The sequence below is a fragment of the Colletotrichum graminicola genome, assembly GCF_000149035.1.
Source record: "Colletotrichum graminicola M1.001 genomic scaffold supercont1.63, whole genome shotgun sequence".
Lineage (NCBI taxonomy): Eukaryota > Fungi > Ascomycota > Sordariomycetes > Glomerellales > Glomerellaceae > Colletotrichum > Colletotrichum graminicola.
The window spans coordinates 1-221,032 of NW_007361067.1; the positions used below are offsets into that span (position 1 = coordinate 1).

At 50.1% G+C, this 221,032-nt stretch overlaps 53 protein-coding genes and 1 non-coding gene across 54 annotated transcripts; 28 read left to right on the forward strand and 26 right to left on the reverse strand.

Annotated features, from left to right (window-relative positions):
• Positions 1–16,785: 16,785 nt before the first annotated feature.
• Positions 16,786–17,664, forward strand: GLRG_10572 (PHB depolymerase family esterase; the record flags this gene model as incomplete). The annotated part of the gene is made up of 1 exon (XM_008101257.1): positions 16,786–17,664. The coding sequence occupies one exon, from the start codon at positions 16,786–16,788 to the stop codon at positions 17,662–17,664; it is 879 nt and encodes a 292-aa protein (XP_008099448.1).
• A 345-nt stretch (positions 17,665–18,009) lies between these two features.
• GLRG_10573 (fungal specific transcription factor domain-containing protein) lies at positions 18,010–20,069 on the reverse strand (the record flags this gene model as incomplete). The annotated part of the gene is made up of 3 exons (XM_008101258.1): positions 18,010–18,726; positions 18,786–19,052; positions 19,116–20,069. The coding sequence occupies 3 exons, from the start codon at positions 20,067–20,069 to the stop codon at positions 18,010–18,012; spliced, it is 1,938 nt and encodes a 645-aa protein (XP_008099449.1).
• Positions 20,070–21,604: 1,535 nt separating this feature from the next.
• On the forward strand, positions 21,605–23,506 carry GLRG_10574 (TRAUB domain-containing protein; the record flags this gene model as incomplete). The annotated part of the gene is made up of 3 exons (XM_008101259.1): positions 21,605–21,653; positions 21,712–21,814; positions 21,871–23,506. 3 exons carry the CDS (start codon positions 21,605–21,607, stop codon positions 23,504–23,506), a joined length of 1,788 nt encoding a protein of 595 aa, XP_008099450.1.
• Positions 23,507–23,702: 196 nt separating this feature from the next.
• On the reverse strand, positions 23,703–24,119 carry GLRG_10575 (uncharacterized protein; the record flags this gene model as incomplete). The annotated part of the gene is made up of 1 exon (XM_008101260.1): positions 23,703–24,119. One exon carries the CDS (start codon positions 24,117–24,119, stop codon positions 23,703–23,705), a length of 417 nt encoding a protein of 138 aa, XP_008099451.1.
• A 2,205-nt stretch (positions 24,120–26,324) lies between these two features.
• On the forward strand, positions 26,325–27,786 carry GLRG_10576 (chalcone and stilbene synthase domain-containing protein; the record flags this gene model as incomplete). Its single annotated transcript, XM_008101261.1, has 3 exons — positions 26,325–26,455; positions 26,525–27,159; positions 27,224–27,786. The coding sequence occupies 3 exons, from the start codon at positions 26,325–26,327 to the stop codon at positions 27,784–27,786; spliced, it is 1,329 nt and encodes a 442-aa protein (XP_008099452.1).
• A 2,355-nt stretch (positions 27,787–30,141) lies between these two features.
• GLRG_10577 (fructose-bisphosphate aldolase) lies at positions 30,142–31,752 on the forward strand (the record flags this gene model as incomplete). The annotated part of the gene is made up of 9 exons (XM_008101262.1): positions 30,142–30,255; positions 30,361–30,431; positions 30,507–30,665; positions 30,728–30,834; positions 30,888–30,943; positions 30,998–31,028; positions 31,089–31,130; positions 31,190–31,313; positions 31,368–31,752. The coding sequence occupies 9 exons, from the start codon at positions 30,142–30,144 to the stop codon at positions 31,750–31,752; spliced, it is 1,089 nt and encodes a 362-aa protein (XP_008099453.1).
• Positions 31,753–32,710: 958 nt separating this feature from the next.
• GLRG_10578 (uncharacterized protein) lies at positions 32,711–33,332 on the reverse strand (the record flags this gene model as incomplete). Its single annotated transcript, XM_008101263.1, has 2 exons — positions 32,711–33,163; positions 33,240–33,332. 2 exons carry the CDS (start codon positions 33,330–33,332, stop codon positions 32,711–32,713), a joined length of 546 nt encoding a protein of 181 aa, XP_008099454.1.
• Positions 33,333–34,172: 840 nt separating this feature from the next.
• GLRG_10579 (uncharacterized protein) lies at positions 34,173–35,330 on the forward strand (the record flags this gene model as incomplete). The annotated part of the gene is made up of 5 exons (XM_008101264.1): positions 34,173–34,238; positions 34,301–34,427; positions 34,486–34,605; positions 34,658–34,882; positions 34,975–35,330. The coding sequence occupies 5 exons, from the start codon at positions 34,173–34,175 to the stop codon at positions 35,328–35,330; spliced, it is 894 nt and encodes a 297-aa protein (XP_008099455.1).
• Positions 35,331–35,705: 375 nt separating this feature from the next.
• On the reverse strand, positions 35,706–36,701 carry GLRG_10580 (uncharacterized protein; the record flags this gene model as incomplete). The annotated part of the gene is made up of 3 exons (XM_008101265.1): positions 35,706–35,791; positions 35,841–36,585; positions 36,648–36,701. 3 exons carry the CDS (start codon positions 36,699–36,701, stop codon positions 35,706–35,708), a joined length of 885 nt encoding a protein of 294 aa, XP_008099456.1.
• Positions 36,702–37,852: 1,151 nt separating this feature from the next.
• GLRG_10581 (uncharacterized protein) lies at positions 37,853–39,724 on the forward strand (the record flags this gene model as incomplete). Its single annotated transcript, XM_008101266.1, has 1 exon — positions 37,853–39,724. The coding sequence occupies one exon, from the start codon at positions 37,853–37,855 to the stop codon at positions 39,722–39,724; it is 1,872 nt and encodes a 623-aa protein (XP_008099457.1).
• Positions 39,725–41,125: 1,401 nt separating this feature from the next.
• GLRG_10582 (uncharacterized protein) lies at positions 41,126–42,226 on the reverse strand (the record flags this gene model as incomplete). The annotated part of the gene is made up of 2 exons (XM_008101267.1): positions 41,126–41,174; positions 41,283–42,226. The coding sequence occupies 2 exons, from the start codon at positions 42,224–42,226 to the stop codon at positions 41,126–41,128; spliced, it is 993 nt and encodes a 330-aa protein (XP_008099458.1).
• A 471-nt stretch (positions 42,227–42,697) lies between these two features.
• GLRG_10583 (uncharacterized protein) lies at positions 42,698–42,937 on the forward strand (the record flags this gene model as incomplete). Its single annotated transcript, XM_008101268.1, has 1 exon — positions 42,698–42,937. The coding sequence occupies one exon, from the start codon at positions 42,698–42,700 to the stop codon at positions 42,935–42,937; it is 240 nt and encodes a 79-aa protein (XP_008099459.1).
• A 7,622-nt stretch (positions 42,938–50,559) lies between these two features.
• GLRG_10584 (exonuclease) lies at positions 50,560–54,890 on the reverse strand (the record flags this gene model as incomplete). Its single annotated transcript, XM_008101269.1, has 11 exons — positions 50,560–51,689; positions 51,739–52,138; positions 52,291–52,401; positions 52,452–52,591; positions 52,733–52,983; positions 53,036–53,461; positions 53,523–54,109; positions 54,169–54,295; positions 54,349–54,524; positions 54,580–54,687; positions 54,870–54,890. The coding sequence occupies 11 exons, from the start codon at positions 54,888–54,890 to the stop codon at positions 50,560–50,562; spliced, it is 3,477 nt and encodes a 1,158-aa protein (XP_008099460.1).
• An 834-nt stretch (positions 54,891–55,724) lies between these two features.
• Positions 55,725–56,709, reverse strand: GLRG_10585 (short chain dehydrogenase; the record flags this gene model as incomplete). Its single annotated transcript, XM_008101270.1, has 3 exons — positions 55,725–55,942; positions 55,994–56,566; positions 56,616–56,709. The coding sequence occupies 3 exons, from the start codon at positions 56,707–56,709 to the stop codon at positions 55,725–55,727; spliced, it is 885 nt and encodes a 294-aa protein (XP_008099461.1).
• Positions 56,710–57,175: 466 nt separating this feature from the next.
• Positions 57,176–58,710, forward strand: GLRG_10586 (NADH-ubiquinone oxidoreductase 30.4 kDa subunit; the record flags this gene model as incomplete). Its single annotated transcript, XM_008101271.1, has 2 exons — positions 57,176–57,364; positions 57,427–58,710. The coding sequence occupies 2 exons, from the start codon at positions 57,176–57,178 to the stop codon at positions 58,708–58,710; spliced, it is 1,473 nt and encodes a 490-aa protein (XP_008099462.1).
• Positions 58,711–59,245: 535 nt separating this feature from the next.
• GLRG_10587 (uncharacterized protein) lies at positions 59,246–62,227 on the reverse strand (the record flags this gene model as incomplete). Its single annotated transcript, XM_008101272.1, has 1 exon — positions 59,246–62,227. The coding sequence occupies one exon, from the start codon at positions 62,225–62,227 to the stop codon at positions 59,246–59,248; it is 2,982 nt and encodes a 993-aa protein (XP_008099463.1).
• A 1,198-nt stretch (positions 62,228–63,425) lies between these two features.
• Positions 63,426–64,648, reverse strand: GLRG_10588 (uncharacterized protein; the record flags this gene model as incomplete). The annotated part of the gene is made up of 6 exons (XM_008101273.1): positions 63,426–64,134; positions 64,197–64,280; positions 64,351–64,380; positions 64,439–64,449; positions 64,521–64,543; positions 64,603–64,648. 6 exons carry the CDS (start codon positions 64,646–64,648, stop codon positions 63,426–63,428), a joined length of 903 nt encoding a protein of 300 aa, XP_008099464.1.
• Positions 64,649–66,747: 2,099 nt separating this feature from the next.
• On the forward strand, positions 66,748–71,532 carry GLRG_10589 (BTB/POZ domain-containing protein; the record flags this gene model as incomplete). The annotated part of the gene is made up of 1 exon (XM_008101274.1): positions 66,748–71,532. One exon carries the CDS (start codon positions 66,748–66,750, stop codon positions 71,530–71,532), a length of 4,785 nt encoding a protein of 1,594 aa, XP_008099465.1.
• Positions 71,533–74,382: 2,850 nt separating this feature from the next.
• Positions 74,383–77,315, forward strand: GLRG_10590 (uncharacterized protein; the record flags this gene model as incomplete). The annotated part of the gene is made up of 3 exons (XM_008101275.1): positions 74,383–74,610; positions 74,671–74,772; positions 74,847–77,315. 3 exons carry the CDS (start codon positions 74,383–74,385, stop codon positions 77,313–77,315), a joined length of 2,799 nt encoding a protein of 932 aa, XP_008099466.1.
• A 3,058-nt stretch (positions 77,316–80,373) lies between these two features.
• GLRG_10591 (VHS domain-containing protein) lies at positions 80,374–82,845 on the forward strand (the record flags this gene model as incomplete). The annotated part of the gene is made up of 6 exons (XM_008101276.1): positions 80,374–80,416; positions 80,524–80,684; positions 80,783–81,559; positions 81,623–81,695; positions 81,752–81,994; positions 82,052–82,845. 6 exons carry the CDS (start codon positions 80,374–80,376, stop codon positions 82,843–82,845), a joined length of 2,091 nt encoding a protein of 696 aa, XP_008099467.1.
• Positions 82,846–83,674: 829 nt separating this feature from the next.
• GLRG_10592 (SNF2 family domain-containing protein) lies at positions 83,675–87,057 on the reverse strand (the record flags this gene model as incomplete). Its single annotated transcript, XM_008101277.1, has 2 exons — positions 83,675–84,058; positions 84,118–87,057. The coding sequence occupies 2 exons, from the start codon at positions 87,055–87,057 to the stop codon at positions 83,675–83,677; spliced, it is 3,324 nt and encodes a 1,107-aa protein (XP_008099468.1).
• A 667-nt stretch (positions 87,058–87,724) lies between these two features.
• On the reverse strand, positions 87,725–89,757 carry GLRG_10593 (RanGTP-binding protein; the record flags this gene model as incomplete). Its single annotated transcript, XM_008101278.1, has 2 exons — positions 87,725–89,443; positions 89,578–89,757. The coding sequence occupies 2 exons, from the start codon at positions 89,755–89,757 to the stop codon at positions 87,725–87,727; spliced, it is 1,899 nt and encodes a 632-aa protein (XP_008099469.1).
• A 1,724-nt stretch (positions 89,758–91,481) lies between these two features.
• Positions 91,482–93,735, forward strand: GLRG_10594 (elongation factor Tu GTP binding domain-containing protein; the record flags this gene model as incomplete). Its single annotated transcript, XM_008101279.1, has 3 exons — positions 91,482–91,818; positions 91,880–93,618; positions 93,679–93,735. The coding sequence occupies 3 exons, from the start codon at positions 91,482–91,484 to the stop codon at positions 93,733–93,735; spliced, it is 2,133 nt and encodes a 710-aa protein (XP_008099470.1).
• A 4,993-nt stretch (positions 93,736–98,728) lies between these two features.
• GLRG_10595 (phosphoenolpyruvate carboxykinase) lies at positions 98,729–101,615 on the forward strand (the record flags this gene model as incomplete). Its single annotated transcript, XM_008101280.1, has 7 exons — positions 98,729–98,834; positions 99,046–99,094; positions 99,162–99,187; positions 99,271–99,320; positions 99,378–99,544; positions 99,665–99,698; positions 100,272–101,615. The coding sequence occupies 7 exons, from the start codon at positions 98,729–98,731 to the stop codon at positions 101,613–101,615; spliced, it is 1,776 nt and encodes a 591-aa protein (XP_008099471.1).
• A 467-nt stretch (positions 101,616–102,082) lies between these two features.
• Positions 102,083–103,155, reverse strand: GLRG_10596 (uncharacterized protein; the record flags this gene model as incomplete). Its single annotated transcript, XM_008101281.1, has 3 exons — positions 102,083–102,104; positions 102,192–103,025; positions 103,103–103,155. 3 exons carry the CDS (start codon positions 103,153–103,155, stop codon positions 102,083–102,085), a joined length of 909 nt encoding a protein of 302 aa, XP_008099472.1.
• A 1,059-nt stretch (positions 103,156–104,214) lies between these two features.
• Positions 104,215–105,965, forward strand: GLRG_10597 (cytochrome P450; the record flags this gene model as incomplete). Its single annotated transcript, XM_008101282.1, has 4 exons — positions 104,215–104,321; positions 104,399–104,643; positions 104,700–104,926; positions 105,018–105,965. 4 exons carry the CDS (start codon positions 104,215–104,217, stop codon positions 105,963–105,965), a joined length of 1,527 nt encoding a protein of 508 aa, XP_008099473.1.
• A 173-nt stretch (positions 105,966–106,138) lies between these two features.
• Positions 106,139–106,210, reverse strand: GLRG_13266. Its single transcript has one exon. It is a non-coding gene; the product is annotated as a tRNA-Met (tRNA).
• Positions 106,211–106,468: 258 nt separating this feature from the next.
• GLRG_10598 (JmjC domain-containing protein) lies at positions 106,469–107,609 on the reverse strand (the record flags this gene model as incomplete). The annotated part of the gene is made up of 2 exons (XM_008101283.1): positions 106,469–107,450; positions 107,593–107,609. The coding sequence occupies 2 exons, from the start codon at positions 107,607–107,609 to the stop codon at positions 106,469–106,471; spliced, it is 999 nt and encodes a 332-aa protein (XP_008099474.1).
• A 643-nt stretch (positions 107,610–108,252) lies between these two features.
• GLRG_10599 (casein kinase II regulatory subunit) lies at positions 108,253–109,436 on the forward strand (the record flags this gene model as incomplete). The annotated part of the gene is made up of 2 exons (XM_008101284.1): positions 108,253–108,411; positions 108,564–109,436. The coding sequence occupies 2 exons, from the start codon at positions 108,253–108,255 to the stop codon at positions 109,434–109,436; spliced, it is 1,032 nt and encodes a 343-aa protein (XP_008099475.1).
• A 3,722-nt stretch (positions 109,437–113,158) lies between these two features.
• Positions 113,159–114,032, forward strand: GLRG_10600 (nuclear transport factor 2 domain-containing protein; the record flags this gene model as incomplete). The annotated part of the gene is made up of 6 exons (XM_008101285.1): positions 113,159–113,168; positions 113,351–113,368; positions 113,471–113,535; positions 113,613–113,684; positions 113,754–113,852; positions 113,922–114,032. 6 exons carry the CDS (start codon positions 113,159–113,161, stop codon positions 114,030–114,032), a joined length of 375 nt encoding a protein of 124 aa, XP_008099476.1.
• A 495-nt stretch (positions 114,033–114,527) lies between these two features.
• On the reverse strand, positions 114,528–115,420 carry GLRG_10601 (carbonic anhydrase; the record flags this gene model as incomplete). Its single annotated transcript, XM_008101286.1, has 3 exons — positions 114,528–115,129; positions 115,225–115,335; positions 115,405–115,420. 3 exons carry the CDS (start codon positions 115,418–115,420, stop codon positions 114,528–114,530), a joined length of 729 nt encoding a protein of 242 aa, XP_008099477.1.
• Positions 115,421–119,362: 3,942 nt separating this feature from the next.
• GLRG_10602 (ribosomal protein L7Ae/L30e/S12e/Gadd45 family protein) lies at positions 119,363–120,558 on the reverse strand (the record flags this gene model as incomplete). Its single annotated transcript, XM_008101287.1, has 4 exons — positions 119,363–119,563; positions 119,627–120,136; positions 120,205–120,279; positions 120,556–120,558. The coding sequence occupies 4 exons, from the start codon at positions 120,556–120,558 to the stop codon at positions 119,363–119,365; spliced, it is 789 nt and encodes a 262-aa protein (XP_008099478.1).
• A 1,015-nt stretch (positions 120,559–121,573) lies between these two features.
• GLRG_10603 (PP-loop family protein) lies at positions 121,574–122,764 on the forward strand (the record flags this gene model as incomplete). Its single annotated transcript, XM_008101288.1, has 1 exon — positions 121,574–122,764. The coding sequence occupies one exon, from the start codon at positions 121,574–121,576 to the stop codon at positions 122,762–122,764; it is 1,191 nt and encodes a 396-aa protein (XP_008099479.1).
• A 257-nt stretch (positions 122,765–123,021) lies between these two features.
• GLRG_10604 (uncharacterized protein) lies at positions 123,022–123,525 on the reverse strand (the record flags this gene model as incomplete). Its single annotated transcript, XM_008101289.1, has 5 exons — positions 123,022–123,042; positions 123,094–123,188; positions 123,255–123,258; positions 123,320–123,412; positions 123,478–123,525. The coding sequence occupies 5 exons, from the start codon at positions 123,523–123,525 to the stop codon at positions 123,022–123,024; spliced, it is 261 nt and encodes an 86-aa protein (XP_008099480.1).
• A 909-nt stretch (positions 123,526–124,434) lies between these two features.
• Positions 124,435–127,903, forward strand: GLRG_10605 (MOZ/SAS family protein; the record flags this gene model as incomplete). The annotated part of the gene is made up of 3 exons (XM_008101290.1): positions 124,435–125,110; positions 125,157–125,204; positions 125,253–127,903. 3 exons carry the CDS (start codon positions 124,435–124,437, stop codon positions 127,901–127,903), a joined length of 3,375 nt encoding a protein of 1,124 aa, XP_008099481.1.
• Positions 127,904–130,228: 2,325 nt separating this feature from the next.
• GLRG_10606 (ENTH domain-containing protein) lies at positions 130,229–132,064 on the forward strand (the record flags this gene model as incomplete). The annotated part of the gene is made up of 4 exons (XM_008101291.1): positions 130,229–130,301; positions 130,369–130,438; positions 130,491–130,711; positions 130,773–132,064. The coding sequence occupies 4 exons, from the start codon at positions 130,229–130,231 to the stop codon at positions 132,062–132,064; spliced, it is 1,656 nt and encodes a 551-aa protein (XP_008099482.1).
• Positions 132,065–133,558: 1,494 nt separating this feature from the next.
• Positions 133,559–139,896, forward strand: GLRG_10607 (nucleoporin autopeptidase; the record flags this gene model as incomplete). Its single annotated transcript, XM_008101292.1, has 6 exons — positions 133,559–133,670; positions 133,768–133,887; positions 133,973–137,712; positions 137,835–138,074; positions 138,129–139,727; positions 139,789–139,896. The coding sequence occupies 6 exons, from the start codon at positions 133,559–133,561 to the stop codon at positions 139,894–139,896; spliced, it is 5,919 nt and encodes a 1,972-aa protein (XP_008099483.1).
• Positions 139,897–140,435: 539 nt separating this feature from the next.
• Positions 140,436–141,011, forward strand: GLRG_10608 (SET domain-containing protein; the record flags this gene model as incomplete). Its single annotated transcript, XM_008101293.1, has 1 exon — positions 140,436–141,011. The coding sequence occupies one exon, from the start codon at positions 140,436–140,438 to the stop codon at positions 141,009–141,011; it is 576 nt and encodes a 191-aa protein (XP_008099484.1).
• Positions 141,012–142,612: 1,601 nt separating this feature from the next.
• GLRG_10609 (ABC transporter) lies at positions 142,613–147,532 on the forward strand (the record flags this gene model as incomplete). Its single annotated transcript, XM_008101294.1, has 1 exon — positions 142,613–147,532. The coding sequence occupies one exon, from the start codon at positions 142,613–142,615 to the stop codon at positions 147,530–147,532; it is 4,920 nt and encodes a 1,639-aa protein (XP_008099485.1).
• A 615-nt stretch (positions 147,533–148,147) lies between these two features.
• Positions 148,148–149,424, reverse strand: GLRG_10610 (uncharacterized protein; the record flags this gene model as incomplete). Its single annotated transcript, XM_008101295.1, has 4 exons — positions 148,148–148,679; positions 148,756–149,197; positions 149,252–149,288; positions 149,344–149,424. 4 exons carry the CDS (start codon positions 149,422–149,424, stop codon positions 148,148–148,150), a joined length of 1,092 nt encoding a protein of 363 aa, XP_008099486.1.
• An 11,769-nt stretch (positions 149,425–161,193) lies between these two features.
• Positions 161,194–165,701, reverse strand: GLRG_10611 (hsp90-like protein; the record flags this gene model as incomplete). Its single annotated transcript, XM_008101296.1, has 2 exons — positions 161,194–161,616; positions 161,682–165,701. The coding sequence occupies 2 exons, from the start codon at positions 165,699–165,701 to the stop codon at positions 161,194–161,196; spliced, it is 4,443 nt and encodes a 1,480-aa protein (XP_008099487.1).
• A 4,454-nt stretch (positions 165,702–170,155) lies between these two features.
• Positions 170,156–171,359, reverse strand: GLRG_10612 (uncharacterized protein; the record flags this gene model as incomplete). The annotated part of the gene is made up of 3 exons (XM_008101297.1): positions 170,156–171,127; positions 171,218–171,251; positions 171,328–171,359. The coding sequence occupies 3 exons, from the start codon at positions 171,357–171,359 to the stop codon at positions 170,156–170,158; spliced, it is 1,038 nt and encodes a 345-aa protein (XP_008099488.1).
• Positions 171,360–180,811: 9,452 nt separating this feature from the next.
• GLRG_10613 (copper fist DNA binding domain-containing protein) lies at positions 180,812–182,049 on the forward strand (the record flags this gene model as incomplete). The annotated part of the gene is made up of 2 exons (XM_008101298.1): positions 180,812–180,905; positions 180,992–182,049. The coding sequence occupies 2 exons, from the start codon at positions 180,812–180,814 to the stop codon at positions 182,047–182,049; spliced, it is 1,152 nt and encodes a 383-aa protein (XP_008099489.1).
• A 3,332-nt stretch (positions 182,050–185,381) lies between these two features.
• GLRG_10614 (uncharacterized protein) lies at positions 185,382–188,178 on the reverse strand (the record flags this gene model as incomplete). Its single annotated transcript, XM_008101299.1, has 4 exons — positions 185,382–186,076; positions 186,141–186,709; positions 186,777–187,205; positions 187,262–188,178. The coding sequence occupies 4 exons, from the start codon at positions 188,176–188,178 to the stop codon at positions 185,382–185,384; spliced, it is 2,610 nt and encodes an 869-aa protein (XP_008099490.1).
• Positions 188,179–188,581: 403 nt separating this feature from the next.
• On the reverse strand, positions 188,582–188,770 carry GLRG_10615 (uncharacterized protein; the record flags this gene model as incomplete). Its single annotated transcript, XM_008101300.1, has 1 exon — positions 188,582–188,770. One exon carries the CDS (start codon positions 188,768–188,770, stop codon positions 188,582–188,584), a length of 189 nt encoding a protein of 62 aa, XP_008099491.1.
• A 577-nt stretch (positions 188,771–189,347) lies between these two features.
• Positions 189,348–192,230, reverse strand: GLRG_10616 (Rad4 transglutaminase-like domain-containing protein; the record flags this gene model as incomplete). The annotated part of the gene is made up of 2 exons (XM_008101301.1): positions 189,348–191,375; positions 191,433–192,230. The coding sequence occupies 2 exons, from the start codon at positions 192,228–192,230 to the stop codon at positions 189,348–189,350; spliced, it is 2,826 nt and encodes a 941-aa protein (XP_008099492.1).
• A 384-nt stretch (positions 192,231–192,614) lies between these two features.
• On the reverse strand, positions 192,615–193,263 carry GLRG_10617 (dopa 4,5-dioxygenase; the record flags this gene model as incomplete). The annotated part of the gene is made up of 3 exons (XM_008101302.1): positions 192,615–192,892; positions 192,948–193,030; positions 193,082–193,263. 3 exons carry the CDS (start codon positions 193,261–193,263, stop codon positions 192,615–192,617), a joined length of 543 nt encoding a protein of 180 aa, XP_008099493.1.
• Positions 193,264–193,879: 616 nt separating this feature from the next.
• GLRG_10618 (CCR4-Not complex component) lies at positions 193,880–200,652 on the reverse strand (the record flags this gene model as incomplete). The annotated part of the gene is made up of 4 exons (XM_008101303.1): positions 193,880–193,918; positions 193,984–199,928; positions 199,987–200,308; positions 200,401–200,652. The coding sequence occupies 4 exons, from the start codon at positions 200,650–200,652 to the stop codon at positions 193,880–193,882; spliced, it is 6,558 nt and encodes a 2,185-aa protein (XP_008099494.1).
• A 1,381-nt stretch (positions 200,653–202,033) lies between these two features.
• On the forward strand, positions 202,034–205,496 carry GLRG_10619 (uncharacterized protein; the record flags this gene model as incomplete). Its single annotated transcript, XM_008101304.1, has 5 exons — positions 202,034–202,076; positions 202,126–202,230; positions 202,291–202,577; positions 202,655–205,265; positions 205,327–205,496. 5 exons carry the CDS (start codon positions 202,034–202,036, stop codon positions 205,494–205,496), a joined length of 3,216 nt encoding a protein of 1,071 aa, XP_008099495.1.
• Positions 205,497–206,638: 1,142 nt separating this feature from the next.
• GLRG_10620 (uncharacterized protein) lies at positions 206,639–207,918 on the forward strand (the record flags this gene model as incomplete). The annotated part of the gene is made up of 3 exons (XM_008101305.1): positions 206,639–206,641; positions 206,702–206,886; positions 206,961–207,918. 3 exons carry the CDS (start codon positions 206,639–206,641, stop codon positions 207,916–207,918), a joined length of 1,146 nt encoding a protein of 381 aa, XP_008099496.1.
• Positions 207,919–209,668: 1,750 nt separating this feature from the next.
• GLRG_10621 (uncharacterized protein) lies at positions 209,669–211,543 on the forward strand (the record flags this gene model as incomplete). The annotated part of the gene is made up of 3 exons (XM_008101306.1): positions 209,669–210,716; positions 210,771–211,132; positions 211,187–211,543. 3 exons carry the CDS (start codon positions 209,669–209,671, stop codon positions 211,541–211,543), a joined length of 1,767 nt encoding a protein of 588 aa, XP_008099497.1.
• Positions 211,544–212,609: 1,066 nt separating this feature from the next.
• GLRG_10622 (uncharacterized protein) lies at positions 212,610–214,294 on the forward strand (the record flags this gene model as incomplete). Its single annotated transcript, XM_008101307.1, has 2 exons — positions 212,610–212,662; positions 212,731–214,294. 2 exons carry the CDS (start codon positions 212,610–212,612, stop codon positions 214,292–214,294), a joined length of 1,617 nt encoding a protein of 538 aa, XP_008099498.1.
• Positions 214,295–215,284: 990 nt separating this feature from the next.
• Positions 215,285–216,269, forward strand: GLRG_10623 (methyltransferase OMS1; the record flags this gene model as incomplete). The annotated part of the gene is made up of 2 exons (XM_008101308.1): positions 215,285–216,056; positions 216,115–216,269. 2 exons carry the CDS (start codon positions 215,285–215,287, stop codon positions 216,267–216,269), a joined length of 927 nt encoding a protein of 308 aa, XP_008099499.1.
• Positions 216,270–216,843: 574 nt separating this feature from the next.
• Positions 216,844–218,115, reverse strand: GLRG_10624 (mucin; the record flags this gene model as incomplete). The annotated part of the gene is made up of 2 exons (XM_008101309.1): positions 216,844–217,597; positions 217,652–218,115. 2 exons carry the CDS (start codon positions 218,113–218,115, stop codon positions 216,844–216,846), a joined length of 1,218 nt encoding a protein of 405 aa, XP_008099500.1.
• Between the last annotated feature and the right edge of the window lie 2,917 nt (positions 218,116–221,032).

Genomic DNA, 221,032 nt, shown 5'->3' on the forward strand with positions numbered 1-221,032 from the left:
AGGAATGTAAAGCTACCTACTTCTACCTGACTAAATGTGAGCATAACAGGTAGGCTAGTCTCTTAGATAGAGAATTCTAGCTTAGGAGAATATAAGAGAGTATATCTCTTATATAAAGATATATCCTATAGAAGCAAGAATATAAGATAAAAGGGAGATATAAATACTTATACCTAGGGTAGATAAATAGAGGATATCAGGATATATAGTTAGAGAGAGATAGTAGTTAGATTATTAACTATTTGCTTGCTTATAGAGAGAAGGAAAAGAAACTAAAAACAGGAAGAATTCTAGCCCTTATATAGACCTATACAGCTTACTAGAATATTCTATACTTACGTAAGCTGCTTATAAATTAACCCTTAGTTACTTAATATAATAACCTTCAGTAAATAACCCTAACTTAAAATAATAACCTTATAGGAATAACAGAGGTAGAAGGTAGGATCTAGAGAGATCTTAGACATTCTAGTACCTTCTCTAATCTTTAGTTAATTACGTAATCAGGCATGCTTACGTAATTAATATATATATTAATCTACTAAGTAAGTAGATTATAAATATATATATCTTATATATATATAACCTCTATAATAGAGGAAATATAAGATAAAGAAGTATAAGAATACTTAGAGATATTCTTACTTCTAATACTCCCTCTTTTGCTCTATTATAAAGTAAAAGTAGTTAAGTAAAAAGAGTTACCCTAGAGTTGCGCAGTAGCGTATAAGGTAAATATTAATAAGTATAATAACTTATTAATAAAAAATCCTAATAATAGTAGGAAAAATATACTATATATATAGGTATATTATATAGGCTTATTATTATTAAATAGGCCTATAAGCTTAACAAATTCTTAAAATTTAACCCTAAGAAGGGGTTTTGTTAAGCTATCTACAGGCATAGAAGAAGTAGGAATATATTCTACTTCTATATTACTATTTTTAACTTCTTAACAAGTATAGTAGTAGTATAAGGCAGTATACTTAGTCCTCTAATAATATTTAGGGTTATAGGCTAAGCTTAAGGCTGCATTATTATCTATTTTAATATTTATAGGGGTTATATTATACCCTATTTTAGATAATAAGCCTTTTAGCTAGACTACCTCCCTAATAGCTTCCTATAGGCTATTAAATTCAGCCTTAGTAGTAGATAGGGATATAGTTAACTGTTTTTTAGATTTCTAACTAATAGGACCCCCTAATAAGGTAAAAATATAACTAGAAGTAGATTTTCTAGTTTCTTTATAACTTACCTAGTTAGAATTAGTATATCCTACTAGATTAAGGGTATTATTAGAGTTATTAATATCTATATTACCTTAATAGGTAATATTATAATTAATAGTCTCTTTTAAATATTTTAAAATACCCTTTCCTTACTTAAGTAGGAATTCTATTAGGTTATAGAGGTAATAAGAGGTAAAGGATACGCTATAGGCTATATTAGGCCTAGTTATAAACATAGCGTATATAAGGGAACCTATAAGTCGTTAATATTCCTTTAATAGGTCCTTAGAAGGAGTATAACCTTCTAATTTGTTACCTAGAGGGCTATTTTAATATACTTAAAGATATAGGGTATATTAATTTCCTTTTTGCTTCTAGTAGATTAAATCTTTCTAGAAGTTATTAGATATAATAGGCTTAAGAGATAGTTATAGATCTTCTAGATCTATCTCTTGTTATATAAAGCCCTAGAAATTTAGAAACTTTACCTAGGTCTTAAATCTCTATATATTTAGAGATTTTACCTTTTATATTTTCTATATACTTAACATCTTTATTAAGTATAAGAAAATTATTAATATAGGTAATAATATAACAAGGATTATTTTTATCCTAGTTATAATAGGTAGCTTCGTTAGATTTTAAAGATATAAAACCTATATCTTTTAATATAGATTTAATCTTTAACTGCTACTGCCTAGGAGCTTATTTAAGGCTATATAAAGCCTTTAAAAGTAATAATATCTGATTCTTATTATTTTCCTAATTTATAGTATTTAAATTAGGGTATTTATTAAAGAAATTAGATAAAGGGATATTAGAAAGGTCTATATATACCTCTTCTTCTAAATCCCTATATAGAAAGGCTTTAATAATATTAATTTGTTAGATTTCCTAATCTAAGGCTGCTACTAGAGCTAGTAGTATCCTATAAGTAGTAGGATTACTACCTGTAGTAAAGGTTTAAAAGTAATCTAGCCTATATTTTTGCTAGAAACCTCTAACATATAATTAGGCCTTATATTTATTAATATTACTATTAATATTAAATTTTTTCTTAAAGACCTATTTAGTAGTTAAAGGTACCCTAGAAGACTTATATGCTTTATTAGGTTCTACTGCTTTTAAAGTGCCTCTTTAGATAATAGTAGCTAATTCTTTATATATAGCTTCTAACTAGAGGTCTTTTTTAGGTCCTTCTAGAGCTTATTTTAAAGTAGTAGGCTCTAGAGGTTTAATACTATAGTTATATTCTATAGTATTATTATAGGCCTTATATTTATCCTTTTCTTCTTTAGATATAAAAGGTAATCTAACCTCTATATTAGAAGAAGGAATAATTTCCTTATTTATAGAAGTACTAGAAGGAATAGTAGTTTTTTCTCCCTCTCTTATAGTACTTTCTATAAATTTAATATATAAGGTCCTTACTATAGAGGACCTATAAGGCCTAAAAGGAATATATATATTATATATATTATTTCCTTCTATAGATAAATAAATACCTTTTTCTATATAGGTATTTAGTTTATCTAACTAGATACGCCTTTCTTTAGGTCTATAGACTAAGACTTAGAGCCTATTTTCTTTAAATTAGATAAATTAGGCTTATTATCCTTATTAGGATAAAAGTAATCTAGAAAAGCCTCTATAAGGGTCTTTTTTAGTCTTCTTATAGCAGTATAATTTAATAACTTAGTAGTTTCTTTAAGAATAATATCCTATAGAAACTTAGGTAAGTTATTTACTGCTATAATAGTCCTTAATTTATTTAGAATAGCTTTATTTGTTTTTTCTACTATTCCGTTTTGCTCTAGCGTATAGGGAGTAGAGGGTTCTAAAATAATCCCTCTTTCTTTAATATAAGGTAATAATTCCCCTATATTAAATTTAGTGCTATTATCTAGGCGTAGGCGTTTAGGATAATTATACCCCTAATTTTTATAATATTCTAGCTTATTTTTTAAGATATTAATTATATTTTCTTTAGTTTTAGAGAATTTAATATCTCTAAGGCTAAAATAATTATCTGTAAATAAAATAGCGTAGTTATTTCTATTAATAGATATAGAGGTAATTTTAAGAGTATCTATATATACTCTTTCTAAGGGAAAAGTAGCTTTATTATAGTTAATTTTAGGCTGTTACCTAGTTAACTTAGAGCTTATATAGTAAGGACAGTATAAATCCTCTTCCTTTAATTTTTCTAAAGGAATTCCTTTAGTTAACTTAGCTGTTTTAACTAAGTAAGGATAAGAAGGATAACCTAATTTTTAATACTATTCTTCTGTTATAGTAAATACCTCTTCTTTTTCTTAATTTATAGAGGTATTATCTTCTATATTAGAAGATATATTTTCTTTAGTATTTTCTAGAGATAAAGAAGGGCCTTTTTCTTCTTCTATATCTATATTATATAAAAGATTATTTTTAGGAGGATAAGTAATATTTAAATAGAAACCTCTTCTTGCTATATTAATATTAGTAAAAGGTTCTCTATTACTATTATAAAGATTCTAGTTAATAAGGAATCTACCTCCTTTATAGTATAAAAGGCCTAAAAATATAGATATAGGAAATTCTAGTATATATAAAGTATTCTTTAACCTTATATAGTTAATTTCCCCTTTAAAGTAAATAGGAAGTAAAACAGTTCTTATTCCTTTAGGTTTAATAGGTCCTGCTCCTATATTAACTATAGGAATATTTTCCTTAGTTAATAAGTCTAAGTAAAAGTCCTTATTATTTTATATATAGACTATTAAACCTATATTATATAACTATTTATTTCTTTAATTTAAATAGTTATAATAGGCCTTATAAGTGTAATATTTACCTTCTTAGTTATCCTCTTCTAGAGGCTAGTTAGCTTAATAGTTTATAGTAAAAGTTACCTTTTCTTTACCTTTAAAAGGCTATAGGTTTAAATCTAGGTTATTAACCTTTTCTTTAGGTCTTTTATACCCTTTATTTCCCTACTTATAAGGTTTCTTATCCTTATTAAAGGGATTCTTATAATCTTTAGTAAAGTTACCCTTATTAGAAGGGTTATTATTTCTACTATAATTATTAGATATAGGCGTATTATTTTTACGCTAGTTTTTATCTAATATATTATTAATAAGGGCTTCTAAAGAAGGAGGCTCTTTAGTTCTTAAAGCACTTCTCTATCTTTCTGCCTAGACAGAAAAATAGCTACTTAAAGTAGCTATAAAGACCGTTTTTTAGTCTATATCTTCTATTTTAGCCCCTATATTATTTAACTTAAAGATATAACCTTTAAAAAAGCTAATAAACTTATTTAAAGTATTATAATTCTCTAGTTTAATAGCGTAAAATTCTAAGTATAATTATTACCTTAGAACAGGGCCTGTTCCCTTATAGGATAATTTTAGTATATTTAAAGTATCCTTAGGATCCTTTAAATTAAATACTAAAGATAAGAGATCTTTTTAAAAATTCTACCTTATAATTAATAAGGCTTATGTTTTTTATTCTTTAGAGATATCTTTATATCTTATCTCTTCTTTAAAATAAGTATTAAGCTTTAATAGCTTAAAAAAGAGATAAATAGAAGTAATCTAGGAATTCTAATTCTTTATACCCTAGAGACGTTGTTCTAGAGGTAATAAACAGCCTGTAGTAGCCTTAATAATATCTGCTATTTTTCTAGTATTTTACTAGATTTAAATAGGTATTCTTATAACCTATAGAGGTCTTACTCTTTCTACCTCTTTATAAATATATATCTTTATATATATAAGATATATAGGCAGCTAGAGGATTTTATAGCTACTATTAAGACTTATGCTACCTCTTAGATAAAGGACCTTATGCTACCTATAGTAGGACTTATACTTCCTTTATCTATAGTAGATATTTAATACTTCTCTTAGTTATAAGAGATACTAAGGTCTTACTTTTTCTACCTTAATATTCTTATAAAGAAAAGATAATATAAGGGATCTACTTTATAAATAGATAAATAAATAGGCTACTTAAGAGTATATATAACTCTTATAGTAATAAAGATACCCTAGGTATATTACCTAGGCTTATAACCTATTAGTATAACAGGTAAGCTAGTCTCTTAGATAAAGAATTCTAGCTTAGGAGAATATAAGAGAGTATATCTCTTATATAAAGATATATCCTATAGAAGCAAGAATATAGGATAAAAAGGGGATATAAATGCTTATACCTAGGGTAGATAAATAGAGGATATAAGGATATATAGTTAAAAGAGAGTATAGTAGTTAGATTATTAACTATTTACTTGCTAGAGAGAGAGAAAAGAAACTAAAACAGAGATCTAGCTATATATAGACCTATACAGCTACTAGAATAATTCTATACTTACGTAAGCTGCTTATAAATTAACCCTTAGTTACGTAACATAATAACCTTAAGTAAATAACCCTAACTTAAAACAATAACCTTATAGGAACAACAGAGGTAGAAGGTAGGATCTAGAGAGATCTTAGACATTCTAGTACCTTCTCTAATCTTCGGTTAATTACGTAATCAGGCATGCTTACGTAATTAATATATATATTAATTTACTAAGTAAGTAGATTATAAATATATATATCTTATATATATATAACCTTTATAATAGAGGAAATATAAAATAAAGAAGTATAAGAATACTTAGAGATATTCTTACTTCTAATACTTTAAGATCTTACTATCTTTTATCTAATTATAAGTTAAAGACAAAATTAATAGATTTTCCTAATAGTAAATTTAATAATAATATAAATTATAAAACTTTCTTTAAATTACTAAAGCTATTATCTACTAAGTAAAAGGTGTCTATAACTATATATCTATCTTTTTATAGCTAAAAACATTACTTAAGGTTAACGTCTCTATAGTTATTAAACGCTAGAACGTCTACATACTCTTAGGTATTATTACTAGAATTCTTAAGGACATATTAGTAAACTAGCTATAAATTTCTAAAGTCCTAAGAAGGTCTTCTTTATAAGTTCTTTGTTTTATATAGAGGGTATAGAATAAGCTTTTATCCCTCCTTTTCCTTAGAAGGGCTAGCGTTTTTTATAGTGTTTATAGTATTTTTTTATAAAAAATAAGTAAGCAGTTTCTAGTAATACTTTATTTACTTATTCTATTACTAGCTAGGAGGTAACTTAAATCTAGTTACCTTATAAGTAAGTATTAGCTTATCTTTAGTTTTCTATAGTTTAGACGTTATAAGATATTTTTATTTACTATAAAGAACGTTTTTTCTCTAGCCTTTTTAGTAAGATATAAGATTTTCTAGCTATCCTATATAGCTAGTATAAGCTATTAGTTAGGTATATCTAGCTATAAAATTTAGATCTATTTTATTATAAACTAAGGTAAAATACTAGGATTCTAGTTCTTCTGCTATATAAGCTAGTTACTTAACTTATATAGTAAAATAATAGATATCTACTTAGTTTTTTATATCCTCTAATATATACTTAATTTAATATAGCCTTTACTTAGTAACTTTACATAGTAGTTTAAATTATTAGGTAAAAAGCTCTTCCTAATAGTCTAGTCTACGCTATAGGTCTTAAAGCTTAGCCTAGTCTTCTAGTTCTAAGTCTCCTAAGTACTACTTATTTATAAGTCCCTTTAGGTAAAAATAAAGATTTATTAGTATAGCTATAGCGTAGTCTTTAGATATTATAGCGTAACGCTAGAAGAAGTTTATAAATTAGTAGATATCTAGCTAGATAGTCTTAGTTCTTATAGTCTTACTATTATTAATAGCATCTTAAGTTACTAGTAGATTAAACTATTTAATATCTTCTATTCTAAAATAAAAAGTAAGTATAACTAAGTAATCCTAGAATTCTCTATATTAGTCTAGTTATTTATTATAAAAAGGGCTAGTTCCTTAGTCTGCTTAGCTAGATTACTAGAATTTTACTACTTTTTTTTTCCCTTCTAATTATAGCTATCCTAGGCCCTTTAGTTACGTATATAGTAAGCCTATTTATCTATATCTTTTTCTAAAAATAAGAAAAAAGGTTTCTATAAGGGCCTAGTAGTAGTCCCTCTATTATTTTTACTTTTATCTTAGTAATACCTAGGCGTTTTACTAGGTAAGGCTTCCTAAAGCTTTCCTTTACCCTTATAATTATATCTATTATACCTAAATATTTTACCTTATAAGACCTTAGTTTAAGTATTATTATTATTTTTATTTAATTTATCTTCCTTAGAGTTTATAGTCTTAATTACTATCTTAGGAGGTAAGGAATTATCTATATCCTTAGGATTATCTAAGTTAACTTTAGTATAATATATCTCCTCTTAAGAGGAAAAGGCAGCCTTTTCTAGCTAATTACTAGAGGAAGAGGCCTTACCTCTAGGTAGTAATAATACTACTAGAGTATTCTCTATTTTATGTTAGGTAAATAAAGTAATAGCTTTAGCGTACTTATAATCTTTAGCTAGCTAGGTTTTTACAGCCTATTAATAGCGTCCTTTATATTATATCTAGGTAATAAAGTATAACTTAGATTCTTTTAGGAAGTTATATTAAGCCTATAGTAACTAATAGGTAACTTTTAAGAGAGCGTATATATAGGCACTTAAACAGTCTTTAAAATAATCTAAGTTATATAAATAAGCTAAGGTTAATTAAGCTACTCTCTTAAGATCTTTTAGATATAGAAGGCTAGCTATTAGTGTAGGTTACTAACTAATTACTAGTAATTCTATTTAGGAAAACGTATTTCCTAAAGAGTTCTTAGTTATAGCTAGAAAATACTTTTAAGAAAAAAGTAAACTAGTGTTTATTCTCTTTTACTATACTTATACATAATATATATTATATAAAAGTATTCTTAATAAGTACTATATATAAAAGCTAAAGAGGGTCTAAATAATTATCTAACTAAGTCTTTTTTTACTTACCTAAAGGTTTATTCCTTAAATAAAAAAAATAGTTATACTACTATTTATTACGCTTTAGTATAAGAAAATAAGATATAATATTTAATAATCTTTTTTAACTATATTATAGATATTTCCCTACTTAAATAGTAAAGTATATCTCTATAATTCCCTAGTGTAATAGCTATAAAGCTGCTGTTATGTTCTCTGTTATTTTATAGAGCATTATTAATCCTTTCTTTATAGATTACATAAGCATTGCCTGGAGACTTCCTGGGAAATGCACTGCCACTTGGCGGTGAAACCCTAGAGAATTCCTGGTGGCTATTGTGGCGATTCTCTAGGAATTCTCTATTGTGTTCCTGTCTGTTACGTAACATAACCCCTACTTATAGGTATCTATTCTTGCCTTTTAAAGCTATGCTAGAGGTAAATCTGCTAATAAGGTTATAAAGGCTCTTAATATACCTAAAGTTATAGTTAATAAGATTCTTATATACGTAAAAAAGCACGGCTTTAACCCCTCTGCTTCTACCTTTTCTCTTCTTCTTAAATATATTAAAGATGCCCCTTAAGCCGGCTAGCTTAAGAAGGTAACACTATCTATTACTAGCCTTATTATATAGAAGGTTTACTATAACTATTATAGTAAAGAAAAGATATATACTAATATAGCTAGTAAGCTATAAAAGGAGTATAATATAAATATATTAGCCTTAAGTATTTACTAGATCCTTTATTAATATAGGTTTTAGAAGACTAAACCTATATATAAACTAGGATTATCTTACTAAATATAATAAGATAGGCTTTCTTAGTGTCTAGTATATTACTACTAGACTCTTAAGGATTAAAAAAAGGTTATATAGTCTAATAAAACCTCTATTATACTCTTTTATTATTATAATAGATACTATATATAGTAATAAATATATAAAGCCTATATAAAGTTATATATTTATACTTAATAAAAAAGGTACTTTAAGTTTATATTTTAAGGCTACTTTATATATAATAAAAAAGGCCCTTATTACTATTAGTTACCTAAGTTAGTAGTAATATAATAAAAGGCTGCTACTAAAGTTAAGAAGTTAAATAAAGAGCTAAAGCTAGTAAAGCGCCTTAAATAAGAACTTAAAAGAGAGATAGCCTAGCTATAGCTCTAATAGATCCCTAGCTATAAACTAACTTTTTACTAAAATACTTATACTAGTAAGTTAGTTTATAAGGATAATAAAAGAATTAACTAATACTAATACTATAAGGAGATTTTACTACTAAAGCTTTTCCTATTTATTACTAATAAGTGCCTACCTAGTACTATTATTTAAGAAGATAAGGCACCTTTTTATAATTACTACTTTACCTACTATACGTACGCTACCTATAATATTAAGAAGTTACTTTAGTATAGTAATAGCCTTAACCTTAACCTTATTAAGCCCTACTAGCTATAGATAAAGCAATTTATAACAAGAAAAGGGGCTCTAGTTAACTAGGCTGCTGCTGTATAGGCCTAGTAACAGTGCTAGTAGGCACTGCCTTAAGAGAAAATCTAGGCTTAGATTAAACAGATACCAGCCTATATTAAGGCTATTATTACCCTTAATAGGGGTAACAAATATAAGGAGGGCTAGCATACTAGTAAGTATTAGTTAGAGGTTAAATATAGTAAATAAAGCCTATTAACAATTGTTAAATATAGTAGAATTACACGTGAATTAGCCGGCAAATATATGGTTGCCCTACAGTAAATTGTTAGGGAATAGGCGGTGAATTGGCCCCACTTCTAGTAGCAAGTCTACTAATAATATTACCAGGATTAGCTAGGGATTTCCTAACTAAGAAATAAGGGGTTTTCCCTATTTCTATAGTAATTTACTATAGACATATATAACATATTATATAATTAATTAAGTAACTATTATAATCCCTACTATTTAATAATTAATAGTCTAATACGTATGTCTATAATAACTAATATACCTATCTACTAATTAAATACTATTATAATAATTAATAAGAACTATAATAATAAGGTAACTATCCTATAATTATATAGCAATTAGTTTATATAGCTTAACGCTATCTAAGTAAAGGTAAAGCGTTATAATCTCTAGGAGTATATTAACCTAGAGGTTATAGCAGCAGACTAATTAATCCTTAAGATATATCTAAAGAAACTAATAAAGCTGCTTATAACATAATATCTATACGCCTTAACTAAGGATAAGCTTACTGCTTACTAAGAGGTCGCTATAGCTATAGTAATCACTAGGATATCCTAGCAAGCAACCGCGCAGCTACGTATAGCAAGAAGTAAGGCTATTATAACTATACCTAATAGGCTTACGTATAAAACTAAACATGTAATAACACTAGATAATCTTAACCTATATAATCTTATATACTTAAACAGCTAGATAAGCTACTATTATAAGGAAGTACGTAAGTATACTGCTTAGTAAAAAGATATTAAAGACGTAGCTAACGTAGTTAAATCTACTATATCTATAGATCTTTAGGAAAGATGTTATAAATCTAATAAATTACTAGCTAAATAGCTTAATAAGCTTAGCGTAGCAGTAGGAATAACTAAAGAAAAGCGTATAAAGTATGCCTATAATAAATATAGCAAAGTGTTAGTAAAAGCCTAGCAAAAGGCCCTAACTACTAAAAGAAATCTTACTATATAGCTTAATAAATAAAACATAGCCTATAATAAATTAGTATAAGTTAATTTACTTAACTACTAATAGCTATTAATCTAGTTTAATAACCTTACTACTACTTTATAAAACAGTTTACTTAGCGCCTAGCTAGATTTATATATAGTAATAAGTAAAATAATAGGTAATTAGAATAATCTTAACTAGTAGTCACTTTATAAGATAGCACTAAAGAGGGTTAAAGCCCTTACTAATAACTTACTATATTATAGCTAAGTAGGCTATAGCGTATTTAGCCTAACTAGAGGTAATAATAATAATAGCCTAACGTATACTAAAGGCGTAGTAAAGGATAGTAAATTTAATAATAAGAGGTATTACTACTAATAAAGTGTAAGTAAAAAAGTAAAGTGCCTTATATACTTTAGCGCCTATCTATTATAACTTTACTACTTTATAAATAAGTTATAAAGGCCTAATAATTAGTAGGTAAATATATAACGTTAGTAATAGATTAATAAGTATATTATAAGTAATCCTAACCTTACTAAATAAGTGTAGAGAATTAAAGCTAAGTTATATTAACTATATAGCAGATACTACATAAAGGTAGCCTTTTATACTACTTTATAAGGCTATAAGCTAGGTAATTTAGCCTTACTTAATTTAGGCACTACTAACTATATATTTAACTATATATCTTAGTTTATTACGTTAGTAGTAGCCCTAATTAGTAACTATATCTAGGTAGGCACTACCTAAGTAGTAATTAAAGGATATAGTACTATAAAGATTACTTTAAAAGGCGCTAATAGCTTACTAATAAAGCTCTATATATATAACGTAATATATTATAGCGTATTTACTATATTACTTATTTCCTTTATAAGGCTACGCTAGTAAGGTATATAGTAAGATATAAGCCTAGGTAATAATTACCTAAGGCGTATAGATTATAGCCTTATAGGCTATATTAAGGAATAAGCTAACTAATAAGTACTTAAATATTATAAGTAACGTAGCTATAGCTAAGAAAGTAAAGACGCTTTTACTACACACTTTACTAATAATTTACTACTAACCCTATAAGTAAGAAACAAATATATAACGTTAACGTAGTAATAACTGCTCTATAGTAACATAATAATATAGTATAAGCGTCTTAGCTACCTAGGTACTAAGGCTTTATAAAGGATTATAAATACTACCTATAAAGTATATTTAACCTAAGTTAACGCTATAATAATATAAGACTATAATTTATATAGTCTTAGTAAAATAAGGTAGCAGATTTACTACTAGCCTTATAAATTTATTATAAATATAGCGCTAGGTAATTACCTAGCGCTAGACTTTTATAATCTTAAATAAGGCTACATAGGATACTACTTAGTAATAATAATCTTAGATTAGGTAACAGGCCTAGTATAGGATTTCTACTTACGTAGCTACTACTAAGATACTATTAAATTAATAATAAGAGGCTTCTTTATAATACTAAAAACTAAATATTTAATTACGCTAAAAGTTATTAAGGCTAACTAAGAAATCCTACGCCTTAAGTAACTTATAGATACGCTCTTTAATTATAGAATCTCTATTAAGCTATTAGTAGTAAATACCTAGGCTTAAAACAGAGGTGCTAAGTAAATTACTATAATTATTAAACTTAAGGCGTAATATATATAAATTAATATAAAATTACCTAAAGTCCTATAGCCTAAAATTATAACTATAGCTATATACCTTTATAATTAAACGCTATTAGCAGCTTAAGGGTAGAAATCCCTATATTAATTATTTTACTTATATTTTATACTTAATAAGCACACTAAGCCTTTACTAATAGTAAAGCTAGATCTTTTATATCTATAAGCCTATAGATACTAAGCGTATATACTAACAGCAGACGTATAACTATTATAAAACTACTAGTAAAAGCTTACTACCTATATATAGATTAGATTCCTTATTAGGTATATATTTAGTAATTTATATTACGTCTAGTATCTAGTATAAAATAAGGTTTTTACTATATATAACGTAATATTTAATAAAAAATAAATCTTTAATAGATTAATAAATAGATTACTTAATAAGCTTTATAAAGCTAATCTTATAGTAATTTAATAATAAATTAATAAGCTAATTACAGCTAGTAATTAATCCTTAGTATATAAAGAAGCTAATAAAGAAATAAATAAAGTAATTAAATATACTAATATTACTTTACTAAGCGCTTTATAATTAGGTAATATACTAAAATATTTATATAAGTAGGTAAAGTTTACGCTTCTCCTTACTTTACTACTATTACTACTAAGCGCCTTTTTTATAGCTGTTATAAATATTAATATAAGGGGTAGTAAAATAAGAACTAATAGTTCTAAATTAATTAATCTAATAGCTAATAGTAAAATAATTACTAATAGTAAAATAAATAATAGGTAAATACCTAAATTAATAGCTAATAGCCTATTAATTAATTTATTAATAGCCTATAGCCTACAAGCTAGTAACTTACTTAAGGTAATTAAAGCTAATAATAGTTTAAATAATTTATTAAAGGCTAATAGCCTATAAGCTAGCAACTTATTAAGAACTAATAGTTCTAAAATAATAAGGATAGTAATCCCTTATACCTTATCTTATCTCTATATAATTAATTTATAAGACGTTACTAAGCGTAAAAAGGTGTTTAATTCCTAAGTAACTATAGCTAGCCTATTAGGCAATCTCTAGCTAGTAGTAACCTTATTTAAAGGCGTTATAAAAAGGTATTATCTTACTATATATATAGGTAGTTAGATTACACTAAGGACTTTATTTAAGGCTACTTTCCTTATAAGGCTTACTTTATAGTAAAAGATTATAGACTATATATAAGGTAGCTTATAAGTAGTAATATAGTCTAGTATATTATAAAGTTAACTAATAAGTAAAGATTACTACCTTTAGCTAAAGTGTGCCTAAGGCTACTTAATTAACTATATAACGCCTAATAAGTATAATAATTATAAAGACGTTACTAGTAAATTACTAGCACGTAATAAAGAAGTTACTAGACTTTATAAGCTAATAAGTATATATTAGAAGTTACTACACCCTCTACTAATCTATAGATAGTTAAAAAGCTACTTATATAAAAAGTAATTTAAAGACGCTAAAAAAGCGTATCTATATAGGTATAAAATATTAAAATCTTAGGTAATAGTACTATAAGTAGTAGCTAAAAGGCATTAAATCCTTAGCTACTATTAGGTATATACCTATAAGCTTAATAAATATAGTTAATTAACTAAATTTAAAGTAAGACTTATAGTCTATAGTAACTAATAAGTAAAAGATCTATAAGATACCTATATAGCTATATTAGTAGGTATATTATTTAAAATACTTATAGTAATAGCTACTTACTTTAATCTAGAATTACTTTAATATAATATAGTAAATACGTTTATTTATACTACTATTAATAAAGTAGTATTTATAGAGATACCTTTAGGCTACTAAATTACTAGCTAGATCTTTTAGTTATTAAAAGTACTTTATAGGCTTTAGTAATTACTACTACTATAATAAAAGCACCTTAAAAAAAGACTTACTATATAGGGCTTTTACTAAGTGCTTAGTAAGAACTACTATTAGAAAAAGGATTATATTATATTCTTTTTTTATATTAATAACTATATATTAGCTTATTACTATATAGATAAAGCATAAGTAAGTAATAAGATAGTAGCTTTTTAGTAATAATACTACCTTAAAGGTAAAGGCCTATTATAGTAGTTCTTTAGCCTTAAGGTAATTTATAACTAAAGTAACTATTATCTCTAGCTCTTATAAGTAGTATACTATAATAAAATAATAAAACTACTACTAATAAATAATAAATATAAATATAATAAATTATTACTTATAGTAAAAGCTAAGCTATTACTTAGTAAATATATAGCCTTATTATAAAAAGTTAACTAATATTAAAAAAAGGTAAGGATAATCCTATATATAGTAGTAATAACTTAGCTAGACATTACTTTTATAGCTAGCTAGCTTACCTACTTTAACTATAATCTAAATCTAGATTACTAAAAAGTAGTAAATTATATACTTAGATATCTTTACTAAACGTAGCACCTTTACCTTAAATATAAAGTAACGCTAGGCAGTAAAGATAATATATTAAAGGTTACTTTAGACACCTTATTTACTAATAACTTACTAGACTATTACAGCTTATAAGCGTATATACTAAAGCTATTTAAAGAGCTTATCTCTTAGTAAGCTAATAAATAAGATATAGTAATAATATTAACTACTAAGGCTAAATTACTAGCCTTATTATCTACTATAAAGAAGGCGCTTTTTACTAGTAGATTAATTACTACGCTAGGTATTTAACTATTAATATAAATAGGAACTAAATTATTACTTAATAAGTAAGTAGCTACTAAATAGCTACTAACTATTTATATTAGCTATAATAATACCTAGACTATTAGGCTTATTACTAAAAAGCTTATCTAACTATAAATAAGGCTATAGTATATAGATATTTATAACTACTAGCTATAATAAGAAGTAGTAGTAAATTAAATTACTATTAAATATAAGAAGTTTACTAAATTAATAGCTAATAAATTAATAAAGGCGCTTAGTGCGCTATAATTTACTATATTTATAGCTTAATTAAATATAAGTAACTAATACGTACGCCTTAAAGTAAATTAACAGTAAGAATTAGCTAATAATAAAGTAAAGCTTTACTACTAGATAGAGGAGGAAAACGTATAGGATATTAAAGGATAATTAATAAATAAATAGGCTATATATAGAAAATATTTAGCGCAGGCTTTATAGTAATTAACTGCGTTACTAGCGCTAAGGGGGTGTGTTAAATGTAGCGGAATTATATATAAATTAGCTAGCAAATACACAGTTGCCCTACGGCGAATTGTTAGGGAATAGGTGGTGAATTAGCCCTACTTCTAGTGGTAAGTCCACTAATAATATCGCCAGGATTGGCCGGGGATTTCCTAACCAAGAAATAGGGGGTTTTCCCTATTTCTATAGTAATTCACTATAGACACACACAACATATCATATAATCAATCAAGTAACCATTACAATCCCTACTATTTGACAACAATAATCTATTAGCAATTTAATAACATCAAGAGCAACTAAATAACCCGCCAGACTATAATATGAAATGGTGGCTGCAATCAACTGTAGAGGGCACCCCTGCATTTACCCCTGTTAATTAACAGGGGGTAGGCCTTGGCACTATGGATCACTACTTTTGACACGCTCCTCCGTATACACATATACGATGGTACCAGGCCGAAGTTAATTTACCCCTGTTAGGTAACTAATGTTCACCCCCCTACTACAGGACTTCACTTTTGGCGAATATTCACCCTCTATTATGATATCAGCTGTGGGGGGTAACATCATAGGGGTAATTAACTTGGCCCTGCCACCCTGTAGTACGGATAGACACACTCTGCTCCTGCTAAACATCTGGTAAGACTTAGTGCTTATACATTTTAATAATGTCGATCCAGGATGTGCCTCAGAGGTTGGGTCACGATGTAGACCGGTGAAGGTGTACGCTATAGCCGCTTGTTAATCTGCAACTTCGACGGTTGACATATCACAAGCGAGGCTCTCGGAGATGCGAATACCTTGCTTGAAGGAAACAGGAGCACGTCAGAGCATGAGGACTGCTGAATGCTTTGGAAGCCCTATAGTAACAGCCGTACGAATACCATGCATGCACTTAGGCTGGGGATGACGCGACGGACAAGGTTCCCCCTTTGGGCTCCTTTCATTTAAACCAGAGATCCCCTTGATGGGACCCTTGCGTGTGTATCTATATAAGAGCTGCTTCCTGATACGGAGCCTCTTTCATTGAACTCATCACCATCCTTCAGCTTCAGCATCAACCCAGATTCTGGAAATCAGTCACTCGCTTGCCCAAGATGCATTTCCGCAGCCTCTTCCTTGCTCTCCTCCCCCTCCTGTCCCAAGCTGAGGCGGCCCTCCAGCGTGTCGGGAACTTCGGCGCCAATCCGACCGGCCTGACCATGGACATCTCCGTTCCTCCCAACATGGCCCCCAATCCCGCCATCATCCTCGCCCTCCACCTTTGCGGTGGCTCCGGCCACGCCTACGCCCAGCAGGCCAACTACATCGCGGCCTCTGATCAGAAGCGCAACTTCCTTGTCATCTACCCGTCTTCCACCAGAGACAACAACTGCTGGGACGTCGCCTCTGCAGCCTCCCTTAAGCACGACGGTGGCGGCGACTCCACAGGTCTAGCCAACATGGTCCGTTACGCGATTGCGCGCTATAACGCTGACCCGAAGCGCGTCTTCGTCACGGGAAGCTCGTCGGGCTGCATGATGACTAATGTGCTTGCTGCCACGTACCCGGACATCTTCGCCGCGGCGACGTGTTATTCGGGTGTTGCAGCGGGATGCGTCGCGGGATCGCCAGGCTCAAGCCCTACCACCTCCGATGGCAAGTGTGCTAACGCCCAAGTCATTAAGTCGGGTACCCAATGGGCTTCCCAGGTGCGTCAGATGTATCCGGGTTACACTGGCAGCTACCCGCGCATCCAAACGTACCACGGCACGGCGGACGGGCTTGTCAGGCCGCCTAACCTGTACGAGCAGCTCAAGGAGTGGTCCACTATCCACGGTGTCAGCCCTACTACGAACATCACGAACTCACCCTCCGCCGGCTACACGCGGATTATCTATGGTGATGGCACTCAAGTTATGGGCGTCTCTGCGCAAGGTGTTGGGCATACTGTACCCGTTCATGTGAGTGAGGACCTGAAGTGGTTTGGCTTGTGAGGAATCACATGGACGTAAGCTTGGCTCGGTTTCGAGGTATATATTGAGATTCATTAAACTGTTCTTCATGTAAATACAATAGTCTGTACATATTACATAAGTGCTGGCGGCGCAAGAACCTGGGTTTCGGCAATGCTGGGCACCGCCAGCTATCGCTGGTCACGAGGCTTTATCTCCGATATGGCATACCTTTCAACAAGGACTACTTTTCTTAACCCTCACTCACAATCGAGAATAACCACCGCATCCCAATTATTCGTCACCCCTCCGACCTCGGTCGATAAATGCCCCCATGATACCAACAGCCGCCCACACAAACGGAATGTGGCTTGACCCATAGGAGCCCTAAAACATTTCTCTAAAGTGGAAAAAGACGTTGTCAACGTAGGGGCTTGAAGCACTGGGGGGCAGATTGGCACTCGACTGCTGTTCCCCAAAACCGTCTTCTCCCCCAGCTGGATTTCCATTAAGCCCCATGTAACCCTCGAAAATGCGACTCATTTCAGTTTGAATGCGAACGCCGTTGTTCGGTGATTGTGCCGTCTCCAAATTGGGCGTTTGTTGATGCATCGTAGGCGTCGTCGAGAGGGAAGAACGACCAAAGGGGGTAATCGTGGCTGGGCTGGTTGACATCTGCCCGCTGGCTAAGCCGGCCATCGCCAGGGCCGCAGAGCTATGGGCATCCTCATCCGACTGATTGCGCAAGCCAATGCTCGGCGCGACCTCCTTCAGTGAACTGATTGTACGCCACAGCCGTTGCGATACCCAGCTCTTGGCCGAAAGGTCTTTGACAAGCTCCAGCCCCATGTAGAACTCTTCGCGGCAAGTGGAACTGAACCTTACTGGCGCGTGTACGGAGGCCAAGAAGAGGACAGATATTGCGGATGTGAGAAACTGGTGATAAAAGACCTGGATCTTGCGGTAAAGGTTCGTGGTGTTGTTAAGGTGGCTAAGATAGCGAATCGTATCTTTTGCGAGGTCGACGACACGTTGGGCCTGAGCGAAATGGCTCATTATGCTTGTAGCACTGTGAAGGATCGGTGTATATAGCCAGATACGAATCTGAAGGATGTTAGCGTCGCACCATCCTCGCCTTTGCTCGCCGATCAGTAACAACGGACCTGATTGAAACGAAGATATGTCCAGATACGCAGTCGCTGAAGGTTATACGACGGTGTTGACGTCATTTGCTTCTCCTTGTCCCAGCCACGAAGCTTGACTTCTTCTGGGACATTGTCATACCACTGCAGGATTTCCTGATCTAGCTGCTCCATGTCTTCGTGTCGAAGCTCGCGGGCCAGAACAGGGCCGAAGTGAGCAACTTGGCGCCAAACCTTGGCTCCCAGCCTTGAGTAGGTGATCATGGCGACGAGATACGGATACTCTTCCTGTTCATATGTGAGCGAGATTTCATTCTCATCTACTGCAAAGAAAAGAAAAAGACTACTTACGGGCATAGGTAGAGCTGGATCAATCTCCTCGTCTGAAACCACGAACGGTAGACCTGTGTTGAAGGCCCACCTTCTATCCAAAACATAGGCCGACCAGAAGCTGTTCAAAGCATTCTTTCTTTCCTCTTCGTCTCGAATCTTGGCAATGCCAGTTGTTCGATGGATGCCCATCTCCAGGCATAACCTAGTAACCTGACCCATGACTCTCCATGCGAGGATCTCCTCGTTGGCCAGAAACCTGTAGCCAGCAAGAAGGGCCAGCGCCGGAAGACTCACAGAGTCAGCAGCCTCGACCATGAGCTTCCGGTTGAGTATTGCCTCCATGCTGTCAATCAGCTTGGATGCCCTTTCGCTATGGCCGTGCTCTTCTACAACCAGGGCGCAGCTCATGACAATCTTGAGCTGGAGTGTCTTCTCGTCGTTGAAACTGGGTGTAAGACCCTGCTTCCTGGCCGAGTCCATATAAGCTGTCAATTGGCGGACATGGTCAATAACGGACTGTATCTTGATCACAGGATACATGATGCCGACTTCTTCCTCATGCAACCGACACAGGCGAATCATCTCGTCCTTTCCAAAATCCCACAACGGGTCGACCTGACTCTCTCGGGGAGCCATGAGAAATGGGCTCTCCTCGGGTATCCCCAACTGTGTGCCCCGATCGTTGCCATCCCCTATGCCCTTGTAGCCCATGTTATAAATGGTGGTGTTTGCGACGTCAAGACTGAAGGCCATGCTGGTTGGCCCGCGGAAGGATGCCTGCTTGGACTGGGTCAACTCAGGCCGATGGAGAGTAGACAGCGAGCTCGCTGGGGAGGCCTGAAATGTGCCCGAGGGGAGAGGCAATGCTTTGTCCTGGATGGGAGCCAGACGTAGAGTTTCGGAACGGAGGGCGTTCATGTTCTGATAGAGAGCATCAACCTGCTCTTGCAGGTGCGCCATCTGCGCCGTCATGGTTTTGTACTCGTCCGAATCCTTGAAGCTGTTGGAGCAACAGTTTGGGGCGTATAGGCACGCCAGGTTGAGGTTGCCGCATCGTTGACAGGGAGTCTCGCCATTGCACTTGATCTTGCGTCTTTTGCATTCGTTGCTGTTGTAGAGAAGAACGGTTAGTGATATTAGTGGTCTTGGACTGTTATGGCACGTGGCCAAAGAGAACCTGTTTGAGCAGAGGCAAGGAAGGGTTCGTTCGGCCGGGCTGTCTGATCCAAACAGGTAGAGGCGTAGAGCCGCCGCAACGACATTGGGGCAATCCGGCATGCGCACACAAGAGGATGGATCTCTTTGGCTACGCCTGCACGGTAGACATGACGGAGACAGAGCTGTCCTTACCAGGCAATGGATATGTACTGGGACAGGAACGGTAATTAGCTTTCTGGATTTCCACAGGGTTTGGGTCGAGAGGAACATGGCAGCACAGGCCGGGAACAGGAGCGAGGTGCACTCTGGGGGGTGGGAGGGGGGATGGCTATGGCTAGTGGCAGGCTGATTGCAGGGACAAACGAACCCGATTCCTCTTGCTCCTTTGCTGCTTTGCAGCATTACTCTCGTCCTCCGACTTCCTCTTGGAACCCGATACAGAGCTCGAACCAGGCGTGCCGGCGGCAGTTTGGCCTGGGTGTTGCGCGGAATTGTCTCCGGGTGTCGCGGAAAGGGGGGAATGAGTAGAGTGATTGTGTGGAGAAGGAACAGCGCGGTCGGGCGGTAGAGGGATGGCTGCTTGGGTCAAGTAGCGCAAGTCGCTGACTTGCGTCTCAATCTGCTCCATTGCGCATAGCGAGACCCCCCCGGCAGGATCTCTTGCTTTTCTGTCCAGTGCTTCTTATCCCAGGGCCTTGTTCGTGAACGTGAAAAGCAGGCGAGTAATGAACGAGTCTCTTTCCAAAACTTGCCCCCAAGGTAGGTACTTTCTTTCCTTAGCGTCACTTCTCTGGAAATGGAATGGGGCATCTTCCGCTGACAGGTGGCTAGCGCATCCCGCACCGCACCGCACCCCATCACGTGATGAGCCAGGAGCGTAGCATGCGATCGTGAATTGATTGGCTGGCTGGCTATTGGGCCTTTTAGCAACGCAAAGTTGATGTTTGTTACCTAGGTAGTAAGACGAAATCATAGGTAGATACCTAACTAAGTACACATACATGCAGAGTAGGTAGTCTGTATAATCATCGACGCACTGCGACACTAAAACAAACTCGGAATATGAGCAGTCGGAATTCAAACTTTGAAACATTTCGAAATCTGGCCAAGGTGCGTTGAGGTTAGTTAGCTGCTCTCTGGTTCTTTGTCCGTATACCGTGAAGAACTATCCGTACAAAGAGGGAGCCGAGCTTATATAATACAAGTCGATGGGAAGGATGGATGGATGATGAATGGATGGTGGGGTCCCTGTTTCTGCCGCGCGACACCACCAAAAAGTTTCTGAAGCCCAGAAATTTCGCCTAGAGTTCCTCGATCCGTTGCCATACAAACCGCAGTAGCCAAACAAAATGGCCACCCGCAGAAGAGCTTCCGACTGGGAAGAGAAGGCACCAAAGGGTAATGCATAAGGTTTCCAAGCGACTACGCTCCTGCAAGTACTTACACTATTTTACAGACCGCGATCCCGAGGCCGAACCTATCGAGGAGAGCGAAAACGAAAGCGGCAGTGAAGAGGCCGCTGATGAAAATGCGGGCACCGAGCACTATGTGACCGTTGGGTACGATACGCACCATTTGCAGGTCTGTCGTTGCAGAAGGCTAACCATCGCGGCAGCAAGAGCAAGCTCCGCGAAAAGGAGGGCGTTTCCCTCGGACCCCAGTATCGTGGCGCCCGCGTCAGTCGGGATGCGTTGAACGATTCGAGCGACGAGGACGGCAGCGACGTATTCGAGGATGCGCGGGAAGACCTCGACTCGAACGGTGAAGAGTTCGACGACCCCGAAACCGCTGACCTGGCCGCCGACGAAGCCGCTGTCGGAGATGAAGATGTTGAAATCTCGAGCGACAACGCCTTTGGCGATAGCGACGACGAGCTCCACGGCTTCATTTCCCGCAGCACCTCACAGCCCAAAGACAAGAAGGGGAGTCGCGACAAGAGGCTCAAGGCCGCCGACTTCATCTCTGACGAGGAGGAGGGCAGCGATGACGACAATGAGGGTGCCGAGCTCGACGACGAAGATCTCGAAAGCTCCGACGGCGACGATGAGGATCTTCTGGGCGATCTTGAGGGCTCAGAAGACGATGAAGATGACGAGGACGACGCGGAAATTGGCTCCGGCGATGACGAAGACTCCGAAGAAGATTCAGACGTCTCTGACGAGGACGACGACGAGGAGGACGACGACGAGGAGGACGACGACGACCAGCCGCGCCGCAAATCCTCCAAGTCCGACGCCCGAGCCGAGCAGCGCAAGCTCATGAGCGAAGGCCAAAAGGCGCTCGCGGCCACAATCTCCGCCGCCGTCCAGCAGGACGCGCAGAAAGGCCTGGCTGTCCGCGAGCAACGCAAGACCTTTGACGGCCTCCTCAACATCCGCATCCGCCTTCAGAAGGCCCTCGTCGCGACAAACTCCTTTTCCGCGGTCGAGCCCCCCTCCAAAGATGGTGATGAAGAGGAAGGCGGGCAGAGCTCGGAGCCGTACGAGGCCGCCGAGGAGGCCGCGCTCAAGCTGCTCAACACCCTCGACAGCTTCCGCGCCAGCCTGCTCCCCGCCGAGCTCGCGCAGCAGGCTGCTGGCGCCAAGCGCAAGCGCGGCGACTACGATACCTCGACGTCGAGCGAGGCCATCTGGGAGGGCATTCAGGAGGCCGAGCAGCGCGCGTCAAAGTACCGCAAGAAGGTGCTTGAGACGTGGTCCGCCAAGACGCGCAGCGCCAACGTCGAGGTCAAGTCCCGCAATCTCGTCTCAACGCAGACGTCGATCGTCGCTAGCCTCGAGGACCAGCTTCTCAACGTCGACCGCCTGGTCAAGCGCACGCGCACGCCACGGTCCTGTGCGCCTGCGCAGGTGGCGCGCAAGGTCAACGAGGACCCGGAGGTCTACGATGACGCGGACTTTTACCAGTTGCTCCTCAAGGAGCTCGTCGAGCAGCGCACGTCCGACACCGGCGGCGGCACGGCGGCGCAGCCCACGGTACGGTGGGCGGCCATGAAGGAGGCCAAGACGAAGAAGCACGTCGATAGGAGGGCGAGCAAGGGCCGTAAGATGCGGTTCAACGTGCACGAGAAACTGCAGAATTTCATGGCGCCCGAAGACCGGAGGGCGTGGGAGCAGGACGCGATCGACCGGTTGTTCGGCACGCTGTTCGGGCAGAAGATGGAGCTGAGCGAGCAGGCATCCGACGCGGAGATGGAGGACGATGAGGATGTTGACGCCGAGGAGGCCGGGCTGCGGTTGTTCCGCAACTGAAGCAACGGTCTAGGCGGGGTGTGAGAGCTTGTTGCCTACAGAGTTGTACATGATGAAGATGTCCGCATGATATATGTATGTATATATATATATATATAGACCATGGCTGTCGAGCAGAAAAAAGGAGTCGACTGTTATTACATAGATGCGGAGACGGCGCGTCTTCGTCGGGGAGGATCCGCAGGCGTGAAGCTCTTTATCCGACAAGCGCGGCCCCGGCGAATAACACGAACATCCCAACATGTACTGCTAGATGAACACCCGGCCCACCAAGCGTCTTCTTCACTAACTCGCCCTTGTGCTTATCCTTGCCCGTCCCATCCACCACGGGCCTCGCCAGCCGTACATAGGCGCGCCAGCACGGCCAAGCGTGCCAAAATGCCAACGCCGCCGCCACTCGCCTGGTCGTCTCGTCAAATGGCCGCGCGACGAAGGCGAGGCATACCAGGTTCGTGCTAAGCAGCAGGCCGCCAAACGACTGCAGCACCAGTCGGGTGGCGGGAGACGGGTCTGGGAGCTGGCTGGCGGGGTTGAAGATGAAAGAGCAGGCGGAGGCCGTCTCGATGGCGATGTGTAGGAAGAAAGGAAGCTTGCTGGCCTGGAAGAGCGGCATTGTGGGAGAAAGAGGGGGGTTAAGTCGGGCTGCGGAGCAACTCGAATGCCCGAGCTGATGAAGGAGGGTAGTGGAGGTCGAGGCTATCAGGTGGTGCCGCGTTTCACCAAGGATTTGAAGTTTGTTCTGTCAAGCTTTCTCTGCATATGTTAGTTGAGAGCGCATCATCGCTACAGAAACCCTAAGCGGCGTAGATGGAAAAAGGGCGACGTCTCCTCAATGAAAATTCCGATTAGCCTAGTAAACCAGGCTCGAAGACGTGTCAGCACAAAAGCTGCGTTTGCAATACGGATACTCGTCCAGTCTCTATGCATTAGGTAGGCACTGTACGGATAGTTCTGCGTGGGATTAGTGTGCTTACATAGCTACCTAGGTAGGCAAGTGATTGAGGACTCGGAGCAATTCATGTCGATGGTTAATTACGTCTACACTAGCTCTCGTCAGTGGTGGGAGAGCTCTCCACTCGCCACATCCACATGGAGCAAGGCACGCGAGCCAGCATATACCCTTAAGGCAATTGGCGTGTGTCGATAGCCAAGGCAAGCAGTTCCGAATGGATAGTCACGAAAATCATGAATCATTACGGGAAACATGTCAAGCGGAAATGCCATTGGAGAGACGGACAGAAAGGGCGTCTTCGGACGGGCCGATGTTGATCGGACGAGACATGCCGTCCGGTGCTGCTGAACTGCATGGGCATGAGACAAAAGGAGAAAACACAGACCCTTCAACGCATCAGCTTCGAAGCCAGGCCCTTCAACGTGCAAACACGTGTACGTCGGCACATGGTATTTTCAGCCATAGCACGCATGTCAGATTGGTAGCCCAATAATCGCCTCTTGGTTCCTGACAGCCTCTTTTTTCCCCGTTTCAATGACATACTCGCCGGCCACAACAGACAGACAGCTAATACCCACTTATAGGCTAGCCATAGCTACCTAGGTACCTACCTACACTACGGATACTATGTAGGCATACGGCTAGTTCCACCGCACTCGGTTCCCATCACAAAGTAGCAGCAGCAGGAGCAGGGGTCTGCGTCGCGCAACCAAGGCTACGTACTCTACGAAACCTCTGCCCAGATGAGCCTGCTCCAGAATGCTGAAGGTCAGCTAGCATAGTACTTGTGTTCTCCGGGTGAGTTGTTAATTCTAAAAAGGTACTGCTCTAACATTCCACATGCTGAAGGAGGTTTAGATAGGTAGACAAGCAAACGCCCGGCTCCGAGGATTGGATTCAGGCAGAGTTTCAGCTCCGGTGGGCTTTGTTTCCCTTTCCTTTCCTTACCGGCCCCAATGTTACCCCGTTGCCTAGTAATCCTGCGTACGGATACACTTGCATTCCATTCCAGGATGAGGAGCCGGGGGGAGATGAACATGCATAATGAAACGGTGCAATCATACCTCCGTCCCCGAGTTCGTCACAAGGGAAGGAAGCACACGTCTGAGGACGAGAGACGAGAGACGAGAGAAAGCAGCAGCAAAACCAAACCATCCCATCCATCGTCCGCTACACTACAAGACGGCACGGGACGGCAGGCCGGTTACTAAATCACCCCCACCAAAACCGCCCCTGGTGCCTCGGCGAATCTGTTGAGCCTGGAGAGAACAACAGCTTGTGCCAAAAAAAAAAAAAACAAGACGGTACAAACCAGACGAGGTCGGCCTTACGTGTCTTAGCTGCTACCACCAAGGACCGACCACCCCATGCTACCTAACCTATGCCGTGCCGTGCCGTGCCTCCGTCACTATTATGTTTCCCTCGTGCATGAGCCTGGTAGCCGTCCTTTCCATTTTACTTGCTCCGAGCCTACCTGATCAAACTGACCGACTTTTTGCCTCTCGCATACCTAGATTGTTCGTCGTTTCTTAGCACATGCCCAAAAATCCCCCAATTCATCCATCCACCCACCCCGTGCTGTTCTGTCTGTCGTTCTATCTGGGTGTGCTCCGTTCGCCTGCCTACCGTTGTCGCGGGTGATATCATCACTCCAGTCCTTCTCGCACAAGCCATTGCCATTCGCTTCCGGCTTTGCCTCTTTGCTAGACCCTTCCCACAGCTCCTCGTGGGCTTCTACAAGCTCTTTTCTTCATGATTTTGGCCATTGAGTGCCTTGGCTTCCTTCCCCCTACACATCTTACTTGATTTCGACCAGCCTAACGCGAGCTACCCCTCCCCCGCATCGCACCTCTCTCACCATTCACGATGGCGGCTCCCAACACATTTCAAGACCTCGGTCTGTCAATCATCGGCGTCGGCAGCCAGTACCCGCCATACTCCTTGAAGACAGATTCCATAGAATACCTGAGCAACAAGTTCTACCCCGACTCACCTTCGTGAGTGCACTGCCATCGCATGATGCATCGGGCATTGAGCATTGAGCATTCTCGCTGACCCACCAACAGTATGAAAAAAGTGCTTGCCATCAATCGCTTCACCGGCATTGACTATCGGTCGTCCATCGGCACCCATGAACACCCCGTGGTAAATAACAAGGATGCGCCCTCCATCGCCGAGCTGCACAATGTTTTCATGAGCGACGGCGTGCCGTTGGCGGTGGAAGCTTCGCGCAAGGCCATCGAGGAGGCTCGCATCGACCTGAGCGAAATCACACACGTCGTGTCGACCACGTGCACCGACAGCGCCAACCCCGGCTTCGACCACTATGTAGTCAAGGGCTTGGGCATCACGCACCAGGTCGAGAAGGTGCTGCTTCACGGAGTCGGCTGCAGTGGGGGTCTGGCGACGCTGAGGACGGCGGCGAACCTGGCGTTGGGGCACAAAGCTCGCAACAAGCCGGCGAGGATTCTCTGCGTCGCGCTCGAGGTGAGCACGACAATGGTGCGCAGCGAGCTGGACAGCATCGACCAGCTCCAAGAAACGAGGATTGGCGTCGCTCTCTTCTCCGATTGCGCCAGCGCCGTGGTGCTTAGCAATGGTGTTGGCGAGCCGACAGAGTCCGTATATGACCTGCTGGGCTGGGAGCACAAGATCCTTCCCGATACAGAGCAGGATCTAGGGTTCGATGTCGACCCCGTTGGTAAGCAAAAGACCTTCCTGGCCACCACCTGTCCCGGACGTCCTGACTAACATGAGCGACCTAGGATGGAAGGTGGTTCTCTCGCCAAAGGTCCCCAAGCTCGCATCGGCCACCATTCCGTCAACCTTTAAAGAGCTGCTCGCGTCCGTCCCTTCACTGCCACCGTCGTACAAAAACGCTGACGACTTTGACTGGGCGATGCATCCCGGAGGCGCCACAATTCTATCGGGGGCCGAGAAGGTAATGGGCATCTCGTCGTACCACATGCGAGCGAGCTACGATACTTACATCAACCACGGAAACTCGAGCTCGGCAACAATATTCAGCGTTATGGACCGGCTGCGGTCCAAAGACATGGACGCCGTTGCGCCAGACGGCCGTGTCCGTGACTACGTGGTGGGGTGTGCGTTCGGACCGGGTATATCGGTGGAGATGTGCATGCTGAAGCGAAACATGGGGGCACGCGGCGTCACCGGTCTGCAGACGCCCCCGGAGACGGAGAGCGAGGGAAGCACTAGCGAAGCTGGGGACGACGCCGGGGCGCAACTCGATGGAAGGGTATCTTCGGGCCGGCAAATGGACGAGACGTTTGTTGCGGAGGCGATGAAGGATCTGGATCTGGACTAGAGTTTGGGGTCATGGCAGAGCGGGGGACACAAAGTTGGGTGTGAGAGATGCTGGGCTGGATCGGACAACGGTATATAGGAAAGAGGAGGAGGAGAATGCACGGATACATACCCATGACGCGACGGCTCTAATGAAGATACGGGAAGCAGCGAGAAGAGAAAGGAAGGTGCCTGCGGTTTGTTTGTACACGATAATGAAACTAGACGAGAGAAGAAGTGACTAGGCAAGCGGGGGAATTCCCCAGAATGAACGCGCCAGGCCGGATGCCACGGGAAACGACCCGAAGCTGATAACACGGCATATGCAAGCTCGTGGTTTGGACCCGAGATGAAGGTCATGATTGCGCCGGACGACGGAACGAGAAGTCTTGGAAGTGGAGAGCCACGATGCTTAACGACACGAGAAGAGCCGAGCCGGGTGGGAGTTCTCGGGCAACGCTTGGAGAAAATGGCGGGGGGGGCAGGCCATGGACCGAGGAAGTGGCGGCCACAAGGCTGGCTGTTGGAGTCGTGAGATTTCGATTGTCGGCGGACGAAGGGTCAAGATGCCCGATGCGATCCCGCAACTTCCCGGGCTTCGGCAATGGTCAAGGCTGGCCAGGTGTGGAAGGAAACAGACGGGAATGGCACAAAGAATGATTGCATGGCCGGGGAGGTCATCGTCATGAAGCGGCGCGATTGGCCGTGCTTTTCCGGGGTCTAGCCTGCACGATGTGAGGGAGCCAGAATGGGATGGAGGGGGGTCGGGATGCAGGGATGGTGTGCAACGGAGATTTGTTGTTGCGAGCAGCGTGAAAGTCACCCGAAAGGCATCGCCGGTCTTCCAGGACGGACGTACAGACAGACAGACGGGATGGATGTATAGATGGGAAGATTACACCGAGACTTGCTCGGTGAAGGTGGCCTTGGGAAGAGGGAGGGGCAATAAACCAGGCAGTACGCAGCGCTCGAATAGAAAGCCAGGCACTCGAGTCATTCGATATTCGCGTGGTTCCCCCATTAAATATCGCGCAGCGGACACCATAATAAGGCCGAGATATCAGGAGGTGGGAAGTCAATTTAAAAGGCCATGACTGTCAGCAGCCAACAGCGGGGAGGTACCTACAGAGTGCACCACACCACGTATGTAAGAGTTGGACCACGCCATTTTCAATGATACCTCGTCTGTCGCCCAATCAACCCGAAATAGAAAGACACAGCAAAATCTGCCTAGGCACAATGAAACAAATACACCACACAACAAGCCACGGAGAGAGAAAAAGAAAAAAGAAAAAAAGGACACAAAAAAATCAAGAACGGCGGGGGATTGAATGGTGGGGGACCCTGACCCCAATTACTCTGGCGGGCAGTGCAGGCCATGATTATTATTATTTTTTGACGTCAATTTGGTCCGGTGGGTGGGGGAGGGGTTGTTCGCGTTTGAATTTCCAAAGGTACCTTAGGTAAGGTACCTTATGTGTAAGGCGTCGTTGTGACTCGTTCCAGCTCGTCCTGCCAAGGGCAATAAATAAATAAAGACAAAAAAAGGTACATGGACCTGCGCGGCGGAGGTACCTCGCCCTCCCTCCTGCCCCTCAACAACTCCAAGAGGTTGAGACGGTGACAAGACACTCACTCTCCCATCGTTGCATAGCGGTGTTTCTCTCATCGGACATTGTCAAACGCTGGCGTATATTTTTGGGGACTCGGGTTATTTACGCATGGTATTTCGGAGGTCCTGCTCGTGTCTTATTATAGTATACTACCTAGGTAGGTAGCTATGTGTTAGATACCCTTATTGGATAGCTACCTACCCAGCTACCTTCCTAGGTGTCTCCCGCTCTGGGAAAGACAAGGTACATTCGTAGAGGGAAGCTCACCGTAGGTACCTCGCCGCACCGTTTGCTTCATCATTGCAAGGCCCGAGGGACCTTGCCCGGCCTTGCCTGGGCTGGCCAGGAAGTGGAAGAGGAAGAGGAACGGGAACGGGAACAGGAACAAGAAGCAACGACACAACGCGGGAGCTGGCAGAGCGGAGCTCCTTCTCAGGTGGACGCCGATTCGGGCCTATGTACCTATGCACCTCACGCCAGCCAGGCGGAACTGACTGGACTGATGCCATGGCTAGCCAGCCCGACTAAAATCCCGCTCGTGTGAATCAAACATAACTCGGCCGCGTCCACCTGATTCCAAACTTTCCTGCCTCTTCTTCTTCTCTCCTCTCTCCTCTCTCCAACCCCTCAACCTTGCAACCTTCTCTCCCCTTTTTGCTTCTAACCATCAGCATCAAGTCGCAGAGTCCCTACTGCTCAATCTCCTGCACAACCCCGCAACAAGAACTAACCACCTTCAAACGTCACATACCCCACCATCCACCATGGGTCTCCTCCAGGATCTGAACATCAAGCCCGGTGTCGTCTATGGCGACGACCTGCTGAAGCTCTTCACCTACGCCAAGGAGAAGGAGTTTGCCATTCCCGCTGCCAACGTTGTAAGTACATCCACCTATCCATCAATCCCCTGTCGTGGTGAATGAAGTGCTGTGAGATGAGGGGCGTTCTGGTGACAGTCGGCTAACAACGACCCCGCGTCGCAGACCTCCTCTTCCACCGCCGTTGCCGCTCTCGAGGCTGCCCGCGAGGCCAAGTCCCCCATCATCCTCCAGACGTACGTCACAACCCTCAGAAGCCACCCCGCCGCCACCGCCGCCGCCATGTTGCAAAACTTCTGACACCTCTCCAGTTCCCAGGGTGGTGCCGCCTACTTCGCCGGCAAGGGCATTCCCAACAGCGCTGAGAAGCAGGAGGCCTCCGTCGCCGGTGCCATCGCTGCTGCCCACTACATCCGCTCCATTGCCCCCATCTACGGCGTCCCCGTCGTCCTCCACTCCGACCACTGCGCGTAAGTTGATACTTGCCTCGCCATGCCCTTGGGGCTCTCTCAAATGCTGACCGCCGTCCCAGCAAGAAGCTTCTGCCATGGCTCGACGGCATGATTGCCGCCGACGAGGAGGAGTTCAAGCGCTCCGGCACCCCTCTCTTCTCCTCCCACATGATCGATCTCTCCGAGGGTTCGTGATCTGCCGCAGCTCCTGCCCGTCTAACGCCGCTCACAAAAACACAGAGGACGTTGCCTACAACATTGAGACCACCGCCAAGTACCTCAAGCGCTCTGCTCCCGTAAGTTGAAGCTCATATACCTGCCAGGAGCCGCCGCTGACGCACTGCCAACAGATGAAGCTGTGGCTCGAGATGGAGATCGGAAGTAAGGCAGCCGTTGAACATGCGAGCTTCTGACGGTCGGGTAGCTAACATAACTGTGCAGTCACTGGTGGTGAGGAGGACGGTGTCAACAACGAGGATGTTGGTATGTCAACGATACCCCATCGTTTCTGCTCCGTCAGACCTGACTAACAACCCCGCCAGACAACAACTCCCTTTACACTCAGCCCGAGGACATCTACGCCATCTACCAGACCCTGAACCCCATCAGCCCTTACTTCAGCATTGCTGCTGGTTTCGGTAACGTCCACGGCGTCTACAAGCCTGGGTAAGTCACGTTCACCTTGTACTCCCAGCTCAACCCCGGTGCTGACCCTCGCAGCAACGTCAAGCTCCACCCCGAGCTCCTCGGCAAGCACCAGGAGTTTGTCGCCCAGAAGCTGGGCACCAACGACAAGAAGCCCGTCTTCTTCGTCTTCCACGGCGGTTCCGGTTCCTCCGTCGACGAGTTCAAGAAGGCCATCTCCTTCGGTGTCGTCAAGGTCAACGTCGACACTGATCTCCAGTTCGCCTACCTGGCCGGTGTCCGCGACTACGTTGTCAAGAACATCGAATACCTGAAGACCCAGGTCGGCAACCCCGAGGGTGACGACAAGCCCAACAAGAAGAAGTACGACCCCAGAGTCTGGGTCCGTGAGGGTGAGAAGACGATGAAGGAGCGTGTCAAGCAGGCTCTGTACGACTTCAACGCCAACGATGTTTTGTAAAGGATGAATAATGGGTGATACCTCTGCAGTGGCAGGACCAAAACGGGATGCGGTCTGCTCTGCATTGTAGGGTGAAGTAGTCAGAAGACGCCTACCTACATAGTTCTCAAAAATGAAGTAAAACATACAAAACCCGGTGGTTCCATCTGCAGTGACAAACGGTGCATTCCCCTTTCGTCCCTCCCGTCTGGCTCCGGAAGGTTTCGATGAGGGAGGGACGGTGTTTCCAGTGTTTAACCCGCGCGTGGCGGGTCTTGTGGAGGATGAAGGGGAGGACGAGACGGGGAAGACGGTGCAAAAGACGTGCACGTTCGAGGAAGCTGGTGTAGACGGCAAAGGAGAGGCGTGGTGGTTCACGTATCGATACCAGCGGGAGCATTTTGTCAGCCGTAGCAAGGGGAAGAAGACGGGCAACCTAGGTCAACGGGGAAGAAAGCATCAACCAGATGAGGATGATTGACATGGCGTATAGCTTGCCGGTGAGGAAGCCACTTGGTATCCCGGTCTGAATTTGGACGGAGGAGCGTAGGCAGCCAACATGACAAAACAATGTGCATCCCGCAGACATGCTCATCCGTCTACACGACCGTCATTGTACTTGCGTCTTGAATTATATTTCACTCCTGTAACCTCGTCGTCTGAGTTTCTTTTTCCCCCATGCCCGTATCGAAACAGGCTGGAACCCAGGTAGAATGAAGAAGACCTGTGAAAGACAGACAGTATGGTCTTTCTGCCTGGTTGTGATGAAAATAAAATAAAAAGTAAGACATTCTCGCTCTAGTGTAAATCTTGACTCTGCCAACTTGGATTTGGATCAAGTCGCCACCCCCCCCCCCCCCGGGTAGCTGCCAACCCCGATGATGAGCAATATACGCATACTTCCGGGGCCTAGTAGACGCGCCTCTCGTCAACGGAACGCCCACCCCGGTCTCTTTTTCCTCCTCCTCCACCACCACGCCTAACCGCGTCCAAACCCGCCCTTGGCGACCTCGATGAACTCGTCCTTGGTAACCCACCCCTTACCCGAAATGTCCGCCATGTCAATCATTCGCCTCATGTCCGCCTCGCTCAGGGTGCTGTTCACCTCGGCACACACAGCTCTGAGGCTATCGAGGGTGATGCGCCCCGTGCCGCGCGGGTCGAACATCTTCCACGCGTCCTCGGCCTCCTCCTGCGGGTCGCGGCGCACCAGCAGCCACGCGGCGATGGCCGAGAAGTGCTCCTGCGGCATGCGCAGGCGCGACGGGCTGCAAGGGCCCCGGGACGGGTCGTGGTCGTGCGGCGGGACGCCGTGCGCGAGGAGGAGGGCGTAGGTCTCCGTGCGGGCAAGGTCAAAGCCGATGGCGCGGAGGGCAAATGGCCACTCGCGCGCGTTGAGGGAGCCGAGGCCTTGTTGGTCAACGACTTCCCACTGGCAAGGGAGTTAGTATATCGCAGTGTCTCCTCATGAGCAGCCACGTTGGGTCGGAGGTTGCTGTAAGACTCACAGCCTCTCTAATGTTTTGTTGCCAGTCGGCGGGTAGGGACGCCAGGTCGCGACGCCCTTGGTTCAAATCGAACAATGCCGAGGGTGAGGACATGGTGTTCGGTTTGTGTGCGCGTGTGCGTGTGTGTGTTTGTGTGTGTGTGTGTGTGTGTGGTGCGTTCAGTTCCTACTAGGCTTCCGGAATTCCTATGCGTTTCTCCTGTCCCCTTTCACCGACCAACTTCTGTGGATATAGTTGGAACGAGACTTTCTGGGTGAGACCAGCGGAGTGAAGAAACCAATGCGCAAACCAAGAAAGAAAAAAAAGAAAAAAACAATAGAAAAACCAAGTCAAGAGGGTATCAGAACGATGAGATGAGAAGAAGCGGGCGAGACAGCTATGAGTTCTTCATCTGTAACATGTCATGCTTGGATAACGGGGTATGGAGTCGCGACTTGCAGCGGCGGCTTTTTTTCAGTGATATGTCGGTTCCCAGCGCGTCCACGGCTCTCATCGCGAACTCAAGAGCGCGATGGAAAGGTACGTACACGGGCCAAATGTCCAATTGTGGGGCTATACCTCGCCGCCAGGTCACGTGTCGTGGCCATTGTCTATTGTTGAGCTGAACGAACAATAGGATTCCCCATCATGCTATGCTTGTCTCGAATCCCATTTAACGGCAACAATCAAGCTTATCAATTATGCAGTGTTCAGACTTGCCGGGTCCCCAGAATATTAGCTGAAGTCGATTGTGACGCCTGTGGAAGGTCGGCCGAAGATACTCCGCTCGGAGACGTGTCGGCGAAGAACCAATCAATTACATCTCCAGCCATCATCACTTTGAGGTGCCATTTATGAACCTTTGGGCCTTTGTCCTGAAGCCCTGTCAACTTGTTTGCGGCCCCGTATAGGTTTATTTTTACTCCCTCCTTATTGCACGCCGGAGCAGCTACGATGAGACCAACCCTGTTTAGGCCATTTCAACCGACCATCCGAGTCCTCGGCCACGAGAACCCCTTGGTAGGACCGACTACGCTTCAATCATGTACACGCGTGACTTGTATAGCTCACACCTAGCATAGGGGCTCCCAAAGTCCGGTACACCGCCGAACTGGCCCAGAAAGCCTGTACAACGCAAGATTCGTGGTGTGGAAAAAGTCGTCGCCGTCTCGTCCGCCAAGGGCGGCGTCGGCAAGAGCACAGTTGCAGGTAGGCGCCATGGGCCTTATGGCAGACGTGTGGGATCGGTTTGTTGAATACTTGGCAGCGAACCTGTCACTGGCTTTTGCGCGACTCGGCTATCGCGCCGGCATTCTGGATACCGACATTTTTGGTCCTTCTATTCCGACATTATTCAATCTATCCGGGGAGCCTCGGTTATCCCAAGGTATTTGTTGCTCCAACGGCTGCTGCACCAGAACTGGCTAACGACGAGATAGGTAATCAACTGATTCCGATGACGAACTATGGCGTCAAGACCATGTCAATGGGCTACCTTGTGCCAGAAGACGACGCTGTCGTATGGAGAGGGCCGATGGTGATGAAGGCCATCCAACAACTCCTTCACGAAGTTGACTGGGGCGGCTTGGACATTCTTGTTCTTGACCTGCCCCCTGGCACCGGTGATACACAGCTTACCATTACTCAACAGGTCATCCTCGATGGTACGTCAGCCCTCACTCAGCAGCGTTGGTGTCATGACTACAATTTACATCACAAGGCACATTTTTCATTGGCAAGCGCTCACCGCAACCAGGATCCATCATCGTCACCACGCCTCACACACTTGCCGTCAAAGATGCCGTCAAGGGCGTCAACATGTTTAACAAAGTCAATGTGAACATTCTGGGCTTGGTCCAGAACATGTCGCTCTTCAGCTGCCCACACTGTCACGGCGACACGTATGTGTTCGGGTCCAACGAGAGGGTTGAGCGCATGTGCAGGGACCACAAGATCGACTTCCTGGGCGATGTCCCTCTGCATCCGTCCATCGGCGACGACGCGGACCTGGGCAAACCCACTGTTGTGGCAGAACCAATGAGCGAGAGAGCCGAGATCTTCCTCAAGATGGCGAGAGACATTGCCCCGAAAATCGACCTTCGCATGCCGTAGTCCGCCAACCGGCCCATGATCCACGGGCACTGGCGCTCCTCGCTGGTGTGAAGCCGTTGTAGTGTACGATAGATATCCTATGCAGCCAAACGTTTAGTCAAAACGACCTGGGAGATGGGGTAGTTGGGCATCTCATGTATTTGTATCAGGAAACGCCCCCGCGCCATCTGCGCAGATTCCAGAAGGGGGACTGAAACCCTGACGATCGTCTGGAGGGAACATAACTCGCGTACAAACCGTTAGCCTATGTAAAGCGAAAACAAAACACATTACCAGGAAGGGAACGAGACTGCCAAACCACCCGTAACGCCACCGAAGCCTCGAACCTCCTTTTTGGCTGGAAATCCTCCCACAAGCCGGTTCCTTGGGAAGCGATTAGTCAAGCTCGTCGCTTTGCTGATATACGTGTCGGCTGCGAGTCGGGTCTTTGCGCATGGCCTGGCCAGAACCCGTGAAGCCAACTGTAACAGTGTCAGTGTCGTGCCGACTCATGCAGTCAGAGTCACGTACCTCGGCCACCGACGCCGTCGGGTGTGCGGAACATGCTCTCTTTCTTTTGCTTTCCGAACTTTGACTTTGTGTTGAACTCTTGCCACTTGGACTTGCCCTTCTCCAGTTCTTTTGTGGCCTTGATCTTCTTGGGTTTAGGCGGCTTTGCGGCACCGTCGGCAGCGAGTTTCTCAGCCTCGATCTTAGCCTGCTGTTCGGGGTACAGGCTGGCGGCCGCGGACGTGACGACGCCATTTGACTGAACCGAAGGCGTGTGGGTGGGTTGCTGGCCGGTACTGGGACCGGACGCTGGTGCTCCGTCAGCCTTGCGCTTGTTGGACATGGGACGAATATCCTTGGCTCGCAGCGTTTCGGTGTTATCGTAGCTCTTGAATTTGACAATGTAGATGGGCGCCGTCGACGAGCCGGTAATGGATGTGATGCGTGCCGGGTAGAAGCCTCGATCACCTGAAGCCCATTTGGCCATGACGGTGTCGTTCACCTGGTAGGCGACAAGCGGCGCATCGGATTCCTTCTCTTCCGGAGCGGGGGCGGCCTTCTTGAAGGCGGGGTGGTTCTCCTTGGACCACTTCTCGGGCTCTGGCGGGCTGGGAGCTTTCTGTGGTGCGGGCTTGAGTGCCTGCTTCGGCTGCAGCTCAGCAAGAGACTCGTTTAGTAGGGAGATCATGTCATTCAACTCCGCCTGCAGGTTCTTGAGTTCGGCATTTTCAGGATCGTCTTTGAGACCGGCGAGGACGACGTCGAGCTGTTTCAAAAAGCGGTCAACACCTGTTTTGGGCCATGAGGGTGGGACAAGTCGGCGCGCACCTGCTCTTGATACTGTTGGCGATCCTCTTCCAAGGCTGTGATTTGACTAGACATGACGACGGCTGCACTGAGGAAGCGGTAGGAACGGATTGGATTTGTTATGAGACGGCCAATATGGTAGAAGAAAAAAAGGCTAAGAACAAGTTGAACGGGGCTGAGGAATGGTTTGGCGATTACTTGCTTCAGGCAAAATAGATGCAGTGAAGTGATGAAGCGAAGCTACGGCAGTTTGATCGATGCAACCAAGAAGCTTATCCGGCGGGGATCACGTGCATATAATGGGGAATCGTAGCGCGACGACCAGCGCAGCGTCATCCGGCTTTGGGGCCAATCATGGTTCGTCTGGCTTAGACCCCACAAAGACTTCCTAGGTACATTGTAAGTAGGGAGTACGGATACACTAAGATGATGGATGGGCTTTTTGTTTTGAGTTTTTATTTTTTTAGGAATCGTGGAATGCTGGGGTGAGGTTCCAGCGGGCGTCTTAGCGGGTGTGGAATGCAGATAATGGGCCCTGCCTGGGATGGCGCCGGAGCCAGACGAGGGTGCGCACGCGCGTGTGGCACATATGGTCTCGGGTACCTTGTCAAGGCGGTTTATTAGCAATTTAGCTACCAGTATCCATCCGTAAGGTCCTTAAGGTATCCCGTACTCTCTCTCTCTCTCTCTCTTCTCTGCCTGTACTCGTTTGACCTTTTTCTTCCCTCCTTACCTCTGTACTTTTCCCCTTCTTTTTCTTTCCTTTCTCCCTGTAACCCACAAGTCAGCTTCCAACGTACTTACAGCTCGAGGGGTACCTCAAGACTTCCAGAACAAAGAACCCCCCCCCCCCCGAATCGACGACTTTTGCGACGACACCCCCCGCCTCTTTCTAGCTGATTCTCGTCTCACTTAATCCACCACGCCCGCCGCCGCCGTCGCCGCCGCCGCCTCCTCCTCCTCCTCCGCCGTCCAATTGGTCGCGTCCTGCCCTGTCTTGTCTGAGGCATTACCTCATTGAAACAGCGCAAGCAGCCCACCCACCCGCCATCCCAATCGGTCCTCCGATCGTCCGCGCCCACGCACAGCGCATCAGCAACAAGCCCTGCCATCAATCCCCCACCCCCGACGAAACCTGTCCACATCCATGACATTGTGCCTTGGCTGCTACGGTGCTCATTACTGTCAGTGTCCAGCATCCCCTAGGGGCCCCCAAATAAGCAACCATGGTTCGTGACGGTAGAGACGCCGACGATTCTTCGGCAACGAACCAATCAAGGCGCCCTCCTCTCAATCGCGACGAGAGCGATTCAACAAACAGCGATCAAACTCACCGAGACCATCATCATCAGCATCGCTCCAAGCAGAAGCACGTCGTCGGCACCGGCCGCCTACATGCACGCGTCCCCTCCTCAAAGGCATTACACAAGCACCATGGCTCGACTGCCTCCAAACTGAACCACCGCCGACACGCATCCCCCTCCCCCGATCGAAATCGAGCAGCCGCCGCCGCCGCCGGCGGTCATCGTCGAGTCCAGTCCGAAGCGAAGCTTTCCCGCGACAGTTCTTCGGCAAACATCAGCAAGACCGCCTCCGCCACGAGTTTGCGCCGCAACAAATCCCACAGCGAAGTGAACAAGCCTGCCAACATCAAGTCGTCGGAAAAGCTCAAAAGGACGGGCTCAAATTCCGCCGTCAGCAAGGTCAAGTCGCAAAAGTCACAGGTACACTTTGATCTGGGCAACGACGGACAGGAAGACGACTGGGTCGACGCCAGCACCTCTGCCTCTCCCTACCTGTCAAGACGAGGATCCTTGGCCAGCACACAGGCCTCGGCCAAACCCGACGACAATAGCAGCGCGAACAACAGCGTCAACAGCGTAAACGACAGCGCAAATAACAGCGCAAATAACAGCGCCAACAATTCGAGAGCAGATGCCCCCACGGCGCACCCTTCCTCCCTAGCTGCGGCGACTCCCGATTACGATACTGTCCAGCACAAGGAGTATCTGACTTCGAGACTACTCCAACGCATCCCGTCACACGGCGCGCCTCCAAAGATGACGACAGATACCGCCACGGCTTCACGGCGGGGCGACTCCCGCTCCCCCGACTCAATCGGCCGCGGTTCGACACTTGCCGAGTCGCATAACGTCAGTACTTTGCCCAGCTCCGGCGACGAGCTTATTTCGAGGTTCGTCAACGCCGGAAGCTCTGGCGCCGCCCGCGAAGGGTCCTTTTACCAGCCCCCCACGCCGCGGCCGTCCAGCCTCGGGTCAGAAGCAACCCCCCCACGGAGGCCGCAGTCCTCCAGCTCCGGACGCCCAGGTCGGCAGGAAAGATTGCAAGACCTGCCACTGTTGGACGATGAGGCAAGTGAAGTCCGTGGCGAGACTGACGGCACAGCGCTCGCGCCACGGTCCGCAAGGCGCTCCGCCCCGCCAGCCGAGAAATCACGCACGCAGCAGAAGCTCAACCTGCAGCGGGCCAGCTCCGTCATCGAACCCGGACAGGCGGCGGGAGGGGGCGTGGGCGCGGTGGGCGCGAGTCCCCTGGTCGGCATTGGGGGGCCGGGCTATGACGGCGGAGCGAGCCGGGACCCGCGCGTCACGAAGCAACTGGAGAGGACGGGGATGGAGTACCTCAGTGTCCGCCGGTTCCAGAACCCCGTGGTACGCTCGCTCGACCGTCTCGTTCAGGTGAACCGCGCAAACAAGAACCAGCGGATACCCCGCACCGGCACCGCCAACGGCAACGGCAAGGCCGCCTCGATGCGTGGAGGCGTCGTACCGGGACAACAGCAGCACATGCGGAACTCGAGCCTCAACGAGTCGGCGCTAGCCGCCGCTTCTGGCGGCACTGGATCCGCCCGGAGACCGGTGACGCCCCGTGCCTACTCCATCCGGACCAACGGCGCCGGGTCTAGCTACGAGGCCGACCACGACGACCACCAGAGCAGCCGGGCCCTGCACGAGGGAACCGGGGTGCAGGGACTGAGCGGATCGAGCCTGGTGGGCGGCGAGGAGGACGAGGGCGTCACGGCGCTCCTTCGTAACCTGTGGGAGAAGAACCCGGACCTGAGCGCCAGTCAGGAGTAGGGTGGCCTGGCTGACCACATGGGTCGGGAATTAATTCCATTCAACTAGATTGGGCTGGGCGGTCAACAAAACAAAAAGGACGTAAGAAAGGAAAGAGAAAAGCAAACAAAGCACAACCCGTCGGGTTTAATCAGTTGCAACACATGCCGGCGCCACCTCAGGTGCCGAGGATCCAAGGTGTTTCTTCTTCTTCTTCTTCTTCCCCCTCCCCTTTTCTTTATTGCCCCATCCTCTGGGCTGTGAAGACGGCGTGTGTCTTCAACAACGGTGCACTACGTCACGGCTCAAACAGGAGAAGCATGTCCCGTCGGGGCTAGATGCTCTCTGCTGGTGGAGCAGAACCGATTCTCTCGAGTATGTGTGTGTGTGTGTGTGTGTGTGTGTTATTCCAATCATGTACAAATTCCAAATTGCAGAATTCTGCAGGTGGGGAGGGAGGCAAGGCAAAAAGAGAAGCACACGCCGAGGCTGGCTAGATACTCTTGAGGCAAAGCACTCAAAAAGATACAAACAACAATTCTAATCCGGACCAAAGCCCTTGGTTTTCTGTGAACCACCAAAACCCCCACCCTCACCCTCCCGGCGCCGTTTAACGGTGTTGGCAGCAAGCCAAGTGCACGACATCCCGAGACTCAGGCGTTGAGTAGCGCTTGGGAACCGCTGACCACCCCCCCCCCCCCTGGCTGGCCACACCCCCCAACAGGTGAGCTCGGTGAGGTGCATTCCGCGGAACATGGCATTCTGGCCGGATATATCCGTCTCATTCCCGCTTGCGCCCGGAAATTGCATCTCACCAAAAAAAAAAAACACATGCTCTCTCCCTTTCTCAGACACTGTTGGGGAGCACACAGCCCGTCAACATACGCACTCTCTCATACACACACACGTACATTCTCACGTATGCAAAGCCATGCCAGAAGTCTAATCAGGCCACAGACATCCCAATATAAGCAGAATTGACCTGATTGAACTGATTTCTTTATTTGTGCAACCACTAGACATGGAGGTGCATGTAGCACACACGCACCCTATGCCAATTGTTGACAGCGCTATGTACATTCTCCCTCACACTTTCGTCCCGTTCAGGACTCTGGTATAAACCCTAGCGAATACTTCGAGACAGTAATAAAAAAAGCCCCGTAAGAAAACCCCATTATAAACTGCAATTACACCTGTAGCGCCAGGGATGATAGGGAATGTGAATTCAAAAGACTGAGGTTGAGGTGCCCGACGGCCATCTGTAAATGAAACGAACCAGGCGAGGCTGGCTTCTGTTGCGCTTCAATCCAGTCCGAGAAAGAGCCCAAGAATGGCCCAAAGAAAGAAAGAAAAAATCAATTGGGCCACGTCGGGGCCGGCCGTAAGAGCGAGTGTCGTTTCGTGTCAATCGTTGTCTCTTCTTTATTTGGTGAGGAAGCCAAGATAGTCGGCAACGATGAGCGTTACCATACTGTGGACACACGACATTGTTAGTAAGACTCTGTCAATGCAACAGACTGTACAGTGTAATCAAACACACGACATGGACGCCACGCGAACTGGGAAAATGTCCACTTACGCATGGGGAGCAATGCGGACGTAGTATGTGCCGAAACCGCGGTAGAAGCGCATCACGCCTTCCTGCTTGGCCACCTTTGCGAAGCAGTCGGCCATGGACTTGTATGGAAGCTTGCCGTCGGGGCCCTTGGACTGCTTCTGCAGGCGGGTCTTGACGAAATCAAAGGGCAGGGAGAAGAAACTGGCAAAGAAGCCGGCGATGGCGCTAGCAGTGAGGGTCTGAGCCTGAGAGGACCATTGCGTGTTCTGCTTGAGTTGCGACTTGGCCTCGCTGAAGAAGGCGAGCTGCCCAAAGTTGAGGGCCATGGCTCGGACGACCGTGGGGGCGGCACCGGCCCAGAGGGCGCCAACACCTTCCGACTTGGCAATGCCAGTGAGCGCGTCAATGACGCTCTTGTAGTTCTTGCGCTCGGCCGGGGGCTTCAGTCCATCACTCTGCATGCGGATGAGAGCCAAATCGGCGGGATTTCCCAACATGGCAGCCAGGCCTCCGGCAGCGAGACCGGCAGTCGCACGTTCCTTGAAACCAATGGTGCTGCCCTGTTCTTTGGCGCGCTGGCCGAGCTTGCCCATGAAGGTGTCAAAGAAGCCCAGACGAGCCGTTGTGTAGACGGCTTGGCGCAGGAGACCGGCAGACAAGCCGGTGTAGAGGTCAAGGGCCTTGCCGCTGGCAATGATTTCTCTTGTGACGGACAGCGGCGTGGGCTTGGGTCCTCCAGCGACACCCTCGCCGGCGAGCTGGATACGAACCTTGATCATGTCGACAGGCTGGATGACCGTGGTGGCAACCATGCCACTGATACCGCCGTTGATGAAGGGCAGAGCCGCCCTCATGAACGGGGTGTGGAGGAAGTCATTGGCGACGGCGGCAGAGTCCCCCTTCATGACTTCCGATGTGCGGGTTCGTGCGGCCTCGGCGGCCTGCTTGAAGGAACCAGAGCTCATGTTGGGGTCGGGGGATGTGAGTATCAAGAGAGTACTCGACTCGGTGTGGGGAGAATGGATGGGTTGTCGAGCGTCAGAGCCGCTGCGTGTAAGCGGATTGGTTTACTGGGGCTAGATTGAACAAGGAAGGAAGAAGCTATCGAAGAGAAGAGAAGAGAGAGTCAGTCAGTCAAGGTCCAGATGAAGAGGTGTCACGGGTAGCTTTATAGTATGGACGAGGCCTCCCTCATCCCTCAATGGCTTGCAAATGCCAATGTTAATAAGACAACCCCCCAGCAAGGTACAGGCAGAACCGGTGGGGGTCCAACAAAAGCATGAGACGGGACGCAAAGACGCAATTCGACATTTGGATTCTGCTGGCAGGTCCCACATGCGCGGACGGGCGCACGATGGGCAAGGCATGGATATGCAGACGAGTAGGTACTCGGTAGAGTGTAGTGCCAGAGCTTAGCGCGTGTAGGCATGTAGGTAATGTGCACCGATGCAGAACAAGACAATGGCTGGGGTCAGGCCGAGCCAGACGACGCCGCGACCGAGGTGACGGTCCCGGGTCTCGTCGGCCTGGGTGGTGCTGAGGAGGGCGGTAATGGTGGGGGGGAGGGGTATGACATCGGAAAAGATAGGGACAAGGGGGTGTGGGGCGAGTCCGGTTGGGACGCAGCCGTGGTTAAGGTAACCGGCGCGTCCCCATGTAAGTGGAAGAGTGGTTGAACGACGGGATGTTTGACAGAGAGAGAACGGGTCTGAATGCCTCGGGCTGCACACTATGCAAAAGCAGAATTCCGGCCGGCTACAACGAGCAAGGCCGCAGCGGTGGCGGGGTTGGGAGAAGGGAAGAGGGCAAGGCCGAGCGAGAGAGGGAGAGAGACAGAGAGAGAGAGAGATGGGGAGGTGGAGGGGGGGGGGTTTATTAGCTCGGCGCCCCTGTTGAACGCCTCGCGTCCCCCCCAAAAAAAGACATATGAGTGAGAAACTGGGGGCCTCAAAAGCTCGAATGACGGCTACTTACTTTGAAGCGAGACGATGTCTTGTTGCGAAGGGCGAAGGAGTACGTGTGCCACGGTCTGTTACACTCAATAACGGTGTCCGGCGGGCGTTGCAGGGGCTCTGGAAGGCGGATGTTTGATTCGAGGTCGCGTGCCGTTGGGGGGGGAGCTGAAGGATGAGGATACGAAAAAGGCGGGGTTGTGTTGGATCTGCTATGGCTTTGCTTTGTTGAAGACTGGAGGAACGAGCAAGCTGGGGGCAAGACAAGTCAGAGTCGAGGGTCGATGAAGCTTGTGAAGACGGTAAGATGGGTAGTCGGGGCCGAGTATTTCTCTCTTCTTCCTACTTTTTTCTTTTCTTTCCTTATTTTGCTTGTGGGAGGAGATTGACGTTAGGCTAGATGGCCAAGATAGATGTCAGGTGCCTCCCGGGACGGTCGAGCTTCGGCAGTAGCTGGGCCTAGGCGGGCTAGGTAGCAGAAGAAGGCGGGCTAGGTGGAAGGAGGCTGTTAATGTTGGACGGCAAAAGTAAGCCTTAGCGTTTGCGTGTTGGCGGATGACGGAGGCTTTAGACCGATTGATGGAGGAGGAAGCTTCGCGTCTTAACCCGAAGACGCACAGTCGAATCTCTAGAGTGGTGGTCACAGGAGTCCCATGTGTGTACGGGATAGTATGATGAGTATGATGAGTATGGACCATCACCCGGTGCGGAGAACCAAAGGTAGATATCTGTGGACGTCCCCAGAATTCTAAAGCTTCCTACCCTCCCGTCCAGGCGCCGCTATCCCTGGCTCGCAACGGCGCACCAATGAAGGCTTGGAGGAGTTCCGACAGAAGACGGTGGTTGCGAAGCCAGGCGTAGGTATTGTGTGTCGCGTCGTTCTGGTGCCGTCCGGATGCGGGGTTGATGTGTGTTCCGGCACACCACATGCATCAACGTGAGGGGGACGGACGGATGGAAGGATGAATGGCTAAGCAGGCGAACAACAACAAGACGACTACCTACACTACACTACCTATGCCTGCCACAGTACAATTGCGGGCCAAAGACGCCCATGAATTGCTTGGATGACAGCACAAAGAGCAGTGAAACGGGTGTCGATCAATTGGCCGGCGTTGATTTGCTTGGCTGGAGGGCGGCAGAAGAAGTGTATGCATAGTACCGACCCAAGTGTACTCCGTATGTACAATGTAATGGTAGGTAGACATGGAAGACTGTTTGACGGCGTACCGTACGTAACTCGGTACCTACCTCCCTGCCTTCCTACCTAGCTAGCTATGATGGTGGCATTTCCCCTTCCTCTACGACGACACACAGTGTACGAGAAATCCCCGATGCTGCCGATCAAAGCCGTTGTTCCGAACCTGCTCAAAGCTGGGGTGAAGAGGTCACGCACGCACGTCACGCAGGCACCGTGGCAAGAAGACTACCGGTAGGTACCTACCCTAGGTACTTGTCAGTAACCGATGAGTATAGGTGGAGGTACTTGTACTTGTACATAGGTATGATGAATGCATTACAGACGAGGCGAGGCAGGCGCACCACCGTCCTCAAAAATAGGAACTGCCTGCCTGCCTGCCTGCCTGCCTGCCTGTCTGTCTGTCTGTCATGTGCTGCCATCTTTCCTCCTCCTACTCCGGGACTGGCCTGCAACAAACGCACTGCTGCTGGCTGCCACCTGCCTGCTGCAACGAGGATGCGGGGTAATAGTGTACCGGTAGACAGCAACAGGCACTAGCAGCACAGACCAGTACACAGTACCTAGGTACACTACCTACACTACAGATCAGATCAGTGCACGGACTCATAGTTACGTACCTCGATCTATCAAGAAGACTCCGTACATCGTACTCCGTACAATACGAGTCTACACTACGGATACAGATACAGACAAGCTGATAATGCCCCCCCCCTGACAACCCGAGAGTACCGTGCACAATAACCAATAAGGTGACCTGACAGTGGATTAAGCTGATAAGGTCCTAACCAATAGATAGGCACACACACATCAAAAGGGTCTATAGGTCAAGAAAAAACAGGAGTTTACGTTCTTCTCGCTCTACATAGTCTAGCAGTAAGTAGTGCTTCTAATACTGTAAAGACTATAGGTTTAATCCTATCTTTTTCTGAATTTTTCTAACTTTTTCTTTAGGTAATTACAAAACGGCTCTGCTGGGGAGGGTTAGAATAGTCTATCCCACCCTGCTTCCTCCGCTACGCTCTAGGTTGGGATGGGCTAAGACTATCCCTTGTTTTTTGCCTCTGTTTTTTTTTACCTCTATTTCCCCTTTTGGCCTCTATTTCCACTTTTCCCCTCTATCTACACCCTTATCTATTGGCTATAACTGTATCCATTGTCAGCTCAACTCTGCACGGGCCCCTATCTGTTATCGTGCACGGTACTCTCGGGTTGTCAGGGGGGGGGCATTATTAGCTTGTCTGATCGCTCGTACTCCGTACAATACCCAATATCTTCGTATCTTATCATCTCCACTCACTCGCTCCTCCCACACCGTGCCCTCACCGAGACACGCAACCAGCCGTCCTTTACCCTACCAGCCTACGGATACCTACTACTACACCACCTTCCCGTCCGTTGGGGCCACACCGTTCGCCTCGAGCCCGCCATGTCTTAGCAGAGGTATCTTGTTGGAATTGGCCGGCACTCGAACCCTCGCCGTCCGAGACATGTTGTCTCTTTTCTTTTGTCTCGACACATGTGAACCTGTTGAGCCGCCTCGTACAGAATATCTATCTACCTCCCCTCCCTCACACCTCACAGCCCTACCCGCACCACCCCAACGAAGCGACATTCATTCATCCTCCCAACCGCCACTCATCCCTTGCACAAACCCTGGTCACCTTTGCGACCACCGCGAATCTTCCTACGTCCCATCTCGCCGCCGCATGACGTTTGGCCGTCTGATCGTGCAATGCACAATCACTCATGACCAGAGGTAAGAAGGAGCACGACAACCGGAACGCCCACCCGGCGGCTCAATCCGCCACCGGCACCGTTCTGATTGATCTGACGCTGCGCACTCCTCGGCGCACCCCGTCTCGGGTCCCGTATTCCAAACGACCTCGTTGAAAGCCCCGCCCGCCTTGGACCTGCCTACATAGTATGCCTACTGCTTCCTCTCGACAAATCAGCCTTGCAGGAATGTTGCATGACAACGCCGACGAACGCAGGACCCAGTTCGGCTAGGTACTCGAATCGAACCCAAAATGGACCTCCCTTGTCCTCTGCTGCTCCACGTCTCCCGGGCCTGGCCTGGTGCTTGCTTATCTTGGATTGCCGACCCACTCAACCACATCCCGGATGCTCCCGCGTCTCTCTCTTGACCCTGGGCCGAAAACCCTCGCTTTTGGCTCGACCCTTTTCCGCGGCTTCACACCGCAAGTCATGCTCCGAGCGTCTCAACATCCTGTCGTAGCCTCCCCCTTGAAACCCTTGTGGCCCTTTCTCGCGTCCCCGGAGGAAGGGTGTGCGTTGGTTTTCACGCCTTGCCTATGGCTGGCTGGCCCGGCATCCATCATGGCTCGGCTATGCTGTGTTGCTTTCCTTATCGCGCGTCTCGCGGCACCGAGCCGCCAACCAATCTGGTTGTCGCCTTTGAGCCATTTCCTTCCTTCTCCGGCGAATTGCCTCGGTTTCCGCGTCTTATGCCCGAGTTCACATTGACGAAGCAACGTAGTCTGCCTGTGGGTCTTGCTGCATCGTTGCTAGGTATCATCCGCCCAGAACCCCCTCCAGTAGGAAGGAGCAGGTCTGGAATGCCCGAACCCTTTTGGGCCACCATCTTCTAGGGCATGTCAAAGCCTGACACAACGTCCCTGCCTGTGGCGTGGCACTGGACCCTTACTTCAGTCTTGGCAGTCATCTCAGTCTCAGTCACAATCAGGTTTGCACAGAATGATTTTTGAGCCTTGGCAGTTACAGCATCAACCACGGATGCAGGCTTCAGTGAAGACTTGTAGCAATACTGGGCCTGTGAAAGAAGGCGCGTGAAACCCAATCTGATCTGCATGTCGGGGGCATGACACGTATATCACCATCGTGGACGGAATGTAGATGGGAGGAAGTTGGACATGATGACAATCATGAGTGCAATCACGGTGCAGGATGAGCAAATGGTCGTAACACACGGAAACATCGTCCCGGAGAGCAATCGCCAAATGGTTAGCTGGTGTCGACATCTTAGTATGGGAAAGGGACACTTACTTCCTTTTCAATCCTTGATAGGAAACGAACGCAAGCGCACGGCTCATGTTGAGTTAGTCAATGACGATGTTGCAGAAGAGAGCAGAGTTACTTACTTAGTTACCATATCGAGTTCGTCCACAAGAGCAGGTAGATGTGCGTGTCATCATGTTAGTCACCTTGGAAAAAAAAAATAGCTAGGAGAGGGAAATTGCTTACCTTGATGTTCATTCCTCTCACGTGGGCAATGTGTGCACTCGAAGTCAGCGAATTGAGGGCTTGTTAGTTGATGGGGAAGAACTTACCTTCTTGATGGAGAAAAAGGTGATAACCGTATAAAGAGTGGCGGGAGTACAATTACCCTCCCGCAACAAGGGACTAATGATATTCTGACTGTCGACATGTTGGGGGAGGGTTGGGAACAAAGAGCGACTACAGAAACAAAAGAAACGGGAAATAGGGAGTAGGAAACAGGAATCAGGAATCAGAGACGACCAGCACGACGAGAGCGTCTGCTGATGAAAACAAGGCGGCGCGGGGGTCGGGGTGACACAGGAAGGGGTTGCGGCAGGCTGGGGGGGCTAGGCTTACCATGGGCAAAGGAGGGGGGCGTCCAAGAAGGGGGAAGCTCCTCACCACGAGCGGCGAAGTGAGCCTTGGTAACGTTCCGCGCAAACTTGCGCAAAACTGGGTCAGGCGACATGGAAAGGGGATGAACAGAAGCAACAGAAGGAACAGGGGTAGAAGGAACAGGGGGGTGAGAAAAGGGAACAACAGAAAGAAGAGAAGGAGAAGAAACAGGAAGAACAGAGGGAGAAGAAACAGAAGCAACAGGGGTAGGCTGCGAAGAAGTATCCCATTCAGCCAAGGCTGCAGGAATGCGGGCAGAGGGTGTGGGCATGTGCGTGAAGGAATAGGAACTGAGGCGATCCTCCTCGAGGGTGGAATCCCAGTTCGATATGGTGTGAGGGGTTGGGGAGTCGGTGGAGTAGTCGTAACTCTTATCGGCCGACGGCTTCATTGGTATACCACTGGCCACAAGAGCTTTGAGCTGCGCAAGCTTCAAGTCACCATCTCGGTCGAGTTCAATTGCCCGAAGGCGCATGCGCTCAACACTTCGATCGATCGTATCCATCTCGCGAGGAGGAGGGGTACAAGAAGGGGCAGAAATCAAAGAACAGTCAGAGGAAACGCAAACAACGGGGGAAGAAGGACAAACATGAGCAGAAGAAGAAACAGGGGGGGATACAGAAAGAGAAGGGGAAGCCACAGAACCAGAAACAGAGAAAGCAGAAGAACAAGAAGAAAAAGAGCGAGGCTGGCGAAGGCGAGCCTCGCGTGCCTTGTTGATCTGCTTATCGGCGAATGCCATAAGCTGATCAAAGTCGGGCACAGGGCTGGGAGGGGAAACAAAGGGGTCATCAAGGCAGTGCGAGGACATGACAGAAACAGACGGTGAAGGGGCAGATGAACAAGAAAGGGAAGGGCTCCTTCGAGGAAGAGAACCCATGTAATGAGACATGCTGAGCGTGAACGCCCGGGGAGACAGACGGGGAGGGGTACAGAAAGGGGGAACAGGCGCCGTGAAGCGCGCACAAAAGTCCTGAGAGGACTTACCAAGAGAGGGAGAAGAAGGCGCCGTGATCGAGGGTCGGGAAGCTCTAGTCTGATGTTGACGAGGAGACGAGCTAACGACAGGCATCGCGGGGGGCGCCGGAGCGAAGAGAAAACCGCTAGAGCACAAGGTCAATAAACGCAAGCCACCTTGGGTGGCTCCTCTTGGAGAGAGACCTCATGTGAGAAGAAACATACCTGATCCGTTCCCAAAAGGGAGCGAGAAGAGGGCGAAGGTAGGACGCAGCCAAAGCGACGAACAGAAGGGCGAGGGAACCAAGCGAGGCGACAAAAGTCGAGCTGGTGTTGACAGGGACTTTAACCCTGGAATCCGGACCGGTCTCAGACGGGCGGGCGGGATCCGACGCAGGCGAGAAGTGAGAAGACATCATAGCTGGAGCCAGAGTGCAAATCAACAGTCAAACCGTGAGGAGAGAAGGAGGAGGGAAGTTGGAGGGGGTGTAGAGGAGGGGGGATTAAATAGCTGTGGAGCCAGCAAGGTCGCGTCCCCGGATCACCAAGATTTGATTGGCTGAAAAGTCCCACCCCAGGGCAAAATAAGCTTAAATCGCGTCGTAGGGCTGAACGCTAGGCTCAAAGAAGTAAAAACGGATCATGACAGATCAGAGGGCTAGACCGAATCGGGTCGAGGCATGGGGGCGCGTTTGTGTATCGAAATAGAGTCAAAGGGACAATTACAAGTAGGCGAATTGGGGGAGGATTGCGAAAAGCGTGTCTTTTGGTATCTAACGCACAATTGAACCTGTATGAAAATCTTTTCGGTGAAAATCGCGTGTCATGGCGAGTTGTTACGCGTTGTAGGTAAAAGAACACCTCTTAGCACGTGGGGGATCGTGGGCGGTGCGAGCGAGTATCGTCGAGCTATGGTATCGGTCGTCGATTCTCGTTGATGAAGCGTCTCGCGGTCTAGATGCCATCGCAAAATTTGCACCAGGAGGAAGCCGTTGTCCGGTACATCACTCCATATGAGTGGCTTGGTTGCGCAACCTTGACGCATTGCGGGCAATGGTTAAGTCGGTCAAAGAAAACGCCGCATTTTGGTCTGGAAATGGCAGCGCGTGTTGGAAATGGAAAACCTTCCAGGCAACATGTCTTGATTTGATGTTGAAATATGCTTCTGAAAACCCCGAGACTTCCGACTTTGTTCTGCTGTAACTCGTACCTCAGTTGGGTCAGTAACGATGGAGTTTCCACTCACCCAGAGGTGAATGCCTTCCTCCGCAACCAAGTTGAGCCTGCCCCAGACCACCTCCAGACACGCGCAAAGGTCATCGAACAATTCTCTTGAAGATGAATCACATGGTTCCATCCAAGAACCGACAGAAATAAGCCACCGGGCGGGATGGCGACGACAAGAACATGCCCTTTCCAGCAATGACACGGTCAATGCGAGGGACAGACCCGTCACAGCAAGTCCAACAAGTCTTCTATTGATCCTATCGGTTCTCTAAACCTACAGAAGCAGCCCCCTAAGCCGAGTGCTAGACCACCAGTGGCGTCTTCCGTCTCATCGAAGCGGCGACCCCTTTCCGGGCGTCCAAGTCGAGCCCGCGCCGAACCCGCCACTCGACGATGGTCCAATACTAACAGCACCCGGTGTGGACGGAGTAACGGCTGTTCCGTGGGTAGGCAGGGGAGGCGGTGTGTCTGTCCTCTGGACGTCCGCAGCCTGTCCGCTTCTAGCAGGTGGTCGGAAGTTGACGTCTCGTCCAGCACGGTAGATGTCTTGCAACATTGGTTCCAACACACCCGCGTCTTCGAACTCCAAGTACTTCCGGTATAACTTCAGCGCCGTTCGGGCATCTTCGATCGAGTCGTGGGTCTCCAGCTGGATGTCTTCTTTCAACAGATACCACGCCAGAAACGCCAGCGAGAGCTTCCGAAGACGAGACTTCAAGAAGAACAGGTCAATGGTATCGATGACCTGAGACCGTGGGATATGTATATTGATCACTCGAAAATCCTGTTTGAGGCCGTGGCCGAGGAATTTGCAGCCAAGGTTCAACAGAATCCAGAGTTTCTTGTACGCAACCTTCAGGGGTACAAGGTTGTGCTTCGATACGCGGGGATCAAGATCCTCGTGGGTAATACCAGAGTACGACGTCAGGTAGTCGACAATGGGCTCCCTGATGGAGATGTAATCATCAATGAAGGGAAGACCCTCGTCCTCCCCTTGGCCACGGACGACGGAAGCTCTCGCAAGAGCGTACACTATTGGCCTGATCGTTTCTCTTTCGCCATCCGAGTTCATCTCGATTTCGGGCTGGCGAACAGCAACAAACTCAGTGTCCAGGGCCACAATGCTGTCAGGCCCGGGCTGTTCACTGGCCGAGTCGAGCGCGCGATAAGTTTTGCCATCGATGTGGGGGCTAGCTGTGGTCAGCGAGCCATCTGTGACGGGGAAACTCTCAAGGGTTTCAAACTTTTTGTCCTCGTATAGCAGCGAGGTGTCGATATTCTTTTGCCAGTCCATGTCGATTTTGTTGTTCGCCTCCTTCACTTGGAATGCTATGACCGACGGCATTTTCCAACTAGGGTGAAACGAGAGTGCTTCTTCAGCACTCACAGACCGAACAAGAAAGTCGTTGAAGAGATGCCATTGGCTTGCCTCCGGTGCTGTGGGCTGGGCATGGGCAACTGCATCGTAGTCAGCTTCGATTTCACACGACCGAAGGAAAGATCTTACCATTGACCATGGCAACCAAATGGGGCTTCTGGCCCGGACCGGGGTCGATGTTCATGGCCATTCCGATGAGCGAATACACAGTAATGTTGTGGATTCCACGTTGGAGGTGAAGCTTCAGATCTTCCCCCTCGTAACAAAAGAACTGGCCGTGGTCTACTATGACGCCAATCTCCTCGGGAAGGAAGCCCGGCGTGGACCAGTAACGCCTTTGCTCTGCGTTTCCGACGGCGGTATTCAGCATGAACACTGCGGGAATATTATGGATGGTCTTCCGAGTTGCAATGGTCTGATAACGCTGGCATCGACTGCACCAGCCTTTGGATGTTGTCTCCCTCTCGACACTTGATTTAAGGATCTGCGAAAACGTCACCTTTGGTGCTTTCTGGTTGCGGCCCGTATTCTTCTATGCGCGATTAGTGGTATGAACTGAAAGAGGACTGTTGGCAAACATTTCAGAGCTCAGAGCGCAAAGTACCGCCCATCACCTGCTCCAGCCAAGAACGAAAGCCCCTGAGGGTCCGACTGCTTGCAAAAACTGAGACCTCAACTCACCCCTGTTGTTTGCGGGTACATCAAGTCGTTCACATAGGTCGACCCAGGCCGAGTATATTCGCTTCTGCAGTTCATGCATCGAATTGAACTTGTCGCTGACGTCGCAAGCATCTTCAAATGGTCAGCTACCACAGTATTCAATGCAGCCGCTTGCCACATACCTGCTCCATAAAATTCGAGCCGGGCGGGATGGATCGATAGTCCTGGACTATCTTGTCCAAGAGGAACCGCGTCAGACCCTGTAACATCACCGTCAAAGTAGACCCATTGGGGTCTTCCTCAAGAAGACCAAGTGGGCCAGCTAGCAACATGTTAGTGTCCTCTTATGCTTCGCGAATTCAAAAAAGAAGAAAAAAAAGAAGGAAAAGAGCAGAGAAGAAGGGGGGAGAAAGGAGCAACAAGAAATACAAAAATAGAAAAGAAGAAGGAAAGAAGCACTGACCTTGGGGATGGTGGCTAAGAGTCTTCAGCATGTTGGTCGCTTGGCAAATGGACCCGTCAGCTTTCTGGAGCATGTCGAACAAGAAACCCAACTCGCACAACAAGCAGGTATCAGCGACGCATGCGGTGGCTGCGTGCTGGAGGGCCATGTTTCGAATTAGCGGCGTGAAGTGCATGACCTGGAGCAGGGAGTTTGCATAGGAGTTTGCAATATGGATCTCGAGCCCGGAGTAATGCGTTCTGTTGTAGAACCTAAGGGATGTCAGCAAGCGAGACGTTTGAGCTGGGAGACGGGTTATCATACCCAAAGTCGAAGTCATCAACGCCGAACTTGCTGTACTTGATCTCGACGTTGCGGTACATCGGAGGGCATTCTGCTTTCGTGGGATCGATGTCCAGTTGCGCAAGAGAATTGGCAACACCATCAACCTTGTCATCGCCACTCGCATTGCCAACCGGGGTTTTGGCAAACTCTCTCGCCTTTTCGCTGAGGAATTTCGGCGCCAAAATCCCCGAGGCGTTCCCTTTGTCCAGATTCCGGGTGTCTTCGACTTGGTTTCTGCGAAGGCCCCGGGTGTTGCGTCCATACAAGCCCAGCTCCGACTGCTTGAGACCCGCAACGAATTGGGGTTCCAACTTGGTAGGGGGAGCTCCAATGTCAGAGATGAGATCTGGCCAGGCGGACAGTAAGACCTCCCGGTAGTACGGCATGCCGACGGAGTTGAGGGGTCTGGCAGTAGGTCAGCACCAGAAACAATAGATGAAAGACTTTGGGAAGATGAGTTACTGACGTATCAGCAGTCCACTCTATGGGGGGCAGTGGTTCTTCGGGGGTTGCGAACTCCGTCTGTGACGCGAAGTCCACAAAGCGGAGTTTCGAAGGAGAACCCCAGATGTGGATGTTGTATTCTGCGTCCGCCAAAGCAACAGCCTCCCCGGAAGGCGCAATCTCGAACATGGTAAGGTATGTCATAGTGTTGGCTTGCCGTACATTACTAGTGTTTGGATTCATCAGGTCAACAACATGCATTTGCCCACCCTGAGACATGACGATACTCGTTGTTGACATTCTCGGATGCATCCTGACAAAGGCGGCACCAGCGGGAAACGGAATCGGCGACATTGACGACATCTTTTTGATGTCGAAGACATTTAAGAAAGGATCCAACATGTAGTTCTGGCCCTGGCGCAGCGAATAACCGCAGGTGACGATGAAGTCATGCTGGGCGTCCATGTCGCTGATGAGGGCCGAATGAGCGCTCCAACTCTTGACAACCGAGAAGTTGACAGGGTCAATCAGGTCAACAGTGCCGTCTTTGGTGGCAGCACAGATGTATCTGCTTCGTTTCATGAGTTTATATGAGCGCGCGGTCGGAACCTATATTCAGCAGCATCATCAGCAAGACGGCCGTATTGTCTCGTGTATGCCAAACAAACCTGTTTGACCACCTCGCCCTTGGCAAGGTCGACGACGAACATGGTGTCCTGGAATCCGGCCACTAGAATTTCGGACGTCCCCTTGGACGTAAAGCTCATGCATCGTAAGTCTTTCATATCATCGTGTCTGTGTTGACGGTGTCAGGCAGTGATGCAGCGGTCGGAGCAGAGGTCTCGCACCTAATATGCCATATTGGTGGGCCTTTTCGGGAGGCCATGTGTATATCCCTCGATCCCAGCACCACAACGCCTTTGTCGTTGACGAGGATTTGCCTCACAGGGCCGTCAGGTGTCGTGTGTGCTTTGAAGGAGGTGTATCGCTGCAGCTCGCTGCCGTAGAAGGAAGTGACGCGACCCTAACAGCCTCGTCAGTATGCGTTCGCGACGAAGGCTGGCTCGAATGGCTCATACGTAGTCGTTCCCGGTCCACAGCAGGTCCTGAGCCGTGTCAAACGTCATGGTCGTCACGGGCGTCGCCATGGCGTGGACGCCCGGAGGCGGAAAGGGGATGCGAGCGACCTATTGACATTCCAGACGGTTAGTCAAGTGCGCGATAGGGAAAACCAGTGCAGCGCGTGTGCAGGCGATCGCGCCGAACGCAAGGGTGCACCTGGTGGGCAACTCCAGCTGAGGCACGTCTGCCGAGAGAAGAGAGCGTCGCGAGAGCGGACAATGGGTAATGCAAACGGGATCCGACTCACCTCGTCCCAGTCTCCGTCCATTTTGGTCTGCGTTTCCTTGCCCAAATGACCATAGTTTTGGGGGAAGGAAAGACGAAGAACTGATGCCAGAAAACGGGTGACGGACAGGATCGCAGCCAAGAAGGCAACCCGTCAAGAGAAACAAGCACAAAAGCGACTCTGGAGCCGGATCGCGAAGAGGCCCGAAGCTTCGCGCAGCTTAAGCAAGCAAGCAAGCAAGCGGCAAAGCGACCAGAGTCAGAGACAAGGCGTCGCGCCCAAAGGCTAAGCCACTTGCATGAGCCTAGCCAGACAGGGCAGGGAACAACAGAATGTGGGGGAGGCTGGATCACGGTCAGTTGGGCTCTTGGACTGTACTTGTATTCGTACCGTCTTCACGCCCGTTCTGCGTTTTGCCCCTCTTTCTAGGTACGTGGAGGTATTCGAGGTGTGTCGGGATGCACGCCGGGGCACTAGCCGATGTATTTCCGAAATCAGGTTCCCTTACATACCTACTACTACGGAGTAGGTACCTAAGTACGGTACCTGTTTTCAGTTCTCCACGTCTTCACTCCCACGGAACGCACCGAGCCAAGGTCCTGGATGTGACGCCTGTTGATTGACTCGCATACACCCACCCCTGATTGACATTGGTCCCGGCCATGGAAATCAACGTTGTCAAACATCATTTGCAGCGCTCGTTCTTAGCACGCATCCCATTAGCAATCAATTCGTGGCCGGACACGTCAAATTGTATGCCCAAATCAAGTTACTTAGGAGCGGGCGAACCCAAGGTTGCTATTTTTGACCGGTGTCTTGACCGTCTTTTTATCTACCAAGCAAGCAAAGCACGTATCTACTAACACCCACTCAAACCTAAGCGAGCCATGTCGTGGGGAAGTTTCCTAGTCTGCCGCCGTCGACCGTTATGATCGTGCCATTGCAGTAGGCCCCAGCTCGGGATGCGAGGTACAGCATTGCACCCGCCAGATCTTGAGTGTCGCCCATCCTCTGCAGAGGCACCATCTCTTTGGGAACGCTGCCGTCGTTGCTGTAGAGTTTCGCAATAGGCGCAGACATCTCACTCGGGAACACTACTCGTATGTCAGTTCGGCCAATCTTACAAGGCCCAAGGGAAGACTCACAGCCAGGGGCGATGCAGTTGGCTCTGATATCCCAGCGAGGTAGGTTGCTTGACAGCTGTTTGATGAGCAGAGTGGCGGCTGCCTTGGACTGACCGTATGCCCAACCACCAGGAGCATTCTTGTTGAAGGCAGCGATGGAGCTGGTCGAGACGACCTGCGAGGTCTGCGATAGATTGCCCTTCTTGTTGCCAAGGTCCAGCAGCTTGACAAACGCCATGGTTGTGTACCACACCGAGGTGACATTTACATCAAAGGCTCGCGTGTAATCGGACGTGTCGTGTTCAAGGTGTTGCTCAGCCCACTCGGCAGCCGTCATCTCTGCCGAAGGAGCCTTGACTTGGGGTCCACCGACACCGGCATTGCAGACCAAGAGGTTTATAAAGCCAACTTCCTTTTCGATCAAAGAGGCCGCCTCCTTGAGGCTAGATTTATCAGTCACATCGCAGACCAATGGCACGACATTGGGTCCGACAGAAGACGCAGCTTCCTGAAGGACCTCCTTGCGCCGGCCCAGGATGTAGACCTTCTCGGCACCGTTGACGGCCAAGGCCTTGGCCATCATCAGACCGATGCCTGCCGTTTTGTCAGCTTCCGCTAAGGACACGGCGAATGAAGCACTTACCTGAACCGCCGCCCGTGATGACAGCAATCATGCCGTTGACGCCAAACAGAGTGCCAGCTCCAAGAGCGGCCAATTCGGCCTTACCTTCCGCCATACTTTGTTCGTTACGTGCGAGGCGAATGTTTTGTTTTCTCACGCCGCTGCTCAGGCTTACTCGTGCGTTTGATAGCTATTGAAGGGATTACTAACAATACTAATCTCTCGAGCAAAGAAGCGCAATCAACGAGGCTCACTTGTAGGCATCTGCAACGGCGGGGTGTTTTGGATGCCCCTCCAAAGAAGGAACGTCATCCATGTCGCTGCGCCGACCATAACGGCCAATCAGATAATAGACAAAGTTTATGTCTCCCATTTTTGACCATTCCAACAAGCACGAGCAGCGGCCCCATCAATTACGGGCACGGTCGTCGGAAGCATTCCGCCTTATCGATTGTCTTCTAATACCCAGCATCTGAACCACATTTTTTTTGTTCTCCGCCGGCCAGCTTCGAAGCTTCCGACACCCACCTCCCCTCAAACGACAACGAAAGAGGCCAATCATAATTAAGCCGCCGGTCAAAATGGTCAAGAGAAAGAGATCACGCGAGGATGACATTGAACAGAAGCTCGCCGACTACAGAAAAGAGATCTTCCGTGCCCTGAAGGGCGCGAAAGGACTAGAACGTCAACGGTACAGCAAACGCTTGCGCGACGACAAGGCGACGCCCGACAAGGTCAAGAGGCTGGAGCGCGAGATTCTTGTGCTCAAGGTGTGTGAAACTCAATCCTCACGGCGCCCAAGGCCGGTCAGTGTCGCTAACATACCTTTCAGTCCCTTGATCTCCAACAGACCGCCGACGCCCACCTTCACTCCTCGCTCCTTAAAGTCAAGCAAATCGCTGAAAGTCCTGCCCTCCCCGAATCGATTAAACAGGGCATTCCAAAGCCAGACTTATCCGAGGACGAGAAGGCCGCTCTGCACAATGTCACCAGCGGCCTATTTAACCGTGTTCATGTCCGGGAAGCCATCGAGAAGGCGGTCCGAGGCGTCTGCCTAATCCTGAACGTCCCCATACCGGAAAAGAAGAAGAAGGGAAAAAAGGCCGCTGCTGGAGATAAGAATGAGACGGAGGAAGACCAGCCCAGAGAAGCGAAGAAGACTAAGGTAACTGACGCGAAGGACGTGTCTGCCAAGGCCGAGGCCGAGGTCAGCGAGGAAGAGATCCCATTTGACGAGATGGACGACGAGATCCCTCCTGACAGCGGCGCCTCTGACGGAGAGAATAACGAGAACATGGAAGAGGTCGAGCTTGACGAGGACAGCGAGGAAAGGGCCGTGGCCAAGTTTGAGGCCATGCTCGGCAGCTCGGATTCGGAAGACGGGAGCGGCGGCGAGGATCTGAAAGCCAAATACCAGGCCCTACTGGGCGAAGTCGCAGAAGGAGACACCGCAGATGACGAGAGCAACAGCGACGAAGACGATGAGGGAGAGGATGAGGACGCGGTCGGCCAAGATGACTCGGACAGCGGAATGGACTCGGAGAGGCAACGCCGCATCAATGCCGCCAATGTCTCCCTCTCCCCCTCCCCCGAACCGGCATCGCGCAAACAGAAGAAACAGGCTCGTGCCAAGAAACCCACCGGAAGGCCGGGGGAGACGACGTTCCTACCCTCGCTCATGGGCGGCTACATCTCCAACTCCGAGTCCGAGGCGTCGGACCTCGACCTCGCGCCTCCCAAGAAGCGGCTGGGACAGAAACAGCGGCAAGCCATCTGGGAGAAGAAGTACGGCGCTCAGGCGAACCACGTCAAAAAGCAGACTGCCGCGCAAAGAAGCGGCGTGCGGGATAGCGGGTGGGACATGAAGCGGGGTGCCGTCGGTGGAGAGGAGGACGGACCGCGGAAGCCGTGGAAGAAGGGCGTGTCAAACCCGTTGGGCACCAAGCAGGGGAGCAGGAGAGATGAGTGCCGGAGGGCTCCCGCTCCGGAGGGGAAGCCGAGGCCGCCCCCGAAAAGGGATGATGAAGGTGTCCTGCATCCCAGTTGGCAGGCGAGGAAGAAGGCCAAGGAGGAGCAGACTATGGCTGCCTTCCAGGGCACCAAGATCACTTTCTGATTTGTATTTGCGGAGTTTGATATACCACCAAGTTCAAGAAAGTTCAATCGCTGTTGGGTTTCTATCTGTCTGTGCCAGCCAAGCGATGTAGTCCGATAGAAGATCGGACGATGGGGCTCTGTCTAATACTATTGTGGACTGCCTGGCCAGCCCAAGACGGCTCTCACAAGTCGCCGATAACCTAATTTTCGAAATTGCAAACCGCTTTTCAACCCGCATCTAGTATGCCCCTCGCTTCATGCTGCGAGTCGCCGCTGGAAATCACCAAACCCAAATGCAACCTGGGTACTTTCGCTGATATGTCGAAGATCGTGCAAGGAATAGTTGTCGCCGTATCATAAAGCTCATTGATGTATTGAAGCGAGACCGAACTGCCATGAAAGTCGGAATGTCGCTACCGAAACGCAAGAAAGGCAAATATTGCACTTGCTCCTCATGGACCAGAGCTGGAGGATTCTGTAAAGTGCCGAGACGAAAAAATGATCATCTTTCCACTTAGATATGGTCGAAAAGAAAGAAATGTCTGATCTGGAAACTACCCTAGCCGAGGTTTCTTGAAAACCGGGGTTTCTTCTTCTTCGCTGTCGGGACGGGCCCGAATCGGGTTGTTACGAAGTTGCGTCAAGAGATTAAATGTGGCGGGTTGATGACGATGCGTCTGCTGAGTGAAACTGGTTTGAGACGAGCTTGGGTATCCAGTACTCATGGACGAGGGCTCATCCTCGAATTCAGTCAAGTCAATGACCTTCCGTACTTCTGAATCCTCAAATCCCCTCTTCTGTAGCGTCTCAGTCATCTCCGTGGACTCGCGTTGGGTGCGGGAGCGAGACATTGTTGGCGAGCGAAGGAAAAGGCCACTGCCGCTGTCGAAAGATCTCTCGCTTTCTCGGGACGAATATGGGCCTATAGACACCGCCACAGACGGCTCACGTTTCATGTCCAACTCGTGCTGGAGCTGGGTCGGTTGTGGTGTCTGTTCGGGCTCGAAAGAATCCAGATCAATGGGTTTCTCTTTACTCGATCCCGCCACGGAAACCTCATCACCGTAGCTGCTCCCGATACCGTCTTCTCCAAAGGTAGAAGCGTTCGAGAAAGCCGATCCAGAGCGGGCGTTGAGCATATTCGCTTTTGGGGTGGCATCGTTATCCTCCGTTCCCGAGCCATCTTCAGCACTATCATATCCCACCTCAAAGGCGGTGGATAATTTCTTCGTGTCAGTGGTCTTCCTATCGCCATCGGGATGTTCCGCGCCAGTCACCACCCGAGATGCAGTCGCGTTACGTCTATCCGCAGGCATCGCTACGTCTAGAAGTTTAACCTCGTCGTCTTCGTCTATCTCCATGTCAGTTACCGCGCGAGATGCCATTGTGTTGCGTCTTTCCGCAGGCCTCACGATGTCTGGAATCTCGGCATCGGCATGTTCGTCTCCAACTTCCTCACCATTCGCTGACGAGATATGCCTCGCGTCAAACGCCTCACTCTGACGGTAGAGTACCTTGATTGCTTCCAGATATTCGTCTGCGAGTACGAAATCGCGAAGGACTGGCGTTAGGTTTTCGAACTCTGCCTCTTGAGCTCGATCACCTGTCTTCGGCATCGCCGTCACGTTTTCGATGTCCATATAGAAAGACCAGTCGCGGATTGGGTGACGGCCGCCATTAATGCGACACATCTCATAGTCGTAGAACTGAATGAACTCCATTCCCCGAAGCTGGTAAATGAAATCCAACCCCTGCAAAGTCCTGAGAGATCTTGTCAGACGAAAATTAGGCTGACCAGCGGTCATTGATGCCATCCAGTCGACGTGACCAGCAGGCTCGTGTTTTCGTCTTCTATAGCCACTGCCGCTCTCGTCTATATGAATGGTAAGGCTTTTCAGACGGCGCATCTGGCAGAGCCAAGAAGCATCCCAAGCTCTCTTGGAAGCCCATTTGAGCTCTTTGCCTTCCTTGACTGGCTTCTGTGTGAGGTACTGGTTTCCCATCCACAGAAGTTCTACATGCTGGATTCGCTCTCGGCGCGCAGCTCCAATTCCAGTGCAGAAGCGGCCAAACTCTCCCAGACTTGAGAAGGCGAACGTGTTGAGTCCATAGAAAGCGTGAACACCAAGGTAGTGCCATCGTTTGCAGACAGAAAGGAGAGCAAGATGCATATTCGGCTTGATGGCGTAAGTGACGTTGCACGATTTGCCAGATAGGTGAAATCGATGGGGTAAACCGCTTCTGTCGACGTTAGTCCCAGTGGGCTCCTCGGGGGGCATGTAAGGATCGAGACGGCTAATGCAGTGTATCAATTTGCCTTCCTGGATGTAGACCCATTTGAAGATATTGGCTTGAATTTTGGCCGGAAACTGCTCGAATGAGAGGTTGCTTAGTACCGATACCTCCTGAGGTTGCTCGACTCCCGTTTGCTCGTCGTCCTGTACGAACAGCGCCTCGGGTCCGTCACGTCTCTCTGCCGCCGGTCCTTGATTATCCCCTTCTGGTTCAGAATCCGAGCCGTCTCTTGAGTTACCCATCAACAAGCCGCCCAATGCATCTGCTTGAAGCTCGTTGGCCTTAGGTCGCCGAAGTCTCAAGTTCGGATGGACGTTCTCGGGTTTGGAGCTCATGTTTTCTTCCTTGCAGCAAAGCTTGTATATTTCACTGTAAGGTAAGGCGTCTTTATGGCCGGGGTTGGTGATGGACAGATGAAGTTTCTCATGCCATGTTCTCACGGTTCTCTTTTTGGGATTTGGATTCTTCAGAATATCGATCTGTCGGGTCGCCTTGTGCAACTTGGTCTTCAGATCGGTATTCGTCATGGTTAGATTCCGAAGCCTGTCCTGAAGAGCTTCGACTTGCTTTTCGTAGAAGTCAACACCCTGACGGAAATCTCTTCGGCACTCTCCTCTGCAGCCAACACGGTCGAGGTCGATAGGCGGGGGCTGAGGTAGGCTGAAGTCGTCATCATTGTCGCCTGCAGTCGACATGCTATCGTATTCTTCCTCTCCACCATCGGGCTCACTTCCTTCATTCGCTTGTTCGTCCATTTTTTCTGCAACTTCGGCATCGTCTTCATCGTTATAAGAGGGTTCGTCAGAACTAGCTCTGATACCGCTGTGGAGCTCCAACCCATCTTCCGAGACCGCTTCGCCGTCATCGGAATCGACTTCGTCTTCGTCTGGATTGTAGTATCGTCGTGTCCCCTCGCCCTCATGGGAGTTTAAGACGATTAGTCCATTGGTGTGTAGCTCGACCCCAAAGCCCGGCAGCCCCCTAGAAAGGCTGGCTGGAGCAGCATGTGACTCGCCTGTGACCTGAAGATCTTCCACAGTGGACTCCAGAGTAGAGTCTTCCGCTGATGATGAACCGGCAGTTGGTACCTGATGATCGGTAGCGATAGTGTTTACTTGGATCGGAAACGTCTGCACGCTAGCCGATTGGTTGCCATTGGAAGGAGAATTGTCGAATGGAGGTGTGTGTAAACCTCCTGCGGCTAGGGTAAGTGACCGGGGGGGCCCGTCTATTGTGGTCATCGTGAATGACCTGCCAAAGCCAGAATGATATATCTGGAGTTAGTTATCTATGACTAAATTTGTATGCTGTATTTGAAGTAGAAAGGCAATTACGCGACGTGAGCTGAAGCGTGCAGTTGTGTGCGAGACAAGTGATGTGTTAATGTTAATAAGGCAACAAAAGCGAGAGATAGACCAGTATGAAATTGCTGGTAACCAGGGAAGGAGCAATCCAGACGCAGGGAAGGACCGCAATATGTCAAAATAGAAAAACATTTCCTTACCTGAGTACGAAATCTTGCTGCTTACAGGAAGCTTCGTCGGGTAAGCATGCGGAGACGGAATATGCTGTCTCGGTCGAGTATTGCTTGCGGGTCACCACTGAACGATGTGACTACTAATGTAATGCATCTCAACTCAACCTATCACGTTAGGCTCGTGAACGTGTCTGCATATGAGAATGAAGACTAGCTTTGCCGTTGGAGGAGAGAGAGAGAGAGAGAGGCCTATACCAAGGTCCGCAATGGATGAGATTAGTATGCCCTGTTGAAGAACCGAGTATGAAAGGCTGTGCTTGAGGTGCGAGATCTGGGATTCGCAAGTGGTTTTATTGCTGCAAGAAGCTGCTCAGTCGCAAAGGGCAGGAGCGAAGCAGTGCGGAAGAGGGCGCAGCTCCCAAGAGGTAAGGCATATAAAGCTAGATATTTGCCAGTGGCACGCATCCGTTCCTCGTTCTGTAAAGATTACCTACCTACCTACCTAGGTCAGACAGCATAAGACCGAAGGCAGGCGTTGGATAGAAGGTAGGAAGAGACGAGGCACCAACACTATGGACACTTAGTCTTGAAATTGCAGTAACAAACTCTTGCCCTGATTCAACGCCATTCAAACGACTCTCAAGGTCACAGTGATAATCACACCCAAGATACGCAAAACGAGTCACCTTAACATTTCCTGGCTCAAGATTGTCGAGGAAAGAAGCCTCCGGGGATAAGCTGCTCTTGCTAACTATTACGAAGTTTCCCAGATGCTCGAGGCAAGCAATGGCATGTTGGGTGAGGTGCAAAACCAGGCATCGGAAGTATGATATATATGGTATTATTGTTAAGCGCCAGAATCCAAAACCCCGGTGTTGGTATCTACCTCTATAAGATGTACAATCCCGGTTCTGTCCCTTTCCATCCTTCTTTTGGGCCCGTCTCTTTAAGTGAAGTTGCGTTTACGCATTGCTCTTGAGGGTACGGAAGAAGTCCATGACGCCGGTGAAGACGACGAGCAGAATACCGCCTCCAGGACCCAGACGCAGAACCTTGGGCAGGAAACCCTTGTACAGGGCGGCAAAACCCTCCTCCTTGGCGACGGTGGCAACGGCGGGCCAAGCCCAGTTGTACTTGGGTGTCGAGCCGGGAAGCTTGGGGCTGTTCTGGATACGGGACTTGACGACGTCCATGGGGGTGTTCAGGACGGTTCCGAAGGTGCCACCGACGGCTCCGGAAATCAGATCGTTGGTGACCTGGGAGGTCTTGTTCTCGGCCTTGGGGAGCAGCTCGCGGACCTGGAAGATGCAGCCAAAGTAGCCGGCGTTCCACAGGACATGACGCCACATGGTGCTCTCGAGGCCGTTGTACATGGCCAGGATGCCCTCGGTCTGGATAGTCTTGCGGACAACGTCGAGCATGCCGTTGTACTTGCCGGCGGAAGCCTTGTCCTGTAAACGGATCTTGACAAGCTCGAAGGGGACGACGACGAAGGACTCGGTGGCACCAGCGCTAGCACCGGTCAAGATGGAAAGGGACTGGTTCATCTTGGCGATACCGAACATGTTGCGGTAGATCTTGCCCCACTCGTCATTGGCGGCGAACTTGGTCGCACGCTTGGGAGCCTCCATGAGGATGGGGGCGGTGATTCCGCGGTATAGGGTCGCGAAGCTGGGGGTTTTGTAAGCAGGTGAAGGCTCCGGGACGAGTCTAGGCGGGGTTGCATCGCGTACCCCTCGTTGCGGACGATCTTGCGGAAGCAGTCAACCATGCCATTGTAGTGGTCGGCACCAACGCCCTTTCCGGTTTGAAGTTGCCTGAAGAGGGCGTGTCAGTCGGGAAGCGCGGGCGGGCGGGCAGTAGGCAGGGAATCGGGGCGGAGCTCACACTCGCGTCTTGACGACGTCCAAAGGGTACCTGGTAACGGTTAGCTGGCTGGCCACGCGAGTTTGGGGCGCGAGACTTTGGAACCCACATGACCAGGATCTAGACTCGCGGAAGCATGAGCACATCTGTCAATGTATGTTGGAATGGTGTTGGTGTCCTGAAGTACTGACCTCCGAGACGCCGGCAATGGCGCCTGGATAAAGCGGTTAGTATTCTGGGTCCGATATCGCGGGGTTCTTTTGCGAAACAAACCTGCGGCGAACTGGTAGGCGAAGGGGAGGGGCTTGTCGGTCGACATTTTGACGGGAAAACCACTGTGAATTGACGGGATTAGTTGGCCAGAAGGAGAGTAAGACGCGTAGTCGGGAGCATACCAAGAAGCAAAGGGAAAAAAAAAAAGGGCGAATTTGGTGCGCAGGTAGCAGGTAGGCGGGGGGGGGGATGGGATAATACACCGGGTAATAGGTACTTACCTAGGCAAAGTGAAGAAGTTACTCGGTAAATCAACAAAAATCGGACGAGGAGGTTCTTATCGCAAGGATCAACCCCCGGGTGGAAGTCCCTTATCGCCGGTTGCAAATCAGACTCCACTGGGGAAGCGGATTCTTTGACAGCATTCGTGACGTATGATGTCCGTGATTGGTGCTCTGTCTCTTCGTCCCTCTCCCCCGCTCCCCTCTCTCTGTCTGTGTGTGTATGTGTGTGAAGCGGCGTGATTTCGAAGTGAAGGGGTGGAAGGTTTTAACAACTTAGGTACTGATAAAATGCGCTGCCAGTAGTTAGTTAGTTAGTTAGTACTCAATAGGCAGTAGATAGATGTGTAGACTCTGCTGACAAAATATTTTGCACTTGAAGTAGACTGCTAATTCATCAACGGTGTTTCCATGTATGTACGAGGCGTTCCCTTGAAGTTCTTACGATGGAGAAGGGACTGGCCATTGCTCAAGGACACACACAATGCAACCAGGCTCTCCAGGTGCCTACCGAGGTACCTAGTTTGATAGACACACGATAGTAAGCGGCCGAAACTGAGCGGCGCGCATCCGGCAGCCCAGAATGGCGGTTCCAGGTACAGCACTGAGGCGGGGTACAGGAGGCCGGGGTAGCTCTCCACAATGCTCGTCCAAGACAAGGTCGCACACAATGCCAAGTCGACAACTAGGTATACATACCTAGGTACTTAATAATGCAACAACTCAACTACGTACTATCTACTCCCTAGGTAGACCTGCAATTGACTGATGACATACAGGTATGTAGTATTACACGCTAAACTCACTCTGGTTTGATGCACACCACCAACCACAAGGAAAGTGGAACAACAACATTAACAACAAGTAATTACAACCCATCTCGAACGCCATGGTATGCGTAATGTTGCGTTGCAGAGGAATGGGCGGCACGCCAACTCAAATTACCTACCTACCTACCTACCCACGTAGGTAGGTAGATAGATCACAACATCTCAGCCATCAGATGGAAGGCCAACGTTTCTTGGCTTTGCTGTCTCCAAGACGCAACGTCACGAATAGGTACCTACCTAGTCACACACGGACGAACCGGTCAAGACGACTACTATCCTATCCTAGCTAGGTACCTATTCCAAGTATCCCTATCTCACCTATCTGCACCATCCACAAGAACACACTCTATGCTCTAGAGCCTGCCACCTTTCGCTTTACAAAAGGTACGGACGGTACTCCGTACTGTGTGTGCACCTACCTATCTCCCTGTCAGCACTGCAGCTGAACAGCAGCACGCTAGCGCCCCCCCCCCCCCCCCCTGAAGCGAAGCATGCCTGGCCTGCAACCAGAGCACAGGCTCCGGAACGGGCGTCCCATTGGATGGCTGCGCAACAACGAACGAGTCTCCATTGGGCCCCCGGTACAGCCCGGGCCCTGACGCTCACAACTGCTCCTGTCAGTGGCCTGCGGTTTGAATGAACGAATGCCTTCGATTTCCCATCGCCAAAACCCCACCTCCCTCTTACCATTCGAATCCCTCTCTCAACCCGCGCCCTCGTCCCCGCCCTCATCCTCCAATCGAACCGACTCGTCCAGCCATCCAAAATAAAGCGCCTCAATCCGCGACACTGATAATTCTATCAACAACCCGCTACCTGCAATCAATTTCCCTCTACGCCCTTCCGAAGCCCCGGCCTCAACGACTAGGTGGCAACATCGATAAACCCCTCTCCCGCCCTCCTTTTTGGCCTTCCTGACTTCGCAACCGACCTGACGCATCCTTTGGCTCAACTGTCCCAGCCTCGTTCATCAAAAGCCAAAATAAAACACTCTTCTCGCGCTCGGAACCGCACCTTTAAACAAGCCGTGATCCAAGAGACTCACAGCGAGGTGCTATCCAGGTGCTGGAAGGGTCCCTCGCTCACCCCTGCCCATGAGTCACCTACTCTGGAAATATTACTGGGAAAACGATGTCGAAAGGTTTCGGCGTCTACTGGCCCCGGCCGCCCACGCGTCACAAACCTCCACGAGGAGTCCGGGGATAGGCGCTGCATCTCTGGGCGGAAGTCCCGGTCCCTACGGGACCTCTCCCCGGAATCTCAAGACACGCAAGGCCTCGACCGGTGGCATCGGCGCCGCCACCTCCAAGAATATCAACGCAAATCTTGGCAAGGCCGAAATCAACAGTCGCGACCACGCCGGCCTCACCGTGCTCCTCCGAGCCGCTTCTTCGTCCGATCCCGCCGCCATCCTTTTTGTCCAGGCACTGCTTGACCACCCCGCCATCGACCTATACGTCCAAGACCCCGAGAGTGGCTGGAATGCTCTTCACAGGGCACTATACAATGGAAATGTTGCTGTAGCCCGCCTGCTGCTCGAGCGAGAGCGTCGCATATTGACTGAACAGACGCTGGGAAGCTCCGTGGCCAAGGCTGGTCAGCTGATCAAGACCAAGGACCGTGAAGGCAATAGCCCTTTCGACCTGTACAACTCGACTATTGCTGTACGAAACCTCTATGACTCGGCTGGGTCCGATCGTTCCGACCTCGAATCTGACATGGACGACGCCTCCGACGGAGGCCAGGCGTTGATGGGGTCCGTCGCCACACTCGGTGGTGCATCTGAAGGCGAGGAGATCTTTGTCTTTGGAAGCAACCGAAACATCTCACTTGGAGTCGGCGACGAAGATGATCGACAGTTCCCTGAGAGGGTCACTCTGAAACGGCCCGATCAGCTCGTGCGGCGATTCTACGAGGAACACCTTGCAAAGACGAAGCCAACCTCCCACGGGACGACGAATCTTACGGCTGATGACATGGACATGGAGGAAGTACCCGCCTTGATTAGGAACCGGCCTCTTCGGTTTCATGACGCCGTTCTGTCCAAGTTGCACACGGCCATATTGACAACCGACCCTGTATCAAACCTTTACATCTGTGGCGTCGGCCGCGGCGGACGACTTGGTTTGGGCGATGAAAACACCCAGTTCCGCTTTGTGCCCGTCCAGGGCGGTCTCGCCGAGAAGAAGGTGGTGCAAGTTGCACTAGGCCAAAACCACACCATGGCAGTCACGGATGCCGGCGAACTATGGACCTGGGGGTCCAATAGCAGCTCTCAGCTAGGATACAGCTTGCCGCCGCCGGCCAGGCAGGACGAGGAACCTATGAGCACTACTCCACGACAAGTGTTTGGGACACTCAAGAAGGAAGTCGTTGTGGGTGTTGCAGCATCCGCCGTACATTCTGTGGCCCACACCTCGACGTCTCTGTTTTGCTGGGGTAAGAACCTCGGCCAGCTGGCCCTTATGGATGCAGATTCGAGGTCCTTGGAGGTCCAGCCAACCCCTCGAAAAGTTGCTGCCTCGCTCTTCTCCTCACCTATCGCTGCAGTCTCGGCCATCGAAAAGGCGACCACAGTCTTACTGGCCGATAGCACAGTCTGTGTCTTTACCAGTTACGGCTACAACTTTGTCAAGTTCCCCTCCCCCGACGTTTTTGTCAACCACCAGTTCACCACGTCCACGTCGACGAGGTATGGTTCAGCAAGGAACCACGTTAGCCGCATTACTTCTGGCGGTGAGACAATTGCCGCAGTCACCGCAAGAGGCGACCTGTTCACCATGACACTGAATCACAAGTCCGACGCTGCCCCTGTGGCCACTTCCACGACGAACCCCTCCAAGATCAAGGGCGCCGTTACGACACCGCAGTGTGTCTGGAACGCTCGGAAGGATGGCGTCAAGTCGGTAAGCGTTGGCGAGCATGGCGCTGTCATTATATGTACAGAGTCGGGGGCGGTCTGGCGACGCATCAAGCGTGCCAAGGCAAAAGATGCTGCCATTCCAGGATCGTCGGACATCAAACGAAAGGACTTCAAGTTCCAGCGTGTTCCAAGCGTGACAAACGCTGTGGCTGTCAGAAGTTCCACTTTTGGTGCGTTCGCAGCAATTCGCAAGGATTGCGACGTCATGAAGCACCGAATCAACATCGATGAGCAGTCTCTCTGGGAGGACGTGGCATCGTTGCTTCCATTGAGAGGCTTCCAGGCTTCGACGCCAAGCGGCGGTGACAAGGATACACTCGGGTTCTGGAAGGCCGAGGACTTGAAGTACAGGATCGGAGAGTTGGCATATGAACTTCTCAAGAGTGCGGATTTGGAGCACGATCTTCGCTCATTCCTCCTCTACCTGAGTCCGCAGGAGGATCTTAACATGGAGGTCTGTACATCGACTTCCCCGGACATCAAGATCCCGGTTCATTCCTGGCTTCTGACGGCCCGAAGCTCTGTTTTGCGAGACCTGCTCAGCCAGTATCGCAATGCGGGGGAGTGCGAGGTGCCTCAAGTGTTGAAACTCGGAGAGGAAGACGGCAAAACGGTCATTATTTTCGACTCACTTGATTTGCTTTCTTTGGTCAACCTAGTGGTCTACTGCTACGACGACGCGGTCATACCGGCATGGAACCACACCCGTCAAGCGCCTTCTCTCGCGCACAGGTATCGTCATGTACGAAATGAGCTGATGAAGTTGGCGACCAAGCTCGACATGATGAAGCTTGAAGCAGCTGTACGTCTGCAAACGACCGTGGAGAAGTCGCTCGACAGGGACTTTCTGAAGGCAATGCAAGACACCAAGTACTTTGAAGACGCCGATGCCTTGGTTGAACTTGATGGCGAAGAGGTGCCAGTTCACAGTCAGCTCATGCGCCAACGATGCGAGTTTTTCGAAGGCCTCTTCCATGGACGCGCTGGCGGAATGTGGCTTGCAGGCCGCCGTGACGATCTAGGCGAGGAGGAACTTGTCCATGTAGATCTGAGTCACTGTGACCCCAAGGCCTTCCAGTACGTTTTGCGATACCTTTACGCAGACGTCGGCCCCGATCTCTTCAATGAGGCTACTGCAGCGAACATTGATGAGTTTTCAGATCTCGTCATGTCTGTGATGAGCGTCGCAAACGAGCTGATGCTCGATCGGCTGTCACAGATCTGCCAATTCATCATTGCGCGCTTTGCCAACACGAGGAACATTGCCCTGCTGCTGAACGAAATCAGTGCCTGTTCGGTTACAGAGTTCAAGGACGCCGGCCTGGAGTACATTTGTTTGCAGATGGAGGCTGTGCTTGAGAACCACCTTTTGGACGATCTGGACGAAGACCTATTGGAGGAATTGGACAGCGTCGTACGAGAGAACCAACTAGCTTGCTATCCCTTTGCGAGGAGCGGTCGAGCTGAGCTGCTCTTGTTGGAGAAGGACCCCGACCTTGCACTGGACATTGACGAGGAGCGGCGAAGAAGGGTGCGGGAGATGGCTTTCCGGTTTAGTCAACGAGAGGACGACAAGAAGATGTCGTCATCCTTCAAGACCACCAAGTTCGGCAGTCTTGACGACATGGCCGCTGCCATGTCTTCCAGTTTGGATAAAAGTCGACGCAAGTCCAAGGCTAGCCGGAACGAGCCGTTCAGTCCCAGCTTGAGACCCAAGGACTCCCAGGGGGACCTGATGTTCAACATGGACGATGAAGGGCCCTCTCCTCCCACCTCGCCGTCGCAAATGGCTGCCGAGGCCAAGGGTCGATCCGGCATGGAGCGGCTGCCATCGCTGCCAGGCCCTTGGAAAGACGGCAAAGGCCAAGACGGGTCGCCGCAGTTCCCGGTGCAAAGCCCACCGTCAAGCAGACAGCTTGGCGCGAGCCCGTCGCCGACAAATTCTCGCGGGTTCGGCGCCCAAAGGTCCGGCAGCCCATGGGCAGCAGCGTCCTTCCCAACTGAAAAGATGGACTTGCGCCAGATCTTGACGAACACCCCTGCCAAGTCGGCCCTATCGGCCGGCATTGCCGCCCAAAAGAGCAAAGAGGCTTCGCCTAAGCCGGCTCAGCCCAAGGTATCGCAGAAGGAGCGCAAGAAGCAGCAGCTGGCACAGGCAGCAGCACAAGCGGCCCTCGAGGCTGAAGCTCAGCAACCCAAGGCGGCCTGGGACAAGGAAGCGGCTCAAAGCAAACCCGCGCCTTGGAAGGCGGTTCAGAGCGGACCAAAGACATCGCTGAGGGACACCTTGGTCAAGGACTCGGCCAAGGCTGCGCCACCGCTGGCGGCCAACACCAAGCAGCTGCTCTCGGTTCAGAGTTCGACGAATTCGTCACCCCGAAGAGCCGCATCGCCCGATACGCGCTTCCCAGGGCAGTCCCGCGTGAGCAGCTCTCCTGCAGTACCTAGTGCATCGTCGAGCCAGCCGAAGGCAAAGCACCTGGTGCCGCACTCCAAATCGTACATGACGCCAGCGAGCAAGGCCGAGCCAATCTTGGGGTTGAGTTTGCAGGACATCATCGGGCAGCAGAAGCGAGAACAAGAGATTGTCAAGGAAGCGGTGGCAAAGAGGTCGATGCAAGAGATCCAACAGGAACAGGAGTTTCAAGAATGGTGGGACCAGGAGACACGGCGTGTACAGGAGGAAGAGGCTCGCAGGGAAGCCAAGGACAAGGTGAAGGAGGGGAGGAGCCAGAAGGACAGCAAACGAGGGAGACGCGGCCGCGGCGGTCCCAAGAGCAAGAGCGCCGGGCCCCTGGGGCAGGAGCAAGGCGCCGGCAGCGGTGTTGAGGCCGGTGGATGCGCGGCCAAGGCGCCCAGCGGGCCGGCGAGTAACTCGCGAGGACGGGGCAGTCGGGGGCGGGGAAGGGGCGGCAAAGCATCAACAGCTGCAGCGGCAGCGGGACACACCCAGTGATAACTGTTTACAGGCGTTTCCGGGGGTGCGGCAGGTGTTTGTCACGGAAGTCAGAGCCCCGGAAGAAATTCCGATTTATGTATGAGGCGGACACTCTGGGCCGAGATTGATGGCAACCAGGCTAATAGACAATATGACGGGATACTAGAAGAAACATAGCAAGAGAAGAAGAACAAGACTGGTTGGGTCCAATTCGTCTGCCGTTGTGTCCTGCCCAGGTACGATTGCATGTCACGAAGAGTCGATTAGGTAGGTAGAGGAGAACAACTGTGGTTGGGTGGGTTGTCCCCGAGGGTGAGCTATACTACCTAGCCTACACTAGGCCGGCTGGTGGCAGCATGTGACGGGAGAAGGGTTGGCAAGGCATACAGGGTTACTCAGGAGGTTCAGGGCTCTCCCATCGGCGATTTTATCGTCATGCCGTGACTGTGGATCGGGGGTTGGTTGTGTGAGGAAGGAAGCGTGTGAGTGGTACCATCGGAGGCTGGGTCCGATCTGCGGAGGTGCTCCAGGCGCATGCGGGGACCCATGATACCATACCGCCTTGTACTTATCAGAGGCCGGCGGACGGGGGCCATGGTGTGGTAATGGTGGTGGTATCGGTACTGATAAGAGATGATGTGCTGGTGTCAGTTTATTGGCGATCCGACGAGGTGTAACGGGTAGCCCATGCGTGAATGGAGGAGATTCTAGGTATTTGGACTGTGTCTGCCTACCTAGGTACCTAGTAATAGTACACTACCTACCTAGACGGATACAACAAGGGAGGGAAGAAGAGGGCAGCAGTGGAAAGGTACATACGTTGCTTGCACCTACTGCGTAGTGTAAGTGTTGACGCCTGCAAGGTGAGGCGGCAACCATGGGGCATCCCATCCTGTGACGAACGGTCTGGCATACGGTACTTGTTGGATACTTTGATGGTGGCTGTTTACAGGCTACCTGACAAGGTACTTGCCAGTAACAGTAACCCCTTGCTCTCTCTTCCCCGTCTCGTCTCGTCCCATCCCCATCATCCCATCCCATCCCATCCAACAGCATGGCATGGCCATCTGGGTAGATGGGGCTGCACTGGTAGCGAGGGAGATGCTCCAGGCCTGCCTGCCTGCCTGCCTGCAGCAGCCGCCCCAGCTCACGGATGCTTGTTTAAGGGTGCCGGTGTGCGCGCTTGCGGAGCGGATAGTGCTGCCGCTGCAGGACCCAGACCCATCGTCCACTGACTGGCATTGTCTACCTGACTCTGCTCTCATGCTAAGGATACAATACACACCACACACACCACGCACGCACGCACGCACGCTTATCACTGGTGAGAGTCAACGCTGGACCCGAGGAGCCGCTCAAGAGATCCATGTCACCCGCAGTCTTGATTGTTGTCTTGTCCCCGTCTTCCCTTCTTCTCTAACGTCTGTCTGTCTATGCTCCCTCCCCGTCTCTCTCCCTCTGTCTCTCACTCTCTTTCTCTCTTCCTCGATTGCCCTACCCTACTTGCCTACCTACCTGCCTAGGTATCAGATTCTCAGAGCCCCCAGGCATTGTTAACAATAACAATCCCTTTGTTGCGCCCATTTCTTACCCTCTTTGCATCATCAATATTGGGTCATTGCATTGAATTGCGTCTTATCGCCATAGCCACCCACTCACTCACTTTCTCTCTCTCTCACTCTCCACACCTCCTCCCCTCTTCGTCTCTTCTCAACCCTTTTCTCTACCTAATCCTGCTACCTATCCATCCCTCTCTTTCTTAACTTTGACTTTTACTTCCCCTCGACTCTTTCCGAGCCAGCATATACCATCTGATCTTTTCCGCACTTGTGCCATTTTCAACCTGCGACCCCCTCCCCCCCCTGCCTTTCCGCTACCGACGTAGGTAGGTAGGTAGGTATACCTAGGTACACCGCCCTGCTTTCACCCCAAATACCTACCTGCACACACACACACACACACTCTCTCTCTCTCTCTCTTCCTCTCTCTCCCTCTCCCTCTCCCTCTTGCCCCACGAAGCAGGTGACTCGATGGCGGAAGGCTACTTGTCGACCATCACAAGCCTCAACCTGTGAGCGGATGACACCGACGTCGGTAATCTCCCCAACTCGACTGCCACAAGACGGTACGGTACGCAAGCTTTGCATATCCAACTTCTGCTGTCCTCCCATCCCTTCCTGGGGAACCCACTACACGTCGCGCACTTACTAGACCAACTCGTTGGCCTTGTTAGTGAATGTGCATACGAGCTTCCTTCCTATACTATACCATACTACACACCCCCCCATCCTACCTTGAGCAACCAGAGGCCAGCTTATGGTCGAAGCCAACGCCTAACTCCTCCGTTCCGCCGCTCTGTAGCCCTGTCTGCTTCTGCCTGCTAACTTAACGCGACACAGCGCCCTTGGCCTGTTCGAGCAGTATCCGTATCGTTATCGCTATCGCCCTCCGTCCTCCTCCGCCCCGTCTCCACGTCGACACGACCCTGCCTTGCCCCGTCGTTGCCTGCCTCGCCGCCACCGTTCCCACATAGCCTCCTCCACACTGCTTCCACCCTCTCGCCGCATCGAGTTGCCCTCTATTATATCGAGCGACCCTCCGTGGGCGCACGCTTCTGGATTGGGGCATCGACGCCTTGAACCGCCCGTTTCTCTTGCCATGCAGGATGGATGAGCAGGTTCGGTGCCAACCCGATTTCGACACCGCCAATCCCCCTCCGCCTACGAAGTATAGCCTCTCCTGCGCAACCCGCACCGCACCGCACCAGCATCCTTGCCTTGGGAGAGAGCCTCGCTTCGACAGCTAGCTACACAACCACATCCGAGACGCCTTCTTCCCTTGCCTTGCCGGTCGCCATCCCGAGACAAGATGCATCAACAAGCTCGCCCTGCCCCGCGGGTCTCTTCTCCTGCTTCCGCCCCCCAGACAAATCCCACTCGAACCAACAACCCGAGAGAGGGCATCCTTGGCGCTCGTGATAGAGCTGGGTCGGGAGCTTCTGGCCGCGATTCTGTCACGGTATCGCCCACCGCTGACATGTCGTCTCCGCCCACCGTATCTGCCGATGCAGTCAAAAAGCTGGACCAGATAATCCAGGTAGGTTCAGGAGCCGCAAGCACACGGGTCAACTAAGTATAAAGACTGACTTGCCCCAAGAACTTTCACACCAAGGCCGCGTCGTTGGTCCTGCAATCGCGCATGAAGCTTAAGCCTGTATATGCGGCTCGCGGATCCGGCAGCAAGAAGCTGAACAAATGGGTGAGTCATGGTCCTTGCATGCTCTCCATCTCCTGCCATTCGCTTCCAGCCACTGACGCTTTGCGCCTCTGTAGTTCCAAATCGAGACGGAAGAGTTCGACGACTTCAAGGAGGAGCTCCGGATCTGGCGAAACTGCGGCAGCTTCGAGAATAAGCCCATGCCCCTGATCATCGAAACCTATCTCGATACCTCCCGTCTTACCCCGAGCCAGAGCCTGGTCATCGTCGACGAGAATGGAAAGCGCTGGGACGTCATGGAAGCTCTGAACTCGTCCGATTCGAGCGACGACGGGCGTCTAGTCCCCTCAAAAAGGAACACGGAGGTGATTTTGGAAAGATGGTGCATCGAGTTGAAGACGATGCCCACCACAGATCTTGACGACTTTGGCCCGACGCTGCCGACGATTTACAAAAAGAGCATCGTCTTCTTTCGGTCGCTCTTCGTTGCAACAAGGATCCTTCCAGGGTGGAAGTTCTCCCAGTCATCGTTGACAAAAGGTGTCCACCCTTCTTTGGAGCCCCGCTGCCGTATCCGAACCGGTGAGCCCGACACTGGCGGTCTTGACCGGCTTAGGCATCCGTTGTACGACGGACGGCCGGATGTCGTGACCGACTACGTTTTTGGCGACTTGGAGGTACCCGTGGGCCGCTTCCACGCATCTGTGACATACAGAAACGAGTGCAACTTCCGGGTAGATGATTCGGAGGCGCTTCTCAGTTCGCGCTTCATGGGTGTTGACGAGAACTTCTTCAAGCCATCACTGCCTCAACGACGCGAAAGCACCAGGAGAAATGACCCCGAGGTCGGATCTCTTCCATCTCACCGGAGAAGCCGGAATCTATCAGATATTCACCAGACATACGGCAGCCTTTCGACCTTCCACGGCGAAGGTGCCCTGGCCACCAGTCCTATATCGGCCCTCAAAGCCGTGAGACCCCCCGGGTCTGACACAAGCTCACCACCGGGATCCGCCCCAACAGGCAACGAACTAAACCCTCCAAACTCACTACCCGTCACCGGCCTCGCGGCGAGACCTTCTATGAAGGGCTTTGGCACCACTGGTCGCCGGCCATCTGTCTCATTTCAGCCTTTCAAGGCTGGCTCCCTGTCGGGATCACCCATACCGCGGACGTTAGATTCCGAGTCACCCGCTTCTCCGGCCTCGCGCGCCGCGGCTCTCAACGCTCTCACCCAGCCGCGCAATCGCACATCTTTAACAGCAGGGATGCCTGCTTCTCTCCGAGGCGGTCCCCCACCGGCCGAGGCCGCCGTGGTAGGCTCGCCGCGACCATCCTCGACCAGCCGCTACAGCAGCAGCTTCACTCATCGCAAGGGGCGACTGTCATTTGGTGGCGCTAGCAAGGCCGGCGATGACGAACAGGGCAGCAGCGGGCGACAGAGTCTGTCTTCGTCTGTGGCCCAGCCAGGATCCGGTCTTTTGGCCGAAGCAAGTGGAGGGGGCAGCTCTGGGTCTCTACAGACTGACGATGACCAGATTTCCGAGTTTCTCAAGGCGCTGGACAGTAAGAAGACTCTCAAGAGTTTCGAATCCGGCAAAAAGGGCGAGGGGGCGACGAACCGGACAGTTGCGCAGCTCTCGAGGTTCCACCTCATGAAGGAGTCAAACAATGCGCTGACTGACTCCATGACCTCATCGATGCATATGCAGCGTTCATCGAGCTCATCCAGCCGGCAACTCTCCAACGTTCCCAGCATGGCTGCGCCTGCGTCTGTATCGGTATCCTCTTCGCCCGGAAAGCCCTTGTCCCCACACACGCCTCACACGCCTGCTGTTCCTTCACGACTGAGCGAAAACTCGATCATCAACTACAACACGAGCCAGCCGCGGAGCGAGCGAACCGACCCGAGTGCGGAAAACACACAGCTCGCCAGGGAAGACACCATGACCCAGGACGGGACCACTGCTATCGACATTCCAATATCACCCAGAATTGGCATCCATCCTCGAAGGTCAAGCTCGGTGGCGCAACAGAACCGGGCTACGGTGGACGACGATGACGGGGACCTTGCCTTTGCCGCGAATCGTAGCATAAGCCTAGGTGCGGAAGACCGCGAGCCGCCGACGCTTAGCATGCTGTTGGGTAGACAAACGGCAGCCGCGTCATCATCTCATCAACCTGGCACTTCACTGCAACCCGCGTCCGAATTGCCGTCCTCGGGCTCAGCAGACATGATGAGGCAGGGCTCCTCGGAAGGCTCTAAGCCCCCGGGTGGCCTGATGACTGTTGCCCCTTCAAGTTCCCCCTTTGGCAGACGCCGGTACGCCGGTATGCCTTCGGCGGGCGGACGAGGCCAGACCCCCCCTCAATCATCAAGAGGCAGCTTTACAGGTTCCAGCGGCCGATACGCACGCGGCGAGCACGACCTAATGGACGAGGAGCCCCTTCTCTTCGACATGTCAGAGATGGACGCGCAGTCACGGAGGAGCTTGGAGGAGGGACGAGGCGGCGGCAATGTGGGATCTGGGTCGGGAAGCCGCGCCGACTTTGAGCCTCGAGGCATTAGCCGACGAGGCTGGTGAGCAGAGAGGGTTCACCACAATGATGATTGCTTGCCAATGCCATGGCAAAGCAGGGCTAGAAGAGCCAGCGGGTTTGCTTTTTCTCATACTATTTTTCCTCTTCTTTTTTCTTTCCGGGTTTCAAGTTATACATGGTGGCGAAGTCGCATCAGGTCATAAGGTCCGGATTGGCCCACTTGGTGAGTCTATGGAGAAGCCGCCACAGAAACGGACGTTTCCTTACATTGCAAAGATATACATGATGGGGGTTCGGCGAAGGGGAATTCCGGCGTTGGACTGAGACGGGGATGATGAAAGACTTGATGTTCCACTGCCGGCAAAGAAGACTGGCTAAAACACGCTTGGGAAAACCAAGAGTTCTGCTCCAGATACGATAGAGAATGCACAAAGACTGGCATGTACACACAACAGTGCAAGCAGCATGGCGTACCCGTCGGCGGGAATCGTCAGGCTGACGCAGTGAGGTTGCGGCAAGTTCATGTGTGAGTATCCAGGTATTGGACGCAGTACGTAGTGCCTATTACCGTCTTGGCCAAGGTTAAGTTCCCCGCAGCTGTTTGTGACATGGCGCAGGCCAACATGGGGGGGGGGGGGTAACTGTTACGGCTGTTACGTAACTGGGTAGGTAGGTGGTAGGTAGAGCCATCGACATGCCATGTCGAGGTATTCGCATACAAAAAAGTTGAAGTGTGGTTGGCTACGCACGCCTGTGCTTTGGGTATGTATATAGTAGATTGGATGGGAGGGGATATGTCGAGCTATGCTACATGCACAGTATCTATCCACGGGCGTGACGACGCGCAGAGGCAAAGAGCAAGACTCGAGAGAAAACGTCCGCGTAACTCATCGGCGGCTCAGCCCGGCTGGATTGATGATGATGACGACGGTTAGTGGAGTGCCCAGGTACACGCGTATGTACTGTATGTACCATGTCGGCTGCGCGGCATGGGGAGGTACATATGTCAGCATCCCTCCCCCACTAGCTACCTACCTACACTACCTACCTAGGTACGTATCGTATTGGATAAGGTAGATGCGTAGGTACTGTACGGAGCATATCTCTTACTACACTGCCATCACTGTCAAAAGTCTATTGTCTGTGTCTGTGACGACTGTGACTGTCAGTCGGTCCGTTTGTCGCCCCCATATCTACCTGACCTACTTACAAGGTTAATCAACTCGGCCTGACCTGCCTTACGCACACCCATTGCATTGCTCTGCAAGTGACGTTACCTAATCCCGCTCACTACTTACTGACTGTAGGTACCTAGATAGTAGGTAGTGTACTGTACAACGTCCGTTCACTTCAGCTAAAGCAATACCTACTATACTAAACCTACAGTGGGGTGGCAAAAGTATCTGACTGCACCTACTTACACTAGCTACCTGTATTTCTACCCCCTTACTTTATCTAGCTACAAAACTATTAACTTTTTAAAATATATAGTAAAACTATAGTTAAAATAAAGCTCTAAGTTTACTAATTAGTATTGTGTATACTAACCCTGTGCTTTAATAACTGCCTCTAAGCGCTGTGGTATTGACTTAATTAATGACTGAATATGCTCCTATGGGATAGTATCCTATGCTGCCTGTAACTGCTCCTTGAATTTACTAATATCTAATTTGTTTTTCTTAAGATTAAATGCTTTTAGGTATATATTTTATAGGTTATTCTTTATTATCTGCTAGTAATACTTAATTAGGTTAAGATCTAGTAAGTAAGGAGGCTAATATAGCTAGGAGATTCCCTTATTTAATATCTACTTAGTAGTTTTCTTTAAGCTGTAAATAGTAGTGTTATCCTATATAAAATAATATATGTTATCTTAGTTAGGAAGATAACCTTTTTTTTAGGTATAATATATAGCTGTTAGAGCTATATTTATTCCTTTTGCTATTCTTATCTCTTATAAGAAAGATAAGCTTACTTTAGCTAGTCCTTTATACTATTACTTAGACTATAATAGATATATTTACCTTAATGTGGCTTATAAGGTTAATAAATTACTTATCCTAGCGTTCTTAAGGTAATCTAAATACCTAAACAGAGGGAGATAAGGTGTTGTTCTAGTAAGAGCTCTTATTAGAGAACTAAGTCTAGTAAGGAGAATAATTAGCAAGAGAGTTAAAATAAGAGGCCTAAATAAAAATAGGAGTACCTTTATTAACTTTTTAACTTTTAGTAGCTACTTTTTTATAAATTTAAGCCTTATGCTTACTGCTTCCTTTATAATAAATAGCCTCTTTATAGCTTACTATTTATAAAAGTTAGCACTATATAGAATCCTCTTAATAGTAGAGAGGCTAACTCTATAGTTCTACTCCTTAGTAAGCTCTTAGTACGTCTGCTAGAAATTAGATTAGGCAGATCTAATAATAGCCTGTTTCTCTTGCTTTAATAGTTTCTCTAGCCTGCCTTTTTAGGGTAGAGACTAAAAGGTATAGTGTTATTAGAATTATTAAAGAGTATTAGTTACTATAGTCTTTAAGTAACTAAACGCGTCTGCAGCTTACTAGTAACTAAAACTAGCTGTAATAGAGGTAATAATAGTAATACGCTAGTGTTTAGTAAGCTTATCCTTTACCCTACGATTTGCTAATAATAGAGAAGAAAGTAGCTGTAAATTACCTATTTTTTGATCTTGTAATAGGACTTTGAAGGAGGAGAGATGAATTGAGGGAATCGTGACGCGACGCGTTGGGTGGGGTGCGGTCGGATACTTTTGCCACCCCACTGTACATACACCAACAGCCACACGACCAGGCTCCAAGGTGCCAGCCTGCCTGACTTGGTTAACTCGGCTCCCTCCCGGCAAATCAACCTCTCATTCACACAAACAAAACACATACACCCACGCATTCCCACACTCGTCGCGGCAACATCCCCCCCCCCATTTGCGCAACCCTTTGTAGCGCCTTCCGTTTCTCGTCGACTTATAATCCTGACACGAAACCCCTCACGAGATACTCCAAGTGACCAGACCCGATCGAACCAGCTTTCACCGACCAAAGGTCACTGTAGCGCATTCGCAGTCGCTCGCAGCATCTGCCCGACATGTTTCGAGCTGCCGCAGCTGGTCCTTTTGACGAGGGCGTCGGTACGTCTGTTGCGGTCTAAAACACACCTGTCGCCACCAGTTGAGAGAGAGAGAGAGAGAGAGAGAAAGAGAGACCTTGCTAACCTGTGTGGCCTTACGTCATCTAGCCAAGGCGACCGACGAGAACCTGACCTCGGAAGACTGGGGAGCCATCATCGAGGTCTGCGATCGCGTTGGCAGCGACCAGAATGGGCCCAAGGAAGTTGTCCAGGCCATGATCAAGCGCCTAGCGCACCGTAACGCCAATGTCCAGCTTTACACCCTCGAGGTGAGTTGCCCGCATTCCATGCGTCGTCCCCTTTGCCCTCAGCAGCATGCCAAGTGTGGCGAACCATCACTGATCTCGTCGCCCCTGCTTCTGTACAGCTCGCAAATGCTCTCAGTCAGAACTGCGGCAAGAACATGCACCGCGAGCTCTCTAGCCGAGCCTTCACCGACGCAATGTTGAAACTAGCAAACGACCGAAACACCCACACCCAGGTCAAAGCCAAGATACTCGAGCGCATGAAGGAGTGGTCCGATATGTTCAACAAGGATCCCGATCTCGGCATCATGTACGACGCATACTTCCGACTTAAGCAGAGCAACCCCACCTTGCAGCCCCCTTCGGCGCCGCAGAAGACGGGCCTGACTGAGGTTGACCGCCAGAAGGAGGACGAGGAGCTACAGATGGCCTTGAAGCTGTCGCTACAGGAAGAGGAGAGGAAGAAAGCCCCTGCCGCGTCCAACGCCGCCGCCTCGTCATCTTCCGCTGCCCCTGGATCGTCGGCACAGGCCGCCCAGCCGCAGGCTCACTCCACACCCGTGCCCGCAGGCACGACGGCTGCTACGGTTTCAAGAGTGCGAGCACTGTACGACTTCGTTCCCTCGGAGCCGGGCGAGCTCGAGTTCAAGAAGGGCGATGTCATTGCGGTGCTCGAGTCCGTTTACAAGGATTGGTGGCGGGGTTCGCTCAAGGGGAAGACGGGTATTTTCCCTCTTAACTACGTCGAGAAGCTTACGGACCCGACCCCCGATGAGCTGGCACGCGAGGCCCAGATGGAAGCCGAGGTGTTTGCAGAGATCAAGAATGTCGAGAAGCTGCTCACATTGCTGAGCACATCAAACACGGCGCCCAGAGAGGAGGACAATGAGGAGATCTCGGTAAGTCGGAAAGAGTAGGACGGTTTATATATGACGAGCCTGGTACTAACAGCGGTTGCCCAGAAACTTTACCACCAGACGCTAGCCATCAGACCGAAGCTGATCAAGCTCATCGAGAAGTACTCGCAGAAGAAAGGTAGACATGCCGCTGTAGTCATTTTGCTCGGATAGCCCTGACTGACCACAACGCAGATGACTTCACACAGTTGAACGAAAAGTTCATCAAGGCTCGCCGTGACTACGAGTCGTTATTGGAGTCGTCCATGTCGCACCCTCCTCAACCAAGCTACCACCAGTACTCTATGAGACCGGGCGCTGGCGGGTACCCCAGTGGTCCAGGAGCAGGATACCCTGCCCAAGGTCCTCAGGGGCATCCCCAGCAGCAGCAGCAGCAGCAGCAGCAGGAGCAGAGATTTTACACTCCTGCACCCCAAGGTGAACTACCTTGATTGCCTTGCTCAAATGCACAAGTTTAACTAGTCTTGTACATAGACCAACCACAATACCCCCAGTCCACGCCCTCGCCGAATTTCCAGCGTCCAGCCCAGGCTACACCTGCCCCTTTCTACGTAGCCGGTGCAGAAGTGCCATCAGCGGGCGGTCCGTCTCACAACCAGCAGCAGTATCCCCCCCGTGACCAGCGTCATCCGTCCACCGGAAAAGCCCAGGTGCCGTCGATTGATACATCGCCCACACCGCCAGCCAACGCCTACTCTACTTACACCGTGCCCCCTAACCAGAGGCCTCAGAGCACCTACGGCGCCCAGGAGCTGGCGACTTCAGTATATGACTCGCCCATTGCTGCCCACAACCCGAGCTCTGCTGCAACGTATACGTCCTCCGTCTACTCTCAGGATGACCCGTACAACAATAGCAGCCCTACCGTAGGCAAGTCAACGGTGCCCGCGCCGTCTTCTTTCCAACCGTCGGCACCACCAGTTGGACAGCCCTCTCAGTCATCTCAACAAGCACAGCAGCCGCACTATCAAAGTTACCAGCCATCTGGAGCTCAGGGGCAGGGTAATTATAGCAACGCCCCGACTCAGGCCCCGCCGCCTGTGCCGACGACGGCAGCACCGCCCGTTCCTGGCCCCGCCCGGTCGGAGGTCTTGACACCGCCTCCTCTACAGCCTAGCGGCGCGGCCTATGATGCCAGGCACAGTCTACCCAGCCAGAGCCCGTCACAGCCACAGTATCGAGCATACGTTCCGCCGGGCGCCGCCGCTGGTGATGGACCGAGTGCACCACCCCCAGCGGACTATTATCGGCAAAGCGGCGTGTATTAGATAGTGAGGCAATGACTCGAGAACGACCGAGCTGAAAACCTAGCCCATCCAGTCTAGTGAGACTTTGGGGATATGTTTAGGAGCCGCGTGGAAGGACCACTGGGTAAGTAAGGGAGGGCATATGATTGTTTAATGGGTAACATACATTCATTTCTCTGGATGTAAGCGACGGTCAGCGACAGAGGCAGGGAGATTTTTTCTTTCACCCATCCATTCTTTCCGGGAGATATTTTGATGAGTTGTCGCCGTGTCCCATGAAGTATCGTGCTGTGTAGTCAGCGGCCTTGTGTGCGATTCATTTCCTGATAGGGGATGAATACTGCGGATTGTTCAAAGCTCCATACCCCAGTTTGAGGAGACAGACTGTCGGTTTGTAGGCGGGGAGGGACGATGGCCCGCTGAGGCGGTGAATGGGAGGATTTATACATGGCGCACAGGAATATGTACCATACTTTTCGTCGTCCACGCTGTTCGGGGTTGTGACGTGACCGAAGCTCCTTTGCATCCAACGCCTGTTGCCGCCCGACGTTTGAGCCTACGACGCCAACTTGGCAATCACAAATGGTTCGTCGCGTCAATGTCTCGTGTGGAAATCATGTTTTCATTTACCGTTGTCTCGTCAAGATTAAAATCAAACACTTTCCTGACGCCGTAGAATTCCGTCTGTTCCTTGCCGAAGAGCATCGCTCCTCCCGTGCAGTGGCTTCTCGGGAAGACGGAGCGCCATCCGCCATTGCTCCCCAAAAATGGCCGATCATCTGCCCCTATCACATCCGAACAGAATTTTAGTTGAGACATGTAGACACCCACCTAGCAGATTTTCATCCGTCTACCAACGCCGGCCAAACATTTCATGTTCCATCTTTTTGGGCGCCCTCCTGGCCTTACCGGCCAGCAAGTTGGTCTCCGGAGAACCCTGTCTGCTGGTCCTCGCAGAGGTGCTACGAGAGGACGGCTCGACGTAGCTGTCGTCGCCACGGGAGACCGCATCGGGTGCATCGCGGCGGAACAGGTCCATAATTTCCTTGAAGCCGAGCTTGAAGGCATCCTTCTTCATGCCTCCCTCAATAGCCGTCTCAGCAAGAAGACGCTTCTTCTCCTGCAGCGCGAGGATACGCTCCTCCACCGTCTTCTCGACGGTGAGCTTGTAGACAATGACGTCAACTGTTTGTGTAAGGCGATGGACTCGGTCAATGGCTTGCTCTTCGACGAACTAGCGTATTGTCTGTCAGCTTAATGCGTTGAGAGGGAGAGAGAGGGTAAGAAACTTACGGGGTTCCAGAAGGGTTCTAGGATGATGACGCGAGTGGCTGCCGTCAGGTTAAGTCCCAGGCTGCCGCACTTGAGACTGCACAGCAGGATCCGTGTGTTCTTATCGTTACGGAGACGGTGCAGACTGGCCTCCCGCTCGTCGTTTTTCATGCTACCGTCATAGCGAGTGAACTTGAAACCCTCCTTGCGAAAGAAGGGCTCAACAAGATCCATCATGGAAGTGAACTGCGAGAACACGATGAATTTGTGTTGGTCGACTTCCTTATGCAGAATTTGCATCATCTGACGGATCTTGGCGGAGGCTAGGATGTGAGACACCTGGCCGTCAGGGTTGTAATTCGTATCATTGTCAGAATGGAGCTCCAACTCGTCCACGCCCATGTCCTCTTCCGATTCGGTTTCGCTTTCCGAGTCGGTATGCGATGACTGCGACGCATCAAAGTTCTCCTCCTTCACCTGCGATGCTATCGCTGCTATCGAAGGGAGGCTGTCATCGGATGCGTAACTCTCTTCCACGCTTCGCCCACGTCTATCCTCATCGTCTTTAACAACGAAGCTGTCAAGTTGATTGCCGTCTTCTTCGTTCTCGGATTCATGATCAGAGTCGTCGGATCCAATCCAGTCGCCGCCGCCCTCGGCGTTCTCGTCATCCTCGCCGCCGGCCTTCCCCATTCGCAGTTGGCAACGCTGGTCCTCAGGTACGAGCCAGCTGCCATCTGCTTCTTCGTCATCACTGTCGACAACAATGTTCCTGTTTCTAGGTCGGCGTGCTCTAGGCTTGTATGGTGTTCCGTCCTCAGCCTCGGCTGCCGCAGGCTTCTTCACAATCCCCTTGACTTTGCCCTTCTTGTGCTTAGGCTTCTTTGTCTTTGGTGTCTCATGTTCCTTGAAGTAGGCCAGATCATCATAGCATTCTTGACAGGTATCTCTATCGCTGCTGACAACATCCTTGGGAAGGTTTCGTCCACAGATACTGCATGTCTTTGTGACGATGCCCATTCCGCCGAACATGTCGGCCAGAGAATCCATGTCTGCCGAGGAGTTCTTGTTGGATGTGTCAGTGGACAGCGCATCCTTGTCCTTGTCGAGCTTGCCCTCAAGCAGCTTGGGGTGATTGCAAGCTTGTCTGAGCCGCAGAAGAAGGACCAAGGCATTAGCATAGTCTACCTTCCCCTTCAACATCCTCTCGATACTCTCGTCGGCTCGAGTTTCCAGTCTGTCGTAGAAGCGGCGCTCAGCAGGAGAGAACATCGTAGCCACGGTAACGACCTTGCGCTCAGTGACCTTGAAGCCTGTGCTAGACTTCTCACCGTCCTTCGTCGGCTTGCCACCTGGATTGAGGGCCCCCTCCTCTTTGAGAATATCCTTGGTACGTCGCTTCATGAAGCACCGTAGAAGACTGTGGAGGCGGCGAATAGCAACATGTCCTTTGCCGTTCTTCAGAGGCTTCTCAATCTGCTCTTTCCATTCCTTCAGGTCGTCATATGGCTTAATCCGCAAGAACTTGATGAGGGACTGCAACTCTTCCAGATTGTTCTGCATTGGGGTTCCCGACAAACACCAGCGGTACTCTGAACGCAGCGCGTAGCATGCCTTTGTCGACTTTGCATTGCGGTTCTTGATGGTATGTGCTTCATCAAGAACCACACGCCACCAATGAAGGCCAAAACATCCTGCCTTGACGCCGTTGTCATCCTCGGACGAGTGGCCCCATTCGGAAACCAGGACTTGATAAGTGGTCACAACCACATCGTAGGCGGCAAGGTCCTTGAACCTCTTGGTGCGTTGTGGCCCATGATGAACGCAAACATTAAGCCCGTGATTCTTAGCCACCTTTTCCTTGATTTCCGACTCCCATTGCCTGATCAACGCCAGGGGCGCGACTACAAGCGTCGTCCTTTCGATGCCCTCGAAATGCTTCTTGTAGCCTTTATCGCCTTTGGAAGGCTTCTGGTTGCTAAGGATCAGGGAGATGGTTTGCAGAGTCTTACCAAGGCCCATGTCGTCTGCCAGAATACCACCCTTTGGGACCTTGCCTCTCTTGACTGGGCCAAGCTCACGACCTCGCATCCACTCAACACCTTCAACTTGGTGGGGAAGGAGCTTCACCTTGAGACCTTCCATAGTACCATCATTGACAGCCGCTTCGGCTTCCTTGTTTTGAGTTTCCTCATCGTCCGACTCCATGCCGCCCTCCAACAGTGCCTTCAGGTCGGCTGAGGCTTTCGCCGGATCGGTATAGAACTCGGCTTCTCCAAAGCTGCCGGGAGGTCTGTAGGTGGAAGGGTTGGCATCTGGACCAATAGAGCTGTACAACGTGCGCGGGTCCGGTTTCTTGTCCTGATATAGGGGAACAGACGGCATGGCTACATTTTGAGGTCTATGGTGCTCGGGTCGAGATCTACGTTCGTTGAAGACGCCTGCAGCCTTTTGCTTGAGAGAGGAAATAATCTTGGTGGGATGGCCAAAGACCGGCTGGTGTGGTGAAGAATGTAAAGGATCGCGACGTTTTGTGTCCGAGAAGAAGGATTCCAATGCATCAGAGGGTAGCGTTGATTTGTTGCCTGAGCTTGCGTCGCTCTCCTTGGAAGTCGGTCGAGATGGGTGCTTGAAGTCGTCCCGCGTAATCTCTACCAGTTCAGGGCTGACTGAGCGTTGGATCGGCTGACTGCGACGCGCAGACGTGTTTGGAATTGCCGCCCGTGAGTTCGATTCTGGCGTTGTCGACACACGCATAGCGTCAAATCTGGCTGCGAGGGCATCGGGTTCGAAAGAGGATGAACCTCGGCTATCGGATCGTAATGTCCCACGAGAGACTCCACGGAAGTCTCTGGTAGGTGTGCCTGTTTTGGGCAGTTGGCGCGCGGTCGAGGACTGCGAGTCCTCGTTTGGGTTGATCGGGCGCAAGGGGCCCTTGGCCGGATTCCGCTGGTTGACCATTGATGTGTAGCTTAGCCGTGACCAGTCTTGATATGTATTATCGGACTGCAGTGGTTGTCCTGTCTGCGCGCTGGCTCGAGATGATCCGACTGCGCTTCGGGTCAGAAAGCGAACTTGGCTCGTCTGGTTTTCTGTCGTTTCAAAGTGGAGGGGTCAGATGTTGACCTTCGTTGGAGGGGGGAAACAAGCGAATGTGGGCTGTAGTAACGCCGCAAGAGCGGGATCAATATAGCTCCGGCAAAGTGAGGAAGTATGCCGATAATGAGGTCCTTCTTTATGACAGGATGGGTTTCACCTTTTTGGAAGAGTCCAGAATGTGTAAACATAACAAGCCGCGATTGTTGGGAGGGTTTTGATTCAACGTGAACGGGATGTGCTGTTGATACCATTTACCAATGACATAACTTTCCCCAGCAACGGGTAGGCAACCAGACGCCACTAGGCAGATGTGGGGCAAGAATCTACCTAGAGTCGAATTAATGTGTGGCGGTGCCCATTCTCGCCAAGTGCCGCCTTAGCAGGAGACAGTGCACGGCTCGCAGTTGCACTTTGCGCCTCAAACCCGGGCCGCTTTTTAGAGTCTCACAGAGCTGCCTCACATGCCAGTAAACCTTGCAGAGCACGATTTGACGGCTTCGCAGTCATGCAATCATTTTCTAATGATCTATCATCTAGATGGGGTATCAGTGTATGGATCAAAACCAACACGCTCCTTCGCTTCCATCCTCGCCCTCAACCGCTCTTCTCCCGTCAGTCCCGTGGTTGATGATTCTTCCAAGAAGAAATTCAGGATATGATCGTGCATGGTTAGGTGCGGTGCCTGTTGAAACTCTTGTAGACTCGCCAATCTAATCAACATTTCCATGAGGGAAAGAGAGGTGACAACCGCGCCAAACGGCGATCTTGCGACAAATGACTCCGTATTTTCCATCGCGTGTTTCGCTACCTCCCGAGAGAAAGATGAGACTGACGCGGCTGAACCCGTAGCTTTGACGGATGGGGACGACTGCAGTGACAGACTCTGAATCTGCGCCATGAATCTTGTGTCTAACGATGCCCTCGAACGACGGGAACATGTTTTCGGAGACGTAGCTGCTGATATTGGGCCCGAGCTTGTGTCCAACCTGTGCACTTCCTCCCCAAGATCTTCTTCTTCAGTCTCACTGCTCTCCGAATCGTCGTCATCTTCAAATACTTCCACAGCAAGCCATTCCGGATCTAGGTGGCTGGGGAAGCTCCTACAAGAGGGTTTGGTAGACAGCTTGGGCATTTGCTCCAGCATGTCCAGCGCCGCACTCTCTTCTCGAAGCTGGCGATCGATGTCTTCCTGCTCATCCACAGCCTCTTCATTCTCGGATCCGGAAACTATAATGGAGTCGGCTTCGTCGTCGAATGCCATCACTTCTTCTTGCATATCCAAGGGTGGCTTTGCATGGAGGTCTCGTTTTAACAACAGAACGGGATTGTTGTCTGTTCCTCCTCCACCAATATTGAGGATTCGGCCGGTATCGGCATAGAACATCTTGGAAATTTGATGGATGGGGATAGACTCGCGAATGCCTGCGCGTCTGATGTCGTCGTACGGGGCGGCCTCATCATCGAGGTCGTCGTGGGCACGGCCATCGTCCAAATTCTCAATGATCTCAAGGTGGTAGGCATACTCGTTGCGCTGACCCGAGCCGTAAGCATTTGACCTGCGGAATCGAGACTCGGTGAATCTGCTGTGTTGGGCCCCTGACGGTTGGAAGCCTTTGTTGGGATCAAAAACGTGTCCTGTCGGTATCCGACACAGCCGAACCCTGGCTTTATGAATGACCTCCTGCCACAAGGGTTTACGCTCTTTCTCCCCGAGACCATACGGCGCCGAGGTATCTTCGGATGACTTGTTTTGTAGTTTTTGGTGGGTTTGCGAATGACCTTCTGGGTGTGCCGGTTGTGTTTCGGGTGTTGTCGAGGCGTGACCGAGGAACAACATGTAGATGGACAGTGTGAAGACAGGTCCTATCTGCACAGGGCGAGAAGGATCAACGGCGAACTGGCTATCCCCATATGTGAGGAAAGTACCTGCTTGCAAGAAACGTGACGGCGATACACCCGGGGACATGGAAGAACTGAGGCTCTCCCCTGATGCAGATATGGCCATGTGCAAAAGGGGGATATCGTTGTCCAGCTGATTCAAGAGGTCCTTCATATCATCGATGATCGCCCTCAGTTCCTCAAGATGCTGTTCAGAACCCAGACTCTGCGGTAGGGCTTGGCTAGTTGCTTCGCCCATCTGTGCTGCCTGCTCAACGCGGCGTCCAAGAGCAGCGATACTCCGCCTAAGACTCTTGGCCAGAGGCAACGCCGATTCCAGGAAGGCATTGCCTCTGCCCGACCTAAGGAGCTGTTAGCCGGTGGGTCGAGGGAAGTCGATTAAATAGGGACATGTACTTGAACTCTATGAGATCTATGGCAGGAGAAACGATCCGCAGGGTACGTTAGCGTAGTGGCCGCGGTGCCAAGGGCGTGGTCTCTCACCTTGATCTTGCTGTCTAACCTCTTCTGAAGCTTCTTGATCTCTGACCGAACAGCCCTATCATCGACAGTTTTCATAAGGCGTGAACACTGAGAGAAGGCATAGGTCGAAGTCAAGGCAATGCCCGACCTGATGGCCATGTTCATTGCCTGGGCTCCCAGTCTAGCGAGTAAGGCATCCATGGTTGTTCAGGTTCCATGCTGGTGCTGGGAAAGCCTGGTCATGAGTAGATTACCAATGCGGCAGAGGGCTTTTTTCCGTTTGTGTGCAATCAATAGGCGAAGTCGACCTTCTGCCTCGAAGAACTAGCACAAAGAGGTGATATCTTCCTGGTGCAAGTCTTGGAACCAGGATACCTCAGGCAGATTGCCAGAGGTGAACCTGGTCGGTGACGGGATCGTAAGGCCTAGCAAGGCGTGGAAGCTCGCCCCTCACTGCAATACTACTGGAGTCTGAGCCCAGCCCAGCCCAATTGCAGTGCCCGATTTGGGCAGAAGGGGTTGGCAACATCGCACAGTGCGAAACGGGCAGCCAGGCCCGCGCTTCTCACGTGAACTCAGGAACTCTCCCTTCTATTTATTTTTCAACCCATGGGTGCACGGACCCCTCTGTTAGAAAAACGTATGGAAGGCGCCCTGTACCCCTAACAGGGCGCACATTTCCGACAATCCCTCGACGCATCTGTCCTCAACACCACCACTTCAGGACCCCTTTCCTCTTCAACACCACACAACATCAATCAGATGCACACCACATCGAGCGACTAGGCAAAGGCTACTTCTGGAGAGTTCAAGCCGATGCAAACGACACACACTTTATGCAGCCCCGTGCAGCTGCAACCGGCTGCCCTAGGTTTTTCTCCCTCTGTGGTTTTCCCTAGGGTAGCCCTGGAATAAGGAGAAACTGAAGCAATCAGTGCCGTATTACGGATACTTGTCAGTACTTGTTAGGAAGGGGTGGGAATCCGGCCGGGTGAAGGATATCTTGGATTAATGGGCAGGAATGGAAGGCTCAGGGGGCTGGCGGCCCATTATGAAGGCATATCCAGAAGGAAGGAACACACCGATCGAGCCCATAGGCACTTTAACGGAAGGAACAACAACCAATTTGACCTCCTAGGAGGTTAGCGTCGGAATATTACAATAGGCCGGTTCCGGCTGAGTGCTTTTTGTATATCTCCTTAGCTAGCTGCCCTAGGCGCCCTTTGTCCTCTACAGGAACGTCCCGGCGTTAAATATTACAACAACAACAAAAAAAAAAAATCACGTGAACTCAGCGAGGGGCATTCATCGTGCTCTGGGTTTTGGAGGAGCAAATTACCCCTCAATCGAGGCACGCAACCGTGGACAGTGCCACAGTGTCAAGGCAGCGCCGCGGCGACCCCGCCGAACGGTGGAGCCCGCACTTGAAAGCGTTCGTCAGGTCGATACACTTGCAAAACCTGAGCCGCTGCGTTGGATCTTTGCGAAAGGATAATTAAAAAATTTGCCAGAACCGCAAAGGGCTTCGAATAATCTAAACCATTTGACGAGTCGAATAATCAGGAACTTAGTGGCACGTCCAGCCCAAAGCTGAGTCACTAGAATCCAGATCCAAGCCGTAGTCACCTTGTCCTCATCACCTGTTCCATTTGTCTCCCACCGTTTTTGCGTCCCTGCCTTACCTCAGGTACTGAAGTCACTCACTGCCTGCCTGTACCTGTCACCTTTGTTGCCGCCACGGGAAAAATAAACCCTCCAGCCCCTCTTTAAATCTTTCTTGGGGCGCATTTCGTTAACATCCCATCCCACTTCCAGCTCTGACCGCATTCTCTCCCCAACCCCTCGATCCCGCTTCCACTCTTTCACCACCTACTCATCTTACTCTTCGATAATCCATTCCATCCGCCCCGCTGCAGTCCATCACGATGTCGAACCTCAACTCGTGGGAAGACGATCCTTCGGCCCAGGATGACAACCTGTCGCGCCAGGCCCAGCAGCAACTTAACCTCAACCAACAGCAGAACTCTCAGCCCGGCACCTTCCGCCCAGGCGCCTCCTCCTTCACCCCCGGAGCTCAGGCATTCCAGCCCGGTCAGCAATACGGCGGCTACGCCCCTCAATACCAGCAGTACTACAACCAGGGCTACGCTGGTGCTGGCGGCTTCCCTCAGTACGGTGGTCAAGGTCAACAAACTTTCAACCAGTACGGACAGGGCAACAACTATGGTGCCTATGGCCACCAGGGCTACCAACAACCCTACGGTATATTTCACATTGGGATATGACCTTCATCACAATCACCGCTAACACGAAGGACTCGTAGGCCAGGGTTACCCTCAGTACGGCCAGCAGCAGCAACAGCAACAACAACAGCAGCAGCAGCAACAGCCCGCCCCGACCATTGCCAAGCGCCCCGCCGATGCCCCCGCGCCCGCGCCCGCGCCCCAACCTACAGTGAAGAAGGAGGGCGGTGCCAAAGTCTTGAGCATTGGCGGTGACGCCCCCAAGCCCAAGGCGAAGGTCCTTTCCATCGGCGGTACTGCCCCGCCTAAGAAGGAGGAGAAGAAGGAGGAGTCTGCTAAGGAGGCCGGCGCCGCCGCGGCCGAGGCCGGAGCCAAGGCCACGGCTGCCAAGGCGATTGAGAAGACGGGTGCTTCTACTACCAAGTCCGGAAAGACCTCTCCGTCCCCTTCTTCCGGCCGCTCAAGCCCCTCTGCAGGTGAAAAGAAGACCGCCGCGAGAGATGTCGACGCCGTTCAAAAGGAGCAGACTGCCGACGTCGACGAGGCGACTCTGAAGGAAATTTACGGAAAGGAGCACGTCAACATCATTTTCATCGGGCACGTTGATGCCGGAAAGTCCACTCTGGGTGGCTCCATCCTATACAACACAGGAATGGTAGATGAGCGGACAATGGAAAAGTACAAGAAGGAAGCCAGAGAACTCGGCAACCCGTCTTGGTACCTCTCCTGGGTCATGGACTTGAACAAGGAGGAAAGGTCACAGGGTAAGACGATTGAGGTTGGCAGAGGTTACTTCGAGACCGATGTGCGACGATACAGTATCCTTGACGCTCCCGGCCACAAGACCTACGTGCCCAACATGATCGGTGGTGCCTCGCAGGCTGATGTCGGTATCTTGGTCATTTCAGCCCGTAAGGGCGAGTACGAGACCGGCTTCGAACGTGGTGGCCAGACCAGAGAGCACGCTATGCTTGCCAAGACGCAGGGAGTCAACAAGTTGATTGTTGCCATCAACAAGATGGACGATGCTACTGTAGAATGGTCGCACGAGCGCTACCAGGAGTGCACGTCCAAGCTGTCCCAGTTCCTTAAGGGAACTGGTTACAACCTGAAGACGGACGTTTTCTTCATCCCCGTGGCCGCCCAGCAGTCAATCAACATTAAAGAGAGGATTCCCAAGGGCACTGCCGATTGGTACGACGGACCCTCATTGCTTGAGTACCTCGATGGTATGAAGGCTCTGGAGCGCAAGGTCAACGCGCCTTTCATGATGGCCGTCGCAGGCAAGTACCGCGATATGGGCACCATGATTGAGGGTAAGATTGAGGCCGGTGTCATCAAGAAGGGCATGTCACTTGTCATGATGCCCAACAAGCAGAACGTGGATGCCTCGGCCATTTACGGCGAGACTGAGGAGGAAGTGCAGGTTGCCCAGTGTGGCGACCAGGTTCGCATCCGTCTTCGAGGCATTGAGGAGGAAGACATTATGCCTGGCTTCGTCCTGTGCTCGCCCAAGCGCTTGGTGCACAACGTGCAGACATTTGAGGCGCAGATCCGCATCCTGGAGTTGAAGAGCATCTTGTCAGCGGGCTTCAACTGCGTGCTGCACGTCCACGCTGCCATCGAAGAAGTGACTTTCGCCGCCTTGCTGCACAAGTTGCAAAAGGGCACCAACCGCAAGAGCAAGCTGCCGCCTTCGCACGCAAAGAAGGGAGACAGTATCATCGCTCGTCTGCAAGTCATTGGCGGTGCCGGCTCAGTGTGCATTGAAAGGTTCGAAGACTACCCGCAAATGGGTCGTTTCACCCTCAGAGACCAGGTTCGTTCCGCTCGCTCTTGCCTCAAAGTTGCTCGCCCGACGGCTAACATATGAGAATAGGGACAAACCATTGCCATTGGCAAGATTACGAAGCTGATCACTGACGAGGCTTCTTAAATTGACAATGGGTGACGCGAAAACAAGACTCAATTTCGGGCGAGAGAACCGAGCCGAGTGTTTCTTGAAAACGGCAGGCGCGAAAAAGCATTCGCAACAACAAAAGGATGAAGGTGTTCTGGGCCACGACCGACATGCATAGAGATGGGGCTGGATAGCGTAGAAAGAGGAGTGAGCGACGTCATGAAGTGAGGGCGGCAATGCCGTGACACGGACGGACGCGACACAACAGACTCGGCATGACAGGGCCGACCGCAGATAGCATTGTGAAGGAGGATTGGGGTAAGTGATGGGAAAGATGGATCGATCCAAAACCAGAAATCAATCTCAAACCGGACAAAACACGCACATGACGATGGCTTCACGTTTTGACCCTGTATGCGTGTGTGTGTGTGTTTGTGTGTCTGCGTAAGCGAGCTAAGGTAGCAAGAGTTGGGATTGTCGGATTCCGAAATGACTATCTGGAACCATTGTGTATCCCGAAAGATTCCGACAAGTAGGACATTCGCGGGGCTGCAATGCCAAAGAGTTAGAGAACAATAAGGGTATCCCCAGCCCAGTCGGCGGTTCCGAGATTTTCTCGTGGAGGTTAGGAGCGGGCTCTGGAGTGACAGCCCAATTCGAGAGTACCTGGGCACAAACCCAGGTACTGCTTTCAGAGAGGTACGTACTGAAAGGTTCCGGCAATGGGCGAGTGGGGCGAGTCGAGCGGAGCCGAAGAGACCCGGCACTGACGGAGGCGTACGTCCTAGTTGGCCCTGGTTAGTTTCCTGTTCTGTGTGGTGTAATGCTAATACGGACGCGCCGAGACGACGACTACGTATCGTGGGGTCGATGCAGTTGGCAGACTGTTCTTCCCCCGCCCCCTCTTCCGTATCTGACTAGCCAGGCCACTCCACGAGATGTTATTGCAATGTCGGTTCTTCATCTTTGAACGTGCCCGGTCAGATGACCCGTTGACCCCATGACGAGCTGTGCCTGCCCGAGACGAGATGATGACCATGTTGTCCATCCTTCTGTTATCTCCATTTTACGAGGTATTCTACCAGTCATAGGTGCTCTCGGAACGAGAAATGTACGTAGTGGGAGGGACATGACATGCATGGCCTCTCTCGAATACAAAGGTAGTAGGAGCGGTACGGCACAACAAAGGATCAATATTCAGCCAACGTAGGCTCTGGCACCCCTGTTGTAATGGTACAGGAGGTTGTTATGGCATGCATGTGGGTTTGCGTATGACCTGAGAGTGAATTGTATCGAGTTGCGACACTCTGCGCATTACCGTATCTTGGAGTTGCAGTTATGATACAATCAACAAGTTGAGCAAGGAATTAAATTGTGTGCGCCGGAAGATGTCGGAACAGCAAGCTGAGGATGAGCCTCTCTGCACGGCTAGCGGCGCCCATTGGGCGAACGGCAATGGGGAGCGCGGGGTAACTCGTACCAGGGCGGGGCGCTCACACACGCGCACACACCCACGCGAAGCGGCTCTCTCCTTTCGATGCAGCTGTCCAACGTCATCTTTTTGCAAGATTGGCCGGGGCCCATCCCACCTACGAGTCTGTGGATCCATCAGATCCAGCCGTTTTGAATCGTACTTGGCTTCCCCTCCTACCCGTGAAAGCCCGATGAAGAACTGTGCTGGTTTGGGGAAAAGATGGGGTGTGCGTGTAAGAAGCAAGACAAGACACCCGTGAAAGAGGGGAAACCCGGGGGGCATGGCATTTTGTTTTCTTGCATTGCATTGCCGCGATGCGTTGGCGGGGTTGGCTTCACACGAAGGCAGAAAACTAGTGCTGTAATCAATCACTTTGAGATGGTGTTCCTAAACATTATCGTGGATGTCGTTTCAGCTTGTTCTCTTTGCCTGTAGGTTACGGATACTGTTTGCCGCTTGGACGAACCGAAGGGGCACACACTTTGGGGGTCATCATAAAGCTTTAAATTACTACCTTATTTAGTAACACAACGAGAAGCAAGACGAGAGAATCTTTACTGCGCTGTACTGCAATTAGTCTGCAGAGCACAAATAAAAAAGGGTAGAGGGGATTCGGACAGAGACACGGAGCTTTCGTAGGCGCATGGAAGCCATGCGATTAGGTAGACTTTCCGCGTAAGCGCTGGTTGGTTACTGGGTCGAGCAAGATGGCAGGGTAACATGCTTGCAGAGCAACCCAGCGGGCTCGCAGCGAACTCGCGCTGCAGCGGGGAGCAGCATCTCAAGCCAAAAGATCAGACCGAGAAGGAACTTGCCTATTACCTCCTTGTCGAGGCCCGTCTCAAAGCCTTGGCTTGCTTCTACTGGGCTTGTGGTTGGGCTGAGGTGGGCTGAGAGCGAGGGGGCGGGGTGAGGAAGACATCCTGACTAGGTACAGATACCCAGGACCCGGGCAGGGAGAGGACAAAGGCATGATGACGGTACCTGTAAGAAGCGGGTGTGAGTCTAGGTAGGTAGGTACTGCATCCCTACGTACGTACGTACGTACCCCTTACCCATGACGAGACAGCAGACATGTGCCTCGCGCTCTCTCCTCAGTCAGGTACGGCACGGAACGGATACTGGACGGGTTGTCCCCAGCTCTTCCTGCTGTTGTGTATTTTTATTCTTCACGATACACGCTTGATTGTTTTTGCATCTTTTTCTCCAGCTTCTTCCTAATTTTCTTTTCTTTTTCCTTGGAAAAAACCAAAACTGGATCAAATCAAATCCATACCTACTTCGTTCTTTCACACCCTGACTCGGCCACGTTCCTCAGGGCAAGGGCAAGATACAAAGACAAATTCAGAGAATAAAAAAAATTTAAGTTGGTTTCTGACTTCAACTGCCTAATGCATGGTTTCGTAACTTTGGCCGCGGTTAATTGGCTCTTTGGAGGAACAAGATTTGAATCGATCATCATGGGGGCTCGTCGGGTTGGGTGCCGCATGGCCACACAGACATGCATACTTAAGGCTATGTACCTACACCTCTCCCACGGGGTACTTGGGTACTGGCTGGTGGATGTGCAAGGGTAATGGTAGCATTTCTTCTGCAGGTGCATTGTCCTTCCCGGATCTTTTCGACCTCGACATTTCAAGAAACTGAAGAGGCTTCGACGACCGAGGAGCGTCCCGGAGGCCGCCTGAACTCTTCTTGTCCTTTGTCCTTCCGTCTCCTTCTCCTTCTCCTGCCTAACGAGACAGCCCGAGAGTCGTCCAATAGTAATGCCGCAATCTGTAACCAAACGAACCCGAATCAGCAGAAAGGGACCATGTGCTGCTGCCGCCTTGTTGAAAGAGAGCACGTGCACAAAGACATGTTTTACGTACTGGGTAGGCGGGCGGGCGGCTTCGAGTCTCACACTATTGACGGATCGGATGCAAGAGAGACAAGGTAAGTTAGCCAGCATTCGGGAGGACCATGCCGACACCCACGGAGACAGACGGAAGAAGCCTGCAGGTTGTGATTGTGGGGGAGGCCGCCTTAGGCCCGGCATGTGCCTGAAATGGGGATTAAGAAGGAGTGAAACGTCTCACCATCTTTGATTACATTCCGGGCAATCACTACTAACAGTGTGTACGCAGTCCCCTTCCTATTACTCCGGCGTAAGCTGGCCTCCACTACATCTTTCGATTAGAGATGGATTTGTCTATCTATCCATCGTAGCCAACGGGCATCTTGCAGCCGGGTCTAACGCCTCCGCGTTATGCGTATTGGGAGGCGCGTGTTAAGTCCTATCGAGACAACATTTAGGGTTCGACGCTACCCGGGGGTATACAGACCGGAAGATTCGTCGTTTTTGGGTGTCAGACGAGTAATGCTTTTGGTTAACGTGCCAAGTTTTACTCGTTCTAATGCGCCAGAGGCGAATATCTGGACCTGATCGAATCTAGTTTCAGTACAAGGACATATACGAGGCGTTCGCGACTAGATCTACCACGTATGTTTTCCACGCTGTGTCAAGTCAAGAATAATGACGGAGTCACAGGCGGAGCTTTTGTAGGGGGGGGGGGGGGGTGTGTGGATGCGGATATGTGCGTGCCAGTGTTCGGATACACGTACTATGTATACCACCTAGGTGGGCAGGTATGCAGCCGCGCGCAGTAGTAGTAGTGTACAATACTGAGAGGGGGAGAGGGAGCAGAATGTGTTGTAAATCGTCCACCGAGAGAAATGTCGAATTGCTATCTGTCTACCCTCCCCTGCCGTGCCGCCAGTTCCCACCCGCATGGCACTTGTCCATCAATCCGTCCGTCCCCTTTCTCGTGTGCTCCAGTAGGTACCTAGCCCGACGTGATATCATGACCCAATAATCAAAGAGAGAGACGGGTCGGGTCCTCATTATCTTTGGACGATGAGGCAATCCAAGAATGCCCTGCACCTCGCAGCACTTGCACTGGTCGACCACACACCCACGCACCCCACCCCTCCCTCCTCTCACCCCTCCCCACACTCACACTCACTACTTACCTACCCAAGGTAGGGCAGAGAGATACATACCCAGTACGTACTTGTCCATCTTCGTACGGATACCGCTGGTCCGCTTCTCCACGAGCTCGCCCCGAGGGACGAAAGTGACAAGCAACAGGTTCGAGTCTTTCCGATCCTGTCCCTATTCCGAACCCGCAACAAGGATCTACGCCCCTCCTCCGAACCCGAAATAATATCGTGGAGCGCCCAGCAAACCACAACTCGTCCAGTCACGTTGTTGCCCTTCTCCCCGCGACTCCACACGCCGCGCCCGTTCTTATAAGTGGGAGACCCCATTCTGGCCTTCTATCCTCGGTTCCAGCCCGGACCAAGTCGCGAAGCAGTCTTGCATACACCTTTGCCCACTCACTCCATACACTCCCATCTGCCTTTCCGCTCCACACTATCCGTACCTCGACACGAAAGTGGATACACGATTCCTTTGCCATCCCTGAAAGCGGACGAGAACCACCAGCCCTGACCCAAGCCATCTTCACCCGATCTCAAAGAACCAGCCCGCCGTCTTCTCAATTCTTTATAACCATGAAGGATCCCGTCCAGAGAACCGCTTCTCCCTACACCGATCCAGCAGTAAAGGGCCCAAAGTCACAAATTCTTCACGAAGGAACCCACGCAGATTTACGCAAGAGTTCGTCCCCTCCTTTCTCGTTTCCCTTTATCCATCCACATCGCCGTACCCTTTCCCGTCTATCGGACATCTTCCACTTAGACACGGGCTCTGTTTCCCCGTCTTGACCTCCCTTACCCTTCATGTAGCCTCGACAAGGCCTCCCAATCATCACAGCCCACCTTACTTGAAGCAAAGAACACACCAGGAGCTAACATGGCCACCGCCAAAGTGATCGCTAGCAACGTCAACAAGACCCCTCTCCACCCTAGTGGTGTTGCGTATGTCCACTTGCTTCCATATCTGGACCTGCGTTGCGAAGGATCCCGACTAACATGGCACATCCAGTCCTCACCACGAGCACACCGAGCTTGGTATGATAGTCTAACAGCTACCCGATCCCCTACGGCGATTGTAGCAGTCCAACACCCTGAGCTTGTCTAACACACCGAAACAGAGGAGGAGCTTCACGAGACCGCGCACATTGACTATGACCGAGTCGCCATTGTACGTGCGAACAGCACACAAAGACAGATTCTGGACAAGTAACTAACCATGGACCAGATCCCTAACGCCTCCGTCGCCGCCCTCTACGAAGATGCTCTCGTATACGAGACTGGCTCTGCCATCACATCAAGTGGTGCGCTAACTGCCTACTCTGGAAAGAAGACTGGACGCTCGCCTCTCGACAAGCGAATTGTCGAGGAGGACGGCTCCAAGGACGACATTTGGTAAGCACCGGTACCCAAACACAGCCATTGCACACATCTGGCCGCGCGCACGTGAGCAGCTAAACGGCTGGTTGCTAATTTTTGAATGCGTAATCATTTGCTAACATTCGAATTTCCTAGGTGGGGTCCTGTCAACAAGCCCATGTCACCCGAGGTAAGACAAACCACACACAGGCGGCACTCTTCCCGTCGGCTGTCTGTTTGTTTCCCGCCTAGCCCAGCCCATCACAGCCCGCCCGCCAGCAGCGGCAGTAGCCACGTCCCCCAGACACAAACATCAAACAGGATCTCGATGAAACAAGTTACCTTGCATTGCTTTGACTTTCTCTCGTCTGCAGCTGTCAAGTTGGTTGAAATACCAGTCAGCGGCGCAAGAAAAGGCCAAGCTTGCCGAGGAACTTGCTATCGATGAATACGTCATGTTTCACATCGACACTGTGACCTTCAGACACTTCCCCCTTTGTGTTCTACGTGGGAGCGATGTGTGCTCTGGGCGCAGATTGCGCCTGAAGAGTGTCGTCATAGTCTTACAGCCCCTCTGTCGCATTGTTACCACTTTCTGTTTCTGCCCCGGGGCGGGAAAAGACGCTAAACCACCTTCCATACCCCTGTCCCTCGCCCCACACCACTTTGGTCGCCTCCACATCACTGCTTCTCCCCGGCACCCAGATCCACAAATCTGCTTCAGCCTCTTATCACACATCTGCTGACACGTGAGGTTTTCTAGGTCTGGAAGATCAACCGCGAGCGTGCCATCGATTACCTGAACACAAGAAATCGCATCTACGTCGTGGACGGTTATGCTGGATGGGATGAGAAGTACCGCATCCGTGTCCGTGTCATCTGTGCCCGCGCCTACCATGCCCTGTTCATGAGAAACATGCTCATCCGCCCTCCTCGTGAGGAGCTCGAGCACTTCCACCCCGATTACACCATCTACAATGCTGGCTCCTTCCCTGCCAACAGATACACCGAGGGCATGACTTCCGGCACCTCAGTCGCTATCAACTTCGCTCAGAAGGAGATGGTCATTCTTGGTACCGAGTACGCTGGTGAGATGAAGAAGGGTGTCTTCACCGTCCTCTTCTACGAGATGCCTATCAAGCACAACGTTCTCACCCTGCATTCCTCTGCCAACGAGGGTAAGAACGGCGACGTCACCCTCTTCTTCGGATTGTCCGGCACCGGCAAGACCACTCTGTCGGCCGACCCTCAGCGTGCCCTGATTGGCGACGACGAGCACTGCTGGAGTGACCGCGGCGTCTTCAACATCGAGGGCGGCTGCTACGCCAAGACCATTGGCCTGTCCGCGGAAAAGGAGCCTGATATTTTTGGCGCCATCCGCTTCGGCTCCGTTCTCGAGAACGTTGTTTTCGACCCCGAGACTCGCATCGTCGACTACGATGATTCTACCCTCACGGAAAACACTCGATGCGCCTACCCAATTGAGTACATCAGCAATGCCAAGATCCCCTGCCGCTCCGACTCGCACCCCACCAACATCGTGCTGCTCACCTGCGATGCTCGTGGTGTCCTACCTCCCATCTCCAAGCTGGACCGCGCCCAAACCATGTTCCACTTCATCTCGGGTTACACTTCCAAGATGGCCGGCACCGAGGACGGCGTCACCGAGCCCCAGGCCACCTTCTCCTCGTGCTTCGCCCAGCCCTTCCTTGCCCTGCACCCCATGCGTTACGCTAAGATGCTCGCTGATAAGATTGAGCACCACAACGCCAACGCTTGGCTCCTGAACACGGGCTGGGTTGGTGCTGGTGCCTCCCAGGGTGGCAAGCGCTGCCCGCTCAAGTACACCCGCGCCATTCTCGACGCCATCCATTCCGGTGAGCTGGCCAAGGTCGAGTATGAGACGTATGAGACCTTCAACCTCCAGGTCCCGAAGACCTGCCCCGGCGTCCCCAGCGAGCTGCTTAACCCCAAGGCCGCTTGGGTCGCGGGCAACGACAGCTTTGAGACCGAGGTCAAGAAGCTTGGCACCCTCTTCAACGAGAACTTCAAGAAGTACGCGAGCGAGGCGACCGAGGAGGTCGTCAAAGCTGGTCCCGTTGTCTAAACTAAAGTGTCGAACCAAGTGCTGCTGTGCGAGCGTAAAGCGTCGTCATTCATGGGTTTATGATTATCATATCTAATCATTTCTTCGGGTCATATTTGGGAAACGGGCTATGTCGACATCGTTCGACATGAACATGATGCCGCATGGGACTGCGGCAGTTGGGATTCTGTTGTTTTTCTGCTGTATAAAAACAGGAGTTTGATCAGTTTTTGGACTTCATCTTATAGATTGAAAATGAAAGCAAGCTTGACGCCATCCAGAGACTCCTTTCTCCCGTGGGCCCGTCACTTAAATTCTACTTCCTCTCCAAGACTTTCGATGTCGTCAATGTAAGAACCCCCGGTTACATCCGGAAACGCATGGCTGGGTTCACGAGCTGAGTAGATTTGTACTACCAATGAGACTCCTCAACTCATCCGTGAAGCTGGTGAGGTGAGGGCGTCTACTTTCTCTCTTGGTTTGAGGCCTTAGACTGACATTAGTGCTTGGCTACACAGATGTAGGGCACAAGTACTTGTGTCATATCATGGTTTATATATTACTTTATGCAGATAGCTGCAACTCGGAGACTCATACCGTCCATCTAACCAATCTCTGGATGAAATCTTCTCGGCCACGATCCAGTTCACGTGCCCAACAGGCGGCAGATGCGGTTCGCTGCCACTTTTGAACTCCCAACCATCGGTGCGGGCGCCGCACGACTTCATCAGTGCTTCGACTTCATCAGGCGTCCTTGTTCGCAGGGCGGAAACATACCCATCAAAGACCAATACGAACGGTAAAATTGGGATGAGGTAGGTGAAAATCAACACCGAAAGCGAGCGTAACCTCCACGCATGGAAGGGCGCCAAGAAGATGCACCCGATGCCAAGGATGGCGGGCATGAGGAAAGAGTATAGGTCGCGGCCCTGCAGTTCGAATATGGCGAATCCGTCCGATGTCTCGAGTGTGTTTTTCAAAATTGCCTTTGCCAGTGGGTCGTCAAAGTGGTGGAAGGCCAGGTTGAAGAGTCGAAAGACCTTCTTGCCTTTCGAGGCATAGCCGTCAACGAGCTCGCGGGGCGCGGCGGCAGCGTCCACGCTGTTGGGCTCGTAGCCAATGTGATTGCTCTTGGCGGCGGCGCGGGCCCAGGCGTCGGTGTTAGGGTGCAGGTCGGTCAGGATGAAGTCAACAGTGGGCTGCTTCTGAGCTGTGAGGTGGCGGTTGACGTGACGCTCGATGGCAGGAGTTGGCCCGCCGGAGCCAGCGCAGAAGTCAATGAAGGTGTAGGAGGGTAGGCGGGGGCCGAGCATGCGCTGAAGGATTTGGGCGGCAACGCGGGCTGGGGAGGCAGTCTGAAGGACGGGGAGTCTTTGGACCCAGGCAGCGTGGAGGCCCTCTTGAACGTGAGCGCGGAGGAAAGACGGGAACCTGTTCAGAGAGTGTGTCAGTTGACTGCGAAGCAGAGGTGAAGCGGAGAGAGAGGGAGTCGATGCAGTCGTGCATACCATGGTTGATCGTCGATTTCGAAGAGGTGAAATCGTGGTATAAGAGGCGCCATCGTGGTGATGTTAAGGCGAGAGTGGTTGGTGTTGCTGGGAAGAGCCGTGCAAGCGAGACAATGTTCGGTATGGAGCAATAGAAATTCTGAATAGATGTGGGCGGCCAAAAGAGATTTACCGCTAGATAGCACGTGCTTCCAAAAGGATTCTGTTGTCTAGCTTGCAGGCCAATTCTAAGCCATAAAGGTTGATGCTGTGGACGGGTCGATGGTGTGCTTGTTCAGTATGGATAGAGGAACAGAGGCGTTGAGTTCGGTTCCCCTAGCTGGCGCGGAAGGCTCGAGGGTGTCGCATTCGCTGCACGTAACAAACACCTTGAGACACCGAAAGATCCAGAACGGGCAGGGATCCCGTCTCCACGTTGTACAGGTACAGGAACACAGTACCTACCTAATTATTAGGTAGGTAGGTAGGTTTGGTTGTTCATTTGACCGTGGGTGAACGACACAGCTGGTACGAGGCTGTGACATATCCACCAGTGTACTACGGGACTGCTCCGTCGGCGATTATTTGGCGGTGTCTACGTTTTGGAGGTAATTGACTATGTGAGGTGAGGATGATGAAATGGAAGATAGCATGACGGCGGGAAGCTACAGGGGGGCGGGGTTTGACAGGGCTTTAGTGGAACACCGGAGAGGGAAGCAGTGGGATCGATCCCTTGGGACTTGGAAGCCAATTCAACCTGCTATCCTCGCCAAGCGTCAACCGCCAACCAGCTTCCTCTTTGGCCTACCTGGATGAAGCCGTCGAGTTTCTGGGATAGACATTCATTGGATGATTTGACATCAGACGATTCCCGACGCATTTAGCATACCCTATTTTGATCAGACCCAATGTAACTGTCTTTCTGCTGCTAATTAGGCACCTTTTTTTTTGCAGACTGAATGAAGCGAAGCCGAGAAGCAGCCCAACCACCGGACTTCATCCCAGGATTTTGATACTTCCTTCAACATACTTTCGTCCAAGCGCAAAGGGTTTCTTTGGAATTTTGAAGCGCCATACGGCTGACAGAAGGATTGCTCGTCGCCTTCACGACCATTGTGGTCTACGGCTTCAACATGGGTCTCATTAACCCCTTAACAGTCCTCGCCGCAGGCATTGTTTCCGTCTTGCTGTATGCCATTTTTGGCCAACCCAAATTGAGGAGAAACGGTGTTCCATTACAGTAAGTCATAGGCGGAGCTTCCCACAGATGGGACGGACAGGTCCCGGTCCAACGCACCACTGACTTGGTTTGCCCAGACGCCCCCCTGGTACTCTACCCCTTGCCGGCAACGGAATTAACTTCTTAAGAGATCGACAAAAGTTGTTCGACTGGTTTGCAAAGTGCGAGCAGCTCTACGGCTTTGAGACGTTGCAGATCTCCGTACCAAGCCTCCCGCCTGGCGTCATTATCAGTGACCCAAGAAATCTCGACTACGTCTTCAAAAATGAGGGCATATTTGCCAAGGGCGAGTTCTTCCAAGCGCGGTCGAGGGACCTATTCGGTCAGCACCCCAGGCGAATCAGCACCGAAGGGTCATGTTTGCTCACACAGATACAGGAAACGGCATCATCAATGTTGATGGCGACCTGTGGAGGATACAGCGCAAGGCGGGGCTGAACTTTCTCAACACGTCAAACTTGAGAGTCTTGACAGATGTGGCTCTGCCAGAGTATCTATCGCGGAGTGTGGCCTTCCTGGAGGCTAAGGCCGGCAAGGGAATTGTTGACCTACAAGCTGTCTTTCACGAAATCACCACACAACTCATGGGGAAGATGGCGTACAATGTAGGTTTCCTTCCTGGTTCAGAGCCACTCAATCCCTGCTCCAGCCAAGTTACTCGTGTGCAAGGACTCTTTCGCTGATGGGAAGTCCCAGATGGAGATGCACGCCGAAGACGATTTCGGCCTGGCTTTCGACTACGCATCCGGAGCAACTGCTGAACGATTTCAAAACCCGCTATGGTTCGTCAGCGAACTATTTACTGGTACCCGGTTGCGGAAGTCTATATCGGCCGTGAAGTCATTCGGACGCAGTATTGTCTCCAACGCAATGAAGGACAGGAAGAGTCGTACCGTAAACGAGAAGCGGATTTTCAAGGATGCTAGCAAGGATAGAATGGGCCATATCTCGGGCAGTCTAATCCAATCGCTCTTGGACTCCATCGGGGATGAGCAGCTGGTCGCTGATGCTGCACTGAACTATCTCTCCGCTGGCAGAGACACAACGGCACAAGCTCTTACATGGACGTTCTACTTGTTAATGAAGCATCCCGAGGTCGTAGCCAAGGTCCGCAAGGAAATCGACCAAGTCACAGGAGACAGCCAGGGCACACTCGAGAAGGCCATATCAAAGCAGGGCAATCCAACATCGATGCCATACACCTTCGCCGTCTTCTGTGAAGCACTGCGCATCTTCCCACCCATCCCCTTCGAGATCAAGCAGGCCATACAGGCGACCACTCTGCCGGACGGTACTTTTCTCCCCCAAAACGCTGTCATTGTATGGTGCACTTGGGCAATGAACCGATCACGCCTCATATGGGGCCCCGATGCGGACGAGTTCCGCCCTGAGCGTTGGCTAGTTGATGGCAAAGTAGCCAACAAGAGCGCCTCGGAGTTCCCCGTCTTCAACGGTGGGCCGAGGACGTGTCTGGGCAAGAAAATGGCAGAAATCATTGCCGTGCAGGTCATCGCCACGGTGGTTGGCCTTTTTGACTGCGTGAGGGTGGACGACTCGACGAGAGTCAGCAAAAGCAGTCTAACACTCCCAATGAAGGATGGTCTACCTTGTTTTGTGCGCCGCAGGGGCACCGGTTCGGGATAGTTAAAACGCTTTTAACGAGATGTTGCACAACTGTGACAATACACTCTCGCGGCGGTGGAGTGATGTCAATTCATTGGGGAAATCATCCATCGTCGAGCAAAATGCGACAATCAAGGAGTGTTTGCAATAGATGCATAAAAAATCGTGAGGCTGAAATAGCAGAACTTGTAGTGTAGCACAACCTGGTTTCGATCCAGGGACCTCTGGGTTATGAGCCCAGCGCTCTACCCCTGAGCTATTGTGCTAGTGATAGGTCTCGCTGTTGGAACATTGGAGGATTCTGCGTTTCAATAGGGCTCGCAGCTCACCCCACTACCGCAGTTTTCGTTCCAAGGTGAATCCAGGTTCAACAAAAAGCGAGAGAAATACGTCGGCAAATAACCAAAAGTAGTGTATTCTACTGGCTCGCCGTGGGTAGTACTTGAACAATCGAAACCCGTCCACTATAGTACACGGCTGCTTGCCTTACATGCCCCGTCATGTCATCCCCTCGTTCATAATTCCTATCTGAACCACCAGTTCACCGACGCATTAAGTCGCCCGTCATGATGCCCACTCTTGACACTATGCCACCAGCCCGTGGGGACGAACAGAGCATCTCCAGGGCCTAATCTGGCTTCCACAATGTCCTCGGGGCCCTCCATACCCCAAACGGCCGCGTTCATCACGACTCTCCCACGGCCTTCCATCATCTCCGTCGTTCTGATGCGGCTGTTTCCAGACTGTTGAATCTGCGTCTGCACCCTGCGATACAAGCGATCCCCAGACGACGGGGGAAGTAAACGAATGGCCTTTTCACCGACAAGCTGGCAGAACAGATTTGGGTTAGGGTCGCGGTGCAGCGGTGTGTACGTCGGTTCCAACCCGAGCCACACGCTCGAACTGTAAATATCGCCTTTGCCGGCCTCCCTTACGATGCGCGGGACAGGGAGGTCATCCTGAATTTCCGGCGGGAGGTCGGGTATTTGGGCCTGAGCTACATAGAGCTGCTTGAGTTTTTTCTCGTGCAGTCTGTTGAACTCAATCGCCTTGAGAAGGAGCAGAAAGGGCGCGGTGAAGGAGGAGAAGCGCGGCTCCGAGGCGTCTGGGTAACTAGCGGCATGAACGATGCCGGCCAGGACCGCGCCTATCGGGTCCGAGCCCGAAGCAAGCCAGTTAAGGAACTGATTTGTTGTACTGACAATGACATTCGTGTCTTCAGAGAGCTGGGGGCTCATTAGCTCATAGGGCAGCATGTGATGCGCAAACTGGTCCATGTAACTGGCGAACGTGACGGTGGGCCCCCGTGTGAGGGCCTTGGGGTGAAAGGCTTTATCGTGCTTGAACCATTTTGATGATGCGGGAAAGGGACTCTTGATTGAGGATGTCGTTGGTTGTTTGAAAAGACGAGGTGTCCCCGGAACGAAAGCCGACTCTCGGAATTCAGAGATGTCGATGGTGTTGAATGATGTTTTTGTTACTTCGACTGAGGTGATGGTTGAGAAGCTTCGGCCGGTCAGTCTTGGCTTTGGCAACCTGATTGCGCAGCAACAGCCTGGTATGCGAGATACCATTCTCAGACACGGCTCATCTGGAAACGCTCTCTTTTCGGTATGGTGAAAAGTGACGCGTGACAAGCATATGCTACATCATCAGTTCCGGCATGACGCGTGTTTTCTCGAAACTGACATCACGTGGCGAGGGAATGGAGTTGCAAATCGGTGAGCGGCCGTAGCTGGCAGGTGAGAGGGAGACCCTCACCGAAATGGACGGCCGCAGGATTAAGAAAAGACCCGTTTCACCGGGCAGAAGCACGCGCACAGACCACGGTTGTGATTGGGCGTAATCTTCTGTTCTAAGCGGGCTGGGCCGTCTGCGTGAGGCACCACAGTCCACAGCCACCCACCACAACTTCAGCTTTTGCTGAGAGGCCCAAATACCACCGCCGCCTTCGCCCCCAAGAAAATAAGGACGAACAAAATTGTATCGCAACTCAATTTCGCTAAGCGCGCTGACTCCGATCTTTCGCGAAACCCGTCCTCGATCCACCATCCCCTCTATTGACGGCGTCGACCTTTGCGCTTGATATGCGCCGCGTCTGACCCTTCCACACGCCCACCAACTACCCCGCCATATTTGCGCCCCTGCTGGGAATACTACTCACTACCCGATATCCAAATAGCCGTACAGAGAGGCCAGTCTTTGACTCCATCCAACGGTTATATCGCGCGAGCCTACTCGCGCCGCAACCTCTCGCCTTTTAACCCGACACCCCGTCAATACCACCACCTTGGATTACCTCGACGACATGTCCACCTCTTCGGGGGCTCCGGAGTCTTGGATATCTTCCTTCTGCTCTTTACTTGGCCACGAATACTTTGCAGAAGTTTCTGAGGAGTTCATTGAAGATGACTTCAACCTCACGGGCTTGCAAAATCAGGTCGCCATGTACAAGGAAGCACTTGAGGTATGCTCTTCAGGATTTTCTCGGTGTTTACCCCTATCCTCCTAACTTGCCTTATTCGCTCTCTTTGAACCAACCCCCCCCCCCCCCCCCCCTCCTTGTGCTTCTCGGAAACTCCCGCCTTGTAGGTTTGAGTACTAACCGGGTACGTTCAGATGATCCTCGACGTGGAGCCTGAGGAAGACGAGGACGAAGAGGAGGAGGAGGAGGAAGACGAAGAGGATAATGATTCGGGAGACCAAGACCGTCTCGGTCCCAGACACGACCGGAGACAACATAGCCGCATGGCGAGTGACCTTAGCGTCATTGAGTCTTCCTCCGAGATGCTCTATGGCCTGATTCATCAACGGTTCATCTGCTCACGGGCAGGAATCCAGCAGATGAGTGAGAAGTACGAGCTGGGTCACTTCGGCTGCTGCCCCCGCACAAACTGCGATCAAGCAAGGACACTCCCGGTGGGACTCTCTGATATTCCTGGTGAAGACACTGTGAAGCTGTTCTGCCCCTCATGTCTCGACGTCTACGTCCCCCCCAATAGCCGCTTCCAGACGGTTGATGGAGCCTTTTTCGGTCGCACATTCGGTGCCCTTTTCCTCCTCACGTTCCCGGAGTACGACCTCACCAAGCGTGGAGCTGAGGTTCTCAGCAGCGGTGGCGCACGCATCAACGATGACTCGGTCGAGATGATAAACGGCATGTATGCCAAGAACATTGCACCCGGTCTGGGTGCTGGTCGGATATACGAGCCTCGCATCTACGGCTTCCGCGTCTCTGAGATTGCCAAATCGGGTCCGCGAATGCAGTGGTTGAGGGACAGGCCGGACGACATGACCGAACTGGACGAGGCGCGCCTCTATGCGGATGAGCACCCCGATTCGGATGAGGACGACGAGAACATGAACGGCAATGGACGGCCCGCACCTCGGCACCGTGCTCCACGTGGCAATGCCCGCCTTCGCGGGCAACGCCAGGCCCAGAATGGCAGCCCCATGAACGTCGAGACGAATGGTGCGGAATCGGAACTTTGAGAGCCGAGCTGGATACCAGGGATATTTTCGTCCTCTCCATGATCTGTACTCGGTTCCCGCAATCTGGCGATGACAATCGATGGCACACGTGAGTGCTACGCCAAGATAGAGGCACGAATAGTTGTGGACGGGGGATGGTGGAGCGCGCGAGGTAAAGGTCAATACGGATGATGCCCTGCATAAGGTAGAAGGCGTTTAGGAGACAAGTCCCGATCTCTCTCGACGAATGGGCAACGTCGCTGCTAAAGGGGGTGCATTCCGGAAGTAAACAAGTCATATCGTGGAACGAAATACGGTTTCGATTCTCTTCGCAGGCGACAACGTCTGCTGTATAGGCGTAATGCGACGGCCATTGCATTTTTGGGGCCTCGGGAAACAGACTATAGATTGCATGCAATTCGTCGGTCAATCTAAGCAACCACCCACCTTGTGCCCATCGTGATGCCTGCTCATGTATGCGTTTGTGTTGTGTCATGTTTCGAACCGTCGTTTGCTGTTCCCTTCCGTAGACGTCTTGTTCTCATCCGTCTCTTTTCAACATCATTGATAGACACCACACTAGGAGATACCTCTAGACGCTGTCATAATATATTTCCCTGCAACCGACGAATTATCGCGCCAACGAATGACAAGGTCTCATGTCCTTTCATTCTTGTTCTTCCCCAGCATAATAGTTGGCAGTCTTTCATCTCTATTTCACCTCGTCGCACTGGACGAACATTAACTGTTGACACTGTCTCACATCTTCCCTGAGATCTCCTGCTGTCTATCCAAAGCTGGAGGGGTATCTTGGGAACGAGCACATGAAGAGTTGAGAGTCGATTTCCTCCAAATCCGCCGGAAAAGAAGTTGAACAGTGATTCAATGGCTCACGAGAACCAGGCTCGGTCATTCACGTCCTCATATATCGCGGAAATCGGCAGCTGCATGATGTTACACGGCGTGACTTTGGCACCATGGCTGGAAGCTTTAATGTATTTTCCCCAGACACTCGCTCAAACAATACAGCGCTCAGATACTGTATCCGCAGTCTCATTAGCCCCGGCTTCTATCCCAAGACAAGCTGTTTATTTCTTTTTGAGGGGGGCGTGCTTTCTATGCATCATGGAGCTCCAATGAGTATTTCGTATCAATAAGAACTTGCATGTATGGGAGCTGACCAGTACTACGGCATATCCCTCCGAGGGAGGCAGGTAATGAACCATATATCCCTCGAGACATGACTTTCAGCCCAGATCATATTCAAAACCAAACATCCCTAATGATTCGGTATAGCGGTCCGACGCTGTACGCTTTGGGTTCGAGGGGCCGAAACACAGCGATATAAGGACTCTTGGTAACGAAAACAAGCCAAATTGTACCAACAGCACTCATGCCTGGGAGGTTGGTCAAGTATGATATCTTCAGGTGCTATTCTCTAGACCACAAGTTGCTAATTAAGTTGAAATACCCGGACATGGCAGATAAAAGCCAAGGTTCGCATCAGGGATTTTAAATAAAGAAATATAAAACACAAAGTATTGTAAGTGTGGCATAGGTTTTTGCCTATCGTCGCATTAGTTTGGTAATGCGGCTAGCATTCAGTATGAATATGGTTGGACATGCTGTCCTCTTTGAAGATGCTTTTGGCAGTGGGGTGGTCCTTCTTTTCCTTAACACAGCGGCTGGCTAAGTTGAGCAGAGGGGATGGTGTACCCGGCCTGAATTGAGATATAGAGCTTCGTTTCCCCTTGGTGAGTAAACTGGTGTTAGCTGATGCTACTTGGGAGGAAGAGCATTGGCTGTACTTGATTTTATTATGGGCAAATTAATCGGTGGAAAGTTGCCCCTTTGAACTCCTACAGTTGAAAGGCTGAGGTATGAATTGCACCTTCTCATCCCAGGAACGACAGCCAGCCACCGGCTGTCCTGGTTCCTGTGCCTCTCTGGAAGAAAGTCGAATGTAAGTATACCATCTCCGTCTTGAATTTGATTACTGAAGCTCTGTTACGTTTTGGCGCCATGGTTCCCTCATTTACCCAGACATAGGTAGCGAAGACACACTTTTCCTCTAGAGCCCATCAACACACAGCACGAGTGTTACGCCGTGCTATGCTATGCCAGCTGACATAGTCCTTCGATCGTATCCATAGACCCACAGGCCTGGATCCATCCTCTACAACTTGTTTTCCCGACTTCACATATCCACCCAGGACACCGGCAAGATGGTTGAGCGGCCTAAGGCGCTAGCCTAGGTGCTAGTCAAGGAGGCGGCCAATAGACGCGATTCTTGAGGCCTGGGTATAGCGGCGAACCGTGACGTTGGCAAGATTGTGCTAAAGCATAGTTGCCAAGGCCACGGCAGATGGGCATTTAGCATTCCCTCAAGGAGGGAAAGACATTTGAAGGTAGGACAAGGGTGCAGGATGGTCCTAGAAGCGTTTAGAACCAATACTAACCTACGCTCCATGTACCCCCACAGCTCCGTTTCTGTGAGATGAGATGCTCAGAAAATAAGGCCACCATTCAAGTTGTGTTAGAATCAGTGCTATTTGACTGACGTTTATTCCTTACTGAGAAGGGGGGGAAAGCACACTCAGCGTCGGGCATCTGGAAATATAGTGACGGCCAGCGCCTCACCAGCATAGCGTCACAACGTTTCTCGCGACCATAAAGGTCAGGTCAGTCGTTGGGTTCTTCAGGCTAGCCAAGGATTCTAAGAAAATGTCACAGGTTGGTAAAAGGGAGAGCAGTGCGTGGTTGCTAATGGCCAAGTAAAGTGATAACATTTTTTTCTATCTTCGAGCTAATCTGGTCCAGGATATGCATTCTTGAGCAGCGCGGAGTGTGTGAATCTGTGGAAGTCCGGATTAGCAAACATCCATTGACAGAACAAGTTTGTTATTGCCAAAGAGAGCATTGTATGTAAGCTACATTCAGACTGTTGAGCTTGATAATTTTTGAATCAACATGGTATTTTCTGTTGGCCGTTCTTAATGGAAGAGGTGATCATCAATGTAGCAACCCACGGACGTGTGGGTGAGGTTAGGGAGTAAAAGCAGATGCTTACCAGGTTAAGATATCCTGCGTGCTGGACTATTGGTAAGTAGCAGGTTCGGACTATTTGAAAAGGGATATCGTGTTGTAGATTAAGGAAAGCGAAAGGGAAAGGATTGAAATTTTTGTAGCTGGACGAAATAAGTCCAGCGCACGGCCCACACGGGCTCGCTTCGCGCGGCCGGCATTTGGTAAGCAGGTTGTCCCGTCAGGCAGAAAGTGCTTAATTGCATAGGCTGCAAGAAATCGAGACTACCCCACCATCTATGAGTGAAAGAGGTATAAGAGGCGGTACAATCGCATATACCGGTAACCAAAGAGGTTGCCCACTGCGACCAAGACAACCCCGCTGTCAACAAGGAAACCCGAAGGCATACTGCCCTATGCCCGAAAGGGCCCGACGGGCCAGGTACCTCGTCAGCGTGTGCGACACGCGTTAGGTACCTTCCATCCCGAACTGGAACGGCCTTGGGCCCTCGATGTGTGCGCTGTGCCCCTGTAAGGTGACGGACGGCCCCTCTCAGTCACCACCACCCCTCATTCTTTTCTTTCCAGCCTGACTGCCCTGAGGAAAGCTCTCCCATTAGATTAAAAAAGGCCACCCAGACTCTCGATCGCTTTTTGCCCCATCATAGACATACCGACCACGCCTACAACATAGCCTTCCTCTTTTGAAATCAAACAAAATGGCTGGCAGTAAGTCAATCCCGTCCTCCCTCCGCGACCAGTGCGACCAGCCTTGCACTTGCGCTTCGCGTTGCGCTGGCCGTGTTTTTGCCCCGCTTCTCCGACATCTCCACGATTCCTTGTTTTTCTTTTGCCAACATCGAGTTGCAGATGGATGTACGGAAAGGTGGCTAACTAAGTTTCAATGACAGACTTTGAAGAGGTCGCAAGTAGGTGCTCCCGTTGCTCGACAGGTCGAAACCTGCTTTCCAATGCCGTTGCCGTCTATCTCCGACCCTAAGCCAGACTGACTCCTTCCTGAACGCAAACAGAGCAGTTCATCGAGTTCTACTATAACCAATTTGACTCGGACCGCAAGGGACTTGCAAGCCTCTACGTGAGATACCAACCGATTTTCTATTTTATTTTTCATCTCTCGATCGGCTGGCCTTGCGAAGCTAACGACAAAACTAGCGCGAGCAATCCATGCTGACTTTCGAGTCCGCTTCCACCCTTGGCGTCAACTCCATCGTCGAGAAGCTCACGGTATGTGATTGCTGGATAAGAGCTAGAGGATTAGGGTGCTGCCGCGAGGTGACACTAACACCATTGCAGTCTCTTCCTTTCGAGAAGGTCAAGCACCAGGTTACGACCCTCGATGCCCAGCCCACCCTCGAGGGCGGCATCATCATTCTCGTTACCGGCCAGCTTTTGGTAAGCACAAGACTAAATCCTTTAGGTTAATCAACCTCATTGAATATTCTCTGACACTCGCGAATCTAGGTCGATGAGGAGCAGCGCCCCCAAAACTACACCCAGGCTTTCCAGCTGGTGCGTGACCCTACCGGCAACTACTTTGTCTTCAACGACATCTTCAAGCTCGTTTACGGTTAAGTGTTGTAACTTTTGACGAGATACACGTGCCACTTCTTCCGACGACACGAGACAAAAGGCATGACTTCCGGCAGTTTAGAGGAAATGACGACTTGATGAGATCCAGACATCCGACTTCAATGAACTGGGCATAGGTAGAGGCAGGGAATGAAAGCATCCCCTTCCCCGGTTTGTCTTAGGATTTTGCAAGGAATCAAGTAAGGCTCTGCTCGTCTGCATGGCCCTTGAAAATTGGAGAAATAAGTTTACCATCACACATGTTCAACACCATTGACGCCCACCCTCTGATTTCGTAAAATGACCTCAACCTCTCTGTACCGTCTGTTTCGTTTCCCGTGCCATGTTCACTTTGGTTTCTTAACACGACTGTCCCCAGAGACGGAGCAAATCTGAAGCCTTCAGATACAGTTGTGGCCACCGCTAAGTATCGCCTCACATGGGCGGGCAGGTGAAGGGGTATGTCCAGATTACGCCGTTGACAGCGCTCATTATCTTTCAGCGGACCAGCATGGACGCATCTCCTCCATCGCTAAACACAAGCTGGGCATGCTTTCCGCGGACAATCTCTTCCTCCCCGCCGTTGGAAAGGATGCTGCTGCTCCTATGGCTCTTCGGAAACTTGGTGCCAAACCCAAGATCACGGATACGACCGCTAGCGATATCAAAAATACATCCGTGGACTGTAAGACCACGCTCCTTCATGGCCTCTTGGACCGTAAAGTTAGCCATCAAGACCTTGACACCAGTCTCCACGTTCATCTCGGCAATTCGGACAGCACGATGGTCATCGTCCTTGATGCCAGCAAGCTCCTCGGCATTTTGAACGCGAACCGCTTTCAGTGGCGTAAGCCAGGTGTCCAGGACGCCTCCGACACGCGAATCGCCCAGCGCTGCCTTAGCACCACCGCAGGCCGAGTGGCCACAGAGGACAACATGCTTGACCTTGAGGTGTACGACAGCGTATTCGATGACGGCTGAGGTGTTGATATCCGTGGGCGCGACGATGTTGGCAATGTTGCGATGGACGAATACGTCGCCGGGCTGAAGCCCGAGTATTGTTGTCTCTGGCACTCTTGAATCAGAGCAGCCTAACCACACTGTTGCCATACCTTGTTAGCTACATAACTGATAACACGTTGTCGGCGGCGAGCGTGATTAGCAGCCGGTATGCGTGGAAGCTAGGTAGCCTTACATATCGAGGGCGACTGCCCCGAAGCGAGGTTTTTGAAGAAGGCAGGGTTTTGGTGCGATTTGTACCCAGCCCATGCCTGGTTCGAGCTCAAAGCGTACAAGAACTTGTTCTCTGTATTGACGAACATGCTGCATCAGTGACATGTGAGGGTAGACCATGAGGGCTCTTAGTGGTGCTTACGGTCTTGGAACGCCATTGCGGTCAATTCAACCACTAAGCAGCCTGACTTGCGAGGAGGCTTGAAAGGATATCGATAAAACTGATACAAAAGGAACAGTCGGAGTCGCCTTATTGCTAGCTAGCCTTGTTTGGACGCAGTGCGGTTGAGGGCCAGCTGAGACCTGCGCAGCTGGAGTTGCTTAGCCAAGGAGTCAACTATTATATGAGACCTCCTGGTTGGTGCTTATGTTGGATCCAAGACAGAGGACCCGGGCCGGCCACTAGAGTCCTGTCTCTTTCCGAAGCTTCAGGATCAAGAAACCCAGTAAATCTTGTCTGGGAGGGAGACTGCCGGTCGGAGCTGTGGGGAGCACAACAGCGTTGAGTTGGAAGGCAAACTTATTTTCAACAGCCGATAATATGCGCAGTAAAATGGTTGGAGAGTCACCAGAGTCGGGGTTTATCAAGTCCAACGTGATGGGAGGGCGGGCGCCGAATGATGTGGTGTGACCTTGAATCTCCTTGTAGGATTATGCTGCTACTCGAATGTGGGTCAGCGATGTCGGGCTAGATGCATTATGACAATCGGCCTAAGCAACAGAATATTGAGGCTTTGTCGGGGAAAGAGAGGGAGGAGAGAGGAAGAGGAAGAGGGAGAGGAAGAGGAAGAGGGAGAGGAAGAGGAAGAGAGGTAGGGAAGTGCCCAAAGATTGTGTGGGCGGGTGACTGAAGGTGGAACGTGGTATCTGGTGCATGGCAGAGCAAAGGGCAACCAACCGTGTCAAGGAGACTTAATGAGACTCACGTTGAGATAGTCGAAAAATTGCAAGTAAGACGTGGGTTGCTGGGGGGGGGGGGGCAGGCTATAATAAGAAAAGCGTCAAGCAAGGTGTTTCGAGATCCTGCAGAAGCAACTGAGATGCTACACGCAGTTTTTATGATAGAGTATATTGTGAAACTCTACCGAGGACGAGGATAAAGAGGATGAAGGTGATATAAGTAGAGAATGATGATATATTGCTTGGGGATGGATATATTAGGGCGACGGGGAGGGCAATAACGACACATAATACCAGGGCATGTTCGTGCATCTCGCGTCCTTTGGGACCGGGGGACCATGGCACTTCATGAAAAGCTGCCCGCACCCAGAGACAGAGCCAAGCCTTGGACGAGTCGCCCCGAAATACCAAACGTGTCATCCTGGATTCACCAGGGACTAGCTAGCACAAGGCAGACGGTAAAGGTGGGAGATGGTGGGCTTGAGGGGAGAGAACGGGAGGACCCCCCCCCCCCCCTCGATGCGTCTAACTCAAATTGCGACTTGAAGTGTTTGTTATTCTGGACAACGACCCAAGCATAATCCGGCCCTGCCGACCTCCCGGCGCCATGTATTAGCGATTCTTACCGGAAGACACGGCAAATCTGACATTTCCTATAGCAGCTGTTCTGATTTGACGAAAAAGGCGGTAATGGGACAAGAGGGGGGGAAGCGGGGGGGGGACTCGTTGAATAGATGCGAGGGCGGTATTATCGGTAGTTGACTACAACTCTGTCCACCAGATCTGGGCAGAAGTATCGTCTGCGTGTGATTGTCTCCTAGGGTTAGCATTCTCCGCCAGTTGAAGTACCTCCGTCCTAGCCTGGCATGGACAGAGCAAGCATCATACCCTGTAGGCCGCTCCTATATGGACTGGACATATGGCAATCCACAACAACACGGGAAACGCTCATCTAATCGTTGGTCCGCTGGGATCGGTGGTTCTGAGGCATATCATAACGGGTACGAGCTGGCGAGGATTAGTTGAGTCAAGGGCGCTTCCCGGCTCTGAAACAGTCGCGTACCGGTGTGTATGTGCACCTCAACATACTGGCATGGAAGGTATCTTCAACGATACGTGCTCTCTTTGTCCACCAAATATTATGTTCCTCCCCCGAATCTGCCTCGGAGTCCACGTTCTGATCAGCATTCCTCTGACAACTTGGGCAGCGTGTGCCGTGTTCCGGGGGTTGAAGTGACTGACCGCAATCTCTACCCCCCAAGTCCTGGGACCGGGAGGGTCGCCGGCATGGGTCATTTGCCAGTCAAGCCGGTACGCCTCATTGACTACAGGAGGGGATGATGGAGAGGGGAGACGCAGAGCATGGCAATAAAGCAATGAAGCAGGGCGGTTGATGGCTACCAACTAGCCCGAAAGCAGTTAGTGATGCCATACTCGCATTAAACGTCCGGACAGGCGCTTACAATGTTCCCGGTCATAGTTTCATTGGCAATTCCCCAGGTAGAAGAAGTGAGCGGAAAGTGGCCCGGCCATTTGTCACAAACACTCAACTGGCCTTCTCCTCGTCTCGACATAGAGGGGCTCAACGCCGCTCTTCATACCATAAAGCGCAGATGCCGATTGCGCTCAATTATGTACAAATAGGCGTGCCGAGAGGATAGGGTGGGTCGGGCCATTAGATTGGATTGCCATTTAAAGTTGATGGCGATGAGCCGGCTGATAAGTCTGTGCCGATCGACGGATTTCGAGTTCAAGGAGGATAAAATAAAGGGGGACTCCCGTCAACAACCCGGACCGGGAACAATCAGAACCGGGGTGGGTGCAGTCGAGGTAGGTTTGCGGCAAAGAAACACATGTGTCAACCGAAATGAGCCATCCAAATAGATATCCGGCCCAGACCGGATGATCCTAAACAGACGCAGTGTTGTCTGCAAGCAATGGCGGCGGACACGCGCAAAGCACGAGTGGGCAGCTTGAGAACGACAGGGGCCGGAAGAAGATAAGCACTCCTGGCTGAAAAGCCGAGAATGCTACGGTATTCGTACCTCCATGATTGGGATACACCGCTATATTCGTTGGCTTGGCGTGCAACAGGTCTGGCATCTCCACATACTCAAGTGCGGACCGCATCATTTCGATTTTCTTGGGTAGTGATGCTCGTACCTACAACAATCCTATCTCAGACGTTTCTCATCCTTTTGAAGCACTTTGAGTTTTGTGTCAAGAGACATTAGCAAACTGATCTAGATCAACCCCACCTCTGTAGGAACAGTCCTTGTCGCCGATCAACCCCACCGCCAACCGTGACCGGATGCTTTATTTAACTCCCGCTTTCTCTCCTCACATTTAGGTACCGTCGGCACTCGTCAGTTTCGTAAGCCACTAGTAGGCAGGCTAGCTGAATATAGCTAGAGAATTACCAGTAGAAGCTAGTGTATGATCACCGCACTAAACTGGAGATAGCAGGCGGTCAACCCACCCATACCCAGCCAGCCAGCCAGCCAGGCTTGCACCTAAACCTCCTGCTGACGTATATAGCACGTGACTGGTCCCTACTTCTGATCTCTGTTTCTGCCGTAACGCTAGTCGCTTCTCAGCGGCCGCTATACCCTTTACCGTTAGCCTAATCGATAGTGGTTTGCGAAACTGACGAGTGCGGACGGTAGTCCGCTTCAGCGTCCTGAGATTGCATTACTACACTACAATGGCTCGCACATGACCAGATGGGAGGCAGGTCGGGCAACTACCTCTCCTCGGGCTTCAATATCGACGGCAACCTCTCCCTTGAGTCCTCTGTCTAAAGTCGGGTAACCTTTTACTTACTTATATATACTCAGCATACGACTGGGCGTCGCCACTGTTGACGAGAACCTACCAACGGTCACGTTGGCATCCCGATTCTCTAGGGTAAATGTCATCAATGGCTTGATTATATCACATATAACTCGGGCTTCTGGCAGATACATTGGATTGCCGTTCACTCAATGGTGAGATATGCATTCCTTCGGGTCGGGAATGGGGCACGACGCATCGCGACGCAAGTGACATGCGTCGTCGAGGCACAGCATTATGGAACAGAAGCATGAACTTGAAACCCAATAGAATAGTCATCCCGACGCCATGCCAAATTTTTGTGAATCCGATAACCTCCAGTGGCCTAGTCTCCTAATAAACTAAAGCAGTCCGGGTATTGATCCATCTTAGACCTTGATGGCGTTGTCGAGAGCCTTCTGCTTCTTCTCGGTGCGCTTCTGGGCCTTGGCGCCCATGATACCACCACCCCACTGCTTTCTCGCGCTCTCAGTCTTCTCTAGGTAGCCGTCCTTGATGGCGGAAATGAGCTTGGAGAGCTCAGTCTTGTCCTCAGAGCGAACCTCGGTGATGGCAAGGACAGCAGCGGTCTGAAGAGTCAGCGCATGAACAAGAAGCAAGGTATTGCGACTACAGCAGGAATGGAGAAATACCTTCTTGTGAACGACTGTGCCGAGACGAGCCTTGCCCTTGATGATGGCGAAGGGGACACCCATCTTGCGGCAAAGGGCCGGAAGGAAGATAACCAGCTCAATGGGGTCGACGTCGTTGGGGATCAGGACGAGGGAAGCCTTCTTGTTCTCAATCAGGCCAACAACGTGGTTCAGGCCGTACTTGACAGTGTAAGGCTTCTTGGAGACATCCTCCTTCTTCTTGCCCTCCTTGATGGCGGTGGCCTCCTTGACGAGACGCTCCTTCTTCTCGGCCTTGGTCTCGGGGCGGTACTTGTTGAGGAGCTTGAAGGCCTGGGCGGCAGTGTTGCGGTCGAGGACGTGCTGGAACTGGGCAATCGCAGGGGGGACCTTGAGGCGCATGTTCAAGATCTTCTTCTGGCGCTGAAGACGAACATACTCGGGCCACTTGACCATGCGGGCCAAGTTACGGCGGGGTTGGATATCCTGACCGATGCCAAAGTTGCGGGGCTTGCGCTCGATGAGAGGGTTCTACAGCGCGTGGTCAGCCGCAATGATGCTGCGCGAGTATTGGGGAAGAATGAGCACATCGGACTTACCTTAGGACCCTTCTTGGAGCCAGCCTTTCCCTGAGGGAAAGGGGCGGGAGCCACCTTCTTACCGGACTTGGGAGGCTGTCATTGAGAAAGAAAGACATCAGCGAGTTGTCCAAAGCAACTTGAGTCTTCCCTGAACTCTAAAGAGAAAGACGGCGAAGCATCAGAGACGGATCCCTGACGCCTCACACGTCCCCTCCAGCCAGAATCATCATCGTTACCCCGTTCCCAACACGCAAGCGTGCCGGGAGCAGATGGGAAGATGGAAAATCATATCACAGCGCGCATCCGAGCGATCGCTAGACAATTGCCTCGAGTGCGAAAAGAATTGTCGAAGACTCAATGTGTACTCACCATTTTGTCGGTTGTCGTGATGCTGCCGTGGGCGGGGATGAATGAGGGACGGACACAAGAACAAGTGCAAGTGTCAACAGTTTTTTTGGGTAGACGAAAGAAAAGACTTTCAGACTCGCGGTGTGGGCCGAGAGCGAGGAAAAAAAAAACGATTAGGGCAAGTGTGGCCGTAGACTCTCGATAAGGAGTCGCCTTCCAGGCTTGGAGGACAAGCTAGTCTTATCTCCACGTGACCTTAATGCACCGACAGCTTCTGTCATCTCTTTGAATTCTGCGCAGCATTTGATTGGCATGTTTGTTAGATAGGTCTGGGACTGTGAACAACCACACGGACCCATGTTGGCTACTCGACTTCCTTATTTCCTCATGGCTGTACCAAGGCAGTTTTTCATAGCAGAGTCTTCTCGAGAATATTAAAACTACCGATATCTGGTATGAGTTTCTGGAGGCACAATGGACTTTTTTTTTCGGTCGTTCAACTATCTGCTGCTGGGGTTCACTGAGGTCCAAAATGATCACTGACATAGCATCCGGCAGGTCAAGGTCTTCTTAGCTAAGCGGTACGTACTGAAAGAACTTTGTAGTCAGCGTCGCCAAGCAAAAAAACCCCCCCCCGTTAGTCTTGCCCCAAGGTCGTTATACATCATGCACGCAGCTTCTTGGCTCTGTCTGATAACCAACGCAAAAAGAGTTTTATCCACGTAGATTCGGTCCATCGATCAGGTCTACCGGCATGACACAGAGGGGTCCCAACACTTGATCTCGGTCGTTGCTCAATTCCTTCATCAAACCCTGTAATCAGGTTCCCAGGCCATCACACGGAGCTTCGATTCCAACGCGGGTTAGGTTGACCGATAACAACCCCCTGCTGAAGACTGTAGCAAAGCTGAATCACCGTCGCGACTGTCTACTTCAGCTGGAATCATTACTCTTCTGCAAGGAGCCGACACATTGTATCTAGTCCTCAACAGCAAGGCCAGTGGCTGTCACCGCAAGCTGCCCAAGCGCAGTCACCAACATGGCTCCTGTTCTGTGCGCCAAGTGCAAGACGGAGCGCGCCCTCGTCAAGCGTCCTAAGAACCATCAGAAGCTCTGCAAGCACTGTTTCATTTCGGTCTTTGAGGAGGAAGTGCACCATACGATCGTCTCCTCTGCGCTGTTTTCTCCGGGAGAAAAGGTGGCTATTGGTGCTTCGGGCGGCAAAGACTCGACCGTCTTGGCGAGCGTTCTCAAAGACCTCAATGAGCGTTATCATTACGGTCTGGATCTTGTGCTTCTTAGCATTGATGAGGGAATCAAGGGTTACCGAGACGACTCCCTGGAGACTGTCAAGAGAAATGCCACTCAGTATGAGATGCCTCTGACGGTTATTGGGTACGATGAGTTGTACGGTTGGACTATGGACCAGGTCGTCCAAACGATTGGAAAGAAGGGCAACTGCACATATTGTGGCGTGTTTCGTCGACAGGCGCTTGACCGTGGGGCCAAAATGTTGGGCATCAAGCACCTCGTCACTGGCCACAACGCAGATGACGTTGCGGAAACTATCCTAATGAACCTTTTAAGAGGCGACTTACCTCGCCTGGGCCGGAGCACAAGCATCGTTACTGGAGACGACACCTGCGATGTCAAGCGCAGCAAACCCCTCAAGTATTCTTATGAGAAAGAGATTGTGCTATATGCACACCACAAAAAGCTCGACTACTTCAGTACCGAGTGCATATACAGCCCTGAAGCATTTCGAGGGACCGCTCGTACCTTGATCAAGAATCTTGAGCGGGTGCGGCCAAGCGCTATCCTCGACATCGTCCGCAGTGGCGAAGACATGGCACGTCTTGTTGCTGGCGGACAAAGTAGTACTTATGCTTGCAGAGGATCTTCTGCCCGCGACGCTGAACATGATTATACTACTGGGTGTGGATCGCAGCAGAGCAAGGCTTCAAAGAAAGAAATTGCTCAGTTGGATGCAAGCCTAAGCCAAGCAACTATTGACGATGATCTTGAGATAGACTTCACCAGGACCGCAGCTGCGGATAACCGAACACAAACCAAGAACCAACCTTTGCCAAACCGAGCGTTACCCAGTGTCCCTTTACAGACATTGGGCAAGTGCGAAAGGTGCGGTTACATGTCCAGTCAGGCTATATGCCAAGCCTGTTTGTTGGTGGATGGCTTGAACAAGAACAAGGCGCAAATTCGTATAGGCTAGAGTTGGTTTCGGTTGAAGAAGGACATCACTACCCCGGTTGTTTCAATAGCCTGCACAGTCCTTTGGTCAATAAATCCTCAACATGCCTAGTCTCTACTTCCACATGCCAGGGTTGCCAAAAAGCAAACGATACCACTAGGTGGGTAGCTAGTTTTTTGAACTGAAAATGGTGTTTAATTGGATAGCTGGAGCCGACCAGACATCGTAAGATGCCATACTCTTCTAGTAGAATACATGCTTTCGGTATCTGCCGCTTTCTACGAGATGCGCTTCTCTAACTGTGCCGTTTGGTTAGCTCTTTCCAAAAGTGTTCACTTAAGTAAACATACTCTCCAAGGGTTGTTCAGCTCGAAGCCCGGAGGCGCTTCGTGGTTTCCAATTTGTCCACGAAGGTCGCCCGTAAGTCTACGGTCTCGGTCCATCACTGAGGATCATTTCTATTAGTCCGAGGTCGAGTGATAGGTCGTTCGGGTTCTTTAGAGGTACATACTTTGCTAAAAGCATACTCTGATTAGTATAATGTGATCATAACAAGTCCAGGTAGAGAGTACTTACCCGATCCCACTGGTCCAAACCCCAGCGAGGCTTCTTTCCACCGTTCTGGATGCCCTTGATGACATGCAGTCCAGCACCGGTGACACCAAACATCTGTATAGACCTTAGTTCCTATCGTGACTGCGCAGACGTCATAGCTGGCGCAGGGCAGCTCTTACGGCAATCATGATTCCATAAGGAATCAATGTCTCGAAAGGAACAGGCATTATGGTGGGCGGCCGTTCGGCAAATTGCGGTCAATTAGGTATCTGTATATTTCGAAAAGATGCAAGGCTGACAAGAGCGACAGCTTGCGGTCGGGTTGTCGGCAGACGGGTCGGGTGGTGTCAAACTCCGGTATCCCAAGGTTGTCAATCAGTTTGACTGAAGCGATGCGCTGCTACTAGTCCCCAGTAGGTCGCGAATTCATCGAACTGGAGCTTTCTGCATCACGTGACATATACTCCTGATTGAGTCCTTTTGCGGCAGATATGATTGGATACAGAGCTACCCACCATCGTGCATTGTCCCAGGAGCTCACCATTCGCCACCGTGCGAAAACGGAGACTTGAGACGACTGTCTCCCTATGGGCTTCCGAGCGCAAAATATAGGTCCACTAAACGCATCTTTGCTCCGTTGCCTCGTGCCTGCCATATACGGTGTGTAAGATAGAAGAATACTGTACGCGCCATGGTCCAACATAGCCGTGGAAGCTACATCCCTTAGATTGCGCCAGTCCGAGAGCCTGCAGCGTGTCATTTCTTGCGCCTCGAACACGATTTTGAAGTTGCCGGTGGCTTTTCTCCGGCTTGGAGGGTTTCCTGATAACAAATCGACAACGCGATTTGCGCTATTTACCTGAATCATTCAACAACCACAAGAGACGGCGCATCATCGACGCGCAACGCCGCTCACGGTTAGACGCGCTGTCACCCTGTCCACTACAACTTCCGCTCAGAATAGGACGAACCATCACAATTCTTACGCGCCGTTCTCGTTAAGCTTCCAACCCTTCCGTGCTAGCTATGGGCTGTGGACCCCGAATTTTGTTCTTGAAGAACGGATTCTGAAACAGTAGCTCTGACTGTTCAACGATCATTGTAATATCTCGCGGGGGCAAAGCACCTTGGACAAGATGGCAAGCGCGCAACTCACCGAGGAAGAGCTGCAGCAGAGCGCGGTTTTATCTGACGAAGACCCTGAATTCGAGGACGCACCAGTTTTTCCCTCGGACCGATTACCACAAACCACCGAAAGCCCGTTGACGAACCCTAATACACACGATGACGAACTTTCGGATGCAGTCGGCGATGAAGACGAGGAGAGAGACGCAAGCACCGCTGAGGACGACATTGAGATGGGCGAGAAGCTCGACGATAATAGCGAGCTCTCTGAACAGGAATCGATGGACGATGAGGTAGATCATCAGTCTGACGATGATATAGAGCAGCGCATGGAACAAGACGAAAGAGATGATGCTTCAGGCGGCGCGCGAAGCCGTAGTAGTAGCTTGCTGGAAGCTATCGACGAGGACGAGGCAGAGGGCGTCGGCGCTGTCAAAATCAGACCAGGCGAAACCGACGAGGAGCCAGATGAGCAGGACAGTGATCATTCGGATTCTCACAGTGAATCTGGCATCGAATCTGAAGAGGACGCTGCCTGGGAGGAGGTCGCTGCAGCGGATGAAGATGACGAAGAGGAATCGGAGGACGCGGCACCTAACATGTGTATATTCTGCAAACAAGACGAAGAGCACGACCCTGCCGAAGACTTCGAAGATTACTTGACCTGTGTCAACTGCGGCGAAAACTGTAAGTGAATCTGCCCTAAAGCGAGGCGTTGACTAAAGGTACCTAGCACACCAGCATTGCGCCCGGGAAGCCGGCGCTCTTCAGGAACAAAGCAGTACGTTCTTCTCCACTGGTTATAGCTCTTACTGACGTGTGATCTTAGGTCTTTCTCAATGGAAGTGTCTCGATTGTGCATTGGGGGCAGATGCGCCGGTTGATGATGCGGAAGCCGATACTACTCAGAAGCAGCAATACGAGTACGCCGATGAGCATGACGATGATGAGAAACACGAAATCGATCTCGAGCTCTCACCGTCTTCCAGAAGATCAACGGCTTCCCAAGTTGCGCGAGACCTACTTCCACCTCAAAAAGGCACCATCAAACCCGACTCCCATTCAGTCTTCAACCATTTGCTTCTCGACGGTGATCCAATCGATGGATCCCGTGTGCTTCGCAAGCGCAAAACATCATCTGTCGAGGCGGATGACATTGTCATGTCGCTCCGAAAGCGCCGGCGCAACGCCTCCAAAGACCGGGAGTCATGTCACGGTGCAGGAGCGTCGCAAGATGGTCGAAATGGGACCAGAGACAAGGACTCACGACGCAAGTTGCGCCTTAACCCCACACGCAAATCCCAGTCGGTAACGGTCATCCGGCAAACTCGCTCAGTCGTCGTCAAGATGCGCGTCAAACCTTACGCGCTTCGTCGAGTCTTATCCCAAAAATCTGCGTCAAACCGAAGAAGAGTTGAGAGGGTAAGCACAACTGTGCCGCCTCATGATGGGCTGGCCGCCTCCATGACGGCCTCGTTCACTTCATCAGACTATGCACATCCTTTCTATTCTTTCTTCGACAAAGAGACCGATGAAGTCAAAACAAAACCTTACGGCGGCATCCTTAGCGAAGCTGAAGCCGACACATCAAGAACACTACCTACCAACGATGATCGTCGGCGGTTCGACGAAGCCAAGCAGAAAGCAGAGGAGGTTTGGCGGGCTCGTCTCCACAGCGTCCAGCACAATTTAGCGACGCCTGCGAAGAGGTCCAAAAAGAGTTCTGGCCCGGCGAGCCAGATCGAGTGCATCGACTTTGGCGGCTGGGAGATCGACACCTGGTATGCTGCTCCTTACCCCGAGGAGTACAGTCGGAACCGAACACTCTACATTTGCGAGTTCTGCTTGAAGTATATGAACTCAGACTATGTTGCCTGGCGGCATAAACTCAAGTGTCCAGCAAAACACCCGCCGGGCGACGAAATATATCGCCATGGATCCGTCTCTGTTTTTGAGGTGGACGGCCGAAAGAACCCGGTCTATTGCCAGAATCTTTGTCTACTTGCCAAGCTGTTCCTAGGATCCAAGACGCTCTACTACGACGTGGAGCCGTTTCTCTTCTATGTCCTGTGCGAATACGACGCACTTGGCTATCACTTCGTTGGTTACTTTTCAAAGGAAAAACGAGCCAGCAGTCAGAACAACGTCTCATGCATCCTGACATTGCCTATACACCAGCGAAAAGGTTACGGAAACCTGCTGATCGACTTCTCTTACCTGCTCACTCGCGTGGAACGCAAAACCGGATCGCCCGAAAAACCACTTTCAGACATGGGTCTCGTTTCCTACCGCAACTACTGGAGGCTGGTGCTGTGCCGGTACCTACTGGACCACGTCGAAGAAGATAAATCAGCCGCCCCAGGTCTGAGTATTCGGCAAATGTCGGACGATACGGGGCTCACTCCCGACGATGTCATCTCTGCCCTCGAAGGCCTCAGATGTCTCGTGCGTGATCCCCAAACGGAACTGTATGCCTTCCGCGTCGATCTAGCGTACTGTAACGAATACATCGCGAAGTGGGAGGCCAAGAACTACGTCAAGTTGTACCCAGATGCGCTCACCTGGACACCATACGTCATGGGACGAGGCAATGCCACAAACTTCGAGCTTGGTCCAGCCATCAGTGCGATAGCACCGCGAGAAGAAGACGACAGTCACAAACCAGCTCAAGAGACACTGCTGCCTTCCTTACAACAACAACCAGCGGTGAATGGCCTTCCAATCAAGGGCATCGTTGACAACTTTCACACACCTGTCGATGTCTTATCTGCTAGTGCAGATAGCGCCGGCAATGATACCAATGGCTCAAAGGTGGAGCCCGATATTTACGAATCAACGGAGTCACACCAGGATGGCTTGGTCAGCGGGGACGGGAGCCGTGAAACAGTCAACGAAGTCGGGTTTCAACCCAGTGAAGTGCCTCATTCGGCCACACCTGAAGAGGCAATGGGGCGTAATTGGTCCAGCATGTACAAGGACGTACCTCCGTCGAGGTTCGAAGTGTACCCGCCTCCTGGTGGCCGACGTTCCGACCGGCCGCGGCCAAGCGTCCCTCGGCCATCTGTGCCGCGAAGCACAAGCAACAACCCGCGACCGCGTCGATCCGGCGGTGGCAGTAGCGCCAGGCGACCTACTGCAAGTCGACCCAAGAGCAAAAGCTCGTCGTCCTCATCGCGGCGGAAAACGGGTGGAACAGGGCGCGGACCGGGCCGATGGCCCAAGGGTACTAAGAAAAGCGATTATGGCAATGCCGACAGTGGGCCTGGTCTTCCACCAGGTTGGGTCAAGGACAAGCAAAGACTTGCGAGTCTTGGGGCGTCCAAGGATCAAGAGGTTGAAGGACTCAAGCCTGAGAGTAAGGAGACGATTGATGTAGTTCGGGTGCAATTCGAGGATGGGGCGCAAGAGGCTACCGGCGAAAAGACAGCTGGGGGCAGCTACAGCAGCCACGGTGCAGCTGATGGCCATGCAGAGAGATGAGTGAATGCCAGACAGCCGATACCCCTTACTACTGTGGTCTCTGGTGGTATTTGAGACGATATTGTTATAGTGTATCTGATAATGCAAGAGCGGCATGTTATTCGAGCACCTGCTGTAGCTCTGGTGATCGAGGATGTGAAGTGACAGGCTATCAGATGCTAGCCTTCGTAGTGTAACCTTGACACGGCTATGCAGAGATGCAAGTGCTTGGCCCCGTTGGCCTGAGCAGCCTATTTGGACGCGGTAGGATTGGAACTGTAATTGTACGAAGCTTCAGACCAGCTATTGGGGCGCATGAGCTTTGACGGCGCTCCTAAGAATGTGAGCAGGCAGGGCCCCGACTTTTGGCATCCTGGTGTATTGAAGTATGGTTTTACCAATTACATATATTTATGTTTCCAAGCTAGGTACTGCCAAAGTAAGCTCCCGGGCACGGCTGTGATGACGCAGGCAGTCATATTTTTTATGTGTTGGTTAGCATGGCAAGGGGTATGGCCTCACATGCTTGGACAAATGTGTGACAGTTGTTTGAGGCGCACGGCATTGCAGGTCACTCGAAAGCATCAGTCATTGACCTTGCAGCTCACCATTCCTTCTCCGTTGCATGCTGGAAGGTACCTAGAATAGCTGGAGCGTGACCCGCCTGAGCAAGTAGGTAAGCGCGTTACGGCTGTTTGACGCATGCAAGAACCCTGTTCGATGAATGAAAAGACTGCTGGAGGGCCACAAATCTAGCTTGGTAGGTAGTTTACGACGATTCTTCTGTGCTCAATGCGAGGTAATTGACCAATCCACGGCTTGTCTCGTTCTGATCTCATAACCACCTACACGTCGCCATTCACTCAATAATAACCATAGGACCACCCAGTCTGTTCCGCCCAACCTTCTACACTATAGTATCGTCGGGGACTCAGGGTAGCCTTGGTTGATATCACCCTTCGCCTCTCACCTGACGTATGTACCTTAGCTCAGCAGAGGTGGTACATGTTATGCACCCCAAGCCACGGGTTGCTTGTAAGCTTTCTCATTCTCGTTCGCCACAGGCAGCTAAGAGGCCTGAAACCGAGGCTAGCAAGACGTGTGTATAGATACAGCATAGGCATATCTTGAACAGCAAGTATAGCAGCGTCATGTTATGCTTCTCATTTGCTCTTTCTTCTCATCGCCAGAATCTCATCTGTGACCACGACTGGGGGGGGGGGGGGGGGGGGCTCGATGCAGGACTAGACACAGAATTAAAAAGCCCCTAGGTGGCGAGCGTGAGGAGACGGTGTAATCAATGTTCATGTCTGTACGAATAGGTAGGTATGTACCGTTCGGCGAGGATGTCCCGGCATCAAGGTTTCCGTCAGCACCTTGCCCCTTCAGGTGTCACGGATGTACTGCCTCTGCAAGATGGCGCCCTGGGGTACTTGTGGTGTGACTGAGGGCGATTTCCTTCCACAGCCTACCTGTCTGTACCTACAGGCCGTTCGACGCCCGAGTCGCCCAGTCATCTCCGCTCGCCAAGTGGCATTACGCACGCACACGCACCCGTGGACCTCAAGAGGTGGGTGTGCGACACTTCAACACGGGCACGCAAGCGTCGCCGCCCAGTACCACAGCTAGTGCCCATGCCACTGCCAGTTGCCAATGCCTTGTTTCTACCAACATCCGATCACACCGACCTGGACAAACTTTACTCGTCTCCAAACACCATTTTCCGCATCTTAACTCTCAATCATCACACCGAGCCCATCGTCACTAAACAAAAGAGGAAGAAAAGAAAACGCTACTTGATAGTTCGCCTCCGCGACTTCGCGCAATAAGACCCGTTCAACCTTCATCTGGGCCACCCTTCCAAGTTGCTGGCGAAGTCGACCGTTACGACCCGTAACCCTCAGTGAACACCCCCCAAACGAGAACCGACCCTTGGCTTGCGACGCTCAGCGCTCAGCCGCCATTCGATTCGTGGGACCGTACTGTCGTCACAACCGCCCCTCCCACATCCAAACCTTCGCTTTTCCATCGTCGGCAGGTATTGTTGCTTGGCCGCGCATCAATCTCGCCGTCCATCAACACTGTCAACAGCGACCGAGTCTTTGTGCTTTTGCCCGTCGCATCATTATTCCACCTGCGTTGGGCCCAAGCGCTCTGCCGCCCAATCGCACCTGGTCACCTTACCTTACTCTTACGCCGTCGTCCAGTGCATCTGGCAGCCCACTTTCCCCGAACCACATCCAACCTCCTGCCAGACCGGGCATCGCATGTCAATCCCATCGCTCCTTATCTACAGACACCATTGCCCACTCAGCTTTCCCTTGACGACGATATACAACCGCCAAAATGTCCAAGGTCATGCGAAGCGTCAAGAACGTGACCAAGGGTTACTCCAGCGTCCAGGTCAAGGTCAGAGAAGGTGCGTCGCTCTGCTCGCTCCCTTCTCCCTCTCCTTCCCTATGCCGTTGCTAAACATGCATTTTCAGCCACCAGCAACGACCCATGGGGTCCGACCGGAACTCAGATGAGCGAAATCGCTCAACTCACGTACAATACGTAGGTGTTCCGTACCCACACGGGCCAGGCCGAATACTGAATATGATGCCAGATCCACCGAGTTCTATGAGATCATGGACATGCTCGACAAGCGATTGAACGACAAGGGAAAGAACTGGAGGCACGTCCTGAAAGCGTTGAAGGTCCTGGATTACTGCCTGCACGAGGGTTCCGAGCTCGTCGTTACATGGGCGAGGCAGAGCATTTACATCATCAAGACATTGCGCGAGTTTCAATACGTTGACGAAGACGGTAGAGACGTTGGCCAGAATGGTACGCGACATATAGACCTCTTATCACTACCTCCGAGTTTGCTTTGCTGACAACTGAATAGTGCGTGTCGCTGCCAAAGAACTTACAGCCCTCATCTTGGACGAGGAGAGGCTACGAGCCGAGAGAAGCGATCGCAAGTCATGGAAGTCTCGCGTCACCGGCCTCGAAGAGTTCGCACCTCAGCATACTAGCCCTACGCAGCCGCGCGTCCGACGCCGGATGAGTAACGAGGACGACACCGAGTATAGACTTGCCATCGAGGCCAGCAAGCACCAGGAGGAGGAGGATCGCCGGAAAAGAGCTAGCCGTGCTGCTCACGAAACCGAAGATGACGATCTCGCCAAGGCCATAAAGCTAAGCAAGGAGGAGGACGAGCGACGCCGACGTGAGATGGAAGATACCAATGCTTCACTACTCTTCGATGACACCCCCGTCCAGACGACGCAACCCCAATACACCGGCTTCAACCAAGGGTATCAGCAGGGAAGTGCCGTTGACTTCTTTGCGAACCCCATCGACCAAAACCAGCTTCAGCCGCAACCCACCGGTTACATGCCCAATGCCTACACGGGCTATCAGCAGCCCCAAGCGACCGGTTTCCCCAACGGCTACGGTGGTGGTGTGTATGGAATGCAGCAAAACATGACTGATCCCTACGGCCAGCAGCAGCAGGGCTTTCAACCGCAGCCAACGGGCTACAACCCTTATGCTCAAGCACAGGTTCAGAGTCCCGCCCCCCAAGAACCTGTTGCACAGCCTGGGAGCAACAACCCGTGGTCCACTGGCTCGATGAAGCCGGCCAACCCGATGAAGCCCATGCAGACGGGCTCAAACAATCCGTTTGCCTCGTCGTTCAGCCGGCCGCAGCCCCAGAGCCAGTCGTCCATGCCCGCTCTACCTGAGCAAAAGACCCTATCCACTTTTAGCCAGCCCAGCTATAGCCAGCCAAGTTTCAACCAACCGCAGACGAATTCCAACCAAGGCGTCAACACGTTCGGGGCCCCGCAGAAGGAGCTTACTGAGCATGAAGCGAAGCTCAATGCTCTGCTTGCCGGAGGAGACGGTATGGACACGTTCGGCAACACGGGCCAGACGCGTATCCCCGCGCAGCACACGGCCCCTGGGACGTTCGTTAACAGCGCGGGCAGCGGTGCGCAACGTCTTACGGCGGAGGCGACGGGGAGCAACCCATTCCTTCGATCACAGTATACAGGCATGCCCAACATCTCTTACGGCGGTACGCAAATGCCTGCCGCGACGGGTCCCGCTGGTATCAATGGAAGCAACAACCCATTCGCGGCAACGAGGCCACCGCAGCAGAATTCCCAGCCGCAAGACCTCATTCAATTTTAAGTTGTGTTTCGTGGATAAGAGCGAGTCGGTCCATGCCGGCTGCTAGCGATCGGCATTATCCACGTAGGTCGTAGTTGGCATGATTACTAAAGATACTTTCTTATTGTTAGAGAATTGGGGGGGAGGGGGGTTTATTTTGCAATGCGGATACATACCCGTCAGAGGACTCAACTTGTTCCTGTTCATAGTTGGCTGGCGGTTTGCTCCTCTTTTACATTTACACAGCTTGCGCATAGTGCTTTAACATGAGCTTGCTACCTATCTTTTGCGTGGCCCGTCATAAGGGTCCTCGAAGAGATGCTTGTGGCGAGGGAATTGGTGCATGTAAGGAACGGTCTCCCCGGCTTCGGCATGGACGAATCCTAGAGAACTAAACTGACGATATGCTCATTATATTATTTTGGTCCATCGTCGGAGTTTTCCATTAGGGTTGGAGATAAACTAATGGGGAAACACTCAGGGTACGGGAGGAGGTAGACATCATCGGTAGGTTGGAAAAACTGGTAGTCGAGTAGCTTCCGACCCAGCAATGTACCTATTCATTTCTCATGTCAGCCTACCAGGTAGGTTCCCCACATGAGCTTCTTCCCACTTACGTTCATAAGGTCACTCTTGAGGTCGCAACAATATGTACCCAAATGTGGTCTGGTGACCTGACGTGACCAAGCAGGGCGTTCCCTCCTAGGCAGCGAGTTCGTGATTGGGCAGGCGCAGAGGTACTATTACTAATTAACCTAGGCAGAAGCTACATCCTCCTTGCTCCTGCCTAGTATGCCGATCGAGCCCATTCATTGGTCATCAGCCTCGAGCTCTGTTATTTGGCCGAATCAGAGTCGGAACTGGTCCTCAGGCAGAAACCGCCGGAAGAGGCGCCTACCTAGGTATGCTACGGGAGTTACCGCCTTCTTACTTAAGCGTACCAGTACTATTCTTCGTGCGCCATAGAGACTACCTATCCGACCTCAGCGCAACCTACTTAAGGGTATTTGACTTCTTCGCATCGGAACGCGAAACAGACGTGTCAACCGCCATTGACATTTCCGTCGCAGCAGCAATCCTCAACGGGCCAGAGGAATTTGCATGTTAACTTTGCTCTCGTCTTCTAATCCTTTCTCCATCTGTTTTCATCCCCCTGCTTGGCCCCTTTCGCGCCCGTCATCAGAGCGCGCGTGCACCTTCCGCCAACCCCAGCCACTTTTTCTCCACGTATCTTTCCCTTCCTTGCGCGGCACCCATCGAAAAAAAAACCTCGACCACCGGCTATACTAAACGCACCTCCTACATCAAGTCACATCGCCATTCGTTCCAGCCGACGCGCTCATAGGCCATCAACCCCGTCGGCCCCTTCCGATCGGATTGCTCTGCATGTCTGTCTGTAATTGATTATCGGCGACATACACAGCGCCCACGAGTTGGCGGACCTTCGCGCCATCTATCCTTTACTCCCCTATCCTTGACCGCATCACGAACCGTCGCTGCTAGTCATTGCTCATCATGTCTGGCTTTGGCAGCACCGGCTTCGGCGGCTTCGGCTCGACCAACAACCAGCAGTCGACTGGTTTTGGAGGATTTGGGGCCAGTAATAACTCGGGCACCCCTAGTACCGGTAAGTCGAAATCTGCTTCGTCGCAACACACCTCACCATCCTGGTCCATCATCTCAGCTTCCCCGATGGCCTGCCAACTAACTTCCGTGTGCTTAAGGCTTCGGCTCTGGCAACACAACAAACAATGCATTTGGGTCCGCCAGTAACACCAGTACTGGTGGCGGCTTGTTTGGTGCCGGCGGCAACACAACCAGTGCATTTGGCGGCACGCCATCGGGTAGGTTGTTTACATCGTTGTTGGCAGTCTGGTTGAGTCTGGAGCTGGGTTTGAAAGATTGTTATGCTAACTCTTGCCTCCACAGGCGGCTTTGGATCCAACACCAGCACGGCTTTCGGGGCTGCGAAACCTGCCTTTGGTGCCACCCCGTCCACCGGAGGCGGCCTATTTGGTGCCCCGAACACTTCCAACAATACAGCTACGACGTCTACCTTTGGCGGCTTCGGTGCCAACACGACAGCAAACACCTCATCCCCGTTTGGAGGAGCCTCCTCTGGCGGAGGACTGTTTGGCGGTGCCAACAAACCCGCTTTTGGCTCTACCACCAACACCAGCACTCCTAGTACCACATCGTTATTTGGTGGTGGAAACACCTCTGGCGGCTTTGGCAGTACCACCACCGCCGCCGGTGGTGGCTTCGGTGCATCGATGAACCCCGGCATCGGTTCCAATGTTGGTGACCCGCCAGGTACCGCACTCACCCCTTTCCAAGCACACCAAGAGAAGGAAACTACGGGAGCAGGCAACCAGTCAAACTCTTTCCAAAACATTTTATTCCAGGAACCGTACAAGAAGTGGTCGTCCGAGGAACTGAGACTGGCTGACTACGCACAAGGACGCCGTCACGGCAATGCTAGTGGTACAGGTGCTTTCGGCGTTTCCAACTTCGGCAGTGGTGGGTTCGGCTCGACAACTAACCAGCCGTCCTCGGGCTTCGGAACGGGCGCATCTGCCGGAGGTGGCCTTTTTGGAGGTGGAAGCAACACCGCCAACACATCAACAACCAGCGGTTTCGGCGGTGGCTCTGCGGGAGGATTCGGTTCTGGCGGCGGTGGTCTCTTCGGAAACAATGCCGCTAAGCCGGCTACCGGAGGTCTTTTTGGCGGTGGCACTACAGCCACGTCGCAGCCCACCCAGTCCGGCGGGCTCTTCGGCGGCGGAGCAAGTACCGGAGGCTTCGGAACTACGGGCACGACCGGCGGATTTGGCTCCACAAACACCAACACAGGTGGTGGTCTTTTCGGCTCGAACACCAACAACACAACCCAGAACAAACCAGCAGGCTTCAGTTTTGGGAACACCGGAGGCGGCACTACCGGTGGTTTTGGAAGCACCACAAACAGTGGCTTCGGGGCGAATAGCAACACTACCAACAACACCGGCTCCACAGGTGGTCTGTTCGGTAACGCTGGCCAATCCGCGGGTGGTGGGCTTTTCGGGAATAACCAGTCGCAGCCCCAGCAGCAGAACACGGGCTCTGCATTCGGTGGAGGTGGAGGCTTCGGCGCACAACCTCAGCAGACGAGCGGCGGGCTTTTCGGAAACAACCAGCAAAAGCCGGCAGCGGGTGGCGGTCTTTTTGGAGGCGGCGGAGCGTCAAGCACTGGAGGAGGTCTGTTTGGAGGTGGAAGCACTACCTCAAACACGTTCGGTACTACCAACACAAATAACACCACTGGCGGTGGACTCTTTGGAGCAAAGCCAACAGCCACTGGCGGCGGTCTCTTCGGATCTAACACGACTGGCCAGAACACAAACAGTGGAGGTGGCCTGTTCGGCGGCAGCTTGGGCGCAAACAATCAGCAGCAGCAGCAGCAGCAGCAGCAAACCGGACAGTCATCGCTATTCGGCGGTGGGCAAAATCAGACGAAGCCAGGCGGGCTTTTTGGCTCAGCTCAGCCTGCGGGTGGTAGCTTGTTTGGAGGTCAGAACACGCAGCAGCAAGGCTCCTTGTTTGGAAACAACAACCAACAGCAGCAGCAGCAGCCCCAGAATTCATTCCTCGGAGGCTCGCTCCTGGGCAATTCCCAAGGTGTCAATGCTGGTCCACAGTCCCTCACGGCCAGTATCAACGATGTTTCTGCGTACGGCTCGCCCTCCTTGTTTTCCAACCTCGGAGGATCCGAGACGCCAAACCCAGGCCCACTTGCTACACCTCTTTCTAGCAAATCCAAGCCTAGACGCAGCTCCATTCTACCCATGTACAAGCTGAATCCTGCGTCAGCCGCTCGCTATGCGACGCCTCAGAAGAGGGGTTTCGGATTCTCTTACAGCACCTACGGTACTCCTGGTGCCAGCCCTTCAAGCGCAGCAAGTACTCCCGGCGGTACTAGCCGGAGTCTGCTCGGCTCCTCGTCCATGAACCGAAGCTTGAGCAAAAGTGTGTCAACCAGCAACCTGAGGAGAAGCTTTAATACCGAGGACAGCATTCTTGCCCCCGGTGCTTTCTCGGCCAGCTCTGGGCCTCGCTACTACGGTCAGAACGGCAGTGTGAAAAAACTGATCATCAACAAGGACATGCGGAGCGATCTATTCTCGACCCCTACGAAGGAGAAGCCCTCTTCCGACCATGTCAATAGCTCTCGTAAGTTGTCCAAGAGAGTCAGTTTTGACACGAGCACGATGGATGCCTCCGAAGGTAGCAACGAAAATGACACCACGTCTACCCCTCGAGGTGATGCGGTTACACAGAAGGCAGCGCCCGCTGGTGTCAGTGTCAATGGAACCACATCAGCAGCCGGAACACCCGAAGGCTTGGACCCAAGCAAGGGCAAGGAGCTTGCCATAGTCCATGAGGAGGATGCGTCCTCACAGCCTCCCGAAGACCATAAGGAAGGTTTCGATGCAGCCCCTGGCGCCTACTGGATGAGCCCCACCAAGGAGGTGCTTGCTTCCATGAATAGAGTGCAGCGCCAGCAAGTCACAGGCTTCACAGTGGGCAGGGACAACGTTGGCAGTGTGCAATTCAAAGTACCTGTTGACCTTACAAACATCGACCTGGACGAGATCTTTGGAGGCATTGTTATTTTGGAAACCCGCTCGGCGACTGTCTATCCTATCGCAGCCAAAAAGCCTCCTGTGGGTAAGGGCTTGAACGTTCCAGCTACCATTTCTTTGGAGCAGTCTTGGCCCCGTGGCAGAGACAAGCGGCCCAGCAACGATGCCAAACGATTCCACAAGCACGTAGAGCGCCTCAAGCGCATTGAGAACACAACGTTTGAGAGCTACGATACTGAAACTGGCATTTGGAAGTTCTCGGTTGAACATTTCACTACGTACGGATTGGATTACGACGAGGACGAGGATGAGGCTGAGCAACCTGCCAACGAGCCGTCCCGCGACGATGCATCTTTCAGCAATGTCTCCCAACAGGACTCGGACGATTCCGAGTCTAGCCCACAGGAAGATGACACATTCGATTTTCGCAGGAGCAAGCGTCGCGCCCTCCCTGGTGCGTTCGATTATCGGGACGAAGACTTTGACGAGGTTGAAGACACGCAACCACCTGCCCAGCGTCAGTCTTTTTTAGGGGATAGCTTCGCGGGTTCGACGTCCAATGCGCTAATTCTGTCGACGGAAGAGGAGGCAGACGACCAGGACATCGGATATGGCATGTCTGAGGATGAGGACACGGCGGGAACCCCCCTCAGACGCCATCTAGCCGCGGAGCAGAGAAGCGAATCGCCAGAGAGTGATGCTGCAGCCCCAGTAATCGAAACACCGGGTGGCATTCTCAGAGCTAGAATGCGGGCACTGAAGGGTTCGGCTACTCCAATAAAACTTCAGGTTGCAGGAGGGGACGAGTGGATGGATATGCTCCAACGCTCTGTTAGTCCTCAGAAGAGAGACAGAGCATTGCTGCGGAGTGTGAATGAGGCAGCATTGCGACCGACTGTTGAGGAAGTTGAGACAACAGAACAGAAAAGCCGAGTTGTGTCGGACGGGCGCGGGTTTGCTACAAGCATCGACCTGATGAACTCGCTATTTGAGAAGGCCAAGGCTCCCGCTCCGTCTGCGCCTGCGCCTTCGAGAGGATTCGTTCAGGTTGGTGAATACTTCATGGTCTAAGGATTGTCTGACCCCGTTTGCATTGCGTGGGTTGCATTCTGCATGGCCCTCCTGTATTTAAGCTGTGATCACTGTGACTAAGGCGAATATCAATCTAGTGGCCCTATGAACGACAAACTAAGTCCTTCGTTGACCAGTCCGACATGAGTGACGCCGACCGCTCCTTTTACAACTCAATGCGGCCCAGCTGGGGACCCGACGGAACTCTGATTTTTGCCTCCACGCGCTCATCTCTCGAGGGCGCTGGCAGACAAAACATGGCCGACAGCCTTATGATCACCAAGAATGTCATCCAAGCTCAGGGTCGCGAGATACAATCAGCCAAGTTTTCCAATGAGGTATGCGTCAATTCCGGGTGGAAAATACTAAGACATTACCTGACCTGCAAATAGTCGTCCGCGAAAACACTTGAGAACCAGATTCAAATGACTCGGGCTGAGCTCGCCGGGGGCATTCTGGAGCTGTCGTTACACCCCACGACGCTCAAGTCCCTTTTCCACGATCAGGACGCCAGCAATCCTACGAACATGCACGAGAAGCTCGTCTGGGAGCTTGCAAGTATTCTCTTTGACACAGTTGGAACCGTCGACAGAACCGCCGAAGCTCGGTCCCGAAGAAACAACCTGTCCCAGTTTTGGGCGGCGCTCGTCGACTCTGCATCGTCACGATCCATTGCCCTCGCCAGATCGGGCGAAGAAAAGGCGATTGCTGCCTTGTCTGGTCACCGTATTCAAGACGCTTGCAAATATCTTATCGACGGCAAAAACTTCCGCCTTGCTACCTTGGTATCTCTGATTGGGAGCAACGATGAGTCAAAGAAGGACATGCGCGAGCAGCTAAGCGAATGGCAAGATGCCAACTTCTTGTCCGAGTTTGCCGATCCTATCCGAGCAATATACGAACTTCTCAGTGGCAACTCTTGCGTTTGCGAGGGGAAGAAGGGTGTTCCTCTCGAAGACCGTATTGAGTCATTTGTCATCTCCAAGCGGTTTGGTCTGGACTGGAAACAGGCCTTCGGCCTTCGTCTCTGGTACTCCATCTCGCGCGAAGATGATATTTCTGCCGCTGTTCGTATATTCCAGGATGACGTTGCCCAAGGTAGAGAGCAGCGGCCACAAACATGGTTCGTCGAGCAAGGCATTCCGGCGCTTTGGCAGGATCAGGATCAGGATCAGCGCGAGGACCTCTTGTGGGGCCTTCTCAAACTTTACGCAGACGAGCAGGCCGATTTGGAGGCTGTGTTGCGTCCAGAAAATAGCCAGCTGTCGCCTTTCGACGTCCGTCTCAGCTGGCAACTCAGCCGCGCCCTGCTCTCTACCAATAAGGTATCTTATGGTCCTGACGCAACTGAAAAGGCTGATGCCTTGACTATCTCTTTCGCCGATCAGTTGATTAACGAAGGAAGCTGGCTCGAAGCTACCTTTGTCTTGTTGCACCTTAGCCAGCCCGAAATGAGGGCCAAGGATGTGCAGGACAATCTCTGCCGCCATGCCAGTCTTCTAGGGCCCGAAACCGGTATCAACTTTATGACTCTTACCCAAACCCTGAAGATCCCGGCGGCATGGATCTGGGAGGCTCAGGCTCTCTACATGAGGGCCGTGAAGAAGGATGCTTCCGCTGAGGTTCAGTGTCTGCTTCGGGCGGGGTCGTACGCAGAGGCCCACGACGTCTTCGTGCGGAAGGTGGCACCGTCTGCCGTTATCAGTCGCGACTACGACGAGCTGACAGCGATCCTATCTCGCTTCGAAGGCCACGACGACGACATCGCAGGTTGGACTCTTGGCGGTGAGATTTACAAGGCGTTCCTTGAACTGGTGAACCGCCGGAGGCAACGACAGCAAGCTCTTTCTCCCGTGCTCGAAAAGCTGGTTGCAGGTTTACCTGCCATGCGTGAAAACGCCGAGAGTGCCCACATCACGAGCTTGGCAGCTATCTCTGAAATGGGATCGACCGTGGCCAAAGTGATGGCAGAAGCGTCCAGGCAAGAGCAGGTATGTTGCGGCTCACGAATACTTCTATGTTCGATAGTATACTGACGTGTTTCTTTCGTAGGACGTTCCCCGGGTGTTGGGTCTTCCTCTCACAGAAGACGCTCACCTCAAGCATTCGCTGCACCTGGGCCTTTCCTACTACCGAGGACTGATGGCAGGAGGAAGATGAAGGGATTTTTTTCGAGACAGGGGGTATGGTGATCTGAGGCGGTGAAAGCAAAGAATACTTTCTGTAGCTGGGCATTTTGTTTTGCAAGCCCGCAAGGTAGAAAAGAAGGGGGGGGGGGGGGGGTTGTGAAGCAATAATGTATTATGTTGTAGGTGTAGCTGCATTCTGTAGTAATTAGAGTGCACGTGCGTTTTCGATCATAACATTGTCCACAAGACATGAGTTGATTCTCTAGTCCGACTTGCTGAGTGCTTTTTACGACATCGTTGATTGTCGTGAAGAGTACGGATACGGACACGGATACGGATATGCCGTATCAGAAATTGCCGGGGTCGTCCGAACATGTCCATGCTCTGTCCGGCGTCAAGGCATGGAAGGAAATGCATGGGTGGGGTCAGCCCTCTGGTTCCTACGGGGCCAGACAATTAATTGCGCCAGTGTCTGTAACTGCTGAACAGAAAACCCTTCAGCCAAGTTGTCGAAAGAAACCTTTCAGCTCAGCCTGTTTGCCTCCCGTATACCGAAGGCCTCGGGACCTAATGGCACAGCCCAAGAACTGGCCTGGTAGGCTGCCATACCTTTCAGCCCCGGTGCACTCTCGGCTCCTAACCGCGGCCCAACGGCAGGCAATTAGCCAGAAGCCGGCAGATGTACCCGACATACCGGCGCAGGCTACGGTGCTCCCGAGTCCGCTGGTCAAGATCACGCCCATCACGGACGACAGGCACCCGGCCAAGGGACAGAGCGGGCTCTTTGCAACGCGGCACCTCAAGCCGGGGACCTTTGTCTTGCCGTACCTGGGCACAGTACACCCGGAGATGCCGTCCGATTCGGATTACGACCTGTGGCTGGACCGGGAGGCTGAAGTCGCGGTGGACGCGGACAAGGGCGGCAATGAAGCGCGGTTCGTGAATGACTATCGGGGGATTGCGGACAGGCCTAACGCGGAGTTTCGCGAGGTTTGGTGTCAGAGGTTTCGGCAGCGGTGTATGGCTGTTTGGGTGCTGCCCGAAGGGAAGAGCGGGAGCGGGAAGGCGGGTATCAGCAAGGGGGAGGAGATTCTAGTCAGCTATGGCAAGGGGTTTTGGGGGACTCGGAAGCATGAGCAGGGTTGATGTCCGAAAATAATGATGGTTGTTGCTGCTAGACCAAGAGAGATGTCATACTTTAAAGCATCGTCTGAATACGGAACAGCGCTGGCAAGTCAATCGCATTTGTCAATAAAGTTCAGCTGATAGGTAGTTAAGCATATGTGACCAACGAATCGAACGACACTTGAGGCGGTACGGATAAGAAGGGACGAATGTTGTGTTGGTCGTCGGCGCCAAGCCACCTACCTACCTCTATGGCCTCCTTCATCATCTTCAGGTAGTGCGTCTTCTTGGCAGTCCATGGACGACGTCATTTGCATCATTTTATTGCAGAGTTTCGGAAACAAGCAGAGGAGGAACCGAGGCCCGACTAATCGTCGCTGGAAGGCGGGCCAAGAGCGAAGGCGCAGCGTCCACCTTGAAGGTGGTTGCAACGTCAAGCTCATAACACCACCTCTGACAAGCAGACAACGAGGAGAAGCAGTCGATCGAGGCTCAGGGGACGCGCGTCCTAGCCAAGTAGTACAGGCCATGAGTCGTCGTCATATTGCAGCCCCCGACTAGAGAGGTGGAGATGTGCGAAATGCCACACCGGATCTGGCTACAAAGAAGGACTCCCAAGGAGGCCAGCATATCCCGCACGACAGTAAGCATACACATGCCCTTCCTTGAGTGGACGCTTGTCTATCCTACGACCTAGATGGATGATGGAGCATCGCGAATGAATGTTTGGCTACGACTTGAGCCGTCGATCATATTCATGAATCAGGCTACTGTGTCTTCGGCCCCGCCCAGACCTCGAATAGGTAGGTACCTAAGGACTTGCAAGGTAGGCAGGCAGGTTGCTAGTACTATTGGGTGGTGGCAGACACTCTGCCACTCGCCCGGGCTCATAACAGCGCCAAGTCTTGCCAGAGGCGCGGTCAGTTAAGCGAGGTTGATGAGATCCGAGCATAACATACATTCCGTACCTGTACGTGATAAGCGAGCGAGATGAACCTGGACAAGGGGCGAGGAGAGACAGTCTGACCCGGACTTCGGGACAATTATTCTGGTTTAATGGCGAAGCACTGTAAACACGACGCCCGGCGTCCACACGGATTGTGCTGGTGGCGTTCGGCGCGTTCAAATTCTCTATATCACTCACCACCGGCACCGACGTTTTTGTGTCCGCAAAGGTCACAAGATTGTAGCCGCTCGTGTCTTGCTCCGTTTTGCTGTTTCAGTGCTTCTGCAATCTTCCACTCGGCGGGCAACCCCTAGTTCAATGAGTTCATCCCGACCTCGCCCCTCCCACCATCCCATCACCTTGATCCAAACTATCCTCCGTCTTTCGCCTACCTACCTATCTTGAGGCGTCACCAACACCAACATCACTGTACATATCCCATGTTGCCAGCGACTTGGCCTAATTTGCGCCTCCACATTTACCCTTGTTTTCGGAGTTCCGACAGCGTCGCGCTTACATCTTAGATAGACTGCGCTGATAGTCGAGTCGGAGGCAGAGATCTCAAGTGTCGGTCATCATACCTAGATCGATTCAATCGCATACTCCCTCGACAACGACACCCACGAAACAAAAGACGGGTTCAAGCGTCCGCCCCTCTAGGCGACTCTCGCCAACAATGGCGTTCCTTCGCCAGACGTGGACCCTCACGGTGAAGAACTGGGCCATCATCTTTCGCCACGCCGTCGCGGCCGTCTTCATCGCATTCATCCTACCCATAGCTCTGACGACCTTCTTTAGTTTTGCAAAGAATCTATTCGTGCCGCCGTCCGTCTTTGGCATTTCAGATCCGAGAAGCATTCGATCCCTCCCGGACGCCCTCAACGTTGCAGCAGATTCCGGTCGAGGAACCGTCGTGTTCGTAAACAACGGTTTCTCTGGAGGTGACATCGATAGGGTCATCGATACCCTAGCAACCTCTGTAGAAAGCGCCGGCAAAACGGTCCTCCGCCGCTCGTCCACTGCCGATCTTGGGACCGATTGTCCTACCAACCTCCGCGGTGTCTCTCAATGCTACGGAGCCGTCGTGTTCCAAGCCTCTCCGTCCGAGGGCCCAGGCGGCTACTGGAACTACACGCTCCGCAGCGACGGAGCTCTGCGAAGCATTGTTGTCGATGTCGATTCGGACAAAAACGATGCTCAGATCTATCTGTTGCCGCTACAGAGAGCGGTCGATGTTGCTATTGCTTCCATCCAGTCCGGTTCATCGTCCGGGTCCGGGCCGTCCCAAGTGGAGCAGGGTCCTCTTCCCGAGACCGTCAACGAATACCCTTTCACGTCTATAACCCAGGAGGAGCGTGCTGTGAGAATCCGCATCAACTATCAAAGCGCCATCACCAACTGGATGGGCGTAGCATTTATGACGAGTGTCCTTTTCGTCACATACCACCTCACAGGATTCATCGCAACCGAGCGTGAAAGTGGCATGATTCGTCTCGTCGATGCCATGATGCCCGTCAAACGCAGGTGGCACGCGCAGGCTGCCCGTGTCATCTCCTACCATGTCTCATTTAGCCTGATCTACATCCCAGGTTGGGTCATTGGGTCATTGGTGCTGCGCGCTGGTGTTTTTGCGCGAACCGGCGTTGGAATCGTCTTGATATACCACCTACTCAACGGAATCGCCATGGTGTCCCTCTCCATCTTGACCTCATCGCTCTTCAAGAAGGCTCAGATCAGTGGCATCGCCGCCATACTCGCCATCATGCTCCTCGGCATCCTTGCACAATCCATCTCTTACCCGAGCACTGCCGCTGTGGGACTGCTTAGTTTTCTCTTTACGCCCTGCAACTATGTCTACTTTATCACATATATGGCGAGATGGGAGCGAGAGGACTTGCCAACCAATCTGGCCGAGGTTGCCCCGGGTAGCCCGTGGCAGCTTTCCGGTATTATTCTATGGGTATTCCTGATTATCCAGATCTTTACCTACCCTTTACTTGGGGCCCTAATCGAGTCATCCCTTCATGGCACTACTACGAAAGGTAGGAAGATAGTCCTGAAGTCGCCTGGCACTCAGAATGACGGAACGGCGGCCGGCGAGCTACGGCTGGACGATGCTGCTGTGCGTTTGCAAGGTTTCACCAAGATATACTGCCCTTCCTCAATCCGTCGTCTGTTTTCTTTCATCTCGCACCCTCATGACCCGGTTTGTGCTGTCGACAACCTGACTCTGGATGTCCGCAGAGGACAGATTCTTTGTCTCTTGGGCGCCAATGGCTCTGGAAAGTCCACGACACTAGACTCGATCGCTGGCACGAGCAAGCTTACAAGCGGCACTATCACCATTGACGGCACTGGCGGACTCGGGATTGCACCTCAGAAAAACGTCATGTGGGACGACTTGACGGTTGAGCAACACATCGAGATCTTCAACAGGCTCAAGTCCCCTGGGCAGATCGCTTCCAAGCAGGAGATCCGCGACCTTATCAGGTCTGTCGACTTGGAGTTAAAAGGCAAAGCCATGTCGAAGACGTTGTCTGGAGGTCAAAAGCGCAAACTACAGCTGGGCATGATGCTTACCGGAGGAAGTGCTGTCTGCTGCGTCGATGAAGTCAGCAGTGGCATTGACCCTCTCTCTCGACGTAAGCTCTGGGATATTCTCTTGGCTGAAAGGGGTCGAAGGACCATAATCCTCACAACGCATTTTCTGGACGAAGCCGATCTCCTTGCCGATCATATCGCCGTTCTGTCTAAAGGCACCCTCCGTGCCGACGGCTCCTCGGTGGAGCTAAAGGACCGTCTCGGCGGTGGGTATCGAGTCCATGTGCACAAGGACACAGGAATTAAGAACGCTCCCGATGTAGAAGGAGTTCAAAAGAAGATTTCTTTTGACCTCATCAGCTATATCTCGCCGTCTTCAGCCCTGGCCGCCAAGGTGATTCGCACTCTTGAGGCATTTGGGATTCACGAATACCGTTTTTCGGGGCCCACCATTGAGGATGTATTTCTTCAGTTAGCCGAAGAGATCCGTGGAGAATCTGACGATGTACCTCCCGACCCAGGGTCGGACCTGAACGAAAAGAAGACAATTTCGACCGCATCGGCCGAAGTTCTCCCCGTTGGTGCCGTGCCCCAGGGAGGGCTGCAACTGCTTGATGGCAAGCAGATTGGTTTCGTGGAGCAGGCAGTGGTACTCTTCCGGAAGCGCATCACCATTCTCAAAACCAACTGGATTCCATACTTGACCGCATTCGCTTTGCCTGTGGCAGCTGCCGGTCTTGTCACTCTTTTCATCAAGGATCAAGCGCAAAGTGGATGTGCACCCTCTGAGGAACGTTCACTTGACCAGACAGAAGGAATTGGCCTCACGGACTTCGCCTGGAATCTAGTGCTTGGTCCGACTTCGAGATTGGATTTCAACACTGCCGCTAGTGTCCTTCTCCCAGCGTTCGATGCTGCTGCTGCTGGCTCCGCCTCCGCCTCCGAAGACGCCGGTGGGATTCTCACACAGAATTCCACTTTTGTACAGAGCTTCCAGGCCTTTCAAGACACCATCTTTGATCAACGGCTAGAGACCCTGCCGGGTGGGATCTGGCTGGGTGGTGACTCTGCTGTACCAACCATCGCGTACATGGCCGATTACAATGGTCTCATCAACCCTCTGCTTACGCAAAACATTTTCAACATGCTTCTTAGCAATGTCACCATCATCATGTCCTGGGCACCATTTGCCACCCCCTTCGCAAGTTCGGATGGAGATGGACTGCAATTCATCGTCTACAGCGGCATCGCTCTTGCTTGCTACCCAGGATTCTTTGCGCTGTATCCCAGCCTCGAGCGACGACAAGGGGTGCGCGGGCTCCAGTACAGTAACGGCGTCCGTGTTTTGCCGCTGTGGTCGTCTTACCTCGCATTCGATTTCCTCATTGTTCTGGCATCCACAGCTCTTGTTACCATCCTCTGGGCTACCCTGTCATCCGTCTGGTATCATGTTGGGTTCATTTTCGTAGTATTTTTGCTCTACGGCTTGACTGCCATTCTTTTGGCGTACGTAATATCCCTGTTCTGCAAGACAGCGCTGTCCACGTACGCCTGGGTCGCGGCCGGGCAAGCGGTGATGTTCCTGGTCTACCTGATCGCCTACATGTGCACGGTGACGTTCTCGCCCGTCCCACGAATCGACGACAACATCCTTGTTGTTCACTTCGTCATCTCAGCTATCGCGCCTATTGGCTCAGTCGTGCGCGCCATGTTCCTGGCTCTGAATCTCTTCTCGACGGCCTGCGAAGGACGGCAACTTGCATCAAACCCGGGTGGTATCCTCCAATATGGAGGTCCTATCTTGTACTTGCTCCTGCAGTCCATCTGCTTGTTCTGCATTCTTTTGTGGGCTGATAGTGGCTCCGTGGGAACCTCATTCCGGCGGCTCTTGCACCGGCGTTACCATGACGAGACAGAGGACGCGAACTCGGCTGACGAGGAAGTCGCCAACGAAGTGGCAAGAGTAACCACACAGAGTAGCGATGACGGTCTGCGGGTCATTCATCTGACTAAAACGTTTGGGAAGAACACAGCCGTCGACAATGTAAGCTTTGGTATTCAGAGGTCTCAAGTGTTTGCCCTTCTTGGGCCAAATGGTGCAGGCAAGTCAACGACCATTTCTCTGATTCGCGGAGACATCAAACCAAGTCGAAACGGCGGTGAGATTCTCATCGAGGACAAGTCCGTCATCCACGATCTGCCTGCTGCCCGAGCAAACCTTGGCGTGTGTCCCCAACATGACGCCATGGACTTGATGACTGTTCGCGAGCATCTCGAGTTCTATGCCCGTGTACGGGGAACCCCTGATCTCGACCACAACGTAAACGCTGTTATCCGCGCGGTCGGTTTGCAGGCGTTCTCGACGCGAATGGCACACACACTCTCTGGTGGCAACAAGCGCAAACTGAGTCTTGGTATCGCCTTGATGGGCAATCCGAAGGTCCTTATCCTTGACGAGCCTTCTTCAGGGCTGGACGCGGCCGCCAAGCGGATCATGTGGAAGACGTTAGCCGCCACGGTCGCAGGCCGGTCCCTCCTACTGACCACGCACAGTATGGAGGAGGCCGATGCTCTCGCAAACCGAGCTGGTATTCTCGCTCGACGCATGCTTGCTGTCGGCACGACGGATGATCTCCGACATCGTTTCGGCGATGCCCTGCACGTCCATTTGATCAGCAAGACGGCACCGCACACTACACCCGAAGAAACCAAGCATCTGCGCCAATGGGTCACGGCTACTTTCCCGGGAGCCGACGTAGAGGAGAAAACGTACCACGGCCAGATGCGCTTCTCCGTACCTGCAAAGGAGGTGGTCAGCGTCTTTGGCGGCGACAAGGCTAAAGACATCACGCCTGCAAACGACATGTCATCGAGTGCGATTGGTCAGCTGGCTGTGATGTTGGAGGAACAGAGAGAGTATTTGGGTATCAATCATTTCAGCGTTTCACCAACAACACTTGATCAAGTTTTTCTCGCCATTGTGGGGAAGCATAACGTCCAAGAGGAGGGATACAAGGTGCCCGAGAAAAAGTCCTGGTGGCGTTGTGGCTTATGAGCGGCCAGTAATGCATACGTACAGATATGAAGTGAACGGAAAAAACAAGGACGACGAGGGGTCAAAGTGTCACACGGGAATTTCCCTACTGCCTTTTTTGTGGTTTCAAGATACCCAATATATTAATCGTGCTACCTAGTGGTTTTTAGACGTAATAGATCGTTACTCTCCAATATTATAGAGGGATATGAAGCGGCTAACTGTGAATAGTCCGTTGTTGCGGTTGCCTCACGTTCCCCGCGCTAGCCTGATTGATATCGCAAATGCTACGTGCCAATCCTATGTTTTCTCGAGAAGGTTGTCCTCCAGGGGCAACGACGCTGATATGTCCAATAGCTGCGAGGCTACGCCTACCGTTGTCGCTTCGGCTGACCAGTCGAAGGTAAGTGCTGCCCTGCTTACTCTGTTGATTTCTTTTGCTAGCCTCGTTCTTTTTTTCATTAATGACGTCGACCTCCTTGAAACTCGTTTATTACCGTTGTTTTTGCGCCGTTGCCTTGTCTCTTACCATCTCGGTCTTGTTTCCTAGCATACAAGGAGACTCAGGTGAGAGAAAGAAACAGCAAAGGACAGGGTTTCATGATTCCCTTATCCTTCTTTTAGCCGAGTTCCAGCTCAAAATCCATTTCCATCTCTCCGGACGTGGTGCGACTGTTTATTGCTGGAAGTGTTGCATACTACTGGTCGCCCACCCGGGGCGGCAGTGCTTGGCTTAACAGAGGTCTTATAATCCTCGAGCACACTGGCCAGACCGAAGACGGTCTCGTTCGACTCGTTTGTATGGAGATTGTACGGCAGTCCGTAGGTGGCCAATCTGTCGTCCCTGATATGGCTCGACCTCGCGCTAGAACCTGCCGAGTCGGCGATGCCCCTCTCCATATCTCGTGGCTTCGGGAGACCTGAGTACGCCCGCGTCGGCCGAGTATGTCCTGTTTCCGTCTGCTGGCTGGGTACAGATGAGATGTTCACCCTGCTCATCAGCTCCGGAAATAACTTGGTCAGAAGTGGGCGAAGAGTCGGGAGACTTGCGCATGTTATGGCTGACGAGATCTCACCAAGGGACCAGAGCGAGGCTTTAACATTTGTCCAGGTGAAGTCGGTCTCTATGTCCAAGAACTGGACCCTTATAATGCTGATGGCAACAGTACTAGGAAGATATTAATACATGTACCTATCGCGTACGGGACACGCGCATGACATGCGACGAAGATCGGCAAACTTACAAGAACCCCAGGCTGAATATTCCCATGAGAAGAATCTTTTGCTTTCGAGGCAGTCTGAGGTGCCAAAAAACAGGCATCGGCAAGGCAAAAACGGCGACGTCAGTGATGATGTTGCCCGCGGCGTTGACGTACCACTGCGGCTGGTTCGGAATGCACTTTGCTTTCACTGACTTGTCCCAGAACCCGGAAACTGGCAAACACTGGAGTGCCGATATGAATAGTTGGGAGGTTGACCAGGCACCCACGATGAGCAAGGCAACTGCGTAGATCTTGCGGAGTCTAGGGACAACCATGACTCGATAGTATTGGCAGAGGAATGATAATTTGATGCAGAGTATGGCGATGTTGTAACAGACTATCGATGTGTAGAACAGTCTCATATACTCCGTAATGTCTTTCGGGCTTAGGGTTACGATATGTCTTCCAAGACCATGTGTCGTCACTTTCGTTTGGGTCAGCTGTTTGTTTCTTGCAGAACCTGTTTAAATCAACTCACTATCTGCGATGGCAGTACCGCAGGCCACTGTAGCCAACTTGTATCGCAGGTCAGTCTCAAAATTGCTTTCGAATAATAGTAGCTTCACTCACAAGAGAAGCAACGGCGAGATAATCATCAATGCCGAACGTTCGAATGATTTTCGTTCTCGTGTATATTCTTAGGCTGACCATTGTCGTTGCGAATAGGACACAAAAGACCGCAGATCCGACGACTGTCGTCCTCTCGTCGTCGGCATATGCCGCGGGAGGGACGGACGCATCCATCTTGGCGACAGTGTATTGGGATTGTTATGCAGACGCGAAACAAACAAAGTGGAACATGAAGCCAGAATCCGATCGAGATTGACGAATGGACTAGCCAACTGGCACCTCCCGTGCTTGAAGATCGATAACCCAGAAGGTCAAGGGGAAAAGAGCAGTCGGTCGATCCAGTCGGAGATGTTTATGAATCCATTGGGGGAGATATTGGAGGCAACGACGGGCCAATAGAGGCAGCCGCAGCAACTAATGGTTTCAGGGTTTTCTTGGGGACATTTCCAAAGTTAATGACGGAAACGGGGACAGCCCGAGATTCCCCAGCAGCGTCTGCGCGAAGGATTACCTTTTTGGCCGTAAGAGAGTCCAGCACATCTCCCCCTTGAGAGCAGCCAGTGTCCATCGGCATCGAATCATTCGACGCTTTTAGACAATGAAGCTTGCAACACGAAACATTTCATCCCAGCATAAACATATCGCCTTTCTCGAAGCAAGTGCAGGTCACTGAGCACGGAGAGATGGAAGGGTCTTATCGGTATGTAGAAGATTCACCGTGGGGACAACAAGTCCATTGTTCCGTCCTTGGTTCTGAATATTCCATTATACTCCCCAATTCATCTCGATTATTTTAATAGGCGCAGAGAGAGAAAGAACTATCCATGGAGGGACTACCTAGTTCCCTGTGCGACGAAGGGTAATTTCAACAGCCGGAACTTAGTGATACGATCAAGCGAGCTAAGATCGGGGACTCGCAGACTTCCTTGTGGCAGGGAGGATGCAAGCACGCTATCGAAGATCGAACTTAAGAAAAAGCTTTAGCTTTCTCTCCTTCGATATCTTACATATACAGTACTGTGTATGCATGAACGCACTTGGCGGGTTGGCCAGGCTGTGCATGCCAAGGTGAGCATCTGTTCAGCTGCAAGCATGAGATTTATTTCATTGGCAGCAATAACTTTGAACTCAAAGGGAAGGTAAAAAATGAAACTCGATGCTTATAGGTAGCTGAACGTGTATCGATGTATGTTAAGTTGGGATGGCAGCGGAGAACCTTGCTTGAAGTCCTAATTGGATTGACGCATCGAGTCAGAATGATGTGTTGGAAATGCTTGAGTCCAAAGAAACTCTCAGTCCTCCTTCCCAACACCCTACCATACCAAGACTGAGACTTGCCTTCGTATCGCCATCCCACCCTCCATTTCTGCCTTTTGCGGTCGGCTGCCCTCGATCCCGTGTTTTGAGGAGGAGTTGGCATACTACTACCCGGGGGGCTTAGTCAGGATTCTCATGTGCTAAATCCCCCCTCCTCACGGAGGGGGCGAAAAAAGGGGGGTCGCAGCGAGAAAAGGGGGGTCGCACCCCGTCCCCACTTTGTCCTACTTTTCGTTACATTCTCACCAAAATCATCAAATATTCAGACAAGTTATCAACAGATATTAATACTAACTAAACCACTTACCCTACTTTAACCTATTTATTTAACCTATCTATTATGCCCCGCTAAAGTGATAAGTATATAACCCCTGCTAAGAAGGTAGCTGAAGTGCTCTTTGCTGCCTAATAACAGGCCTATGCCTATAACCGTGCTAGTAAATTACCCTCTGCTATACCTACTATACGGGCACTTGCCTGGCAGTATAGAGTATCCAATATATCAATTCGCTGGCACCTTTATACCCTCCGTGATGGCGGCAACCTCCGGGCTAGCCCGGAGGAGGGCGGCCGGCCGAAGCTATTAACCCTAGCTAAGGATTTGGCGCTTGCCGCCTTTGTTATATAGATGGAGTAAATTGGCTTCCTGGCAGCCCTGGTCTAGGTTGAAGAAACCGCTAACTTCCTCTGTAACCTCTAGGGCCAGCTGGCTGTTAACAGTGACCACTTTATCCGGACCTGGCTTGCCGACCACCTGGAGCTAGAGGGCAAGGCTGTAATCCGGCCTATTGAGGTATACCGGAAGGGAGCTGAGTTTGATACTACCTCTGTCTGGGATTTCTTCGCCTGGTACTGGGCTAACGTTACGGACTTTAATCTTGGCCTATCTGAGATATGGAACGCTGATGAATCTGGGTGTTGAATTAGCTGCCTTAACGGCTGGCTTTACGTAATAGTCCTTAAGCGGCCAAAATATAGCCTATATCTAGAGGTTATTAACCTATCTAACTATAAGACTTTAACTATAGTTAGATATAGTAATATAATTAGTAATAGTATACTAGTATATATAATCTTTAAAACGTAGCTAATTACTGCTTAAGTAGATTATTAGATCTAAGAAGGTGTCTGCTTTATATATTTAATAACAGGCTTCTCTAATTAAGAGGTTATAATAGACTATATATAGTACTTTAATACTAAGTTATATAGATACTCTGCTAGGTATATATATATAGGCTACTCCTTTAGTAACTATTTTAGTTATAATATATATAGCTATAGTAGTTATACTATATAGTATACTAACTTAAATAGTTAATAAACTAAAAGAGAAATACTATATTATAACTATTATAAGACTATTAAAAAGGATTAATAACCTTATAGGCTTCTCCTCTTTAATAGATTTACTAGTTATATAAGTATTAAGCTTATAGAATACTATATTAACTTTAATATTATCCTAGGTTTTTTTTTACCTTATATTACCTATCTTTTTTAGCTAATAGATATAGCTGTTTTTTAACTATTTAAGAAAGCCTAATAATAAGTGCTCTGCTATTATATATAGGATAGTAACCTTATATTTATAAGGGGTGACTTTATTACTGCCCTTACTACTATAATAACTATAGCCTTTATAGTAAAGAATATTATAAATAGGTTTAAGAAGTTAGGTATCTAGCCTATCTATAATAATATAGTACTAGCCTAGCTAGTAAGGAAGATATGTTAGCATAACAGGTAAGCTAGTCTCTTAGATAGAGAATTCTAGCTTAGGAGAATATAAGAGAGTATATCTCTTATATAAAGATATATCCTATAGAAGCAAGAATATAGGATAAAAGGGAGATATAAATACTTATACCTAGGGTAAATAAATAGAGGATATAAGGATATATAGTTAAAAGAGAGTATAGTAGTTAGATTATTAACTATTTGCTTGCTTAGAGAGAGAAGGAAAGGAAACTAGAAACAGGAAGAATTCTAGCCCTTATATAGACCTATACAGCTTACTAGAATATTCTATACTTACGTAAGCTGCTTATAAATTAACCCTTAGTTACGTAACATAATAACCTTAAGTAAATAACCCTAACTTAAAACAATAACCTTATAGGAATAACAGAGGTAGAAGGTAGGATCTAGAGAGATCTTAGACATTCTAGTACCTTCTCTAATCTTTAGTTAATTACGTAATTAGGCATGCTTACGTAATCAATATATATATTAATCTACTAAGTAAGTAGATTATAAATATATATATCTTATATATATATAACCTCTATAATAGAGGAAATATAAGATAAAGAAGTATAAGAATACTTAGAGATATTCTTACTTCTAATACTCCCTTTTTTGCTCTATTATAGAGTAAAAGTAGTGAAGTGAAAAAAGTTACCCTGGAGTTACGCAGTAGCGTGTAGGGTAAATATTAATAAGTATAATAACTTATTAATAAAAAATCCTAATAATAGTAGGAAAAATATACTATATATATAGGTATATTATATAGGCTTATTATTATTAAATAGGCCTATAAGCTTAATAAATTCTTAAAATTTAACCCTAGGAAGGGGTTTTATTAAGCTATCTGTAGGTATAGAAGAAGTAGGAATATATTCTACTTTTATATTACTATTTTTAACTTCTTAATATATATAATAATAATATAAGGTAGTATACTTAGTCCTTTAGTAATATTCTAGATTATAGGCTAAGCTTAAGGCTATGTTATTATCTGTTTTAATATTTATAGGGGTTATATTATACCCTATTTTAGATAATAAGCCTTTTAGCTAGACTGCCTCCCTAATAGCTTCCTGTAGGCTATTAAATTTAGCCTTAGTAGTAGATAGGGATATAGTTAACTGTTTTTTAGATTTCTAACTAATAGGGCCCCCTAATAAGGTAAAGATATAACTAGAAGTAGATTTTCTAGTTTCTTTATAACTTACCTAGTTAGAATTAGTATATCCTACTAGATTAAGGGTATTATTAGAGTTATTAATATCTATATTACCTTAATAGGTAATATTATAATTAATAGTCTTTTTTAAATATTTTAAAATACTTTTTCTTTACTTAAGTAGGAATTCTATTAGGTTATAGAGGTAACAAGAGGTAAAGGATATGCTATAGGCTATATTAGGCCTAGTTATAAACATAGCGTATATAAGGGAACCTATAAGGCGTTAATATTCCTTTAATAGGTCCTTAGAAGGAGTATAACCTTCTAATTTGTTACCTAGAGGGCTACTTAATATACCTAGAGATATAGGTATATTATTTCTTTTTGCTTCTAGTAGATTAAATCTTTCTAGAAGTTGTTAGATATAATGGGCTTAAGAGATAGTTATAGATCTTCTAGATTTATCTCTTGTTATATAAAGCCCTAGAAATTTAGAAACTTCACCTAGGTCTTAAATCTCTATATATTTAGAGATTTTACTTTTTATATTTTCTATATACTTAATATCTTTATTAAGTATAAGAAAATTATTAATATAGGTAATAATATAATAAGAATTATTTTTATCCTAGTTATAATAGGTAGCTTTATTAGATTTTAAAGATATAAAACCTATATCTTTTAATATAGATTTAATCTTTAACTGCTACTGCCTAGGAGCTTGTTTAAGGCTATATAAAGCCTTTAAAAGTAATAATATCTAATTCTTATTATTTTCCTAATTTATAGTATTTAAATTAGGGTATTTATTAAAGAAATTAGATAAAGGGATATTAGAAGGGTCTATATATACCTCTTCTTCTAAATCCCTATATAAAAAGGCTCTAATAATATTAATTTGTTAGATTTCTTAATCTAAGGCTGCTGCTATAGCTAATAGTACCCTATAAGTAGTAGGGTTACTACCTGTAGTAAAGGTTTAAAAGTAATCTAGCCTATATTTTTGCTAGAAACCTCTAACACATAATTAGGCCTTATATTTATTAATATTACTATTAATATTAAATTTTTTCTTAAAGACCTATTTAGCAGTTAAAGGTACCCTAGAAGACTTATATACTTTATTAGGTTCTACTGCTTTTAAAGTGCCTCTTTAGATAATAGTAGCTAATTCTTTATATATAGCTTCTAACTAGAGGTCTTTTTTAGGTCCTTCTAGAGCTTGTTTTAAAGTAGTAGGCTTTAGAGGTTTAATACTATAGTTATATTCTATAGTATTATTATAGGCCTTATATTTGTCTTTTTCTTCTTTAGATATAGAAGGTAATCTAACCTCTATATTAGAAGAAGGAATAATTTTATTATTTATAGAAGTACTAAAAGAAATAGTAGTTTTTTCTCCCTCTCTTATAGTACTTTCTATAAATTTAATATATAAGGTCCTTACTATAGAGGACCTATAAGGCCTAAAAAGAATATATATATTATATATATTATTTCCTTCTGTAAATAAATAAATACCTTCTTCTATATAGGTATTTAGTTTATCTAACTAGATACGCCTTTCTTTAGGTCTATAAACTAAGACCTTAGAGCCTATTTTCTTTAATTTAGATAAATCTAGTTTATTATCCTTATTAGGATAAAAATAATCTAGAAAAGCCTCTATAGAGGTCTTTTTTAGTCTTCTTATAGCAGTATAATTTAATAACTTAGTAGTTTCTTTAAGAATAATATCTTATAGAAACTTAGGTAAGTTATTTGCTGCTATAATAGTCCTAGATTTATCTAGAATAGATCTATTTGTTCTTTCTGCTATTCTGTTTTGCTCTAGCGTATAGGGAGTAGAGGGTTCTAAAATAATCCCTTTTTCTTTAATATAAGGTAATAATTCCCCTATATTAAATTTAGTGCTGTTATCTAGGCGTAGGCGTTTAGGATAATTATACCCCTAATTTTTATAATATTCTAGCTTATTTTTTAAGATATTAATTATATCTTCTTTAGTTTTAGAGAATTTAATATCTCTAAGGCTAAAATAATTATCTGTAAATAGAATAGCGTAGTTATTTCTATTAATAGATATAGGGGTAATTTTAAGAGTATTTATATATACTCTTTCTAAGGGAAAAGTAGCTCTATTATAGTTAATTTTAGGCTGTTACCTAGTTAACTTAGAGCTTATATAGTGAGGACAGTATAAATCCTCTTCTTTTAATTTTTCTAAAGGAATTCCCTTAGTTAACTTAGTAGTTTTAACTAAGTAAGGATAAGAAGGATAACCTAATTTTTAATACTATTCTTCTGTTATAGTAAATACCTCTTCTTTTCCTTGATTTATAGAGGTATTATCTTCTATATTAGAAGATATATTTTCTTTAGTATTTTCTAGAGATAAAGAAGGGCCTTTTTCTTCTTCTATATCTATATTATATAGAAGATTATTTTTAGGAGGATAAGTAATATTTAAATAGAAACCTCTTCTTACTATATTAATATTAGCAAAAGGTTCTTTATTATTATTATAAAGATTCTAGTTAATAAGGAATCTACCTCCTTTATAGTGTAGAAGACCTAAAAATATAGATATAGGAAATTCTAGTATATATAAGGTATTCTTTAGCCTTATATAGTTAATTTCCCCTTTAAAGTAAATAAAAAGTAAAATAGTTCCTATTCCTTTAGGTTTAATAGGTCCTACTTCTGTATTAACTATAGGAATATTTTCCTTAGTTAATAGGTCTAAGTAAAAGTCCTTATTATTTAATATATAGACTATTAAACCTATATTATATAACTATTTATTTCTTTAATTTAAATAGTTATAATAGGCCTTATAAGTGTAATATTTACCTTTTTAGTTACCCTCTAATTCTAGAGGCTAGTTAGCTTGTTAGTTTATAGTAAAAGTTGCCCTTTCTTTGCCTTTAAAAGGCTATAGGTTTAAATCTAGGTTATTAACCTTTTCTTTAGGTCTTTTATACCCTTTATTTCCCTACTTATAAGGTTTCTTATCCTTATTAAAGGGATTCTTATATTCTTTAGTAGAATTACCCTTATTAGAAGGGTAATTATTTCTACTATAATTATTAGATATAGGCGTATTATTTTTATACTGGTTTTTGTCTAATATATTGTTAATAAGGGCTTCTAGAGAAGGAGGCTCTTTAGTTCTTAAAGCACTTCTCTATCTTTCTGCTTAGATAGGAAAATAGCCACTTAAAGCAGCTATAAAGACCGTTTTTTAGTTTATATCTTCTATTTTAGCCTCTACGTTATTTAACTTAAAGATATAACCTTTAAAAAAGCTAATAAACTTATTTAAAGTATTATAATTCTCTAGTTTAATAGCGTAAAATTCTAAGTATAATTATTACCTTAGAACAGGGCCTGTTCCCTTATAGGATGATTTTAGTATATTTAAAGTATCCTTAGGATCTTTTAAATTAAATACTAAAGATAAGGGATCTTTTTAAAGATTCTGCCTTATAATTAATAAGGCTTATGTTTTTTATTCTTTAGAAATATCCTTATATCTTATCTCTTCTTTAAAATAAGTATTAAGCTTTAATAGCTTAAAAAAGAGATAAATAGAAGTAATCTAGAAATTCTAATTCTTTATACCCTAAAGATGTTATTCTAGAGGTAATAAACAGCCTGTAGTAGCCTTAATAATATCTACTATTTTTTTTAGTATTTTACTAGATTTAAATAGGTATTCTTATAACCTATAGAGGTCTTACTCTTTCTGCCTTTTTATAAATATATATCTTTATATATATAAGATATATAGGCAGCTAGAGGATTTTATAGCTGCTATTAAGACTTATACTACCTCTTAGATAAAGGACCTTATGCTGCCTATAGTAAGACTTATACTGCCTTTATCTATAATAGATATTTAATACTTCTCTTAGTTATAAGAGATACTAAAGGCTTACTCTTTCTGCCTTAATATTCTTATAAAGAAAAGATAGTATAAGGGGTCTACTTTATAAATAGATAAATAAATAGGCTACTTAAGAGTATATATAACTCTTATAGTAATAAAGATACCCTAGGTATATTACCTAGGCTTATAACCTGTTAGCATAACAGGTAAGCTAGTCTCTTAGATAGAGAATTCTAGCTTAGGAGAATATAAGAGAGTATATCTCTTATATAAAGATATATCCTATAGAAGCAAGAATATAGGATAAAAGGGAGATATAAATACTTATACCTAGGGTAAATAAATAGAGGATATAAGGATATATAGTTAAAAGAGAGTATAGTAGTTAGATTATTAACTATTTGCTTGCTTAGAGAGAGAAGGAAAGGAAACTAGAAATAGGAAGAATTCTAGCCCTTATATAGACCTATACAGCTTACTAGAATATTCTATACTTACGTAAGCTGCTTATAAATTAACCCTTAGTTACGTAACATAATAACCTTAAGTAAATAACCCTAACTTAAAATAATAACCTTATAGGAATAACAGAGGTAGAAGGTAGGATCTAGAGAGATCTTAGACATTCTAGTACCTTCTCTAATCTTTAGTTAATTACGTAATTAGGCATGCTTACGTAATCAATATATATATTAATCTACTAAGTAAGTAGATTATAAATATATATATCTTATATATATATAACCTCTATAATAGAGGAAATATAAGATAAAGAAGTATAAGAATACTTAGAGATATTCTTACTTCTAATAAGATATAAGAGGCTAAGCTATAGATACTATCTTACCTTATATATTTCTTACTAAATAATAACAGATTTAATAAGGTAATACTTATAGTATAGTATATTAAGAATAAATATAGTAGTAAATAGAGCCTATATTTAAAGAGGTAATATAAAATAATAAAGGGGGTAATTTTAGAGGGGTCTCTTAGCTATAAGTACAGGCAGTAGTATATTAAAGACTATAACAAGAGGTTAGCTATATTATAGCAAAAAAAACAAGCCTACTAAGCTATAAAGCTATTATATTTATTTATATTAAGTGTTACTATTACAGATATATAAGAGGCACGTAATAAACAAATTACTAAGGCTATATAGGTAGAGATCTAGCAGCAGACGGCCTTTATTAAGAAGGCTGCTTGCGATAAGGAAAAAAAAGTCTGCCTATAATATTATGTAATAAAGTATTAACTAGTAGATAGCAAGAGGAAGCGACTAACCTTTTAATAGTAGTTAGTCTATACTAAAGAAGTTAATAACTATATCCTATTTAATACCTTAGATCCTTACTAGCATAATATAAAGCCTAAGAAATTTACTATTAACATTAATCTAACTCCTTATCTACTATATATACTTAACTAATTTAAATATTTAGTAAGACCCCTTAGTTAGTGTAATGTTAACTAAGTATTGGCTGATGCTGTAGTAGTAGCAGCAGAGCTGGATTTTAATCTAGATATGTTTGCTAATATTGATAACCCCCTTAAAGAAGACGATAATAAGGTTAAAAGCAGTAATAAATTAGTTAGTATACCTAGTGTTAATAGTAATAATAATAATAAGGATATACTATTACTATATCTACTAATAATACTACTATTATAAGTAACTATATTATAATATATATTAATATATTATTATATTATATATAATATTTATACTTAGTAAAGCACTAAGTAAGTGCTAAACTCTTTAGTTACCCCCCTATTATTATAAGAAAGAAAGAGGCAGTAACATAAAGTAGATAATACGTCTAGTGATAGCTTTATTATATTTACAATATAAATTTGTGCTTTTTATGTAAATAAAAAATTAAAGGTACTGTTAGAAAGCCCTAATTTAGAGCTATTAATTAATACTACTTTTGTTATTATATATAGTTGTTATAGTTATTACTTTAAGAAATAAATAGTTAGTTATACTAGATATTACACCTAAAAGTGATACTATTTGTGATATAGGTGCGACCCCCCTTTTTTCGCTGCGACCCCCCTTTTTTCGCCCCCTCCGTAGGAGGGGGTGTTTAGATTTCTTAGCTTGCTTACTAACACCCCCGAGTAATAGTGGAAAAGAACAAACACGTTTCAAGACTTGAACAATATGCGACTGGAGGTGTTCATCTATTGCCTAACTCCGACGAAGTCTCTGTCGCTGTCCAACCCTTGTTGATTTTGCCATTCTTTCTCCGACACGAGACGTGGAGAACAGGAGAGTTCACGTAGATCTTTGAGAATGTCGATATATTTACGAATCGACACAATCTCCGCTGGTCCATTGGCAGCGGGTTACTGCGGAGGCCATTGCAGCGAAACGTACCGCTTCTCTGCCAAATGGCCTCCACGACTTCGTCAGAGAGGTCACTTGAAGACCCTCATTTGCATCCTTGCAACGGGTTTAGCTGCCGCCACCGCCGTGATCGTTGCCTTCTGCCCCGGGCTAATAGGCATCCCAGAGTGTTAGGACATCAAAGTCGTGGGCTCACTCTGGCTATGCACGAAAGCAACAGCAGCCTGCCTCTCATACTGTCACTTCATCATTCTGATGCTGGCCATCTACAGGGTGCCTCCTCGATTAGTTCGAACGCACCGACTGCTTGTAACAAGTCTTGATATGCACCTCACATGTCTTCATGCTGTGTTGCCGTCGCTTGTACCTTTCATCCCGTTTCTGTCTCCTGTGTCTAGGCAGGTGGCAAATGGAGCCAAGCTCGCTTTCTATCGCATTTTGCTCATTACTTAAAGCTCTCAGAGTAGATCAGAGACGCAAGGAGACGCAAGGCGTGATGGTTAACAAGAATATCGCCCTTATCATACGACCATTACCCCATGAAGCTGAAAGTTGACACATGCAACAACCCCCAATGTGACAAGCGCTTATGGAGGGCAACGTAGGACCTAGATCAATGAGGGTAAGAGTTGCCACGGTCGCGATGGCGAGGTGGAAAGTTGGGATCAAGTTCTTCCAGCGATTGTTAGAGTCGTCCTCAAGCTGACAACACATGTGAAGGAATTGTCTGTGCTGGGACCAGACCTGAGCCCAGATAGCAAAATGCATCTCAAACAATTCGAGGCTAGTAAAAAATGCGAATCGAGGAATGAAAAGGGACTGAGGTGGTATATTTGCATCCAGTGCCAAGAGAACCCGCAGGTACTGTATGTAAAACAAAAACGCCTCCCCGGCGCCGACCTCAATAGGGTCGACCGCCAAGCTGCCGAGCCTCCTTTCCCATGCAACCCGTATGCTTCTGCCATGGTATCATTTCCGTTACCGCCTTGATTCTATGTCATCACGTTTCGACAACCCAATTTCCGGTTTTGAACCCCATCCCAGCACATAGACTACATAATTCCGTGTCCGCGATACGTCATCATGGCTGACACTGGTTACCACTCGCCGATGTACAATTCGCATGCACTACTCGTAAGATACTCGCTGGACTGCCGGCGCACATGCGAAGCTGGAAGCAAAGAGATTTATGAGGTCCTGGCGCTATGCAAATGACGGTGATAGTCCTCATCACTGCCAACATACTCGCATGACACTAAGAACGAAAAGGGCAAAAAATAGAAATAGGAGAGAGTAGCCCGCGGTGCCTGTGGACTGAGTGCTACGCTTTCCGGCTGCCTAGAGGCCCAATGCTCCGAAAACAGGAGGTTCTCAGCTTTGGGCGTCCAAGCTACAATCGATTGTTTCCTTCGATGAAGGATCTGTGGGCGAGACTTTCGATGTCTCAACCGGCGGCGTTTGGTCAACACCGACCTTGCTCGTTTTTTCTCGGAGATTGAACCAGCCTCCCTGCTCCCACTGGCCGGGAGCATAAAGGCATGCCGCGCGGACGTCGTCCTCTACAATGCCTAGCAGCAAAGTGTTTAGTCGCTTGAAGTCGACTGGCTTGAGGATCCAGCCATCAAACCCGGCATCTATGTATTTGTCCCTCTCCCGCTCGATGAGGGATGCCGAGACCGCGAAGATAGGAATTCCGCCGTTATGGGTCGCTATTGCGGAGTGACCTCCATGGTCACTAGACTTCTCGAATGCTCGAATCATTTTCGTGCTTGTCAGTCCATCAACGATTGGCATCTGTAAAATAGAAATATTGGTAAGAGTTACACATCTGACGAGGCAAACAAACGGTAGTGACATACCTGCATATCCATCAGGACGACATCGAAGGCCATGGACTTCTCGCGGTAGATGGTCGCACAATCTTCTCCATTGACGGCGTGAGAGACCTGATGGCCAGACTTTTCCAGTCGCTTTCGCAGAATTTTCGAGTTGATCGGATCGTCTTCGGCGATGAGGACTTGCAGCTTGGTATTGTCGGCACCCAGGACGACGCTGGGGGCGGTGCCTATAGTGCCGGCATCCGAAGTCCCCGGATCCTTGGGGTGGTCATGTACTTCAAACAGGACTCGAGATGATTCACTTTCCTGAACCTTTGACGGCTGTTCGAAATATGTGTCAGGTACCTTAACTGCCCTGACGGGCGTTTTTGCATCCATAACGCTCACAAACCCAACTTCGGGACGTTGTAACGGTTCGGCTGTGACAGTTTTCGAGATGTTCAGGTCGCTTCCACGCGGATTTGATGATTCCATCAGTCTGGCGGCCGAGGCGGATGAGGTATTCTGCCCCTCCGAGGACGATGGTCGACCAAAATGCTCCCTAGAGTACTGCCGGTGAGCAGCTGGCCGGTTCGAGTCGGCATCTCCGATGGCAAGAGACGTTTGCATCGCGTCGAACAAGCGTTCGGCATTACTTCGAGAGCTCCGTCCACTGTTCTTGCTTCCTGCTGTAGCAACGCTCTTCCTGCTTTCCAAACTCTGTGTCTCTGCGCCCCCCGCGTCTGCCATTCCTTCGTCGAGAACAGACAGTTTGCTTCCCCTATCGATCAGCATCATCTCGCCATTCTTATCCGGCATGATCGCTTTTGTGACAGACGCCACGCTGGAGGCTGCATTCGAATTCGCAGAGCTCTGACCGGCTTCGGCGGCTGTGGTTGCCTCTTGAGGGAGGTCAAAGGGCAACTGTATGACGAATCTCGATCCCTTGTCATGTTCCGATTTCAAGCGCAGCTGGCCGTCCATGTTGCGGACGATTCTCGCGACAACCGCCAGACCCAATCCCAATATCCTCTTATCCTTGCCAGGGTCGAGGTCTTCTGGAGACATAAAGCTTGTCTCATCAATCTCCACGCTGACCTGCTCAAGGTCTCGAAATAAGGTGTCCAGTTGCTTAGGAGTCATGCCCTTTCCTGTGTCTTCGATAACGATTTCGATACATACCCGTTGATCTAAAACCTCGCTGACGTATAGTTCAACTCTTACATAGCCCTTCGAAGTGTTCTGTACAGCGTTGGCTGCGACGTTCGAAATGGCCTGTCTTAACCGCCGGCTGTCACCGCAAACATGCTGGGGCAGACCAGGATGCTCGATGACCTGATATTCAATCCCCTTTCTCTTTGCGTCATTCATGAATGGATCGGTCGCTTCACGGATACACATTCCAAAATCGAAAACCTCGTCTTTGATCAAGTTCTTTCCTTCCTCTGTTTTGGTCAAATCGAGCAAGTCGTTGATGACGTAAATCAGCGACTTGGATGCTGAGTGGGACTTGGCAAGGTTGTCACGGGTCTCCTGGTCGAGCGAGCCTTCTAGCGCAATTTCGAGATAATTGATGATGGCGTTGAGCGGGGTGCGGACTTCGTGGGCGGAGTTTGCAAGCAACAGCCTAGTAAGGCGACTGCTCTGCAATGCTGCTTCCTTCTGTCTCCAAACTTCGATAAATTTGCCATAGACCAAGCAAAGGACGGCGGCTGTCTCGACTTGTTCCTCTGACCATTCTCGGGATTTCCCGAGCACTGTCTCGTGCCAGCTTTTGAAGCTTTTTCTGGGTTCCAGATACGCAGCTGTTCCTTCACGCAATGTCTTCTGGTACGGATTTCCAGCCCACTTGACCTCCTTGACCTGGCATTTCCGAAAGAATACGATGAAATCGTTACCTCCGACGCTCAAAGGGACGTATAATAGACCCGCGATAACGGCGAAACCAAGAGGATACCGTAGGTCTGGAAAGTCTTCGCGAATATCCTGAGACGTTACGACGGATGTCAACTCGCGCAGCCGAAGGTATTCTAGCATTGCCAAGGCCTCTTGCGAATGCTCGATATCACCAAGAATCTTGGTTTCTCCCTTGATGGATAGCATGCCAAAGTCGGCATCGAACAGCTTCAAGAGATCGTCAGATGAAGCAATAATGTAGCCAGACGGGTTTTTTTCAGTAGGCACCGTGTTGATGAGTTTCCGCGCTTGAAGCCGAGTGGCATACGACAGTCTTTCAATGTTGCGTGAAGCGGTGTCTCCAACCAGACGGCACATTTTGCGAATCGGAAACGATACACGCATACCCTTGCGGCCGTATGAGTGACAGGCGATGAGGCCCCACAGCTCGTTGAAGGCATTGATGGAAACCGACATTGATGAGCGAACGGCCATGTTTTTCAAGTATTTGAGGTGGATAGGTGACATGGCGCGGAGGTATGAATGGCTGAGATCTAGCGGCACGTCGAGGTCTTCTTTTGTTTTACATACAAGGCGGGCTGTATCCAAGTCTCTGTCGTAGAGAAGCCTTACTTTGTTCAGCTTGTACAGCTCTCGAGCCTGCCGTGGGATGTCGGAGGCGGGGAAGTGCAGGCCCTTGTACAGGTCTTTGGTTTGTGTGGTGTCAACGAGCTCGGTGACAACCTTGCCATTGAAGGACGAGTCAAACTGGTAAATCATGACCCGGTGAAAGCCAGTCAGTTCCTTGACGATGCCTACTAGGATCTTGAGGAAACCTTCCAGGTTCGAGGCCCCTGCAAGCTGTTCCTGCACCTGGGACATGATGTCGAACACTTGCATGGCCCCAGCATCACCTCTACGCTTGCGCGCACTCCGCAAAACTCTCAGGGGCTTGCTCAGGATCGCAGTGCTCTCGGCCAGCTCCTCGGCTGTGGGGTTTGACTGTAACGTATCCTCGGGGGTCATCGGGGTGGGCTCGTCTGGCGGCCGTAGGGGGAACCGACGGTCATCATCAACTTCAAATTCGCAAATGACCAAGTCGGGATGTGCTGGGTTGATGTGAATGGCGCACCACAGTTTGACGCTCTTTTTCTTCGGCGGGCGCACGGATATACTAAAGACCTCCGGTCCGTTGACAGCTGGGTCGGCATCTTCGTCGCGGATGAAATCGATGTGGTCGAGCAAGTTGTCTTGCTGCTCCTCGCTCAAAATGTCCAAGAAGTTGCCGAGGCGGAACAAGTGCTGTGGCGAATACCCTATCAACATTCCCGTGTTCTCACTAGCGTACCGAACAGACAACCGGCCATCGCTTTCTTCGCGAACAGCCACCAATGCGCCGAACCCCTGAACAGAGCCGGGTGTATGGATGGGTTCATCCTCGCATCGCTGAAGAACGCCATCGGTGCCTGTGATAACATGGTGACCTTCATCCGTCACGACGTGCTTGAATCGTGTCGTCAGCAGACCGTCGTTACCAGTTTCGCCGAGGACACCGGTGGAGAAGGACATTTGATGTGAAGAACCATCTCCTTGTGCAGAGGAACCCTCGCCGTCTGACGCAAAATCTTGAAATATTTCTAGTGGTTGCGAACTGTTGTGACGAGCGGCATCAGCTTGAACGCTGGATATTGGGCCGGACCCTGCGATCTTCCTTCTCGTCCGTACGCCATGACGGTCGCTCGGCGAGGCAGCGTTAGACAATGGCGTTGAGGTGGAATCGCGATGAGGGGCAGACTCGAAGGTGGCAGTATCAATACGAGGGTTGCCCGGACGGGGTGCTTGATACTGGCCATGGTCAGGCACTCGCGGGAAGTAATCGTGTTCACCAGAGGTCCTGCCAGTGCGGTCGACGCTCACAACGGAACGGATTGGGAAAACTCGATCTGTCGGGTCGGGACTAACACCGTGGCCGAGCTGGCGGTCAGAACTGGCGCTCCATGAGGAAGCACAGCTTGGTGTTGCATTCGCGGGAGGCACAGGGGCGGGAGTGGCGGTGGATGCCACGGGCGAGTTTGGCAGCTGTTGGGCAGCAGAGTTGGACTGAACGCTCGGTACAGGAGTTATCTCGGAAGAATCATATGTGGAGGACCGGTCGCCGAAGGCCATGGAAGGCCGCGATGCGCTGGAATGGGCGTCCATGCTCGAAGAGCAGAAGCAGAGACCTAGAAGTCTACAGCCCCCGCCCAGGTAATCGCAAGCAGGACGAGGCCTCGCGAGGGGCTCGAAGGTCGGCAGTTGCTGAGGTTTGGCATGAGGCGGAAGAAGTCGCACCAGGACGAGAACCTTGGTTGAACAAGAACACAGACAACAGTACAAAGGAGTAGAGAGACGGAAAAGGGTAAGAAACGGGAGGTACTGAAGGTCGAAGAAGGATCTTTGTGTAAAGGAATAGCACAAGAAATCAACGGTGAGTCCTCGCCGAGATCGAGCCCCCTAGAAGAATGTGCGCTCGCTTTTCGCTGGTTGTTCGCGGTACAATGCGTTTACGGTGGACGAGATCGTCTACTCATTCAGCCGGGGGGCGTGCGTTGGAGATGTCAGGGGGTAGGATGCAATTGTGTGTGCTGAGCTGAATCGGGGTTGGGAAGGATATGTGTGGGTGCGTGTGCGTGCAGAAGGCAGGGCCGGTTTGCCACGGACGACGAGCAACAACAGAAGGGAAAGAGCAAGAATATGGAGTCAAGAGCGAGATGCAGATGAGGGCGTGTGATGACGAGAGGGAGAGAAGTAGGTACAGCTCTCGGCCATGAGACTCTTTGATTTTCGGGTCGGCGGCGGTGGTGGCGTAAGAGGAGAAGAGGTAATGACTTACATTAGGTAAGGCATGTATGTGCATGGCAGGAGATAGTTGGGTATTCAGTGTCGATGGGGAGGAGGTGTGGCTAGCTCCGTGGTTTGGTATAGCGGCAATATCCGTACATAGTACGGATAGCAGCAATCAATACCTAGGCAAGTGTCTTGAGCGGCAGTCGGGAGCAGTGCAAACGACAAACCCAGCAGAGGCTAACTACAGCACTAGCTCTTCCCCTCCCATATCAATACAACACAAAATTAGGCAGGTTATAGAGCCGCGATGGTAAAAATGGCTTTGGGGGGGCTGAGAAGGAGAAGGGGCGGTGGGCAACTAGGATAGGTGCCCAAGGTGTCGGAAGGGAAGGGAAGGCTAGGAAACAACAGGTGGCTGGGCCACTGTCACTGCTGTGGCATGGCAGCTGAGAAGGAGGCGAGACGAGGGTAATGACAGGTATTCGTACGTACCTCGGCCAAATCAAGAGTGGCGAGGAAGAGCCATCCTCATCGAGCAGGGTGAGTGGGAAGGCGCTGAACTGCTTGAGGTAAAAGACGGGGTTTGATTCCAGGGACGCAAGAACGAATTGCGACCCGCACACCACAGCACACAGCTCGGGCCACCGACAAGCCAAGTTGTGAAGAGCAAGACAGCATGGGCCGGGCTACAAGACATAGAATTTAGAGAACCAGGGGACCTTCATTTGAGATTCCCTACCAGTCTACAGACACAAACCTACACAGGTAGTATTTACAGTTACGCTACCTTGTGGAGTTCTAATCGGGGAAAGGAGGAGGGCAATGAGGGTAGGCCGGGTGCTTGGTCCCCCCAGGTTACCTATGACAGGAAGGGAGGGAGGCACGGAGGGCAGCTGAAAAACAGGCATTAGGGGCGGTTGTTGGCAAGGTCGTCGGGTGGCCGAGGCTCTCTTAGCGTGTCGATCACTGGTCAAGTGGCCCTTCGTGGAACGTCATGGACCCGGCCATCCGCCATTTGCCTGTTACCCTGTGCCTCAGTACCACGGTTCCGCTTGCTTCGAAGAGCTCTGAGCGGCGATTGTCCGAAACGCTGATTCATGACAGGCTCGATGGGGTTTGATGCTTCGTTAGTGCTAGCTAGCTAGTCTCTCAAGTGCCTACCTTCACTACGGCCACGGGCAGATGAAAAGGGAGGTAGAAAGGGGAATGCCGACATTGACAGACTCAGGGGAACCGAGCCGTCTTACAGTCATGGCTGTAGGCGTGTTTCATATCCAGGACAATGGTGTCTGCCGAGAGAACATGCATTGTGGCTGAAGAAGACAGTTCTGGCCTTTCGTTTGCTTGTGCCGTCTTTCTTCTGCTGCAATCCTGGACGACAACGCTGCATCGAAATGCCTCCCCCCCTGAAAAATAAAAACGGAGCCCGTACTGCATAGTACGTGGTATGTACCTTGCCTATTACCAATAAGGATGTTCTACCCGCCTGGTCTCCAGGGGGGTGGGTTGTACTGTAGGCAGTTTACGTGTAATTCGTGTAATTCACCAGGTACACAATAACATCCTTACCATAGTCGGAGGTGGGGGAAACGCAGGTAGTGTACGGATACACAGCCAAGAATCGTCGGGGAGGAGAAGGGCAGGCAGGTCCATGCACTGGAAGTGGGGGAACCCAGGTGTGTGTGCAGACAGGCAATCGGGAATCCCAGAATTTGAATGGAGGGGAATTGTAAATTCGATCTCCTCTAGTCGCCACCGATTTTGCGTGGGGCAGACCGTGGCCGTTCCAATGTCGCGGTTTCAGTCATCCGTGGCCGCTCCCACTCCAAGCGACTGGTATTGGCCATGATACTACGTATGCTTTCCGAAGAGACGGGCTGGAAAGGCATGCATCCGTGCGTCGCATTCTGACCGATATATCTGAGATTTGTAGAAGCCTGGTCCCCAACGCTCGTTGATGTGGAAGATGGATCAGTGGTCAGCGAGGGCCCGGCAGGGGTTTCATCAACCACTCCTTTCCCAGTTGACAATGATGCAGACTCTCTAAGCGCATAGTGCTGGAATACATATCGACTGCAAAACAACATTTAAGTTGTGTTTCAATGGGTTTTCTTTCACCACTATTCCTTTCTTTTGACAAGGGGCTGGTACCGGTAAGCATCAGTGGCAAATTCGGCAGTTGACAGTAAAGACAAGATTATGAATTCGTGATCCTGGATAAATGGGATTTTACAATCGTCCATGCTTGAAAAGGCTATGCGAGTGTAGATCTTACCATTACTGGAAAGGCACTCAAGTACCTAGGTACTGGCGCTGACAGACACTCACCCCTGTCGGCACTAATCCAGATCGGGTGAGGAATCCTTTATCCCTCACCCGACAAAAACACCAACCTGAGAGGCAAAAATCAGGAGGAGAAAGTCAGTGCGCACGATGGACGGGATGGTTAAAACAAAAAAGAGGGCTGAAGTGCAACGAGACACAGTGTCTGAAGTACACGCCCTCGACGTCAAGAACTGAGCAAGGCTGACTCCCCATTCCCATTGTTCCAAACGCCAGCAGGTTGGGTGGATGATTTGGCCTAAGCTAGTGTACCTGAACAACAAAGGCTTTTGATCTATGCGTATAATGTCCCATGTAAACTACTGCGGAATTGCGGAATTGGCCAGGTTGGATGAGGATACAAATGCGAATGCAAGACCTCTCTCTCTCTCTCTCTCTCTCTCTCTCTGTGCACAGGGTCATGCCGTCATAGGTAATGGCCCATGCTTCACGTATCCAAGATACAAGCCTCACAAGCCAATCAGAACCCGGCTGCCGGCCTCCTCCATCTGGCGTCATCAGCTGGCTGCTATGTACCGGGTACGGTGTAGGCACTGTGTGTTTCCTCGGTTAGCCCCTTGCGTTTCCATTCCAACTTTTCTCTTTCCATGGTATAACCGATTCATGCTCAAGCTTCCGTGTAACGTAACCTTCCTGCCTCGTCCATCTGTCCGCCTGCCTTATCCTACTACTATTCAGAGAGGCATGCAACGCCACCGCCACCCGCTATGAGATGGATGCATGAGGACGTCAGGCCACCATCTCGTTGAGTCGCTTTCTCCCCCAAAGCCTGCCTCTTGCAACGCTGGTGTTTGCTGTTTAGCTAATCATTTCAGGGCGTCAACGATCGTCAACGGTCCATCTGCGGCTGCCGACTGCGCTCCGACAAGTGCACATGTCTCTCACGTGCTTCCTCTCCCTTAGTTACTAGGTAGACACATCGGCCAAATTGTTGCCCGAATGGCCCTCTCCTGACCTTATGCCATGGTCACTTCAGCTCGGATGCCCGAGCCGTTAAGATTGGCCAGCGATCGGGTGACATGCCTGGATTCGCGTTCCCACGTACAAATGTCGCCTAGTTGACAACTCATGACACTCAACCTGTTCAATGCTCGCATCTCTCAGTCCGAAGGAATTGCTGCAAGGCTGTCCGGGTAGTGCAGCCAGCCAACTATGACTATACTTAATTTTCTTGGCAGATTGAGTGGCTTCAGCACTTCGTAATCGATGGTTACATAGAAGCATGCAGGCAACGACAAGACGTAGCGCGTTGCCATGTCAAGTTCCTTAACTCCTTCACGCAATTTTCTGTATGGTTACGACAGCCGTTCGCCGTGATGCCGACCATAACGCGGAGGTTTGGGGGCCGGCTGTGGACACCAAAACTAGATATGCCAACAACCTCTGCGGAGAATCCTAACATCGGGGGGCGGCATGTGACTGGGTGGCATGTGATTAGCTGGTCCATGTCTCTATAGTCTTGACTTTGTGGTCCCCTCCTCGCGTATTGCTTGAGCGCTTTTCAAAAGCGCATATAAAGTCTGCAGACGCGGCATCTCGACCCCGTGTGCCTTGGCTATCCTCACCGGATTGCCCAGAATCACCTCCAGTTCCAGCGGCCGCCCCGCCTCCCAGTCGAGCAGCATACTAGGCCTAGCTCCCGTGTTCCGCTCCGTGCTCTTCACGATCCGGTCCGGCTTAGCCAAATCATCGGGAAATTCCCTCCCCAGTATCTTGGGCACCGCCGTTCTGATCTCGTTCATGATGCCGACTACATGCTCCCGTAGCTCCGGGTCCGTCACCATGTCGGCATTGCCCCTTCCGCCACTTAGCACCGCGCTCGGATTGAACGCCGCGTTGATACAAAGCTTGTGCCATCGCACTGTCTGCAGCCCGATCTCATCATGAGGCTCGACGTCACGTATGCCACCCCAGCCTGGGCCCCACCACATACTGAGCTGCTCGACCGCCCGTGTGCCGAGCCGGCCAAGTTTGGGGTCGCCTGTTCCGAGTCCGTCTGTATGCGGACCGATGCTTATCCGCGTCCATCGGTTCTGGCGGACGACGCCTGGCGACGTCTGCTCGGCGCTGACGACAGTCACAGCGCTCACAATGGGATTGCCGGGAAACCGCTGACGGAAAGGCTCCTCGACACCAACACCGTTCTGTATCAGAACGATGCTCGTACTGGGTCCGATTAGGGGGGCAATCATGGCGGAGTCATCTGAACGATCAGGTAGTGCCTTGGTCGTCACGAAGACGTAGTCCCACTGCGTCTTGCAGCCGTCCTTGTTTGCGGATGCCGCAGCTTCGACGGAGGAGAAGGCCGCGTGTGGTTTGAAGGTGTAATTGCCAAATGAATGGGTCTGCAGCTTTACGCCCGACTCGTTGATGGCTTTGTAGTTGGATCTGGCCACGAGCGAGACACGAACATTGCGGCCAGGCTGGCGAATGAGTTAGCTCGGCCAGATTGGCGATAGAACTGGTATTTGGTTTATTACGTGATGAAGTCGCGAAGCATAGAAGCAACCAACCGCTCCAGCTCCTATGAATATAATATTCGCAGCGCTGTGTGTAATATCCAACATTAGCCCCGTGAAGATGATAATCACCTCATTGTCGATCGGGCCAGGGGTACACATACCTATCGCTGGAGTTGTCCGTCTGCGAACCCATTGAGTGGTGACAAGAGAACAAATACTATTGCCCGTCCTGTATTTGGGATGTGTTCAGGAGACGTCAGTTTGCGAAACAGATGCTAGTCATCCTATGGACTAATTGAGGCTGTAATGAACCTGCGTCATTGCCCCCCAGCCCCCCCCCCCCCCCCCCACTACCACCCCACTTCGTAATGCCGCCATTGGGCGCTTGGGTTGAGTACCAATGCTGCCAGTTGTGAACAGCCGGAGGACACATGCCTGAAGAACTCCATATTGGAGGACTTTCAAAACACTCGACTTTTCCAAATCTGCGATGCACACCTTACGTCTTGGAGCTTGTATTCGATTGTAGTAACAGTCTTTGTTTCTAATGCCAGGATTCTGGCTCTAAGCAAATAACCAGCAATATATATATATGCATGCTCCTGATCATACTCCTCATGTCGAGTAGGGGAGTGGACTTGGGTCGGTTCGGCTCTGAAATCTAAGCAAGATGGCAACGATTGATTGCGATTGATTTGTTGCCGAATTGCCTGATCTCGGTTGGATAACTTTCTCAGATACAGGAGATTACCTGTTGAGTATAGCCTACTATCCTGCGTCCACCGCTCATGGCAAACCTGCATCGATGTTCCTAGCTAATTCCCATAGGGAAAAACGGTCATTGGCAGGTATGGTAATTCTCTTGTCATTTATTTTCTTTAGAAGCCTGATAAACATCTTATGGGGGTATGGAATAGTAAATCCTCAAGCTGTGATTGTCGGCCGTCACAAAGCCTCTCTTCCCCTTCATTGACCGAACCTTCCGGAGGGTTACTAGGTCCTTAGGATACACGATGGACGAGCCAGCTTCAAGACGATATCAAAGACCGTTTTTACCTTCCATAGCAGACAAGCATGGAATACAGGCTACTGTTGAGTAGGATAGGGAGGTAGACGGCCGTTGTATACTATTGTGAATCTCTGCAGCACCTCGGTCTTGAGATTTGGGACTATGAATTACTCCATCTAACTAGCGTGTGATGCCTCTCTTTTGAGCTCGTTTTCTTCTTACTACATAACCAGTAAGTTGCCGTGAGAGGTATGGCGGCTTGCAGATCTGCAAAGGCACGTTATCTGGGCCCAAGTAATTCCCAGCGTAGCCCGGAGTATCTGGGACGGTAACCTGCATGGGACTACAACTGAACGGAGATTACAACCGGGTCATGCGAGAAGTGGTCCTTCCTATGACGGAAGCAGGAGGAATATGAAGCTCATAGATGTATTGCAAAATCTTGGGACGAGAAGCTGGCGCAACCGACAAGTTGAACTTAAATATCTCATGCTGGGTAACCCGAGGGGTCTCAGTGAGGTCAAGGGGAGACTAGATAGGTGAAGTGGGCAAAAGTCTTGGCCAATTTCCAATACACTATGAACGTATGATTTAAACACTAGTATTGACACGTCCACCAAGCCGGTACCTAATGGACCATTACACCTTGGTCGTCAGGTTCGCTTTCCCAAGGCAGCCTACTCCTCTCAAAGGGACACTAGCTTTGTAAACGAGGCGTTGATAATAGACTAGGACAAACACTGCGACGTAAACGAACATATTACAATGTTCTCTCTCGCAAGTTGCTTGGCCGGCTTCACGGTCTTTGCAGATGGTCCTTGATTCGGATCCCATGTGGAAAGTCATACTAACTCCCCTCTCCCGGGATGCCGACTGGACTCTGACACCAACTTACAGGGACTATGGAGCTCAACCGCCCAGGTTCGACTAGAAACCGAGCCTACGCGATGACATTACATCGAGACGATATACTCATATTCAAGGTGGGTGGTAAGCCCCAACGAGGAATCGCCGTTACTTTCTTAGTATATACCGATGGCGGAATCACCGTCAAAACCCCTCTTGTAAAATGTCGCGGCCGTAGCAAATGAATGACGAGATACAATTGCCAACAGAGCTCTCGAAAGACTAGGTTCCTATGGCAGGAGCTCGAGTCAAAAGACGACCGACTGACATTCGCGTATTTGTAGAAAGATGAAGCCTCATTTTCCAACACCCAGCGGCCTCTAGGCCCGACGGAACTGGCGAACCCCCCCTTCTTAGCCATAGGTACCCTCAGAACGACACGGCTCCCGCATGGCTGCAAGGAGGGTAGTAGTGACAGAGTGCGGAGCATTATAATGGGGACAAGACTGGACGGCCGCACCGCCGGCGCCTGTGGAAAGAAACCAGGAGGAGGGACGGGGGAAGGGCATGGAGTCGTGTGCTGGGCGGTTTCGAGAGGGGGCGGCCCTGTCGTTTCCAAGGCTCCTCCTTACTTGGACACGTTTACCCGTGGCGTCGTCGCATCTGGCGGGTAATTCGCACAAGACATGAGAGACAAGAAAGAGACATTGATTACATGGTTCAACAACCGCCTACAGTGCTCTGCTTGACACCAGGTGTATCCCGAAACGAGGGACCTCGGGCACAGTCCTACCGGCTTCAGCTTTATGGTCTCAGCCAACCCCCCATGTTAGCGGTGGGCGCGAAAGGCCTCGTTCCTGCCGCTGGCCATAGCTTCGCTTCCATCTTCCCAACGGCCCTCATGCGCATTTGCGCTTGCATTGCATATGCTTTTGCCTGTTCTCGGAAGACGGGGTATACCATACCGAGTAGTGGCGATTGTACCCTCCATGTCACTACTGCCTTGCCAGAAGGGCATCGAGATGCAGGCGGCAATTGGGTCGACTTTGGAACTTGCATTGGCGTTCTGGACCTTGCGGGTGCTTCAGGAACTACTGTCTTGCCAACTTGGGCAACTTGCAGCCTGGCGATGTTTTGGGAGGTCTTGTTTGACGGCACGATGCTCTTCTCAGGGTCTCTGATCGCCTAACGGCGTCAAGTCTGACTCGATTTATGGCGGATCCTCCACTCTCTGGCCTACGGCTGTCCGCTCAAGGAGAGGGTCTCGAATAAGCGATCGCTCTTCACGTGCCTGCACTGCATCCGTAGAATGAGAAAAGCGAAAGGCTGAAGATGGCCCTCCCTCTCCTGCGATATCTCGTACATATCCTGCATTGACTGTGGCAGCTTTCCCACGGACTTGTACTCGGGGGCCGGAGCGTCTCTTTCAAGTCGCATGTTTTCAATTGTTACGACTTCGCAGGGCCACGCCTCTTACCTCGGAGTGCTACAGGGCTTGGCCTGGCTCCACGACTCGTTGGTGGTCGCAATGGTTCAGAGTGGTATCACCTGGAGATCCCGGCATTGTTCAATGGCAATCTTATCATTGCTTGAACCCCCCCGCGACAGAGGCCATTGACGGTTGGCAGCGGTGAGATACACTAGACCAATGGTGAGGGAGGTTGGGGTCGGGGGCCCGGGGCGAGAGTCATAGAAATGATTATTATCTCTGCTGATGTGAGGCGAGCAGAGGCACAGCATGACACTGTGCCGTTTAGGGGTCGGAGATCAGTTTGTAGCAATCAAGGTAACGGGACAGGCTCGCTCCAAACTGATGACCTCCAAGGCACTTCAAGGCAGACAGAGAGGAGCCAACCAGGCATTAGAAGGATGACACCATGACATTTCTCAACCACACCCTCCCTTCCTCCCGTCGGTTGAGCCGATCTAGTCATCTTCGATGCAGGCTTCTAGAAGCTATGTCACACGCCCAGCCGACCAATGATGGGACAGCAACCATCGATTGGAACCTGTGAACAGTCCAAGGGTTTGGCTTAGCCCATAAAAGTGATGCATGACGAGCGTGTTCCTACAAACCAGCACCGGGGGTAGGAATACACTGTCTTATCTTATCTTGGACCAAAACCATTCCAACCTCAGGCTCCACTGGGTAGCGCTCATGCCGGTTGCCGTTAACAGGCATACGGATACCAGGGTAAACCTCAGCATCTCAGACTATCTCAAAGTACTAACCCACCTCCTCTTAAGCCACTTCTGTTGTCCCCACCCACACCACCAACTTCAAATCCTCAACTCCAAGTTAACAACAAGAGAAAGCTTTCCTAATAGTATATACTCTAGGCTAGCTAATCTAAATTAAAAGAGCGTCCCTGGGAGTAAATTTGTCTAAAAAGCTGATTTATAATATTATATCTAAGATGCACTCTAAGCTAATAGAGATATCTCTGTTTTCTTTTTTTTTTCCCTAGCAAAAGAGTAAGCTGGTCTGTGCGGAGGTCTGTGCAGGCTAAGCGAGAGACTTCAAGAGGTACTTTGATGACTTAAGTGCTGCCCCACAACCACCCTGCAATCAGTATGCTTGGTAACGGCAACCCTTATGCCTCAGGTCCTATTATCACCCCACGTCTTTCACACTATCCCGTCCTTCTCGCAGGAAAAAATTTTCACTTTACTTCTTATTTCATCATGCCAACCACCGGTACATTTTCACCAATGTCAAGCCCATCCCTCCTTTACTACCTACCTACGTTACCAGATCCCTTACATTTTGCTAGGCAGTTTATCCGTGGGCATCAAAGACTCGGTTTGCTGAACTGGCATGGATCACCGATGATTTCATCAGACAACCCGCTCTGGCAAATGCGGCATGCAGAGGCATGCACTACACGCTTCTTCTCTTCAAGCAGAAGGGATACACTCAACAACCGAGCGAGTAGTATTGCTGTGCGAACCAAAATGTATTTGGATCATGGTTTATTTTATCTACGAAGCCGGTGAGGCCCATGGTAATCATTCACCTAATGTCCAGCTTCATCACCCACGCTGTCAACCATAAACTATGGCATGTCTTGCCGACACGCACAGCCGACTTGATCGCTAGTCCTCAGTCGGATCTTGCGGAAGCTTCCCGAGTCGTGATTGCCTAACCGAGAGCCAGGACAACTGTGAGCGTTGGCTGCATGTTTCGCCGTACTCAATGTGATGAATTTGCCAGACCTACGCTGTGCGTAGATCGGCACCAACCGTCGTATACTCTCTCGATGTTGGTGTTTTCGCTCCTGGCATAGAACAAACTTTTACGACCCGTTGCTGGGCACCTGGCTTTGAGCAGTCGTCTTGACTATCATGAGAAGTTGGGAATCAGCTGAGGTTACATATTGTCGGCTTCATTGGAGAGCTCTATCCTTCTCCCCATAGCTGTCACAACCATAGAGAGCCTGCTGTTTCACGGAATACATGCAACTTGCGTGATGCTATATGGGAAAACTGACAGGTTCCTTCCATCATGGTGTTTGGGCAGATAGAATCACCTGCGTGAACCCTAGCCGCTGTCATCAGAAGTTCTGAGTCGAGAAGAGGACGCGAGAAACGATGCGCTCATGCCCCATGGGGAAAGCACTCAGAGTGCCATGAGGCGCGGTGCTGTTAGTCTTTCGCACCACACCACACCAAGTATTGACTCCCCATAATGTTTGTACCCGCCCTCAACATCGTTGGTGTACGCCCTGTCACGCTGCAGAACCAGTCGGCGATAGTCTCGTCGCACTTCACCAGCTTGGGCCGATTGGTGGACTGACTAGGCCGTGGAACATTTGCTGGCGTAGGTATTCGTTGACGCGTAGCCAGCTACCTACAGTGGTTAGTGTGTTTTATGACATGACCCTTGGCCCCTTCACCAGCGCGCGCTTGAAAAAGCTCCATGGTATGTATGGCAAAGAAGTACACACGCCGAGTCCCATGCTTCGTGAATCGATTTAGCCATGATGGCTGGATTTGGCTGGTTGTAACTGGACTTTGCGAGGAAGCAGTGAGCCGTTCTGATTCTCACCTTTGGTTGAACATTTCACTGCCTATGTCACATGGCCATCTCTCACAACTACACTACCTACCTAGGTACGTTGACAGAGAAAACTACTCTGTCTGAGTGGCTCAAAGGAGGCATCGTTCCTTCCGGCAGGTTTCGGGTCACCTCATTTCCGCCTGTACAATCGACATTGCGGTACGGGGACGAACGGATTCCCAGAGCAATGGCTGCGAGGGGATGCCTGTGGTGGTGGTGTCTATGGGCTTGAGTGGTGTCTTTCGCAGCCTCCCAGCGCCTGTCCTGGATTGTACGATGGTACCAGGCCAAAGTTAATTGCCCCTGTTAGGTAACTAATGTTCACCCCCCTACTACGGGACTTCACTTTTGGTGAATATTCACCCTCTATTATGATATCAGCTGTGGGGGGTAACATCATAGGGGTAATTAACTTGGCCCTGCCACCCTGTATTTCCTGTCCTTCTTGTCCCCGCACTAATCAATGCCTCCCCCTATCCACACCTACCTAGGTACCTACCCATTCGACCACTACCGACAACAGCCATCCATCCACACGTATCCCAATCCCGGCCATCGCCATCGGCATGTTATGCCATCTTGTGCCATTTTCTCCTTCCTTGGGCCCGACCAGCTGCCCTCCCCTCCCCCTCCCTCCCCAAGCTAATCCCACCACCACCACCATCATTCATCACCCATCATCACATCGGAATATGAAGCAGACAGACATATAGAAAAGTCACACACCCACCTAGACACCCACCTACGCACCACACATCAGATCCTGGAAAGGGCCAACGCGCCGCCAATACCGGCAGCAGCGTTACGACCATGGCCAGAGAAGGAAATTCCAGCAGCCATGGCCGTGTCGCCGTCGCCGTCGCCGTCTGTCTGAGCTGATGCTCTCTGCCTTGTCTTGCCTCGCTCTTTTTTCTCCTCCTGGCCCACTGTCACAACCATTGAAAAAGCGTTTCGCATCCGCTCGTCAGCTCGAATCGCCATCCTTTTCACACTCTTTTTGACACCCTCTATAAATCTCTGCCTCCTGCTTTTGCTAAGGCGACGCATTGCTCTCCCCCTTGACCGGCAAGGCAGGACATAGCTTGCGCTTCGTATACCATTGACACGGGTAGTCTTTGTGCGGTCACTTCGACCCATGCCCGAGTGGCAGTTGCACTTGAGTGGCCCAGTCGCCATCCACTTTGGCCATCGTTACATCATACTTCACTCTATCGTCGTCTGGACAGGCATCAGCTCTTTCCCACATATTCCTCCGCCTTGCTTGCCGTCTGCCTGTCCCTCTGTCCTCCCGCCTCGTGCCTCTCCTCTCCTCCTCCCCTCACTCCACCACTCCGTACGCACAAGAAAACCTGGCAGGCTAGCTAGACACTGCGGCACCCGAGCCGAGTCATCACCCATCCCTCAACCAATCACGGCCGCATATCCAAGGTCAGACGCAGCGTACGAAGACCCGCATCTCACCTCCGAGTCCCCAGGTGCTGTGAGCCATATCGCGTTAGCTCCAGCCCTCAGCGAGCCATTTCCCGATACTTTGCCCTAGACCCGCCCGCCCTTGGCCGACCCCCAGGCCCCTCATAACTCTTCTCCTTCGGGCTTCACCACCGAAGGACCAAACGACCGACCAACCGCCGTCGCCCCCTAGGCCAAGGCCAAAGGACGACATCGTTTTGCTTTGCCCATCCCCGTTAGGGTGGCAGCGTCTCCATCCCCATGCAGCATCGCATCTGCACGCATTCACAGACGAGTTACACTCTACAGATTTTTCGCCTCACCTCGGGCTAATTACTTGGTAACTCCCAGTGTCAAGCACTCTGGTCACAAGCAGCTCAACCCGCCGTCGCTTGGCTAGCACATCGCAGCAGGCCGAGTCCCCGCACAGGGCAACCCCAAGGCACCGGTTACATTTGAGCAAAGGTACCTACCGACTTTTGACGCCGTCCCGTGGCAGAGCAGTGCTGCGCAGCGTAGTCAGCGTTGGGAGGAACACACGACCAGAAACCCCCACCCCCATTGTACCGCTTCCCACCCCTCCGATCTCTCCCACTCGTAACGACCAACCCACAGGGTTTCCTTCGAATCCAAGTCCCAGTCTCGACTTCAGTCCCTGCAACCCCCCCTTCCAAGTTCCGTTCAACCCTGGCGCCAAACCCGGCTATTGCGTCTTTCGTTGTGAACGGCGGCCCGCTACGAAGTACACACCGACCATACCAGTATCCCGTTTGTTCATGCTTCATCACCAGCCCAAGCAACCAAGGTGTTCTAAAAGGTACTCAGGGACCGACCGATACAAGGCAAAACTTTGACGTGGCAACCGCATAGGTATCGACGGACCGTTCGTTACCCTGCTGTCATTGCTTCTATCCCCGTTTACCTCATCGTCAAGTACCTGCCACCGCCACGCAACGTCAACGTTCCGTCCCGCTTGTGAAGCCCTGCCGTGTCCTCACAACTCACTCCAAGTGAGCCGGGAAAAGGGCCATCTTTCTTCTTCATTCCTTCTTTCTGCATACTACTCGTACTGGCCTCGAGAAGCACAACGAGACAAGACAAGACAACACCGGACAAGCGACCGATCCAAATCCCCACTCAACATCCACTCACACTAACGTTGGCCACTTGTTGGAATTACCGAGCGTTGACATCGGTCAATTGGTCTGAAATTGTACCCTCGTACCTCCCTACAACTCCAGAACACAAGCTTGGCCGACCCTGCCCTTACCTCTACTTTCATCTCCTGTTTTTGATTGGATTTTCATGAAAATCTCTTAGCAGATATACCCCACGGTCATGTCCTATTCATAGACCTCCACACTCTCTGCTGTGCTCGGCGTCACTGTTACTCCAGTCATCCCCCTCTCCAGGGTGTTCGCTGTTCACCCTCCTGATCAAAACGGAGTTTCCACTGCCAGCCGCAGCGCCAAGCACGTACCACGACCCGTACAGTACGGTCCCTCGAAAGCCCTCCTCCAGCTTCCGCTACCGGCCGGCCCTGCCTTTGGCCATCGCACCCCACGGCATCCCAACCAGGGGGACTAACACGGCCCCCCAGCCCACGCCAAACATTCTGTAACGAGACCGAAGAGCTCCCGCTCCACGTCCCAGGGCAAGAAAATCCCACTTTCCAGGCCGACCCAACCTACCATACCCTCGCCCTGCCTCGACTCGACTCGACTCCAACCGTGTCTTTTGGCGCCAGCCGACCGATCGTCTCGATCTCTCTCCTTCCCCAAACTCCTTGTGGCGGGGAACTCAAGAATCGCTTTCCCCCCTCCCAATCCTTCTTTTTGCGTCTGTTGCTTGATTCGTACTGCCCGAGATGATTATTGACGGGGAGAAGTACGCCTGCGAGGCCTGCGTTCGGGGTCACCGTGTTAGCAATTGCCAGCACTCTGGTAAGTGGGTTTGTTCTTCTGCTTCCCGGTCTTTGTCACTCAAATGCATTCGTGCAACGCGGGCCTGCCGTCGAGCCTATCGATTGTTGTTTGTGGCTGCTTGGGCAGCGTCAACCCTTTTTTGTTCTTCTTCTTCTTTTTTTATTTTTTTTATTTCGTTTTTAATTCATTGGTTTATTTACATGCACGTGGCTCTTGTTTATTAAGCCGGTGGAAGAGACCAACTTGTTGGTGAATCAAAACATGTGCAGCTAACCACCCGCCTCGCCGCAGATCGCCCCCTTCAACATATCAACAAAAAGGGCCGCCCCGTCTCCCAATGTCAGCATTGTCGCTCAATGCGCAAGTCGCGCTCTGCCCACATCAAGTGCGATTGCGGCGAGAAGACAAGCAAATGCGCCCACCTGCAGCCTACGGTTGAGGGCCACAGAGGTGAGCCTGCTCTTGGACGAAGAAAATGCCCCTCGGTGAGACGGGAAGGCCATGAGCCCTCTAACACGAACCTTCATCACCGATAGAGACTTGCTGTTGCAACCACGGTGGTCGCTGCACTTGCAGCCACAAGAAGGAGCCAGCCCTTGACACCGTCCCCGAATCCGACTCCGACAAGGAAGCCATCGCTCCTCGACCGAAGCCGCCCATCCGTAGACGTCGTGCGAACACGGTCCATTCCGATGGCATGCTGACCTTCGACGAGCACGGCCATCACAAGCCCGCTCACAAACATAACAAGGCCTCCCAGAAATGCGGGCCCTACCAACTAAATCGAGTCAACTCTTTACACAGCACCAGCAGTCTGGGTAGCCACTCTCCCGAGCGCATCAGCGACAACCCTCTTAAGGACCCTGTAACAGGCCGTGCGGCGCCCGCTCGCCGACAGCGACTCGTCAAGTCCGAAGCTGCTTCTCCCCTGATGAGAGGCTCTTCTAGCTTCCAGCAGCTCAACAACCAGCTGCCACCGCTCGATCTGTCTGGTATCGAGTACCCGTCATATGTACCCAATGGCTCATTTGACCTGTTTGGAGCTTCCGGGATGTCAGATCACGATGCGCCCATCTTTAGCGCCGGACTGAGCGCCGCGTCTGTAGACTGGAGCCATATCGATCTCACAGACAGAACGGACAAGTTTGCTCCCTCTAGCTACAGTCAGGCTGGTGCGCAGAGCTTCAATGGCATGTTCGATTTTGGTACCGGCTCCGAGCCGGCCCCTACACTGGCAGCCACAACCTCGACGTCTGGTGAAGTCTCCGAGGTCGAGGACAACTTTATAGCGGGTGACAGCGATTACGACGGCTTCGGTACCGGGAGCAACAGCTTCATCCATCCGGCAAGTTACCTTGCTACTGGCGCGGATCTCAGCACGATTGATTACGACAGCTTCGCCAAATCATCGAGCACCAAATTCACGACGGCACCCTCTTCGTTTGACGATGGCGGCCCTATTGCTGGCGGGTCGCTCACTTTTGACGATGACCCGGCATTTTGGGGCCAGCAGTTCAATGACGGCATCACCACTTACCAGGAGTCACCCGATGGTCTGCCGCAATTCCATGCTGACTCTTGGACATTGCAATAAGGCGTTTTGTTATGTAAAGGAAAATCTTCAATGCTTGTACGCCCATGATATCCGGCCCATCGAATTAGACGGCAAGCACAGGCGCAAGGATTTGAGCATAGGAGAGAGATTTGCGGTGGCCTACTTGTTGGACGCCCCGCCCGGGACCCTGATCCATGGAGTCGACGCAGACGCTATTTTACTCTATCTTCAAGGTATCGCGGCTTTTATTTATTTTCTGTACCTTTTTCTTGGAGTGTGCTTTTGCACCCAATTTTTTTTCCTCTACGTTATATTTGGCTGTGGCATTTTAAAAAAGAAAAAAGAGGGGGCGGCGGCTCGAAAGAGAGTGACTTGCATCTCATTACTACTACTATCATCATTTGGACATGGCGTCAGGCATGCGCGGAGCATATTGGATGAGCCAGGAAGAGCGGCTGGCTGGTTAGACGACGAATTATGTAGGTACGCTGGAAGCTTGAAGAAGCCTGCCCGTTTTCAGAGCGATCCATTCTTTTCATAGCACATGGATAAGCTGGCACATAGAGGGCTTAAGGAGAATAGACTCGTCGAAAGGCTTTAGAGAGTACCAGCCACATCGACTGGTCCATGATTATAGAGACGCAGAGACACTTCCGTGGCTATGTGCTCTGGTATACTTGTTTCAATTTTTTTATCAGTTCCAACTATGCCTTTTGGAACCCTCTTTACTGACTGACTCCAATGTGTACTTCAAAAAGGCGGGGTGCGAAGGAAGAAAACCAATGTACAGTACCAGGTCAAAAGTCTGTTTACAGCAAAAGGATAACCCAAGGAAGAGTCGAAGAGAGGACCCATTAATAGCTTGAGGTCACTTCACAGTGCGCCACCAAAGACCCTATGTCCCAACTAAATTACTTACTGTAGCTTTTGATTGGCTGTCCTTATTGCTGTAACCAGACTTTTGAGCCGGCACTATAGGTAGGTTAGGGTACACTGTTTTATCGCCAGCTTGACACCCACTACCCTCCTCTGTCGGGGGGGGGGGGGGGGGGGGCAAGGAATCGTTCATCGAGTTTCCAACCCACAGGCCAGTTTTCGGTCTCATGTGCAGCGCAAGTGACTTCAAGCAGCTAGTCGGTAAGACAGTCAGTCAGGTGACCGAGCCTGGGAAGACCTACAGTACTAGGTCACAAGTCTGAGTGTGTCTTTGAGGGTGGTTGTGGCAAGGAAAACAATGTACTGTGCCCAGACTTGAGCTTAATACTGTAAGTCCGTCTTGTTCTCTCCAATTGCTAAAGTCAACCAGTGCAATTCGACTGAACCTAGACAATCTACGTGGATGCCGATTGATGAAGAAGAAATGAGTGAGGGGCACAAGTCCCAAGCAATCTGCCACAGTAACAGAATGTAATGAAAGCTAACTACGTAAATAGCTTTCTTTGGTGACAGAGACTCCAACCAGAGGGAAAGGCTGCAACAGCAATTGAGTTGTGTCTTGTACCGTGATTCCCTAGGGAGGAAGCCTCGTTCATTACCCATGGACCTCAAGAGGGACCGCCTTGTACTTAGAATACCATAGTTTATTACCCTTGGTGGTGGGCAGGATACCATGAGGATCTTACTCACCTGACAATCGCTGTGAGCTGAATTGAGATGTGCTGTGGTGTGCTATACTTCATTGGTCTCTTGGGGCTTGGCGTATCAGCTGCAAGCGTAGGTCGCGACTTTACTCTAGCTGTAGGCGGCTCGCACAGCCTAGAGCTCATGAACCCAGGCCCCTCTTCTTGGGTAGGAGCTGCACAACCATCGGCTTCATCGCATCATTGTATCATCAACCCTTTTTACCCAGGAGGGGTAATTGACCAAGTTGAGCCTAAGATGCCTATGCGCGCAGCCGGCCCATCTTGACCTGGATTGGCAGTGGGTTCAACTAAGGTACGTTATCAAAGCGGTCCCACTCAAGGTCTTCCAAAGGGGTTTCCCCATGGCCACCGAATGAGAAAGGAGGTCCATCGGGGGAACAAATAGCAGCGGTGATAGATGTGTCATCAATCGTTGTCATCGCCGGCGTATTTTCGGACCCCTTCTCATGTGGAGATGCAACCAGATCGGTTGGCAGGAACGGGGAAAGAAGGGGATGGAGGAGAATACCCCCTTATCTACATAGTAAGACTCAAGTCGGGGTCTCCTTCCAAACGCAACTACCTATGTCGGTTCCGTCTACATTTGCGAAAGGGCATCTCTGAGTCGTTTTGGCGGCCAGCAAAATCGGCGGCGAAGAAGCCCATATAATGAACTAGATGCTTATTTACTTGAGCATCCAATGTATTCTTCATATCACCAAAATAAACAGACGACGGCCTTCAGCGGTTATGATCTCATATACCGGTTCCTCGAGAACCAAGTCTAAGTAGAAATTCGCGAGCCATGGCGCCTACCCTTCCTCCGAGACACTCACTGCATGAGATGCTATCTTGTATTCCGTAGCCCATACCACATGAAACAATGCCTGGCCAACGAAGATAACCTCGACATTAATGTACGGGTCAAGATAGAAGGCGGTGAAGAATGTATCTACCGAGCGGCGATGGCGTTGGGCATGCGGAGGGCTGTACAGCTACTCTCGGCCAGCCAGCCAAGCTGTCTCTAGTACGGCTGCCAAGGAGGACAGAATAGAAACGGCTCTTGATAGGAAAGTAGGCCATTCATTGGAGCGGCGGCATTCACTGGAGTCTAAGGGCGCGTGCGTGAAGTGAGATAGCTTGGCTGCAGCTTGTACCACCTCACAAGTGATAACATCACTCTTGCGGAGAATGAGCTGAGGGCCCGAGGCTCGAGACGGAACTATGGGGGACAACAATAAACATCTAAGGAGAAAATATCCACAAAAGGGTCAGGCCTGCAAAGATATATACAGTGCACTTTCGTACTATAATACAACCTGCCAATCCATTCAGGCGGGATAATGCAGAAGCGAGACTTTCGCTACACCAGTTTTTGCAGTCCCGTGCCAGGCTAGGCGCGCCCAACCGCAGTTTGCCAGAATGTCCGCTGCGATCATCCCGAGTTACGCCAGTAGTGAATGTTTACTGTTCGGGTCCATACATCTGAAATCAATGAGTGAGTCCTGTCTGTAATGCATGTCGCAGTACCAGAACACATTGCTCCAGCTGTTGCTCACTCAACTGCTGCTGTCGTTGGTATTGTAACTGTTCTTGTTGCTGATCACTCTGTTGCGCCTCTTGCTGTTGCTGTTGCGCTTGCAGCTTTGACCCCCGTGCTTTGTACAGCTGCACCCTCTGCAGCTGTAATCTTGGCTTCATCTGTTTTTGTTCCTCTTGGTGTCCAGCATAGGCAAGATGAGAGCCATCCTAAGCTGCTTGCTGAGTTGCGCGGACAACATTGAGGTAACCGACAAGAAGGAGCGGTCGAGGGTCGAAACCCATGTCTTCATAGTTCGGCGCGGTGCGGTACGTATAGGCACACTCCGTCTTGTCCACAGCTGCCGAGAGAGTTGCCAAGTCCGCTAAGTGTTGCAAACCCTGGCTTGCAGCCGCCTCAATCGCTGATGGGGCCGAAGCCGCAGCGGCGCTAGTGGATGGACGAAGGTGGTCGGCAATCTTGTCCCGGACCAGGCCATCGAAAACTGAAGCCGGCAGTGATGAGTCGCGGAATTCACCAAGAAGTCGTGTGGCATCCTCCTTTGTCTTTTCCACCTTTGCCAACTCAACCAGTATTAGTACAGCAAGAACAGTGAAATGATGATGCAGAGGTGTGATGAGTTGTGAGTGGCCGACAAGCAGGTTAATCAACTCCTGACTAGGCCATAGGGCATCCGTTGACTTGGCGGAGGGGTTAAGCAGGTAAGCCAGCAAGCGACAGTACCAGTAGACCAGGTGGACGACAGGATATGAGCCAGCCTCGATGTGAGCTGGCAGGTCCTCGCGGAAGTCTTCCACCCAGGCGTCCATGAAAGAGCCCACCATCCGATCAGCAAAGGTCGAATCCAAGGGTTCTTGAAAGTTGGTGATCATGACCGATGCGCGGCACAGAAACTTAGAGGCACCTGAAACGATGGTCAATATACACTTGTCGCCTGAGAAGACGGTCTGGTTGCGGCCTGAGCTTACGGATCAGAAGATACTGGACCTCTCCAACAACCACCTTCAGGTTGGCTGATACAACGACACTCTCATCGCGAATCAATGAAGGTACTGCAGCACCCACTGCGTTCCATCTGTCAAGCATGACAAGTGACCACCATATTCTGACGCGAAGCTGACTCTCGGTATCTGTTCCGGCCTCGACCTCGGACAAGTCCGCTTTGGCCTGATACAGCTTTAAAGCATTGGCACTCGCTACTGCTCTACCCAGTAGTGATTCCTTAGGTGCACCAATAGAGCCTAAGGGTCGGTTGTCTGCCTCAATAATCATGAGAAGAAGGGTTTGGAGAAAAACCAGGTTCGCAATAGGGGTTCGCGATGTGGAATCACTGGCCTCCCATTCTACCAGCAGGGTATGGGCAAGGCGAACATCTCCAGCGCTACCTGACTGAAAAGAAGGGAAAGAATAGATTGTTCCTGAGAGCGCTTCGACGAACGCTTCGCGAAGAAGTCCAGGACACTGTGCCAAGTAGTCTTGGATTTGCGCCTTGCTGCTCGGCAAGAATGGGAGGTAGGGCTGAATCACAGTGAGATATCTAACGTCCTAAGATTAGTTTTATCGCTGATGGCAGCTGGGACTGTCGCACTGTCGGGGCCACTAACCCGTTAAACACCTCGTCGTCAACGTCTCGAGCCTGGTCAATATCGGGCATATCTGTGACAGGACCATCCATTGGAGCAACTGATGTGCGAGAGGGCATATCATTCTTGATAGGCATGGGTTGGGGAGCCAAGCCGTTGGCAGCGAAAGGGGAGGACTGAAAGCGATCCGACGGTGTTGTCATGGGCTGAAGAGGACGATGCTCCGTACCCCAAGTGGTCTGTCGCTGTGGTGCCGGAGTAGATATGTCGGTACTGGAAATGCTAGAGAATGGCCGCTTGCGGCTGGCGTCCTCGGCAGGACCTGGTGTCGAGTTAAGTGATGCTGCCGCAGATGTCCAGTGTACCATGATATCGGGTGGCAAAGACTCACTCTGGATCTCCAACTTGCCCTCGATGCTGTTGATCCTGTCGGCAAGTTCCTTTATATATCTGCCATGTTTACAGTCAGTCGGTCTGCGGCATGAACAGTAACAGTCGCAACTTACCCCTTGCTTGGGCCACGCTTCTGAGGAACGCGACTGAACATACAGCGAATGCCAGAGCGCTTGCAATTGGAACATGGATTGTCTCCGGAGTCGGACTGGGCATCGCATTTCACCTTCTTTCTACGACACTCGTCGCAGGCGCGGGAGACCTTGGATCGCTTTCTCGGAGGCGTACTGTCGCCAAGAGCATATGACTGGGCAAGATTGTGGTGATCCATTGCCACGGGCACAGACACGTGTTGCTGGAGAGACTCGGAAAGGGGCTCTTCAGGAACGTACGGGCGAGGAGGGGGGGGCGGTGGGGGAGGGGCCTGGTGCTGGGGTTGAGGCTGAGGCTGAGGTTGCTCTGGGTGAGGGTGGGAGTGAGGGTGAGGCATGATGCTGCGCAAGCTAGGATCTTCAACACTCATGCTAGGATCTGTGACATGCATCATGGGCTCTGCCGCTAGATCCTGGCCAAGCTGAGCAGCCAATTGCAATTCCTCGACACTAGCAGAGTGGGAGGGTTGCTGTTGGGGTGTAGGCGGCGGCTGCTGCTGATCTTGTTGAGTGTCGTCTCGTGAATCGTCGTGATAGTATGGACCGGTGTTTTGAGCCTCGGTAGAAGGAGAAGGGTAGCTTTGCATCCGATCGCTGTCTTGATTTCGCTCCTCTGGCATCTGAGGGGATGGATAACTGTGGATTCGCTCATCCTGCATGCGCTCGTCTGGGAGGCTCCCGTCGGGCAAACGCTCGTGCTGCAATCGGCCGTCTGTTATTCTCTCACCCTCAACTCTCTCATCTTGGATGCTCTCCTCTGGTATCCGGTCTTCGTGTATTCCTTCGTGACCTCTGTCGCCTTCGAGTCTGTCCTCTTGGAGGCCCTGCATCGGCATTCTTTCCTCCTCGATAGGGTCGCCTTCGCGGGCAGAGCTCATGATTGCCAATGCACCGTGGCAAATCGCGAAATATGAAGATGTATCGCCTTCGGCAGATAGCTGCGCGTAACAGCAGAAAAGAAGTACCCCGTACAAGCTCCGTTGTATCGAGAAAGTTGATTTGCCTCCTGGTACAGGTGACACACAGGCAGCTGGTGTGTCGGCGAAGGAAACAGTGATTTGACTGCGCAAAGCAACGAAACCCGCCGATAAAGTGAATTGGGCAAACCGGCAGACGGAGGGCTTGTTGAGTTGTTGGTAGTGAAAATGTGTCAAGAATGGGTAGCGATGGCGATCGATTTCGGGTTCGCGCATACACAGAACGCGTCGCGATTCGGTAGCACGGCAAAGCGGCAAGTCCTCGAAGTCGAGGAGAGTTCAATTGACTGTGAGAAACTATGGCTTAGTACAGTTTCTTCTTCTCATTCTCCTCTTTCTCGCTGTTACTTCCAGGCGGTGGCTGGACGACGAGATCCGAAGGCATGCCTCCTGAAGCTCCCGATGTAGACTGACGCGACCGCGACATGGTCCAGCTCAAGCTAGGCCAGTCGTAGAGCTCAGGTTGTGTTTGCCAATCATTGCACTCGCACATCGCGACGTTGCAACGACGATAGCTTCTGCAAATCCTCTTCCATCGCGCAAGGCCGCAACAGCATTTTGATTTCGGGAACAAAAGCGTTATGGAATGGGGGGGAGTGGTCAAGCGATTGATTCGGGCTGACTGACCTCTACTCTCTCTTCAAAAAATAATCCGATGCGGGCTTTCGTGATGGATCTGCCAGAAAGCGATCTGGTGGACGGAATAGGAAGAACCAGGCTGCCGATGGAGGTTGAAAGGCGTTGATTGATCCGGTGACGCGCTGGAGTTTTGACCTTGGGGGCCTATCTCAATGGAAGGCTCAGTCAGCACAGCCAAACCTAGGACGACAGGCTGGAAGAATTTTTTCCTGGGGCGTCCTGGAGGACCACACTGGTGCCGCAGACACTGGAGAGGTGGCCCGCAGATCGCTGTGGTTATTATGTCAGCAGGGCAGCTCCTAGTAACCCACACTCTAACGGCCACGCAATATAATATATCAAAGGGCCCTTTTACCACAAAGGCTTTCATATGTCGTAACGATTCAGTTTGCTTCCCGCTCCTGTGCTGTCACTTGCTCTAAGTAAGTCCACTAAGAACCCTCCACTAAGAACCCTCCACCACCGTCATCGTCTTCCATATCGTATTCTTCGGTAACATCGCTAGGCGCCTCCTCGAATTCTTCGTCACCCGGGTCCGGCTCGAACCCGCACTTATCCTGAGTCCGGTCTCTGTGTTCTCTACGCCCAGCCGCTGTTCCACCGTCGCCTGTAACTGCACAGTCTACCTCGTTTCCATCATCGTTGATAAGTTCGGCTCTGGTATTGTCCACGGTGACCTGGCTCGCAATGTAAGTTCCGCTGGGTGCGTTGTCATTCCCAATGAACCCGTCGCTACTTTCTGCCCTGTAACTGTTGATGGTGTCCCTCACATCCATTACGAAGCTGACCTTGCATCCGGCTGGGGTTCTGGCATCGTCATTAACCACAGCTCTGTCCTCAGCAAAGAATCCGCCACTCTCCTCTATGTCATGCTTGGCCACATCACCATTCGCATCGGCTGCGGCCAACTCAACCAATCGGTTGTCTTCTTTGACACGCTCCTCGAGGTCCACCCCTGCCCATACGCGCTCCCGAATGCGGAGAGCCATGAGGAACCGCCGCCATGTGTTAATGGCCACAAAGGCTCGTTTGCTATGTTCTGCTTGCGCATCCATATCATCGAAACCTGCCATCACCGCACATACAGCCTCCTTGTACTCTTGAGCTACCACGATGCCGTTGAAGACTGCTGTACCGTGCTTGCCTTTGAACTGGAACCCTGACAGAGCGGGTGCGTAGTCAATGCCTAACGTGTAGGCGGCTCTCGCAGCAGTATCAAATTCGTCCGTGATATGGACGCCACCCTCCGGTACCATGCTTGCAACATACAAGTCGATGTTACCAAACTTATTCTTTGGCACTCGTCCGTCGACGACCGGAGGGGGCCGGTACACTTCTGTCTGTTCTTGTATGAAGATAGGCGTGCCGGTGGCCCTACGCTCGTCGCCTCCATAGCCGTCGTCGACATACTCTCCTGGTTTAGCGTTTGACCGACGTGGCAAGAATTTGACAGGCAGCTGTAGCGGCTTCACTTCGCGCCCCATACGATACCATTTATCCCTGCTTCGAGCTGTCCGTACGTCCTTACGTCGGTATACTTTCTCAAGTGGGGCTCTGTTGCCAGCTGCAACCGTTCCTGCGGGTTGTGCGTCGGGGATGAGAACCTCGTTACGTCTTAGATGCCTTTCCAGCGCGAAGACAGGATGGTGCTTGAAGTCTGCTACGTTGCGAGGCATTGGCTCGCGTTCTTCGATTGCCGTCAGCTCGCTGTCCTCAATCTGATCAAGGTCATTCGGCCAACTCCGTGCAAACGGCCTCAGCGCTCTCCGCCACCATCGGTCACCATTGTCGACAGCTGTCTCAATTCGCAACCGCCGCGTTTTAGCCGTGTAAGCCTTGGCGTATCGTTTCGTAACATCTCGTGCCGTGCCATCAGTATCAAACGCAACCACGTAAGCCATAGAGTTTTCCTTGTCGGTAGCTGGTGGCTCTAATGCTCTAGGTTTCCACATGGATTTTGTGACCAGCGGGTCCACGGGCTGCCATTTCTGATGGCCAACGTCCAGCACCTCAACCCAGTAGATTGGGAAGGGCGACTCACGGATCCTCTTCGGGGTCTTATTTGGCTGATGTGTAGTCGGTGGTGGGGTTGGTAGTAAAGGTAACTGGTAGGCTGTGGCATTAGGATGGCCTAGTCGTCGAAGCGGTGAAACCAGACTTGAGGCGGAAGATAATGACCCTTGTACATTAATATTGTACCGTGGCAGCTGACCCCGTATATTTTCCTCCATGGTCGACTTCTTTGGTAGCTTTGTTTCCTGAGCTCTTGGCAGATTCGGGCCGCCCTGGGCAAATGGCAATGGTTGTAATGAGCAAACCAAGCGAGCACGGACTCCGACAGACCGTAGGAGGGCACAATACAGCTGAGCACCAACATCCCGAGACCCACAAAGCCTCTTAGCCGCGTGTCTGAAGTCTGAACGATCCATGCATGAGTCCATGTTTGTCGGCGGTTCATACTGAGCATGGTTGAATCAGCCATTGGGTGAAGCGAAGAAGCAGAACTGTACACTCACATTGGCAAGATGCTCAGAATCCTCAGCCCATAGGGATCGTCGTAGCCCTCCCTCAGTAATTTGGAATTTTGACATAAATATAGTGCTAGCTTGTTGCAGGCCGTTCTTTAGCGACTCCGTCTGCCCAAATTGAGGAAGACTGGGGCTCGGTTTCAGATAGTCGACAATCTTTTTTGTGAGAAGAGGACGGACGCTGTTTTGTACCTGCTCATCATCACACCAACGGTTCCTCAGGGCGCAGTGTAGTAGGAGACATAAAAGGTGTGTCCTGTGGATTGATACGCGGCGCTCCTTCTCCTCTTTCGTAATAGGCTTCCTCTTCTTGGTTCCCTTTCGAGCATCAGTCGCAGTGCTACTGTGCTCTGATAGATTCAATGTGAGTTTCTTGGGTTCTCCGATGGCTTCTGGATTAGCCTGCACAGCCCCAAAATCGACAACCTTAGTTTCGATTCCGTCCACATCCTCCTCATCCTCTTCTTCGTCTTCTTCGTCTTCTTCGTCCGAGTTTTTGATAATAATCTGGACATTCGCTGGAGGGATAATTACGTCTTCGAACTCTATACCTTCATCACCGTCGTCATCGATTCCTTCCGCTACCGGAACTTTTGACATCGCGATGGGAGTCTCGGGCTTCTTTTCTCCAGGTCTCTTGAGCCTTTTTGCTGGCTGCTCCAACAAAGGTGAATGTGCACGATCAGCATCTTCTGCGGCCTCAGCCAGCATTTCTTGATAGACACCCGGCACATTGGACTCAGCAGCTATAGACCGGGTAGCCCTGGTTCGTTTGCGACCAGCCATGGTGGTCCCTTTGCACAGACCGAACGACCGAATGTTGACTGGAATTAGTAAGCAATGATGGAGGTACTGAAAGAGGTGCAGGGTGATTGCTCTGCATGGTTGTAGGTGATGTTATCTTGGACTCGGCCTTGGATTTGATCGCCTCACAAAGCTGACAAACACGAGCTGACACAGATTCACGTGACAGTCGGTAGGTAGTATGGCCCCACTTAACCGCTCAAACCGCCCTCGCCTCTTGGCTCGCTCCTTGGCTACCTAACCTAGGTAGGTACAAATGCATTGCCCTCCATGCATTTGTATGGTGGACTATATTGTACTTGTATTGATATTTGCAGCTACGGGACGAGAAATTCAAGATACCAGTTTCCATATCTTCGTACGTGATTAATAGCTATTACGATAGAAGATTGATGTGTCCAGCGGTAGTCTTTCGCCCATCCATATAGCTCGTTGGGTGTGGTTGCGCAGCTCAGTAGCATTACTATCGAATCCCTCCTCGGTGGTATTAGGGTGAATGAGAACGGACAAGGGCCCTCTATAGATGGCCAACCACGGAATGAAGGCGCCAAACTGGGCCGGTGTGAAGATGTTAACTTCGAACATGGCTACAGGATGCGGACCAACTGGCCCTTCCCAAAATCGATAAATTCTCAGCTCAGGGACTAGATCTTTATCAGCAGATATCTCAGCCAGTCACGGCAAGTCGGAAATGTTTACACTCCCGTCGGATGCGTTCCCAGAGATCTTTGGCGTGTTTGACTTGCTCCGGGTTGGACTGGAAATGGTAGATATGGATATCACTGCCTCATGTTAGTGACGATATTTCCTCCAAAAGCCGAGATGTCACGAACAAGCCTCCTCTGCGTCCGTTATCCAGCGGCGCCGGGAAGGTCTCGTAAGCCTTGCTCAGACAGTCCCGAGGCGGGTTTTTGAAACTCTTGCCGTCCTCATTGAGCTCGTCAGGTAAAGGAGGGGCGTTTCCATGCCCCTCGCGAGGAGAAACGTAGGTGTACAGCGGGGGATTGGAAGCCATTGCAAATGCTTGAGAGGCAACTTTAGTTGGTATTTGAAAAGCCCGAGGCAACAAGGAAACAGTGATTATGTCTGGATAGATAATGTATAGTACCGAGCTGCCTTTGTTTGCGGAGTGGCTAAGTAGGAGCCGGTGGAACAAGTTCTGTAGAGTAAGACATTTGGCCCGATCCTAATGCCGAGTGCCCAAATTATCGCGCTGACGCAACATGTGAGACCCACCCATTTCTAAGCAACCGCGCGCGTATCTCTTTGAGTTAGCCCAATCACAAACTCAGCACGCCAAGCGCTGGCTCGACGACGGTAGAGCTTCACAATGTGTAAAATATTGCTCCAAAGTCGCAAAAGAATGTCCAACATGCCACCGGAATTTTCATTATCTTACAATAAATACTACAGGATCTTTTCCGGTGCCTCTCTTGCTAGAACGCCTTCAGTTAGGAATCGATGCCCAAGTATCCTTTTGAAGCCCCTCAAATCCCCGTTCAGCTAGGGTTCCCCATCTCCTGCTGCCGCAAAGTCATCAACGCCCAGCATGAGATACATGACCCGTTATCCTCAAATCGTTGATATAAGTAACCGGAATTACTGGGACCCATGCCAATTCACATGCAAACTCATGTGCGCTGCAAAATGGCATGGAATCGTTCGACGACCTTGAGACACTGAGTTAATCACGAATAACAATCGGCAGGGATAGCTTCCAGCCATGATGACTTACCTCTGGGTTTGATTTCACAAACGGGAGGTCGAAGAACATATACTTCTCGTTCTTGAGCAACTCGACAACCGTCACCATGAGACCCCACGGCTGAGGCCAGTACCCGATGAGGCGCTCCCAAAGCACTCGGGTGATTTGCTGCCGAATCTCCGTCTCCTCCGGGTCGTTCATGTCCTGGCCAAAGATTTCCAACAACACCCGGCTGAAGTAGTTGGTATGGGCGTTTGGAAACCGAAGCTGATTGGTTATGCTAGTGATGAGAAAGTAGCGCGCCTCGGGTGACAGCTCGTGGAGCAGTAGAGACATAGTAGCTACGTCTGACGATGCCGGGTTGAAGACATCGGTACCCTTTTGCGTCGATTGCTCGACAGCGTAATTGCCGACGTGTAACGTGACTGCCTCAATCACTGGTAGGTTGGCATTGATAGGCACATGCCCGAAACCGGTGTCAAGACGCGGGTTTTCAGTGATGGCTCGGGCGATATGCGCCAAAGTATCTTCTGAGGGACCGTTTTGCAACGCATGGTCGAGAATATCAAGCAATCCTAGGTCCCGAAGAATAGCTGCGGAATTGTCCAAGCTCTCAGGTGATTCCTGAGCCTCATCTAACCGGTCGACTTGCAATCCGGGGAACGATGGGTCAGGCAGTTTGGGATGAGTTGCTGGGTTCGCCGTTAAAATGGCGTTGAGAAGTTGTTTGCAGTGTGGCGGGACACTGATCGTAAGCTGATGCGAATGGGCCGCAAGATACTCGGAGTAATCGTGCTGCAAGACGACGAGAAGCTTGAGCGTTGCGCGGTAGATCTCTCGCGCCACATTGGAAGGCTCAATCGACTTAACCTGCTCTCCGACGTGCTCAAGAAGTAGCTGCAAGAGTCTGGTAAACGCGATCCATCCAGCACGGTCTTTCATGACGGTGGGCAAGAATACGCGGTGCTGGAGAAGAGAAAGCCACCCGAATACAAAGCCCGGGAGGTATTTTGGTCCCAGATCGACGAGTCTAGAAGCGAACTTGATAAATAATCCGGACTTCTCGGCCTCGGAAAGCTGCTCAGCGGTTGAATTGATCTCGTACAGCAGGACCGATAACAGGCGATGGAAGACTCTTTGGTTGAAGTGTTCGGCGCGCTTCACGTGGTGATGGTTAAGAACAAGGGTGATGAAAGCTAGGATAGAGTCCAAATACACCGCGCGACTGGGTGTTGGAGCGGGCTCAGTTTCGTCATGTAGCCGGATGAAGATATTGATCATCTTGGCTAGAGCATCAATTGCGAGGAAAGCATCCGTCAGTGTTCCTGTCGTATGGAGGAAGTGTTCAAATCTGTCCACCGACATGTCTGCCGCAATTCTGATGAATAGGAAGAGATCATCTTTGGTCTTGACCACGTCCCTCATCTGCATTTGTTCAACAAACAGAATCGCAGAGCTCTCCGATGCGTTGGGATTGTTGCAGAGATGAATCCATTCATCAAAAACATACTCCATCTGATCCTGGTGAACGGCGCTGTCAGACTCTTGTTGGGAAGTCTGCGGCAGTGTCTGGCCGCAAAGCTTTGCCTTCAAGCGCTGTCCGATTATCGATTCCGGCTGATCTTGTATCCATGACCAAGCGGCCTCGAGTGTTCGAACGAAGTCTCCGTAGAGTGCCATTGGTCGGTTGGCCAGAAGAGTCAGATCTACCATTTGTTCCAAGAACTCCAGTGACCCTTCTTTCCTTTGCTGAAGCACTTTGGACATTGCCAAGTCAATGTTTCTCCAGTCAAGAAGGTCTGTGCGCAACAGCGCAGCAAGAAGAGGTAAAGTCAGAAACGTCGATCCAGGCTGCTGGCGAAACAGAGCAGTTACGCGGTTGTTCAGCGTTGGACCAGAAATCTTCCTCAACGTCTCGAGAACGTGGACCAAGCTCTCCAGGGCTAGGTTGTCCTCGACCTGGGTAAAGATAAGCTGGATTATCTGGTCAGCCGCGTAGATGGCGAACTCTTCAGAAGTTTGCGACGCCTTGATCATGTGCTGGACCAAGGCGTCGACAACATCAAGAACAGGATGAGGTCGAGGCAAATCTGTGAAGTGCTCTTCGCGGGCCTCGGTGGCAACACGCTGGAGCTCCATAAGAAGCTTTTGGACACGATCAATCAACGCACGGCCATCCATCTGGAATGCCTGGGGTCTCGCGCTAGCCATCGCTCCGTTGTGGACTGGGGCGTAGGATTGGATTTGGGAATTGAGATGCTGAACTGCCGGCGCCTCTGCAGCGGCACCCAAGCCGGGCACAGTAGAAAATTGGTCCTGCAGAACTTCGTTGGCAAGCGAACGGGTTGCGTCAGAAGCTGAGGGAACATGGGAAGGGACATTGGACGTAGTGCTGCGAGGCTGGCGGGCAAAGTCCTCATAGATAGCCATTTGTTCAGGGTTCAAGCCACCCATACTTGGTGACAGCTTGAATGGGTTAGGAATCGTCCAGGCCCATCGACTGAGCGACGCATCCACATATGGCTCGTTGGGCCGTTGCAAACGGTGGCGACGTCGTGCCTCCAGCTCGGGCTCAATCATCTCTTCGATCTCGGGCACCGCTCTCTCTTCTGCCTGTTTCTCGATGATGTTGCAGGCGAGATCAAGATTCGAGTTGACGCACATGATGATCGTGCCCTCTGGTAGACCCTGCGGGAGATCATTCGACAGGTTCCGCATATAGTTGGTGAAATTGGCTCTCAGAGGCTCTTTGGACGTCACCAGCGCTAGGCTTCCAGCCGTCGCCTTCACCATGCTGATTGCCGATGTTCGAACTCGATTTTCGTCAGGCTCAGTAGCAAAGTCCTTGTGAATCATTTGCTGTGTAGAGATAGCAGCAATCGTAACCGATCGATCCACGACGGGTTGGATAATATCTTGTAAAGCGCGGGTGAGAGCAGTGCGGACGATCTCGTGCAGCCGTGTAGCCGTAACGACCATCTCGTTCGTGGGAGGTATGTGAATAAGAGGACCGAGGTCCGGGATGGAAGCGGCGATGACCTGAGGCGAGAGACCAGCTGTTACACCAGTTGAAATACCGTTCAACGAAAGGTTCTCAAACGTATCCAGCGTGTCCTGTGGAAGCACGTCTTGTGTGTCCTCGACAGCAGCGCGGTTGAGTATTTCTCCAGAAGGTTCTATGCTCTTGTGATCAAGATTAAGGCCTTTGCACAAAACCTCAATCTCAAACTTGAGGTTCAGTTTTAATTCGGCATGATGGTACAATTCGATGAGCAGGTGGATAATGTCCATAAGCCAAGGATTCGGTGGCCGGAATACTGTTGAATTGGCGCCCTGGAGAAGAACCTTGCAGACAAAAGGGATAACAACTATAAGTCTCTTGGTGTCATGGGCTTCGATCAACAACTGCTTGAAGGCAATGTTCTTATGCTTGATTGGCTTGTCACGTGCCAATGTCAGTAGACCCAGCCATCCACCAAGGTTCTTCAGGTGAGAGCGTTCAGTCGAGTTCTGCATCGTGGCCTCTGAGTTGAGCATGCGGGCGACGCTGACATACGTCTCCCTCAATACCTCCCCCCACAACACCCGGTCTTCAAAGAGTTTGACCAGTTCAAGGTAGACCTGATGGTAGTTGGGTTGCATCTTGGCTCGCTCTTCAACAAGATGGCTCGCGAACCATTGCTGGTAGCGGTGCTCTAAGATGTCTCGCAGTTCCTGACACATTGTCTGTAGAGTCGTCTCGGTGAGGTTGTTGAGAACAAACTGGATTTTCCCTTGCATGTCGCCTGAGGGCTCCTCGACATCAACACCAGGAGATCGTTCAGACGCATTGATGGAAGTAAACGGTGGCGGTTGTCGCTCCATGCTTCTGGCTTCCGTCCCATTGCCATTCGTCAGTGGTTCGCTGGTGAGAGGGGCACCATGAGCAGGTGTCGTTATGCCATTACGTGATCGAGCAAGCTCTTCCTCGTGGTCTCTGACGACATCTTCGGCCTTTTTCCACGCCTCAGTGCCTTGAAGGCCAGGTATCTGCAGCAATTGCCGACAGAAACCGGGCCACTCGCGGAAGCGAGAAAAAAGTTGCATCAGAGCTTGGAGTCCGAATTTATACATCGAGTCCTCTGGTAAATAGTCTCTGACGGCTTCTAGAATCATGCCAAGCCCGATCTTGAGCGGGAGATCGGAAATCAGCTTATGGGATATGATACCGCCGAATAAGACCGCAGTTGTTGCAAGAGCTTCCAAGGGATAATCGACGTAATGAGCGTACTCGTCGAACAAGCCATGGATCATGCAAGCGAAAACGTCCTGATCCAGGGGATCACGAGAGTTTTTGTATCGATCGAGGATCTCGACAATGTTGCGGACTTGGATCTCGTCGCCATACATCTTCTTGTAGTGCTCTTCCATCTTGCTATTGGCGGCAGCAGGCAAGGCATTTCCATCTTTGCCATTGGCGTCAATGATATCGTCGAAACCCTCGCCATAATTGATCAGTCTTGGGTAAACAGTGATGCAAGATCTTTGCACCATAATGAGATCCTGCAGAGGTGTCTTTGGCAAGAAATCCTCCAAGATCTGCAGAAAGGCGGCCACTGTCCTCACTTGGAGGGTTGTGCTGGACTTGACTGCGGGTTGACCATCGGGGGGCCGCTGGAATTGTAGTTCGAGGTTCGCTTTGATCAACAAAAACTGTAGCAGGGAACGTGCAACCTCGTTGCTTCTCTCAGAGTTGCGGCGAGCCCAATTGACCAAGTCGAGGTACCCTTCGGCATGTGCCAGAGCTGCAAGGTCAAGACCAAAGCCATTGGGCAAATACACAAGCTCATCGAGCCATTTGTGCTTCAGGGCGTGCTCAAATATCAAGGGAAGGTCGGTTGGTTTGATAGCATGGGCATCAATCAACCGCTGGGTCACCCATTCCTTATCCTTCTTCCATAAGCTGTCAAGGACGAAATCATATTCGGTCGAGCGCTTGTATAAGAAGCTCTCGAAAAGGGAATTAAGCGTGTCCACAGCCATCGTCGGCCAGGGCTTGGGTACCCCGAATGCAGATACAACAAAGATGTCCAAGTTTGGCACCACGACCTCTTGGAATAGGCGTTTGGCTTCAACACTCTGCGAAGCGTGTACGGAGTGTAGTGCAACGTGAAACACCGCCGACAGAGCCTCGACCGAGACTAGAGCATGCTTGACTGCGAACGCAGCGCGTTGTTGAACCTCGGGTAAGGATTGGGCGTATGTGTCCAAAGTCAACGTTGGAACTAGGCCCGGGATGGTACTGGCGTCCAGCTGATCAGGTTGTAGAGAGGCGAATGCGCAAATGAAAGACAGCTGGGTTTCCGGGTGCTCCCAATTGCCACCCCACAGCTTTTGGATGTCAAATGTTTGATCGTCCTGCGCAATCGGCAATAAGGCATTGTAGAGGCGCAAGAACTGCTGCGAGGAGATTCTGGCGGATCTTTGATCAAAATACGAGACCACGTCTTGCCATCGGAAGGAAGGGGGAAGGACTCGACGGAGAGATGCAGTGAGAACCGAAGAATCGTAAGGCGGTGTCTGGCTAATCGTGCTGTACGTAAGGGCAATAGAAACTTGCTCTTCACTCAGCTGGACATTTGGCGGGCGGTTCTGCAAATACGATACGCAGGTTTCTTCGTCCCTCGTGAAGTCACCACCGGTCCTTTGAATGTACGTGGCGAGTGCATTCGGAGGTTTGTCGGCTAGCACCCTGACCAAATCAAGTGCCGCGAGCACTTCGGAGGGAGGCGGTGCTTGATCTCCATGCCACCTTGCCTGTACTTTATAGGCGAGTTCGGCCTTGGACGCAGCATTGAAGTTGGGTGGCTGGTATTGAATGAAGCGGTCAACGAGTATGGCAATGAACTGATCCGTCAAATCCGCATGCTCTTCTATTTCGCGTCGGGCAAGAATGTTGACGAATGTAGGAAAATTCGTGGACAATATGGCGTCAGCTAGAATGCAAGTTAGAACATGAAAAGTCGGAAACTACAGCGGCTTAGAACAACGCACCCTTCGTCTTGAGGTCAGATCTCGATCCCATTTTGAAGGCTAATGCCAGTATCGTCTTCTCCAGAGCATCTAGCTTGAATGCTTCCATGAACGTAGACATATCGAAGTCGCGGAATATATCTTCTGTACCTGTCTCGATGGATTCGGCAATCTTGGTGGCCTGGTTGATGTCGTGGGAAATCTTTTGCACTTCGGTCACGAGAAGATGGAAGTTGCCATTGGCCCCCGGTCGTGGCTGACCATGAAAGATGTGGGCGGCATGGACGGCCACGAGGCGCGCAAAGTACTTTGTAAAAACCTCCATGCCGTGTTCATCGATGAGCTATGAAGAAAAGGAGGCGCGTTAGCACAAAGCTTGACGAGTAGGCTAGGAGCGGATAGCTGCAGAAATAGACGGAAGAACGGGGCTTTTACTTTTTGTAGTTGTTCTGCTTGTGTCTCCCACTTTGCGCGGTCCTTGTCCTCCTTGATGGCGCCGAGAAGTAAGTAAACCTGTGCAACTGCAATCTTGACCAGGGGATTTGGCCCTGTCGGACTACTCGTATTAGGACTTGCGCCCGCACTCAACGCAGAAGATTGCGATGGATGGGGCGATTGCCCAGCTCCTGTCTGCAGTGTCTGTGAAGGATGTGGAGAGAATGATCCCGATCTTGATTGTGGGACCATGGGATAGTATTGCGTATGGGGGAGAGATGTTGGAAGGCGGAATCGTCCGTCTTGCAAATAGACCAGACAAAACCAGCTTCCTCGCTGAAGCTCCCTAAATCGTGCCGCCGAAGAATGCTATTGCAACCAAGGATGTCCGCATGAACAAAGAGTGATGCAACAGCTGTGCAGGACAGCGCTGGCGTGTTGCGACTAGCGAAAGAAGACAACAATTTGAGACGAGAACGGCTGCGGAGAATGAGTGCGCCAAGTGGAGGATATGGAGTCGACCTCTGGCCGAGTTTGATGCGATGGGGTGGTGACAGTTGGCGGTTAGAGTATTTGATGCGAGGAGGGGAGGGGACCTGGCACTTGAGCCAGGTCAATCGGAAGCGACTCGAAAAGCTCGCCGAGCCGTGGGCGTAGGATCGATGCGGCGGCTTCCAGAGAAATCAGGCGACTTCTGAGGGTTGAATAAGGGGAAAGAAAGGTTTGAAGGGCTCGGTAAAGGGTAGGACGTTGATCGTCAACGTCTGTCGTGTTGTGCTAAACAGCTTCGCAAGAGATGAAGAAATTAGACTCAGGCCGAATTGACCGACGTGAGGACGTGGAGGCTCGGGTCGCTGGCAGGGGATTGGATGTGGACCGAACTTGCACAGTAAGGGCAGTGGAATGGAAGAGGTTGAGACAGCGCTGAGGCTGCTTAGGTAAAGCGGCAATGGCACTGAGGTGCTGGATATCAATCTGTCCGGTCGCCGGGTAAAGAGGGGGTACGATATAATGGCACCAACGTGTATCTTGGGGTACCCTGAGCAGCACGTGACATGTTTTCAGCGACTAATAGCTTGCGCGCTGCTGTACACTACATAGGTTCCTAGGTACCCAGGTGGGGTGGATACCTAGGCAGGTGGTACTCCACATCAAGCCACAAAGTCCATCATTCGGTTGGATGGGGATACCTGTTAACAGCTGACAAGTCGACAAGGGAGCAGGGACATTCCTTTTGCGCAAACCATCACATTGAGGCTTGCTTACCTACGTACGGAGTACACAGTTGACAGGTAAGGAGGCAGGCTGCTATTGCATCCCCCAAGCGGTACGTACCTTGCGCCTCCAAGATTCTGGGCGCTGGGCGGCAGACTGGTTACCCGGCAACGCACCCAAACAACCCTACCTCTTCTTCAACCGACCGACAATAGCTATCTCTGCCAACGAGGCTTCTCATCAATTCTCTATATTTCATGGAGTGAATTTGAGAAGAGCAATAAGTTTTGTACCGTTCATTTTGAACAGAAGTCCTTCGTGAGCATCCAGCCATTGCTGCTACGATTACGCTTCTCGATAGATTAACTCCGATTACTCCCTATCTTTATACAGCGGGTTGACATCTCTCGCAGGCGGAATGCCTGCAACAACAATGGAAGCGCCATCCGTGGCTCTGTCATGTACGTCAGGAGTGCCGATACACCGGGAATCGAAGCTAACAATCGGAAGTCGCAAACAACTTTTGGGGAAAAGAAGATGCCGGTGTCGGCCCCCTCCTTGACCGCATGCTTGCTGCCAAGCAGACGTGCGATGAGCTTAAGGCATTCTACAGTGGTCAGTAGCAATCATCAGCTTATTGATTCTTGGCCAAATAAAGGCTAATGCCCAATGTAGCTCGAGCCTCGATCGAAGACGAATATGCCCGAAAGCTGCTTTCGTTGTGTCGCAAACCCCTTGGGTCCCACGAGACGGGGAGCTTAAAGACCTCACTAGACACCGTTCGAGGTGAAGTCGAGTCGATGGCGAAGCAACATCAAAGCATTGCAGCGCAGATGAAAACTGAGTTGGAGGAGCCACTTGCTGCATTCGCCGGCGCCATGAAGGAAAGAAGAAAGATTGTACAGAATGGTATTGAGAAGATACTCAAAACAAAGATCCAGCAGACACAGCACGTGAACAAGGTAAGCCATGCCTCAGCATTGGCTTTCAGTCTTATTCATCATACTATAAAGAAATGGCCCGTTAACACAACCGACAGACTCGAGATCGGTTCGAGCAGGAATGCCTCAAGATCAAAGGCTACCTCGCCCAGGGTCACATGGTCATGGGCCAAGAAGAACGCAAGAACAAAGCCAAGCTGGAAAAAACGCAGATCAGTGTCGCAACCTCCAATACAGAGTACGAAAACGCGGTCAAGGTGCTCGAAGACACAACCGCGAGATGGAATCGAGAGTGGAAGGCCGCAGCCGACAAGTTCCAGGACTTGGAGGAGGAGCGTCTTGACTTTACCAAAAGCAGCCTTTGGACTTTTGCCAATGTCTCTTCCACTGTCTGCGTCAGCGACGATGCTTCCTGTGAAAAAATACGACTATCGCTTGAGAAGATGGATGTTGAAACGGATATTGTCAGCTTTATTAAGGAACAAGGTACTGGTCAGGAGATCCCAGATCCTCCCAAATACATCAACTTCTGTCGGGGAGACATCAACGATACGCAGTCAGAATCGTCTGACGACGATAACTACTCGGTCGCGCAGTTTCCCAGAAGTATCAACCCAGCCTTCCGGTCATCTTCCCCGCAACCCTCGACTTACGAATCACACCATGACCCAAACTCAAGCCTCGCCCAGGATCTTGGACACAAAGAATTAGCCCCGGTATCTTCGAGGACCGCTGCTGTCCCTGATATGGGTCGTAAAGAAGCGAGTTCTTCTGCATCCAGACACCAGGCTTCAGATGCAGCACGAGCTGATACCAGCCCCTCCTCTAAAGGCTTTGCACCAGAACAGAGCCACAAGAATGCTGGCTCTTCTTCCAGAAGTTTCGCGCTGGAAACTGGACAGGATGACGCAAGCCCTTCAAGGAGTTATTTCCAGGACATGGGCCGGCGGGAGATGGTCCCAAGTACTGTTCGCGAAGCCCCACCGTCGACGCAGAGGATGCCACCAGCAATGGACAAGCTGCGCCAGGGAGTTCAAATTACCAATCAGCATGTCCAACAACAACAACAACAACAACAACAACAACAACAACAACAACAGCAGCAGCAGCAGCAGCAGCAGCAGCAGCAACAACAGCAGCAGCAACAACAGCAGCACCAAAGCCGGCCCCAAGTTGATGTGGGCCAACAGCAACAGCAGCACCAAAGGCGGCCCCAAGTTGATGTGGGCCAACATAGCTCATTTGCCGCCGTTCCGCATGATTCATATCCTCTCGATGGTATGACGATGCTGTGCCGTACTGGGCCCCAATCTGAGCGTAGTTCTCACCCCCCTTCAGCTCGACCATCGAGCCGTGATTCGCAAAGCGACTACTCGAACCCAACCTCAATCTCAAGCCAAGAGCCGCCTAGCGGAAAAGCATCTCCGATCAAGCAGGAGCAAGTCAACGCGTCACCTCCAGTATCAGACAAACAGGTCCTCAAGAAGAGAAGTGGTTTATTCCAGAATCGTAGTCCTTTCCGTCGGAAGAGCACAAAGGATACTCAAGGCCCGCCAGCAAACAGAAACACATGGCATCCGGTATCCGCTCAAGGAAGCCCATCCCGAAGACCGCAGTTGTCAACACAAGAAACACCAAATCTGCTCGGAGATAGATCAGCGAACAGTCCAGAGCCGATTGATGCGAATGCCAGTCTTGCACTGAATGTAGGGCAAAATGTCTTCTCAGTCACAACCCCGGACCTGGAAAAGAGAAAGGGCTCGAGTGTTCAGCCCTCTCAGCCTGAGACCGATCCAATTGCCCTAGCCCTCGCAGAGCTCAAGGGTGTCGGCGTCGGCAAGCAATCGAGCGTACGTGTGTCGGCCGACCGCTACCACGGCATCGCCACTCCAACGCCTAGTTCTCAGCCATTCTCTAGGTCAGTCCCACCAGCTGCAAGCAACGGCGGCGCTATGACCTCGGGTCTTAGAGGAACACCGCCTCCTTATGACCAACAAGTTGTTCAGAGACTTGGGGTGCCCCCTCAGGCAGTAACGGCAAAGGCTATGAAGGAAACATCGCAGAAGTTTGCCGACCAAACCCGAAGCATGTTCAACCCAGTGAAGCGTCCTGGATCAGGCTACAGCGGAACCACCCAATCTCGACCGATCACAAGAGGGAGTGATGTCCCTAGGGCGGCATCCCCGGCTCCGATACGAAGCGCTTCCCCAAGGGTGGCACCGGCTGAAGATGTCCGCAGCGCCTATCGTAGCTCGCCGCGCAGCGCTTCTCCGAGGACTGGGTTGGCGGAAGAGGTCCACGGCGAGTACAGGTCTGCCTCACCTAATCATCGTGGATCCGTGGGTAGAGACACCTCGCAGATGAGCAGTACGCCCCGAAGAGGGTCTGAACAGCCGTATTATAGACAGAACTCGCCAAGCAGCATCTCGAGAACAGCGTCTCCGGCTCCTTATTTGGAGAAGATGCGCCCTGGCAGTAGCCATGTTGCCAACGACATGGCGGTTCAGTTAGCGCCCCTTGGCGATGAAACTTACGGTTCAATGCGCGGTCGAGGCGGGAACCGTCCTGGTACGAGCTCTAGTAACCGGGCCATGGGTCTTTACGAGGGAGGCGGGCCACCCGGGCAAGGTGATTCGAGGCCGCGTAGCAGGAGTGTAGCAGACCCGTCGCGGCAGTACAATCGAGATGGCAGGCCTATTTTGCACTTTGGTGAGTATGAGACGAGGTCTCGACGAGCTATCGGAAGGGCACAGTGCTAATCAGATCACAGCGAGAGCTCTGTACATGTACCAGGCGGCCATTCCGGAGGAGCTGGGGTTCGCCAAAGGCGACCTACTCGCGGTCTTGCGCCATCAAGATGACGGATGGTGGGAGGCCGAGGTGCATGGAAGCAATGGGCGAATGGGGCTGGTCCCAAGCAACTATCTTCAGCCATGTTAGAGCAATCCGCTGGTTGAAAGTGGTGCTAGATGGGTTTGCTTAGGGTGATGCTGGCACGAGGCCAGTAAGAGCTAGCGAAGCCAGCCAACTTGACGAAGGCTCATGTCATGAAGTCAACAACTGTGAGACTTTGTTGATTGTACGATTTTTCTTATTTTCTTATTTCTTCTTCGTTTGGAATTGAGGGTCTGATGAGAATGATAACGCCTAGCTCAAATATGTATTGGTGGTTGGCTCTCACGGGGACTATGAGAATGAAGATATTGCATTCGGGCTGGTTGATGACCCTTATTCCAGTTACTATGCCTATGCAAGCTTAAGCAATCCATGCTATGTACCCAAAGGTATATGCTCATAGAGGGGTAGGCAGACCCGTCTTAGAGATAATCATCCACCTGCGAAATAACATGCTGTCATAAGACATACCGTTGCATGTGATCGAGCTTGAGCCATCCCTTCCCATCGCTGCTATCCCCTCCAATGCGTCTGCACTCAAGCTCTGGGCTGCTTTGGCAAGAAGGAAGCTGTTAATACCTCACAGACAGCTGCACACATTTATTATCGATACTCTCGCCCTGCTGTATTGGGCAGCCAAGGCCTCGAGCGAGGACATCACCCCCGCTTTCCATAAGTATTGACACCTACATTTCGGTGCAATTGGCACTGTACCAAAACAAGCCACGGGGCGTTCGAACGCGGTCAATTACAGTGAATTCCAGGCAAAGGGCGGCGAGTGTGCTAGCCACACGTATCCGATCAACACCATACAATTATTACACTACCTGGAGGTAGCGTACGGCCGCTCAGCTTGAGCTTCCCTCTCCTTGATATTTCCCTTCCTTTTGCCTACCTCGGATCTCCCCCAAAGGATGCACTCTCCACCTCACCACTATCGACACTCGCAGCAGCCGACTCGATCTAACTTGCCGAGTATACACAACTCTTGAACCCCAGCGCCCAAACCTTGCTGTCAAGAACTGAATACCTACAGTATACCGGACATCTCAATTTGCAGGGCGGCCGCCGATAACGGGTTACGTTTGAGTAGCCATCCTAAATGCACAGAATCCGCACAGCCTTTGTTTGTCCCTGTTGAGTCCAACGACAGGCCAGTGTTGATTTTTCAGCTTCCTCTCGCCGCAATGGTAGCCCCCTCCTACCAAACACCCAGCAATAACCATCCTTCACATTCTAACCTCGACTAGGAAGTACTGGGCAAGGCATCTCGAGCCGCCACATCCAAGACCGCACAGCGAACACTTGTGAATGTTAGCCTCCTCGTGGGAGCTTCGCTGTTTCTACTGCCCTTTGCTGCTGTCGCATCGATTCTATTTTTCCAAAACTACCTACCTGATCAAGTGGTGACGGCCCCTGTGCATCTCCAGTATGGGTGAGTGAACCCTGCCCATCCATCCTACACGCAACAGAGTGAGGAAGGACGCCACGGGCTGACACCTATCCCAGATCGGGAGTCAATCCCTTTGGAACGGCTTTCATTCCAACGTCTGCTCTCAGGACGCAGCAGGAGTATGATGTGTCCGTCACACTGTCCATGCCTCGCTCGCCTGCCAACACCCATCGAGGCAATTTCATGATCGCCCTCCACCTCCTGGATGCCGGCGCCCTCTCGACGGGGTACGACAAGTTGCAACCCCAAATCCCGCCCGAGCCTTACAGCCATTTCGACGGCAAATCCGTTCTGTTCTCCTCGCGACGCCCAGCGCTCGTTCCATACCAGGATCCCCTAATATCGCTTGCATCGCGTATATTCTTCCTTGCTTATTATATTCTTTTTGGGGATTCAGAAACATGTGTGCTCACAGTGCCTATGGCCGAGCGGGTGGAGCTTGGCAGAGGATCCTCCTTGCCATCATCAGCCTACCTAGAAATACAGGGTGGTCAGAATATCGAAACGTATTATGCCTCGGTGACACTGACTGCCCAGCTAAGAGGCCTACGCTGGCTGATGTACCACTACCGTCTCGCAACCCTCACTTCCGCCATTATATTGTTCTGGACGTCCGAGGTTCTATTCATGGTCGTGGCATGGCTATTGTGGTCAGGGCTGTCAGGGTCAGGCTCAAGCTCTCGCACCAGTCCTGGAAAGGCCTTGGAGGAGGTTTCATCCAAGGCGGCAGGCCGAGTCAAAAGAGAGGATGGCAGCGGAGTTGACGAGCTGTCGGACGCGCCAAGGACATTCCCAACGTACGGTAACCAGGCACCGCTGCGATACGAACCCGAAATCAAGGAGGAAGCTCAGGCGGGGCCCCGTATGGAAGATTTGGTCCCACTCGGGGGCGAGGCGGATGACGAGGAAGAGGACGACGGACGGGGTAGTTACAAGGGCGACTCGGGCATTGGAACAAGCTACAGCGAGGGTGGCTCGAGCAGTGTTCGGCGCAGATCATCGCATCATCGCTAGGTTTTGGTGATTTATATCGTCTTTCTAGGCGAATCGATACGGGTGGCCTGGAGGGCAAGGAGGACTGCAGATGTTGAATAAGATTAGTCATGCACAGTGTCGACTTCTTGTCATGACATTTCAGGAAGTCGAAGATTTTAACATTATTCGAACTGAAATACAACTTTGTTTACTCAGGATGCTCAACTGACATTGGGGCATAGACACCAATCAAAGGATGAGCATACAAGTTCAACGTCGTGGAAGCGGAAGAAATATGTAGTAGTCACAGGTACCCTTGCTCTTTATGTGAACTTCTTGTTGTCGGGCACTGAGTTTACATTTTATTGGCATATTTGTTGTAGTGCACGTGGTGGGCGAAGTCGTTTCCCATTGCCATCTCTCCACTGATAGGTACCTAGGGGGTATGGTAGTAATTCGGGCACCTTAGTCGCGCTCTCAGACTCTCTCTCAACCTCCCCCAGCCACCTAATGTGTCCTTCCTTCTGGTAACCCACCAACATAGAGATACAGTACTAGATTAAAAGTCTTGTTACAGCACGAGGGGTGGGGTGGGGGGTTAGCAGCTAATAACACTAGCTACAATTACCAGTTTGAGGCAGAAATCAGTGGAGATATCATCATTGTCATTACAAGACTTTTGACTTAGTACTATAGGTACCTAGCTATGTACCTGGCCTAGCCTCTCTCTACCTAGACAGTGATAGGTACCCATAGGCACTCACCTCTTTAACTGGGAGATTTTTTTCTTCCGATTTCTTTTTCTACTAAAATCTACTGCTCCTCCTGTATCCTTCCCCGCAGCAACAGTTGTTAACTGTGGAGAAATACCTAATCACCCCTCCTCCTGCTGCACACCGCCGCATCGTCCTCGACAAAGGACCTTGTCCTAGCTTTGACTGACTACCTACCTGCCTTGGCCACTACTCACTCTCACCTTACTCTCTTTCCCTCTCTCTCTGCCTTGCGTCCCCTTCCTTGACTACCAACGCAGTGGTCGCCGACTTCTCGGCCTCATTTAAACATCGTCGGTTTTTGGCTCCCCTCCGCTGTGTGGTCTTACCAGTCTTGCAACACGATCTTGGTCCTTCTCAACTCAGTCTGTAAAATACCTGGCACCCCAGTCATCGGGGCAATCATGCGCACCATTCGCTCCTAGGCCTCCCCCGCCCAAGTCCCATAACTTACGCAGTGCTCTGTCCTAGGTACCTTGCTACATTATCTTTACCGTACACCACAGTTCTACTGCTGGTCCCATCAGCCTTCAATCGTCCCAAGATCCACTTAACGCCCCCTCCCAAGTTCATTCGGAGACGGTGAGCAAGAGCAATCTCTACCTCGACTTGGCTACTGCTCTGTTTGCTGCACCACCGGCCTCGACACCTACGCGCATCATCCTCGCTCTGACGCTGCTCGCCTGCCAAGAAATTAAAGGCAACCAGTTTTGCGTCCTTCCGACAACAGGAGACGACAAAGGAAAAAAGGATACACCCCGCTATCCCTCAGTTCACCGTCACAGGTACTCGCCGACTCACGCGAACCAACAGCCTCTGCCTCTCATAGCCCCCCGACTTATCTGGGCTTCCGGACCTCGTTCGATATCTCCTCTCCAGAAATACCCAAACTTCGTCTTCGCTTCCGCACCTCTGCCTAATCGCCGGCTTATACACGTGCTTGCTTTGTCCGTCTCCGACCTCCCATTCATCCTCCGAGTGCGGCGCGCCTAAGCGCTCCAGTCCGCCTCGCCACCATGCCCTGCTTCAAAGGCATCGCCGTCAGCATACATGCCAACGGCGCGCCCCTCCCCGAGCATGGCATGCAGAAACAGTCGCGTCTATCACGAATCAGCACCTATATCCCGGTCCCTCAACCAAGCATCAATCCCGACTCCAACAAGCCCGAGCCTGCTAAATTCGCAATTTCTATTACTCTTCTTACCCCTGGCCTACCTATTCCGTACTCCACTCCCAAGGCAACAGAGAGCAACCCTTACCCGAAGCCGCAGTTTGTTGGCGGCCTTCCCACAGCTGGCCATGGCCCTTCTAAATTCTCTGGTGTCGTCAACCCTTACATTCCCATGACCAACTCCGAAAACGAGACGATAGCCGCCTACATATATTTCGATGGTAGATCCAAGGAAGAGGTTGCTACGCTTCTACGCCCTGGCGAGGAGACATGGGTCAATAGCCGTTGGGTTCAGATTCCAGACTCGGAAGGCGGCGGTCTCGCCGAGCGCGAGTTCCTCTTTCGCGAGGTCGGACTGGAGCGCTGGCTCAATGGCCTGGATCTGCAAGGCCATGACGCCGCCGAGAAGTTGGAACGTCGCCGCCAAAAGTTTGAGAAGCGGCGTCGACGCCAAAAGGCCACCACGGGCGCTACCAGCATGCAGGTTGAAGAGGGTCCTAATGGTCCCAGGGACACCCTTCGCTACGGCGCCGACGAAGGCTCCCCCGTCGAGGCCGTCTTTGGCGAAGATGATTCTGATTCCTTATCCGATGATGACGATATTCCTGAGGCAACCGGTCAGATCAAGGTACTCATGTTCCGCGTGCTGGCATCGGGCGAAATCAAAAAGGGAGAATACTCGCCTCAGTTTGACGCTTATGACGACGATGACGATGCTGCATCTGGCAATCAAGGTAACGGAAAAGGCGGTGTTGATGCCGACGTTGAACACACCACAAGCTTTGCCAAGCCCAAGACATTGGACCCGAAAACCATTAGCACTCAGACTGTGACAGGCATCGACGGTCCGGACAAGCCCTATGCTTCTTTCACATTCTTTTATCGTGGAGAGAGTAAGCCATCCACCGGGGGATAATTTATTTGCACGAGGCTAATTACTTATGCAGGACAACTTCAGAAAATCGGCATCATTGCCTCCTCCAAACCGGCCCAGGCGACACCGGGATCGGCCAAGCGGCGATCTGGACAGCTAGACTTTTCCAACCTTGGCCCGTTGAAAACGTCCGGAACTGTTGGTTTTTCGACCTTCAGAGACCAAGATACCGAGGCCACCAGAAGACGAAAGGCCCGCAAGAAGAGCAACGGCAACGTAGGGGGCGCCCTGAATGACGACAGTGACGACGACGATGACGAGAGCGATCTCATTGGGAAGATGCAGGATATTGACGAGAAGGAGGTTGACAACAAGCTTGCCCCCGAGGACGTTAAGTTTCAGGGGGAGCTTGCTGATGGGGTAAACCGTATCCGCGTATGTTGCACATGCTTGTCCACAGGAGGTATTTTTCTAACTTTGATTGAACAGCTCAAGAGGGCACACTCAGCGGAACCTGACCGCCCTGGAAAGGCGGGCACCGCAGCGAGCAGCGCCCCCCAATCCGGCATGTTTGCGGGCTCATTGACAAATTCCGTTCCCACCGCAGGCAATAACCAAGTCGATGTGAGCGCTGCTCAGAGCAACAGCCACAATACGACAGCAGAGACAATCATCGGAAGCCCCTTGAAGAAACATCGCCCGAGTATCACCGCTGGAGACAGCCATGTGCAGGCGAATCCAGATAACTCAAACTTGGGATTGGATGGCATGGTGAACCGCGGTACCGCCACGCAGTCTAGCGCGGCAGGTACGTCAACTACTAATGCGGAAGAGGAAGAGTTATGATGGGTGTTTTGCAGCTGCGCAACTGAAACATGCCAAAGCATCACGAGAACCCTTTCTAGAAATAGCGTGGCGCGGCGGGATTCCAGGTGTCATGGCATAGAGGACCGTTATTTCTTCGCGATACTTGCCTGATGGGCGGGTATAACGAGTTAGAGGTAGTAAGGACCCCTGAAGGGTCGCCTGATTGCTACGTGACCCGTATGCAGCCGCCACAGGTCGATTCAATTTGAGCCAAATAACATATTGGACACTCTCAGGCTCCATACAACAACTCTTTGGTTAAATTATGCATAAGAATTGGGTTTCTTATGGCATCTCTCATAGTGGCAGGGGCTCTGTCAGATGATTACGTGGTCGGCTTAATCTATAGATATACGGATGCTGCGATGCATATTAGTGTAGTGCTACTTACCGCATTGAGTGGGTCCGCCCATTGAAAGTTCGTGGAAAGTATCGGCTGAGCAGGTGGCGGTAAATGGGAAACCGATCGATTCTTATTCACCCTGTCTGCTATGCAATTATCGGCCTTTTCCGTTGGTCGAGACTAATGGACAGGAGCTGAAATACAAAACAGCGAGAACGATGGGGAAGGCAAGGCTGTCCATTCCCGTGAAGGAGGTGCTTGTTATTAGGCGCCATAGCCCCTCCCTTGCCACTTATTACGTGGGGTTTTCCGAGCAGTGCATTACCCGTCAACTCTCACATGTAGCGCTTCACACTGCTCTCATCGAACGTTTCCACCAGGTTTCTTCCCAAGTGTCATTCCGTCTAGCGGGTCGTACATGTGTCTCTTCCGACATTGACATTGTCTTTGGATCAAGCACTCCTGCGGCTGTCCAAATAATCGAAACGTTCATCCCCGTAGTCAGTATTCGCAACGAGGCAGAAGCTAGGGCTGCACGCAGCAGCAGGGCACCAAGTTTCCCTCGCATATCTGTCCTTACGAAGGGAATTGAGGCTCGGGCGAGTAAACGCATCGTTCTTTAGGCCAGAATATTATTTAATGGCGTCACAACAAGACCTTCAAGATCTTCTACGAGTTATCGCCTCCCGAAAAGGAGTCTCAATGATGGCCGCCATGGGGAAAGCCAAGGCTCTGCAGGCCGTAGGCCTCCAAAGGTACGTGTTTCGATGTCACTGTACTCTTCTATTGCTTGGTCATTAAACGTTATCATGTTTATCGACAGCATACAACAGATAAGCCACGCTCCCTTTGACGTGGTTGAGCGCGCCTTGGGAGATGCCAAAACGGCCAAATCTCTCATCACAGCTTGCAAGGCACACTCGAAGCAATCAGCTTCTAAACGAGCGGGGGATTTGTTGAGCGCCCCCAGCAGCAAGCGTACTAGTAAGCAGCATATTGGCATTGACTCGGAGGTTGCGGGTCGAAGTGCAGAAGAACAAGAAGATGCGTTGACTCTTCCTGTCATCACGAACGAGGAGGATATTGCAGAGGCATCTGTTTATACAAATCGAGCACCTCTCATGCTGGCCTTTGTGCTCGAACTGCTCCGACACACGATGCCCCTACAGCCTCTGTCAAGCCGTCTTAGTCTAGCCCAGGCTGTCGTTAATGCAAATGCCACGACCAAGGCTGTCAGTATTGGGCTGGCAAAGACTTCTGGCGAAGATGATTCGTGGGGGGATGGGCAACCGAAGGTCAGTATCATGGGACGAAGGATAGCCGTGCTGAAGAGGGGCGACTACAGGTTGGAGGGTGATGAGGCTGATGTCCCAGAGTGCTCTGGTGGCACACTGAGGGCCGCACCTCAGGCGGCATTGGGTCCGTCAGGAGCAACACTGCAGGGTCACGGTAACGCCGCTTCTACACCTTCCCCGTGGTCCACCAGTCGTCAAATCACATTCAAGTCTTCGACGTTTGTTGCTCGAGTTACGAGTGCTGGAGACGATGGGCAGGCATCTGCTCTTATCCGCTCGCTTTTATCCACCGAGCCGCACCTAAAGACAGCAGCGCACAATGCTTGGGGGTATCGAGTGCAGAAGCAGGGACAAGGGAGGAAGTCAAGGGAAATTCACGAAGTGTGTGAGGACGACGGAGAAACTGGTTGCGGCGAGTTCATACTCCGGCTGATGAGAGAAGCCGGCGTCGACGATGTCGTAGTCGTGCTGAGCAGGTGGTTTGGTGGTGAGTTGTTGGGCCCAGATCGCTGGAGACTCATGAGAAACGTGACTACGGAGGCACTTTCTCAAAGACTACGAATTCATCAGAACGAGGTAGAATGTCAGGGTGTGGCTCTCTGGGCACTTGATTTTCAAAAGAAGAACCATGCGCCGGGAGGAAGCGGGAGTGCACTGAACGCAGGCGATTGGAGCCATGCCGTTGTCGGAGCCTCGATATACCGACCGGAGACGGCAAGGGAGTACCTGCTCAAGGCTTTTGACCCCGACTCGTCCGACGACAGCACAAAGGGGAATGGCGGAGAGGGCGGTATGGCAGGAAAGGTTCCGAGGACCAAGGGCAAGAAGCTCAGCAGGTCGGAAGCTGAAGCCGAGAGGCTCCGTCACTTGGGGTTGCTTCTGGGGGCTCTTAGATTACTACTTGAAAGCTGGAGCAGCTTGACGCCTCTTGAGTTGGATCGAAGGGCATTTTCGTGGTACACCGCGATACGGCCAGATGTAGACCCGGGGATAGCAGGGTGGGGGGCGAAGGGATGGTTGAAGCTCAGTGACATTCTCCGGTTGCGTCGGAACTCCGAGGGCAAGGAGGTGACGGTTTCATCTTTACCATGAGGCGTGGAATAGTAGTCGAAGGAGCATCGTAGTCGAGGCGATGGATGCATTGTTGCCAGCGCGCAACCCATGTCAACGAGACTTAGAAGATCGAAAGTGCCGTGTCTACAGGTAGTGATGTATGTGCACACCCATATCCAACTCTACCTAGGTAATTTGCAGGAGGGCAGTTAGGGCAGTTGGGGCAGTACTGACGACGGGGCGCCAATTTAGACAAGCTCATCCATACCATCGGCACAATCTGTCTGATCACACAGCAGCTCATTGGCGCTTCGTGTATGACATCCTGCCCTTTCTACAACCATTCAGCCCTCGGAGAGGTGTCGGAAAATGAAAGGTCTGGCTCGATCAGGCAGGCCTCATGCCCGTGTCAATGCCCAGCCCCACTCCGCCGCAGACCCCTACTTCACTACACTGCAAGCTCAGGGACACAGGCGCTTGTCAAATCGCTGCGGATAATTGAGATCTCCGACTGCCCTTTTACGCTTATTGACCAAGCTCTACGGGTGTGACTCCACGAGGGCAATACACAACAGGCACCAACCAAGGTTGATTGCTTTCGAAAGTCCTTCTTCCCGCGAAGCGACACATACTGAACCAAACTGTGCGAACGCCTACATCTCTTGCCTGCCGCTCTTGAGAGCAAACTGGGCCAATGCTACACGTAGCAACCCGGGCCAAGTCCCCTAGACTGCCCCAAAGCCTGTTCCCAGTTCTGCAAAGACCAGCCTCAACTCGACCGGCAAGACCGACTGCAAAGCCTTCACGATCGTTGGTTCTGCCCACTTGCGCATGCCCCGCCCTTGATACATTGCTCACCATGACACAAAAATTAGTATATCCAAACCATATCTTCCTCGCCACGCGCATCCGGTCTTAATCTCCTCTCCAACTTCTCCGGCCCCGCTCGAAACTGCCGAGACCATCTTCAGGGCTAGAAAGGTCCCCTTGCTCGCCTGTGGTGTCGTGGCTTTGGGCCTAGGCATATATATGAGTCTTTTAGCCTCCTCGCTCTACTCATCGCCCTGTTGTCAATGCCCAGAGCCAACCCTAGATGCTATTCCAACAGGGCGACCCAGTGTGTTCACCAAGGAGTCGGCTCGCAAGTTCGATCAGAGCCTCGATGGCTCCGAGTGGCTGATGGGTGTCACTGCGCTGCGGCAGAAAATGGCCACCGAGGCTTCAGGTCATGTGCTTGAGGTCGCTATAGGCACAGGTCGGAACATGCCCTTTTACGACTGGAGCAACATCCTTCAATCTCAATCAACGTTTCCGCCGTCAATGGGAGCCGAAGCTACAGTGGCTAACAGTGAGGGTAAACGTCTTGATTCCTCGTCGGCGCCGATTCTGTCCTATACCGGAGTGGACATATCCAGCGAGATGCTAGGCGTCGCTATAGAGAAGCTTGTAGAAACTATTCCTCAATTGGTAGGTGTTACACCGAGAGTTATGAAGCAGGCTTTGCCTCCACATAGCGACTGGGGCGTCTTCTCCTATTTGTCGGACAGGTTGAGAATATTTCGGTCCGACATACACGATTTTGTTCCCCCGCCCCCAGGACAAATGTCGACTTTAGCAAAGTATGACTTTGTTTGTTCAACGTTTTCGCTGTGTAGTGTCCGTGATCCCGAACAAATGGTTCGGGATCTGGCCAATATGGTGAAGCCCGGTACTGGTAGGATCATCCTCGTCGAGCATGGGAGAGGATGGTCGGGTTTTGTCAATGGGTTGCTGGACAGGTCAGCCGCGTCCCATTTCAAGAGTAAGTAGGCCCTCTCGAGTCCAGTCACTAGCCCGAGTTAATCCTTCCTTCTCTTTAGAATATGGGTGCTGGTGGAATCGAGACATTGCCAAAATCGTCGAGAGCGCCTCCAAGTCGCTACCCGGGCTTGAAGTCGTCAAAGTCGAGCGTCCGTACTTTACCCAGCTCGGAACAACCCTGTGGGTTGAGTTGAGAGTGTCTCCCACCTCCTAAGCGCTCAACCTTTGCGTCGCAGAGCGATCCGGTTCGGCTTCTGCTCTTCTTCACTCACTACATGGACGGGAATTTGCAAACACTGGTTACCGGCGGCATCTATTGAAGTCTTGGGGACAGGAGAGGTTTGTTTATTTCATTTCAGTCATACCCTAAAATCATATTTTGCTTTTCCCCGGTTCATGAACATCAAATATCGATGTTCCTGTAGACGCCCATCAGATAAACCTGTTTTACAAGTGCTGATACAAAACAAAAGCTCGTCCATTGTTCCTGTCCCGAACCCAGATCAGCTTGGTACTCCAAATAATGATCACATGCCCCCAGGCTTCGATTCTTCATTGCTGTAATCACCCACTCGCAAAATTCAGCATTAGCCTCCAATCGATGAAGAAATCAGGCAGTATTTGCTGAGAGCTCTCAGTATGCAGGCATTATACCTGTGCCAGAGCGGCGGACCGTACAGCTTCTTTAATCATAACTCGGAGATGGCCCTTGACATCGTCTGCAGACACTTGATTTGGCATGGCGAGACGTGGAACAATTCTCAGCTTCACGTTAAACATCACAGCCATTAACAAGAGTCCAGCAAACAGTCAAGCTCGTCGAGTTCAATGTTCTCAGGACTATGATCCCACTCTAGTAGGTTCCCCAGTTTGAACCAACTGTCGCCATCGGTTTCCTTTCTGGTGCTTGAAGGTACTGTTGCCTTGATAGCTGGGCTGGTGATGAACTGATGTATAGAAACAGATCCGTTACTAGTTGTTGCGCCGTGTTTTTCGTCAAACATGCCGTCGTCCCGTACCGATTCATAGGCATTGGTGCACTGCTCCATGTTGCCTGCTGACGAGAGCTCACGGGCCAGCTTGCGCTTTTGAAGAACATCGGCTGTGTGAGTGAACTCACGCTCATCCTTTTCCAAGGGAGGCGAGGCACTCCGGTGACTCCTGGAGTACCGAACATTGTTGGGGAGTGACCCAACAGGTGTGATTGGCCTTGCGAAGTCGTCGTCTGCGTTGTCGAACTCGGGAGAAGACAAATCAACTTCCGGGGATGGGCTCAACTCCCTGCGTCGAGTGTCGATATCGTCCCCATCCTCCGATCCAGACGCGATGCTCGAGAGAGATGGTGAAATAACAGCTCTGTGGACGTAAGTTGACGAATCTGGCAAGGGCTGTCTTGGACAGATCGTCAGGTAAAAGTAGGTCCGGCGTGGGTGTGCTGTCTCAAGCTCCTTGCCCAGTGGGCATGGCGCCTGAGCGTTCCAGCAAGAGCGCTTCAAATATGCAGCGAGACGAGAGGAGATGATAGCGCAAGGGTTAGCGGAGCTGGAATGAGTTAGCAGGTCGATGGGACGAAGGAGGGATGTGGAATAGTATTACTTCTTCACAATAAAAACTTGTTGCGATAGCACGGTGGCCAGTTCCCTCACTAAATGAGGCCGATTACAAGTAATCTGCAATTGCACAATGACGGCTTCCACAATCTCGTCTTGGATTCCGGCAAAGTCTATCTTTGTTGTGGATACGGCGTCGCTGGCGGCGTCTTGCATCTCGACGTTATCTGGCGAGGGGGATGGCGGTGGCGTGTGGTCCAACATGACCTGTTCGTCGGGGAGTTTGTGTGATGCATATCTTTGCCGTGACCCCTCATCTCCATGGGAACGTTTCTGTCTCTTGTTCGGATGCGATACTGTTGTAGATAGAACTGTGATGCGGTTTCCTAGATTCTCGGAAATGCTTCGATTGGAACTGATTGCGGCAGGGCTGCGGGATGGATGGCTGCCTGGAACGTGAATACCCAGGGACGGCAGAGACAACGATTTGCGACGAGTATTGTATGGCATCTTGGCGGCGACTTATGGATTCAAAGTGAGTGATGGGATTAAGGAGTTTTGGTGACAGCGAAAAAAAGTTTGGACCGAAGACAATCAGAAAACAAGGACATCGGCGAAGGCGGTGGGTGAAAAGAGAGGATGGGAGGGAAGGGTTCGCGCGTTAGAGTGTTTAACATAGGGGTCCTCTGTGTTTTGGGTAACGGATGGGCTTTGCGCGCTGGGCAACGATGGAGAATACCGGCCGGGAACATTGATTGTAAGGGAGCACAACTTTTTTTCTCCCACCCCAGTCGGCAAACTACTGGGTATCCACTTCTTTTCCACGGCAACCCCTGGTCATAGACGTAAGGGGTAAGCTAAGGTGGGAAGTTCGGCACATCCCCACCATTGCATGCTGATGCAGGAAAGAGATTTCCTGTTTGCTATACAGAGTAGTTGTTACTGTTAAATGTGGCGGAATTACACGTGAATTAGCTGGCGAATGCACGGTTGCCCTACGGCGAATTGTTAGGGAATAGGCGGTGAATTAGCCCCACTTTTAGGGGTAACTTCACTAATAATATCACTAGGATTAGCTAGGGATTTCCTAGCTAAGAAATAGGGGTTTTTCCCTATTTCTATAGGAATTTACTATAGTTATATAATATATAATAGAATTAATTAAGTAACTATTATAATCCTTACTATTTAATAATTAATAGTCTAATATATATATTTATAATAACTAATATACTTATCTACTTATTAAATACTATTATAATAATTAATAAGAACTATAATAATAAGGTAACTATTTTATAATTATATAGTAATTAGTTTATATAGCTTAATACTATTTAAGTAAAAGTAAAGCGTTATAATCTCTAGAAGTATATTAACCTAAAGGTTATAGTAGTAAACTAATTAATCCTTAAGATATATCTAAAGAAACTAATAAAGCTACTTATAATATAATATCTATATACCTTAACTAAAGATAAGCTTACTACTTACTAAAAGATTACTATAGCTATAGTAATTACTAAGATATCTTAGTAAGTAACTATATAGCTATATATAGTAAAAAGTAAGGCTATTATAGCTATACCTAATAGGCTTATATATAAAACTAAATATATAATAACACTAAATAATCTTAACTTATATAATTTTATATACTTAAATAGCTAAATAAGCTACTATTATAAAGAAGTATATAAGTATACTACTTAGTAAAAAGATATTAAAGATATAGCTAATATAGTTAAATCTACTATATCTATAGATTTTTAAAAATAATATTATAAATCTAATAAATTACTAGCTAAATAGCTTAATAAGCTTAGTATAATAATAGAAATAACTAAAAAAGAGTATATAAAGTATACCTATAATAAGTATAGTAAAGTGTTAGTAAAAGCCTAATAAAAGGCCTTAACTACTAAAAAAGATCTTACTATATAGCTTAATAAATAGAATATAGTCTATAGTAAATTAGTATAAGTTAATTCACCTAACTACTAATAGCTATTAATTTAGTTTAATAACCTTATTACTACTTTATAAAGTAGCTTACTTAGCTCCTAGCTAGATTTATATATAGTAATTAGTAAAATAATAAGAAATTAAAATAATCTTAACTAGTAGTCTTTTTATAAGATAGTACTAGAAAAAGTTAAAGCCCTTACTAATAACTTACTATATTATAGCTAAGTAGGCTGTAGTGTATTTAGCTTAAGTAAAAGTAATAATAATAATAACCTAATATATAGTAAAAATATAGTAAAAGAGAATAAATTAACTAATAAGAGATATTACTATTAATAAAGTGTAAGTAAAAAAGTAAAGTGCCTTATATACTTTAATTCTTATTTATTATAACTTTATTACTTGATAAATAAGTTATAAAGGCCTAGTAATTAGTAAGTAAATATATAATATTAGTAATAAGTTAATAAGTATATTATAAGTAATTCTAACCTTACTAAATAAGTATAAAGAATTAAGGCTAAGTTATATTAACTATATAGTAGATACTATATAAAAGTAGCTTTTTATATTACTTTATAAGGCTATAAGCTAGGTAATTTAGCCTTATTTAATTTAGGTACTACTAACTATATATTTAACTATATATTATAGTTTATTATATTAGTAGTAGCCTTTAATAGTAACTATATCTAGGCTAGTACTACTTAAGTTATAATTAAAGGATATAGTACTATAAAGATTATTTTAAAAGGCGCTAATAGCTTACTAACTAAGCTTTATATATATAATATAATATATTATAGCGTATTTACTATATTACTTATTTTTTTTATAAAGCTATACTAATAAGGTATATAGTAAGATATAAGCCTAGGTAATAATTACTTAAGGCGTATAGACTATAGCCTTATAGGCTATATTAAGAAATAAGATAACTAATAAGTGCTTAAATATTATAAGTAATATAGCTATAGTAAAAAAAGTAAAAGCGCTTTTACTATATATTTTACTAATAATTGCCTACTAACCTTATAGGTAAGAAATAAATATATAACACTAATATAGTAATAACTACTTTATAGTAATATAATAATATAGTATAAGCGTCTTAGCTACCTAGGTGCTAAGGCTTTATAAAGGATTATAAATACTACTTATAAAGTATATTTAATCTAAGTTAATACTATAATATTATAAGACTATAATTTATATAGTCTTAGTAAAATAAGGAGATAGATTTACTACTAGCCTTATAAACTAATTATAAATATAGCGCTAGGTTATTACCTAGCGCTAGACTTTTATAATCCTAAATAAGGCTATATAGAATACTATTTAGTAATAATAATATTAGATTAAGTAACTAGCCTTTTATAGGATTTTTACTTATATAGCTACTACTAAGATACTATTAAATTAATAATAAGGGGCTTTTTTATAATACTAAAAAATAAAT